Source organism: Lycium ferocissimum, chromosome 5 (assembly GCF_029784015.1).
Source record: "Lycium ferocissimum isolate CSIRO_LF1 chromosome 5, AGI_CSIRO_Lferr_CH_V1, whole genome shotgun sequence".
Taxonomy (NCBI): Eukaryota; Viridiplantae; Streptophyta; class Magnoliopsida; order Solanales; family Solanaceae; genus Lycium; species Lycium ferocissimum.
Window position 1 is genome coordinate 74,356,788 of NC_081346.1, and position 288,358 is coordinate 74,645,145.

The 288,358-nt window shown below is 35.0% G+C and overlaps 15 protein-coding genes, 3 long non-coding RNA genes and 1 other non-coding gene across 34 annotated transcripts in view; 9 read left to right on the plus strand and 10 right to left on the minus strand.

Annotated features, from left to right (window-relative positions):
* Positions 1-10,879: 10,879 nt before the first annotated feature.
* LOC132057437 (fructose-bisphosphate aldolase 6, cytosolic) lies at positions 10,880-14,018 on the minus strand. The gene is made up of 3 exons (XM_059450036.1): positions 13,928-14,018; positions 12,626-12,853; positions 10,880-11,918 (listed from the first exon to the last, which is right to left on the minus strand). Exons 1-3 carry the CDS (start codon positions 13,953-13,955, stop codon positions 11,098-11,100), a joined length of 1,077 nt encoding a protein of 358 aa, XP_059306019.1. The 5' UTR covers positions 13,956-14,018; the 3' UTR covers positions 10,880-11,097.
* Positions 14,019-19,799: 5,781 nt separating this feature from the next.
* LOC132058619 (U2 spliceosomal RNA) lies at positions 19,800-19,997 on the minus strand. Its single transcript, XR_009415346.1, has one exon. It is a non-coding gene; the product is annotated as a U2 spliceosomal RNA (small nuclear RNA).
* Positions 19,998-37,250: 17,253 nt separating this feature from the next.
* On the plus strand, positions 37,251-41,201 carry LOC132057438 (ankyrin repeat domain-containing protein EMB506, chloroplastic). Its single transcript, XM_059450038.1, has 7 exons — positions 37,251-37,791; positions 38,743-38,822; positions 39,282-39,380; positions 39,483-39,581; positions 39,678-39,776; positions 39,857-39,955; positions 40,775-41,201. The coding sequence occupies exons 1-7, from the start codon at positions 37,464-37,466 to the stop codon at positions 40,877-40,879; spliced, it is 909 nt and encodes a 302-aa protein (XP_059306021.1). The 5' UTR covers positions 37,251-37,463; the 3' UTR covers positions 40,880-41,201.
* Positions 41,202-41,714: 513 nt separating this feature from the next.
* Positions 41,715-46,578, minus strand: LOC132057439 (protein BUD31 homolog 2). Of its 2 annotated transcripts, XM_059450040.1 has the most exons (5): positions 46,402-46,578; positions 43,690-43,778; positions 42,705-42,806; positions 42,414-42,601; positions 41,715-42,129 (listed from the first exon to the last, which is right to left on the minus strand). In XM_059450040.1, the coding sequence occupies exons 3-5, from the start codon at positions 42,796-42,798 to the stop codon at positions 41,974-41,976; spliced, it is 438 nt and encodes a 145-aa protein (XP_059306023.1). In that variant the 5' UTR covers positions 42,799-42,806; positions 43,690-43,778; positions 46,402-46,578; the 3' UTR covers positions 41,715-41,973. The 2 variants fall into 2 exon arrangements, with proteins under 2 accessions (XP_059306023.1, XP_059306022.1); XM_059450039.1 differs by lacking the exon at positions 43,690-43,778 and having other exon boundaries at positions 46,402-46,576.
* Positions 46,579-48,394: 1,816 nt separating this feature from the next.
* LOC132057440 (double-strand break repair protein MRE11) lies at positions 48,395-65,431 on the minus strand. Of its 4 annotated transcripts, none has more exons than XR_009415148.1 (25): positions 65,317-65,431; positions 65,193-65,235; positions 63,333-63,468; positions 62,212-62,369; positions 61,736-61,826; positions 60,497-60,616; positions 60,352-60,420; positions 60,177-60,268; positions 59,937-60,039; positions 59,729-59,836; positions 59,579-59,641; positions 59,394-59,465; positions 59,176-59,253; positions 59,009-59,071; positions 58,838-58,898; positions 57,795-57,877; positions 57,172-57,285; positions 56,967-57,044; positions 53,510-53,581; positions 53,120-53,382; positions 52,009-52,129; positions 51,063-51,272; positions 50,032-50,154; positions 49,750-49,896; positions 48,395-48,602 (listed from the first exon to the last, which is right to left on the minus strand). XR_009415148.1 is itself a non-coding variant. In XM_059450041.1 (23 exons), the coding sequence occupies exons 2-23, from the start codon at positions 65,207-65,209 to the stop codon at positions 50,122-50,124; spliced, it is 2,205 nt and encodes a 734-aa protein (XP_059306024.1). In that variant the 5' UTR covers positions 65,210-65,235; positions 65,317-65,431; the 3' UTR covers positions 49,907-50,121. The 4 variants fall into 4 exon arrangements, 2 of the variants coding, with proteins under 2 accessions (XP_059306024.1, XP_059306025.1); XR_009415147.1 differs by having other exon boundaries at positions 49,750-49,954; XM_059450041.1 differs by lacking the exons at positions 48,395-48,602; positions 49,750-49,896 and having other exon boundaries at positions 49,907-50,154.
* An 8,438-nt stretch (positions 65,432-73,869) lies between these two features.
* Positions 73,870-148,619, plus strand: LOC132057441 (uncharacterized). 3 transcript variants are annotated; one of them, XM_059450043.1, is made up of 63 exons: positions 73,870-74,128; positions 76,041-76,122; positions 87,447-87,550; positions 88,337-88,432; positions 88,576-88,623; positions 91,203-91,253; positions 92,261-92,364; positions 92,543-92,660; positions 95,256-95,357; positions 95,525-95,725; positions 96,525-96,682; positions 98,966-99,124; positions 101,325-101,417; positions 101,547-101,883; positions 103,837-103,950; positions 113,272-113,367; positions 113,467-113,534; positions 115,762-115,882; positions 115,956-116,165; positions 116,291-116,518; positions 116,602-116,711; positions 116,823-116,919; positions 117,848-117,946; positions 118,052-118,192; positions 118,355-118,423; positions 120,585-120,995; positions 121,105-121,428; positions 121,610-121,741; positions 122,232-122,345; positions 122,843-123,027; positions 125,370-125,478; positions 125,558-125,701; positions 126,013-126,288; positions 126,498-127,115; positions 127,311-127,523; positions 128,256-128,359; positions 128,821-129,116; positions 129,206-129,290; positions 130,365-131,060; positions 131,157-131,475; positions 131,638-131,796; positions 131,881-132,044; positions 132,148-132,325; positions 132,403-132,672; positions 132,763-132,969; positions 133,836-133,890; positions 134,731-134,861; positions 134,975-135,457; positions 135,534-136,352; positions 136,510-136,586; positions 139,329-139,779; positions 139,853-139,939; positions 141,560-141,712; positions 141,816-142,000; positions 142,833-143,363; positions 143,486-143,663; positions 143,766-143,908; positions 143,992-144,118; positions 144,637-144,858; positions 145,641-145,997; positions 147,187-147,345; positions 147,502-147,789; positions 147,968-148,619. In XM_059450043.1, the coding sequence occupies exons 1-63, from the start codon at positions 74,114-74,116 to the stop codon at positions 148,091-148,093; spliced, it is 12,597 nt and encodes a 4,198-aa protein (XP_059306026.1). In that variant the 5' UTR covers positions 73,870-74,113; the 3' UTR covers positions 148,094-148,619. The 3 variants fall into 3 exon arrangements, with proteins under 3 accessions (XP_059306026.1, XP_059306028.1, XP_059306027.1); XM_059450045.1 differs by lacking the exon at positions 73,870-74,128 and adding an exon at positions 74,691-74,720; XM_059450044.1 differs by lacking the exon at positions 73,870-74,128 and adding an exon at positions 75,084-75,113.
* Positions 148,620-149,843: 1,224 nt separating this feature from the next.
* LOC132057443 (serine/threonine-protein kinase D6PKL2-like) lies at positions 149,844-155,827 on the minus strand. Its single transcript, XM_059450046.1, has 3 exons — positions 155,684-155,827; positions 151,159-153,402; positions 149,844-150,825 (listed from the first exon to the last, which is right to left on the minus strand). Exons 2-3 carry the CDS (start codon positions 153,225-153,227, stop codon positions 149,982-149,984), a joined length of 2,913 nt encoding a protein of 970 aa, XP_059306029.1. The 5' UTR covers positions 153,228-153,402; positions 155,684-155,827; the 3' UTR covers positions 149,844-149,981.
* A 22,369-nt stretch (positions 155,828-178,196) lies between these two features.
* Positions 178,197-179,213, plus strand: LOC132058034 (protein pleiotropic regulatory locus 1-like). Its single transcript, XM_059450603.1, has one exon. It carries the CDS (start codon positions 178,197-178,199, stop codon positions 179,145-179,147), a length of 951 nt encoding a protein of 316 aa, XP_059306586.1. The 3' UTR covers positions 179,148-179,213.
* Positions 179,214-187,730: 8,517 nt separating this feature from the next.
* LOC132057444 (monodehydroascorbate reductase) lies at positions 187,731-198,708 on the plus strand. Its single transcript, XM_059450047.1, has 10 exons — positions 187,731-187,903; positions 194,727-194,798; positions 195,379-195,430; positions 195,753-195,833; positions 195,975-196,093; positions 196,182-196,401; positions 196,539-196,657; positions 196,742-196,867; positions 197,309-197,449; positions 198,134-198,708. Exons 1-10 carry the CDS (start codon positions 187,853-187,855, stop codon positions 198,452-198,454), a joined length of 1,302 nt encoding a protein of 433 aa, XP_059306030.1. The 5' UTR covers positions 187,731-187,852; the 3' UTR covers positions 198,455-198,708.
* On the plus strand, positions 188,244-194,073 carry LOC132057445 (uncharacterized). The gene is made up of 2 exons (XR_009415149.1): positions 188,244-189,015; positions 190,759-194,073. It is a non-coding gene; the product is annotated as an uncharacterized LOC132057445 (long non-coding RNA).
* A 609-nt stretch (positions 198,709-199,317) lies between the features above and the next one.
* LOC132057446 (APO protein 3, mitochondrial-like) lies at positions 199,318-203,696 on the minus strand. 2 transcript variants are annotated; one of them, XM_059450049.1, is made up of 3 exons: positions 203,248-203,696; positions 200,405-200,835; positions 199,318-200,213 (listed from the first exon to the last, which is right to left on the minus strand). In XM_059450049.1, the coding sequence occupies exons 1-3, from the start codon at positions 203,607-203,609 to the stop codon at positions 199,804-199,806; spliced, it is 1,203 nt and encodes a 400-aa protein (XP_059306032.1). In that variant the 5' UTR covers positions 203,610-203,696; the 3' UTR covers positions 199,318-199,803. The 2 variants fall into 2 exon arrangements, with proteins under 2 accessions (XP_059306032.1, XP_059306033.1); XM_059450050.1 differs by lacking the exon at positions 203,248-203,696 and adding an exon at positions 202,518-202,879.
* A 2,428-nt stretch (positions 203,697-206,124) lies between these two features.
* Positions 206,125-217,558, plus strand: LOC132057447 (protein CIA1-like). Of its 5 annotated transcripts, none has more exons than XR_009415150.1 (10): positions 206,125-206,524; positions 209,859-210,005; positions 210,328-210,540; positions 210,713-210,777; positions 213,162-213,224; positions 213,351-213,419; positions 214,019-214,081; positions 214,488-214,562; positions 216,056-216,139; positions 217,098-217,558. XR_009415150.1 is itself a non-coding variant. In XM_059450051.1 (10 exons), exons 1-10 carry the CDS (start codon positions 206,333-206,335, stop codon positions 217,182-217,184), a joined length of 1,089 nt encoding a protein of 362 aa, XP_059306034.1. In that variant the 5' UTR covers positions 206,125-206,332; the 3' UTR covers positions 217,185-217,558. The 5 variants fall into 5 exon arrangements, 4 of the variants coding, with proteins under 4 accessions (XP_059306034.1, XP_059306035.1, XP_059306037.1 ...); XM_059450051.1 differs by having other exon boundaries at positions 214,457-214,562; XM_059450052.1 differs by lacking the exon at positions 214,019-214,081 and having other exon boundaries at positions 214,457-214,562.
* A 1,803-nt stretch (positions 217,559-219,361) lies between these two features.
* LOC132058560 (uncharacterized) lies at positions 219,362-220,245 on the minus strand. Its single transcript, XM_059451024.1, has 2 exons — positions 219,989-220,245; positions 219,362-219,913 (listed from the first exon to the last, which is right to left on the minus strand). The coding sequence occupies exons 1-2, from the start codon at positions 220,117-220,119 to the stop codon at positions 219,538-219,540; spliced, it is 507 nt and encodes a 168-aa protein (XP_059307007.1). The 5' UTR covers positions 220,120-220,245; the 3' UTR covers positions 219,362-219,537.
* A 5,881-nt stretch (positions 220,246-226,126) lies between these two features.
* Positions 226,127-236,573, minus strand: LOC132057448 (cell division protein FtsZ homolog 2-2, chloroplastic-like). 3 transcript variants are annotated; one of them, XM_059450057.1, is made up of 9 exons: positions 236,290-236,573; positions 234,177-234,889; positions 233,069-233,368; positions 231,405-231,495; positions 229,196-229,320; positions 228,589-228,681; positions 227,546-227,611; positions 227,312-227,443; positions 226,127-226,433 (listed from the first exon to the last, which is right to left on the minus strand). In XM_059450057.1, exons 2-8 carry the CDS (start codon positions 234,777-234,779, stop codon positions 227,312-227,314), a joined length of 1,410 nt encoding a protein of 469 aa, XP_059306040.1. In that variant the 5' UTR covers positions 234,780-234,889; positions 236,290-236,573; the 3' UTR covers positions 226,127-226,433. The 3 variants fall into 3 exon arrangements, with proteins under 3 accessions (XP_059306040.1, XP_059306039.1, XP_059306038.1); XM_059450056.1 differs by lacking the exon at positions 226,127-226,433 and adding an exon at positions 226,916-227,208; XM_059450055.1 differs by lacking the exon at positions 226,127-226,433 and adding an exon at positions 226,916-227,208 and having other exon boundaries at positions 227,293-227,443; positions 236,290-236,572.
* Positions 236,574-260,293: 23,720 nt separating this feature from the next.
* LOC132057449 (iron-sulfur assembly protein IscA-like 1, mitochondrial) lies at positions 260,294-269,096 on the plus strand. The gene is made up of 3 exons (XM_059450059.1): positions 260,294-260,459; positions 267,796-267,913; positions 268,779-269,096. Exons 1-3 carry the CDS (start codon positions 260,294-260,296, stop codon positions 268,870-268,872), a joined length of 378 nt encoding a protein of 125 aa, XP_059306042.1. The 3' UTR covers positions 268,873-269,096.
* On the minus strand, positions 261,314-263,364 carry LOC132057450 (uncharacterized). The gene is made up of 3 exons (XR_009415151.1): positions 263,235-263,364; positions 262,094-262,358; positions 261,314-261,844 (listed from the first exon to the last, which is right to left on the minus strand). It is a non-coding gene; the product is annotated as an uncharacterized LOC132057450 (long non-coding RNA).
* Positions 263,417-265,966, minus strand: LOC132057451 (uncharacterized). The gene is made up of 3 exons (XR_009415152.1): positions 265,816-265,966; positions 265,619-265,763; positions 263,417-263,555 (listed from the first exon to the last, which is right to left on the minus strand). It is a non-coding gene; the product is annotated as an uncharacterized LOC132057451 (long non-coding RNA).
* A 2,380-nt stretch (positions 269,097-271,476) lies between the features above and the next one.
* Positions 271,477-275,265, plus strand: LOC132057452 (F-box/LRR-repeat protein At1g67190-like). 3 transcript variants are annotated; one of them, XM_059450061.1, is made up of 3 exons: positions 271,477-271,625; positions 271,720-273,612; positions 274,415-275,265. In XM_059450061.1, the coding sequence occupies exon 2, from the start codon at positions 272,324-272,326 to the stop codon at positions 273,581-273,583; it is 1,260 nt and encodes a 419-aa protein (XP_059306044.1). In that variant the 5' UTR covers positions 271,477-271,625; positions 271,720-272,323; the 3' UTR covers positions 273,584-273,612; positions 274,415-275,265. The 3 variants fall into 3 exon arrangements, with proteins under 3 accessions (XP_059306044.1, XP_059306045.1, XP_059306043.1); XM_059450062.1 differs by having other exon boundaries at positions 274,439-275,265; XM_059450060.1 differs by lacking the exon at positions 274,415-275,265 and having other exon boundaries at positions 271,720-273,741.
* Positions 275,266-288,157: 12,892 nt separating this feature from the next.
* Positions 288,158-288,358, plus strand: part of LOC132058036 (putative F-box protein At5g62660) — a 672-nt gene continuing 471 nt past the window's right edge. Inside the window, exon 1 of the mRNA XM_059450604.1 lies at positions 288,158-288,358. This exon is cut by the window's right edge and continues 471 nt beyond it. Coding sequence (XP_059306587.1) covers positions 288,158-288,358 — 201 coding nt within the window.

Genomic DNA, 288,358 nt, shown 5'->3' on the forward strand with positions numbered 1-288,358 from the left:
AGTTTTTAAAAAGTCTAGGTATGTTGAAAGATGGTCAATCAAACACTTTTTGTCAAAATTCTTGAACACGTTTGACAAAATTTCTTACTTAGCTACTGGTGTATGACGCTACAATTCTAATGATCATGTAACAAACTAATAATTACTCCTAGGCTTTTTCCTTAGGAAGAAAACTAGAGTACATGATGAAAAAGAATTTCCTCTAGATCTCAAGACGAAGTGATTTTAAAACGGAGGTACAATTTTGGTACAATAATTAAAATGAGTTGCATAATTGAGGGACCTACCAATCAGAATTATATAGAATTGATTCATACATCGAAAAAAAGGCAAGATGGTGAGATAGTCCTCGTTTTGCATAATAGGAAATTGGTCCCCCAGACCTTAGGTCGCTGTTAAATATGTCATTGATGGTCAGCAAAGGTCGTGGTGAGATGGGGAAGATCTCTATAATTTTTATTAGAGGTATCGGAAAAAATTATTGGGTCACATCCACCCATAAAAGGTGTTGATTAACCCATTAGCTTGTCCTTTTTTTAGGATGGAGCACCTCTCCATTTTCCCCAAGTTCTTACTTGGATAAGAGACACATATGCTCCCTAAAAATTTGATAATCCCACATTTATTTTAGCTATATCTTTTTTTTTCATCAATAAATATATTAGTGAACTTTTTATCTCTCTTCCCCGGCTTCTTATTTTCTTAAGTTCTAACCATTCCATTAGGTTCCACTATCTCCCTTCTCTCGCTAAATTTATCATTTGTTAGGAGAATTTTAAGTATCAATACTGCACTGGATCGAATTTGCTTAGATTTAATTAAATACGGGGAGTTTTTCGTTGGTAGAATCAAATACAAAAAGTTGTACTCAAATTCCATAAGCTATACCATTACTAATATCTTGATTAAAGCAAAGAACAGGGATAATACTATACGTTCGATTAAGTGCCACAAGATGCACAACGTAAAAAGAAAAGCAGAAAATTAAATCAAGATAGAGGAAAGAGATGGAATAAAATTATATGGAAATAGGAGTAATTATGGAAAAACTCAAAAATTTGTTATGAAAATATTTGTTATTAACCATGGTCAAGATCTTCATTTAACTAATAAGATCTAAACCCTTAATTTTAACATAGGACATGTGTCTCTCGTCCAAGTAAGAACTTGGGAAATTGGAGAGAAAGGAAATTGAGATGAGCTTCATCCCTTTTTTAAACCCTACGTTTAACATTTCTTCTTCCTATGTGTAACATATAAATGCATCATTAATATGGATACTCGGAAAAAGAAAAAAGAAAAAAAGGTTTCCACCACAATATGGTGACTGAGGTTTTACAAAGAAAACGGTCTACATCTTTTAAAGAATATCTAGGTTGTGGACATAAAGAATTCATCCGTAATTCGTGAGATTCTCGACAATCAGTGACTCAAGTCGTGGTTTTTGCAAACCCGCTTCCACAAGGAGAAGCCCGTAACTCTCCTAAATTAATATTTACAGTTAAATACTACAAGAGGTCTCGGGTTCGTGCTCTTAGAATGAAAAAAATCCTGACTGGAAGCAATTTCCTCCTTTAATGAATCTTCTGCCCATACCTGAATTCAAATTATTCAAAGTCCAAAAACAAATATCAAACACTGAGCAAAAAACACAATAAATTGTCTATGCATGATTGAATGGATGGATGGATGGATTTGATTTGTGACTCTCTATATTGACTGGCTGTTCCTTGTTGTACATAAAGAGACAACTGCAGCTGATAGTACTATTTGACTTCTCCTAGACCTCTCAATTGATATAATTTGTGAAACGCTTGATATATCAATCCACACAACTCAATAACCAAGTTCTCCTTACTATTCAAAATATTTAGCTTAGCAATATTTCTTAATTTTATTTCTATCCATTCCCAAGAAAAAAAAAACAATGGGGTATGAAGTGCAACAAGAAAAATTGTGTGTTCCAACAGAAAATTATATTTTATGCCTTCTTAAAAAAAACACAATTAGCTTAGAAAATGTTTTTAATCAAATGCCTTCTTAATGTTGTTCTTTAATCAAATGCTTGTTTAGTTCAAATACACAATTCTTGCCCCAGATCAGGTGATGGAGAAAGAGTTCACTGCTTTTGATTAAAAATATAAGACTTTACTTAATTTCTCCAGGATTATAAATTTATAAGAAAAACTAGTTAATTAACCCGCGCGTCGCGCGGTCTTTTAGTTTTAAATTTTATTTTAACAAAGAAATAATCTAAGACTTGCATAAGCAAAAATAAAAAGTAAAAACTATAAGGGAAAATACATATATGAAAAAAATAAAACAAAAAGCAAATCCAAATAGATAAAGCATTGCATGCCTCTACCTTTGTATTGTTTTGTAAAGTTGTGGAAGAACAATTGTCTCAATTGGGGAGAGAAGTTAAACATTATTTTAAAGGGAAAAAATATATAGGTAAGAGAGAAGTTAAACATTATTTTAAAGGGAAAAAATATATAGGTAAGCTTCCTCGTTTTCTTTCCTATTTATGTTGTTCATAAATAATATATATAAGATTATGCAAATACAGCATTACAAATATCTCTCATTAGTTAATTTCTTTGATAGAAATTTGATAAATTATTAATTCTTAATTATACTTTTTAATAAATGGACAAATAATGGGTAACTTGTATTAAATATTTATAGGTGCTTCAAATTCATACTAAAAAGTCTCTTTAGAAGCATATTTTTTTGTTTCATTTCCTCTTTGTAGAGAGAAAAAGTGATGGTATGTAAGAGGCAAATCAAAGTACTTTCTATGTGTTTAGTAAATTACATGAACATAATATAATTAGAATTTTGACTATGCATGATTAAGCTCTTATGATGAAGGCATTGTTTCCAGTGAGAAACTTTAACAAAATTCCCACAAAATTAATTTAATCAGAGGAAGCGTTTAGCGTTGGTTCTGCTTATTTCCAAAAAAACCCCTCAAGATGTGAGAAATCTTTGATCAGATTTAAGTTTCAAGTTGAAAAAATTAGAGATTTGGGTATGCTAACAGTTTGATAACATGAACTACAAAAAGAAGATACAAACGATCAGTGAAGAAAGGAAAAAACAGTGTATAACCTCGGTAATTGTGTTGCTGAAGCCTTTACAGAGAAATCATCAAAATAAACGTACGATGGACCGACCCACTTTTGAACAATTGCCATCACAAAAATATTTTTAGTGACAAAGCTACGCTAATGAGAGTAATTATGAATGGGGAGAAATTGATTGCTTCAGGAACGCTGGATGCCTTTGGAATTGTTGGCATATGGGAGAAAGATGAAGTAATTAAAGGACATGACTTTTAAAAAAAAAAAAAAAAAACGGCTTTTAGAATTTTAAAAACAACAGATAAATTGGCTAATAGAATAAAAAGCAGAAATTTGACAGAAAAGATAAATACAAATACTATTTTATATGATTAAAGAACCCCTCTTCCTCTTTTCTTGTTTAAAACTCATTATTACGTTCATTAAAAGGCCTAATTCGATAATAAGTAACTAATTGTAAAAAAAATTAAGCAAAAGATAATAAAAATAAATACAAATGATGGTCTTAGATGCTAGTACATCACTTGATAATGGTGTAACGACTCATTTGTATTAGGTGTTTACACCAAATCAATACAATCTACCATAATTAGATGATTTTTTGATGAAGTGGATATATATATTATTAAACATAATCAAGAAATAATTATACATCTTTTCAGTGGCGAAGCCAGGATTTTCACCTAGGGGGTTCAAAAATATGAAGAAGTAAATACACAAAGAAGCCAAGGGGGTTCAACATCTACTATATATATATATATAAAAAAAAAAAAAAAAAAATCTTGTATATACACTATAATTTTTCGCCGAGGGGGTTCGGATGAAGCCCCTCGAGCCTACCTAGCTCCGCCCCTGCACATGTCATGTATTTTAAATTCTAATCAATGAGAACACTCCTAGCCTCTTGGTGTGTATATGGAGTAAAGGGAACAGAACGGTCCAAAGTTTTTGCCAAAGGAATTTGATTTCAAATGAATGATGTACATAGGTATTTTTTTTTTTTTTTTAAAAAGGGAATTTCATAATAAATAAACATAAATTCTATAGATTGAAGATGTAAAAAAAAATTATTCTATAGATTGAAGATGTAAAAAAAATTTACTCTATAAGGTCATTTAAAATGCAACTGTAAATAATCTTTTTATAAGAAAAAATAGAAAAATAATTTTTTATAGAGGTTAAATATAGTGATAGTGTAAGGAAATCTTTGTATTATCAATGAAAATAACTTACATAAATTTTATTATATTTATATTTGTATACATATAATAAAATGTTACATTCGTCTCCAACAACTTTCCACTCTAAGAAGGCTTACATTTATAGCGTCCATTGGTTTGATAAGCCTTCTACATTCCCTCCTAATCCCGTCAGAAACAATCTCATTTGAAAAAGGTAAATTTAACCCTCAAGAGTCTGACATAATATTAGCCATAATTTCTTTCGGCCAAGTCATATAATTAACATGGCTCATTTCTGTTTGACTTTGAAACTTCTACTGCATGATAATCTGTCAAACAATTATGAAAAAAAAAAAAAGGCAGCACCGGGAAGCCCGCATTAGTAGGCTTGGGGGAAGGGCCGCACCCCAAGAAATGTGATGTAGACAACTGCATTAGTGGTTGCTTCCACGCCTCAAACCTGTGACCTATATGTCAAACAATAAGGAACAAAATTAATTAAAATCCATCAGTTACAACAATACTAAACTCAATATAACCAGATGACGTTATTGGGAAATAACTATATTCGAACTCAGTATATAATCACATATCTATGGCAACAATAGTTAAAATCAGATGTGGACAAGAAGAAATGTTGAAGGAATGAATGTGAGAAAAAGAACCAAGAATATTTATAAATTCATGAGGACAAAAAGAAACATGGAAGGAGATTTTTGGGCTTTCTAGTTGATAGGATAATTTATGGGTCGTTTCAGTTTATAGTGAACGGTTGTGTTGTTAATAATGTCTTTCCGGAGTAGACGTCTAGTATATATGGTGACTTTTAAGTTCTTTCTAGATGAAGGAACTTTTAAGAAGTGTTGTTTCGGTGTTTTTTTTTTTTTTTTTTTTTTTTTTTTTTTAATATAACACATATATTTGTGTGTGTGTGGGGGGGGGGGGGGGAGGAAAATGTTAAAAATTTGAGAAAAAAAATGCAAATGCTGGTTTTTTAGAACGCCACATCATCGAGTCTTTATCTTGCAATTATATATATATATATCCTACACAAGCTTGCAGCTGTATGCCATCTAAAACTTCCTCTAGACCCTTTTCTTTCATAATAACATAAAGCTAATTACATTTTCACCTGTGATTATACAAGTAATTAAGAATATTAAAACATAGAAAATGGTTCATTCATACCGTAATTCATTTCAAGCCATCAAGGTATGAGCTTCGTCAAGACCCTTGTCCTATTTTATTTAATATAAAATAATGAGAGGGAATATTGGACAAACAGAAAAGATTAATCCTCCATTGCCGATATTTTTACCAATTATTATAGCACAATATAAGAATATTTTATAGTAGAAACAAGTCAACTATCATATTTACTTTCTGTTTCATATGAAGTCTAAATTCATCTGAATCTCAATTTTCCTAAATACAATCATTAAGTTGTTGTCAGTCCAATCGTAAATTAGAAAACGTTTCTCTATCTGACTAAAAATGATCTGGAATAAGCGGTCTATGGATGATTTGAGTTTAGCAAGATTAGTTGTAGGACCCTAAAAACATAGAATATAAATAAGGCCCCATATAATGAATTGATGCTTTTTTTTCTTCTCATTTATTTCAACAAGAAAGCTAAAGAATTATTACCAAAATAACAGAGAGGTCGTAGTCATTACTAATGACTAGTGTAAAGTGCCACTTTCTGATGAGAAATTTTGTCTTTGTTGAAGAATTAATGTGCAATTAAGAATGGAAGAAGAATGTATACATACTTAGTAACAGATGATTTGTTTTGTTGGCTGAAAAACTATATAAGAAAATAGAATTAGCGACGAATAATTTATATCGTTGGAAAATGAAAATTTGTCTATATATCTTATTTAACGACGGGTTATCAAATTTTTTTTGCTATCATTAGCAACATACTAACAACGAATTTGTTCGTTAATTCTTTTTTTCTTATTGGAATTAGAGGCTGCCAAGTGACAACCAGACTATATCTATCAAATTTCTTATAATGGATTGCATTTAAAAGTTGTCTTATCGTTATATGTGAGAGTGAGTTGTCAACCCTAAGAAAAAGAAAAAGGTATAATCATTATACTTAAGAAAGCTATAAGCTTTTGTTTAAGTTGTTATAGAAAAGTAAGCACCTTTTAGTGGAAAATTCTGATATTTGAATTAATAAAACGCGGGCAAACTTGACACATGTCGATCAAGCGGTGGCTAGAGGCGAATTTAGTAATTAAATTTGGGACACGTGAACACATGGTCTCTTCGTAAAACTAGGTATTTCACAACAAATAATGGATAATTTGCAGAGGTTGAAAGTTGCAATTCGTGGAGATTTTAGCCTCCGCTAGTTGCTATAAGAGGCTAAAACCTCCGCGAATTGCAACTTTCAACCTTCCCAAATTACCCTTTTTTTTTTGTAGTGTTTTATGTATATATTTTTTAAAATTGGTATAATATTACCTGCAGGAACACATACTACAAGAAGGCTAAATGTTGCACTTGGTTGATAGTTGAGTTATTTACCAAGAGGACTAGGGATCAATTCCCACTAAACACACTTTTTTCCTTCTTTTTTTTTTTTTTTTTTTTTGTGGTGAACCCATGTTCTAAAAATCCTAGATACGCCTCTGGCGGTGGCCAGCAGTCCGGCCGAGTACTTATATATTTTCACTCTTGATTCATGAAATACTTACCCCCATCTATATTTTCACCAAATCAATAAATGAAAGACTCTTATCTTTTATATAAATACCCCAGTTGTTGTATAAAAGTTAAATATATATCTTTCCTTTTCTCGGCAAGGGCCTTGTGAACGTTGACCCTAGCTACCACAAATTATGACACAAGCTACCACAAATTATGACACAAGCTCGATCACTTAGGTCGACTTTAGGCGGGCACCCTTCAAAGTGCAATGGAGGTCACCAGAACTAGGCTATGCATCTTCTTGATCTCCAATTGACATCGTCCAATTAAGTAAAGTGATATATATTTTCACACCTTAATTTAACAGTAACTTCCAAGATTAAATTCATTGATATGACATTTACTAAAAAATGTACTCCGTACCCCAAAAACTAGTTGAAAATGTATATATTATTAAACAAAATTGAGAAATAATTAAGCATAAATTTGTGGAAATTTTGTGGAGCTGAAAGATGAACTGCATTTTGCTCTGTTGCTTTTTGCATTACCACGCATGGAAAAAAATCAAAAATAAAGTATAGACTTTTTTAAAAATAAAAAATAAAGAAATGGAAGTTCTATTTCTAAGTATGTTAAGGAACTTGAGTTCTTAACAGCATTTAAAACACGATTAGTATAAGCCCATTCTTGTTGGGCCTTAATGTTCTTTACGTCTTATGTCCAGCCAGTATGGGCTAATATACATAACTTGAGGCCCATTTCCTCACAATCATACAAGGTGTATTGACAGGCTTATACAATATTCAATCGCTATTGATATATTTTTCGCTAAAAAATAGATGGGAGAAGGGTTAAATTTACCCTCTAAGTATGATTTATAATTTAAATTTGTCCTCCGTTAAAGTTTGGGATCAAATTTGCCCTCCTCGTTAGGATACTTGATAAATTTGCCCTTATATGAATGGAAGTATTACTTGACTCCACAACACAAAAAAAATAGCCACGTAGACTCCACGTAAGCTCCCAACCCCAATTATTTTAACCCATAACCCATTTCCCCATCCCATAACCCTAGTTCATTTTATTTTGAAAAGAGAAGAAATCACCCCATTTGGGTCTTCTTAATGCACAAACCAGTATCCCACCCGTTTCCCCTTCCCATAATGCACAAGCCAGTATCCCACCAGCAAAAAGAGTAAACTTGAAGGTAAGACCCATATAACTCTGAACTAAATGAGTATCCCCACAACAAAAGAGGTAAAGCAGCTCCAAAAGCAAAGAAACTCGACACCTAAACATACTTGCTTGTAAGCATCACCACCCTTTTAAGTTTGCTGCCAAATGCATGGAGTTAGTATTGCATTGCATGATACAGAGGTACTATGAGTACACCTAAAAGAGCAGCTTAACCCAATTTTTAGTGCAAACATGGCATGATACAGAGGTACTATCATTATATAGCATTGTGCAATGCAAATTATAAGATTTTGGATCATCACTTAATAATACAGCCATATTAAGTGATACTGGTTTGCGTATTAAGAAGATCCAAATGGGGTGATTTCCTCTCTTTCTAAAATAAAATGAACTAGGGTTGTATGATTTTATGGGATGGGGAAACGGATTACGGGTTAAAATAATTGGGGTTGGGAGCTTACGTGGAGCCTACGTGCAGTGGCGGAGCCACACAATGCCAAGGGTGTTCATCCGAACCCCCTCGGCGGAAAAAAACACTATTTTTACAAGGTTAAAATTATTTTTTATGTATATATAGTAGACGTTGAACCCCCTTAGGCTTCTTCGTATGTTTATTTTTTAAAATTTTGAACCCCCTTGGCGGAAATCCTGGCTCCGCCACTGCCTACGTGGATCTGATGAGGCTAATTTTTTTTTGTGTTGTGGAGAACAAGTCATACTTCCATCCATATAAGGGAAAATTTATCAAGTATCCTAACGGCGACGGCAAATTTGATCCCAAACTTTGACGGAGGACAAATTTAAACTATAAACCATACTTGGAGGATAAATTTGATCCTTTCCCAAAATAGATTCTTTTTTTTTTTTTTTTTTTTTGCATACTGCCCTTCAAAGGCACCGGTCTTTAATTTTTGTCCTTCGCCTAATACCCCGAGGTTTTTGGTTCAAACCCCAGCTCAGTTAAAAAAAAAAAAAAAAGGAATTTCGCAAGACAGAGGTTTGGATTCGCAAGGCTGCTTGAGGCAGAGTTTTGCATTCAAAACTTTGCCTAAGGCCTAACTTTGCTACGAAACTCTGTCTTGTGATTTTTTTTTTTGACTGAGCTAGGATTCGAATCTCAAACCTCATGGTATTAGGTGAAGACAAAAATTAAAGACCACCAATTTGAGGGACCAAAATTAAAGACCAGTGCCTTTGAACGACAATCATGCAAAAAACAAATGGAGACAAGGACCGTCCAGACCAAGCCCATATTGGCATCCCAGCCCGTTGAAACAAAATGTATTTAATGGGTTTTCTTGCTGAAGTTTAGATTTGGACCCAACTATTTCAATTTTAGCCAGTATCCGCAGCAGTCCACCAAAACCTACAGCAAAAATTTCCTTAATCATCATATTTTAGAAAATTTAACCAGTAAACAATATATCATTTAATGCATAATCCCCGTGAGTTCAACTAACCTGTTCACACGATCCGAATTATGTTTACATACAATGGAAAAAAAATTAAAATATATCAAGATTACACTCATTCTGAACGCACAATCCAAATTTTCTGCTACGTAAGCCCACATAATGAACAATCCAAATTTTCTACTACACAAGCCCACATAATGAAACTAGAAACCGAGAGTTTTTGATGTGTCATTTAGGTATTTAGTGATCTATGACACCTTTTTTTTCTTGATAATGGTTATATCTGAATTAATTTGGACACACCTCATCTATTTCATTGAATACATGTTACTTCTCGCTTACTGGATAACTATGTCTATTATTATTAGGCAAATATGAGAATATGAACATGAAATCTCATAGTTCTCCGCCATTTTCATCAATTAACCACTAGATCATACCCTAGCTACGACAAAACTCTTTTCTCATAAGATGATTTTCAAGACCCCCTGCCAAGAGGAAATGCATTCCTTAGAAAAGCGGTTTTAATTCGTGCACATCCACCTACCCACGATGGATCACATGATAGACAAGCCGTCACTCTCTGCTAATGAAAAACAGTCAAATGATAGTAGCAGATATAAGGGACCACAACCAAAAATACAGGTTAGGTAGCAAACAGCCCCACATCTAGAAAGGTAGAAAGCTACACTCAAAAAGAATGTCGGGACCAATTTTCAGATTTCAATACAAAAAAAACAACCGTTGACAATGATATTTATAAGTTCATATTCCCCTTATCGATTAATGTCATTTTGAAACCAAGAATTTAGTTTTACACAAGGGAGCAACACACACATTAGAACCCGCCAATGCTTGTAATAACTCAGTCACTGAAGGTTTGGATAACGAGGCCACTTACACAACTATCCATTCAATCGGAAGTATGCATAACGAGACCACCTTCTCCCTTCTATTCCTATGATGTAATAAGGTTGATCAATCCTCTCCAATCATTCAACCGGAGTCATACATAGACAACCATTCATTCAATCGGGAGTAAGAATAACGAGATCACCTTCACAACCATTTCCATTCTATCCCCGAGGCCACCTTCACAAGGTGGTTCACTTGAGAACCATAAGAGTTTTAAGACATGAAACTTTCAAAACATAAAAGTCAGAAGGGAGTGCATCAAGAATCACACAAAATTTATGTCAATCATACCAATAGAAACAAAATTTATGTCAATCATACCAATAGAAATGATTGAGCAGCCAATTTAACCAAGTTCAGAGATTTTAAAACACAACAATAATAACACAGCCTTAATTGGGATATAACATAAAGAGTCGGTTCATAATGCAAAATATAATTTTCATTTGATAAGCCAACCCCAAAAACAGTTACATGAAGATGTCACAAAGCCAATATTGTTACTCAAAGTTCTTATTAAACTGAAAAGAAAAGCCTTACACATTATGTCCACTGCTAGACACTTAGTAAAACCCATACTTGTCATCTCATTTTCAAAATGGAAATCAAGAAAAACATAAACCGAAAACCAAAAACTTTGATCTAGTACTTGTAGTCCTTGACATGAAGGCTCTCGGAAGCACCCTCACTCAAGTTGGAAGCTCCGGCGTACTTTCCTAGTGTAGCCTCGGAGTTAGCCTTGCACCGGGTAAGGAATGCAGCTTGTGCCTTCTGAACATTCTCCTCTTTTCCACCCCACGCCTTTAGGGTGCTCTGTTGAAGAGCACGTCCGAAGGAAAAGGAAAGAGACCATGGCTTCTTGGTCTGGAGCTTGTTCATTGCGTTGAGGTTGACGGTGGCCTCCTCTTCGCTCTGACCGCCTGACAAGAACACCACAGCGGGAACAGCAGCAGGCATTGTGCGCTGCAAAGCACGGACGGTGCACTCGGCAATCACCTCGGGAGCAACCTTGGCGGAGTCAGAACCGGGAGTGACCATGTTAGGCTTCAACAAGGTACCTTCAAGGAGGACGTGGTGGTCATTGAGAGCCTTGTAGCAAGCAGCAAGAACACGCTCGGTGACATCAGCACACTTGTTAATGTCGTGGGATCCGTCAACAAGGATCTCGGGCTCAACAATGGGTACAAGACCGTTTTGTTGGCAGATAATGGCATATCTGGCAAGGCCATTGGCGTTTTCATTGATGGCGAGCTGAGATGGCTCGTTCTCACCAATCTTGAGCACGGCACGCCATTTGGCGAACCTAGCACCAGCCTCGTAGTACTTTGCGCAGCGCTCTGCAAGGCCGTCAAGACCTTGGGTGGTGGTCTCGCCATTGGTTCCAGGGAGCTCAACGGTACCCTTGTCAACCTTAATACCGGGAAGGACTCCGCCTTCCTTCATGACATCAACAAAAGGCTTGCCTGCCACCAATATCATATCATTAGTATATGCAATACAAGGCTGTTTAAGCAACTTAAATGAAACAATAACAACTACTACTACTATACCTCAGTCCTACATAAATTGGGGTCAAGGACTACTAGGGCTGGAAAAGTGGATTTTAATTTATTTTTTTTTTAAAAAAAAAAGGTAACCATCCAATCCGACCCATTAGACATGGGTTAAATAACTGATTCTCTAAAAAAGGATCAACTATGAATATTATCCACTAAAAAGGATATCAATACCCTTTAGTCCGCTTGTTTTATCAATATCAGATCATTAGTATAATGCAATACAAGACTGTTGAAGCAAATTAAATGAAACAATAACAGCTACTAGTACTACTACTACTAGGCCTCAGTCCTAAACAAATTGGGCTTTCTTCATTTTTGGCCCGTCAACCGGAACTAATTACTGGCAGTAGCCAAAATATACGTAACATTTACACTGGTTGTGTATACGTTATGTATATTACATGTATTTTTCTGTATACAATATGCATATTATATGTATATTTATACATTTGTCGGCTAATTGTTTTTTTGAGCAGTCCAAAAATGTAACTATCCGTAAACAAATTGGGGTCGGCGACTACTACGTCTCAGTCCTAAACAAGTTGCATTTAAATTCAACAATAAGTTAAAATGCAGATCAATGCTAACAAATTAAGTTCAACAAAACGTACCTGCGGCAGTCTTCTGGTAAAGTGTTTCCTCAAACAAGATAACACCGCTAAGGTACTGAAGACAACCGGGGGTACAGAAGAGAAGCTCACGAAGAGCTCTCCTGTTTGATTCTACATTCTCGACATTGATGCTCGAGAGACGCTTTCCAATTGTTCCAGTGGATTCATCAGCAGCAAGGATACCCTTTCCAGGGGTTCCAATGTATGCAGCATTCTTAATAAGCTCATCTGCAAGTGCGTATTCAGCATTTATTAACCTCTTAGCAAAAATACCCAAATTGACAGAATTAATCATATAGCCACATTAGTCAAAAACAGTGTGTAGGCATTCAGATCCTAATCCTAATTTTCAACGTATGCAACATTCTTAATAAGCTCATCTGCAAGCATTCAGCATTTACTACCCCTCAGCAAAAATACCCAAACTGACAGATTTAATCATATAGCCAAACTTATCGAAAACAGTTTAGGCATTCAGATCCCATTATCCTAAGCCTAATCATTCTTAATAAGCTCATCTGCAAGTAGACACCATTTATTACCTCTTAGCAAAAATATCCAAATTGAAAGATTTAATCATATAGCCATAACAGTGCAGGCATTCATTCAGATCCTATCATCCTAAGCCTAACTTTCAAGGACATGTTGAATCATTTGTTATTAAAAAGATTTAAACTTTAATTAATTATTAGATCCAGAAACCATAAGCAAATTAAATCTGGTCATGTTACAGAGAAATTTGAGATACACAAAAATTAAAGTAAAACAAGAACATGCTACAACTTATTAGAACAAGTGAAATCAGATCCATTAGGAAAAAAAAACATGCAACAGAGAAACAGAAGCCAAAACATTATAGATTTGACAAGAAACTGAAGACAAATAAATACAAAGATGGGATCTTTACACAAATAGCCGGCCAAATTCACTGTTTACATTTTCTAGTCCATATATATATGTATATAGATCTATACAATGATTATACACGATTGTACACATATTATACATGGATTATATGTATATTTGTTCAAGCGATTGGGTGGCAGCTATTCAAGTTAATTCTTCTATTAAGATCTACTTGTGGGACCTTGAAAAAAAATCTGCTAAACAAAAGATCTCAGAAAAAAAAAAAAAAAAAAAAAAGATCTGTACAAGATCTAAAAATAACAAATACCCATATGAAAAAACATCAAGATCTATCAAAAGAAACAATTTTTAGATCAAACAAAGCAAGATTTGAGCAAAACAAAAATCAAACAGTGAAGTGAAAAAAAAAAAAAAAAAAGAATGAGAAAACCATACCAGCGTACTTTCCCTTGTAGCAAGACATGATTAAGAAGGATTAATGAAGAAAAAAAAAAGTTAATGAATAAAGTGAGAGAGAGAGAAAAAGAATGATGAAAATAGGGGAAGAGGTTAGGTTTATATAATAGAGAGGGGGGAGTTGGTGGGGTTATTGAATACCATTGATGTTATCGCTGCTTTTCCTACCCCACCTCCACGCAACCTGCGGTTTTCTACTTTGACACTTTTGCCCTCTTACCTTTTTTTGATTTTATTTTTTATTTTTATTTCTCATTTAAATTCGGGCCGAGAAATTTTACTTTGAAGGGTAAAATACTTAGGGGAAAGATCACGGATGCTTCCTTAAACAAAAAAATTACCCGCTCATATCCCCGTTACTTTTGTACCCTAGAAAAAACTAAAAATATTTATCTGAAATGCTCCCGAGTTACCCCAGTTATGATACCAAAATGGTATATAAATATACCGTGATGGTATCATGGAAGATTGTTCGGTCCTTCTCTTAATCCTCCATGATACCATCGTGGTATATAAATAAACTGAGACGGTATTATGGATGATCATGTTTGTATACCGTGATGGTATCATGAAGAACTGTTTCAATCCTTCAATGAAACATTCCTCTTTGATACAATCGTCTAATGTACATATACCGTGATGATATCATGAAGGACTGATTGAGTTCTTCAATGAGACACTTCTCAGGACCATGATACCATCATGATATATAAATATACTGAAATGGTGTCATGGAGGACTGTTTCAGTCCTTCTATTAGTCTTCCATGATACCATCATGATATATAAATATAATGTGATGGTATCACGAAGAGAAAGGGTTTGGCCGAGGGGTATGCTGGGTAAATACTTTCAGCGAGTGAGGGAAGAAGCGAAAATAGTTTGGGAGGAGACATGGGCGGGTAAATATTTTGCATTTTGGGGGCAATTAGTGATATTTTCCCAAATACTTATTAACAAAGAAGATTTATCTGGCCCGAACAAGATATTTTCATTTGGAGTACTTATCTTAGAACGAATGTACAAGCTAAGGTACAGTTTCAGCCAAATTCAGTAACTTTTGCTAAATACTATATATGTGTTAAGAAATTTAAGTGATATATTTAATATTTGTGAAACCATTAACTCAAATAATCTGTGAATTCAATGGCATTCAAACTTATAAAATTTAATTTTTGAATTCGCATCTATACTTACCAACTTCCTAGAGTCTTTAGTACGTGAATTGGGATTTTTTATTAATCATTTTATTGTTTTCTTCTTGTCAACTCTTTTGAAGGAAAAAATAACAGATGTGTTACGAAATACTTTCTCCGTCTCAATTTATGTGATGTAGTTTAATTAGGCATAAAGTTTAAGAAATAAAGGAATGATTTTTGAATTTTGTGGTCCAAAATAAGTCAAAAATATTTGTGTGGTATAAATCATCTCATTAAGCATAAAAGATAAAATTTAAAGTTAAATGGTTGTCAAATAAAGAAATACTTATGTCATTCTTTTTTGAAGTACTAAAATAAAAAGTGTGTGATATAAATTGGGATAGAGGGAATATAGTGAAATATTATTATAAAGAATAGTACTCTAGTCGTTATTGAGAGTTTTGACTAAAATGGCATATAAATAGAATCTGAAGGAGTAGCACGAAAGAATATGCTAAAATCAACACCTAATGAAGAATGGATGTCTAAACTCTAACGTACTCATTTAAGATCGTATGAGGTAATAAAAACAAAAACTAGTTATTTGATCAGGCAACTACATTAGCTTTAAAACCTAATTATGTCATAAAGTCATTTAATAAGAGGTAATTCATTACCTTTTTTCTTTTTGAATTCAAACTATCATTTCACTATTTATTTTTAAGTTTGTTTAGAATAGTTAATATTAAAAGATGCCCGTGAATTCGCATTGATTGGTATTCCTAGAGAATCTTAGCAGTCCAGTTGATTAGTCATTCAAACTTTTATTTGTTAGTGAAGTTTCGATTTACTACTCACCCAACCCCCCACCCTGAAACCCCAAACATATAATGAAATTTAATATTTAAAAAAAAAATGGTATCCCCTCTTCCAAGAAAAGGCAAAGTAAGTAATTAATGACCAAATCAAGGGGTAAAACATAGGTTCTTTCCACAAATTAAACAGTGAAGAGGGAGAAGTGGAGATAAAAACAATGGGTACGAAACACATGGCTGGTGTTTTTGAGTGAAAACAACTTAAGCCCACAAAAATCTTGTGAGGAGGGGAACAACTTTTGCCATGAGATTTGTACTTTTTGTCGTAAAACGAAAAAAACGGCTATGGTAAGTTGTGGATTTTGATGGTAAGTAGAAACCAAGTGCTTATATCTAAAACGGGGGTTTAGGTCACTTCTATTTTCAAACTTTATGGTTGTGACAAGCTTGTTTTATAATCGTGATGTTCGAGTTAGTTCGATTCAATTGTATCATTATAAATATCGGGTAATTTTATTCATTAGAATTTGGACATCACCTAATTTTTTTGTGTTCACTAAAATTTGGATTTGAAATCTCATGATTCACAACTAATTTTGTTGAGCATTAGGACTCACCTTTAAATAATTAAGGGACAAATCTTCATTGATCTAATTAGGAAGAAATTTCAAAAGAGTTTAAGTTTTATTAGTAATATAATTACATCAGTTAAAAAGTAACTATAAGTAATTTTAATTAAAACTAACATTGACTGAAAGCTAGAATAAAACGTAAATAATTTATTAGAATATGTTAAATTATACCGATGATATGAAGAGTAAATATATTGTCAATCTGTATAACTTAAAGTCTTTTCGAAATGGTGTTTAACGATGTGTTGAAGTTCTTTGAACTGACAGTGTATATATTTTTTACGTTACTTAAAACAACATATAACATTTCATAGCAAGAAGGATATGGTAATTTGAAAATGGCATAATAATCTGTTACAGCCAGTTCACCTTAAAGATCAGGTAACAAATTTAGGTACGTGATCAACAGAAAGCTACCAGAGCTAAATTATAGAATTATTCAAGGCTGGTTTCTCATAAATAGCAATACTAGCTAATTGTTAATAGTAATAATGGCTGAATTTTATATACTTTCAGTGGCATTTGAAATTTCAGTATTCATACAATCATGCTGTGGCATATAATTGAATAAAAAAACTAAATTATCATTACCCGATTAATTCAAACTTATTTCGCATAAGGTTTCATTAATTAAATGGAAAAGTGTTTCTAAATAGAAATTATTTCATTCTCAAGGCTCGAACCTGAAACCTTTAACTAATGGCACAAGGATATCATTTGTCTTACGACATATCTTGGTAGCAGAGGCGGAGCTACAAGCTTGTCTATAATTCAGCAAAATCCAATATCTTTGGCCCAGACTATATGTGTTTGTGTTTAAAGATTCATTTAATATTTATAAATAATTTATTCAGAACCCTGTAAGTTGTCTTTTTTAAAACTCAGAACTCATAAACTTAGAATTCTGGCTTCGCCTCTACTTGGATGGCTAACGGAAACTAATTATTAAGACTTAGATGATGTTGTTTCGGAAAAAAAAATATAATGCATACCGGATATTTACTTCAAGTAAATAAATTCATTTTACGGATTAAAAGTTTTATCGATTAATGATAATTAAGTGAGATGTATACCTCACTTAAATTTGTACTTTTTTGTGATTAAATTGATTGATAGATAATTAATGTTATATTTAAGAGTGAAAAAGCACAGAGCATGTTGGATCTTATAACTGATGCTTCGTCATTCTCCATGTTTCTGCATATGGGGCTACTACTCACTTTGATTTATTTTTTGAAAATAATTGAAGTTACAACAAAGTCAGAAGATGCACTAAATATAATATAATAAATGATAAGTCCAATTGCTGATTGATAAGCGAATTTTAATAAGAAAATGAACAAGCATGAATAGTGACACACCCTTGTTTAATGGAAGTCTCCTAACACCTTGTTTAAGGGACAAAATTCACAATGATTGGTATTTAATATAAAGTTTACAATTGTAACTATTTTGATCCGTCTTTCATGCGGGTTGCGTTAAGCGAAGCATTGCCAGGAGCACCTTCAAAGATTGTCATACGATAAATAAGATTTTTCCACGCTCAACTAGAGGTTTCATATTTCAGTTTTAGAAATGAAAATATTATGAAATGTGGCACTTCTCTTGTAATAGGTCTATCGCTATGTGATTCAAGATTAATCGGGGGCCCATAACGGATACCAAATATCGAGTTAAAAACAAAATAAAAATACTGCCAAAACAGTTGGCAGGCAGATTCAACATTTTAGCTTGATAGGTTCTATCTTTAGGGTTATTAATATTGTGCTCATTGTATTTTAAAATAAAGAGTTCAAATATACTTTAATAGTTATTGAAGTTTTAGCAAGTATTCGCATATATATTATGCTCCGCGTCAAAAATATTGATTTCGAATAAAACCGTAGCTACAGCTCTAGCTCCACCCCTGTCTATTTTAGACATATCGGATTCAAGCACTGGAAATAAAAATGCATTCGATAGAGAGAGCATTACACTCAAACTATAATTTTTCGACGCAAATCCAAATTAATCAGGCCTCAAGCAAATAGCACATACCGGGTGAAAATAAAACTATATAAACAAATGGTGACATCGTAATTTCAACACAAAATAGAGGCATCAAAAAGAGAAAAAGGGGGACATGTTCTCATTTTCATTCTTTTTAGTTCTCATGCCCTCTTCAAATATTAGGCAAAGTACAATCCTTCTATTTCCGTTGTTGTCTCGACATGTTGAGTATCATTCGCTTAAGATCTTGTTAACTTTGCCACTGGCGTCGAACTCAACACGTGAACGCATAGGTATTAGTACTAGATTCAGATCTCTCACATTTTGTCGTTTTTTTTTTTTTTGCTTATTTGTTTGTTTGTTTGTTTCGTTTGTCCTTATAGTTAACATTAATTGTTATCCCTATATTCAAACGTATAAACTGTAAACCAGAAAATATAAGAACGAAAGTGTAGTTTCAAGCGCTTAAAAAGCGTGTTTCAAAGAAATTTAATTTCTGTGATTCTGCCTAAGGTTTGGATTAATTCTCAAGGATAGAACGAAATGCATTCGCAAATGCGCAATCGAAATTGCAGAACTTCAGCGAACACAACCAACAGGTGTAATCACACGACACTTACTGTTTTTTTCTTTTCTTTTCTGTTTTTGAAAACGATGCAAGAAGAGGGGATGAAAGACTGTTTTTCAGAGAGTAAAATTGTGCAGAGTAAAATTTCGTTATTACAGTATGAACAACTGAGGCGAAGCCTCTGAAAATTTATAGCCATTGAAAAGGTGCAAAGGCACCTGTTTGGGAAGAAGGTGACCGTTCGGTCAGCGGTTAATACCGTTGGGATATAATATTAATTTTCGCGAATTAATTAAATAATTAAATAATGCGCGAATTAATATTAGAAAAAGGAAAATTAAATAATGAAAGTGGAAAATAAATTTGGTCCAAAAATATTATCAATCAATCAAATCCAAAGCTGAGCCACGACGATGGCACGAGAGGAGATCCTCTTCTCAATTCTTTATTAGCTAGAAGATGTGCTTCTACATATAAGCACACACATATCACTTTCCACCACCAATGTGGGAGAATGCTCACTTGGAAAAGTTACTTTTCTAAAATTCCATTTGCCTCCAATTTTGTTTCCCTCCATTTCCTAATTCACACTTCCTCTTTAAAGTCCATCACTTTGTGACTTTAAAACCGAACATTACTTTGGATTTGGGTTTTCACGTCACAGTGCTTCATGCTTGTTATGAAACGAGAATAAATAATATTTTCTTAAGTTGGGTGCGCTAGGCCAAGGCAATATTGCAACACGAAGACAATGCATGAAGGACACGGTAGCAACCTATCGAGATGGACATTTTTCCTTAAAAAAAATTGAGTTAATATCATATGAATCAATGACGCACATCTCATACACTGAATGGATAAAAATAGATACTACAATTGATGTTAGCCAAAAGGTCGAGAAAGATATAGTAATATTTTGTCATTTGATTAATCAATTAATTACACAGAATTGCACTTTCACTTCCAAGGTATACTTGTAACTCAATTTACTTTCCCCTGAAGACCTTTGAACCCTCAGCTCCGCACACTTCCCTCAATATCAGTTAAGAGGTCTCTTTCATGGCTTGTTGCAAGCAAGGCTCTGTCTTGAGTAGAAAACCAATGAGGAAGGCAGACCTCCTTTCATTTTTAGACATGGGTTACGCCAATTTCAGACATTTGGTGTGAAATTTAAACTGCACAATCGATGCGCAACTTCAAACTTGTATGTCTGAAAATTTTAACTTCAGAATCGGGTTTTTCAACTTTAGTCTGGTCGATCTGAAGTTGATTTTAAAGCGGCTAAACATTAAATACTTTGTAATTTTCGGCTATGCTTAAATAGCGATACTTCAGGGAACTATTTATGGACTTTGGCTGGATTTCAACCTCTATCTACAACCTTCAATTGGAAATGTTTTTGACTCTAGATTGTGCAATGTGGCCAAGATGGCAAGGGATTAGGCCATTTGTGAGCATCAAATTAAGGGTGGGGCAAAAACACTAATTTAATACAAGAATTGCGGGGGTGAGGCAACAAGAAGGAAATTACATTCAATGATCTTGGAAACGGGTGGTCTTGAACTTTTGACACCCACTTGCCCAATGACAAACTTTCAAGGTCAAAAGTCAAAATTTGTTAAACTTGAAGTAAAGCCCATGAGACAAGCGAGGTCAAAAGTTCAAGACCGCCCATCTCCAAGACCATTCTTGTAAGAGGGATAGGCAAGGCCTACATTCCAAAAAGAAAGAAAATCAAAACAAAATGGAATAATGTATCAACCGTGGCAAAGCAGTAGAATCAGTATTGGCATCAAAGTATTCAGGAACACAATTCAGGATCTAGTGAATTAAGTAAATGGTAAAGCAAGTGCACAACAAGTGAATCAAACAATGAAAACAAAAATTTACTTATTCAACTGTATCAAGTCACACACTGAAAACCAAGAAAATGGAAACTCAACAGGAGGGCATTCTTGAACAATGAAAAGTGTCGCAGGAGTTGCAAAGGTGAACTAACAAAATTGCACAAAAACAACAACATACCCGATTACAATTCCATAGCGGAGAGGCGGAGGCCCCGAGGGATAGGATGTCGCGAGACTTTTGCCTTTGTGACGTAGAGAGGTTGTTTCCGGTAGACTCTTCTCTAAAAAAAAGTGAAATCAAAGCATGGTTTGAAAAGAAAAATATGACGGCAACATAAAGATGAACAAAGCAAAAGAAGCAACACGTAATAGTAAAAATTGAAGAATAAGATCCTACAACGTCAGAATTGAAAAGTGTCGGCGATTGAAAAGGAGGACGACGAGAATGAAGAGAGACAGAAAGATTCTCCATTGGTAATTCAAAAATAGAAAGAATATAATAAAGGCCATACGCGGAACAACCCCCACCCCCGCATCCCGCCCTTCCCCCCCAAACCACTACTTCTTCATTCAGGTGGGAGGGGCTGGGGGGGAGGGGGACTAGACTCACTACTTACCACTGGACGAGATCATTTTGGGGTGAGTGCACAAATAGGCTGCTTGGAGGATTATTGTTTAAATAATGGCCGAGAGGTTTATAAAACTTTTAAAATTTAGTCGTCTCATAATCAAATTCAAACGTACGAGACTAAAGTCCAAATTACGGGTTAGAAGTTTCAAATATTATATATGGATCTAAAGTTGGTCTTGCTGAAAACTAACTTCATACCCGTATGTCTAAAGTTAGGATTGACAAAGCCTAACTTCATACCTAAAATATCTGAAATTAAGTTGGTATATCCATTTAAACTTTGCATTACTAACCCGTCTGTATGAACATTGTACATAAAAAGATTTAACAATTACATATAAGACATTCCTAGCATGCTTAAAAGTGTTTTACAATATGTTAATGTCTGATTTTTCTGTTTAAAGTTCACCAAGAAGAAAAAGAAGCGAAGGAGAAGGTTGGAGTTTGCAAACACTAGCTAAATTTTAAATCTTATAATTCTCAAAAACACTAGCTATCCATGAGAATTTTCACTTTTTTTTTGAAAAATTATTTCACTTTATTTGAAAATCAACGTTTGGCCATGAAAGACACCTAAAATCTTGTTTTCACTTTTTTCACTTTCAATACATACAAACAACCAAATATTCTCTGCAAAAACTATAACCAACACAACTCCATCTTCAACTTCAACTCCAATTCCGACTTCAAAATTCCTAATAAAGTGAAAAATATATGATTTTCATGGCCAAACGCCTACTTAAATAGAGGTGCTCAAAGCAGATATTCAGTGCGATTTCTACTTGCTAAATGCATCTCTTATTTGGGCTGTTGAGTGGGTCATTTGCACTTTTATCCCTACTTTGTGCTGGTCTTTAATTTTTCCCTCAACGAAAACAACTTTTTTATGGGGCATAAGTTTAGATTTTCACATCACAATATCTCATAATTTATGTCACGCGACTTGGGGGGTCTGGGGGGGGGGGGGGGGGGTGTGAAACAGCACCAAACCGAAAAAATCGACTAGTGGTTTGGTTTTAAAAAAAAAAACACGACCACTATTGATTTGGTTTGGTTTTAACTAAAAAAAATCGAATGAATAAACATGGCCGAACATTACGTATATAAAATTTCAAAAATATTTTATACTTTAAAATATTTATTTATAATGTAATTTATAAATAATTCTTAAACCTTTTCATAGTTTTTTGTCTTTTAACATATTATTTCAAGCTTGAAATTAGAATTTTGAATGGTACAATAAATTTTATAGCTCATAGATATTAGTGACTCAAATAAACCCAACAATAATCAAATCAATACTAATGCTAACAAAAGAAATTCAATTTTAACACTAGGAATGACAACAATGTTAGATATCTATTCTTTTGTTTTATATTGGTTAATACAATGAAAATACATAACTTAACTTTATTTTTTTTTCTTTAATATTTAGTCATGTAATTATTATTTATTAGCCGTACTTATTTTAGCATGACTTAGTACTTTTAGATTATGATCGTTTTCTATAAGCCTAATAAATTAGCCGTATTTATTATAGCACGACTTAGTACTTTTAGATTATGATCATTTTATTTTATGCAATGTTATTACTCTTTTTGTAGAGAATTTTAGTACAATGTCATCTCTCATATCACAATTTGTGTTATTTTCTTAAAAAATATCTTAATTAGATAGTCGTATCTTACTAGGACTAAAGAAATATTTGAAGTACAAGTTATAAGCTTTGTTGAAGACTCTACCGAAAAAAATTCAAAAAAACCCGAGCGACCCGAAAAAACCTAGAAAACCCGACTTTTGTTTGTTTGGTTTGGTTTATAGATTTAAAAACCCGATGCAATTGGTTTGTTTTGGTATTTAGAAAACCCAAACCAACCGTTAAATGTCTGCACCGCTTCTAAAAAATTCTTAAAAAACTTATGTCGTGGCAATAAGTGACGTAAGTTCGATTTTGAACGACAAAAATTAAAGACCAGCCCATTTGAAGGCCAAACCGTGCAATTTCTTCCTGTTGAGTTGAGTTGAGTTGTTAGCCCAAATGAAACCCAATAAAGATGGTCCAACCACACATGAGTTTCACTCATCTCTTGGACCTTTTTGTACTTCGATCTCCACATTAGTAGCCTTTGATCTGCTTTTCACGTAGAGAACAGTCATAATCTAGGATCAACCGTATCAATCTCTTTTTGCAATGAATATTTAATAAAATGTTATCGGAAAGGATTATTATTGTTTTTACCAAATGGTAGAAATATGGATAGGCTTCGCAAATTTCAATTTACGGCTTAGGCTAATAATGTGTATAATTAAAGGAGGAGACATATTTTGAGTGGTTAACTTATTTATGTAATGGGGATTTTGAGGACAAGCGCGGAAATCTTTTCAAAATTTTAATCGGAAGTGTCTAATAAAAACACTTTATTCTCATGTGTTCATATGCTAAATCAAAACAAGTCATAGTTCAAGCGTCTAAATAAAATACATTGACAAAATTAAGAGGCCGTGTGTTTAGCCTGAGGAAAATTTACAAGATAAATGAAGCCCATATTATCCACTTTTAAGGTTCAACTATATTTGTATCTTGTCTTTCTAAACTACTTATTAGTTCTTAATAGGTCTTTAATCATTCCGGACTATTCGAAAATGCAGTTTTCCACCCTAGTTATTGAAGTTTTCAGCCATGTTTCTGCTTTGATATGCTTTTTCGTGGGCGAGGTTTTTTTCTGAAACAGTCTCTCTACTTCCCAAGGTATGGATAAAGTTTGCGTACACTCTACCCTCCCCAGATTTCATTTGTAAAATTACACTTGCTATGTTGTTGTTGTTATTGTTCTCAAGCGTTTTAATTCCACTTCAAACAAGTCCAGAAGCCCACAAACATTTGGTGTGTAGTTAGCAAATGAGGACAAGTTAAGGGGAAAATATTTATTCTCTCATTAATTAACCATAATTAGCTGATAAAAGTGTAAAATACACACAAGTCATATATTCATAAGATTTTGTGTATATATAGAGTGTGGATAAGTTTTGCCTGTGAAGAAATTTCGTACTACACCCTTCTGAAGCAGAATTTTGTAACTTTAGAGAACCATGTCATAAATTTGGTTAGAAAAATCTACAGAGATAACTGAAGCCCATATTCTCCACCTTTAAGGTTCACATTAAAGAATCCTTTTTGCCCATCTCATGTCATATGCAGTTATTTTTTGTAACTTCAACTCCTATTTTATAGGGAAAGTTTACATCATATCTTTCTCCAATAAATTATCTTTAAACCCTTCTGACACAAGAATTTTCCATGAAACTGCTCTAAGATGTATTGCCATATCTGCCTACCTATTCAAATAAAAAGTTAATACTAAAAATGCAAAAGAAAGGAAAATACTAAAGCATAAATGTCATTTTCTCAATCTTGGGTGACCAAAGCATATCCACAACACAAAAATTTAAGAAAAACAGGGGAAATTTCTTCTTCTTTTTTTTTCTAGCACCGGTAACTGTCAAAAATTCGATGTGTACACATAATAGTACTAAGTAATACTATTGAATTAGTTTGCTCAACTATGTTTCTCCATAGATATGATGGATAAAAGAAGAAGAAATAGTGTAGAACGCAGACGGACAATGTTGCTTGGACTCTCCAAAAATATTGTCGCACTTGTATTGGATTTTTTTGCTTGTCCTTATCAGTGGCGGATCCAGGATTTTCACTCAGGGGGTTCGAAAATAATAACAAAAGCTAAATATAAAAAATATTGTTGTTGATGGGAATCGAACCTAGAATGCTAGAGGCTTTTGAACACCCTGGACCACTTAAAATTGTAACCATTTGCATTTATTCAGGCTGTTCAAAAGTTAATATATATACATAAACACAGAAAATCCACCCAACATATACACTGTAATTTTTTGAACACCCTCGGATACCTCTAAATCCGCCCCTGTTCCTTATGGCGAGGGTCTACCGCAAACAGCCTCTCTACCTCCCGAGGTAGAATAAGGTCTGAGTACATTCTACCCTCCTCAGACCCCACTTTGTGGGATTCAACCGGGTATGTTGTTGTACTTGTATCGCATTCTTAAAAAAAATAAAAAAAATTGACTAACTTTTAGAGGATTCAACTGCACCATCGACATTTCAATATTTCTAAAGAGTCTGAGTCTGAGCAACATAGCAAAAGAAGATGGTGAAAAGACAAAAGAGCAGTTGCAAAAAATATAGAAGACATGAAAACTAAAAATGCATTTACAGTTCCATATATGGATAATCAAACACCTTAATAATAACCAAGACCATTCCTTTCTTTCTTCAACAAAAAAGAGGAAAAATAAGATAAACAAGAAGCAAAGAACTAAAATGAAAACTAAAATATGGTCTCTTTTTTTTTTTTTTTTTTTTTGTTCTGAATTAATTAGGATTCTTACTAGCACGTATCAACAAAGAACTCAAAAAAGATGAAGTCGAAAAGTAAAATTTCATTTACAATTTCATAATCTGCATAATCAAACACCTTATAATAACCATAACCATGTTGCTCGGACTCTCCAAATTGATGCCGCCAAGTTAATGTCAGATTCTCCAAAAATGCATACTCTTGGAGAATCCGACACGCGCCAGGCGGTATTTTTGAAAAGTCCAAGCAACATAAACCATTCCTATTTTCTTCAACAAAAAAGAAGAAGAAGATAAACAAGAAACAAAGAACTAAAAATGAAAACTAAAAACATAAGTCTTTTTTTTTTTTTTTTCCTTCTCAATTAATCAGGATTCTTACTAGCATAAATCAACAAAGAAAATCCAACTTTTTCTTCTTCATTTTTCTCCAAATTCTTCTCTTCAAGCCACAACCTACTATCCAATCCACTCCTTGTCCTAAACATAAAAATTGCACATCCATTTTTTGGATTAAACAGCCAGTCATGAACATCCCACATCATATCTACAACCAATCCATCCAAAAATATCGTCTGATTCCCTCGAAAATTCCACTTTAATCTCTTCACCTCTATGACACACTTCCTATCGATCGAAACAAACAATATTGCTGATGAATTCTTGAATCCCTTTTCTTCTGTGCTGCATTTGATCACTATGTCATGATATTTTCCAGTGTCACAAAACTTAGCCTTAGTGGAAAAAAAAGAACTGCCTGAAAAATGTTCACTTCTTGAAACCAATACAAATCTTGATTTTTTATCATCAAGATTTGAGTGTTTTTGCTCAATATCATGCCCCATGTCACCAAGAATCAACCCCACCTCAGAATTCACTAGTACTTTTACAAAAAACCCGTTGACCGGTTCAGGCCCCACTTCATATGTTGCACTTGAAAGATCCCAGAGAATGTTGAATCTTGAATTTAATGACTCAGTAATTTTGGAACCTTTTGACTTGTCTGTTGTTAATATTTTGTTGTAATTCTTGGTGAATTTGTCACTTATACTGATTGAGAATAATCCTTGTTGTAATAGGCTGCACCATGTGATTTTGATCAAGAATTGCTTCTCTGTTGAAATTTTGACTTTGTAAATACAAGTAACAAGATTTTGTACTGAAGGAATATGATATACTACTTGATTTGATGGATTTGAACAATATGAATCTGTTACTTTTATAGCATGTTCATTGTAACAACTTGCTATATTTCTCATTCTTGATGAAAAATTCCCAAAAAAGGAGTGGTAATATATTTGATTCTTGAGAACTAAAGGTAGAAAGAAAGAAGAAAAGGGGTAGTTTTAAAGTAATTTTTAGGATTATCCTTTGCTGTTGCAGAAAGGAAAATGGAAGAAGGAAAGATATTTTTGTAGGTTCTTTTCTTCTACAAACAGTTTGTTTCTTACTTGAAAGGGTGGTTTTAGTATGTAACTGAAAAATACCAATAGAGAGAAAATTCTGGTTTTTGGCCAGGTCATATGGTCATTTAATGAGGATTCTCTGACCTGAACAAATTGTAATATTTATAGGGATTTAAGTTATATATAATTATAAGGTCATTACTCATTCATATCGGGTGTTTACAAATAATAAAAAATGCAAATTTATCGTAGTTAAGTGATTTAGTGAAATGGAAATATACATTAATAATCGTGGTTAAAGAATAGTTATGTATGTTGCAACACCTGTCAGGCGTTCATTGATTTGGTGTAACCGCTCGGTTTGTGTAAGTGTATACCTATAGCGTAATGATTTTTTACACTATCCATGTAACTTGTCACTTATCATTATTATAGATTCGAGTTAGGTTATATGCAATGTCACTATAAAAAATTCTTGGACCAACAGATTATTTTTATTTGTTATAGCATGTAACATATCTTAGTTTCAAGATTACAAATGTCATATTTTAGGAAAACTTATCTTTATATTTCGGTTGAGTGACTTGACACTATAAAAAAATATTTTATGCTGACGGTGTATATAATTTAACTCTAATAATTATCAAACACTGCTATGAAATAGAGTTACCCACAAAACCTAAAACTTTGTATTTATATTAAAAGTCAGAAGAATAGAAGGACCTTATTAATTTCATAAATGGTTTCTTTAACGGAGTACTACTACAAATTCAGTGACATTTCATCTGTTTAGTCTAAATAATTTTGTTTTCTGGTTTGACCTGATCTGATTCTACAGAAGTAGAGAAGAAAATGCTGGGGTGTTGTACTTTGTTTTTTAATTATTATTATTATTATTGTGCTTAATTTGTCCTTTTCGGTGACCGGGACTTACTATTTAATTTATAAGCTAATGTCAACTTATAAAAGAAACTAAAAATTAGAAAAGACAGATGGTTTAACAGAAATCTTTATTGATTACATGTGATCATCTTTTTTTTTTTTTTTTTTTTAATTTTATTTTTGCGATTATCTAAAAGTAAAGACTTGAGCTTGAGACATATCCTGCGCGTCATATGAACAAGACTTAATTATATAAGCTAATTTTATTCCCATACCATAGTATAGAGCTGTTGATAATAAAAAGAAAAAAATGTGATGTTGAGAGATGGGTCCTGTAATTAAAATTAGTCAGAAGGAACAACCAACTACAAATCAAAGTAGGATATATATATATATATATATATATATATATATATATATCAAGAAACTCCTTTCTCTGCTGACTAATTTTTATATTTTTAGTCTAGAATTTTATGCCTCGATCATAGAAAAAGTATTTATATTGAGATTATTAATAAAGTAATTGCAAGTAAATTTCTATGATTAATGTAGTTGGTAACTTGATAAAATATTAACTATTAACTAACATGTTATTATAGTCTAAATTCGGCTGATATCAACATGAAAAATCTATAATGTGGCAATTCATGTACTCTCTATATTCCAAAATAAGTGTCGCTTTTTCTTTTTGAGAGTTAATATGACTAATTATCGAGTAAATTTTCATCATTTATTATATCTGAATCCGTAATTCAGAAGTGCAATAAAAAATTGAATCCATCAAAGTTAATTTTGAATCCACCTGTTGTGATCGATAAAAGGGATAGAGGATTTCTTTATCACTCTATCAATATCAAAACTCAATTTCCAGCTTATAAGCAAAAAAAAAATAAGTTGGGGTAGGCTAACTTATTTTTTTTGGCTTATATAGCTTTTTTAAATAAATTTAAGTCAAACGCGGCCAATTATTTTTTAGGCTTATTTTATGCACAAAATGAACTTTAAATTTAGTACCAAACACTCAAAAAAAAAGTTAAAAACGAACATAAGCGACTTATAAAAATGCCCAATCCAAACGGGCTCTAAGATGGTCCATTCTAAGCAAAACTGAATTATCAAATTTGATATCACAAATGGAAGATATAAAGATAAAAAGGAACTTTGGAATTTTTTTTTCTTTTGATCCAATTAAGATGTGCCTATCCAATTGCAGTTGAGAACATTAAATTTAGTGAAAATGAAAGAACATTGAGAAGTGGACTAAAGAATGGCTCCCTAGAGCTTGTGGCTTTTCCAACTAACTTCCACATATCTATTAAAAACGGATATACAACTAATATAATGTCATATGTTAGATGTTATGCCAATATTTTTTTATTGTAGGAGGATATATTAATTGGTTCATGAAAATACGGTAACTTGTCCGTCTATTTCAACTTATATTATATGGCGTAATTTGACTGGGCATGAATGTTATTTGATATGACGTATATTTAGCTAATGGACATAGTTATTTATTTTACTTTCTTTTTTTCCCCTCAATCAAAGATCAAACCAAAAGTGAATCGTGAACTGCCAATGGAGGCGGCAAATTTAATACTACACTAATGATATGTCCCATTGTTGAGAAGTAGAATGTTTCATTGCAACAGTATTAAGAAGGGACAATTTTAGAGGACCACCAACGTGGTATTCATTATTACAATTTATAACAGTTTTTGCATTTCAGAAACACAACAATCACTTGTGAAACCTATTGCTCACAAGGAATATTATTTGCACACTTCAACAAAAGAAAAAAAAAAAAAAAAGAACCACAATTCCCATGGCTATGCAGGGAAAGTCTAGTGGTCAAGAGGCCATAATTTGAATCTTAGTATCACGAGTTCAAACTTTAGTAGCCTTCACTTGTTACTGTGCAGATATCTTTAATTACATTACAAATAACAACAACAACAACAACCACGATTCAATTCAAAGCTTGTTGGGATCGATTGTATAAAATCAATATTATTGTAAATGCTCTGTTTGGCTCCATGATATTTCAATACGACGTGCTTCAAGATTCTGTAATACTAAGGGTTCTGTAATCTACTTTACTAGTTGTATCTCTAATATGCTTACAATGAGATCTATATTATGAGGATTCAATTTCAGAAATAATAATATAATAAAGAAAAATCGTTCCCATGGCTAGCGGTCAAGAGATCAAAATCTAAATTCTGGTGTCACAAGTTCAAATTTCAGTAGCATCCTGTTTGATACAAAGATAGATAGATTTAATTACGTTACAACGATAATAATCACGACTCAATTCCGAGTTATTTGTGATCGACGGTATGAATCATCATTATCATAAATGCTATATTTTGGTCCATCATATTTCAATACTATATAGACTTAGGATTATCTGACATTAGGGATACACTTTATACTTTAGTGGTCATGTCTCTAAAATATTACAAGTGAAACATATTATGAGGATTCATTATGGAATGACAAGTTTTAAGATAGCTTCAATTTCCTGCAATCTTCTTCTTTTATTCGGGTTTGGAATCGGCAACGTGAGCAGAGCAGAGCTATTCTTGTTCAAGAGGAGTCAATTGACACCCCTTCGTCAGAAAATTACATACACTGCGTAGATATGTTAATTTTTATATTATATTTTTTGTTAAATTTCTTCTTGGCTTCTTCGAATGTTTACTTCTTTATATTTTGAAATCCCTTAATGAAAATCTTGGTTCCGTCAATGCACAAGCAGAGTTATATGTTAAAATGAAAAAACAAAATACACTAGAAATTTTTTGAACAAGGAATCAGTTATCTTGAAAAATAAACCGGAGACCAAAGTGGCAACCATCACCTAAACTTGAAGAATGAGTAGGACAAATAGAGAGAATATACAAAACTGGCATATATCAAATTTCTATGTAGTCAAAGATCTAATTTTTCTTTGCTTGTTTCATGTCCAAAATGCAGTCCACTTGCCAAATATTTAAATGGCCTTGATTTATTAGATGTTTATGAGGGTTAGAGCAGAAAACAGACAGCCCTCTACTGCCAACTCACAAATTTCAGTCTATACTCTTAAAATAACTCAATTTGAAATTAATTAGAAACAAAACAATGCAGAAAAAGGAAAGATTAAATTCTTTGGCATCTTGTTTTGATATGATACAAGAACCGAGACTTTAGATGTCAAACTACTATAAATAGAAATACTCGTCGCAAACGTTTTCGACAGACTTTCAATCGAAAATTTGTGTGTTTCTAGTAATGATTACACGTTAGGGAAAGCATTTTTTCTAGAAAAAATAAACAAAAACAAGGTGAATACAAACTAGCTCGAACATCATCATAAGTTCTGCTATCATGTTTGTTATCATCCAAATACAAAGATCATGATGGACAAACCTCTGATTTACTATGACATGATTTTTTTTTTCTTATCAATAAACTTCTGGTTTACCGTGACATGATTTCATCATGCTTATATTTGTGTAGTACAAACACTTGGTAAGTTACTTACTCGACTAGTGAACCCACTTTAATAGAAGCAAAGAAGAAATCAAAAGATAAAAACAGTTTCTAAATACACAACTGAAATCTCAAAATACAAAAAAAGCACTGAATGTATCCAAGAATTTTAATATATACTAGTCTAGGAGCATCTAAATCGAGTCTGAATATAAGGACAAGTCATAAATCTGAAACGAAAAAAATAAAGAAAAGATAGATCATCTACCATCACGAATAGACTGCGGTTAGTTCACCGCCGCCTCAAACTGAAATTATCTGCATAGAGCAGTAAGTGTTACATACAAAAAGAATCTAACCTGACCAAAAATTATTGATATTTTCAATAATAAATCTGGAATAATCATCAAGGTACCCTATAAGGAAAAAAATGATTGGCAACTACTAATTATGCAAAAAGAAAAAAAAAAAAGTCTGAGTTTGTTACACAGCCAACTATAGTCCTGCAAGATAATTAAGATCCATGTGCTTAGTAAACATCATTAATTAGATTCGTACCTCTTTGTTGCTTGTAGTATCCAATTTTGCAAGTATCACCAATAGTTGGCCATAAAATATTGGATAGAGTAATGACAGTAATAAAACCTAACTAGTTCATCATTCCTTCTTTTTTTCAACTAATTTATTATATTCACAGGTTGGGTTGACTAATTAAATGCACTAAGATTCTTTTTCATCAACCAACAAGTAGGTCTTCGTCTCTAGTTAGTTAAGTTATTACGAATTAGTTATTGATTAACGGCAACGATACCTATGGCATAAGCAACAACGTCATACAACTTGGGGATAAAGAAATTAAGAAGTCACTACCAGTGGAATATTAATTTTCAGCTAGAAAAAAATTCAGAAATTTCTTCCAAAATGTCCGTGTTGTAAGAATTCATCGTGAAATTGGCTAGTTTATGATGGTTGTGAGCCTACTGTAACCTTTCTTCTTTATTCAAGCTTGGGACCAGTAATTAGTGAGCAAGCTCACACGGGCAGAGTTAAAAGGAGCAATACAACACGTACGATAACTTCTCAAGGGTCACCCAGCCTAGCTAATTTGTAACTCTCATCCTGATTTATTTGGGCTCGGGACATACAATTTTTAGCAAGCGCATATATGTGTAACTAAAAGTAGGGATGAACTACTCTCGTTTAAAAACACTTAATTATTTTGGAGTTTTGATGGGATACAGTGCGTTAGCCTTTAAGAGATTTTTATATGAGATAGAAAATATGGAGAACTTATAGTACTTTTTATTTTAATTTGTACAGTACGACATTGATGAGTTTATAAATTGGGTGATATGGTCCCCAAATTAGGTCCATAGAGTTTCTTTTTTGACTCTTGGGCTGAAGACTGTTAACCGGAAGATGAAGGATTTCACAGTTTCTCGTGAATTAATTAAGGTACGCTTCAGCATTTAGTTATTTCTTCTTGATGAGATAATTTATAGCGTACAAACATATTTTTGTGGCTTGTTTTAGATCATAATTTTAAAAAAAAAACTTTCTTTCTTTCTTAAACTTCGCATCAAATCAAACGCCGTAGCCTGATAATTTTAGAAGAAGCAACCTCTCACTAATGGTCCAAATAACAAAATGGGCAACACTTTGCTTTCAAAAGAATTTTTCTTCAATTCATCAGTATGAGAAATTAAATTTGGTCCATTTGCAGTTGTCTTTACACTTTTGTAAAAAAACAAAGCACTGCAGTGAAGCCTTATATATCAAGAAGAGTTCTTGATTATGACTTGTACTATATATTCATAGCATGCATCTAAAGAATTATAATCATGCTAACAAAGCATGAACAAACTGGAGTAACTGCCAAGATATCAAAATCATTTGTCTCAACATCACCATTCCATTTACATGGTATGTTGCTTAGATCTTTCAAAATCTTTGTCGCACCCATATTGATCCGATATAATTTGGGTGTGGATATGGGATCCGATACTGAACTTGATTAACCTTATTTGGGTGATTTGACTGCACCTATGATCAAGAAGTATAAGTTGATTAGGTATTTGATTTAATTGTAAGTTTACATTATGATTTAAAATTGATGTAATCCTCCAACTAAACTAAACCACGAGAATTTGGAGGAACAAATTACGTGCATGCATCTATTTATTACAGCAACATCCCAATTTGTTCCATCCAATACACATTTGAGTTGGAACTCTTATGTGTCCCAAATTTAAGACTAAAATAATTAGGGTGTGTTCGGAATGGAGGAAAAAAAATTCATGGAAAGTGTGTTCTTGGAAAATAAGTGAATTTCTATTTATTTTCTCATGTTTGTTTGGGTAGCGGAAAATAAGTGAATTTCTTACTTATTTTCTCATGTTCGTTTGATTGATAGAAAACATTTTCAGGAAAATACCCACCCAAGCCCCACAACCCCACCCCAAACCACACCAACCCCCCCCCCCACCCCTTTTTTTTTTTTTTTAAGTTTTAATTTTTTTTTCTAGATTTTCTAAACCACCACATCCCCCCCCCATCCCCCCCCCCCGGCGGCCGGCCAAAGCATGGACCCATAACACACCAACCCCCACAACCACCCACCCCTCCCCCCGCATGGACCCATACCACACCAACCACCCACCCACCCCCCACCCCCGCCCCAATTTTTTTTTTTTTTTTTTGAAGTTTTAAATTTTCTTTTCTTGGTTTTCTACACCACCACAACCCGCCTCCAAAAAAATTTCTTAAAAAAAGTTTTAAAAGTTACTTTTTTCAGATGTTTACACCACCCACCCCTCCAATAACCACGCAAACTTTCAATTTTTATAATTTTTTTATAAAGGTAAAATTAAATAGGAAGTAGAAAATTCGGGAGGGGTAGGGGGTGGGTGCGGGGGGTGGGTGTAGAGAATCAAAAAAGAAAAGTTTTTTTAAAAAAAATGATCGGGGTGGTGGGGTGTCGAGAGGGTGGGCGTGGTCGCGGGGGTGGGTGGGGTGAAAAAAATAAAAAAGGAAACTTTTAAAACTTTTTTTAAGAAAAAAGAAAAAAAATGTGGGGGTAGAGTGCGGGGTGGGGGGAGTTATTGATATTGAAATAATTAATTTCATAGGTTTTCCTTGACTTTATGCATGTTAGAAATGCACAAATTTGATTTTGGAACTGATGTTTAAGCTACAGGCAAACTTGATTTTTTTTGTAGTATACCTACTTAATTTGGAACTACTTTGGACCTAAGGAATTGGAGTTGCAAAAATTTGGGTTTGAAGTTTGACAAACTTTGGACATTTTTTGGCGGAGGTATGGCTTTGTCAAGGCTAAAATTCAAACATTTTTGTCCGACTTGCCAAGGCCAACTTTAGACACTTTTTTACTGAAGTTGTGGGCTTGGCAAGTCTAAACTTCAGATATATAATGTCTGCACTTCAAACATTTTGACATGAAATTCAGGTATGTATATGTGTGTGTACTTTTAGCCATTTCGACATGAAATTCGGGTGAACAATTCTTTTCCCAGAAATAACAACTTTTTCTTCGAATTACAACAATAAAACATGCCAACCAAATAGTAAACAGTGAATCCGTCCGGCAATTTGTGTAAAAATCCCCCAAAAAAGTTGGGGGAAAAAAGAGAGAGAGAAAATACTCGTCCAGGCTCCTTTTATTGTTCCTTGAGAGTGAAACGTATATGGGCTATCATAGCCCAAATGGGTGAAGCCCATTGAAGAGGGCTGAATTGATGGACTGCATAATCTTCATGACCAGAGGCAGAATCAGGATTTTAAGACGGCGGGGGCACCAATATCTTGACATAAACTCCAACACAAAATTTAATGACGACTGAGGGAAAATACCGTATCAGACCGGTCATTAATAGCGTAACAGTGGCGAAAATACAAGTATATAGGTCAAATATGGGTAATAAATAAAATTTAATACAGTGAAGCAAATGAAAGAGATAGCTCAGTGACTAAGACTGTGCAACATGTGGTGACAGTGCAAGTTCAAATATAGGTGAGCTCATTTAACGCTGATTGTTTTCCTAAAAATAGGCTAAAAAAATAATTAAAAGTGGCATTTGGGTTCGATCCGGGTAACATGTAAAGAAACGATTCTGCAACTAACGCGTGCTTAAAAGACAATTTCATTTGTTAGAGTGCACAATTAAATATATACTAATTTATAAAAGTATATACACACACATATAAATATATATACATAATTTTTTTCGAAAGATGGGAGTGCACCTTTCGAAAGTACACGTGCACTCCCACCCACCCATTTGGGTCCACCTCTGTAAAATCATGACATGCTGCTTTCCATAACGAGAAATCACACCATAAGACTATTTAATGCCCTTTATTACAAAACATATAAGCATTTTTCATATTTACTAAACATAGTAATAGTTTATATAATTGTAGCAATTTTGAAAAAAAACGTGACCCTCTTGGCAGCCTTTATTTTGCTCAAAAAATCATTCTCGTGTATATAGGAAATTTCCCGAAAAATTATTCAAGCTCTTGTTCATATATCCCTCAACTTTACAGATAAAACATTATATTGTTGTCTAAGTTTATAATAATTTGCAAAATTTAGACTGTCGTTTAACGTTATCTCATTAAATATTCAGTTTGTTCAGAATGAACTTTAGACCATAGTTTAAAAGGTCTATAAATTATAAAAGAATTATTAAAAAAAAGGTCATATATAAACAATTGTCCACTAGCGAGAATTTTACGAGTGAAACATACATGGGCTTTCACAGCCCAAATGGATGAAGCCCATTAGACCGCTTTCAATCCATTTTTTTTGCGCGGAATGGCCTTCGAAAGCACTGGTCTTTAATTTTTGTCCCTCAAATTGTTATTCTTTAATTTTTGTCCTTCGACTAAAAATAGATTTCGGGTTTGAATCCCCGCGCAGTCAAAAATTAAAAGAAAATTCATAAGATAAAGTTTTGGATTCGCCAAGTAGAGTTTTGGATTCAAACTCTACCTTAAGGTGGAGTTTGCGCTATTTCTTGAGGCAAACTTTGTCCAAACAGACCTAATTTTGGCTAAAAATTTGTCATAAGGCAAACCTCTGCCTTAAGGCTTAATTTTTGTCCGAATAAGCCTAATTTTGCTAAAAACATCTGTGTTGTGAAATTCTTCTTCTTTTTTTAATTAAGTCTAAATTTGAACCCAAAACCTCGGGATATTAAGAAAAATGCAAAAATTAAAGACCAACAATTTGAGGGACAAAAAGTAAAGACCAATGCCTTTGAAGCCAATCGTGCAAATGCTTTTTTTTTTTTTTTGTGCGGATTGTCCTTCATTTGGGGTGGTCTTTAATTTTTGTCCTTCAAATTGGTAGTCTTTAAATTTTGTTCTTCACCTAATACCAAGGTAAACAAAATTCGCAAGGCAGAATTTTGCATAGGCAGAGACAAAATTTCCGCCTCATGTGTATGTAAATTCTGCCTTAAGGCACAAAAGTTAAAGACCAACAAATTTGAGGGCTAAAAGCGAAGGACTATCCTGCAAATTGCCTCTGCAAATGACCCTTTCAATCACATAATGATAATCCTATCTGAGTAGCCCATTACAGAAACCTCTTTAACTGTTCGATAAAATGCCTCAAAGAGACTAAAAATGATCCAAACTCTTGTTCAATCAACATTCTTTAATTCATGGGTATTTTCAGTTTGCTATTATAGTTTAACCTCAACATTAAAATATGGAGAAAATAATGGCGTTGCAGTATAATTCAACTTCTCCATTTACACAGCTATGTCCAACTACAACTACAGCTATTACTTCTACTGTTAATGTCATTTCTTTCAGATTTCAAAGAAGAATTAATTTGGGTTTTCTTTCTTTTCAAAATTTTCCTAAAAAGATTAGTATAGTCAAGTTAAGTAAAGGTAATTTTTGGGAAGATCCTGATGATGGTAGTGATAGTGAAGAAGAAGAAGAAGATATGGAATATGGAGCAGAAAATGAAGTAAATGCTAATTCTACAAATGGGCTGTCTAGCAGCAATTATGAAGACGAGTTTGTGAAACGTAAGTTTTTTTTTTTTTTTTTTTTTTTTTGTGCTGTTTCCAATTGGTTGTTACATATCGTTTCATATGTTATTGTACTGTATTGTTTTGATTTAATACAATATTTAGATAGAATGTATGGTTTCATAATGACGGGCATCAACAATCTGAAGAATAAACTTACGATATTACTATAAATAAAAAGTAGGGTAGGAGGTAGAGGTATTATTAAAAAGGTATTGTAAAGGATTTAATAGGATTATTAAATATTAATAATAAGTAAGAATAAGATAAGGGAAAAAAAAAAAAAAAAGGCAAAGGCCCGATCACACCAAGTCGGTCGTTACGTTAAATGACATTTTAATGGATTGACAATAAGATCCAACAAAATTTAAGTAACAATACGATGCAATACAATAGGTAACAACCATCCAAACAAGCTGTAGAACCGTTCATTTTCTTTGGCAAATTCTTGAAAAGTGATCATTTATTCGGATTGTCCAAAGACAAGAAGGAAATTACAAACGAGGCAACTGAATCCTAAAGTTGAAAAATGGATAGTTCCAGCAAATGATGTTAATAAGTTATGTTGTATAATTTCTTCCAAATTTGGTTTTGTACCCAGGCCTCAGTTGGCAGAAGCTCTAGGATTGTCATTCTAGGGAAATAGTTTTTCTTTTTCCTTGTATCTGATATATTTTGAATCTCTAGTATCTGTGCTAGTAGTCTGGAAACTGGGGCGGATGTAGTGTATATGTTATAGTTTCATCCGAACCAGTAGCTTTGGTTCAACGCTGTATATGTGTGGGAAAAAAAAAAACAAATTTTAAGTACAAATATTTAATTTTGGACCTTATGGTTGTCAACCTACTTCTAGCATTTGTTCTAGTAGTCTCAAAATGTTTCAGGTTAAGTTATCTGATCTCTTTTGAATCTCTTGTATCTGAAACTAGCATCTTTTTTTGTTTTCAGAGGTTGAACAGCTTTTGAGCCCAGAGGAAAGGGCAATTTTGTATCAAAATCAAACTCCAGAGCTGGATAAGATATCAACTGTAAGTTCCAAGGAGCTTCATTTGCCTCTTTATACTAACATCTTCCCTGATAAGTAAATTAGTATTCTTTTGTGCAAGCCAGGGACTTTCTATCCTTAGGGGTCATTTGGATCAAATTAAGGCTATCCCAAGACTATAATGCTGGGATTGTTTTTTTGATCGATCCTATACGGGATATAATACCAAGATTTTGGTATAAAATTCACACCAGTATTAGCTTATACCAGTAATCAAACGGTGGATAAATGTGATCCCATATTTAATACCAGGAATAGTATCCTAGTATCCTATTCCCGTTAACCAAATGACCCCTTACTGTCTTAGATACTACCGACTAACTTTAGAGCTGAAGCCACATTATTGAAAAGAGATCTATGGATATGAATATATGATAATTAACTCACACTTTTGCTGGTTTCTGGAAAAATCCTGATACTCTTGGATGTGTGCCTAATCCAGGCAAAATGGAACCCTCTTCACACTTTTGCATTAGCAGGGCAGATACGATTTATGGATAGACTTCTAGAGGAAGGTATCGATATTGATGTTGTTGACAAGGTAAGATTCGTTGTATCCCTAATGTAGATAGTGTTGATTGACGTTTAGTACTTGATCGTTCGTTGTGTTTTTAAGTAGTCATTGAGTTAATTTCGGTGACAGGAAGGGCAAACAGCTCTTCACCATGCCGTTTTTGGTAAAAAAGAGGCTGTCATTAGTCATCTTCTACGAAAAGGTGCGAACCCTCAAGTCACGGATATGGTGAGACTACACGTATTTGCTTTTCTCTTTTTAAACAACTTGCTTAAAGTTTGATTGCATTTAGTCATATTTATATCTTTTTCACTATGTTAACAGGACGGTGTTACCCCGCTTCACTACGCAGTTCAAGCAGGAGCCATGCAAACTGTTAAAATGTTAATCAAATACAAGGTTGATGTGAATGCTACTGATAATGTAAGTGGATGCGCTTTATTCTATTTTCTGACATTTTCACCCCCCCCTGTTAGCTTAGGTGTAGTAATTCCTTCTTACAGGAGGGCTGGACGCCACTGCACGTGGCCATGCAAAGCAGAAACAGAGACATAGCCAAGATTCTTCTAGTCAATGGAGCAGATAAGTACAGGAAGAATAAGGTAAAATTGTAGGTGCTGGTGCAATCTCTACGGCTTAAGATGTTTGCACTTGAAAATCTTTCAGTACTAAAGTTATCCCAACATCATGATCATATCCACTGATTCAGCAAAGATTGCCCCCACCCCAACCCCCCACCCCACAAGAAATGCATTTGTACCTATGTGCTTATCAACGATAAAATATCCTGATTACAGCACAATTTTTGTAAACTACTTTGAGAAAAGATGGCAAAAGTTATTCAAAACCTATGTTGCTTGGACTCTTCAATAATACTGACAGGTGCGCGTCGAATCCTTCAAAGTAGTGTACTATTGGAGGATCCCACACAAGTGGGATTACATTTTTGGAGAGTCCGAACAACATAAAATTTCAACCGGTTTGGTCATCAGAATTTTTCACTTTTTCCGGAAAGTTATTTCACTATATTTGGAAATCAACATTTTGGCCATGAAAATTTTAAATACAACTTGAAGTTATGGTATTTGGAATTTGAAAAACACCTAAAACCTTATTTTCATTTTTTTCAATTTCAATAAACCAAATATTTTTCACTTTATTTGGAATTTGAAGTTGAAGATGGAGTTGTGTTTGGTTTAGTGATAAATATATGTATAAAAGACATGTATCTTGCATTCATTGGTTACTGTAAACACATGCAAGTAAGTTTTCACCATTAACCCAAATATAGACGTGCCAATCCCACACAAACGGAGATGAATGATTAGGGTTTATCCCTCACTATTAGTAGAGGCTTTTTTTTTGTTTCCTTGCGTATGCATGTGAATATTTAATAACCCTTGATCATTTACGTTTCACAGGATCGAAAGACACCCCTTGATATTAGCCTTTGTTATGGCAAAGATTTCAAGTCTTATGATTTGGCAAAGTTACTGAAGCTCGTTCCTGCTAATAGAGAATTGTGATTGGCTGTTCCAAGAGAACGGTTCTTCCAAATTCTCAAGAAGATCAGAACCTATCTTGACATCAACGTCTCAACACATATTATCAAATTCTTGTGCATTTCTGCTTCCAACAAAGAAGAAACAGTCATTTCTAGCCAAAAAGGAAGTTCATTAAACTTGTCAAGGGGATACAGCGAAGCACGATCTACAAGTCAGATCAACTATCAGACATGCAATCACTGGAACTGTAAAATATTTGCGCAATCGAGTAGTCAAGTCTTGTAACAGATTCGTAAAACATAAATTTCCTTATGGTATACATATCTCAAAACTGATTTTAGCACACTCTAGTATCAAGGAATTGGAAAGTCGTAGATTTCCCAGTTAGGTTTAAGAAAATCGGGCAATTTGCAGGATTGCCCTTCGCTGGGGCTGGTCTATAATTTTTACCCCTCAAAATAGTGGTCTTTAAATTCGGCCCGTGCAAATTCTGCCTTAAGGCAGAAATTCTACCTTCAGGCAAAATTTGCATGAGCAGAAATCCTGCCTGTACAGCCCAAATTCTGCTGGGTAGATTTGTATGGGCAGATTTTCAAAATTCTGCCTCAGAATTAATTTTGCAAAGTCTGCCTTGCAATTTATTTTTTTTAAACTGAACTGAAGTTCAAACGCACAACCTTGGAGTGTTAGACGAGGGGTAAAATTTAAAGACCACCAATTTGAAGGGCAAAAATTAAAGACCACCCCAAATAAAGGGCAATCCGCACAAAAAAATAAAAGAAAATCTCCTATTTCATAAACGTAAAGCCCAACAGGAATTATCTGCAGTAGTTTGTTCCCATTCACAATGCTAATATGGACGTAACTCATGGTTTACTTGCAACCAACCAACCATATCATAGTTACAAGGCAAGTTTAAGTGTTTGCGATAAATAGATTACACAGGTTATAGTAGATACTGCAGAGCCACAATTGTTATCTCATCAAACACGGCCGATAGCATTGAACTGGCTGTGATGTGCTACACTTCGTTTGATCAGTGCTTTGAATAAAAGGAGGTTCACTACAAGTACAAAACATCTAAGGCGAAGCATTAGTTGATTATAAAGAAGGGGTCAATCTCCGCTTGCACAACCTTTACAGCCGCAATGGACACATTCTATAACCTTCTCCTCCCTTAGATGCTTTGGAACACGGCAGACACAGGTTGTTTGAAAGTTGTGATCACGCGGTTGCATGCACCTCAAACAGCAGAGCCGTTCATAACCAGGCTGTAATTCAGAGGCAAAACAATGAGAATTGACAACAAAGTCATTATATACACAACAGCAGAAAGGGTCACCCCAAGACCCTTGCATCCCCCCACCGACCCCCCCAAACACTGGAGAAAAGTACTAAACAAAAGTCAAAACAGAAACACATTCAGAAAGAAGAGATATGCATTGGGATATGTTACATGAACAAGAGTTCCCCACAAAATGAAAATGATGTCAGTGCAACAAGAAAAACAAGAAAAGCAAATGTGGCACACAAAAACTGAAGCAGCGAGGCTTACCTTTTTCCATTTTGCAATCAAATTGCGATCCGCATATCCTTGATCCATGCAGAACTCGTATAATTCCTTGGATATCTCTTTCCTCCTGTGATAGAGATCAAAGATATACCGGCTCTTCTGATGAGCAATTTTGAAAATAGGCCACAAAGCCTCACATTTTCTTTTCCCATCATGAGGATCATTCTCAGCTGTAGCAGCAGTCAAAATATTGAAGTTAGGAGATGAACATCATTTTGGCTACACAGAAAACAACAAACACTAAAATAGATTTCTTAATTGAAGTGACAATACCTTCCCTCATTTTTGCTTGTAGTTCACTAAGAGTAGGTTCAATCAACTCCCATCCTTCTGGATATTTGACACGGTTTGTTTTTACTTTAGGCATGACCTTAACTGCACCAAATGCATGTAAATGTAAGACTTGCTGATAAATGACCTGAACTGCAGCAAATGCATGTAACTGTAGAACTTACTGACAAAACTACTATTCATCTCAACTTCTTATTTTATTAACTAGGATTGAGTCAGTCAGAGAAACACAGCACATAATAATTTTGGTAAATGGTAGAAGATGCTCGCATAATTGAGTTCCAAAGCATTGTTTGGCCAACAAAACCAAACTGATATTCTTATGTGATCATGAAACGCTGCTCAATCCATAATCTAGTAAAATTACATGAATAGGCTTTCAGTTTCAGAATTTCATGCATAAAATTCAAGTCCAGTCATGCTGAATTCTGTGTTACAAATTCAAGCAAATTACAACTGAAGGGGAACTTGTTCCAAACGGGAAAGGAGAAACAAGTGATAATTATTGCAGCCGACATGATAGAAGAAATATATGCGGGCTGATATTCGTTTCATTTTTCTTTTGTTTCTTTCCCTTGTTACCAAATACACAAAGCAAAGTCGTTTAACAACTGAGAAAAGAGGCTACAGGGGAGTGCATACAAAAAAATTTGTGATCTGCTAGTCATCACTGCTCATAATTAACACGACAATAAGGCAAATTAAAGATAAAAGTTTTGTTTGTTATGACATCCCTAAGGCATAGATGATAATAAGATAAATAAGCATTAGTTACCAGTTTCAAAAAAAAAAAAAAAATAAGATAAATAAGCATGCCTCATAAAGTATGTAATGTCACTGTACTTTCTGGATTTCTCCGCAAATTAGCACTATTACAAGGTAATAGGTCATAATAAGAAAGTCATCGGTTGCACCATTACCAAAATTAACATGTCATACTAAGAAAGTTGAGTGCAGGGCGAACAACCTAGCAATGATACAAAGATTTACTATCATTTGGCTTATTAGCTGTGCACATGCCCAGTTATAGTTTTGAGACAATTCACCTTAGAGTATCTGCATGCAAAGTCAACAAAGAAAATGTCGGGTTTTGTAACTAAAACAAATTAAATGCAAATAGGATATTAGGGGTGGGGTCAGTTGGTTTCGTTTGGTTTTCCAGAAGTTTGGTTCCTGAAGTTAATTTGGTTTCAGATTGTTCGATTTTTAAATGTTCGGTTCGGTTCTGTTTTTCAGTTTCCCGGTTTGCATAAGAAAATCAGCAGAAAATAAGGTAGGCGGTTCAGCGAGTTGTGAAGTGAAAAAATGGTGATCTGAAGACTGAGACACAAAAGGAAAAGACCATAAAGCAAGTCAACGTAGGAATATGTATTAAATGGATCAGACTATCAGAAAAGTAATAATAGTAACAATAGCAGTCTTAAGGAGGAGACTGGTTCACACTTAATCAAAAAAAAAAAAAAAAACATGGTTTCCTAGTTGCTTTGTCTCCGTTTCCACACTTGACTTATTGTTAATGAATCAGACTACGAGAAAGTAATAATAGGTAGTTGGGAATGCAAGGATGATGGATGGCAGCAAGCAGCTATCGGCAATCAGCAGCAGCAAAAGCGAAAATGGTTCTTGGGATTGGAAGAACAAGAATCCTAGTGTAACAGTGTAATACTAAACTAAAAGGCCTCAGCAAATTTAGCTTACTTTAGGCTTAGGTCACCCAAGCTTGGGCTTCAGATCTGAGGCTGGGGGAAATTGGGTTTGGCTAATAGAATTTTAAAAATTAAAGACTAACCCTAAAGGAGCCAAGCAGAAGCTCTTTACGCACTTTGATTAAAAACGAACTGGGAAACAGAATTCTTGAAACTGACAACTAAATTGAAATAACGAAATTTTAACCGTGAACCGACCAAATAAACTGAAAACCAAAGTTTTCAGTTTGGCTGATCTTTTCGGGGTTTTTTCAGGTTTAACCCACCCCATTCATATCAAGGTAAGCCTTGAAAATTAGCAGAGCAGCTTGTGATTTACTAGAACTTGGCACGGTATTATGAACTTACAGATCCTTTCTATTTTTCTTCTCTTAATTATTTTTTTATGCCCTGCAAATAAAATCTAAAAAGCAACGGATATTTTGAAATTCAGCCTCTTCCTAACCTTCTACCCTAATTCACGACCTCCATAACCATCCAGGATTTTCACTCAAGGTGTTCGACAAAAACAACAAAAGCTAATTATAAAAAATGATGTTGTCCCTGAGAATCGAACCTAGGATGCTCGAGACAATTTTGAATACCCTGGACCACTTAAGCTAACCATATGCATTTGTTCAGGGTATTCAAAAGTTAATATATGTACATTGGGTCCATTATACAGGGAGATGGGGATATCGACGAGGATGTTTCACATCGTATTGGTGCAGGGTGGATGAAATGGAGGCTCGCCTTCGGAGTGCTGTGTGACAAGAAAGTGCCACCAAAACTTAAAGGCAAGTTCTACAAAGTGGTGATTAGACCGACTTTATTGTACGGGGCGGAGTGTTGGCCGATCAAGAACTTTCATGTTCAGAAGATGAAAGTCGGGAAAATGCGAATGCTGCGATAGATGTGTGGGCACACTAGGAGGGATAGAATTAGGAATGAAGATATCCGGGACGAGGTGGGAGTGGCATCAGTGGAGGACAAGATGCCGGAAGCGAGGTGGAGATGGTTTGGGCATGTGAAGAGGAGAGGCTCCAGTGCGGAGGTGTGAGAGGTTGGCTATGGGCGGTTTCAGGAGAGATAAAGGGAGGCCTAAGAAGTATTGGGGAGGGATGATTAGACAGGATATGGCACGGTTCGACCCGAGGGACATGACCTTAGATAGGAGGTTGTGGAGGACTCAGATTAGGACAGAAGGCTAGGTTGCTGATCTTTTCACCATAGTAGTTGTAGTTTTGCTCATTCGTTTATTGCCATTTGATTTCTGCTTATATTTGTTAGGCCTTTGTACTTTGATTATCTTATTTATCTATGGTAGTTAATGCTCCTTTCTACCATGACTTTCTCGCTTTTGTTATTCCTCGTTTTCATATTGTTTTTGATATGCTTGGCCCTATCTGACCTTTTGTCTTGTTTTCCTCTCTTGAGCCGAGGGTCTTTCGGAAACAACCGCCCTACCTTTCAAGGTGGGGGGTTAGGTCTGCGTACACTCTACCCTCCCCAGAACCCACATGGTGGGATTCTACTGGGCTTGTTGTTGTTGTAAACACAGAAAATCTACCCTATATATACACTGTAATTTTATGTCCTCAGTGAATCCTCTTGCATACTATATATACACTGTAATTTGTCTCTTATGGAAAATTAGGGTTTCCCTCGGTGCTTCAACATAACCATAATCACGTCTTATCTCATAAACCAAATTACCTAAAATTGCGATTAACTTTTACTAACTTTTCCTCCTTTACATTACAAGTGCATAATTTATAAAAATCCACAGGCCAAAATCGAAATGCAGAAAAATAGTAGTAAAATGTTACTACTTCCAAATTTCAGAATATTTAAGTTTTAACTTCCTACAAATCTCAAAATTCACCAAACAAACGTTGTGACTTCAGTCTGTTCCAAAAAAGGAAACTTCTGATTCACACAAAAATAGCAAAATTCCACACGCAAATTGTTCAAACAAAACAAAAGCAACTTACCGGTGTCGAATAATAACTTCCGATCAAACTTAACGACAGTGACGGGAAACTTCGATTTCTTATAGAGGGGAAAGGAACGTTAAGTTTGGGGAAAGGCTAGCTATAAACACTGCAAATTCAAGTCGGATCTGGAGGGTAACCCGAATCCGGATACTATTTGACCCGTTATCCTTTTATCTTTTGGTCATTGGCCTCTATTTTTGGGCTGGTCTTTTAACTTTTATAGGATTATAATTTCTGGATCAATATATCTTACCTGGGAGGTAGAATAAAATAATACTAAGCTTGATTGGATTAGATGAGATATCCAGGACTAAGATTGGGATAGATTTTAGGGAAAACAACACAAAACATCCCTAAAATGTGAAATATTTACCCGTCCATGCCTCCTCTTAAACTAATTTCGTTTCTTACCCGACCGACTGAAATAGTCCTTCATGATATCATTTTAGAATATTTTTATTTCACGATGGTGTCATGGAGGAATGAGGAGTGTCTCACTGATGGACTGAAGCAGTCCTCCACAATGCCATCACAAAGATATGTATATAAGATGATGGTCTCATAGACGGTTTTTTGAGAAAAGTGCGTCTTTGGAATAAATGGACATGATACCATCTCAGTATATTTATATACCATGTTGATATCATAATTTTGGGGCATTTCGGGTAAATAATTTTAGGGGCATGAAAGTAAGAGGGTTATGGACGGGTAATTATGTTGTTTTCAAGGGGCAACGACGTTCTTTCCCCTAAATTTTATACCTTATTTGGTTGAAGTAAATTTATACCCTTTAATGAAACAAGATATAAAATTTATCCCAAACTTATTCTTGGGATATCCATCTTATCCAGGTATAAAATTTATCCCAAACTTAATCTTAGGATATCCACCTTATCGTGCATACTAACCGACTCCTTATAACAGACAATTTTTTCACAGGATGTAAGTTTATATTTTTGCATCATAATATCCGTCAAATTATGTTCCGCATGACTTTTACCCTTAAAGAACTTATGTCCCACTAGACATAAGCTCGATTGCTAAATCGCACAAATTAAAATCGGTAAAAATTAAAGACCAATCAATTTGAAGGACAATTCGTGCAATTTCAACTTTCTCTTTTTCTTTTGGGGGCTTTCATATAGAGTCACCTTCTCATCGAGGCGAAAGGAACGTTGGGTTTTAGTGAAAGGCTAGTTAATTGCTTTGTTTATAAACACTGCAAATTCAAGTCGGATCTGCAGCTAAATAGATGGTTAACCCAAATCAGGATACTATTTGACCCGTTATCCTTGAAGAAATTGCACGGTTCTCCCTTCAAATGTGCTGGTCTTTCATTTTTGCCCTTCAAATGGGCTGGTTGGTCTTTAACTTTTGCTTTTCAAAATGGATTTATGTCTATCGGGCATAAGTCCTTTTTGGCGTGATGCATAACTTATTGAATATTATGATGCAAAAATATAAATTTATGGCACATGAAAAAGTTATTTGCGTTGATCGGCAAAAATTAAAGACCAACAAACACAAAAATAGGGCCAAAAGTGCAAATAACCCTATTTGCACAACTTCATTTAAGGGAAAAAATTGACGTTGGCAAGACAGACTGTTTGAGGTAAACTTTTGCAACTTCCACCGTGCATGCCTGATAGACTCCGAAATGGCTAGACTTATAAATTTATCCATTATTATTACTGCTTACATAGTGTTCCCAAAATCAGACGTATAAATATTTATCCGTTATCATATTTTTATTTTATTTCACAAAATTCGATTTATAAGTTTTTATCCATTATCATATTTCCATTTTATTTCACACAACTTTCACTATTCTCTCTGCCTCCTCCTCTCAAAGTCTCAATATTTCTCTCAATTTGCAATCTCTAAAATATTTATCTCTCAATCTCTATTACCGTACTTTGAATCCGTTCTAGTGATAGAATAATACTCCATATATATGACCAAGTCAGTCTTACATAGAGCTAAAGCTATGCATTGCAACTGTTAATTTAAATAAATCAACCAAAATGCCTCTGGTGGCTCTGAGACTTGCAAAGCCAGTTTAAGTAAACTTACCAACAATTTAGACTAACCAGTATGTTACCCACATTTTACCTGTGAATACCTATATTCCTACGGTTTGAATACGGGTTGAGGCTCAAATTTTACCCATTTATAATAGGTAAACTTACATGAAATAGCTACCCTTTAATAGGTCCTTACCTTTAGTAGCTACCTTTTCAATATTACCAACCATAGCTACTATTTAATGAACATATGTATTTTAATGGGTGTATTTGTTTGTTTTCAAATACATATTGATTCTGTAGCTACATTTATGGGTTTTCGTTGTATTTGATGCCATTTCAACAAAATTTCAAATACATTGTGTACATTCAAACTACATATGAAGTCAAATACATTCAAAAATCCGTGTATTTGAAAACAAGCTCATATATTCAATGTATTTGAATGGATTTTAACAAAATGTCAAATACATTGTGTACATTCAAGCTACATATGAAGCCAAATACATTTAAATTTCCGTGTATTTGAAAACACTGTTCATATATTCAGCCAAATACATATGTTCACACATTCAACCAAATACATTGTTTCATATATTCAGCCAAATACACTGTTAACAAAAACACTCAAATCCGTTATAGATCCGAGCTAGCTAGATCCGAGCCATTTTCCAAATATATCATATCTGAGATATACATTGTTCATCTATTCAGCCAAATACACTGTTAACAAATACACTCAAAAAATACAAAAAAACACTCAAATCCGCAGATCTGAGCCAGCTACATAAAGAAAAGAAGATGAATGATGATGTATAATATGTGGAAGATCAGTTGGGTCACGAGTGAATTAGTTGTATTTGGATGCGCCGACACCGGAATCGACCAGATCTGGAAGCAGATCTGATTCTCTCCGCCGTTTCATGCTGCCATTTATGGTGACGCTGAGGTTTGTCTTCAAATGTTCAAAGTCGGTCCAGATGCGAGGAGGGGGGAGAGAGAGAGAGAGAGAGGCGGTTGTTTTGGTTGGGATCCGCTGGAGTCGTCGTCGGGAGCTCCGGACCGTGGCGGCGGCGATTGTAGTGAGGAGGAGAGAGAAAGTTTTTTAGGGTTTTGAGAGGATGGAAAATCAAAATGGATAGTGAGTGGGAATAGAGAAAGATATATGTATTTGGGTATGTATTTTGATATAACTACCAATTGTAATTTAGAAAAGTGAATTAGCTACTAATTATAATTAAATAAAAGGGTAGTTATTATTAATAATTAGGTCTTAACAGAAGCTATAACCAGTAAAAATTCCTTTATATATCACCCATACGACCCATAAAAATATGAGCGGATTGGACAGGTTGACAAAATATGGGCTCATTCTGCAGCACTACACTGGATAAAGGAAAAGGTAATTCCGCAATCTGACTGAAGAATATACCGCATTGGAAGAAACATAACCATGTCGCTTAGTTCACTAGAGCAAATGCATGTTCAAAATTGGATTAGATTTGGAAGCCAACTGTACCTGTAAACTGTAAAGAAACAAGACCTACTCCTCAAAGTAATACAAAGCCGCTGGAATTAAAACCGAAAATACTATGCGACTTACTAATGTATATTTACAACTCGATATGCAAATTCAGTCATCATAATCAACATCCCTGAATGGAACAAATGGTATCAGAAGTTCCAGCTACGGTCATCTCCTTAAAGAACCGTAATTCCTAGTTACCTGCAAAGAACATTAGTCATGCGCACCATGTTTCAAATTAGAAAACTTTGCTTTGTAAGGTGAGGTAAAATGCACAACTTTTTGAATGCTCAGTGAAGAAGAGACGCTTAAGCGTGTTACTTATCACTTGTCATGTGCAATTTCCCTAATTAATTTGCACCTTTTGTCAACATCAGAATTTCTTGAATATTTATCAATAACTAAATGGATATTTAAGTTCGGGCAATTTGTAGGATTGCCCTTCGCTGGAGGTGGTCTTTAATTTTTATGCCTGTGCCCATGCAAATTCTGCCTTAAGGCCCAAATAGGCAGAATTTGCATGGCAGAATTTTGCAACCTCTGCCTCGCGAAAATTCTGCCTTTCGATTTTTTTTTTTTTTTTACTGAGCTGGGGTTCGAACCCACAACTTCAGGGTGTTAGGCGAGAGGCAATACTTAAAGACCACCAATTTGAAGGGCAAAAATTAAAGACCACCCCAAATGAAGGGCAATCCGCGCAAAAAAAAGTTTAAGTTCCAGCCTCCTGTACCTCACAAGGAGGAAAACTGCACAAGTTTATGAAATCTTTGATCTCTCATCAATTCTCCCTATAACACAATTTAGATTTTATTTCTTCAAAAATGAGCCACTGGAATCTGATTAGAAATTTCATTTGAAGTAACTGAATGTATTCAGGTAATCATGCTGAGATAAACTCAAGCCCCTATATTAGACTACAGAAGCATAATTATAAAGACATAACTATAAGCACACTCAAGAAGAAGCAAACAGCAAAATTCAACTTAAACGGGATAACATTTTCCATGGAGAAGAATATTTTACAAAGTTTTATTTGTCAAAATACTATAAGCATTGCCTTTTATAACAGCTAAATTCAATCCATATATACTTTCTGATACATCACTTACCCGAGGTCGAGGTCGAGGTCTAGTTTCTTTCTTTGCCATGTCGTCATCATCATCATCATCATCTTCATCTGCATCCATGAGCATCCTTTGAAGTGAAGATGAGGAGCTATCTGATCTTTTTCCCCTTTTAGCCGCTGTTGCTGAAGCTCTGCCCCTTCCCCTTGGAGCAGCCCTCTTGCGTCCTTTGCCCTGGACTGTCTTATCATCATCCTAGCAATGGGAGACAGCATATAAAGGCGCAATTATGTAGCATACAGCAAAAGGATGTGAGACAAAAAAATTATGATAAATCCAAGAAATACTTTTCACCAACCAGTATTTGCAATTTTGATGCACACTATCCAACAAAAAATCACAGGGGAAAACAGATTCAAACTAAAGTGGTTATGTTTATTATAACGGCACTGGTTGTTCAGTAGTTCAAAGCAACTGGAACTCCTCATTCCTTACTCTAAATGCAAATGTAATCACCACATAACTGGCAGCTGAGAAGCACAGCGGTTAAGTGGGCAAATGTGGACTGAAGAGTGAGTCGGAGTCTCCACGGATCATCAATAGATAGAATAGGCATCTGTTGTCTTCCTTCTTTCTCGAATATAAGTTCTTTTATTCATGCTATTAATTTCTAACTTCAATTCTCAGGCAACGAGAGGAGAGCCAGAACTTTGCAGTTATGAACTTGTGCTAAGGTTTTTCGTTGCCATTTCTAACACTTCCAATCTTTTGCTTTCTATTTTTCAACAGTGTGAGTAATGCTGGCGTTGATTGTATAAAATGCAATGTAATGCTCATATAGGACCGCAATTAAACCGTGTGCAAGTTAAGTGCCTTTACTTGTTTCCAATATTCTTTTTTTATTTTTTTATCTTCCCTAACACAGCTTTCTAGACCAGGAAGAGAAGTGATTGGGGCAAGAAATGTATTCAATAAGGAAGATAGGACATACTGAGCTTTCGTCAATAGCATTAGTGTCCTGCTTGGCATCTTCATCACTTGAAGGAGATTCCACATTCTCATCATCTTCGGCAATACTTCGCACTGACGCAGATGCAGCAATTGATGCAGATCTGCAGCAGCAAAATTTATGTAAAGGACTTGTATGACATGGAGTAATTGCAAAAAATGCTAACATTACCTAGAATTGTAGCAAATTCTAAAGCAGATGCAAACTGCTATCAGCTATTTTGACTGTGTAAAATTTTATTTGTAAACATTGACCCTACAAAATGTTGAAGACGGTGCTTCTTTTCTTTCATATGAAGATCCTTTGTTTTATGCAAACATTTAAAAGATGACAACTTAATCAGTCTTTCAAAAAGAGATGACAGCTATTTGACTGCTCTTGATGTGATTTCATATTCATTAAATAATTCCTACTTTTAGGAAGTGTTAAAACTCCACAACAATTAAGTTATAGAGTAAGAAATGAAAATAGATCAAACTTCTAAGTAATTACAAGTTTCTAAAGAAGCAAAATCGAAAAAAGCAGAATTGTTATCCATATATCGTAAATTATTGATGAAAGTTTAAGTTTATATAGGAATTAAAAAAAATGAAAAAAAAAAACAATAAAACATGAAAATGCTAAACCATCAAAACTTTCGTAAGAAGTAACCGTAACTGCTTATTTGCACTGATCAAAGCAAAAATATTGTTATTGATTCGCTTATTTAATAAAAGCAGCAAAGAGTTTTATCTGCTTCTGCAACTCAAAGAGCGTGAAGCATCTTTATGATGGGTATTCTTTTGTCGTACTATTAGGCAGCTTTTGTGTGACCAATGGCACCCCTATTTGCCCAAGGCGAGTGTATTCTGATTCGATCCTGCTTTCTAATTCTTAGTAAGGTACATGTAGTTTTTAGATCAGAAATATAATGAAACTTCTATCAATGCTTGATGCTTACAACAGCAACATGCCACATAGGAACCCTTTTGATGCCAAAGACAGCAAGAGACAAGCACAACAAAGAAAAAACCTCTGCATGTGGAATATTTGTAAAGAAGACTGGATGCAGTACGTTAAACTGGAGCATCACTACTAGGAACCCAGGACAAACCTCTGTGACTGACGGAATCCCAGAGATGCATCAAGGGTTGTCTGCTTCAAGCTATTGGAAGCCCTTCCTCTGCCTCTACCTCTACCCCTTCCCCTTGAAGAGGTCTTGCCAACTTCAGAAGTATCACGAGAGGATCTAAAAGATTGAGATGACTCTTTCCTTCCTTTTCCGGCAGTAGACTTTGAGGCGGAGGGCATAGTGGCATCCTCATCATCACTAAATGAAACTGCTGATCCTACTCCAGTACTTTTGCCTCTAGTATCCTGAGAACCAGTACAATATCCTTAAACATTATGGATCAGATGCCCTTGGATTATACGTATATTGGACAAAATAAAAATGGACACCGACTCTATAAGATCATCCTCAGCTAAAAAATACAAGGAATACCTCCAAAGACTGTCCACTAAAGGAGAAAGGTTGATCATCTTTATTTCGTGCAGCTCTTTGTTTGACACGTTCCTACAAAAGCCATATAATAATATAATGCTTCAGACCATTACATACCGGTAATGATATTGTGCAACTCACAAGCCCAAAAGAAGCTCACAATGATCAGTACAATCAAGAAAAATAGATGTCAATATGTAAAATTATGCAAAATAGTGAATCGCAATCATAGAATGTTTGGAAGAACTTTTCCACCCGTCTATTCCAAGCAAAAAGCAGTACAGCTCTATTCATCATCCCAAGACTGACGAATTCCATCTTTGGCTAATTTTTAACAAGCAATACATGTACTATTTAAGTTGACTGGACGTGACCAAGCACATGCAAATTGTTCATGTCATTATGAACTGTGTAGTGAACAATCATGAATGGATCTTAAGGGCCGGACTTGAAGGTCATCTTTAACTGTGTTAACCTAGATTGCAATGTCTCCCTTTTTTTTCCGATCAAGTAAAGTATTCCATTAATAATAACAAGATAAGATGGCCATATACAAGATATATAGAGAAAAGACATCATTTGACCCTTGAACTTGGCACGAAAACTCAGTTTAACAACTAAACTTAACTTGTATTTATTTACCCCCTTAACAACTTTCATTTCAATTATTTACCACCCCGAGAAAATAATACCACTCTCACAATGGGAGGTGTATTACACGGCGCCACGTCATTGCCACATCGTTGCCACGTCATTGCCATGTCAAAAATTACTAACCCTTCATTTTTTGTTTTTCTTTTATTATTTTTTCTCTTTCTTCTTCTTTCCTCCTCTTTCTTCTTCTTTCTCCTCAACCCCCCCGCTGCCGCCGCCAACCAAAATAACCAATACTAAAAAATTACCAACCCTTCATTTTTTATTTTTCCCTTCCTTCTTCTGTCTCCTCATCCTACCATAAACACCCATAAGAACAACACCCACCGCCACCACCACCATCACCCCACCAAATTTCATCCCATTCCTTTTCAAATTCATCCAAATTGGTTATTTTGGTTGTTATTGTTGGCTATTATTATTGTTATTAGCAACCCCATTTCTTCCATAATCATTATTCCATAACCACCACCATCTTCTTCTTCACAACCCCCCACCCCGCCCCCTCTTCTTCACCCCACAGCCCCGCCCCCACCACCTTCTTCTTCTTCACAGACCCCCACAGCCCCTCCCCCACCACGCCACAGCCCCTCCCCCACCATTTCGTCTTCTTCACAACCCCCACCCCACTCCACAGCCCCGCCCCCACCACCTTCCTCCTCCTTCTTCTTCACAAATTCCTCTTTCTCTCTATATTCTCATCATTCTTTTCTTACCATTTTCACCATTTTTTGGTTTCTTGATTTTGATTTTTGTTTTCTTTCAAAAATAAAGTTATGGAATAATGATTAGGGAAAAAATGGGGTTGCTAATAATAATAATAATAGCCAACAATGACAACCAAAATAACCAATTTGGACGATTTTGAGAAGGAATGGGATGAAATTTGGTGGGGTGATGGTGGTGGTGGGTGTGGGTTAAAGATGTGGGTGTTGTTCTTATGGGTGGTTATGGTAGGATGAGGAGAAAGAAGAAGAAAGAGAAAAATAAAAAATGAAGGGTGAAGAAGATGGTGGTGGGGGCGCGGTTGTGGGGTGAAGAAGAGGGGGCGGGGCTGTGGGGTGGGGCGGGGTGGGGTGGAGAGAAAAAATAATTAATTATATATATATATATATATATATATATATATATATATCAGCGAGCCCACCTTTTTATATTTTTCACTCTCTTAATTTTTTTTTTTTTTTTTTTTTTTTTTGCCACGTCAGCTCTCAGGGTGGTAAATAATTGGGATGAAAGTTGTTAAGGGGGGTAAATAAATACAAGTTAAGTTTAGTTGCTAAACTGAGTTTTCGTGCCAAGTTCAAGGGTCAAATGATGTCTTTTCTCAGATATATACCCAAAAAAGGAGAAACCTACAAAATATGGTTCCCTCCAAAAGATACCCAATCCTCTATACAACTAGGAACTACATGGGTGCACCAAAAGAAAATAGGGAAACGAAGGCTACTCCTCAATTGAGCAAAGCTCATCCCCACCCCTTCAAAAGCTCTCCTATTTCTCTCTCCCCAAATGACCCACATTAAGGCAAAAAGGGTAACATTCCAAGCCTTTTGGCTTCTTCTCCAAGCTCCAGTCTTCCAACTGAACATCAACTCCTTCACGGATCTCGACATCACCCATGAAACGCCGAACCATCTAAAGATATCCCACCATAGCCTTGTTGCTAGATTGCAATGCAACAAAATGTGATTTACGTCCTCACCTGTCTCCTTACCTATGTTACTCGGACTCTTCAGAAATATAGACGGATGCGTGTTGGATCCTCCAAAAGTAGTGTATTTTTGGAGGATCCGACACGAATCTTACAACATTTTTAGAGAGTCCAAGCAACTTAGCTCCTTACAAAGAAAACACCAACTGATGCAGACAACCTTCCGTTTCCTAAGATTCTCTGCCGTTAAAATCACCCCACTAGCAGATAACCAAGTGAAGAACACCTTCCCCATACCACCAGAATCCACACCGAATCAAAAGGAAAAGCTGTCTTCCATCCTAACCAACATCTTTTAGTAGAAAGACTTGACAAAAACAATTTGTTGCTCCCACCTCCCAAAGACATGGGGTCTATCAACTGGCCCGCATCGCTTATGAAGTACGTCTAGCAATCTGAAACTTATTCACCTCCCAATCCTGGAAATCCCTCCTGAACCTCAAATCCCAAAAAGTCCCATCCCCTTGTGCTCCCCTAACTTGCTAAACGGTCATCTCCCTTTGACAAGAGACTCTATACAACATCGAGAATTCATCTTTTAGCACTAAACCTCCACACCACTTATGCCCCCCAAAAATCTAACTCTACTCCCATCCCCAACCTTAAAAGTAATGTTATCGATAAAAGCACCCCACCCCTTCATTATATTCTAAGATACTGAATGGGTGCCCAACCTATCTTTCCCCAATTGAAACTGTGAACCAAGAATAAAGAATAAAGGGAAGAAAATTGAGAAGGTACAGGCTCTTCTTTAAGGGAATCTTGATATGTAGACGACTTAATAGAGTCCCAAGTATCAGTTCCCACCATGGAACCAAGGGTGTGCCTAGTGCTCAGTGAAGTGGGTACAATCCTTGGAGACCAGGGTTCGCATCCCAACAATGACAAAAAAGACTAGGTGATTTCTTCTTATCTGCCTCAACCTTGTGGGTAGAGTTACCCATATTTGTACTGGTGGAAGGTATCAGGTGGAGTAGTCGAGGTGCATGCAAGTTGGCCTGTACACCACCGTTAAAAGAAGAAGTATTTGTCCCCGCCACTACAAAAGCAGCACATATTATCTCAAGGTAAAAGAGATAAGATTCTTACCTCTAAGCACTCTCCAACTTTTAAAATTATATCATCTTCTTCAAACTTCACGTCATCTGAATCACGAGCTATTTTGTTCTGTTAAGAAATCCTTCAGACTTAGTAATGCACAATTAAAGTAACAAATCTGTAGGAGTAGAAGAAAATGGAACGTAGCAACATCCCTGATTATAGCGACTACCACATAACAAATTGAAATACTCACTCGAGTTTCCTCAAGGTTGTATTTTATACAAGAATGAAAAGCCATTTTGTCATCCTTGTTTACAAAATTGTGCAGCGCAACATCCAAATCGCTGACTGGAAGTACCTCCATTTTCTGTAGCAAAAAGTCATTATTAGATAGCTCCACAATATTGATAACAAATGAGGACTTTGATGTGCTGTTCTCAGCATCAAAATGCTGTGCACTTGTGCTTGTTCTTATCAAATCTTCTGTTTATACACTGATTGCGAGAGTTGAATTGTTTCACTGTGACATACATGCTTTTCTTTAACTGCTAATTGGATATATTATGTGGTAAACAAGGAAAACCACATTTAATAGACTAGAACTGGGTGAACAGGGGGTGGGGTGGACAAAGAGAGAAAAGTTCAGGATAATTGATAAAAATGCCCAATTGGAAACTTCGCCGTGCTGCCAAGAGAACATTCTCTTTTACTTTAAGGAAACTGGTTTCCAAAGAAAACTCTTGTGAACTCGAAATATAAAAGCATTATATGCTTCTGTTTTGGATATAAGACAATGAAAACCCAAATGCTGAACTATTAAAAAGGTGATTAGGGACATCCGAATGAGAAGTTTTCAAACTTCGACTTGATACCCACCAAATTGCTCTCAGCAACTAAAGCTTCAATGTTTTGCTGATTCAATTCTTCAGGGCGAAGCCGCTCAGAATCGTCAAACTTAGCTACAAGAAATAAAGAAATGTTCATAAAGGTGGTAATGAAAACTACGGTACATCACGATATCATTAAACAAAAAAGAATCAAATGTAGAAGCTTGGACAAGAAGAATCAGGGTATCCAAAATGATGGATGAATTATCTTTTAGCATTACAAGTACCGCGTATCTGCATTACAGATGGTCAAATAATTTAGAAAGCCCAGAATGGTAAAAATATCTTGAGCAACTATAAGATAATCTATACCAATCTCCTAAGATGAATTGTAAAATTTCCTCTGGATAAAATGAATGTTCCATTTCAACTTGGAATAAGCACTGATACAAAATTGGAAGGGTAAATGGTCCTGTTCAACATGGAATAACCACTGATACGAAAAGTTGAAAATGTCTATTATTTAATATCAATCAAGGGGGGACTTTCGAGCCGCAAGATACTGTTTGTTCTCTAAAAATCTAGGGAAAAAGAAGTTGAATGTAGAAGCTTATAACGGTTTTGTGAAGAATTTCAACATCCAACCCAAAACCTTAATGCAATGGATGGAGTAGTCCAAGACCTTTTACACCCCATTAAATTCCCTTACATACCCAGTGTGACATTACATGATTCAACAGTATATAGATGGTATAAGTTTCCTTCATGACAAATTGGAGATATCTTATGACAGTCTAAGATGGATAACTGAAGATTCATTTCAGTAGAGCTAATGTTGATAGGGCATCACAGCCCAGATGTGCAGAGTCTCCATGACATGAATGAATTAAATTTGGTCAAGTTATGAGCAATATTTAGATTCCGCCGTAAAAATGATCATACAATCACTTAGGCAGAACTAAACCATTAAATTGTGAAACACAAAATACAGTCATCAATGAAAAGCCATGGAAAGGGCGAGACTACTGACCCAAACTTGCATGGGGAGAAAATGTAAATAGATTCGTCACTCCCAGGAAAACAGTAAATTACCTTCCTTGCCAACCCTTTTTGAAGATTTTGAGAATATGAGAATATCCTGTGGATTGGCAACCTATAAATTTGAAAATGTCATGAACAGTCTTGAATGCATCTCTCTAGAGAAAAGACAGGATTCGCAAAAAGCGATTCGAACCCTGATCTAGGAATAAGTATAAGAAGTACCTTTCCCACATATTTTTGTCCAAACCTTTGAGGATTTATAGTCATAAACCCAGAGTAGTCTACCTGTCAGATTAGTCATCCAAAAAGGAACATGAATTTCGCACTAAAACAAAAGAAGGGAGAGGGGCAACGAATAAAAAGTGAAACACGTCACATGAGAAACCCACCTTTACTCGAACTAAGGGTAGCTTTACAGCAGATCCATTATTAGCCTTTTGACTAGATCTTTCTATCAGCTTTCTGACCTATCGCAATCAGAAGTGGTTAAAATGCAATCATGGTCATAAACTTCTCAATAAAAGGAACAGAAGATAACAAGCGTACAAAAGGTTTTTCATATAATATCCTGGACAAAGACAAAGGATTGAAGGAGGAATATACATACTACTTTATCCAAATGTTCGAGAATCGAACTGTGATCGTTAGGATCAATATCAGGTTCATCCTTCAGCACAACCTGTACCATGCATCATAACAAAAAAGGAATTTGAAATAAATCCTTTGTGTAGGGATGTAGTTACAAAACGAAGCTACCTCATTATAGAGGATCTGGTGGATAAAAGAAGCTACCTCAGTATATTCAAAAGGACGCACTGAGTTCAGAGGTATCTTTGTTGGACGATATTGATTTCCCTAGGTAAAGTAGAAACTATTACTCAAATATAAAAGCATGACCAACACTGAAAAAAAGAGTTAAAGATGGAACTCATGAAGTACAACCTTAATTTCTAATAGGAGTACATGTTTTTGCTTTGATTCACCCTCAATAAGTGATGTCGCAACAGAAGAACCTGGCTGAGTAATGTGAAAACCCATACCTGGAACCTCCTGTAAAAAAGATAAGCTTCAATTGGACCCTACTTCACAGGAAGCGGAAGTAATATAAAGAGCGAGTACAGAAATCAAGAAGCTTCAGAATTACTAGCACCTGAGGATCCACCAAACATTCATGTTCGTGACCCCACACAATAAAATCCAGAAACCGAGGCAGGAAATGCTCATTTATTGCATTTTTTGGATTTGCCTTTACTCTGGAAAATGTGGCGAGAAAACAGAAGAACATTATTGCTCAAACAAAATTGTCAATCGTTCTACTAAAACTTGGCACAGATCTTCAGCAGGTAAAGAAAAGAGATTTTCAATTATTATCATCAGTATCTTAACCAACCTGTTTTGGTGAAGTACCAAAATGTTGAACCAGTCTGACACTTGACACCCTTCCTGAGCCTCAGGTCGCATCCATTGCACGGCATGTGGTGTCTTCAAGTAACAAAAGAAATACAATTAGAATCTATTCTTATTAAAGAGGCCAGACAGATCTGAAAAGGAACTAGAAAAAATACTTGAAACATTCTATTCAACCGTTCATCTCTGATATTCCCAAGACCATAAAGAGCTATTGTTGTTAAACCCTGCAAAGCATGTAGTTAGAACTAAAATCATGCTTCAAACTCAGCAACCTCTTATTGAAGATATGCACAAGCGGACCTTCCTCATAAGAATAGGGTAGAGAGCAATCTCCCCAACACCAGAACCACCAAGATCCATTTTACCAAAATAGTTAACAAGATTGCATGCGGAAAGGATATCAACAGCAGATAGGTTGTCCTGTAACATAAGTGGACCAGATCAGCACGTACGAAAGAAGATAGTAACTCAATTTTTTTTATAAAGTTTTTTGGCCAATTGATCCATAAGAATAATTTTAAAATGCTAGTCCAATCAGTAACGTTGGTGTCCAACTCCGCATTAGCTTTATCTTGAAACAGCAAAATAAGAGTTGTTTTAGTTCATTACCACAAAGATGCAGACAAGTACAATCTCCAAATAATCAATAGTAAATCTTCCCTGCAAAATCAGATATCCACCCTCCCTTTTTTACTCCATCCCAAAACAATGTTGAATTTCCTACACAAGGATCGTCAGTAAATATTCTACTATAATACAAAGTCATGCCCACTTTGACACTTTTCCATGCACCTATTTTCACTTCTCCGTATCCAATTAAAGTTTTTCTTTTAAGCCTTAACAATGTTCATATGACATTCAATTAAGAATTAGAAAAATGGAGAAACATGGTCAGTGAGGATTCATATAATCTCCAACTTGTTTGGGACTGAAGCGTAGTTGTTGTCGTAGAATCAATACGAGAGGTGTGTTATTGCAAGGATCCAAACCACCTCCTAAGGGTCAGAACCCAATTTCTCTACAAGAGAAATGTGAAGTCTAAAGCACCCATATGAAAATTAGAGACGGAAAAGAATAAGGTTCGCAACTCAAAATGATGAATCTCTTTTACACGTAAGCTACTTGTTAGTAACTTTCAAGAACCCGAGTTATTTCCATTGTAACATTTCAACAAATTCATTTCCTGCAACAGGAGTAACTAAGGCCCATAGATGTTGTCCATCTTAAATACATGAAAAGATAGGATTCTTAGACAAAAATAAACAAAATCCATTTCTGTAGTTATTGTCTCTTGTTGTTTTGTGTACATTCTTATTCGGTTTTGCACAAAATTAGCATCTCGCTTTTCAGCAATACATGGTTTCCCCTGCAAAGGAGGATGAATAGCTACAAGCCATCTTTCGAGCAAGGTTGATTTGGCTATCTCATAATTAATTTTTAAAACAACCACATTGCACACCAACAGGCAAAGGTATGATCACAAATAGTCCTGCTGGTCAATGAATAAAAAAAGTAAAGAAACATTCACAGAGTCCATACCACACCAGCTGGATCGTCATGATTGCCATGAATGCTGAAAACAGGCAACCCCACATTAAAGTGAGGATCTTCATAATTTACATGGCCAAATCTGAATAAGACCCGCAAAAGATTAAAAAAAGAAGAAGAAGAGAAATTTACTTATGCTAACAAAGAAGTAAATGTAAAGGAACTTAAAGGGAAACATTAAATGTAAATCACATTTTCAGATGAACTTTGCAGGAAAATCCTCTGATAGAACATAGAAAAGGAGAAGCAGAGGTTAAAGAAGAAGACGAAAAGAATTTCAGATAAACTAACTTTGCAACAGAATCCTCTGGTAGAACGTAGAAAAGGAGGATGAAGAAGAAGAAAGCATATAAGGACTTTTCATACTTATCAAAAGGAAACGAAAATGAACAAAAAGAGGCAAAGCATGACAATTAGAGGAAGAATAGCGATTACAAGTTAGCAGAGTTCAGATAAATGGTTATTACAGGTTAGCAAAGTTCACTGTCTGGTCACTAACAACTTGGAATTGCACTGGTCGATCATTGAGACAATAACGGCGAAGAATCTCAATGGCTTTCACTAGTGTTGACCTGGATGGCTTATTCTCGTGAAATAGATCACCACCGAGAAGCACAAAGTCCACCTAGAGCAAAAGTAAAGTCAATATAAGTGATACGAATACATGTATACAGAATAACTGACAAATGAAATTTGCATTTAGAGATCTTCTTAACTATATTTCAATGTAGACATTAACACTAATCTATGTCCAACAGAACATAATCCACTGGCAAGACGCGGGCTATTTTTTAGAAAACCATTTTCCTAAATTCATGCCTTAGTTATCTAAAATTAAGGAAAACATTCTAAAATTAAGGAAAACATTCTCCTATTAGAAAAGACAGTACAACAGAACATGCAATAGCATTTAGGTCTTTCAAAAGGACAAGTCATTTTATACTACTTCCTCCAACCACCATTGCTTGGCTCATACTGCTACTTAAACCAATCCTCAGCGACAGATCACAGTCGCTTGTTGCCCACAATTGTCACTACTCGCGGCCAATTTTAGCCACCACCCAATCACTTATTACAATGTGCCACCATCTTATCTCCGCCACCTATCATTGCAATCAGAAACAACCAATACGATCTCGCCTGCCCTCGAAAAAGCACAAAGTGCAGTTCACTCATGGCCACCAAAATACTTTGAACATAACAGGGGGGACAATACAGTTAAGGATGGAATTGAAAAGCATTAGTGATCCTAAATTTCCCTATATCAGTTTGATCGATACGTTACATTTCTCGAGCATGGGAAAGATGAAGAAACAAAATGGTGAAAACACTCGCCATTCAAAGTTACCCTATCGGTCTGACTTGCATGCTTTTGTGTTTCTCCGCAACAGCAATTCACGGGAAGAAACGGTCAAGTATTTACTAGATTCCAACAAAATCTTATAATTAGTTTTCACTCCTTTATGGTAAACAGACCACAGATAATTTGCACAAATAAAGAAAAAAATGACTGGGGAGTGGAATGTTAATTCCACCAACAAATACAAGCGAAATTGTCAAACCGAGTGAAGAAGAGAAATCTGTTTGCCTGCTTTTTCTCCGCGATTGAACATATCTCTTCAAATGCCTGAAATGAATCATGCCTACGTACTTCATCCTTCTCCATATAGCCCAAATGACAATCTGTAGCAACCAGGATCCTAATGGTGTCGCTCGCCTCATCCCTGAAAAAAATTTCCATTTTGTTGCAAATTAAAATTCAGATACTAAAATACTCAAGTAAATTCATACAAACTCAAAGGAAAACAAAATCCAAAATATCATATACTCAGAAACCAGGCATTTGTAAAACAAACTGATCAATTAAACTCGAAATTACTTTTAGAAAATGCTTAATTTCATAGATTGCAATTAACAGAACATACTAAAAATTGCTATAAACTACTTAACACACATTATATTATTTTTCCTTCCATTTTTGTCCACAAATTCACACTGCATATACTAAAAAACTTAAGTAAATTCCTATAAATTCAAACGGAAACAAAATCTAAAATATCATAAACTCAGAAAACCAGGCACTAGTAAAAAAATTGATCAATTCAACTCGAAAATGCTTAATTTCATATACTACAATTAACATAACATACTAAAAATTATTGTAAACTACTTAACATGCATTATATTATTTTTCCTTCCAATTTTTTCATTCACATTAATATACTTAAGCTAGCGTTTGGCCATAGATTTTGGATCAGATTTTGAAATTTATCTACAAATATCTGTTTGGCCATAAAATTTGATCAGATTGAGAAAAAATATTTTCAAGTTCCTAATTTCACTTCCACTCACAAATTCAAAAAAATTCCAAGTAAAATGCATGTCCAAACACAGCTTTAAGTTCCAAAAATCAGAACTTCATAAACTCAAATTTTCAAGTTTCAACTTCAAAATCTATGGCCAAACGGAGCCTAGAAAACTCAAGTAAATTTCTACAAATCCAAAGGGAAACAAAATCCAAAATATCATAAACTGAGAAACCAGACACTTGTAAAACAAACTGATCAATTTAACTCGAAATCACTTCTAGAAAATGCCTAATTTCATATACTACAATTAACAGAACATACTACAAATTGCTACAAACTACTTAACACGCATTATATTATTTTTCCTTCCAATTTTTTCAGTAAATTAACTTTACATATACTAAAAAATGCTTAACGTTTCAGTATATATCAGAAACCAGGCAATTGTAAAACAACTGATCAATTCAAAATGCTTAATTTCATAGATTTCAATTATCATAACATACTAAAAATTCCAATAAACTACTTAACACGCATTATATTATTTTTCCTTCCAATCTTTTCACATTGTTACTACAAATTCAAAGCAAAACAAAATGATCAATTCAACTCAAAATCACTTACAAAAAATGCTTAATTTCATATACTACAATTAACATAACATACTAAAAATTGCTACAACCTACTAACATACTTTATATTATTTTTCCTTCCAAATTTTTCCGTAAATTCACATTTCATATACTTAACACACTTTATACTATATGCTTAATTTCATACTACAATTAACAGAACATACTAAAAATTTGATATAAACTATTTAAAACTTAATTTTGCTTATTTTTTTTTTGACCTTGAAGAATCGTCCACTTGATCGAAGATTACCTCTTATATTCAACTCGAAATTACTTTAAGAAACTTAATTTCGTATACTGCAATTAACAGAACATACTAGAAATTGCATTATATCTATTTTTCCTTCATTTCTTTGCTTTTTGCTGTTCAACATGAAATCACTTAAAATGATTAATTTTATACATTGCAATTAACAGAACATACTAAAAACTGCTACAAATTACTTAACAGTTAACACACATTATGTTAATTTTTCCTTCATTTATTTTGCTTAATTTTTTTACCTTGAAGAATCGTCCATTTGCTTGAAGATTAACTCTAATTAACCTGCAGTAAAAAAAAGGAAATTATAGAAGAAACCCTAGCTATACGTAAAAGGAAATGTAAAACATGTATTAGAGATTTTACTTGGATGTATTTAAGCAAAGAATTAGAGAGTTAAGGTTTGATAAAGAGTTGCTTTTTGTCGAAGAATAGCAGAAAGGTCAAGTTTATATATTGTTTTTTCAAAAGCTAAACGCAATTTATGATTAAAAACGTAATTAGTGAGTAATTAAAATGTGATTAGTAAGTCGCAGTTGAGAGTACGATTTACGTTGCACCTGACAAAAATGTTAAATATACTCAAACCTCTCTATAACAAAGATTGTTGGGTATGAAATTTTTTAACCATTATAGAGAATGGCTTTTATACACCTATAACAAAGATTGACATTTAAATAATATTTCGCTGTTATAGGAAAAAAAATGCATAAAATCTAATTTTTGTTTTTAATTGTCAAATTCTAAGCTTAATCACACTTTGTATAACGAAGGAAGGTGATTAATTTGATTATTCATTTTAGTTAGTCTTTATGATTTGTATATTTTACAAAGATACCGTGATTCTCCATAGTGAGTCTCCATATTTTGTTTCTTTTCCTCTTATTTTTCTCCTTAATTTCTCAATTATTGTTAAAATTTATCTTATTTTGGTTATGTCGGCACCTTTTTATATTTAGTAAGTTGACAATTCAAATATTCTACATGTCAAGTTTATAATCACAAGATTTAACGATATTTTATTATATTATACACATTTTTAATTTAGAACGACAAGATTCAAAAGTCTATCTTTATTTCTTAAACTCCGTCACTTTAATTAGCTAGTCTTTAAGGTTTATATTTTGTAGATAACTTTTTAAAAATATTCTAATTGTTATTATATATAACAACATATACAAAATGTATTTTATGTACCATCACTTTAGTTATAATTAAAAAATGATGAAATTAAGTCTTTGAGATAGAAAGAGTCGGACACAATCAAAGTTGTTACTCGATGTGAAAAAAAAAAATTAGTAAGAATATGAGGGGAAATCAATATTTTGATCATAGATTTTTTATTTTAAATTCTTTAATATCTTTTATGTATACCGACAAGTTGATATCCATCTCAATTAACTAACTGTTCAGATCCAAACATAAGAACCATTGTTGTATATATTTGATTTTTAAAAAGCAAAACTAAAAAAATATTTTTATTAAATTAATCAAAAAATATGCTAATAAGGGGTAAATTAGTTACATTATAATTTTTTATATTAACAATTATAGATAAAAAGAATTGTTACAGAGAAATTAAAATTAAAATTTAATTAATTTTATCTTAGTTTTGTAAATGAATAAGTAATTTGGACATACATTTTTAGTAATGTGGCCAAGTAATATGGGACGAAGGAAGTATTTCATTTATTAATTCTTAAAGAACGTGAAAAGTCAAAAGTGAACAAGTAAAAGTGCACAGAGGAAATAAATATGTGTCGAAAGATTAAAATTGTAGTGCATATGTGTATAAATGAGGAGAATAAATATTCAGTTCTGTGACATATTTTCACATGGGATAAAATAGCAGCTTAGTAATGTGGCCAAGTAATATGGGACGAAGTTACTCGTTCATTTATAAAACCAAGATAAAATTCATTAAATCTTTCCCATCTTACCCTTAGTAGTAAATGTTCTTAAAAATAGTCAATTTTGATTAGAATGTATTTTTTGGAGAGAGATAGGGGTAAGATAGTAAAATATATACACATATTAGTCCCTGCTTAGAGTATATTTTCAGTTGCTTTTTGTACAACTTGTTGTTGCTGTGTTCGTCCAATTACTAGAAGAGCAAATGTGAGGACTTTTGTAGTCCTCACAATAATTTCCCAATTTTTTAAAAACTTTTTAATTAATTACTTTTATGTCCTAATTTTATTTATTTAAGTCAATTTTTTTGTTTTTTGTTTTTAAAGTCTACTTTTCAAAAGCTATTGAACCTGGGGACTTTTGTAGTCCTCACAATAATTTTCAATTTTTTTAAAACTTTTTAATTAATTACTTTTAGATCCTAATCTTATTTATTTAAGTCAATTTTTTTGTTTTTGTTTTTAAAGTCTACTTTTCAAAAGCTATCGAACCTCCTACCTCATTTTTCACGTTCTTTGATTTTCTGATTGGTGCTCGATATCCGCATTTGAGCCCAATTAATCCAAATAATTCGCACTGCATCGCGCCTATTCGGGAGCGCTTCCTCCAAAGATTTTTTTCCATATCCATGTTCGAACCCCTAATCCCGATTAAGAGAGGAGCACTCCATCCGTCTGCTACAAGTTAAATTATGTATTTGTCTTAAAAGTTCATTAATTATGTTTAGATTATTTATTTAGAACTAAATAACTTGAGAAAATTAGGATACATAAGTTATAATGTCAAATTACGGTTCCAAATTTGATTTGAATTAAATAATTTCATCAAAATGGAAGTTAAAATATTAAAGGAGTGGAATGAAAATTTTGCTTTCATATAACTACCCACTTGTGGGACTACAATGGGTATATGGTTGTTGTTATTGTTGTTGTACACTTGTACTAACACAAATTATATTTGTTTAGTTAAAATATCTACTTTTATATCTTGAGTTTGGGCCCGGGCTTAGCACGGGCCTCACATAACTAGTATATAATATATATATATATAAGAAATAACAAAATTGTCTTATTTTGGTTATGCCTGCCTCTTTTTATATTTAGTAAGTTGACAATTCAAATATCTTACATGTCAAGTTTATAATCACAAGATTTCAAAGGATATTTTATTATATTATTCACATTTTTAATTTAGAACCACGAGATTTGAAAGTCTATCTTTATTTCTTAAGCTCTGTGTCTAGTCAAACGTATGCACTTAAATTGAGACAGAGGGACTATATGCCAAATGAAGGAAATGAAGGACAATTTAGACACTGTGGACCCGTGGAAACTTAAAAAAGTAAATACATAAGAGGTAGAATTAATGTTCAACTTCTGAATTCAGTTGCTTTTTGTACAACTTATTATTACTGTGTTTGTCCACCTTGGACGTTTTAGAATATTATACATAAGAAAAACATAGAATAGAAAAGTGGACATATATATTTTAGTAATGTGACCAAGTAATATGAGACGAAAGGAGGACTTCATTTATTAATTCTTAATGAACGTGAAAAGTCAAGTATAATAATGTGGCCAAGTAATATGGGACGAAGGGAGTACTTCATTTATTAATTCTTAAAGTCAAGTAATATGGGACGGAAGGAGTACTTCATTTATTAATTCTTAAAGAACGTGAAAGTAAAAAATGAATAAACAAAAGAATACGGAGAAAATAAATGTGTCGGAGAACTAAAACTGGATCTTTTTGTACAAACACGTGTTCATTCATCATTAATGAATTTGGCAAAATTTATAGTACAATCTATCGTGTCCTTCACCAGTGAATAGGGTACAACATGGAATGCTCTATGTACAATTTGTTAATGCTGTGTTGGTCCTTCTTTGGCACTTATATATAATAAATATATATATATATATATATATATATATTCATATAATATTTTTTTGTTGTAATAGTGTATTAAATTATTAAATATTTTGTCAAAATCTCTACACTTATTATTGGTAATCATAGATATTCTATTTTTTTAAAGATGACTAATTATTATATTACCAACAAAAAGAAGATAGCTGTTATATTAGGGGTAATTTTACAAAAAATGTACTGTTATAAAGTTGATTGTTGTTGTTATGGGTGAAATGCTGTTATAGAGAAGTAAAATATAACATAAAAAATTGGTTTCGAAAAAAGTTGGCTGTTATAGAAAGGTGTTGTTATATGCGGGTACCGTTATAGAGAGGTCTGACTGTATCACACACGATAAACGCTGTATTTTTTTTCTTTTTTTGAAAAATGCTAGGACTATTTTTTTTTCTGAAAACTTTATAATTTTTTTGGTTTATACGGTAAATCAAGTTGAAAAATCATATCCTTAAAATGAAAATAATACCAATAGGAAATTATTCCATTATAGTGAATCCACTTGCAAATTATAGCAAAATTTAATGTATTACAGTAAAGTTAGCTGAAAACTCGTAACCTTGAGATAGCAATAACACAAAAACAACACAGAGACAAAAAAAAAAAAAAAAAAAATGTAGGCGATAATAAACCTAATCTATCAAAAATTTATAAAGTGTAAAAAGAAAATTCATCCTGTCAACCAATCTGATCCTTGAAACTCACTTATATCTAAATTTAGTTTTATTTATTTTGTTCTGATTAATTTTTAGGCTTTTTTTGGATGTAATAATAACAAAAATATAGAAGATTGAAGAGGTGATAGAAATATCAAAAATAATGTAGGTGTACAATTTGCGAATATTTTCAAGTTTGGGGGGTTTGTTTTCAAGAAAAATATTTCGTGTCGTGCCACGTGGCTTGACGCAATTATGGCGCATAAAATTCACACACTGACCAATTTCATTCGGGTGATTTTAAATAAGGAATATCGTAGTTAAAGGATACAGGGCAATTCGCAGAATTGCCCTTCTTTTGGGGTGGTCTTTAAATTTTGCCCTTCATATATGAAATTTTTAAATTTTGCCCTTCGCTAAATCCCATGGGTTTCGAGTTCGAACCCCCACACGGTCAAAATTTTAAAAAAAAATTCGCAAGGCATGAGTTTAAATTTCGCTTATGCCCCATCGCATACACTTGTGAAGGAATTAGCAAAGTTATGCCGGACCGGCATACTTATGCCTTATGGGGATTTCTTGGCATAAGTATGCTTGGATTCCCAATAACTTTGATAATTCCTTCACAAGTTTATCCGGATCCGGATAAAAGTTTGCCCTTTAAAAGTATGCCCCCATCGGCATAAACTTGTTAAGGATTTACCAAACTTATCTTGATGGGGCATACTTATGCCTTATGGGCAAACTTTGCCTTGAAGCATATATATGTATTTTTTCAAGCATATAAACCAAAGTTACATGGAAAAGTATTATGTCTTAACCAAATGTCCATCCCGGATACAAATTCACACTTTGCCTGGCAATACAAAGTAGTTAGCAATTGTTGATAGACTTTAAATTTGGCATTCAAGTGCCACACTGATTCATCTTAAAATGGGCGTAACCCAAGAAACATTTTCCCATCTTTATTTTGAATGCTCCATCACAAAAGGACCGTGGTATAGATTGTTGGTATGGCCGGGGTACAGCTAGAAGAATAGGGCCGGCAAAATGAAATCAAATGGATCTCCCACATTGCTAGACACAAATCAAAGCACGCTTCCATTACTTGCCGCATTTTTGGTATGCTAGTGGCATTGGTTTGGAGATAAAGGAACCTACTCGGTTTCAAAATACTCAGCTTTCTTCCGATAGACTTTGCAGAGAGATTGCACAACATATTCACATCCAAGGCAGAACAACTTCAAATGGCAGAGAGCTCTTCGTCATGAATTGCTATCCCTAGCTAAGTGTAGTTGATTGAAATCCGTTTTTTTTAATGTAATAGTTGCTCCTAGTTTGACTTATACAAGTTAGTGAGTAGGAATTTTACCATGTACGTTGAAGGTCGACTTTAACTTTGTCTTGTAAAAGTTTTTGATGGAATAAAATAGACTTTCAACCAAAAAAAAAGTTTGCCTTATAAGGCAAAGTTTAAATTTTGTATGCCCCCTCCTACAGACTTTGTCTTGAGGGCGGATTTTTAGTTATGCCTGATCCGTATAACTTTAACTTTCTTAAAAATTGTATGTTTGGATCCGCATACACTCCCGCCTCCCGCTTGCGAAATTATTTTTTTTATTTTATGCGAGCGGGGGTTCGAACCGTAACTTCATGTATTCGCTCATCTTTCCAAGCAAAGGGCAAAATTTAAAGACCACAAATATGAAGGGCAAAATTTAAAGACCACAAATTTGAGGGGCAAAATTTAAAGACCACCCCAAACGAAGGGCAATCCGTGCAAAAAAATGAAGGATACACTTATATACCTACAATTTTATAAATTAAGTATTTCTCAAGACTTAAGAATATAGACCAATTAATATGGGTATTATGGTAAAATATACTTTTTTTTAACCAAATTGTATTATTTACCAAAAGTGGACGTTACATCTCAAACAAAGAACAATCAACAACATACCTAATGTAATCCCACAAGTGGGTCTGAGGATGGTAGAGTTTACGTAGACCTTACCCACCTACCTTGAGGTAGATATGTTGTTTTTGATAGATACTCGGCTCAGAATAAAGCAATAATTAACTTTATTTAGTCAGTCTAAAAAAAAAAAAGACACATTTTTTTATTTAGCAACTAATTAACTTTAGATATTTGGGACTGCCTTTGTCAACAAAAAAATGGAGCAAAATGGAGTGCCAACAGTTAGTAGATAAAATCACCAATAGGATCAATTTTATTTACTCAAAACAGTTGTCCTATGCAGGGAGGCTTCGAGTTATCAATGCTGTTTTCTTCTCTATTCATAGTTTTTGGGGGGCAGTATTTATATTACCACAAAGCATACTAAAGGAAGTTGACAAGAGATGTAGAGAGTATTTGTGGAGTAGTTTTGAGGTGAAGAAGAAGATCTCATTGGTGGCTTGGGAGAAAGTTTGTTTTCCAAAGAAGATGGGAGAGTTGAATATCAAGGGGTGCAGAACATGGAACATTGCTTTTGTTGGAAAACTGTTGTGGCAGTTGATAGTTCGGAAAGAATTTCTATGGGTAAAGTGGGTATATGAAGAATGCTGAGGATATATGGGACTACACAGCCCCTCAAGATAGTAGTTGGTATTGGAGAAAGATAAACTCTTTGAAAGAGAGGATGAAGGGTTGGTATACACAAGGCCAGTATAATCTCACACCCAATGGCGAGTATTCCATCACTAGCAGTTATCAAGAGTTAATGGGGGCTCAACTCAGGCTCGTTATTGCGGATCTTATCTGGAGTGTTGTGGCTCCACCAAAACATAGAGTAGTTGTGCGGCTAGCGACTCAAAACAGGTTACTTACAAAGGATAGATTACTGAAATTGAATATACCAGTGGATGAGACTGATTGTTGCTTATTTGATCAGCAGCTGCATGAGACTCCAATGCAACCTTTTTGTTGAGTGTCCTTGGATCACTGCAGTTAGGGGTGGAATTGAACATTGGACAGGTATTACAATTTGTGTTGGGAATTTAAGTAGAGTTTTGACGAGCATCAAGAGGAAGCATTGGCAACAGTTCAAAAAAGAGGTGCTAGCAACAATTTGGGGAGCAATGATTTATCATGCGTGGAAGGTCCGGAACTGGAAGATATTCAAGGGAATTTTTGTACAGCCGGCTGAAGCAATTGCACAAATCAAAAGAGATATCATAGATAGGCTAGATTTATTTAGTGGTTCAAAAAAGTTAACTAGGAATAGAAGCTTCATGCATAGATTGAAACTGTAATTAGTTGTTGGTTTGCTGGAGGCTTATATTTCATACCATCCTAATGGTGAGTGTGAAACTGGGTGCTTTTTAGGTTGTGGTTATGGTTGTTTTGTTAATGGTAATCGTTCACATAGTTTACCAAAAAAAAAAAACTAATTAACTTTAAACTTTACCTTTTACGTGTAACGAGATGATTTATAACCACACAAATATTTCTGGCTTGTTTTGATTACAAAATTCAAAAATCTTCTTTTATTTCTTAAAATACGTGCTCAGTCAAACTATTTATAAATCACATAAAAGGAGATGGAGGGAGCAATAATTACAAACAAAAGAACGGGTGGGCATAAATACCGAAAATCGAAAAACAGGACCGAACCAAACCGAACTAGTTTGGTTCGGTGTTTGGTGTCCATCTTCAAAAAACCGAAACCGAAATAGCCGAAATCGAAATTTGATAAAACCGAACCGAAGAACTGAATACCCACCGAAATTTAATACATTACCCAAAAAAATTAAAATAGTCCAGGCCTATTAATCTTAAGCCAAAAAAAAAAAACTCAATTGTAACAAACCCTCTTTTACTTTTGTATGCCTAATTTTCCACTTCAGTTGAGAAAATTAAATATCCTTAACAAAGGAAGGCGACTAGGATGTGTCTTTAGGATTAATGCATGTCCTTTATGTATTTTCTTAATTATTCTTACGGTATGTATATAACACCAAGTAATCCTATATCATGGTTATGGTTTTTTGTTCTTGTGTATCCTGTTTGTTTGATTTTGATTTCAATTTATCAGTTTTATATTTTATTGCTTTTGAGAATATGAATTAGTGTAATGGAATCGCTTCTAATATCATATATAAAAAAAAAACGAATTGAAAAAATCCAAACCAAACCGAATCTAGCTTCAAAAATTCAAAACCGAAAGAACTGAATCGAACTAATTTTGTTCGGTGTTCGATGTCCACCTTCAAAAAACCAAAACCGAAATAATCAAATCGATGTTTGATAAAACCGAACCGAATGCCCATCCCTAAACAAAAGCACCCAAACCCAACATTATAACCCGACACGTCGTTTGACCCGACCCGTTTAACAAAAAAAAAACTGCAGCTGGCCTGCAAATGCACAGTATTAGGAAATGAACTTTTTGCGTTATTCTTATACTTTACTTTCATCAACCCTTTCATTTCACCCATTTTTCTAATAATTCTTCACTTCTCTCCCTTCAAGGAATTCCACAAGTACTCTAAAAACTCCTTGTTTTTACATTCCAAAGCTCTTCGATCTTTTTTTTTCTCTCTACATTCGAGAAAGTTCTAGGGTTTCTTCTTCTTCTTCTTCAAAAAAAATGAATATCTTATATTAAGGCGGTGATCGCCGCTAATTATTAATTATCTCAAAGATCGCACATTGATTCATCATCATCATGTTCGAAGCACATGTAATTAACACTCTCATTTTCTCATTTCAGTTTACTTTGTTTAAAATTTGTACTGTATTTATTCCTCGTTAATTGAATTGTTTTTACAGTTTTTTTAGAGTTATAGTTTTTTCACTGATTAAGGTTTTGGAAATCATGAGGTGAATTACTTTCATTCTGTGTGTGTGTGTGTGTTATGAATTGCTTAAAGTTTGTACTGTATTTATTCCTTGTTAACTGAATTGTTTTTAGAGTTAATAGTTTTTTCACTGATTCAAATTTGGAAATCATGAGGTGAATTAGTTCAGTCTTTTTAGTTTACACCTCACCTCACTTCAGTTTTTTTTTTTTTTTTTTTGTGTTATGAATTGTTCAATGTTTGTACTGTATTTATTCCTTTTTATTATTATTATTATCTCGCCGTTGTGAAGGATAGACATTGATTCAACATCATGTTCAAAGCACATGTAAACAAACTAGTATCATTTTATCACCTTTTTTTTTTTTTTTTTTTTTTTTGTGTTATGAATTGTTTAAAGTTTGTACTGTATTTATTCCTCGTAAATCGAATTGTTTTTATCACCAGTAATTCATTATCATGTTCGAAGCACATGTAAACACTCTTATTTTCTCACTTAAGTTTTTTTTTTTTTTTTTTTTGTGTGTGTGTGTGTTATGAATTGTTCAAAGTTTGAACTATATTTATTGCTTGTTAATTGAATTGTTTTTAGAGGTATTGTTTTTCATTTGTGTTATATGCTTCTTAGTTTACACCTCATTTTACCTGTTCTATGTGTTGTTTAAAATTGTTCAAAGTTTGTACTGTATTTGTTGATCGTTAATTGAATTAGTTTCATCATCATGTTCGAAGCGCCCGTAAACAAACTTTCATCCTCACTTTTTTTTTTTTTTTGCTTATGAATTGTTCAAAGTTTGTACTGTATTTATTCCTTGTTAATTGAATTGTTTTAATTACCAATGATTCATCAACATGTTCGAAGCACATGTGAACAAACTCTCATTTTCTCACTTCATATTTTTTTTTTTTTGTGTTATGAATTGTTCAAAGTTTGTGCTGTAGTTATTCCTCGTAAATTGTCTTGTTTTTAGAGTTATACTCCCTCCGTTCACTTGTACTTGTCACGTTTCGCTTCTTGATAGTCAAACTACATGAACTTTGACCAACAAATGTATTTTTTGTTTTTCATCATATTAATATGAGAAGAATTGCAATTTATAGTATTTTTCGTATAGTTTTTGAACATCTAAATTTGAATTTAAAAAAATGAATTAATCTAATCCAATTTAGCTCCGAAGATTAGTCAAATTGACTTCCGAGTAGCGAATGGAGGGAGTAGTTTTTTCACTGATTAAGGTTTGGAAATCATGAGCAAATTAGTTTCAGCCTATTTTCCGCATATGCATTCGTAGTAGTAGATTTTTCTTAATGCCAGTCATTGGTCTACTATTTACTTATAGCTGTTGTGTTATGCGCTTTTAGTTTACACCTCACTTTACTTTTTCTTATGTGTTGTTTAAATTGTCCAAAGTTTATAATTAACTGTACAATAACAATGTTAGTATGTAAATAATCTATTTAAACAAAAGGAAATTCAATTTAGTTCCTTTATCTTTAGTATAGGGCACATTGTGATGGAACTAGCAGACACTCTTTTGTACTTACTATCGTTTGTACTATTTGCATCTACTTGATGCCTTTAGTGTAATCACTTACTTCATAAAAAAAATTATGCTTTCTAGTAAATTGTATTTGATAGAATCAACGGAAAAGGTAAGTATAATGTCATGTTTAATTAGCCGTTACTTCTTTTTTCCTCTTTTTCTTTTGTATTAGCTTTCGAGCAATAATGTGTACATGGTGTACCCATTCAAAAGATAGTTCCCTTTCAAAAATAATATGTACATGATGTAGGTTCTGCATTTGCTTCGAAGATATCTTGGTGAATATGTCCATGGATTGTCGGCAGAGGCATTGAGAATCAGCGTATGGAAAGGTATATTCATATTTTCTATTTCCTGCTTGGTATTTAAGTTTCCAATTCAATTTGCTCATTCACGTTATATTAGATTGTAGCTGAAAGGCTGGTAATTTTTTCCTTCTCTGATGAGATAAGTAGTGTATTGATTTGATGAGAAAAATTCAGTTAAGAGGCAGGTAGTTCTAATTTCCATGTGACAAGTGTACCATTCATCCACTGTGGTCGACTTCACTTTAACCCTGGTCTCTGATTATTCTTGAGCTTTAGTGATTAGATCTCAAAAGGCTAGTTCACTTATGCTTTTGATGTGTTGGAAACTCAATCCTTCTGTTTCGAGGTCATCCTGGTTGGTCTAGACTTAATATGTCGTAATTTTCTAGAATCTACTTCATTGCAAAATAGCCACGAGGTTATGGTGGGATATCTTTAGATGGTTTGGCGTTTATTGGGCTATGCCAAGATCCGTGGAGGAGTTGATGTTTAGTTGGAAGAGTGGAGCTAGAAGAAGAAGGCACAAGGCTTGGAATGTTACTCTTGCGTTAATGTTGGTCATTTGGAAGGAGAGAAATAGGAGAGCTTTAGAAGGGATGGAGATGAGCTTTGCTCAATTGAGGAGTAGTCTCCGATCCCTTATTTTCTTTTGGTGCAACCATCTAGTTCTTGTTTGTATAGAGGATTGGGCGTCTTTTGGAGAGAGGCATATTTTATAGGTTTCTCCTTTTTTGTATATCTCTTGTATATAGCCAAGATGGCATGTTTATTATTCAATGAAATCGTTTACTCGATCAATAAAATAATTTATATCGTAATTCTCTAAACATAGATTGGATCGTTTATTGACATCGCGGAACAAATGGTAGACTCTTTTTTTGCAACATGTTTTCTCCGATGTTTTCCACTTCTATTTTCTGGATCCGCAAAGGTAAAGAATATATATAGGACTCCCATTAACAATCGACAACGCTTCCTAAAATATCGCTTTTGACCCCATTCCCGCAGGACTGTACATTCCCCCAAATCCCCCTGCACCTCATTTCTACATTTATGAAACCTAGCTGCTAACAAGAACTTTCATTTCTTTACCTCCGTAAACTCCAGTTTTCTTTCATAACATAATAGAAAAATCCCGCCGCATTACCCAACTCGGGGGTATACTAATATTTCACCCATATTTCTCCTCGCACACTCCTTATAATGCTATCCAACCTTCTATTTTGGTATCCTCAAGACAAACGATGTAAAATCTGCGTTTTCTTAAACCTACCTTGATGATGTCCCCTTTGTTTGGTTCATTCACCCCTCTTACGTTCCAAGATACGATCTTAACATCTATACACAACTTCTTTCCTTTCCCCATTCAAATTCTGTTCCAGTTAGGCAGGATAATTGATACGCTCAAATTACACTTATTAGTGGCGTAAGCGGACGTTGTCAAATATCGTACCCCAAACAAGGTTGGGGTCGAATCCCACAGGGAATATGGAGAGAAAAAGATACTAATTATTTATGTAACTAATCTCTAGAAACTTTAATTTTATTAGAATAGTGTAGAGGAGAGGATTGGTTTTGTAGTCGCTATTTTGAAGTATTTGGAATTTGTTTGGATTAAAGAACCAAAGTTAGGTAACCCGCGATTAGATGTTATCTTATGGGTATCAATATGATATATTTCTAATGGGTCGGGTTTTGTATGCACTTAATCTTTAATGCACTTCCTAATATTTTCCAATAGTTAGAAAGTATTTCTTTTCATAATTTTCCCAAATGTAGAAAAGTTGCAAGTAAGACCGATTAAATATGCTGGAGACTCATCTTATCCTAATGAGTTCATTAAACGAGGTTAGCGCCCCGAGTCCTTGTATTATTTCAACTCACACCCTAGTTCATCTTTCCAAATAAACTAGGGTTTGTGCATAAGCAAGTTTTGCAACCACTAACTAACAATGAATATGAGAAATAATAAAACACATCACAACCCATTATATATATATATACAATGTTAGCCACCCATTACATAACACCCATCATTTGGGTCCACAACTTTGAGTAAAGAAACTACTCACACATAATGGTCTCAAAAGTAGTAAGCAATAAATGAGACATAAAGCTTACAAAGAGTGATAAAGATGATGGAAAATGGAATCTTATTGTCTTCACTAAGCTCCAAAAGTGGAGTAATCAATGCTCACCCACCAATGGAACTTTGTTCACGTGCACAATAAATACGGCGCCAAAAAATAACCTAAAATGTTCTTTAAATAGGCTCCAAAAACGCACGCAGCCGACTGACAAATTTGCCCCTGATAGCAAGATCGACGATTCGTCGATTCCTCCGTCCTTTATATCTTCAGCAATGTGATCCATTCGACGGTGCCGTCGACCAGTTCGACTTTCCGTCTCTCTCTCTTTTTTTTTTTTTTTTTTTGATAAAGGTAACATAGTATTCCGTCTCTCTCTTCTTGTTGACAGATCTTGATTGACGACACAAACGACGAAGCATCGATCAGTTCGACGCTTTGTCGATGGCTCCGTCCTTTGTCGTCTTCAACTAAGGCCATCACTGGAAAATCGAGCTTATCGACTCTTCGAAGGACGGTCCGTCGGCTGATCGACGGGACGTCGATTCTTCATATCTGGCCAATTTTTCCTTTGTTCTTTGTTTTTGGTTTTGGGCCATTGTTTTCCTAAAACACAACAAAAACATATTAACAAGAACTAGACTTACTTGAAAACAGCCAAAAATTCATAGTAAAAAGGCGTCGAATGTGCCACAAATCCGCGGCACATCAATTATTCGGCGGAGCACCCCCCCTTCCCAACTTCTATCACTCAGCCCTCCTTCTACTTCTAGATCTCCTTTCGTACACTACAATCCTACCATTGCCCCCTCCCTTTTAATCCATTTCTCTGCTCTCTGACCCAATTATAACTCTTTAAATGTCATGCAATAGCGGCAGGACTCTATCCTCCTTCCCTTCAAATGATACACCTAAAAAAGCTCCCAAAGCACAAACACTTCTTGCTCGCCTATTCGGAAAGTCTTCTTTCCCCTTCAACAATTTTTTTGAAACTAGTACTATTGTATCCCTCAAGATTAAGGATATGTTGGTAACCTCCAAAAATCAACAAAAAGTGTAAATGAAACAAAAATAGATTTACAAGGCTCCAAAAAATTCTACAAGATCATCTACTTCCTCTATAAAACTCTCTTTACACCAAAAACAGAAAGTTAAAATACAATTCCTTTTCACTTTTTGTATGAATTGAATTTATCTTCAAAAACCATTCCTTTCTCTCCATACAGTCCAAGACTAAAGAACAGAGTCCAAGTTTGAGCTGTAAATTTGCAGTGAAAAAACAAGTGGTTATTGGTTTCCCCAGTTTCATGGCATAGAAAAAACATGGACACAATTGGCATACCCTTTCTATGAAGTACTTCAAAGGTGAGACAAGCCCTTTTAGACACCATGTGAAGCATTCCACCTTGGTTGGTAGGCCATCCAAATCCTTGGGCACCTTCTATTTTCTGCATTATTCTCCTTTTTATATCTTATTGACTGAAAAAGCTCCATCCATAGTATGTCTCAATCTAATGGTATCTAGCTCAGTGGAGGTGCTGGTGAAGCCTTCAACCTCCTTCAGTAGTGTTGCCACCTTCCGCACTTCCCAATCATTCAAATGTCTCCTAAAGGTAAGTTCCAACCTTGGGAGGTCCAGCATACACTGATAGTGACATCAGGATTGTTTCATAAGACAAATGAATTAGGGAAAGAGTCCTTTAGAGGTACCTCACCAATCAAGAACACTTTATGCTACTATCTCCTTGCAATTTTGGCCATAAAGCTTTGATTGTCCTCTACACCCCCACTCAGTAAGAGTTAGTAACCTCATTTGAGCATCAATGATTTGACTGACCAAATTTATGTTGAATAACTTCCCTCCACAAAGCTTGTTCCTCCCCATTGAACCTCCATAGCCGCTTCATCAAAAGACATCTATTTTGTATCTTCAGGTTTCTAATGCCCAGGCCTCCCTGGCTCTTGCTCAGTTGTGCTGTTTCCCAGTTAACTAGATTATAACCTCTGCCCTCTTTGTTACCTTCTAATAGAAAATCTCTTCTCAATATGTCTAGCTTCTTCATCACACTGGTAGGAACGGGAAAAAGAGACATCACATAAGTTGGGAGGGAGACCAAACGGAGTTTATCAATGTGATTATGCCCCCTAAGGATAAGTACCGAGCCTTCCACTGTGTTAATTTCATCTCATTCTTTTCCACAGTGCCATTCCAAATCTCCATTGCCTTGTATCTACTTGCCAGGGGCATGCCAAGATAGACAGTTGACAATTTGTCCACCCAACAACCTAGAATATTAGCTAAGGTCTGAATGTGTGCTACTTCTTTTATGAGTAGTAAATTGCTTTTTCTCCCGTTTAGCCCCAAACCAGAAGAAGCTTCAAAGACCGCTTCAACAATTTCTAAAGGAAAGGCACTCTACTCCATGATTGAATTTTGGCACTTATCGACACAACCATCAACCTTGGAAAAATTCTCTTCAACCGTCAGTAATTGGGTTTTTGATTTGCTGCCTCGTACATTACTAGCTTGTTGGGTGTTGGCATCAGATACATGGTCTTTTAGAGTTTTGAGTGCTTACCCAAATCTAGAACAGTCCTTAACCATAAGGTATCCTATAAAATATTTTATATTCTTAACATGTATGGAATTTCATGTCAAAAAGAGATGCTAATCCAACAATAATGGAGTATACAAGGGGAGAAATGCTTTGGGATTTGAGATTTAGGAGGAACATGCAAGATTAAGGGGTGGAGAATTTCAAAATTTGGTCGAGTTTCTTCTCAAACAAAGAACTTCACAGGATGGCCAAGATGTATGGAGATGGGGGATAACATATTTTCTGGTTAGTCCTTTATGTGAGCTCTAACTAGGAAGGAGTAAGCGTTCCCACATATCTCATATCGTATTGACCATGTTGGATCGCACTGTTCTGATACCAAAAATGATAGTAATCAGGGAATAGAGGACACAAGAGCTAGAATAAAAAATTGTGATTTATTGGTAATAGATCGTGCAAGAATCTTAAACACAATTGCACCAATTAAGATGTCCGTATGGATAGGACAAGACTCCAGAATATGGTAGTTTAAATCTGAAATTGCATATCCAACTAACTAGTCCTAATTACATATTTATAGATAATACAATAGGATAAGATTAACATCAGACAACTATAAACTGGGGATAATAAATTGCTGGAGCAGTTTCAGGAAGCAGTTGGTTGACAGTTTCTCCAGGGGTACACTTCAAAAACTGCAGAAGTTGCACTTCATTAAGACTTTTCAATTCTTTATCCTTTTGTTGATATTTTCTTGTAGAGTAAGTCTCGAGAGGTGGGTCAGAATCAATGCACCCCCGCTGAAAAGATGCCTTGAGGACAAGGCAACAACAAGCAAGTCATAGTCTTCGCAGCTAGCCTTTTCAACAGGTCGAAGACGCCATTGAATAAGTAATTCCAGAGTTGGCACTTCCAATTGTTTCACCTAACGATGCAATAAAACTTTTTCAGGTTCCACCATGAATTCCAATTCACTTGATAGTGGCAAGGTGGAGGGGAAGCAATATCTGAACAACTACGAGTAGGACGAAGCAACGAGACGTGAAAAATAGGATGGACCTTGGATGTTTGAGGCAGCTGCGATTCATAAGCAATAGGACCAACTTTGCGAACAATTTTGTATGGGCCGAAATATAATGGAGAAAGCTTCTCATTAGGACGTTTGGCTAAACTCTTCTGCCGTTAAGGTCGTAAACAAAGAAAGACAAAGATACCACATTAAAAGATAAGTCCCACTGCTTGGAGTCAGCTTGAGATTTCATTTTGGATTGAGCCTTCATGAGATTGGAGCGTGGGGCTGTTAACATTTGTTCTCGTTCCATGAGTTGCTATTCATGTTCAACTATTTTAGTTTCTCTATGGACAAAAGGATGCGAGAGTGGTGGTTCCCTCCCATACACAATTTGGAAATAAGTCATATTGGCTGAAAAATGGTAGCCACAGTTGAAAGAGTATTCAACCCAAGGTATATACTGAAGCCATGATTTTGGCTTGTCGTGACCAAAACAACGCAAGTTATTTTCAAGGCATTGATTGACCACCTCCGTTTGACCGTCAGATTGGGGATGACATGAAGTACCCATACGGAGACAAGTGCGACTAAGGCAAAAAAGTTCCTTCCAAATGCACTTGTGAAAACAACATCACGATCCGAAGGAATAGAGCGAGGTAAACCATGCAACCTGACAATCTCTTTACAGAAGACACCAGCCACTGTTTTAGCCGTAAAGGGATGAGATAAAGCAAGAAAATGGTCCACCACCACAAGAATAGTATCGAAGCCATTTGAAGGAGGAAGTCTAACAATGAAGTCTAGGGAGATATCCTCCCAAATTTTATTAGGAACTGGCAAAGGCAGCAAGAGATCAGCAAGCGCTAACGTTTCATATTTATTTTGCTGGTGTATCAAACAATTCTAGACAAACAACTTAACATCATGCTTCAAATGAGGCCAGAAAAATTTGTCGATATCCTTTTGAGGGTTTTCACGTAACCTTCGCGCTCTTCTGTTGGAGAATCATGTGACTCCGCTAAAATCTTGGCTTTCAGCTCAGGATAGTTAGGAATAACCAACCGAGATTTGTAGTAAATAGTTAGCAGACAATGAGAAATCAGGATGAGCCGACGGATTAGAGCATAGTTGATCCCGAATTTACTTAGTGTGTGGATGATGAGCAGCTTCAATTGCTTCTCTCAAATCACTGAAATCTAATGGAACATGCATCACCAAAGTAAAAAAATCAGCATGTTGAGGGTGGCAGGATAAGGCATCAGCTCTTTTGTTTTCACTTCTCGACTTATAGACAATAGTGAAATCAAATAGCGTTGCTGTTCAGCTGAAGAAAGATTTTTGGTTTTTTTGTAAAGCGGAATTCTCCTTTGACTCGATCTTTAATTGAAGTATAGCATTATGAAAACTCTTTAAGAAATTCCATAAATAAGTTTATCAAGGATTTTGAGAAAATCCGACTTAGGCTGCAATGGTCGGTAGTGACAATAAAATGCCGGCCCAAGATATAGTGCTTCCATTTTTGAAGTGCAAGGACCAAAGCCAGCAATTTGCGATCATAAGTAGATTTAATGCGATTAGAAAAGGAAAATCCCTTACTGAAATGGGCAATTGGATGGTACTGTTGCAGTAAAATAGCCCCTACTCCATCAGATGATGCATCACACTCAACTCAACTGTTGAGTGAAGCTGGAAAGAAGAAGCACCGGTGTTGATGTCAAGATCCTCCTAAGATTTTGGAAAACCTCTTCTACTTTTGCATTCCAGAAAAAACATCTTGCTTGGTCAATTTCGTTAAAGGACGAGCGATAATTCTTTAGTTCTTAACAAAGCGCCGATAATAACCCGTGAGACCTAAGAATCCTCGGAGTTCTTTGACATTATTTGAAACAGGCCATTCCAACACTGCTGATATTTTTTCTGAATCCACAGCAACTCCATCTCGGGAAGTCACATGACCCGAAAAACCAACTTGGTGTTGTCCAAACAAACAATTTTTGGATTAGCGAAAAAAAAGTTGACAGAAACAAGATGAAGGGTTGTTTGAAGGTGTTGGTATGTTTGAGGGTCGGGACTATAGATTAGAATATCGTCAAAGAACACTAGGGCGAGTTTTCTAAGGTATGGCGTGAAAAGATCATTCATGGCAGCTGGAAACGTGGATGTTTCATTGGTGAGTCCAAAAGCCATTACGAGAAACTCATAATGGCCTGAATGAGTACGAAAGACAGTTTATAGACATCATTAGGTTGGACACGGACATGATGGTATCCTGAACGATGATCAATTTTTGAAAAAATTGTGGCTTCATGTAACTCATCTAGCAACTCATCAATATTGGGTATGGGATATTTGTCAGGAACAGTGATTTTGTTAACGCTACGGTAATCCACACAACCTCCAAGAATTATCTTTCTTTTTCACTAGCAAAACTGGGCTAGCAAAGGGGCTTGAACTAGGGTGACTAAAACCAGATTCTAATAAAGGAGCAACTTGGTTCTCAATTTCAGTCTTTTGGCCATATGGGTAACGATAAGGTCTGATGTTTGGAGGTTTAGAATTTGGTAACAGAGGAATAGCACGGGAATGTGGTCTAAGTGGTGAAAGAGATTGTTGTTCAGAAAACACAAACTGAAATTCATCTAAAAGTGTTTGGATTGGATTACCTTGATAACATGTTAAAAGATTGAAGGGAAGCCGTGGCGGAATTTCTCGATCTCACCCCTTGCAGTTTGTAATGTTTCCCTTGCTAATTGAAAATTATGAACATATCCTTCCAGTTAAGGTTGAATAGTATTGAGAGAAGCTAACCATTTGATACCAAAAACCAAATCACCCGTCTAATTGCAAAAGGGTAGTAATCCTGAGTGATGGTGGACCCTGGCAATTGAGTTTGAAGATTCCGACAAACTTTAGCACCGTATGATGTCCCCATTCCTGATTTGCACACCAGTTGGAACTATCTCTACTGGAAGTTTATGCTCCTCTACAATGGATTCAACCACAAAATTATGTGTGGAACTACTATTAAAACCATTTTATGGTTGATTTCACCCTGAAGCTTCATTGTAGCACCCACTGTCTATCCCAAAATGGCATGGAAAGAAAATTTCAGCAATATCAGTTTCTTGAGGCTCGCCCACGTCTGTTGTATTGACCTCGTCAACATCTTTCAATTGATTTCCTCCGGTAAGCTTCATGAGAGATAGTTTCGTAGATTTGCATCTATGACCGAGTGCAAATTTCTCATGGCAACGATAACAAAATCGATGTGCCATAAGATTTCTCCTCTCTGTATCCCATGTTCGCGTTTGAAGAAGTTGATAACCGTCTGGGATGGAAGACACATTGTTGAGTGAATTTTGATGTGCAGAGGAAGAAGTAGCATTGTTTTGGGTGTTCTTAATAAAGTGCGATGGGTTTTATGTAGTGGGTCTGCTGGTTGGGGTCGAATGAGCCCTATATTGCTGTGAGTTGGGCCTAATTTATTTTCAAATTCAAGCGCTAAACTTATAGCCATATAAACTGTTCAGGGCTTGTGAATCCTGACATCAGATTTAAGATCCTCTTTTAACCCATTTAGGAACACTCCTAAGAGCTAAGTTGCTCGGACTCGGGTGCGGGTGTCCGATACGGGTGCAGATCTAGAGGTCGGATCCTTCATGATCTAAATCTTAAGATTCGGGGGGTACGGATCTAGGTATGGATACATGTGCTGGGATTCAACTAAAAATAATTCAAATATCTGAAAATAAAGTTATAATAAATATGCCCAAATTATAGTGGACTGTTTAGAAGGAAAAGAATGCACGAATTTTGAGAGCAAGTTTGAATGTGTAATTATTATTAAGTATAGATGCATCTCCTTCAGTTTTTTTGGTGTAACAGGGCTATTGCAATGATATAGAGGTGTAACATGGCCATTGCAATAGCCCTAGCTTTTGTTTTGATTTCAGAAATCATTGCCTGTCTCAAATTTCTCTATCGATTTTGGTCAAAGTACCCAAACTTGTTTGACCAAATTGGGTACGGATCCCACACCCACACCCCTGTCGTGTCAACACGGTTATGGCAGCGAAAATGAAGAGTCCGAGTAATTTAGCCTAAGAGACAGTGATCTGACCAGTTTGTGACCTAAACAAACGCTTAGCAAATTCTTGTCAATACTTCTGTACAAAACCTATTTGCTGAATGCTACAAAGATGTTCGTCCGGATTTTGGAACTCTGCAGGTCCATAATTTTCTTGCAATGCTTTAACAAACTCTTCCCAATAAAGCAAAGAGATCAAGAGCATCGCCTTTCAGATATATCGCTGCGATGTCAACTTTGTGTTCCTCTGGAGTTTGATAATAGCAAAAATACTTTTCTGCTTTCAAATCCATCCACTGGGATCACCTCCTTCAAATCTGAGAAAGTCCATCTTTGTGTGTGGCCTCCGGAAAGGAATTTTTGGCCACGCTGGACTATCATTGTCTTCTTCCTCTTCTTGCCAAGTGGATTTTCCTCCATTAAGGGTTCTGTGACTGGTTTCCTTTTGTTGGGTGAGGCCAGTCTGGGCTTTCGATATAGCAACTTCTGTTGCCAGCAAATCAATCATATTTAGTTTTGATGCTACGACAGATAATTGCTGGACAAGAGTTTCAACATTGGGAGCGTCTTCTTGAGAATTAGAAGATCTGGTATTGAACATGTTTGATCGCACTGCTTTGATACCAAAACTGATAGTAACCAGGGAATAGAGAACACAAGAACTAGAATAAGAAACTGCGACTTATTGGTAATAGATAATGCAAGAATCTTAAGCACAATTACACCAATTAAGATGTCCGTATGGAGAGAACAAGACTCCAGAAAATTGTAGTTTTAAATATGAAATTGCATATCCAACTAACTAGTCCTAATTATATATTTATAGATAATATAATGGGATAAGATTAACATCAGACAACTATAAACTAGGGATAGTAAACTGATGGAGCAGTTCCAGGAAACGTAAGGTCGTATGCATTAGTTGGTGTTTCCTATGCAAGGAAGCAGGTGAGGACGTGGATAATCTTCTGCTACATTACAGTCTAGCCACAGGATGATGGTGGGATTTTTTCTTGGACAATGCCAAGAACGGTAAAGGAGTTGTTCAGTTGGAAGAGCTGAAGGAGAAGAAGGCACATGGCTCATAAGGTGTCTCCTTTTGCTTTGATGTGGGTCATTTGGAGAGTGAGATATAGGAGAGCTTTTGAAGGGATCGAGATGAATTTTGTTCAATTGAGGAGTTGTATCTGATCCGTTATTTTCTTTTGGTGCACCCATCCCGGTTTGTATAGAAGACTGGGTGTCTTTCATGGAGAACCATATTCTGTAGGTTTCTCCATGTATACTTCCTGTATACGACCAAGTTTGCCTTTTTTATTAATGAAATCTTATTTACCTGTTAAAAAGAGTTCTTCTTTGCAACTGCAAAAAGCTGCAAGTGGGGATGGCACACTTCTTAACAAAACATCTTTTTTGAGCCTTCCCCGAAAAGTACATTTTATATTATGTGAATTTAAGGCTCATTATTGTGCTTCTCCGAACTGTGTGGTAGCCTGCTAAATTATTTATAAATTCACCTTCATCTGTCAAAAACAAAAAGGGGTTTCGCGTCCTAAATTTCTGCTGGTATCCCCTGTTACAATCTTCTTTCATTCTTTTTATAGGTGATGTGGTTCTCAAGGACTTGAAATTGAAGGCGGAGGCTTTGAATTCGCTGAAACTACCAGTTACTGTCAAAGCTGGTTTTGTTGGAACCATAACTCTTAAGGTATTTTGATAATTGATTTCTTTTCAGTTACTTTTTGGTCACTTTCTAGCAAGTCAATCATCCTTGTTTAAATTATTTTACTTAATAAATATGCCTTTATGAATTTCGTGGTTTATAGTTCTCATGCATGCTTCTTATAGGTTCTGTTTGTTTCTGCTTTATTACCTGTTGTAGTTACTCACAATTTTATTTTAATTGTGGTTATATGAATCTTAGTAATTACAATTATGATGTGCTCACCGAGGGTACTTAATTTGTGATTTCTTTGAGAGGTTTCCTATCTTTTCTGTCAATACAAAACTCGTTGGAAACTTATTTGCATATGTCCAGGTATTAGGACTATGAATCTTATATACCATTTTGATATGTTAAAGTAAATGGACCTGGGGTCTTATTCAACTATAAAAGCTAGCTCATGGGGTGCTGATTTTTTTTTAATGATAATGTTACTGTTACCATTTTCAAAAAAAGGTTAGCTCATGGAGTGCGAATTACCCAAGGCCAAGACCATATAAGCACGCAACAACCTATTCCCTCAATCAGTGTGGGAGACTTAAAACTCCCCCGACCATATAAGTTACCACTGATCAAAAGAAGTTTTGCTTTTTATGTTGTTTTATCTTTTTATTAAGTTACCAGTTTACCATTTATGTACACCAAAATGGTAACAAAAGCATTTATAAATTAGGTGCGTGGATCATTTTGCTTTTACAACTGTCGCTTTTTTCCTAGACGGTTACATCTCATGTTTTTTGCTTTTTAATATCACTTTCTGTCTGAATACAGGTTCCTTGGAAAAGTCTTGGCAAGGAGCCCGTCATTGTTCTTATTGATAGAGTCTTCATTTTAGCTCATCCTGTTGATGATGGAAGGTCTCTTAAGGTAGGACGCGCACAACATTTGTTGATTTGATTGCAATGATGTATGGCAGCCTTTATTATTTTTGAAATCTTTGATGTTCAGAAAGCATAAAATTTTAAGTGGTGCAGAAAATTAATATATGTTTACATTTTTGTTCTCATCAGGAAGAAGACCGGAAAAAACTTTTCGAGGCAAAACTTCAACAAATAGAGGTGAACGCTCGTTTTATGCAATCCTTTATCAAATGCTTTTGATTATTGTCAAAGGCTCATATTTAGTTAGACTTCTTCTCATAAATATATTTAGTTTGACCTAGTACTTCTACATGTTTATTTTTCATTCTGATGATACGGGTCAAATTAACCTTCAGTTTGATTACTGAAGCAATGGGATGGATTAACTGCTATTGGTGTAGCGATGAGATGCAACAACAACAACATCATACCCGGTGTAATCCCACAAGTGGGGTCTGGGGAGGGTAGTATGTACGCAGACCTTACCTCTACCTTCCCGCTGTTTCCTGGACAGCGATGAGAGGCAATTGTTCAAAAAATTTTGAATGCATGTTCACCCTCTTCCTTACTCCTACTTTATGAGAAAGAGAAGGGTTAATGAGAGAATAAAGTAGCTTGATCGTTCCTCAAGCTTGGTTGGAAATTTATAGTACAGTGTACACACATTAGGTAAGCTTATAAATTTTTACAAAATAAATTCCTAATCAAATCCCTAAATCTAGATCAAATCATCCAAATTAATGCCAATCATAAAAAAATCTTAGCACTTCCCCTCAAGCTAGAGCGTACATATATAAGCTCCAAATGTATTCAATCTGAGGTCCTCTGAGAGTCTTAATAAGAACTTCTGCCAAACATGATCATTCAAGCTAACAAAAATGGTGGCTACGCTTCTGGAATCAATCTTATGTCTAATAAAATACAGTCCACTTTCATATGTTTTGCCCTTCATTAAAAACAGGATTTGATGCAATGGTAAGACGGCTTGGTTGTGGCATATTAGCCTCATCTGTTTGACCTCTACACACCTTAACTGGAGCTATTGTTTTAACCAGATAAGCTCAGAAGTAGTAAGCACCATAACTCGATATTCTGCTTCTCCACTAAATCTGGCGACAACATCTTGCTTTTTACTTTTCACCTCCCAAGTATTGTTGACCTGTAGAGCATTCATTTCTTGAGCATCACATTTCCAAACATGTATAAAATCTCATTTAAAAAGGGATGTCGGTTCAATGACTATGGAGTTTGCAAGAGGTAGAAGTACATTGGCTTTGAGGTTTAGGAGGAGTATGCAAGATTGAGAGTTTGCCGAATTTTAATGTTTGGTTGAATTGCTTTATAATTGAAGAACAACACCAGATAGCCATGATGTATGGAGATGAGGGGTGGGGGATAACGACGTCTTTTCTCTGAAGTCCTGTTATGAGAAGCTTCTGATCAGGGAGGAGTTAGCATTTCCACATATCTCAATATGGATCTCTAGGGCACCGAGGAAGGTGTGTTTTCCACTTGGCTAGCTGCAAAAGAGATGATCATGACGGCAGAAAATTTGAGGTAGAGGAACATGACTTGTATCAATAGGTGTTTCATGTGCAAAAACTCAGGAGAAGATGTGAATCACCCCCTCTTATATTATTTATAGCATGTTGCTTGTGGTGTGAGATTCTGAGATGGTTTGAGATTGAGTTGGTGATGCCTGGCACATGGAAAGAAATAATGTTTAGTTGGACTTTTAGAAGACTGAAGAGAAGCAGCAAGGTAGTGGGTGTTGCTCCTCTGGCACTTATGTGGACCATATGGAGTGAAATATGAGAGATTTTGATGGAGTAGAGAAGGATTTTGTACCCTTGAGGAATAGCAACTTTAAAGACTACCAACTTTTTTAAAGAATCCCTTGGCTTCTTTAAAGACTACCAACTTTTTAAAGACTCCCTTAGCTTTTAAAGACTACCAACTTTTTAATGTGAACGGGTTTTGACCCTTCAAGCTCTAGTGCCTTGTGGATGCATACAAAAGCTTTCAGTTTTCAAACATTGTTGTGTAAAGTAGCTTGATTGTTTTCTGTTGATTGGATAACATGGGAACAAGACTAGAGAATGATACAGTCATAGAATTGTGATGTAATGGGGATTGAATTATCTGGAATGATGAATCTAACATTGATTTGAATCAATGGTTGCTGTATTCATTCGTATGCTGGATCATACCACTGCTATCTAAAAAGTTCTGAGAATATTAAGGGTTGTCATGGGAACGGAAGAAAAACAGATGAGAAATTCATTGATGCAAGTTCACAGATTTATTGTGACAAGAACAATCAGATATATAAAAGTTTATTGGAAAACAAAAGTGGGAACTGAGTAGTTGGAGGGTGAGGATAACTATGTGACTAGGCGTTCTTATAAATAAGCACAAATGATTGAACAGAGGAAAGGATGTTACATTCCATTTTTGCCTGTTGTATGATAAGAATCGGAATAGTTGTGCAACTCCTTTGACATTCTTTTGTTTTGCAGAATACTTGGCAATATGGATACATGTGATGGATAATAATTTTTATATGATGTTTTCCTGGGGTTACCCCTTTTCTCCCTGAAATTTTGTTTATCTACCCTCTCACCTCCCCCAAATTTAAGAAAAGGTTGCGTTGTAGTGTCTGCAGTGTGGTTAAGCTTTACTTTAACTTCCTAAGTTTATCTCTGAACGACACCTTTTTATAACACTAATTCTTGAGTAGTCTCTTTTTACATCGATGCTTAATGCACACCATGCAGGAAGCAGAATCAGCCACCCTCGAGGCATTATCAAGATCAAAGTTGGGAAGTGTATGTTCTAAAACTCTGCCTATTATTTACAAGTTGAATTGATTTTGATGGTTGACATTCATGTTTCACTGACTCCTCCCATTTATCGTTTTTTTCAATTTACATTGGATAATCTCATTTCAAAAAAATTTACATTGGATAATATCTTCTACCATTAAAGCCAATGCAATAACATCTTCTAAATAAAATCTGTTTGACGTTGTTAAATGTGTCTAGGCATGTGCTTTTCGGTTCATAAATGGATGTCACTTGGCCATCATACATTTTTTTGTGTGCTCGTTCTGTGTCATTTGATGCATCTTAATACTTCTGTTTGTATTGTGGGATGTAACATTGGCCCTTTTTGGAGTTCGTAGATTGGGCACCATTACCTCCCCCCCACCCCCCCCAAAAAAAAAAAGAGCTCCAAGATACTCTTACAGTTGAAATATTGATGAAAATAAGAGCATGCCTATAAGCTGTTACACGTTTCAATATTAAATATGCGAGAGGATGCAAATCATTTGATTATGCGTTGCAAAATTGTCAATCTCTGGGATCTAAGGCTCAGTATGTTTGGTATTTCCTACTAATGCCCCTTGACCATTGAGCAACTTTAGTGGTGTTGGAACCTGAAATGAAGGACAGTGATTAGCAAACTATGATTTCTTCTAGCAGTTATGTTGAAAAGGTTGGGGAGTGGAGGCCGGAACGAAGGAAGTCAAAAGGCTTTTGCCTTTTAACGTATTATAATGATTCTTTGAGCACCACTGTGGTTGCTTTCTTCACTATGATAGTTAGTAGCTTTAAATGAACGTGGTAGGAATAAAGAACATCTGCACCAAGACTAGCATTTTTATCCTCTCTTTTGGATTTATTCTTTGAATTTGTATCCAACTGCTGTATCTGATTAATTTCTCTGTAATATTTACTTACATCGGCAAATTCTTTATCTTTGTTTGATATTCGCCGCTTGCGAATCAGGTGTTGAGTTGCCTGAAAATTAATAGTACTCTTTCCATTAACAGCCCCCTGCTGGAAATTCTTGGCTTGGGTCATTAATTGGTACTATAATTGGAAATCTCAAGATTTCAATTAGCAATGTCCATGTCAGATATGAGGATTCTGTCAGGTTTGTTTGTGTCAGTTATTGATGTCTTTCTAATCTGAGTTTAGTTTCACTATTTCTTTGATTGTATTATATCTCCATTATTTAGTCTTTTAATACTGTGATACTTTGATTTATAACTTCCATTCTTAGCTTGGTCTGCTTTTCTTCTTTTGCATATAATGGGTGGCCACAAATTTAGCAATCCTGGGCATCCATTTTCTTGTGGTGTTACTCTTGCAAAGCTTGCAGCAGTTACGATGGATGAACAAGGGAATGAAACCTTTGATACAAGTGGTGCTTTGGATAAATTGCGTAAGGTATGTTGTTTCTCTTTTTCAGGAGAACTGACTTTCTGGTCAATAAAATGGTAATAATCTGTCTTAAAGGTCAGAGGGAAATAAAATATTTGTATATTATAATTGGCATTGTTGTCCATGAGCATCCCAATTTTGTCTGGTTTGGTATATTGTTATTCCTTCTCCTCTTTACAGAGAGGTATTTCATATTGCCATAAGGAGAGTAGCAAGAGTATTTCATAGATTGGCACAATTATTTATTCAAATACAGGATTAGATTTATTTCAATTATCTTTGCATTTTTTCGCCGAAGAAGAGAACTTTCAGAGAAGTGGCAATATTGCCGTCACTCGGCATCAATAAGTCCGAGCTAATACTCTTGAAAGTGCTTAGGGATGACGTGGATCTAAGATTGGATTTTAGGGAGACTTATCTGGTGGGTTGATTGGGTAACTGAATTGTGGAGTGAGCTGCAAACTCAGGATTAGTGACATACGAACCCAAGGTATCGAAGTTTGTGTTTTGTGGATACTTTTTTGTTTTGATCAAGTAAATAAGATTTTACTAACAATGCTCACAAAAAACTCCCGCATACAAGGATAATACCAAAAAAGAAAACCTTACAAAATCATGTGGTTATCTACGAATGACACCCGATCTTCTATACCTACCGGAATCTCAAGGTTACACCAAAAGGAAATAAGGATAAGTGGCTAGTTCTCTTTCTCCATACTGGTCACATATGGGCTCATGGAGCAACATCCCACACCCGACGTGTTCTGTTCTGTCTACTAAAAGACCAGCTATACAACACTTCTCTGACTGTGTCTGACATCATCCATTGTAGACCTTACCAACACAAAATTTTCCACCACAAGCAAGACGCTATCCGGCAATGTAAAACGTGATTTTTGGAATACTTAAATACTTGTATTGCAAGGATTCAATATATCTAACCCAGCTTTCTGTGTATTTCTAAATTTATTTGAGTGGTCAAAAGTAAAGGTAGATTTGATAAAATTCTCCCAGAAGATGACTGCGTGGTTGAGCCGTCAGAGTAGGTACCTTAGAGGTCCCAGGTTCAGATTCTATATATGACGCTCAATATGAGCCCATTTACTCTGGCTTTGGTCTCCAGAATTATCGTCCCATGTACTTGTCGATCATAGGGAGCTACCTGGTGGATCAATAAATGTGTGTGCAAGCTGACACGTACTGCATCATGATAAAAAAGTAGATTTCATAAGGCTGTGTTTTCCCATACAAGACTATAGAAGTCGATCATCCAAGGGGATTCAGTTCTCAAGAGATCTCTTAATATGTTTCTAGAACATACACTATAGTCTTCTATAGTGTTCCTATGACTGATTGGCATCTCTTAATGTATTTCTAGCCTTTGATAGCGTGCTTAAAGATAGGTCAGTTGGTCTTGGATAGCGTGTTTTCTGAATTACTCTGGGTAACTTTAGGAATCCCCGAGTCCCTTCCATGATATTCTATTGACTGATCTTGAGTGAGATGGGAAGACCCGCCTCACAGATGTGGTTTACTTGTTTCTATCTCAGAATACTTGCTTATTCATTAAAGCTTCATTTTTACTTGAAACAACAATAGCAACAACTGATATAGATTCTCCCGTTTAGTTTACAGCTTGTGTAAGGGGTTCCCCACAGTTGTTATTATTTACCTTATCAAGGAAAAACAACAACTATGACTCAGTCCCAAACAAGTTGGGGCCGGCTATATGAGTCCCCACTTCTTCATTTAAGGTCTTTTAATATTTTGAATGATTCATATATAATGGAGTTTCTCTAACAATTCTAAAACCTAACCTATCCTCAACTAGTAGATATCACCTATATGAATCTTTTTCTTCCATTGTGGCCTTAGTATCAAGGATTTGTAGGTCTTTCAATACAACTTCCTTCCATGTAATCTTAGGTCTACCCTGTCCCCTTTTAACATCCTTACTTACCATAGTTCCACACCGATAGTCTGGTGCATCTGTAGGTCGACAAAAACCATGTCCAACCCATCTCAAGTGACCTCCTCGCATTTTATCTTCGATGCGTGCTACTTACACCTTCTGGCGAATGTTATCATTTCTAATCTTATCTAGTTTGGTATGACCACACATCCATCTTAGCATTTGCATCTCTACAACACTTATCTTGTGGATATGTTGGACTTTTGCAGCCCGACATTCACTACCATGTAACATAGCCGGTCTTATGGCTGTTCTATAGAATTTAACATTCACTTTGGTAGGTGTCAGTCTATCACATAATACTCCGGTAACACTTCTCCACTTCAACCATCCGGTTTATATCCTATGAGTAAAATCTTCATCTATCATTCATTTTTCTTAGATTTCTTACATAAGGTTTATCTTGTTTTGTGCTCTATTATTTGAGAACATAGTATTTTTCCTTGTAGATGGTAAAGCAGACATTAGATTCCCCTACTTAGTGGCTACATTTTGTGGTTGCTTTTGTTGGAGCATGCTACCTACCTTAAGCGGTTGGATTTCCTGGTTTTCAATTATAAATGTGTTTTTAGACTTGCAAAGGATGATGGTCATGATTGCTGAACTAAGTGCATTTTTTCCACTTATAGTTGGTGCAACTTGAAAGGCTTGCCATGTACCATGATTCAAACAGCAAGCAATGGAAGTTGGACAATAAATGGGAGGATCTGACTCCAAAAGAATGGATTGAGGTACATTCATAATTCACCTTTTACTTTTTGTCGTCCTATGACTATGGTTAGGAAGTGTGCACTAATGCCTGTGACTTGCATGTTCATGTTAGCCATTGGATAGGATTCATGTCCACTTCCATGGTATTCTCTCTTTACTCCTTTCTAATCCTCTTCTTGTTGCTCAGATATTTGAAGATGGTATTAATGAACCTTCAAATAACAGTAGAAATTTATCTGGATGGGCTGAAGATCGCAACTACTTGGTGTCACCAATTAATGGAGTCCTCAAGTACCATCGACTGGGAAATCAAGAAAGAAATGATCCTAATGTTCCCTTTGAGATGGCTTCTCTGATCGTCAGTGATGTATCTTTGACAGTTAATGAGGTGCTAGTCCTTCACCTTGTTTGGTTGCAAAATTTTTCTAAATATTTTGTGATTATTGCTGCATTTTAAGAAATGACCATTGAAATGCAATCCGTCAAAAATATAATGCATTTAGACACGCTTTTGCATCACACACTCCCAAGCGCCTTTACTGTGTTTCGAGGGTTCGAGGCACCCTGTTAATTTTGTTTGTACCATAAACCACACAGCTCTTGAGTCTTTTTTATTCACGTTCTTATTCTCTGTCATCTTCAATCATTATCTTTTATCATCGATTTATATCAATTCCCTAAACCTTTACCCTAAAGCCGACATAAGATTCTTTCTCTGAATCCTGAGTAGTTGCTTTAGTTTCCCCTAACAGAAGAATAAACAAGGGTATCCAAGGAATCTGGAGCCTACCTTATCTGATGTAATTGTCATGTTGGCTTGGAGGGGTTGCCGTTAATTTTTTCTACTTTTCTTTCATTCTCTTGTTTAGAAGACCTACTGTTTCTATGAATAAAGGTTTGGGGTTTTCTACCTCTGACCATTATCAAATTTTTACCCGAAAACCGAAAACTGTGACTTGATCCCATCTAATTCATCCCTTTACTTGTGCCTTGCACTCAAGAAACTTCTTAGTGTTGTTGTGTCTTTAGAGTTCTTTCTTTCTTTTTTGTACATTTTCTTTGGTTTGCTTGGTGAAATAGAGAAGCTCCACTACCTTCCCAACATCAAATGGAAGGAAAAAAAAATAGAAAGAAACTTCTGTTGTCTGCTAAAAATAATTGAGTGCAAAAAATGTCAACCATTACAGGTTCAATATCATGATTGGATAAGACTTATGGAGGTCATTACAAGATATAAGACATACATTGAAGTTTCTCATTTGAGACCAATGGTACCTGTTTCAGAGGATGTCAGTACTTGGTGGCGTTATGCTGCTCGTGCAGGATTGCAGCAGAGGAAAATGTGGTAAGTGTTTGGTGGTCATAAATGATCTTTTTGAGAAAATGGTGAGTATGAAAATTGTTGCACAAATTTTGCTTGAAATGATGACCGAATGATCCAGCTTCACATCAAATTAACATCTGCTCAAGTTTGTCAACTAGAGATTCTGTATCACTAATCATTTCCTCTTTAAACCAAAACGAAAGCAAAAATATATTGTTGTTTTATCTTCTGCACCTTCAAAGCATTTAACATTTTTTCCAAGTAGTCCACAACATAATGGCTGGGCTATAGTAGTTAGGTCAAGACGAAAGGCAAGGAATCCTAAAAGGAAAGTATGCTGTCTACTAAGCTAAAATGATGGGTCTTGGGACCAAAGTGCAGTCTCATACATTCATTTGATAGGTGTCAGGCAAGAAAGAATCCCAATAAAAGGGGCCAAAAGGAAAGAGAAACAACCAAGAACTTGAACTAGCCCCAAATTCTTTCAGCTTATCTTGCGTCACAAATTGATCCAAACACAATTAGATCCTTACAATGAAAAATCCAATAAAGTTAAGCCCACATCGTAAGTTTATATAAACAGACTAGCTGGACCCCACTAAAATATTGGTGTCTCAATCCTTACAAATGAAACTAACTAAGAAACCAACTCTAATGATAAGCCCATAGCAAATCCAAACCCACAAATGAAAACAAAGCCAAATGCACACCAAGGAAGAAAATGGTCAATTGCCTCAATCCAGAAACATAGCTAAATAGTCCCACCCGATTGTCCAAATAGACCTTTTTCACCCAAGCCCAAATAAAGCACTATGAGAGTAAGAGAGTCATTGTGATTGGAGATGACAGATTTGATACTTCATAGCCCTAGTTTCTGGCAGCTAGTGCTCAAAGGTTGCGACTCATGTCAGTGAGAACTCTTGAGAATGGGAACAGAGTAAGGGACTTTTGTAAAGGAAATGATGTGGACGAGGAGGTGACATCAAAGGGTAGACTACTAATTCATAAGGACGGGTCAATGCTTATTGGAATTTCAACATCAGTCCTTTCACAATAGTTGAAAACTCTTTCTTTACCAAGATGGAAGAAATTAAGGAATCGTGTGATTATTTAGAAGAATTGAGTTTTCATCGGAGGTGATACACGAACTGTCACTTGAACTGTTGACATTTTCTTAGTGAAGAAGAAGGCATGTTTCTTCACTTGGCTAGCTACTAGAGGGGTGATCTTGACGGCGGAAAATCTTAGAAAGTGGAAGGTTGTCTGCTTCTTTATATGTGCAAGGAGGTGGGCAAACACGTGGATCATCTTCTTCTTCATTATGGTCTTTCCATGAGGTTATGGTGGGCTATGTTTAGGTGGTTTGGTACTTCTTGGGCTATGTCAAGAATTGTGAAAGAGTTGATATTTAATTGGAAGAGCGGGAGGAGGAGAAGACATAGGTCATGGAACTTGGTTCCCCTAGCGTCAATGTGGGTGGTGTGGAGAGAGAGAAATAGTAGAGCTTTTGAAGGGGTAGAGTCGAGCTTTTCTCATTTGTAGCCTCCGATCCCTTATTTTCTTTGGTGCCCTCATAGAGTCCCCAATTGTATAGAAGATTGGGTGGAGTTTGTAGAGGATCATTTCTTTTTGTAGATGCTTTACCTTTTGGTATACTCCGTATATGGCCGGTTTTTGGCCATGTTTATGGATCCATCAAAAAGAAAAAAGAGAAGAAGAAGGCATGATGAGATAAATAGATGACTATCATACAGATTTCGGTGGCCCTTCCGGTGATAGTTGGACCAGTTGGCTGCTATTTAGATTTGTTGCATAGACAGATGTTACTTGGAGGATCCAGAGAGTGGAAGGAAAATCAGAGCAGATAGGAATACAACACCGTTCTACCTTTTTTGGGGACAGTTTGCAGTAGTAAAAAAAATAAAATAGGTTATGTTAATATAAAGGGGTATGGGGACCGGGGAGTATGAAGAGATCTCTTTTTGTAGTTTTGTTTGAATTCTACTTTTGGCTTAATGAGAATTTTTTTTTCAAATATAAATGGTAAAATAGGGAGTGATAGAAAGCGGAGGACCCTATATACGTCTATATACTAAGTAATTTTGACACCACATTGATTTTATCTAATGATTATTCAGAGAAAATCATGATTCGTCAATCCTGATTGGTGAAAGCTTTTCAAACATTTTGAGGACACTTTATCTTTGCCTAGATTTTCCCGTCTTAAATGAATTATGTCGATCTGTTGTTTATATTTTCATGTTTGTTTGATCAAAATATTTGTTTGGTTGTGCACTTTTGCAGCTATAGATTCTCATGGGACCAAATTCAGGCCCTATGTCATCTGCGTCGGCGTTATGTACAATTATATTCTGATTCATTGCAACAGCTGCCGAATGTTGATACCTCAGAGATCAGAAACATTGAGAAAGATCTTGATCCTAAGGTTATTTTATTGTGGAGGTACGTTACACAATTTTCTTCCTATTCCAGCACGCTTTAAATATTTTTCATGTTTCTTGATATTGGAATAACTGGTAATTAACTTTCTTCTTATTGACTTTTATTAGTGCCCCCCATTCTCTTTCTGTAAAATTCTCACTAAGCTGATAGGGGTTTCTTAGCTTTTAGTATACCACAATGTTTCTTTGTTTTGTTTTCAGTTATTGCATATTTTGGGGGTGGGAGTGAGAGCGGAGGTTCAATTTTTTAGCAGAAGAATAGAAATCCACGTACACATGTATACAGTCATAACAAACTTCAAATAAAAGTCTAATTCTCTAAAAAGAGCAATTGGCCATTTACATTAGTTGGAATGTCAGACATGCTCCAAAAATGTACAGAAAACATTAAGTCCTCAACGGTGCATGAAAGAGCTGTCACAGCTCATTCAAAGTGACCTAAACATAGAAACCCTCCGCACAAGGTTCCTCTATGGACACGAATCATGATGGGAGTAAATGGCTTCTCAAAATATATTGGTTCATGCTTGGAAATGGAAATCACACACGTTCGGCTCAATGTGGTGCAGGGAGTTGGTTCCTACTTATATTCAGTAGTAAATATAAAGACGGTGATAGTGGATTTACTTGTGAAGGATATTTATGAAACATCTTAGGATATATTGTTTAGGAGACATATTCTTGGAAACGTGAGTAGTAAAGTATCTTCTTCATAAAATATGTTAGTGTCGAGTTGGTCTGTGGTTTCTCTACCTATTCGTTTTCTTTGGTGGATTCCAATCTACTGGTTGCTGCTGCACTAGGAGAATAAGCTACGCAGATGGAAATAAGGGTGCATGTAGAGAATAGGCTTAGCAGATGGAATCAAATATTCATGTAGCTGATCCAAGCCAATTTGGCCACGATTTGATCGAAAGCATTGACATACATGAACCTACATTAAAATGTCAAAGCAATATGCCCCTTGTAATGGAGAGGGCCAGTGACAATCTTTCTTTGTGAAGTCCTATTATGAGCCCGTTTGCATGGGCTTATGGCTTTTGACTTACAAGCCAAAAGCCTTAAGTTATGTATTCTAGCTTATGGCTTATTTTTGTCATTTTTGCTTAAAAACAAGTGCTTAAAAGCACTTTTTTATTTTACCCAAACACTACAAAAGTGCTTAAAAGTTATTTTGGCGTAAAAGCACCTAAAATAAGCCAATCCAAACAGGCTCTATATTTGCTTGATAAGAAAGTAAGATGGCAACCTCACGTAGAGAGATCTTTGGAGATGGTTGCTCTACAAAAGTAGCTTTATTTGCTAGGTGTGTTGCATGGGATGCACAATTTAAGGAGGGGATATGTGGTGTTGCATGTAAGAGAAGGGTGCGGAGGACATATACCATTTGTTCCTTCACTTTGAGTTCATGTTGGTATTAAAGAACGTTATTCTCATTGTTTAACATTTCTTGAGAACTTCCTGGAATAGTGGCACAGGGAATTATTAACCTAGTTGTGTAAATAAGTGAGAAGTAGGTGATGCACCTACCTGAAAGTTGTGGACCAAATTATAAGGAAGAGAGAGGGGCGGTCTTAGGGCCTTATAAGGCCAAGACTTGACTGTAGCAGCTTGGAGGTTGGACAAAAGGGGGCGAGAAAAAAACGTTTGAAGCCTAGCACCTTTGTGCATATATTGGATGATCTGACGAGAGGAATAGAAGAGTGGTTGAAGGAGTTGAGAAGCTGGTGTGAAAAATCCTTTTGTTTTTGTGTGAAGAAAGTCTTACTTTTTGGATAGATAATTGGATATATGTATTGAAGTTCCGTTCTGAACATTATGGAGTATAATGTTTGGCAGCATTCATGAGAAGAACAAAACAGATCTCCTTTCTCTTGATAGAGTTGCATATCGGGATCTCAAACTTGATTCTTTTTAAGATATATTGTTAAATTGCTAATCAACATATAAGAAGCTTGCTTATTTATGCTAGAGGATTTCTTAAATTGGAATGTTGGTGCCAATGGTGATACTCCCTTTGCAAATTATTGCCTTTTGATGTACAACCCAAAAATCAGTTCTCAGCCTTCTGAATCCTTGCCTTCTTTCAGACCTCTTGTATTCACCATATTGTTTTATCCTTGAATGCTCTGAAACTTAACGTAAATTGTATTCAGTTCAATTAATGATAACATTTCATGATTTGGTGGATTGTCTTCTAGGTTTCTTGCTCATGCAAAGGTTGAATCTTTGAAATCAAAGGAGGCAGCTGAACAAAGAATGCTTAGAAAGAGAAGCTGGTTTTCTTTTGGATGGTTGGTCATAAACAATTTTGTATTTTATGTTTAACTGTTCTGTATTTGTTGCTCTTTGTGACTGATCTTTTCCCAATGTTATCTTAGTTATCGTTGACACATTTAGATTTTTTTTGCTTGTAACTTTAGGAGTACAGCTACTGCAGATGTGTCTGCAGGGGACACTTCTGAAGAAGCAGAGGACCAATTGACTCGGGAGGAATGGCAGGCAATCAATAAATTACTTAGTTACCAGCCAGAGGAGGAATCGGTGCTGCAGTATGGAAAGGAAAATATGATCCAGTATTTGTTAAATGTTTCTATCAGTAGGGCAGCTGCAAGGATAATTGATATAGATCATACAGAGATTGTTGGCGGTAGATTTGAAAATCTCTGTGTGTCCACAAAGATAAAGCATCGAAACTCCCACTGCGATCTGACACTGAAATTTTATGGATTGTCCGCTCCTGAGGGTTCCCTTGCCCAGGTCTGTGCCTTTTTAAATTTCATTTTTCTGAATGGTCATAGTTAACTGTATATGTGAATCTAAAGTACAGCATAAGGTGTCTGTATAGCCTTTTAGTTGCCTCTTCTTTTCGAGTCATGATGTGATTAGAATGTTTTACTAGATCCCGTGGCTGATGCTACCTCTGATAAAGCTGGAGATATTTGGTACTCAAGTTCCTTTCCAATCCTCTAGCTGTAGTTCACTTGTTATTTAGGTTCCTTACCCAATTCTCATTGTGAAGTTTTCTCTGTATTATGTTTTGTAATGCCAGATATCTTATAATTGTTATATAAAGTTTTGTAAAAAGAAGTTACCCTTTTTGCATATATAATCCTGGATCTTTTTCCCCACTGGTGGTGTCTGGCTAGCCTGCGTGCTCCTCGATTAATCCACCATTTACCTGCTATCTTTGATAAACACATGCACTGGGTCACACTGTCCACCAAGGCTTGATATAGAGATGGAAAAAAAAATCATCTATTGTTTTTTACCGCTGCTGGATTCGAACCATGGTGTCTGGCCACACACTCCGGTGCTAGAGTCTTCGCTTGACTTGAGCATGAATTTGCACTTGCACATTTTATTATGGTATTTGTGTTTTAGAGCTTGCATGTTTGAGTTAAAATGGTTTAGGGTTAGAACTCTTATGTAGAAATGTTAACATGGAAATATATTCTTGTTCTTAGTATTCAGTTAGGACTTAGGCGTATTAGAAAAGGAGAAATAGATACACTTTGATTGAAATGAATTGCATCATTTCTTTAGTAGGCGGTTGGACATGAATTTGAAATCATTGATTTGGTTAGAGGTTGATTTGAAGTTGAAATTTTGTTTGGACATGCAATTTGGATTTCAAAGTTGTATTTTTTTCTCAATGAAAACCCACAATTTGTAAAAATCATCAAAACTTACCCAACTCTTATACAATCTTAGCAAATGGGCAAACTATGGCTCATAAACAAGGTATCGGAATATCGTATGGCGCCACATTAATAAATCACATATCTCCGTGCTCCTTTCTATAAATAAATGCTTGCTTTGTAATTACATGCTATTACAAACTTTCAAATACACATAATTTTGCAAAGATCCATTGATTCAAGAAATCAATAATAGTAGTAACTAGCTATTATTTAATATAATCCTCCCGCATTGTACAGACCATCTTTTCACGTTAAGCATGGGTTTTTTTTTTTGGCAAAATTTAAAATTATGGGTCTTTTTCTACAAAAAATAAACTAGTGGGTCAGTTTCAATGTTTTTTTAAAAATGAAATCACAAACTTAGAACTGAAATTCTACCTTTTAGGTGAATTTGGCATTTGAAATGAAAATTTCAAATTTGAAGTCCAAATTGCATGGTCAAACGGCCCCTTAATCCGTGAACCTCAGAAGAGTTTTCTTTAATATGTTTTTGTGCTGTAAACTCGGTTATTATTAGTGATTGTACTGCAAACAGAATGCTGTCAGTAATTTGCTCCCAAACAGAGGCAACTCCATTGAAATAACCTTGTGTTAGTTCTATTATCGAAATGATCTGAAATTATATGATTTAATTCTGAGGACCCCGCGCATAGTGCGAGCTTTATGCGCCGGGCTGCCCTTTGAACAGCACAAAAAAGACAAGAAAGCGGAAGCAAATAAGTCCTCATAAATTGGTACATGGCATCACAGGAATGCACCAGCAGTAAATATTTAAATGTAATTGTTCTTTTTTCTGCTAAAATAAATAAATTATGATAAATTCCTTGAGTGCTGAATTTGTTGGGACGTGCCCATCTAAGTACGCACTAACGTGAGTAGGGTGGAATGGATATAGACGGTTATATAGCTGACACCAATTAATTAGGAATTGATGCGTCGTTGTTGATATATTTGTTTTTTTGCTATACATACGAGCAGTTGACTGATTAGCGGAAGTATTTCTGTGCAGAGTGTTGTTAGCGAGCAGAAAGTGAATGCTCTAGAAGCTAGTTTCATACAAGCACCTTCTGGGGAAAATGTTGACTGGCGTCTATCTGCAAGAATCTCTTCTTGCGATGTCACGGTATTGGGTTATGCTTTCGTTTCCTGCCTGTTTGTTCTGATGCATGTGAAAGTTTCTGTTCATTTTGCATTGTCTGTCAAAAAACTTTGCAAGTTGGAAGATTTTGAAATGTTTGGCATATAGGTAACTTAATTCCATGTAATATGAATATTTACTAGTAACACGACACGTGCGTTGCACGTGGTCTTACAACTATTAACATAAAATTTCTATTCAAAATAATTTAGACTTTAACCATGATGCATGCTTTAAAAATTAAGTGAAAATTAAAAAGAATATCTTAAATAAGTATACAAAAAATTTCTCAATTCATTTACAATGATGAATGAATCGAGTTAATCACTTTATTTATTGGGTTCAATATAATTTACACTCTAATCCGGGGTGTTCCTTAGTTGTTTGACCACCCCACTTTATGTTGTGAGACTGTTAGGAATAAAGTTCAGCTTCTCGTTGTGAAATATTAATGCTAGCATTGAGCCAAACATCTTCTTGTTGTGAAAAATCAGTGCATATAATCGAATATGTGACTTTAAACGAATATTAATATTACTATCACCCTTATTCCTTGAGTATGTATTGCATACTGGAGAAATAGTTTATATTTTAACATTTCCTTTATAATTCTTGCCTATTTTGTCTTTAAATTCTTAGAAGATAAATTTTCAATAACAACTGACATTCACATGAAAAATATATGTTATTCAAGATTATCTCTTTTGAAATGGTAATAGTCCCATGCTTCTATTAGTTTCATTATCTTGTCAACTAATTAGAGTTTCATGAGAAGATCTGTCAACATTTAATTAGTAGGAGACACTCAACAAAACCTTTTTGTTTTCTTCAGAAGACTCCCCGCCTAAGTATTGAACCAACTAAAAGGCACAATTGATTTCTTCCAAGAGACTTGTTAATATGATGCAAGACACAATATAACCTTAGTTATTTCTAATCATAATATGCATGCAAGACTCAATATATATTATGAGATCAGGTTCTACCAGGGGCGGAGCTACACCTTACCAAGGGTGGTCTAATGAACACCCTTCCCCGGAAAATTGCATCGTGTATATAGGTCAAATACTGTTTTTTCACGGATATCATATTCAATGAACACCCTTTGAGCAACCGAGCGCCTTGGTTCAGCTGTAAAGGGTGTTCAAAATGAGGCTCACTTCGCGGGTTCAATTCGCCCCTGAAGCATTCTTTTTAACTTTTAAATTGAATACAGAGGCTCGCGTCGTGAGGTCAAGTCCCACTATAGGCATACTTTTCTGTAACTTTTAAATTGAATACAAAGGTTGTTTAACCAGCATTGAGTATCTTTGGAATTACTCGGTAAAAAGCTGTCAACTTGGATCTCCACTCAAAGACAAATTTATCTTTTCCTCTTTGACTTTTATTCTTTTTTAAAATTCGTTCTAACTATTAGTCATAAAATATCATTAAAGAGATAAAACAAAAAATCTTTCACTCAGATCTTCTTGAATACATAAATACATTAACTATTCATATAGTTAAATTAATATAATCATATATTAAATTCTTCCCAACACATATAAAAGTGAAATTTTTGCTTTTTAAAAATATTATTATCATTTTATAAGAAAATTTAATTGTGAAAAATTGCAGTTCAATGTAAACTATAATTCTAATAAGAATGTTTATATTTGTGATTTTACTAATAAATTATTATATCCATATGCTTGAAAATATCCCGACTAAATTTATTGATGTTTTTCACACCATATGAAGCGTAGATAATTTTACTAACTTTATTTAAAAACAAGTTCACTTGAATTGCTTTTAAATTACTCCGAGAAATTTGTTTAAACCTCGTCGTCTTCACCCGTCGGACGTTGCCGAAGTTGGATAACTGGTTCATGCTTCTTCGTTATCTTTTTTTTTATTTCTCTTTTGTTATCTTCCAACTTTTTCTTAGGAGCTGTTTGGACATGGTTCAAACCATGATTTGAAACCACGATTGGACATGTAATTTGGATATCTTAAGTTGTATTTTCTCTTATAGATATAAAAATCCCATAAGTTGTGAAAACTATCAAAACATTCCCTATTCTTATACAATCTTACCAGATGAGCAAGTCATAGTTCATAACAAAATTAATACACTATTAGAAGGTCTTTTTAAAAAATACAACATCAATTGATCAAACTTTAGTTCAATAAAAACGAAAATTTTAACATGAATAGTAATGTAACTACTCTTTAATATAATCCTTCCACATGGTAGACGTAAATAAAGGTTGGTGGAAGTTAATGAGGTTAGTAAATGGTTGGTGGGAGTAATTGTTAAAAATATTTACCAACTTATAGGTCTTTTTTTTATATATATATTATAAACTTATGGGTCAAATTTTATATTTAAAATTTTTGAAACCATGGTTTGAAACCATGAGATGAAATGCATGTCCAACCGCTGGTTTCATCTCATGGTTTCAAACAGCATGTCCAAACGCCGAGTTAACTTGTGTCTGGTGATTTTTTTTATTTGACTCCCTTGAGTGATTTTCTTTGACTGATTTTTCACTGAAAACCCAAAAACACATTTTAAATTTAATATTTGGATAATGATTTGAGGAAAAACTACAAAGCAAAATGGCGAAATAAAATATTATGTAGTTTGATTTAAAAAATTTTAGGCACCCACTGATAAAAATGTTTACTTTATAAATTTGAACACCCTTAGTTAATTTTCTGGCCCGCCACTGGGTTCTACCCTATAGTTGTCTTATGTAAATTAAACTTCAAAAGGGTGGAAATTAAAGAGAGTTCAGAAAGTAGAACCCGCTTTTATCGCCACTTTCTTGAAGGTATAAAGGTGAAGAAGAGAAATGTCACGTCCCAAATCGAGGAACGTGCGGGCACCTACCTTTTTTCCCACCTGGTAGGCGAACCCGTCTCTTAACCAATATTCGAATAACAATAAAGTAACCCACCCAACATATTTATCTAACAAGTCTTACATAAATAAGTAAAAAGAGTGCGGAAGTAATACATAATCCCAAAATCTGATCTAGGCCGTACAAGAGCCATTACATAACTAAAAGTCTGAATACATAGTCTCAAAATGAAATACTTTCTCAAAAATAGCGAATAAGACAAGTAAAATGAAAGGAGTCATCCGGGTTGCGGATCTGGCCATGTGCTCACACTAGATGCTCGTCAACAATGCCTCGGGAGTCCGTCTCGAGGAGAAGAAGTCGATCCAACACGTACTCGCACTCATAAAAGAATGCAAAGGTAGAATCGCACAACAACATGTACTGAGTAGACATCATAGGCCGACAACAGGTAGCCAACATATATATAAGTAAGAGACAGACTTGCTCACAAACAAGTACCACCAACACTGTCCAAGATAAACAAGTACAACCAACACTGTCCCAGATAAACAAGTACAACCAACACTGTCCAAGATAAACAAGTACAACCAACACTGTACAAGATCGGAATCACAATCACGAAATACCAAGTCCGAATGTCACCACAATTACAAAGACAAAGTCCAAATCCAACAATATGAATATGTAAATATGAATGCAATGCAATGCAATGCAATGATACACACACGCTCCGGGCGGAATACCTCCACGCCTCGATAGTCAGCGACCCACGGGGACCCGCGAGTCATGTACCGCCGCGGCGCACGGCCCGATCCAATATCTCGTGGAACGTGCAACCCAAATTCAATATATATTTAAACGTGCAACCCGATCCAAATAAATGTTGCGGAACGTGCAACCCGGTCCCAATATGCAAGTGGGAGTGCATGCATGATATCAAAGTCAACAAGAGTATATCAATGCCAAATCATGTCACACATGGACACATATCACAATAACACTCTCAATATCGTAGCCTTCCTCTTTACAAGACAATACCCAACATATGAGAGATGCGGTTTGACAATCATGATAAAACAACTAATCATCAACTAATCATCAAGTCTAGTATCACACACGTGGCAACAAGCCAATAGATGACAACAAGGCAACAAGCCACAATCAAACAACAATACCAACCTAAGTAATCCATCCTAACTTCTTACCCGAAGGTGTACATGCTTTCTCCAACAATCACTAACTCTGCATATGCTTCGCTAACCGAAGTCTAACCATAAGGTAAATCGTAACCTACCTGGTAGCTGAGCAGGAGCCAAGAACAATCACACCTTTGCTTTGCCCTTTTGTAGCGCCTCCAAATACTCAAAGTCTAAGAAAATTCGAATTCTATATTAGAAATAATGAAGAACAACACCTATATTGCTATATTTATCTTTCGAATCAAATTCAACTATGGAGAAAGGGGAAACGGGCCTACAAGGGTAAAATGGTCATTTTGATAGTGAAATATGCAATTCAACGTTCTAGGAGTTTAATCCTACTAATCAATTGCTAAAATAAGTCAAGAATGGATCAATTTCGAGATTCAAGTGAAAACCCCCAATTTGGGTATGAACCCTAATTTTTCAACATTCAAATAATTCAACGTAAATAGAAGATTCAAGCCTATTAGCTATGAAATCATCAAATCCAATGATTAGATTAGTCAAACCAACCAACAATTTCCATTTAGAAAGACGAGAACTCATTTCAAGAAGTTATCATCAAAACCCATCTTTCCTCTTAGATTCTAATGGATTTCTAGCATGGATTCAAGCTTAGGAAGGTTAAAATAATGAATGCTAGGTTAGGAGACTTACCACAAAGAAGAATCAGCCAAGAACTCTTCAATTTGCCTCAAGAATGCTTAGGAAGTAATGAATGAAGTGATAGAGAGTTAAGGGTTTTATCCTAGCATTTAATGAATCTGGAAACACGCTACCCCGTTGCAGCTGTCACGAGTCCGCTACTGCGGGGTTGTTACTGCGCATCCGCCACAGCGGATTCCAGTCCACTGTGGTGCCTCAATCGAATATCAACTTTCCGCTATAGCGGACCAAGACCCCGCTATAGCGGGTCCACTATGGCGGATCTGGTGCCGCTACAGGGGACACCAGACGCCAAAATTTCTGGTTTTTCACCAATCCAATCCCGAAATCCGACAATCACCCGAGACCTCCACATACAAACCAGACATGCATTCACACATAAAAACACGCTACGGACTCACTCGTGGTCTCGGAATTCCCAACGGAGGTCTATTTGACCGGGTCAACACCCAATGGCCAACCAATAACCCAAAACACTCCCAAATGCCTTGGGAACCGAACCGAACATCTCATCAAGTCACAATCAACCATCCGGACCTCTCGGAATCGGCGGATTCCCGAAAAAAGTCAGTTTACCCAAAAAGTTAACTATTGGTCAAAAAAAGTCAGTTTACCCAAAAGTTAACTATTGGTCAAACGTTTTTCACTTTAAAGTTCTAATTCGCACAAGTCATCACAAACCTTGCCCGATCATCTCGGTAACTGTACCACCCATCCCCGCGGGTCCAAATCGTACACATAGGGCTCGGGGAAGGGTCAACGGGGATAAAAGGGTAAAAAACGCTATAACGACGAAACGGGTCGTTACAAGAAATCAACAACTTGATACGTCTTCTTCATAAATTTGCAAAAGTAAAATCATCAAAATGCTGTATGCTTTATGCGTTCTTTGTCAAAAGTGGAGGTTGCCTTGTTTTATAACCAAACCATGTTGAGTGTATTCCTCATGTTGGGATGATAAGATCTTAAATCCACTGAATTAAATCATGAAAAAGAAAGATATTGATCAGGTACATCATTTATCCAATCTAGCAGCATAATCCATCCAATCTTTGTGGGAAACTTATTTGTGAAGTGCGGTTTTGCTTTCCTTCGTAAAAAGATAAAGACTGTTTGAAAGGTTGTGATGTTTAATGAAGGAATATGAAGGGTTTGCGGCTCTTTGGCCGGGGCTTTTTTTAATGAGTTTGGTAACTAATTTTTTAGTAAGGGTAATTAGGTAATTTTATCTTATAATTAAATGGGTTGGGGTATTTATGTAATTTAACTTTCAAGTTAGGGAGTTCATGATTTTAATATAATAGAAGATTATTTAATTTAATATGTTTAAACTTTTGAGATTTCATTCTCAGAGTTTAATTGATAGATGTGGTTTCAGAATTTAAGGTTCCTTCTTATATTTGTCACCCTAGAATTGCTGGATACTATTGATGGGGTAAAGGTTATGTGATTTTAAATGGAATTTTCTTTTGTCATGACTACTGCCATGTGGTCGAGATTTCAGTTGATTGGATTTGAGTTAAAGGAGCATTAATGTTGTGGAATCCCTGCTTGGGTTTTTTTTATGTGACATACTATATTGTTCTGATGCTTGAAAGTTTTCCTCTTAATGAATTCTCTGGGTCTAGAAAAAGAAGAATGGATAAGGATGTAGATGTGGATGTCAGCCCTTCCTCACTTTTATTACTGTTTTCTTTGTCTTGGTACTAGAGGCAGCAGGGACGTATGATTGTTTGACAGCCCAGTTGAGAACTTTCTTAGCCACTATATTGCTTTATGTTTTGTTGGTCGTGGTCCACTATTGACTGTATTGGCCTCCCTCAACGCGCTTTACTCCATCTTATTGTTTTGATAAACTTAGTTTCATTAATATAATAGTAAAAATCCTGTATACTAGATGTACCACACTATACACCTAATCTGGAAATGTGGTAAATGATTAACAACCTTTCTACCCCCCTGCTCATGAAACTCCAGCTAGTGTATATATCTTTTTATTTTTCTCAAGATTCTGCCTTTACGATAGCTTAGCATGCTGTTGGCCATGTAAAGAAGCTGGTGTGTTTTGTGTTTTCGGAATCCACACTGAGAGGTAAGAGAAGTCTGTCACGTTCCTTCTTAGTTATGTCGGATGGATGATCATTCAGATCAATCTTTGTCCTTGTCATTTCGAATTACAGTTGTTCATAATCAAGATATTTTATTTGTAGAGGAACCCGAGTAAGTTGTGAAGTTCTTCCATCTCTCAGCCTGCAAATTTCTTCTGAATTTTTTGGTCCCACAGAACTCTTCCTTCCTGCTATCTGCATATGTGGACGATTGATTTCGTCTTCTGGCGAAATACCATGTATGGCAGGGAATGCATTGCATGAGGAGGCATCTTCGCAGAACCTCTGTCTCCAAAAAGCTAATTCTAGTGTCATCTCCCTCTTTATACTAGACATGTCTGTAACAATTATCCCATATATTCATGATGCTTCTCCACAAAAGGCTACTCCATTTGGTCCGGGTATATGGTTTCTTCCAGCCTCTTTGTTGTGCCCCAATCATGTCAATGATGATATTCTCCATAAAGTGTCGTTAGTCCTCCAAACGAAATCTCTAAATTCATTTGTTCACTTAGGCTCTATTGAAAACCTGTATAATATGAACCCCAGCCCCTTTATGAGTGATTTTAGCACATTCTACTTTATGAGATGGTATTTCTTCACATTAGCTGGTATAGTCATAAATAACATAAGCAGTAGGTATAGAGGCTAGATAATGTTACACTTAATCAAATTAAATTTCGTTTCCGCTTTCCCTTTTTTTTTTTGATAAAGTAGTTTCATTAATCAACAAGGCTAAAATAGGCCGTATACCTCTGGTATACCAAAAAGTAAAGAACCTACAAAAAGATATGGCTCTCTACAAAGGACACCCAATCCTCTATACAACCAGGAACTACGTTCGTGCACCAAAAATAAATGAGGGATCTGAGTCTTTACCCCTTCCTGTAAATATCTTTGGTCATTCTGCTAGTTTTTTCTTTACTCTGTTGGTGGTTTCTGAAATGCAGAATCTTTGAGGGTTGCGCTTAGCTGTAAGTAAATCCTAAGTTGTAGCAAGCGATCCTAGTTACACCTGACGATACCAGTCATCTGTTCTATGTTCTCCACCTTGTCCGTTTTATAATCTCACGCTTCTTTAAATTTACCTTCAAAAATTATAGTATTATGTGTCTCAACTACTGAATTTGAACCACCTCGGCATTACATAAGAGGTTTCATCTTATATGGAACCTCTTTCGGAATTGCTATTATTGGTGTCTAAACTGTTAACCTAGTTAAGTATGGCTCTTAATTCGTTATGCAAAAGATGAAGTAATCTTAACATATTGAAACATATAGTCAGATGACTGGAAATTATGATATAAGATCTCTCGTAAATTAATTGGGATCTTGTCTATTCTTTGTATATGGGTGGTATCCCCTTGGGTGCTTTTTCTTTTGAATTTACTTCTGTTTATCATTAAGAACTGATTGGGAAAGAAAAAAGGAATTTTAGTTTTGCAATAGTATTAGGGCCCTTTTGGCCACGATCTGAAATCATTGATTAAAATATAGGTTGCTTTGAGGTTGAAATTTTGTTTGGACATGCAGTTTGGATCTCAAAAGTTGTATTTTTTTCTCATAAACATGAAAACCCCACAATTTGTGAAAACTATCAAAATTTCCCCAATTCTTATACATTCTTTCCAGATGAACAAACCATAGTTCATAAACAAGGTATCGGAATATCCTAAGGTGCCGCATTAATAAATTGCGTATCTCCATGTTCCTTTTATAAATAAATGCTTGCAATTACATGCTATTACAAATTTTCAAATACACATAATTTTACAAAGATCCAATGGTCCAATAAATCAACATTAATTTTTTTTTTTGAATGGGTAACAACTTGTATATAAACAAAAACTCAGCACCAATATATCAACAATAGTAGTGACTAACTATTCATTAATATAATATTCCCACATGATACATACAATCTCTTCACATCGAACATTAGTCTTTTTTTATAAAATTTAAAATTATGGGTCCTTTTTATAAACTATAAACTTATGGGTCAAGTTTTAAATTTTAAAAAAATTGAAAGCACAAATTTGGAATTGAAATCCTACTTTTAGGAGAATTTGGGATTTGAAATTGAAGTTGAAGTTTTGTTCAAATGTCATAAACAAACGCCGATTTCAAATGAAAACTTCAAATTGAGCTCCAAATTGCATGGACAAACGCCTACTTAGTATGGACAGCGGAGTGGATATTGTGAACAAACAGTAAATGATGCATCTCTTTGTCCCCTTTGTTAAACTGATTTTCTTCCCTGTCATCTCTGGCAGATTGAGACATACTTGTTCCAAGAAAAATAACATGCATAAAATAATAATAATTATGTGTTGGATTCCATCTCCAATTCACAATTTTGCATAGGCATTGTGTTGGTTCTCATGTCAAGGTTGTTATTGTCTCTTTTATTTTGTTTTTGTGGTCAGTGCATGTGAATATCAAACAATTTAAAATCACTTATCTTTCGAAATTACTTGACAGGTTTTCAGGGAAACCTATGACCGGTTTTTAGAATTTATGAAAAGGAGCAGCGCTGTTAGCCCTGCTGTAGCATTAGAAACTGCAACTGTGTTACAGGTGATCTTTTCTGAATAGCCAGTATATTATGTTTTACTGTCATGTAAATGTAGCATTTTGTGAATGAAGCTAATCTTTTGTATCTAATTGCTAATGTAGAAAAATATTGAAAAGATGACTCGCAGAGCTCAGGAGCAATTTCAGATGGTACTCAAGAAGCAAAGCAGGTTGCTTAATTTATTCTGATTTTTCCACTTTTTCCTTGTTCTAACGTAAAAGATGTAATGCCTGATGCGCAAGGGCTATATATTATTCTTTTTCGGCGTAATGTGATAGGGATAATGTGATAGGGATAAATGCATATCCTAGATCATATACGTTTCCTGGCAAAAGTAGTTGGCAGCATAAGCCTTCCTATGATGTCTGTGGTCTGAATAATTTTGTGTGCTTTGGAGCAAGCCTTGTGTATGATTTTGAGACGTTTGAGTTACTTAATTTATTCCTTATTATTTTTATTTCCTTTTGCCTTGATTAATCAGAAAATTTAGAACATTAACAATGTCACATGAGAGTGAATGTTCGGTCTCTAAGGATCAACACATCCGATTGATGAAACCTCAACAACAATATACCCAGTGTGGTCCTACAAGTGGGGTCTAGGGAGGGTGGGGTGTAATCCTTACCCCTACAATGTTAATATTGTTCTGTAGTTGTATGAGATTGGACAAAACTAATAATCGCATTGTAGCACACATAAATGAGAAAATGAAATGCCTCAGACTGTTTAAACATGTCTTACTAGACCTTTGCGTGCTTTGGTCCATTGGTGTGACGAAATGATGATTGAAGGTGGTGATGATTGATGACAAGACCTAAAACCACATGGTGAAAAGTTGTATCTGTCGACTATTAATGCAAAACTTAGCTAAGAATGGGACAGAATGGAAAAGCAAAGGATGGAAAAGCAAAGGATTCCAATATCAACTAGGTGTTGTCATTGTTGACACTCTTCCATTAGGCCATTTGTTATCAGGACCATTTTCAGTTTGAAGAGTTTTATATCTGCATAGGGATAACTGGAATTTAGAGAATTCCTATTTTGGAAAATCTTTATTTTTTTTTTTAAACTGCAAATTATTTTGGGATCATTTGGTTCACATACTAGTTGTGAAATTGTTGTATAGTATATATTCGGTGAATAATGATGCGGGATTGCTATGAGGTGAATATTATTGTAGGGATTGTTATTTGCTGAATAATGACACAAGGAATGTCATGCGAGGATATGACAGAGATATTATAAACGCGACACCTGTTAGAGTTCTGAAATTTACATTATGTTTTAGGAAAAGAATAGAAAGAGAACTGGAAACGTCTCCTGGAATATGCAAACAACCTAACATTCAGTTTTTTCCTTTGAACTTTTTTTTTCCCCTAAATCCTGTTCTAAATTCCACAACTTTGACTAGTTTGTTCTTTTAGTGGAATATTTTTTTTTCAGTTGATATTTTAACTACTTTATCATATTTTCAAGCAACTTTTGCTCTTTTGGTTAATTAAAAATAGAAAGTACAAGACGGGAAAATCGCCAAGTGGAAAGGGCCCTCCACCTCTAACCATGAGGCTTGGTGGCCTGATGCCACCAAGGGACCAAAACGGGTCAGCTGCTCTTTGACTCCTATTAGTAGAAAACCATAATTTTTTGTAAGGTTTTTTACTTTTGGTATGCTTCTGGTATTCGGGTGTATTTTGTCCCTTTTTATGAAATTTTATTACTTTATCAAAAAAGAGTTACCGAAAATTAGAAAGTACTCCCTCCGGATCAAAAAGAGTGTCCATTGAACCATTTGCACACCCCTTAAGAAAATACTATCTCCTAGAAAAAATAGGTAATTTGACTAAACTGCCCTAATTAAATAGGTATTGGGATTTGATCACATAGCGCTTAATAGGGGCAAATTTGTAAAAATAGGGTTAATTCTTTCTTGATTTGATAAGTGGACACTCTTTTTGACCCAAGAAAAAAGGCTAAGTGGACACTCTTTTTGATCCGGAGGGAGTGCCAAACCTCATTTTGATCCGGAGGGAGTGCCAAACCTCTTTTTGATCCGGAGGGAGTGCCAAACATACAAGAGTATAGTAATGTAATAATCCAACTGCAACTAAAATAATTTCTTTTAATATGCTATTTACTACATGTATTAGTCCAACTCCTCAGAGTTTAGATTCATAGAATTGGCCACTTCTTGTTGAGATCAATTTGTGTATCACTGTTTTGAAGTGCACACTTCTCTAAAGCGAATGGCTTCGTGCATCCAACGATGACCCTACATTTTATTGCTTTAAGCGATGACTTTTAGTAACATCGTATCTGATTGACAATTCAGTTCTTATGGTTTAGTTCTTGCTTCTTGGAGTGGATTATTCTTTGGTGCTGATAACTTTGTTTCTTAGATTTGCCCTTGATATTGATCTCGATGCTCCAAAAGTCAGAGTTCCTATTAGACCACATGGCTCCTTGCAATGTGATAGCCATCTTCTGTTGGATTTGGGTCATTTTACTTTAAATACCAAGGTATGTCATGTTCAAGAAGCTAAGTTGTTTTTATACTATACAAAACCAATTAGCACGTGTGTCTTGGATATAGGGTGATGGCCTGCTGGGTGATCAGAACCAAAGTTTGTATTCTCGTTTCTATATCTCTGGAAGGGACATAGCAGCTTCTTTCACAGACTGTGGTTCTGATAGTCAGGAGTGCAGTTTGTCATGTCAGCCTTCGGCATGTCATAACCTGGAAGATTCCAAGAACTTATGCTCTCTTGTTGATAGGTGTGGAATGGCTGTTATTGTGGATCAGGTACAAACTAGTAATGTAGTTTATTCTGTTTTGTCTTCACGATTGATGCCTTTAATTAGCAGTTAGATTCTGATGTCCTCTTCTTGTGGTTGCTTAATTTTGTCACTGTTTATCTTTTTGTGAAGATTAAGGTGCCTCATCCCGGCCATCCATCAATGCGTGTTTCTGTTCAAGTTCCTAAATTTGGCCTTCACTTTTCACCAGCAAGATATCGCAGACTGATGGAGTTGTTAGACTTACTCTACCGAACAATGCCAGATACCGAGCAGCCTGCTATTGAAACTCTCCCACCAGAATATGCCCCATGGTATCCCCCTGATCTTGCAACTGAGGCTCGGATCCTTGTTTGGAAGGTATGTAGGTGTTGTGTGAATTGCAGCTACTATATTAATCTGAGGCTTAATATCGTTAACTTTACTTTGTTTTATTGATTTAGGGGATTGGCTACTCAGTTGCTTCATGGCAACCATGTTATCTTGTGTTATCTGGTTTATATCTTTATGCCTTGGACTCTGAGGTCTCCCACAGTTATCTTAGATGCTCCAGGTGCATATTTAAGATTTTTGATATTCATCTTCCGTACTTTTCTCTGCCTTTCTTTCACCTCCTTATATGGAAGTTGTCTTGAACTTGTTTTTGTCATTTTGAATCCTATAGTATGGCCGGTAAGCAAGTACATGAAATTCCGCCTGCAAGCATCGGAGGTTCCTTTTCCTGTATCAGCATCAGTGCCAGAGGCATGGATCTGCAGAAGGTATGCAAGTCTCCTCATTGAAATCCTTCCGCAACATATAGATGGGCATGAATAAAGGTTGTGGAAGGTGACAGAAATCAAGAATCAAGAGAAAATGTGGAGTCAAAAAATGTGTAGCAACTATTTGATAAAGCATATAAAGAGAAAGACAGATCTTAACCTATTGCTCTATGGAAGTTCTCAGAGAAAAAATCATCTTACTATTAGACAGTCAAGTAATCTTAAAAAGAGGTCTTGTGTGATGAAAACCATATTTGAAGAAAATCCTATAATTCAATCGAAATTGGTTCAATGCAATTTGGAAGTCTGACAAAAAGTTTGGGCAATTGTAGTGTTGTTCCGAGACCCTTCTACATCAAAAAGAAAAGAAAAAGAAAAATGGGGTAAGAAATGAAGGGGACACGAGTTTATACATGGTTAACAAGGGCAGTCCGCTGCACTAAGCTCCCGCTATGTGCGGGGTGAGGCCGTACCACAAGCGTCTATTGTACGCAGCCTTACCCAGCATTTCTGCCACACGGCAGAACTTTACGAGTTACGCCAAGGCGCCCCTTCAGTATATACATGGTTATAGAAGATAAAACTCACTGCACCACAATCTAGGCTCTCCAATTTGTAAGAAAATGATAAATAAGTGAAATGTTTAAAAAGCAATGAGACGAAGAAAAGGATTCTATCACCACCTTTGGGCCTATATCATTATGAATGCTAATATTGTGGCTAAATTTATCCTTAAACCCGGATTGTTCCTGCATGTACAGGATGAATTACACTCTTTCTTATTTATTGTAAATCCGTTGTTAATATTGTGGTACCATCACCAATGTGTTTCTTTTGTTCTTTCTGCCATGTATTTTACTTTTTTCATTAGGTTCTGAGTCCATGTGCAACTGTTCTTCCTTTTATGTCTTCTACTTTTCTTCATTAGGTTCTGGAGTCCTCTAACACCATGATAATTGAGTTCCGTGATGAGGAGATGAAAGCTACTTGGCTGAGAGAACTTACAAAAGCCACTTATCGAGCTTCTGTATGATTATACAAATAATGTTTATTGCTTTTCTCATTCTTCCCGGTCTTACTTCCTATAACCACCTTAAAACTCAGTACCTTCTTTACATGTCTTTGGTTTTAGGCTCCTCCTCCTATGGACATACTTGGAGAACTAGGTGATGGTGTAATGGAAATTGCTGAATCTCAAGCTGTCAATGCTAGGACAGCAGAGCTTGTTGTTAATGGAACGCTGATTGAAATGAAGTTATCAATATATGTAAAGGTTGGTTGTCAGGATTGTCGTCCCTGCTAATCTTTCTTTTGTCCAGTTTTCGTAGAAGTATTTTGCTTTTACTTGGTTCTTTGTCCTCCCTCATGAGGATTTAAGTAGTTGTATCTACAAAGTCTTATGCTTCTGCTATTTCGTTTCCCATCAAATTTGCAGGCTGTTGATGATCTGGCAGAGAGACTTGATGAGACACTACTTCTTGACGTTCTTGCTGGTGGTGGAAAGGTTTGTCTGACTTCCTATACATTAGTACAATATCTAGTTCTGGTTATCTTTATTCTGTTGTAATTCAGATTTTGTTTAGGTTTTGCTTGTAAATTATTTGCCACGGATGTCAGTATTTGGAACCTAACCAAAGAAAAAATGTGCATCAATAGGAGAAATTTTTTTTTTTTTTTTTTCAGCCGGGGAGGTTTTTTTTTTTGGGGGGCGGGGGGGGGGGGGGGGTGTGTGTGGAGAGATTTCAAACAGTTGTCCATTGATGCATGGCATGAGCATGAGCATGGTTGATGAAATGAACCAAGAGTTGCTGCTGCTGTGCGAAAGTCTTAGAAAAATAATCCCTTCGGAGAGTATAACTAAGTTCGCTCCGTTTTACTTAATTCATGAAGGACTTTTCCTTTCTCGGGGTCAACGTCTTTGAAACCTTATTTTCCTGTTATTTGATCAAATCTTGAAGTCCTTGGTCAATCAAGATGCCTATGGTGTTTTTTGAATTCCTTTCTCTTAAGTAAGGTTCTGCTATAGTACTAGAACCACGGATAACTTCCTATAGACGGTCTTTATAGATTAAATAGTGATGATTGAATAACTGCATGGATTGATTAGCCATCCCACCCGCAATGACTTAAGCATAACATTGTGGCTGTGTGCTGTTGTAAAAGACAATAATGAGTAGCGAAATCTGAAATGGACCTTTATAAAAAAAAGTAGTGAAATCTGAAACGGGAAAATGCTACTTTATTTAAGCACTTGAAATTCTAGAAGTTGGTCTTATATCGTTAAATCTGGTTTGTGTCAGAGGCCATATACTTTTATAAAGTCATCTTGTCTTTCTGTCTGAATGAATCACTGCACTTTGCTTTTGTTTTGCCATACATTTTACAGTGAAAGTAGATAATGTGTTTGCACAACCTGAGTGGTAAAGGGGATCGTGGAACGGAACTGCTGGGTAATAATATTCTTTGCTAAGTCAATATTTAAGGAAAAAGAAAGAAGGACGAGGGTAATGAGAGATAGTTCTAGGAATTTTCTCCTGTGAAGCATGGACTTATTTTAAGGTGGCAGAGTAGGCCTGGTTCTAGCATAAGCTTGGATGAAGTTGAGCTTGCCTCAGATTGTCTGATTTATCTAGGCAAGCTAAAGGAGGCGGTGATTTTTGAAATGAAAAGGGGAAGAAAAAACCTGGCTGGACCAAACTTCCTGGAGGCTTAAGGGCCCAATCTCCACCAAACCTACTATTTCTCAGTCTCCCCAGACTGAGCTTAAGTCCACGATGTCAACGGTAGCTGATATTAACTCTTGACCACCATCTAGAAGCCAATGATGAAGCTAAGGAAAGGAGCCATCCTCTACGCAGACCAAGACCCACAGTAGGGATCACCTCACCATTGGTGAGTGACTCAGACCCTGTGTGCTCATCGCATGCCTTCGGCGACTGTCTTTCTCTTCCCTGGTACGATTCCGCTGTTCACAGGATACATGATTCGACAGAATTGAGACATCCAATTGGACCAAGTTGGTTATGGGGAAAGCATGCAAGACTTTCGGAGTTATAGTGGGTTTGAACATGAAATTCTTAACATGATCCTGAGAATTTAGCAGGGGAGACAACTTCGATTGAAAAATAACGAGCTATGGGGAGGGGAGATAAAATCTAAATAGCAGGGCAAAACTGATGATAAAAAGCTGATATGCATGTGAATTATGATTGGGGAGAAAATAAGACCAGGAGAAGGAAATACCATTCCTTTTCCGGATGAAATTCAAAGTTCCTAGCTGGAACATAAAGGATTTGTGAAATAAAAGGCATGGGATAATATTATTAAGATTCGTAACTCTATTGTATTAACTGCACTAGCTCTTTGGTTCGTGGATGTTTGACAGAACACTACTCTGCATGTTATGTACTCAGTAGAGACTCTAGTGTAGTGGACTTTTCTCATTTTCATGTTGGACGATAACCTTATCAATGTACAAATTGTTATTATGTATGTAATTTAAAATTTATGTTGGATCAACAACCCTGTTGACAATTTCGTTTCAAATGCTGTCTTGTGAAACTCCCTTCACAATTTAGTTTGGACCAGTTAAATTGAAAATCATCAGCTACTGTGCATCTTTGTCTTAGAAATTGAACATTAAATATAGTTACATTCTCTACCAGGTGCGTGTACTGCATTCAGAAGGTGACTTGGCAGTAAAGATGAAGCTACACTCTTTGAAAATTAAGGATGAACTTCAAGGTTCTTTATGTTCGGCTCCCCAATATCTGGCTTGCTCTGTTTTAATGGATCATGGTGCTGCCAGCTGCCCTGACCCCTTAGAACCTCATGGGAAAGAGCAATCTTTGGCGGTAATTGAAGAGGATGATATTTTCAAAGATGCCTTGCCAGATTTCTTGTCCTTTACCGATCCTATTGAAGCTACGACCCCTGAGAAGGAGCTATCAAGGGGAAGAAGTGTTGCTAGTGATATTTTCTATGAGGCACTGGGGTCTGATGACTCTGATTTTGTCTCTCTAACATTTACAACGCGGCATCCTGATTCTCCTGACTATGATGGCATAGATACGCAGGTAGAATACTTGTCTTAAACATTGCTTTCTTGAAAAGGAGTAAAAGCTGGAGAGATTCCTTATACCAAACTTCACTTAACTGTTGCTTTTCCCTTCGAAATTTTTTCAGATGAGTATTAGTATGTCGAAGCTGGAATTCTTTTGCAACAGACCTACTCTTGTCGCTTTGATCGATTTTGGCTTTGATCTGAGTTCAGGAAATAACATGGTAACTAGTAAAGATCTCCCGAAAGATCCCGATGAATCTTCAGTGATCAAAGAGAAAACAGAAGAACTGGGCCATACTCATGTCAAAGGGTTGCTTGGTCGCGGAAAAGAACGTGTTGTGTTTTTCCTAAACATGAATGTTGACAGTGTTACAGTGTTCCTCAATAAGGAGGACGGTTCTCAGCTTGCTATGTTTGTGCAAGAAAGTTTTCTGCTGGATATTAAGGTGGGGCCCTTGCATGATGTTAAATTTGTATTGCTTTTAGCAACGTATTACTTTTTATCTCTATCGAATTTTGATTGGTCATTTAGAGACATTCCTGTTGGATTCCCACCCACGCGATCCCGGCTTTAAAGTTTGTGCCTTTTCATTTTTTGTCTTGATATTTTACTTTTATATCTACAAGGTTCATCCAAGTTCTACTTCCATAGAAGGAACCCTTGGGAACTTCAGGCTATGTGATCTAACACTTGGCTCAGACCAGCGATGGGGTTGGCTATGCGATATTCGCAATCAAGGGGCTGAATCACTCATTCAGGTATTCAGTTATTCTCTGAACTTCACACTACCACTTTTTTATAGATGGAAGTCTGTTGTCCAATTTCCCACGTAATTTCTTGCAATCACTGGCTGATATGTGTGTGTGTGTGTGTCTATATATATAAACATATATGCACACACACACACAGGGGAGAGAGAGAACATGAGAACTTTGAAGGGGTAGAGATGAGTTTTAGTCAGTTGAGGAATAGTCTCTGATCTCTTATTTTCTTTTGGTGCACCCATGTAGTTCCTTGCTGTATAGAAGATTGGGTGTCGTTTGTCAAGAATCTTATGTTTTGTAGGTTCTCTACTTTTTTTTGGGATAACCTTTTGTATGCGGCTGATTTTGTCCATTTCATTAATGAAAATATATTTACTTGATATATATATTGAATTTGGGTTCTGTCCTAGCTACCCTTTTGTTATCTCTCTTTAACATATATTTTTTATTACTTTGTACTAAGATGGTTTCTCCCCTGGTTCAGTTTGTATTTAAGTCTCATAGTACAGAAGATGACGATTATGAAGGATATGACTACAGCTTGCGTGGTCGGCTTTCAGCAGTTCGTATAGTTTTCCTTTATAGGTTTGTTCAAGAGGTAAGCGTTTCATTTCTTTTAACATATTAAACTTGCTCTTTCCTTTTGCTTCTTTGTGACCTAGCATTTCTTGATGAAGGCTTTGGTCTAGTTATAACTTGTGAGTATTCTTACTGTCAAGCTCATTAAACTTGTATGCTGCTATTGCGTACCTGTAAACTATATGGGATGCTTTCTTTCAGAACAGACACAAAAGAAAATAGTCATACTTCTTTGTTTGAGAGGTGAACATGCACTGCACATGGAACTAGAAAGAGCTAGACCAATTTTTTGTCCTTTAGCTTTCCTGAAGTCCAGAAAATTATGAATGCAAACAGAATTAGATATCATCAACTGGTGAAACTTCCCAAGTGGATGTCAGTTAGAAGATAAGAGTTGTTAGTTTTTTCCTGTGTGTATATATGCTTGGATTTGTTTAATCAATGAGGGGGATACTTTTGTGGTGTGTATGTCTGCATGAAATTTTCTGACAGATTCATGCTTTTTTAAACGTGCAGATTACTGCGTACTTCATGGAGCTTGCAACTCCCCATACTGAGGAAGCTATTAAACTCGTTGATAAGGTTGGGGGGATTGAATGGTTGATTCAGAAATATGAGGTCGATGGCGCCTCTGCAATAAAGCTGGACCTTTCACTCGACACCCCACTTATAATTGTCCCAAAGAATTCCAGAAGTGAAGAGTCAGTCCCTATCCAGCTATCTTTAATTATTCAAACTCTAGCTTGTCTATTTTATGCATTTGCCAATTTAGAGTTGTCTTTCCTGGAGACTAGGATGCCTAACATTGAATTTCATCTTCCAGCTATTTAGTTATCCGAACTCTGGTTTGTCTGCATTTTGCATTTTTCCTTTAAGAGTATTTTCTTTCCTTGAAACTGAGATGCCTCACATTTTAATAGGAAATGATTTGGTGGAATAACTTTGATAATTTGGACTCTTTGTTTCTTTTTTGCTGATTATCAAGAAATCCCCAAGTGTCAGTCGGTGCACGGCTCGATAATTGCTTGATAATGGGCTTGTTCCTCGCCCTTCCCACTTACACACCTGGCTTTTAGTCTGCGAGCTCTGATAATAGGACTCTTACAATAACTTCATTGCATGATGCTATGCTATTTTGTGTGTACGTTGATATTGATGTGCTTTTTGGCTTTTTGCTTCCAACTATCTGACAATATACCACCTTATTACTAATTCCTGGAGTACTTGAGCTAAACTGAACTGTGCTTAACCCAATGATTTTATGATCTAGAAGAGATGATAATAGGGCAATTGTGGAGGATGATCTTGCTGTTTTGCCATTTTCTTGTTCATTAGTTTTGGTTTATCTTGCAAGAGCTCCTTCTAAAAAAGTTTCAGAAAGGCTTAGTGGTTTCCAGAATCTGGCACTACCAATGCCGAAAAAAATGAGGAAGTTATGACAGAAGGTTCTTACTTTCAATCAGGAATACCTTATTATGCTCAGGAAAGCATGGTATTCCCCCTTCTCTATGTACTTCTTTGATGGTGATGCAACATAAAATTCCTGAATTGTTTCCTTTAGCAATTTCAAGTTGGAATGTCGTGGCATCTGTGGTTCACTGGTAACAATTTTAGAATGCCATTTAAAACATCCTCTTCACCGATTAGTGTAGAACAATCCCAACTATTAGTGTCTCTGAAACTTCTAACTCTGACAATTTAATTCAACCAATCAAGGTCTATTTGTCTCTACCGAGGCCTTGGAACTAAGTTGATTCTATTATAGCTTTCTCTCCATTCATAAAATTCTCACAAGCTTATGCACATCTTTTTACCTGTTGCTCCTTTATCAGCCTTACTCATCATTGTTCTTCTTAAGATGACTCTTGTTTGTTTGACCCATTTTTCTGTGTTTTTAATTCTTCACTGCTTTTGGTTGCCTTATGCTCTCTCTATCAATTTTCATAAAGTAATTTTTTAAAATAAATAATGGGAAGTCCCAAAAATGAATCTATTGATTCACTCCAATTGTTTGCGGGTCGATGATTTTCTTCCTGTGCAAATTCCTTTACTACTTTAATTTCATAAATAACTTTAAGAATATGATACCAAAAAGTAGAGAATCTACAACATAGTATGATTCTCTACATACGACACTCAGTCTTCTATATACACTGGAACCTAATGGTTGCAATAAAAAAGAAACTAGGAATGAGAGAGTCTTCTCAGGCTCTTTTACTTCTCTTTCTTCTTCAAAATTTTCAGTGGGAGAGTGCCTCTGTCACTGTGCTCGGTATCGGCGATTGCATCCTGAAACATTTTCAAAATCTCATACCACAACCGAGTTGCCACGACAATGTAGTAGGAAGCGGTCCACATCTTCAACTGAACATTTGCACATGAAGCACCAGTTGACATATCCAATCCACCTTTTCCTCAAATTTTCAACTGTCAATATAATTCCCCTCGCTGCCAACCAAGTGAAAATACACCTTTTTTGGTGCCCTAGGAATCCAAACTGATAAGCGTGGAAATACGACTCCTCCTTTGCTAAAAGCTTATGATAAAATGACTTCACTTAACTAACCATCTCTTCCAACCTTCCACCTGAGTCCCGACTTAACATGAGATATTGCTGTCTCTATCATCCAACCAACTGACTAATTGTTTGTGCATATTTTTTAACTAAAGCAAGAGTAAGGTTCATGTAAAATATTTGCATACAATTTGATGTTAGAGGAATTGAACCTTCCTCAGCTGACCATTGCCACTATGTTCTACAAAGTGGTGCTTGCTCTTTTCCTCGTCTTTTTCCTGTCTTTTTGTTGAACATATATTTTGCTCTGTCTTTTTTTCCTGTCTTTTTGTTTAACATATATTTTGGTCTTTGTAAGCCAACGGATTTTAGCAAGGTGTGCACTTTTCTTGGATTTAGCACTTGTGGATTTTGTTTTCTTGTGCTGTCATTTGTCTCCCAGTTAATTTTCAAAGACAAATATTTATGTTCCCCTTCCATGTTACCTTCTCAAAAAAAAAAAAAAAATTGTGTTCCCTTTCTGTGCAGTTTCATGCAACTTGATCTTGGCCATCTGCGTGTCCAAAATGAATTTTGTTGGTTTGGCTTTCCTGAAAAAGATCCTTCAGCTGTCCATCTCGATATTCTTGATGCAGAGGTACTTGATTTCTGCTTTTCATGGTCAACAATCCTGGAATTAAACATAGAGCTTTCTAAAATCTTCTGTAACATTTCAGATTCTGGGGATTAACATGGCTGTGGGAATTAATGGATGTATAGGCAAACCAATGATACGTGAAGGCAGAGATATACATGTTTATGTTCGGCGCAGTTTGCGAGATGTTTTCAGGAAGGTCCCAACATTTGTTCTGGAAGTAAAGGTTGTGTTCTGTCAGTAACCTTTCTATACGTGGTTTCATATTACCTTCTGTGTAATGTAAATTTTTTAAGATTGTTTACTGATATTATTTTTCTGAGACTCTTATTTATTCGTGGCTCATTGCTTGTTATTTTATATACAAGTCAGTTTACCATTATTTGGCTGTTACTGGGCAGAGGTTTCTTGGTTCAGCATTTGCTATTTTCCTCATTTTCATAAGAGCCCAAAAGTTGATACTTCTTGGGGTTTTAAATACGGTGTTTGATTCCTTATGTTATAAGTCTTAATGTTTGTTTCGAACTTTTCAAACAGGTTGGATTGTTGCACGGCATGATGTCAGATAAAGAATATAATGTCATTCTTGATTGTTTCTACATGAATTTCTCAGAGAATCCGACAATTCCACCTAGTTTCCGCAGCAGCACTTCTGCTTCAAAAGATACAATAAAAATGCTAGCTGATAAAGTGAACGTAAACAGTCAAATACTCCTATCACGAACGGTTACCATAATGGCTGTGGAAGTGGGCTATGCCTTGTTGGAGTTGTGGAATGACGCTCATGAGGGGTCATGCTTGGCTCATGTTGCGGTTAGTCATTTTATATGTGATACTAAATTATGATATGTACAGTCTCAACATCAAGGTCTTTGTTTGAGCTTAATCTGCCATTTAGCTTCTTTCTTCTCTCCCTTCCTCTTCTGTTTTTTCTTTCAGTAGCAAGTTGTTGTTTGGTCATTGTATCATTGTATCCATGTCACATTTTACCTTACTGTGGCCTGCTTAACTGTCTTTTGCAGCTTGAAGATCTTTGGGTGTCGTACCGAATGACATCATTATCTGAGGCTGACCTTTACATTACTATCCCAAAGTTCTCTGTTTTAGATATTCGCCCAGATACAAAGCCTGAAATGAGGCTGATGCTTGGGTCATGCATTGATGCTCATCGACAGAACTCTCCTGAAACCGACGTTGACTTTCCAACTTCAACAATGGTTGTGATGGACTGCAGATGGAGATCAGCATCCCAATCATTTGTTCTTCGGATACAGCAGCCTCGTATTCTTGTTGTACCAGACTTCTTACTATCTGTTTGTGAGTTTTTTGTGCCATCTTTGGGAGCACTGACTGGTAGAGAGGAGATCATGGATCCCAAGAATGATCCAATTAGTAAAAACAACAGCATAATCCTGTCTGCTCCTCTTTATGAGCAGAAAGAGGATTTAGTATTATTATCTCCCAATAGACAGCTAGTTGCGGATGCTATAGGGATTGATGAATACACCTATGATGGTTGTGGAAAAACAATACGCCTAACTGATAAGGTGGAAGAGAAGGGGCTTCATTCATCAGGAATACAACATATTATCATTATTGGTCGTGGCAAGAGGCTGAGATTTGTGAATGTGAAAATTGAGGTACCAACAATCTACCTCAGTACTCTCTTGGAAAATTTCAATTTAGAGAGCATCCCTTATGCAGCACTTAAACACTTTTGTTTGTTGACTTGTTGCCTTTGTGAATACTGAAAGTTGATGATCATCTTTCCTAGTCATGGAAAGCTCTGAGTCCTTTGAAAATGATCTTGTGCCTATAATATGTTTATTATGCAGAATGGGTTGCTTTTAAGGAGATATACTTACCTAAGCAACGAAAGCAGCTATTCGGTCTGCCAAGAAGATGGTGTTGATGTAACCATATCTGACAGTAATTCTGACAATGATAAAAGTATGAAGTCCATGGATGAATTGTTGTATAATTCAGATGCTTCCGACTTTGACCCGAATGGATCAAGTAAAATACAAAGTTACAGTTTCGAGGCCCAGGTAAATCAATTATTTGAAAATTCTTTCTGTGATCTATTATATATTTTTGTTTTTCTTCATATGTAAATTGTGATCATGACATTACGGTGTTAGCTTATGGTTATATATTTCCAGTTGTACTTTGTGATACAATTCTCATGATTAGCATCATTTGCGCACACTGAATAGAATTGGGTGCCTAACAACAAAAAAGTAAATAATAAATAAACAAAGCAAACATTGTCTAACTTTAAGACCTACCACCTGAAAACTGTCAAGTAATATGGTATGGAGTTAGTGCTGTTGAAGAAGCTCCAGATAGCATAAAAAGTTTTTCCATCTTTTTTTCCTCACCTTCGGCCATAAACAGTACGTTGTGGGGGCTGGATAAGTGTAATCTGATTTCAATTAATTCCCTTCAAACACTATTCATGTTCGATATTTTATTAGTAGGACTTGTTTTACTTCTTCAACTTATTATCTTGTTATTCCATTGATTTCGTTTGCAGAGCAATACCCTCTTTGAGAAATTTCTGGTAACATCATGATGAGCATAGTTTTTCTTTTTCTTTTTTTTCTTTTTTTCTTTTGCATATATGTTTCCTTCTCTTTTTCTACCACTGCTTTCTTGTACTCTAGTTACCATTGTTACAGCTCACCGGCTCTCGTCAACTCTTAAACAATATCATTCTGGTTTTAACTTTTTCTTTAGATTGAGGCATAGTTGATTGATTGTTATATTGCCTCTCGCAGGTTGTTTCTCCTGAGTTCACATTTTATGATAGTAGTAAGTCATCTTTGGATGACTTTGCTCATGGTGAAAAACTCCTCCGGGCGAAAATGGACCTTAACTTCATGTAAGATCCTTGTCACTGAAAGCTATCTTTATTTTCCAGTTTTTCTTTCAGTAAGTATGAGCATGTCAATGGAGGCCGGTAGATTTTGGCCATGCTGAGGTGTAATAGTTAAGTTACAAATGTCATAGTTTAATTGGTAGTTTGATGTTTGCCCTAATATATTACGTATAATGAGGAGGTAAATCATCAGTATAGAAATCCAGTTATTTGCTTGCATATATATCCAACAACAGCTGATTTTGATACTAAGAATGAGATGGTTTCTTTCTTCTCTCTCTGTTCCTGCATGCTATCAGGCACTTTTAATATCATACCATTTGTTTCACTATATCCTAAACTCTATCAACACGGTCTGAATACTGAGAAGCTCATTAAATGTAGCGAACAGGGGAATAGCACTTTGAGCAACATAGTTATGTACCTCCTTCATTTTCCAGATACTTATCGATTTGATGCAACAGGTATGCAGCAAAAGAAAATGACACATGGATCCGGGGACTTGTAAAGGATTTAACTGTTGAGGCTGGTTCTGGTCTTATTATTCTTGACCCAGTTGATATATCTGGCGGATATACTTCCGTTAAGGATAAAACAAATATTTCTTTATTGTCAACGGATATATGTGCCCACCTTTCTCTTGGTGCTGTCTCCCTTCTACTCAATTTGCAGAATCAGGCGACTGCTGCTTTACATTTTGGGAGTGCTGATCCCCTGTTGCCATGTACTCAGTTTGATAGAATTTGGGTTTGTCCCAGAGGTATTTCTTTTTTCCATTTCTTGTAAGTTTGTTTTCGTTAATCTTTTCTGTTATAGATCTTGATGTTTGATTCTGTTGCACTTCTGCAGAACATGGGCGTCTTAACAACCTCACATTCTGGAGGCCCAGAGCACCTTCGAACTATGTTACTCTGGGAGATTGTGTCACATCGAGGTCAGAAGATCCATAAAATGTGCTTGCGCTCTGTTTATCTACAGCTTTGTTTGCGAATTCGAATGCAATATTTTCATTGAGTTGATACCTGATTCTTGGTTAATTTTTTATTGGAGGACGTCAGATTGATGCTTCCATTTCATCTGGTTGAGTTGAAATAAGATTGATAATGCTATGATTTCAGGGATAATGATTTCCCCCTGCTCCAAAGTGATCTGACATAAAATTTTGATACCAGTGCCAACTTGGTGCTGATGAATACATATGTTACCTTTCTCAAAAGAAAAAGTGCTCTGATATAATTCCCCACATAATTAGAGTTTTAGCTGAAATAAGAGAACTTATGTAGTAGTTTATTCTATTCTTTTTAAACATCATGCTGGTGGCACTGCATAATAGCATCCAAGACGCCTGGATAACTATGGGCAAGTAAAGCAGACTTGTAATCTGTTGTTACATCAGAACCAAAAGAATAATACCATGCATAGAATAATAAACAGTTAAAAGCAAAAAATGGAACTCTACTTTGCTGGTTGAGTACTGATATTCACAAAAAAATTGTTGACAAGGCCCTTTTTTGAGCCGAGGGTCTATCGGAAACAGCCTTTCTACCAACAAAGGTAGGTGTAAGGTCCTACCCTCGCCAGACTCCACTTGTGGGATTACACTGGGTATGTTGTTGCTGTTATTCTTCTCTGAGGTGCTTAATTTTGCTTCTGGTTTTCCGTTGCTTGTAGTCTAGGATTAAACCATGAACCTTCAGTAAGATGTTTGGTTGTAAACTGTGAAATTTTTCAGTTAGATGTTTCCTGCAGCCATATGCCCTGAAGTATCTTTTTAGTCATTAGAAGTTCAATTTCATTTCAACTGTCATGTGGAGTTTAACACCTTTATGAAACATAGTAGCTTTTTTGTTTGATGTTGTTTATTTTTGGTATTCTTGTGCCATTTAACTGCTTCTACTGTTACCTTTGCGAAGAGCATGTTAATGGATAGAGAAGCTAGAATTATGTTTGCTTCTTGCTGGAAGAATTTTAATGTGTTGCCTAATTCATATTGTTTCCCCACTCTCAGACCCAATCCTCCTTCACAAGCAGTTGTTGCTGTGAGCAATATGTATGGGCGTGTTAGGAAGCCACTTGGCTTCAGGATGATAGGTTTATTTTCTGACATTCAAGGATCTGAGAAGGCGCAAGATGTTGATGATTGTTCTCTTTGGCTGCCTATTGCCCCACCTGGATATGTCGCTATGGGTTGTGTTGCTCATATAGGAACACAACCACCTCCTAATCACATAGTTCATTGCATACGTTCTGATCTGGTAACATCAACGAAGCTTTTGGAATGTATCTTCAGCGCTGCTGCTAATACAACACTCACACCAGGTTACAGTATTTGGCGTTTGGATAATGCTGTTGGGTCATTCTATGCCCATCCATCTAGTAGTCATCCTCAGAAAAGCTGTTGTTATGATCTGAATAATCTTCTTCTTTGGAGCTCAAGCTGGTACACTTCTTCATTAAAAGTACCTACTGTTGATCTAACAAGTGAGAGCGAGCACCTGCATCACCAGACAAGTAAACAGAGTGCAACTTCATCAGGATGGGACATTATCAGATCAATTTCTAAAGCAACCTCTTGTTATATTTCAACCCCAAACTTCGAGCGGATCTGGTGGGACAGGGGTAGTGATCTTCGACCTGCAGTCTCTATATGGAGACCTATAAGACGTCCTGGTTATGCAGTACTGGGTGACTGTATTACTGAAGGGTAGATGTTTATTTTTCTTTCCTTTCAGTTGATATTCTTTTCCTACTTTACACCAGTACAACCTTTTTTGACATGTCGGATCATTCCTTGTTTCAGCTTAGAACCACCTCCCCTGGGTATAATCTTCAAGGCCGACAACCCTGAACTTTCTGCAAAGGCTGTGCAATTTACAAAAGTTGCTCATATTGCGGGCAAAGGACTGGAGGAAGCTTTCTTCTGGTACCCAGTTGCTCCTCCTGGTTACGCTGCTTTGGGATGTGTAGTAACACGTAGCAGTGAAGCACCCGATTTGGATAACTTTTGCTGCCCAAGGATGGATCTTGTTAGTCAAGCTAATGTTCTTGAGATGCCCATTTCAAGATCTTCAGGCTCCAGGGCTTCTCAGTACTGGAGCATTTGGAAAGTTGACAATCAGGTCAGAGATACTATCTTCTGGATGACCATTTTTTTAATAGCATCTTAATCATCATCAATTTTAGTATCTGTTGCATTGTTGCTATATCTTCTCCTGGAATGTGTACTTCCTTGACCTGCTGCTTACTTTCCTTGATCACAATCATTTTGTACTGCATTGCAGGCTTGCACTTTCCTTGCACGCTCTGATCTGAAAAAACCTTCTAGTAGATTGGCATTTACTCTTGGTGATTCAGTGAAGCCAAAGACAAGGGACAACATAACAGCTGACATGAAAATCAGATGCTTTTCTGTGACTCTATTGGACAGCTTATGCGGAATGGTCCGCAGCCCTCAGAAACTGTCTCTTTACCTATATGATTTTTCTCCTTTTTTGTCTGTTTATCAGTGCATTCATGTATTACAGGTAACACCTCTTTTTGATGCAACAATCACTAATATTAAGCTTGCAACACATGGGCGACTAGAGGCAATGAATGCTGTTCTCATTTCTTCAATGGCTGCGTCCACCTTCAACACGCAATTAGAAGCGTGGGAGCCGCTTGTTGAGCCTTTTGATGGAATATTTAAGTAATATATTTCACCATCCACCCTTTGTCATTTTGTTACTATGTTGACTCACTTTTCTTCTGTTGTTGCTGCTTTACCGCAACTGTTATTCTTCATTTTGCAGGTTTGAGACATATGAGACCAATTTGCATCCGCCTTCCAGAGTTGGTACAAGGGTGAGAGTTGCTGCAACCAGCATTTTGAACATAAATCTGAGTGCGGCAAATCTTGATGTATTGGGGCAAGCTGTTGAGTCATGGAGAAAGCAGAGAGAACTCGAGAAGAAAGCAATAAAGATTAAGGTGACAATGTGTGATGTTCAAGATATGCTTCAGCTACTGTTTATGTTTCAGTTTCTGATTATTTCTTGCCTCTACAGGAAGCTCGTCGTGGGGATGCACATCAAGATAATACTAGTTTTGTGGCACTTGATGATGATGATTTTCGGATGGTGGTGGTCGAAAATAAACTTGGGTGTGATATGTACCTGAAAAAAGTTGAGCAAAACTCAGATGCATTTGAGTTACTGCCTCCTGATAATTCTGTTTCTGTATGGATTCCACCTACAAGGTATTCTGATAGATTAAATGTTGCCAATGAATCAAGGGAACCTCGCCGTTATGCTGCTGTTCAGATAGTTGAAGCCAAGGTTGTCGACATACTGATTTCTATGAGTGGGGTTTGCTGTCAATGAACTTTAGTTACTTATGAGGTTCTCATTTTGTTTCTCTCCTAACAGGGTCTGCCTGTCAATGATGACGGCAATAGCCATAACTTTTTCTGCGCTTTGCGCTTGGTTGTGGAGAATCAGGATTCAAATCAACAAAAGCTTTTTCCTCAGAGTGCAAGGACCAAATGTGTGAAGCCACTAATTACTAGAAAAGATAACGTGGATGAAGCCACCGCTAAATGGAGTGAACTCTTCATATTTGAAGTTCCTTTGAAGGTAATTGGCTGGATGGAATAAAGAGAGATGTGTACTTCTACAAACTTTCTTTTGCATAGTAAACTTTCGTGAAAAATAGAAATAAGAGTAGAAAGGCGAGATCGGCAGAAACGAATCAATTTAGATAGTCCTTTGTGGCTCCGGTGGCGACTAGATCAACGTTATTGCTTCAAGAGAAACTCCCATCGAAGTTCACTATGAATCTTTAGGTACTTTTTATGAGATTTATGGACACTATCTAATAGTAAGAAGTCTAAAAAAACAAATCCTTTTTATATACATTCGAACCACTGTTGGTCATATTGCTCTTTATCGAGAAATCGAAGAAGCTATACAGGGGTTTTCTCGGGCCTATTCATATGGTACCTAACGTAATTCTATGATACTTGGGACTTCGGGGTTCCCCGGTTCAGCTAGGTCCATAGTTCCGGAATTTATACGCGAATCAAGATCGATAAAAGGAAGTTTTACAATCACCGACTCAAACCCATTGTCGAATCCTACTCAGCGGAATATGGAGGTACTTATGGCAGAACGGACCAGATGAAAAATAGAAATAAGAGTAGAAAGGCGAGAACAAGGTGTCCTTAAAAAAGATGGAGGATATGTATAACAGTTCTAGTAGAGCCTTACCATATCCTTGGAGGTCTTTCAAGGCTATTCCTGAACACCATAAGGTAGTCTTAAACAGAATGCTCAAAAACGTGCTCTATCCCATGAAGAACCTGAAGACATGCTCCTACTTGGAAACATTCTCAATTTTGTTTCAGCCCAAATCCTCCACCTGTACTGCGAGCATTACGTTCCTTTTGGAACTTCCGATAAGCATTTGCCATTCTTGTAATCAATCTTCTATTTTCTTGTAGGGGCTGGCAAAGCTGGAAGTAGAGGTGACAAACCTTTCTGCAAAGGCCGGAAAAGGTAACGTGGTGCTTTGAAGATATAATTCTTCCGTATAAACTCCTTATCTGCTTGATTATTCAAGGTAACTGAAAATTTAGAATTTGAAACTCCCTCCGCATATTGATATTATGCTTTTAGTAACATTTATGGTGTATCTCTTGTTTTGTATTTCCATTTCTGTCCCAGCATGCACGCCAAAGAGATTAATCACTATTAGAGCTTCCTGATTTTCATATCGAAATTGAAGGAGAGAAAGCTTTGTTTTGCAATTTTGCTTAGATTTGCTATAGCTTAACTGAAAATGAAAGTTTCTTCCTTTCTGAGGGATTATTCATCAGATAAATGCAGTAGTTTGCGGAACTTAAAACTTCTTTGCTGCAGATAGTCTCATAATTTGGAGTTTTTCTTTCCTTTTATGCAAATAGTCTCATAATTTGAAGTTTTTCTTTCCTTTTACTAGCTAGTTTTATCACTTCCAGTGCACTTTAGCCTCCCTCATTCTACTCAATCTGTTTAACAATATCTTTTCTTCGTCATGCTTTCTATAGTATTTTGACATGGCTTCTTCACTTCCGTTATTTCCTTGTCTGAACTGCTTTCATTTGCTTTTCCTTGAGCTGAGGGTCTATTGGAAACAACCTCTCTACCTCCCAAGGTAGGGGTAAGGTCTGCGTACACTACCCTCCCCAGACTCCACTTGTGGGATTACACTGGGTATGTTGTTGTTGTTGTTGTCTTAGAAAAGCTAAATAGTAGGTTGACTTCTTCAAAATTAAGATCAGCAAGGCTGGATTTTAGTTTTTATTAAATTATAATTGCTTGATTCTAAAATTTGCTGTTTGCATTTGTTCAACATAGGTGAGGTTGTTGGTGCGTCGTCATTTTCTGTTGGACATGGTCCAAGTGTTTTAAAGAAGGTTGCTTCACTCAGAATGCTGCATCAGGTGTCTGACGTTGAAAACTTTGGATGTTATCCTCTACGAAAAAGGGTTAGTTGCACTGCTGGCTTTTTTGTCTTTGTTCTTATTTTATTCTGTCATATTGGAAATTTTATTGTGGTCAATATAACCTCCTTGTGTGCTCATATTGATATCATTTCTAGGGTCAACTTAACAGTAATGACACAAATTCTTGTGGCTGCCTTTTTGTCTCAACGTCTTACTTTGAGAAGAAAACGGTATTAACCTATGAAAATGACGAGGGAGAAAAGACTGGTGCTAGTGATATAGGGTTTTGGGTAGGACTTACACCTAAAGGTCCATGGGAGAGCATCCGCTCCTTCCTACCCATGTCAGTGGTCACCAAAACATTGGGAGATGATTATGTGGCTTTGGAGGTTGTCACCAAAAATGGAAAAAAGCACGTAATTTTCCGGGCTCTTGCTACAGTTAGCAATGATTCAGATATCACATTGGATATTTCATCATGTCATGAGTCCATGATTCATACTCAAAATCTGTCTTCAGAAGGTAGAAATTATAGCATATTTGTTGAAGAGATTTTTGAGAATCAGCGGAATCGTCCAGTTTCTGGTGGAAATGACCCAGGGCGGTGGAGCACTAGGGATTTCGCCTATTCCTCAAATGTGAGTATTTTCTGACTTACTGCTTTTAGTTAATGTTGATTAGCTTTTGTTGACCTTTTCTTCTTCTATAATGAAGGACTTTTTTGAACCTACCCTACCTTCTGGGTGGAAATGGATATCGTCTTGGACTGTTGACAAATCTCAGTTTGTTGACATTGATGGATGGGCCTATGGACCTGATTTTCAAACCTTGAGGTGGCCACCAAATTCTCCCAAGTGTAGCACAAAGTCAGCTCACAATAGTGTTCGTCGAAGACGTTGGACTCGTACAAGGCAGCAAGTTAAGGAGAGGGGTGCAAATAACACAGACAACATTGTTACTAGTCCTGGTTCTTCGGCTATCTTACCTTGGAGATGCATCTCCAAGAGCTCTAACCACTGTTTACAAGTCCGTCCATGCCTTGGTTATTCTCAGACTCCTTATTCATGGGGTCGTCCTATTGCTGTGGGCTCTGCCTTTGCCTTGGGTAAGGACCAAACACCTATTGAGAGCAGTACACTTTCTCGACAAAATACTGGAAGGCATGGAAACAAGATACCTATTTCTGCACTGAAGCTAAACCAGCTTGAGAAAATGGATCTACTTTTATGTTGTCCTGGTGGCAGTGGTAAGCAGCTTTGGCTCTGCGTTGGGACAGATGCATCAGTTCTTCATACAGAGCTAAATGCCCCTGTTTATGATTGGAAACTTTCAATTAGTTCTCCCTTGAAGTTGGAGAATCGGCTTCCTTGTGGAGCTGACTTTACGATCTGGGAAAAATTAAAAGATGGCAACACTGTAGAGCGACATCGGGGTTTTATGGCATCACGAGAGACTGTGCACATATATTCTGCTGATGTGCGGAATCCTATATATCTGATGTTATTCGTTCAAGGTGGTTGGGTTATGGAAAAGGTAGATGTTCTTGAAGTAAATTTGTGCATTTTTGTGCTTTTGGATAATACTTGTGTCCTCACTCAGACACACACATGCACATAGCATTTGTTCATTTTAACAAAAGGCTTTTGTTTGTAGACCTGCTCTGATCTACCTTTTTCCTCCATGGAAACAGGACCCTGTACTCATCTTGGATCTTACGAGTAACAATCATGCTTCATCATTTTCTATGGTTCACCAACAAAGGAAAAGGTTTGTATCGCTTTACGTGTTGCTAGAAATATATGCACCAAGAAATGGCTCCAACATTCCTACTGCCCTTTCTTTTTGTGTTTGGTCACCAGAAATGGACATTGATATAGAACGTGGGAAAATATTTTAAAGAAACAAATGAATAAATACATCAAATTATCAATTGTACCTCAAACTGTAATTAGTTGGGCTTGGGTATATTAATCCTTTGTATCATCATCTCTAAAATAAATATACATCATACCTATTATAATAAAAGTTCATTCACTATAGGGATGCAGAGAACTCTATCGATAAAAAAATAAGTGGTAAGATAGTTTACCATGATGTACTTGGTGGTATAGTTGAACAATAGCATTATTAAAAAGAAAAAGTTTAGCATGATGTTCTGTCAAATTATCCCCCATTGGAGAAATACTCTGAAATTTTTTAATAAGATACAAAAGATACAAGGCTCATTAACAGTTTTATTGAAGACGTATGCCTAAGCATAAAACTCACCCTAATGCAAAACTACTTAGGCAGGAAGCAAAGTAAAAACGCCAAGAGCTTTAAACAAACAGGCTTCCCTAGATGTAGAAAAGAAGCTAAGAAAAGCCCAAAAAGATCACATGTTGGATCTTTGCTCTCTTTTCTAGTTTTATTAGAAATTGTTTTATATTATTATTATTATTATTCGTTATTATTATTATTACAGCAAAAAGAAAACATTCTGGCATAGAAATCAAAAGAGCCTGCAAAATAGTGATTTTCCTTGTCATGAAAACTGTTAAGAAAATGGACATTGAGCCTAACTCAACCTCAAAACAAGCTCATGAGTTCAGGATTGCCTGAGAACATATAAGGAGACAACAATTCATTCCCTCAACCAATATGGGGCACTAAACACCCCTTCCTCCACATATCAAGAACTAGATTTCTGGTGTGGGGGTGCAACATTGGGTAAAGCATTAATAGAGATGTGTTTAGCTCTGATACCATGTTAAGAAAATGGATATTGGGTCTAACTCAACCTCAAAAATTAGCTCATGTGTTTAGGGGTGCACAAGACCATAAAAGGAGACAACATTATTCCCCCAACCAATGTGGGGCATTTAACAAAAGCTAAAGTTAGATATTACCTTTATCCTTTTCTTAAAATTAACAGAATTTTGATTGGATGTGTTTAGCTCTGATACCTATGTTTATTAAATGTTTTGGGTTTGAATAGGAAAATGTTCATTCTTCATTCTCAATGCTATCATATGCTATACACATCCCTGCAATATAGTCCAAATAGAAAAGTCTGGTTCGAGCATGTGAAGAGGGGCACAAGTGCCCCAGCGAGGAGGTGTGAGAGGTTGGCGGTGATAGGTTTGAGGAGAGGTAAAGGTAGATCGAGGAAGAATTGGGGAGAGGTGATTAGACATTACATGGCACATCTCTTGCTCTCCGAGGACATGACCTTAGATAGGAGAGCATGAAGGTCGAGGATTAGGGTAGACGGTTAGTAGGTAGTAGAATGTTTTCTCTCTTCAAAGTGGTAGAGCAGGGTTCTACACTAGAGCATCTATTTGTTCCCTTACCAGTATTGTTAATATTATGCTAGCATTATCTTATGCTTATGTTTTATTACTACAGTGTTTCTTTTTACTTTGGCCATCTTTAATATTTGCAATGTTAGTACTTTTCCTTATTCCATATTTTCATCATAGCTTTTACTCTTGCATTTCTTTCAAACCATTTTCTGAAAAACGATTTTATTGAGCTGAGGGTCTACCGGAAACAGCCTCTATACCCCCACAAAGATATGGGTAAGGTTTGCATACACCCCACCCTCCCCAGACAATATACTGGGTATGTTGTTGCTATTTGTAGTAGAAAAGTGTGGCTTGATACTCCTTGCTCGATCATATGAATAATCTGAATTAGTAGTTGCCAGTGAGCTTTTATGTTCCTATTGACCTTTAAGAAAAATAATTTGCAAATGATCTTAGTATTCTGAAGAGGAGCTAATGTGCTTCTCACGTTTTGATGAAGTAAGTAGGATATCGTTAAAGGCATCAAGAAGATACAAAAAGATTACAAAACAAAAGTTTGTCAGCTTGTATATAGTTGAAGTACTACAAAACTAATGAGTTGACAAAATCCAAAAAAAAAAAACATCAGAATTAGTTACAGGGGAAAGGTTAGCCCAACTAAAGAGGCTAGCCAAACATCTAGCCTTCAAAAATCCAGTTGAAGTTGATACACCATCAAAGCATCTATATGGTAACTTTGTGCCTCTCCTTTTCTTTTTCTTTTCCTCTTTTTTTTTTTTTTTTTTTTTTTTGAAACTGGTAATGATGTATTCCTCAGCATTAAGGACATGCTGGAGACCTCCAAAAAGTGTTAAGGTCAGCCTAAATTACTTACAAAGACCCTAAAGGATCAACTAACTGTTCAGCTTCCTTCTTTTCCTCTTCCTCTGTGAATCAGTGAGTGTGACATGAGTGAACCCATTTGCAGAAGCTGTTTCATTAGGTGGGTTTTAAATCTAGTTTCAGGAGTGACAAAGCTAGACCTCAGTCTTTCCATTGCGTAGAAGCTGCATTTCTTACATAAGTTAATTTATAAGGAAAAAGCTATGTTTATATGACCAGTGGGAAATAGGTCTCTTTGTGCGTATGAACACACACACACACCCCCCATGATTTCCTCAGAAATTATCTCTTGACGGGAGACTATGTGATACTAATTTTGTATGGACTGGGCCTTGTACAGGAGGTTGCGCGTCAGTGTTGAACGTGACATGGGAGGAACTACTGCTGCTCCTAAAACTATACGGTTCTTTGTTCCATATTGGATTAGCAATGACTCGTTCTTGTCTTTGGCTTATCAAGTTGTGGAAATTGAGCAATTGGAAAGCTCAGATGTAGATTCAATTTCTCTCTCCAGGGCAGTTAAATCAGCTAAACTAGCACTGAAAAATCCCCCTACTTCAGTGAGTAGACAGGTTGGTGCAAGGAAAAACATTCAAGTACTTGAAGTTATTGAAGATTTGAGTCCAACTCCCAGCATGCTTTCTCCACAACACTATGTTGGCCGCAGTGGTGCCATGTTGTTCTCATCGCGTAATGATGCCTATCTTTCATCACGGGTGGGCATCGCTGTCGCTCTTCAGAATTCTGAGAACTTCAGTTCTGGGATATCTCTTCTTGAGCTGGAAAAGAAGGTAACCTAGATAAAGTTTGGGTTGTTCACAATGGATAAAATTACGGCTCTCAATAAACTTGGCTTTCCTGCAGCAACGTGTTGACGTCAAGGCCTTTGGTGTGGATGGATTTTATTACAAGCTTTCGGCGGTGCTGCGCATGACTTCAGACAGAACAAAGGTATCCTCAATTGTGTAACTCCTTGTCGTGTTGACTGGTGCTTAGTGGTGAATAGGCTGCATGTTATCTGTCCTTTCAAATTGTTTTCAAAATGCATGTCATTTGACCAACTTTGTCGCAAATGTATTTCGGCTAGCCCAATCATATAAGGAAACCAGCCTAGAAAGTTTACGCGAAGTTCAAACTTCTTGATGAATTTTTCTTGTACAGAAGGGCTTCAATGTGGTTTTGTCCTGTTGTGGAATACTTTAATTCAATAAAACCATAGGCAAAATTATTGGATGTGAATGTTCTAAGCTAAAGTCTTGGAAGTTGCAACATATACTTCATGATCATTCTGTCATGGAGGGTGTTCCTAAGCTTATAAGCTAGTCAAACTGGCTATAAGTACTTTTATGAGAAAAGGCCATACATAGTCTACACGTTTGGTCCCTTAAATACACCAAAACTATCCAAAAACTTATCAAATTTGGTCTCATGTTTTTTATACAAACAAAGCAGACATAATCTATGAGATTAATCGTTAAACCATTCCTCGGACCTATATTTCTCTCTCCCCGCCATTAAAAAAAAAAAAAAAAAAAAAAGAGCATGGTGTCTCTCTCCTCAAAATTCGAAAAGACAAACTTAGGCACAAATTTTCTGTAACCATTCAATAATTTTTTTAAATCCTTTTTTTTTTTTAAGAAAACCGACGGACTGCGTCGGTTATTTTTTACACAAAAATTTAATTATTCTAAAATAAACATTTTTTTTTGTTTTGTTTTTTTTTTTTTTTAATAAAAAAACCAAAAGACGGACTCACGGATTTTAGAGCCAAGATAAATTAAATCAATTAAGTATATGAACAAAAAATATCAAAAAAAACCCTTTAATGCCAAGGAACATACTTCCTCTTCGATTCCATTCCATTTTATTCTTTAATTTTTCAAAAAAAAAAAAACTGAGACCGTCGGTTTTTTTTATCTTTACAACGCAAGAGAGATACTTTTAAATGGTTTAACGATTAATCTCATGTTTTGAAAAAATAAAAAAATAGATAAAAATATAAGTTTTTAGATAGTTAAAGGATTTTAAGGGACCATTTTAGACATTTTAATGGTTTTTCTAACAAAAGAACAACTTATAATCTATAATCAATAAAGCAATAAGTTGGTCACTTATTTTTCACCAAACAACATTTTTTTTAATTCTCAAAATACCCTTTTATTTTCCTCTTCACCCCATATCCATCGTTCCTCGTTTATCTTTACAAGGATACTTTTAAATTTATGTTTTTGCAAAAATAAAAATAAGGGTATTTTAGTCATTTTAAGTTTTTAACAAAAGAACAACTTATCAACACTTTTTTACCAAACACATTTTCTGTTTATTTTCAGTTTCAGCACTTTTATCTGAACACGTACCTGTTTATTTATAAAATCAGTTTCAGCACTTAAAAATGTTTTTCAGCACCCGACGCTTCTTAGTGTTTTACAATCAGCTAACCAAACAGGCTCATAGTCTGATTCTTTGTAATATCCATGTTTTCTGAAATAGCTGATCCTTGAAGAGGTCAAATGAAAAGGAATGACTGAGATGTCAATTTCATATTGAATGAGTGATGGGATTCATTTGCAGGTTGTGCATTTTCAACCACATAGCTTATTCATCAATAGGGTTGGATGTAGTGTGTGCCTGCGTCAGTGTGATTCTCAGTCAGTAGAATGGATTCATCCTACAGATCCTCCAAAACATTTTTCATGGCAGTCTAGTAAAGTGGAACTCTTAAAGGTCTGTAAATAATCAACATTCTCCTTGCCGTTATTCATAGTCTTCCTCAATGTTAAAGTAAGTCTGTTCATTCTTATGATCCATTTTTATTCTTCTTTCTCAGTTGCGGCTTGATGGATATGATTGGAGTCTACCATTTAGTGTTGATACTGAAGGTGTTATGTGTATTTGCTTGACAAATCAGACCACTCGTAACCTAATGCATCTCAAGGTTGAAGTGAGAAGCGGAACAAAAAGTTCACGCTTTGAAGTTATACTTCGACCCAATTCCTTCACCAGTCCTTACAGGTTTGACTGTTGTCACATACTTCAGTTGTGATCCTTCTTCCTGTTGGAGTTTGACATTTAATCCTTGAGCTGTGTCATTAATTTCTTCTGTTTGAGGTGTCGTGTTGTACTTCATTCTAGTGATAGCACCGCGATGTTTGGTGTTGTCTTCAATAATATTGGATGAGTTAGAAATTCCTTACGTTTCTAAGCTTGAGATAGAATGTCACCAATGATAGATACCAAGGCTTGTAAAGCTAGTCTCTTTTTCTTCCCATCCTTGGGGAACTTGGATAAATTGTATTTCAATATAGTTGGATGATCTCAGATTCATCTCAATAGATGTTCTTATCCTCTCTCTCCCTTTCTCTTTTTTCTTTTCCTTTTTTCTTTTTAGCAGCAAACAATAACTTTGGTATTCTGTTTGGGTCCGGTTAATTCTCCCGATTGTAAACCGTCATTTTTATTAAGTTTGTTGGTTCATACACAAAAAAACAAACTTGTTGAATTAGCCATCTGGACTAGAATAAAGATATGGACAAAGTGTTTTCAACTCTAGAACTGGAAAGTGCTGCTTTATTTATTATGCTCTAAAATTTCATAAAGTTAAATATTCATTGTGACGAGGAGACATGTCATTCTTTTTGGTCTTGCTATTTCTCCTCCTCGTTTCAGATCACATGGTTTCCATTGGCATTTATTTAATGGATGGCAGGATATAGGACAGTTAGAGTTGACCATTGACTTCTTCTAACATTTTATCTTTCTTTACTTTGAGTATCATTAAATTTATCAGATTCGAATATTCTGTCATGACCTTCTCTGACAATTTACTAACTAAATGTGTTTGCAGGGTCGAAAACCGCTCATTGTTTTTTCCTATACGTTTCCGGCAAGTTGATGGTGCTAATGAGTCATGGAAATTTCTTCCTCCCAATGCTTCAGCGTCCTTTTCCTGGGAAGATCTTGGTCGACGACGATTGTTGGAAGTCATGATTGATGGATCTGATCCTGCAGCATCACTGACTTATAATATTGATGAGACATTTGATCATCAGCCCATCCATGTCTCTGGAGGACCTAAGAAAGCTTTACGTGTCATTATCCAAAAAGAAGAGAAAGTTAATGTAGTCAAAATCAGTGATTGGATGCCTGAAAATGCAACCTACACTGTTTTGAATAGAAGTCCTTTACTGCCCTCTTCTGGAACTAGTTCTGTGTCACAGCAAACACTTTCTAACTCAGAGAGTGAATTCCATGTCATTGTTGAGGTCGCGGAGCTTGGATTATCAGTTATTGATCATACACCAGAAGAGATATTATATATGTCAGTGCAGAGTCTTGTGCTCTCATATTCAACAGGATTGGGGTTTGGAGTCAGCCGGTAATGATATATTTGTGCCTTCTATTTAAGCGATGGATTGTATACTGTTTTACTTCTTTTCAAACTTACAATAATTATCTATGAAGTTACTGATTTAGCAGATCATACATTTTATGATTCAGGTTAAAAGTAAGAATGAGGGGTATTCAAGTGGACAATCAATTGCCTTTAACTCCAACCCCAGTTCTCTTCCGACCACAGAGAGTTGGACAAGAGAACGATTATGTCTTGAAATTTTCACTGACGCAGCAATCTAATGGATCATTAGATCTATGTGCATATCCATACATAGGTTTCCAAGTTAGTAGATGAACCCGTTCCTCTTTAAAGAAAAGACTTCTCCCTTATATTCATTTTTGCTTTACATAGTGTTGCTAATATCATGGGGCAAATTTCTTTCAGGGACCTGAAAATTCTGCCTTTTTAATTAAGATTCATGAACCAATAATTTGGCGACTTCATGGGATGATTCAGCAAACCAATCTTAGTCGATTGTACAATACAGAAACTACTTCAGTGTCTGTCGATCCCATAATACAGATTGGGTAAAACTTCAGTTCATTATGCTGCTATTTAGTTTGTGAGGTGTCCTAAGCTTTTATTATAGAAGGCCTTTTCTTATTGACAGTGTTCTCAACATATCCGAAGTTCGCCTGAAGGTTTCTATGATCATGTCCCCAACACAACGGCCAGTGGGCGTTCTTGGGTTTTGGGCTAGTCTGATGACTGCACTTGGAAACACTGAAAATATGACTGTAAGCATTTTCTGGTGCTTCAACTCAAAAGATTTGAATTTTTTGGTTGCTGTGTTTTAGGGGTTATAATTCTGGGGTTCAGTTAGGAGTCCTAGATATACAATCAGGAATCTTAATGTTCTTATTGAGCTAGCTAAAAAACTACTTGTAAAGATAGACCTATATAACTTATCAAAAAAAAAAAAATACTGAAAGCTATAGACATCTCTAAGTCCTAGGACCTTTGAATCTTTTATTAGAAAAACCTGCACCCTTTTCATATGTGTATTCTGTCATTAAGAAAAAATTTGTGCTCATGTATTTACTTTGCTCAAATGAATCACTTGATAACAATTTATTCTTGGTCACCAACCATTTCAACATTCAGCTAGCTTGGTAATCATTTTGTTCCTCAATAGTAGGACCATTATGTATGATTGTTTTCTTAACATAGAGGTCATATCGTTTCGTGGCGACTGTTTTGTAATCATAACTGTTTAAGTTGGATTTTTTGGTGTGATTTTTCTATATTATATCAGGTGCGGATAAACCAAAGATTTCTGGAAAATATATGCATGAGGCATAGTGTTATGATTGGTAGTGCTATTGCGAACATCAAGAAGGATCTTCTTAGCCAGCCTCTCCAACTACTGTCTGGCCTTGATATATTAGGCAATGCCAGTAGCGCACTTGGACACATGAGTAAAGGTGTTGCTGCATTGTCAATGGATAAGAAATTTATTCAAAGTCGACAGAAACAGGTTCATCAATGCGTAACTTTTCTCTGAACTCTCTGCTATTTTCTTTGTGGGTTTTGCAAAAAAATGCATGGAACATTATCTCTCAAACGGCAATATAGTACCAAAGACATTCTAGCTTTTGGAAAATTTGTTTAAAAAAAGGAATGTGTAGGAATAAGAAAATGCTGCAATTGAACTCTGATCAATGAGGTGATGCATGACAACTTAACATGGCATTTAGCAGGGCTCTTTTATATGACTTTCTTTACAAAAATTAATCTTTTTGCTGTCCAGTTACTGAATAACAATTATTATTTGATCATGGATTTACAGGTCATATAAATCTGCTAATATTTAGAAAACATAAAAGTTCGTTTTTACCATATCTTTAATGTGCATGCTGAACCGTCGGTAAGCAGGAATGTGTAGGAACAAGAAAAAGCTGCAATTGAATTTAATCAATGGTGCACCACAACTTAACATGTTATTTAGCAGGGCTCTTTCTATATGGTTTTCCTATGTCAAACTTCCTTAATCTTTTCACTCCAGTTACTGAAGAGCAACTAATGTGATTCGATCATTGATTTACAAGTCATGTGAAATTGCAGAAATTTATAAAATCTAAGTCTTCGATTTTACCTTTTCAGTAGTGTGCACGTTTTCCTCTCTATTGACATTGTAACACTACCAGGAAATGTCAATTTCCTCCTGAGTGTTATGTTACTACATTATACTTCCATTTATGTTGCGGAAATTTAAATTCTGTTTGGTTCTCATTCTATCTGGTCATTCTTTTGTTTCAGGAAAGCAAAGGTGTGGAGGACTTTGGTGATGTTATTAGAGAAGGTGGAGGAGCATTTGCAAAGGGTCTCTTCCGAGGTGTCACTGGAATTTTAACGAAACCTTTGGAAGGTGCCAAAGCTTCAGGAGTTGAAGGTTTCGTACAGGGTGTGGGAAAAGGGTTAATTGGTGCTGCTGCTCAGCCTGTTAGTGGTGTTTTGGATCTTTTGTCAAAAACAACTGAAGGTGCCAATGCTATGAGAATGAAAATAGCATCTGCTATTGCTTCTGAAGATCAACTCCTTCGAAGGAGGCTGCCTCGAGTGATAAGTGGTGATAATCTTGTTCGACCCTATGATGAGTTTAAATCACAAGGACAGGTAGAGAACTTGGCTGTCACTTTGCTGGAGTGTCTCTTGCTTTCCTCTTCTTTCCTACTTTGTGGAATTCCAATATGCTTGAACATGAGATTTAATAAGGAAAAACAGCAAAATACTACACATTAATTAGGACAACCTACTATGGACCCTTGCTTCCTTTCTTTCCTACTATTTGACATACCAATATACTTGATCATAAGATCGAATAGGGAAAAGTACCAAATATTCAAGGCACAGAAAGAGGAATAGTACCAGTGGTGTAAGTCTTAACTGAGTTAGTGGGAATTATAAGCTCCCTGCACTTGGAAATAATGGTAGATGATAGGTCCTTCCCATGGTCAAAACATTGTCGAGCAGAGAAAGTATGGCATGTTAGATGTGCACAGTAAGATAAATGAGAGAATTGAGCATGAATCTTCTTGTTAGTCAAGATTGCTCTTAACTAGTTGAATGTAGAACAATCTGAAGCTTCGTGTTGTATCAATTTTGCCACAGAAAAAAATAACAATAATCTAATACATGTTGCTGAGATTTCTTCATAGCCACAGTAGAAGATTCAAATAACAGAAGTCAACATCATTTCTCAACAGAGAACAAGTAATAGAAGAATCTCTAGATGTTCGATAGGAACCATGCTAGTAGCCGTAAATTTATCAAAATGTTTTCCCAGTGATATACACATTTTATTTCATCTCTTTAACCCCTATTTCTAGTGCAAACAAGAAATGCATCACTAATAGCAGTATAGTTATCTAAGTATTTTCGAAGCTAATATATTATGGACACATTTTATTTCTCTTTCTTTAAGCCTTATTTCTAGTGCAAACCAGAAATGCATAATTGTGTTAATAGCTGGGTGCAAGTGCAAATATTTTCAATTGGAGATGCATCTGATCGGCTGATTAATTGTCTGAGCTATTAGTTTCTGGTAGTTCTTCAGTTACTCTGACAAAGTGTTAACTTACAGTATAGGTCAGACAGCTCTATATGTAAAAATGCAGATAGAACTGTTGGTTGCTACCAGATCTGAACTTTCGTCTATATGGACTACAAGAATGAAGTCTTTCTAGCGCTTCTTGTCGATGTTTCCTTGTTCCTCGTGTCTGCTTGTTACTTTTTATGGCCTTATTTGTGGGTTAAGATTTACAGTCAAGTATAAACTAATAGTTATTCTTTTGCTTCGGTGAAGGCAATCTTGCAACTTGCAGAATCTGGATCATTTTTTGGTCAGGTTGACCTTTTCAGAGTACGTGCAAAGTTTGCCTTGACGGATGCCTATGAAGACCATTTCATGCTGCCCAAAGGAAGAATTATTCTTGTTACTCACCGGAGGGTTATTCTGTTGCAAGTAAGTGAATAAGTCAATTCACTTGAATAATAGAAAGGGGATAAAAACTCTTTTGCCATCCCAGCATCTGAACCTTTATATATAAACCCTAGTTCTGCACAATTTTGTGTACTTGTCCTCATAAACTGAAAATAGTTTCTACCTTTTTGTTGCCAGCAACCTTCCAATCTTATTGCACAGAAGAAGTTCAATCCGGCTAGAGATCCATGTTCAGTTTTATGGGATGTCCCCTTGGATGACCTGGCGACAATGGAATTGACTCATGGAAAGAAAGATCTTCCAAATGGTCTCCCTTCACGGCTTATAATGTATATGCAAAGTCGATCTCTGGAGGCAAAGGACCAAGTTCGTGTCGTAAAGTGTCATCGTGAATCTAATCAAGCATTTGAAGTTTATTCTTCTATCGAGCAAGCAAGGAGTGTTTATGGACCAAGTCAGTCAAAGGTATATGCTTTATGATTTGTGTAAGAAAGTAAGTGCACATTGTGATCAAGGACTAAAGGCACAGCTGCAAATAAGCTACTGTAGTACTTTGGAAGATGCACAACAATGTGATTATTGCTGCTATTATTTGTCTATTTATGTATATATGTCTGTGTAACTCGTTTCTCCTGATGTTCAGGCATTGGTTAAAACAAAAGCGATTAGACCATATTCTCCTTTTGCTGATGCGGCTAGCGGTGAAGGAATTTACACCTGGTCTCCTCAACAGATACCTGCTTCGACTTTTGGAACCAGTGAGCAGTGAAGGAATACACAATGATGGTAGCAAAAATGAAGGATGTTATCACCAACTAATATCATTTCAAGAAAGCTATCATTTTCCATGGCTAAAATAGCAGAATCCTCGCAAGGTACAAGCGGCAATAATCAGGACTAGTCATCATTGTCAAAGTGTAGAAATGCATGTATATATGATATATATCTATGTGTCAGCCTATCAGTAGGTGTGCTAGAAGTTTTAGGAGCAGATAGTACCCCGGAAACATGTACAGCTTTTCTCTTCCCTTTTAAACCTATACTTATACTATAAGTAGGTAGTGGCCTGAAATCTCATAAGCCGAAGAAAACCCCATGCGACTAAGCTTCACCATCTCCATTTCTTAGTAATTGTATGCCTCCATTAATCCGAATATTTCCTTAGATATACGTAGTCTATGTATCAAGTCAGAACTGAAATGCTCAGTAAGGGAAATTATTGTAGCAATTCCCTTCTTGTTGACTTATTTCTCAGCAGTTGTAAGTGAATTTCATTTCAAGTGGATTGTTTGTTATTTTGCTGTCCCTTACAACTGTATTATTTTATACCAGTTACTACTCTTCTCGAATAGTTTAGGCTAGAGAAATGCACTGCCATCTAATAATACATTGAATGCTATGTGGGATACCTACTTTTGAAAGTAATATCTTTAAATAGTTTTATCCGCATATTGGCAATCCATGCAAGTATAAACATAAAACTGCAGCAAACACAGCATTATTTATGCGAATTTATACATAAGACTAGCTAAACGCTGTTATTCGACTAAATTGGTGATTGAGGATCGTTCATTGGGAGCAAATTTGGGGTGATTTGAATTATATTGCAGATTCAAAGAACACCTTTTCTAGCAACATAGAAAAATCATGTAATTTTGATGGGATTTGTGAACAATTTAACTAGATAGGTAGAATGCTTATAGCACAAAATTATGTGAATCTAGCAGGATTTCGTGCAGAAGCACAAAGTTATTGACAATCGGGTGAGATTTGTGAAAAGCTTAACAAAATAGGCAGAATGAATATAGCACAAACTCTGTGCCAATCCGGCTAGATTATAGCACAAATCATGTCAATCTTGCGAAATCGTAAACATTTTAATAATATATGTAGAATGAACAAACACAGTATTGTTCTATTTCTAATAGTTTAGGAACATATTTGCTCCACTTGACTAAACGTAAGCGCATTTATGTGTCAAAAAGCAAACATAAGGCAGAGTTGTTCTATTTTCAATAGTTCAAGGGCAATTTGGCCCTTTTCCGTTAATAAAATCATCACCTACATCATAATAAAACATTTGCTTCAAGTTGCAAAACGTCATTCTGGCATACTTGTCTTGGTCGCAATCGTTATTCAATTTGACAAAATTAACAAAGCATAAAATTAAGTTGCAATAAAATAATAAGCAAAAGCAGTAAAAAAGAGGAAAAAATAAAGTTAGAAGCATAGATCTTCTCAATCCTCGTAACAATAATTTTTTTCATAATTATGATGTTTGGACCAGTTTGTGCACACCTTGCCTAATTCCACGAGTATCTACTGCCTCCCACCAGTCCAGATACTTAGTAAATCTGTTTACCAAGCTAGGACATATGGGAAAAAGTCGCCTAATATTTTTGCCTCCACTTAAATTTGAACTTAAAACCTCACAGATAAACAATATGTCCTCCAAAATGTATCAGCTAAATAAATCAAAGTGTCATGGGAAAATCAAGTAGTAACTGCAGTAGTTGGCATGCTATGTAACTTTCATTCTTGTGATGTAGAAGAAAATTCCCATATTCTCAGCATTTTATATGACATATAATTACAAGGGGTGGATGCAGAGGATACATCCTAACCATATAAGTGGTACAGAGAGCTTTACTAGAAGTCTAGAACAGCTCAAACTCTAAATGCCCTTTGGAACTATACTCTAAAAACATTTTGTTCTTCTCCTGATAAGCTACTTCTGGAAATCCAATGTCACAAAGTTCAGGTACTTCTGGTGGAATGGCACAACGTATCAACGCCCAGTTCAGGCCGTCGAAGAAGGGATGTCGTTTAATCTCAGCAGCTCCGGTTTCCGTTCCCAATCGACTCTCAGGCTCCTTCACGAGAAGCCCTCTTATTAGATCCCTCGCCTGAAAACTAACAAGCGGGCTATCGGGAAATCTAAGGTTCTGCATGACCACATTAGCTAAAGTTTCTTCATTTCCGGCACCTTTAAACGGTGTCTTCCCATATAAAAGCTCGTAAAGAAAAACACCTAAGGTCCACCAATCAACAGCACTCCCGTGGCCCTCGCCTTTAATAATCTCAGGAGCCAAATATTCATGTGTACCGACAAACGAATTGGACCGCGCTTCTGTTGGCTCTACAACAAGCTGAGGCAATGATCTTTTAAAAGATGCAGCTTCCGCTTTTACCCTTCTTGCTCGTGCATTGGCAGGTAAAATTCGAGGGCTAAAGCAAGAAACTTGACATGAGGGTCCCGCACAAAAAGGATCAATGCAGTTGGATCCTGCGCATGGACCAGAGATCCGTGGGGCTTCTACTCCCAGTGAAGATGATTTTAGAAGACTGGCGTTAACTGAACATCTGAGTGAAAGGTCAAAATCAGTAAGCATGATGTGACCATCTTCCCGGACTAGTAGGTTTTCTGGTTTCAAATCCCGGTATACGACTCCAAGCATATGTAGATACTCCAGAGCAAGGAGGACTTCAGCAACATAAAACCTGCAATTACCATGAGTTAGAAGGTACTCACTACTGATCACTAAGGGGTCGTTTGGATGCTGGTTAGGAAGTGAATTATCATGTATTAAAACTAGCATAACTAATATCATACTGTTTAAAATAGACCACATAGTTTTCCTTTCATTCTTAAGACTTCGTGCCTAGTCAAACACCTTCATATAAATTGGGACGAAGAAGAGTATACATATTACAACCCCGAGTTACAAATCAAAAGAGAGCAAAGACACATGTTATGTTTATGGTGAAGTAAACCTTTTTCCTACCAAAGCTTCATTGTAGTAGTTTTAACTTTTAAATTGGAGCATATCATACCGTGCTGCTGCTTCAGGAAAATTTCTGCCTGGTTGCTTCTGCCTGAGGACATGCAAATCACCACCTGGACAAAACTCCATAACTAAGCATGATAAATTATCTGATGTAAACTGCGCATAGAGGGTCGGTAGAAAAGGGTGATCTAGCATTCTCAAAATCTCCCTTTCCGTTTGTGCCCTCGGAAGCTTCTTCCTTCTCGCCAAAAATTCGTTATCCATAACTTTTATTGCAAATAAGCAGTTAGTTTCCAGCAGCTCAGCGAGATACACTGTGCCAATGTCTCCACAACCGAGCTTCTTCAATAAATTGAAATGACTTAACCCTAAGAATCCGTGACGTTTCCTCACCTGATTGATAGCCTCCCACCTTCCATCTTTGGACATGTGGGGCCTATTGCCGGTACTGGACCCACTTAAATTGCTCTCGTCACTGATAGTTGTGCTACAACTGTAATCACCAATACTACTCTTTGAGCTCTGAGAAAAGTCCCCTTGCTCTCTAGATTTTGATGCCTTGTTGACTTTCAAGACTGGGCCATTATTGCCGAAGCCTGGTTTAGTAGCATGATATTTATTGCTAGTTTCACTTGCTCCAGTGGCTGTACATCCAGAACCTTGAATTGCAGGTTCCTTACCAGACTCATTTCCCACATTCTTGAGAGCACATTGACATTTTTGACAGACAAGTTGGTTAGGTGATTCCATTGGACCATTTGCTTCATAGGTGAGATTGAAAGTGCCGGATGTTACCGTTGCTTCCGGTTTTGCTTTCTTCTTGACAAGGGTCTTGTTCTTGACTGCTGGCTTTGATTTGCTCTCCTTGTTGTTTCTCGTGGCACTGGATGAAGAGACATTTTGCAACACGGCTTTTCTTCTCAGCTTAGGAGCTTTTTTGTTCGCTGTTCTAAATGATGTAACCACACTTCTATCGGGATTATGCTTATCATTACCAGAGGTAAATGAAGATGAGGATGCAGCTGAAGTTGGGACTTCTTCCTTATTTGACACAGTTCCTGGTGATTTAATCTCGTGATGCTTCGACAAAGACGAATTCTCCTTTTTCTGGCGAGGGGAGTTAGAACTCAAAATAATTGGTGCTTCAACCAGTCTAGGAGAAGACAGTACACATTGGTCTGGTAATCGAGTCATCTTCTGCGAAGTGCTTGACGTGCTTTCTGCTGGCACCATCCTCTCTTTTCGCCGCACAGTTGACTCAGCAGACATAATAACTAGTTTATCGACAAGTCTAGGTGAAGATAAAGTGTTTTGGTTTGGTAACCTCACCTTGGCTTGTGTAAGCTGTTGAGAAACTTTTTTACCGGAGTTTGGGACATTTTCTTCGGGAAAAATTCTCTCGTTTTGCTTGGCAATGGACTCTGTACTCTTAATAGTCTGTTTATTAACATATTTAGGAGAACAAAGGGTACTTTGACCTGGTGACTGAAGAGAGTTAGACGAGCTTTCTGCTGGCACTATTCTGTTATTTTGGCGCATTGAGATGGATGGCTTAACAACAAGTCGTGGAGAAGAATGGGGACTATGGTTTGCTGATTTAACATACAGTTCTTGGCGGTAATGCGGCACTTTGTTGAATATTCCTGAAGTGCTTACATCTTGTACTAGTCTTTCACTTGTATCTGCAAACCGGTAAGAGCTTGTAATCCTTCCAGGGTCTAAAACGCTAGGAGAACCCGGTGGCTTGGATAACCGCTTCATTGTAGCCATTTCTGCCGCCTGCGAAATGCATAAACCCCGTAAGGCCTGCTTTAGAGAAACTGGCTCGGAAAACCCGATTCCTGGAGAATGAGATCCACTGCCCCTCATCGGCCTTTTCGAGGCATCTCTTCTCACGTGATCCGACAAATCAAGACTCTTTGATGATCTTAGATTGATGGATTCAAAAAGATGATTGATATCATCCTCTAAAAACTTATTAGGTCCTTTTCTAACCAAAGGAGGCTTCTGTTTTCTGCCCGGTTCTCGTACTTGACGAGACCTTTCAGAACGTTGAAACAAATCCAGCTCATCTTTCGCCTCTATAATTTCACAGCTACCCGAATATGAACCCATCACTTAGAACTGGTCACACAAATCACCAAGCACTCAGCAACCAGAAGGTAAAAGGATTAATTTTGGAAGTCCAAACAAAAGCAACCAAATTTCTATTATGTCACATGTAATCCAAATTTCTAATTTCAATCCCTCCATGTGCTCAACTCAATCATGCTGCTATCTACCATTCAACCTGTTATGATAATTGAATTCTATTATGAAACAAGTTAAGTACCAGCTAGTATATTCCTTAAAAATCAGAATCATCGCCATATAAAATGCTTAGAATAAATGCACAAAAGAGGTAGTATAAAACATGATGATAAGAAGATGGATGACTATCAAGCATTTCATTTAACAGAAAAGACGGTTGTTGAAGAGCTTGGATATAACTTCTAGGGAATAACTGTAAAGAACCCCAATAGCTAAGATCTCAATAACCATTGGCCTAAATTTGACGCCAAGATTCCACATAGAATCATAGTAAACTTCAAGTGATTTAGATTTCTCAAAGAACTCTTAGGCGGTCTGAATAACCTACTTTTGATCAAGATCCAAAGTGTCCTTAGAAGCCTAACAAAGCTATGAAAATACATCAATGCTCAATAGCATAGATCCATTTCAATTGAAGTACACCAAAAAAGTTCAGAATAAGATAAAGATTTCAACTTTTCAAGAAAAAATAGGTTCAACATGGGATTTACTATTCAACTTCCACCATTTCTGCAAGAGAAAATTGAAACAAAAACAACTTTCAAACCTACAAATCCAAACCACCCACTTTAGCTAACCCCCCCCCCCCCCCCCAAATCCTTGAGAAAAAAAAAAAAAAAAAAAAAGAAGGAAAATGCTAGAAAAATGAAGAATAACAACAAGAAAGCCAATGAAAGTCCAAAAGAACTAAATGCAAAAACTTTGGGAAGGACGGATTACTGCCCATAAGGAGGGAAAAAAGGGAAAAACTTGCACGCTTCAGTACAAATCCAAAAGCACATAAAGTCGCACAATAACAAAATAACGCAAGAAAATAAAGGTAGTAGCCTAGAAATCAATGCAAAGAGGTTCAACTCAAAAGACCCACTACGATTAAGCAACAGGGTATCCAAAACTATGAACAAAAAGTTCAAAGCTCAACAAAACTAGCAAATCAAGAAAACATGTAGCTTAGAAATCAATGCAAATTAGAAGGTTAGCTCAAAAGACCCACTAAGATTAAGCAAAAGGGTATCCAAAACTACTAACAAAAAGTTCAAAGCTCAACAAAACTAGCAAATCAAGAAAACATGTAGCTTAGAAATCAATGCAAATTACAAGGCTACCTCAAAAGACCCACTAAGATTAAGGAAAAGGGTGTCCAAAACTACTAACAACAAGTTCAAAGCTCAACAAAACTAGCAAATCAAGAAAATCTGGAGTTTAGAAATCAATGCAAAGAAGGTTAAACTCAAAAGACCCACTAAGATTAAGCAAAAGGGTGTCCAAAACTACTAACAAAAAGTTCATAGCTCAACAAAACTAGCAAATCAAGAAAATATGTAATTTAGAAATCAATGCAAAAAAAAATCATTACACAAAAGACCCACTAACATTTTTCTGATGACGTGGGAACCCACAGCCGCTACCCTTCGGGTGCGCACAGGGTAAACCCAGCTCCTGTGCAATAGCTCGCAAACCACACAGGAGAGATAACCCGCACTAGGCAAGCCCCGTGCGATGAGCTCGACCCAGAAGGCAAATCCCCTGTTGTTTTAGGCAGGGGGGTTTCGAACCTGAGACCTCCATTATGAAAGCCCCATGCTCAACCAACTGATCCACCCTTGCGGGTAGACCCACTAACATTAAGCAAAAGGGTGTCCAAAACTACTAACAAAAACTTAAAAGCTTTACAAAACTAGCAAATCAAGGAAATATGTAGCTTAGAAATCAATGCAAATTAGAAGGTTAGCTCAAAAGACCTACTAAGATTAAGCAAAAGGGTATCCAAAAAGTTCAAAGCTTTACAAAACTAGCAAATTAAGAAATATTTAGCTTATTAACAATGCAAATTAGAAGGATAACTCAAAAGACCCATAAAGATTAAGCAAAAGGGTGTCCAAAACTACTAACAAAAAGTTCAAAGCTCAACAATACTAGCAAAAGGGTGTCCAAAACTACTAACAAAAAGTTGAAACCTCAACAAAACAAGCAAATCAAGAAAATATGTAGCTTACAAATCAATGCAAAAAAAAAATTATAACACAAAATACCCACTAACATTAAGCAAAAGGGGGTCCAAAACTACAAACAAAAAGCTCATAGCTCAAAAAAACTAGCAAATCAAGAAAATATGTAATTTAGAAATCAATGCAAAAAAAATCATTACACAAAAGACCAACTAACATTAAGCAAAAGGGTGTCCAAAACTACTAACAAAAACTTAAAAGCTCAACAAAACTAGCAAATCAAGAACATGTGAAATGTAAATAAGACATTACCTGCACAAAGCAACTGATAGTATGATACAATGAAAGATCTAAAGCTCAAAACTTTAATAAATTACAAAACAAAATGGTTTTAGATTCTCAAAGAGTGAAAAGAGAAAGAAGAAAGGGTATTGTATGTTATGCTATTTCGGTGGACAAAGATGTGAAGAAGAAAGAAGAAAGAAAGAAAGAAAGGGACACATTATTCTTTATTTTATTTTATTTTTCTAATTTCATTTTCAATACACTGAAACTTTTTCCTTCTTTCTGTGTTTATTTTTTCCTAACATTATGTGGTCCTTCTTCAGAACATGGGGTCCACTCCCTGGGGAGGTAGAAAATGGGTCCCACGTATATATTAGGATTCTTTTTTTTTTTTTTTTTTTTTTTTTTTTTGGTTAAATACAAACTTTGCCCATACTTTTAGTAAAGGGATAATAGCACTTTGGTTCTAAGGTTATTGTACAATTTTAATTTTGATCTTCGTGATATTTGATGAATAAAATTTAATCTTCAATGAGTTAAAATTTAAATATTTTATATATTATATACGGATTATTTTTGGAACTCATTTTACTGGTCAGCTTTGTGTCTTGCTACACTTAACTACTACGCTAAAACAATAAGAGTTGACTTATTAGGGGAGCCGAACCTAAAGTGGAATGGTATGACAACAGCGCCTGAGAATTGAATCATTGCTTTCTATGAGGCTCGAAGATTGGCGAGTTAAAGTTATTTGGATTTTATAGATACAATTCGTGATATTTGAACTAAGGATGTTATTTTTTTGATTTCTCACAAGTATTCGGTGCCCCATCGGAGTCAGACTATATCCCGATTCGCGCCGGGTAGGGTCCCATTTGGGAGAAAGCGCTTCCTACCAAGAATTTAATGAGGATGTTATTTTAACAATACTCTAGTGATACGTAGTGTAAAAGACTTGACTACTAGTACAAATTCAACGTAACAATGGATAATTAAGTAGTGGAGTGGTTGATAATTATGATAAATTTGTGAATATTCACAAGCAAATGGATCAAAAGTACGCATTTCAGCTAATTAAGTGCAAAATGTATTAAATTAAATATCATAAGGATCAAAATTACATTTACCAGTAATTGAGGGATCAAGATGCCATTAGTCGTTCATCAAATATTTCAATTAGATGATTAATTTAATAACTTTTGTTTACCTAGAGGATCAGTGTATAATAAGCTATTTGATTAAAGTAAAATTAAAATGTTGTTAGCAACCTTATTTGGTAGGTCACTAAGGGATAAAGCACGTAGTCACAACGTGCTTCATCTCTAACATTTTGCTTTGAAAATAATAAATAAATCTTACTTTCTTAGGATGCTCTAGTCCTTCAATTATTTAATACTTGAATTTCATTTTTAAATCTCTGTGCTCCAAGTTTGTTATTATTAGAGATCCCGTGTTTTAATAATATGATATTTTCCGTCTCAATTTATGTAGCATACTCTTTTTAAAAAATTGTGAAGAAAATCATATTTCTTATTTTAAAATAATATAATTTTTTTTTATTTTCCCTTAATAAGATATTATAATGATACAACTATTTGTAATTTCTTTTAGAACACTAATTTCAGTAGTCTATTATTATTTTTAAATACTGGATTCAAGTTTGTTATTATATCGCCAATAAATTGAAGTTTCCGAAGAGTTATGTAATTTCTCATCTTAGGCATATTCTGTAAAATTGTTTTACTGCCAAATACTCTTTGTATTTACTAAATTATATTGACTTTATTATTACTAATCAAAAAGTCAGATTATTATGTCAATACAACTTATTTCTTTTTTTAAGCAATTTTCAATTATTTAAATTTTATATGTTTAAGTTAAAATTAAAATTGAATAATAAAAAGATTGACTCTCATATTCTGAACGCACTCATTCTTTTTTGTATCGAAATGACTATAATTTTCATGTCCAATTAATTTCTCTTTCTTTCAAAAGGATTTTCTCAATCAATTTCTTATTCTAAATTTCATACTAGTTAATAATATTCTTATGAAATCTGTGATTCATAAATGTTTTCAAATAATTTTATAGTGCTGATATTTATATTTATATCTAATATATTTAGTATTTAGAAAAATATTTACAAGAGAGCATGCTGGTTAAATGTTAATCATTATTGCCTGAAGTTTCTATAATGTGTCATATTTTTCTTGCCATAATATTAACTTTGATTGCTAGTCACACTACTTTAGCAATATTCTTCTTTCACAAGTAACAATTAATTAATCTTCTGTTCAAAAAATTCATTCACTTTTGATGGGTAATCAGATACTTCCTCAAGTAACTGCAAATAAATGTATAATTGTCAATAACTTAGTACTTTACTCAAGAGGTTTAACAACAGCAGGCAAATGTTGGTCTCTTCAAACACTATAGATTGGAGAAAAATTGCCAAAATATATTTTTAAGAAAAAAAGAGAGAAAGAAAAAACAGCTCATAGCTATTAACAAGCTCAATTATGAAACATTTATGAGATCTTAATTTTAGCATTTAACTTCTTTTGGTTCAAACTGAATATTTATAGATGCTACTGTAATTTCAATCTTTTGAAGCTAAATAGCGGCGGATTCAGTAGCTAAAATTTATGGATTTTGTCAACCCCTCATTTGCCATTAACCTCTTAATCCACTTATGCTATTGCGTTCGCAACTTATATATATATATATATATATATATATATATATATATATATATATATAGAGAGAGAGAGAGAGAGAGAGAGAGAGAGAGAGTAGATTTCTTAACACATACGAATTTGAGCCAAAGTTAACACAATCTATATTTGTGGGGGAGGGGATGGATATAGAGTATTATTATGGGTACAAAGCTTATTTGACAAAATAACTAGACGTAATATCACCATGAGATATGGTGGGAGCTAGGAACATTCTTTTTCAAAAGTGATCTTAGGTTCGAGCTTTGGGATGGAAGAAATTCTGGTAAAGAGCGTTTCTCCTTTTAATGGATCTTACGTGACATAAGTATGGATTAATAGGGGCTCTTATGCATGTATCGCACACCGAGTGAAAAGCTAAAAAAAGATGAACTAATTATTAATTAAGAGGGTGTTCCCCTTTGATGGATCGTACACTGCGTGAATTCAGATTAATCAAACTCCAATGTGGGTACCTGGCATCAAACGAAAAAATAAAAAGAATTAATAAAGAATATTTTCCCTGTTAATGAGTTTTATGCAATGCGAATCCAGATTGATCGAGGCCCGAATGTAGATATTGACCACCAAATGAAAAGCTTAAAAAAACTAATTAGTACTATCGCAAAGGGATAAAGAAATTTCTAGTAGGGAGCGCTTTCCCTCTTAAATGAACTCTATTTGACACGGTTTCGGACACCAAATGGTTAAACCAATATACTAACTAATTAGTACTCACCTAGAAAGAAGAAAAAGTAAGTGTTTGTACTTATTGAACGAAAGAAGAGCGTGTTAATCAATTATCAATTACTCCATGCACCAAGAAGCTGAATAATTGTGGAGGCTTTTGATGAATGACATTATACTATATGATTTGATTTCTTAAAAAATATTTAGCTCCTCCAAAGTTGGTGCTTAGAGCAATTATATGTCCTCTCTTTTCTTCTACACTTTTCTCTCCCCTTAAACTTAGCGTATCATATCATAACAAGCACAACCTACTCATTGTACTTCATATTCTAGACACCAATATTTACTACAATAATTATTCAAAGAGTTTATGATTCTGAAATGTGTTGATTTAATGCTGCTCTATTATTTATTTTGAATTTTAGAGTATTTGATAATATATTCTTAAAATTACTTATTTTACTTGCCACTAGGAATTTTCAAACCAAAACTTAAAAAGTATATAAGATCTATTTGCGATCTCTTAAACATATATTGCCTTGTTTCTTTGTTTATAATAATTTGTTAATCTTTTTGTTTTTTTTTAACTATTTGGTATCCAAATTCAATTGCTCCACTAATTTAGTTTTGCTATGTTTAGGAGTTAGGGCCTACTTAACCAAGAAGTACTCTCTGCCAGAAATTTCTCATTTTTCAAGGCCAGAACCCAAAAATAGTGATCAAGAACTGAGAAATTTGTCCATTCCAGCATATTTCTAGGCATAGACGAAATAAGGCACGATCAATATTTCACTTTGTCGCGATAAATTTTTTAAGCACTATTACTATCCCGATACATGTGTTATAGATATAATTATTGCATTATAATTTCTACATTGCTAATCTCGATATTTCAATTCATGGCTTACTAGTCTTTATATTATAAATATCTCCATTTTACAACCCAAGAATTATTTTTGTTGATTTTTCACTTAGTGTTCAAACATGAGTTGAGCTTAAATGGAGAAGAAAAATTTAATATAGTCGATCTCAATTTGCTTGATAAGACATAGTTATTATTATGTGGTTTTTTACTTGGTGTTTGGTGTCAGTCCTTGGGGGACCGACTAATCGGAATTTGCATCGCACAAGACGCATTATGGCACTACCAATAAAATTGAAAGTGGCGACGGATAAATTCTGTAGTGAAACAGCAAAATTTGTCGCTAATATAATTTGAGCGACGGATTATCACAATTCTGTTAGCTAAGAGAAAATTAGCGACGAAATTTGTAGCTAATTCCATTTTTTCTTGTAGTGAGGGAGAAACGCTCTCTACAAATTCTTTTTATTTCATGACTAGAATTAGAGTCTTGAAATAAAATCACACAAATGTTTATGATTTATTTTAAATTACAAATTTTAAAAGTACTTATATTTTTTTCTTAAACTTCGTTTCTAATCAAATATCACTAGGGGAATTTTAAAAATTACTTAGATTTTTTGGCTTATAAGTTGGCTTAAACTTCGTGTTTGGGTAGGCCGAACAGTCATTTTGTGCTTAAAATAAGCTCAAATATCACTAGTGGAGACGACAGAAGTAGTAAAATTACTTACCCACCAACCAAAGTCAGCTCTTTGATTTGCCAGTCATAATATCATTAATTCAAAAGGACAAGATTCAGACAATAAATTCGGCAAATTTGTTACTACAATTGAAATTAGTATTTTTCCTTTTTGTATACATGAAAAAACTGTCGACGTTGGATCTGAAATAAACATTAATTATGCTTCATAAGACAAACCATGTTGTACAATTATTTCTCTACTTTTTTTGAAGCGTACAGAATACCTTTATGAGTCCTTTTTTAGTTAGATCTATTAGAAACATGTAGCTTTCTTTAATTAGTTTTCTTCAACTATCCACCTATAGAAATTCGCATTTATAAAATAAAATGACCCTTTTCCTTATACTCTTCCAATTTGACATCTCATTTAAAAGTTCCAGTAATTAAAGAGAGATTGCTTTATTAATTTACTTTATATACTATGTCTTTAGCACGTTCCTTCACACAAGAACCTTGTTCTTTTTCATACGTCAATCAAACATAAGAAAATTGATAATGAGTGACGTTAAGATTCGAACTCGAGATGGTTATACCCTCTATTATCATGTTGAAGCATACATACATATGATCATTTCAGCCAAAACTTAGATCATTAGTGATTGAACGCTTTCTCCTTTAATGGTCAATTTAGTGTGAATTTAAATTAATTAGGTTTCAAAATGAATACCGGATATATAATTGGTGATGTTTTTTTTTTTTTCAAAAAAGGGTGGAAACAATGTCAGAAGTAGCAGCTGAGGGATGAGGTGTATGTCAACATCAGTACATTTTTTTTTTTTTGGGGCTGGTTCTTCCTATTTTAGGCTTTTACATGAGAGAGCGAGGGGTAGATACCTCAAAAGCTCATTGAACTTTGAGAAATTATATAGTAAAATTATTAAACTTTGCTATATATTAATAAAATCACTCAACTTCGGCCTATTATCTCATCAAATCACTCAACTACATATGTCATCAAAAAAATTTGACATGACAATATTAATTAATTATTTTATGCCATATAGAAGTGGGCCCCACAATAAAATAAAATAAATTCATATATTTATACCCACACCCACTCACCAACCTTTCATCCAAAACTCATTTTTCCCTTATCTATACCTTCTTCTAACTGTTTCCTTAAAAATAGGTTGGATCAAAATAATTACTTAAATGTTTACTAGTTGTACAATTAAAGAAGTTAAAAAGTTTTCAACTCCAGGAAGAGAAAACAAATGTTCCAATGTTAAAGTATCAAACTTAATAACATTTTTCTAATAATACTGATTAAGGAAATTTGATACTTAATAACATTTTTCTAATAATACTGATTAAGGAAATTATAATCATCTCAGTTCTCAAATACTTGTACAATTCTTACAAAACAAAAGGATTCAATCTCTTCAATCGCACGTATTCAATCTCTTTCTCACTTTTTAAATTTTTAACTCCTTTTTTATGAGAACTAGGGGTGTCAAATTTGACCCAAAAGGTGATGGCCCGCCCAACCCGCTCAAAATTTTATGGGTTGGGCTCGAAGATAATTTTCTTTGGGCTAATTTTTTTAGCCCAACCCAACATCACCCATTTTAAAGTGATCTCCAACTTAGCCCATTTTTAAGATTTACTTAAATTTGGATTTATTGCTTGAGATTTACTTTTTTATTTTTTTTTATTTTTTATGTATACATTTTTCTTGTATCATGTATCTTATAAGTTTGTGGTATGTTTAAGATGAAGGGAAATATTTTTCACGAAAATATGTTTAATATGAAGATTTTTCACGAAAAATGTGTTTTTCTTGAAAATATTTACCACGGAAAATGTTTTCCTCAAAAATATTTTTCACAAAAAATCTGCGAAAATAATTTTCAAGAAAAATATTTTTTGCGAAAAATGTTTTTCTAGAAAATAGACCATTAAAAAAAAAACTGGGTCAAGTTGGGCGGGTCATGACCCAACCCATTTTTAGCCCATTTCAGCCCAACCCATTTCAGCCCAAGTAACTTTTGGGCCAATGTTAGCCCAACCCATTTATTACCTCGACATTTTAATTTGGTCAATTTCAGCCCAACCCGCCCATTTGACATCCCTAATGAGAACATTTGGGGATTCAAGAAACAAAGAGAAGAAAAGTGGAGAGAGAATAAGGGAAAGAGTTTAGATGAAACCCTTGTGGGTCGGGTGAGTGGAGAACGGTTCGCGCACTTAATTCTTTAAAGGGTGGTCTTTAAATTTTGCCCTCATAGTTGAAATCTTTAAATTTTGCCTGCCATAACCCATAGGTTCAGTTCGAACCCACACACAAAATAAATTTAAAAAAAAAAATCGCAAGGCGAGTTTAAAATTCGCTATGCCCCCCACCAAGCATACACTTGTGAAGGAATTACCAAAGTTATGCCGACCGGCATACTTATGCCTTATGGGCGTACTTGGCATAAGTATACGGTCCCAGATAACTTTGATAATTCCTTCACAAGTTTATGCCGGTTATTCATAAAAGTTTGCCCATTAAAGTATGCCCCCATAGCGACTTTTAGTTAAACATATATATATATATATATATATATATATATATATATATATATATATATATATATATATATATATATATATTTTTTTTAACTTTTCAAGGTAAACTTTTAGTAATGCCTTAACTAAAAGTGTGTCCCATAAAACATAACTAAAAGTATGCCCTATAAGACGTAAGTTTCCTTAAGGCATAACTAAAAGTTTGCCTTATAAGGCAAAGTTTAAATTTTGCTATGCCTTCTCCTCGACTTTGCCTTATATATGTTTAACTATAAGTCCATTTAGGGCCTTTTAATTATATTTAACTAAAAGTCCGCCGAGGGCGTACTTTGCCTTATATATATATATTTATTTTTACTTTTCAAGGTAAACTTTTAGTTATGCCTTAACTAAAAAGTATGCCCCAAAGACATAATTAAAAGTATGCCCATAAGGCGGAACTTTTCCTTAAGGCATAACATAAACTTTGCCTTATAAGGCAAAGTCTATGCCTTAAGGAAAAGTTCTTATTATGGGCATAATTTTGTTATGCCTTAACTAAAATTCTCGCCCCATAAGGCATAACTAAACTATGTCTTAGGAAAAATTCCTCGCCTTATGGGCGACTTTTAGTGCCTATCTTAAGATAACTTTAGCTTTTCCTTAAAGATTGTATGCGATCCGCATACACTCCCCCCTGCCTCGCGAAATAATTTTTTTATTTTATGCTTAAGCGGGTGTTCGAACCCAGAACTTCATGTATTCACCCACCTTTCCAAGCGAAGGGCACAACTTAAAGACCACAAAGATGAGGGGCAAAATTTAAAGACCACAAATTTGAGGGGCAAAATTTAAAGACCACCCCAAAAGAAGGGTAATCCGCACAAAAAAATGGTGAGTGGATGTGGGTTTAAAGATATGAATTTATTTTATTTTATTATGGGGCCCACGTCTACATGACATAAAATAGTTAATTAATATTGTCATGTCAGATTTTTTTGATGACATATGTAGTTGAGTGATTTTGTGAGATAACAGGTCAAAATTGAGTGATTTTATTGATATATAGCAAAGTTCAATAACTTTACTACTTAATTTCTCAAAGTTCAATGACCTTTTGAGATATTTACCCTATGAGAGAGTCACCTCTTGGTGTGTATCCCAAAAGGCTTAAAACCAAATAAGAATTGACTCGTGAGGTTTCAAACATAGTATTGCTTCTTTCATCTCAATTCATTTGATGTTTTCGTATATTAACAATAAACTTATAGAAACTACGTAGTTTTTAAAGGTTTGAAGAGTAAAATGACAAAACTAATTAATTCTTATGTTTAGGATAAGTGGAAAGCGGTACCTTTTAAATATATTTTTGAGCAGCTTCATTCCTTTAAGCTGGTAAAGGCGGACACTTTTAGCATCCGTCAAATATTTATGCTTGGTGTAAGGTTAAAGTGGTGCTTTAAATATATTTCTAAACAATTTTAATCCTGTAAGTCAACCTTGATTGTTAAATTTAGTAGGAACTATGAAAAAATGTACAGTAAAAACTTCTTGAACAATTATTCTGTTGCAAAAATTTAAAACCTAAATTTGCGATAGTTATTTTTATAAAAGCTAGAACAAACACCATCTAATGTTCTCTTTATGATTAGGTGAAAAGTGAACTTTCATTCATAAAAATGGAGCTTTTAACGTCAAAGGTTGATTAAGCTGAATTCAAACACACACACAAAAACTAAGATAAAAGATGTTCCTTTGATTTAGTGACTAAATTGCTCCATTTTTGTTCCTTTGATTTAGTGACTAAATTGCTCCATTTTTTTTTTATAAAAAAAAAAAAAGAAAGAAGGATTTTGGTGCTATTGTTTTTCAAATCATTTTAGGACCACTCTAAGAGTTCTTGACGAAAAGAAAATATATGCAAATCATAAAAAGAGGTTCAACAAAAGCAACCTGTGCTGCTAGAACATTAATTTATAGTAGAAAAAATACATAGTAGAAAAAATACATTGTATCTTCTTTACATTGTGGGACATGTATCCATGGAGGGGAGCCTACCAAATGGCTAATATGATCAACAACATCCAGCAATCATCAAAGAATTACAAAAAAGAAAAAGCAAATATAGAATTGCCCATGCTGAAAAATGAAAAAGTCCATGATATTAGTGGGAACTCAAGGAATTAAAGTTGTCTTTTCGTGTATACAAGAATTTTGAATGTGGATTGAGGGTATGGATGAATTAATCATCATACACATTGCCCAATTACCCAATAGATCTAGTTGTATTTTATTGCTAATTCATAATAAAGGGGAAGCCATGCATCAGGTTTAGTGATTTGGTGAAATCTAAAGATATAGTGATTAGTGAACCGCTTTTTTTCCCCCACGTCTTCTTCCACGAAAATTCAAACAAAACTGAACTTGAATGAAACTGAACAAGATAACTCCCCTCGGGAGAGAAATTTAACTATGCCCCAACGATAGGGTAAATTTGTAAATGCTTGAATTTCCTGTTCAACTTAGTAGCACAAGCTTTGCTATTCAAGTCGAAGATATAGACGAAAGAAAACGATATCGAATGATCGATTCAAATTAAGTGCATTAAGCTAGAAAAAAAAAATCAGTAATAGTATGCCAAGATCACCAAGGGTACCGTGAAATGGGTAAAATTTATTGGCTTTTAATTAGAGATATCGTATTTTGAGCCTTGAAAATGCAATAACCTCTTGATAGAGAGTGTTTTACTCCCTTGATAAGCCTATCCGACACGAATTTGAATGACTCTAGTGAGTTTGATATACCAGATGTCTAAAAGGACATATTCTACTTGTACATTCTTTGCCTTTTTCAATTCCTTTTAATGAAGAAAGAAAAAAAGATTCATGTCTCATGTAGCCCTATGACGAAGGAAATGGTGAGCATGTTGCCTACATGGTCATCAATTAGATATAGATACGTTAGAACTTAAAAGTAGTCATAGTTGGTGGCTTTCTTAAGAATGAAGAGGTATGTGGCCCTTTATATCAAGGTACCACGTTCAATAATTGAGGGATTGAGAGACTTCTCGATTTGAAATTAATTAGTTTTTCCTTCTTATAATAGGGGAGACGTAAAATATAAGAAAAATACTAAAATGCCTACTATTTAACAACGAAATCGAATGGAAATTTACTAATAGAAATCTTAAACTTTTATTCTTGAAATGAAAGGTTTAATTATTTATAGGAACTTTGTACTATGTTCTTTCTCCTTCTCCTATCCTTAGTTGCCCTTTTGTGTCATTGTGTGTTCTCTTTTTCCTTTATTTTCTAGGGGAAGATTTAGACAAAGGAATTCAAGCTAAAGTGAAGATTTTCAACTTTTCCCATTTTATTCGTTTTGCGTTTTGTGTGTAACATTACTGAGATTTTGATAAACTGTTTCAAGTTCACCAAAATAATATATTCTTTTAAAAATTTACGCGAAATAAAAGTATTAATATGAAGAATATTAGGCATTATTTTATTCAAAAAAATTAATTAACGGGCAAAAAGTTGATGGCTAACGGTGTTAAGATAATTCAGTTACTTGAGAACGTTTCAGTTTCCACCATGCAGGCAGCTAATGTGAGTAACGTTTTATGATTAATACTTTTTTTTTCCCCAATATTATTGATTATAAAGACATTAATTGATGATATGCGAATGGGTAAAGCAACTATCCTCCGACAAGATGATACCACTTTTGTCATGTGGTCCAAAAGGGGTTGTGAAAAGAATAGACGAGCATTCAAAGCATCTGTAATATTTGGTGTCAACAGTCAGAACCTACTTTTTGTTTTGGGTGGTGCACGGATATAAATAAAATGTTTCATGGTCCAAAAAAGTGACAGATCCTCAACTTTGCCCGTCACATTTCAACTAAAAGGCAAAAAATATAGAGGAGTAGAAGAGAGTCAAAAAAAATCCTTGATTTCACATACGATGTTAGAAACGTGGAATGGGTTTTCTCGAAATTGTTCATCCCGAAGTAGAATTGATAAAATTAGGGTATATTTTTCGCCTTTAATCAAACAAAGGAAATTACAATCGTATAAATTCAAGATGAGCATTCCCAAAAGATCATTTTTAATGCGGGGGTATTTGTTTGATACTACCCGACAATTGCTAGGGGGGCATGGGGGCATAGGGAACATTTTTTATTCTCAAAGTAGAATTTTTCATCACGGAAAAAGAGATAAAAGATGCTATGTTTAAATTAATACTTGCATTGGACATTTTCGATATGAACACATGCGGTAAAAAAAAAAATGCTAAAACAACTAAATACCACCTTGATCTAACAATTTTTGGCAGGCAAAGGAATTTCGACCCGTATCCTGTTGCAATATTACATTAGAGAACTGGGAAGAGCATTTGTTAAAAATAAGTTAAACAAAAGACTAATTAGTGACAAAAAGGAAGACTTAAATTAGATTAAAGACAAGCATAGAGTATGGTGCCAAACTCTTTCAAAACATCAGTCATGGTTTATACAAGTTTATAGTGATGGATGAACATCTAAGGTAAATGGACTATACAAAACCAGTAATAGAAGAAATTCTCATATTTTGGGACATGGAATATACGCGGTATTATTGTTGAACATTTATAATCATTAATTTTGCTTCTGATGCTTATTTAATGACCATTTGATTCCCTTTAATGTAAATCCTTGGAAACATTTTTTATAATTAAAAAAAAAAATCTTGGCTATACTTTTTCGGGGAAGGGTCCTTCCCCGTTATATTCCACTTCCTGGCCAAAAAAGTGGACCAAACTTGAATATCATGTTAATTCATATATAATTTCTCATAAATTAATATATCACGAGGATATTTTGTTAATTCTTTTGTACTAACTTTCTAGTTCTCTTCCTAGAGAAAATTCGAGCAGACTATGACCTGGCTTAATTTTAAAATGTTTAAAGAAAAAGGTAGGAAAGGGAATATTCGAAGAAAAAGTAGGCATCGGTGGGTAAATTAGTTTGGCTAAACTGGACCAAACTTTTGGGGTTGAAAAAATGGAATGAAATACGATAGCTGTTCTTGATCATACTCAATTGTCGAAAAGTAAGAAACTAAATAAAATATGCAGAATGGTTTAAGAGAGGGTTGATGTTTGTGTTGTGACGGCAAATACTATTTGATGGCTCCCCACAATCTCAAGATATACAAAAACTACTCCACCCTAATGCTTGTAGGACTCGACTTTGTTGACAAAGATAGGATGGTGTCAAATAACATATTTGCGATAAAGCAACGTGTGTATTATTAATATATTTGGAGGACCACATATTTATTCGGCGATGCGCGTGTCAAAAGTTTGGCGAGGCTTGAATTGAGATACGGAAACCGCAGTGAGGGCTAATATGATGCGCAATTTATACACAAAAACGTTGGTGCGGAATGAAAAAGGAAGTTAACTCGCCCAACTCATGGTGCAAATTTTATATTTCATTTTAGGAATTGGAAGATTTCATTTAATTATACTTAATACGAGCACAATAATGCAACAAATACGACTTATAACTATATAGAATAGAAATGTTCATAGATACAAACATAGGATATTTAGAGACTAAATAATTAGTAGATAAGAGACATGGTGTCTTGACAACCTTCATGGTAAAGTAGTTGATTTGCTCTTATTCTAGGAATTTTGTTGATGGTTGGTGGTAATAAAGATTTACAAAAAGTTAAACAAAAAAAAAGTCATAACTCGTTTACAACTTGAAAACGTAATCGATAGACAACACAAAATCCAGCACGAGCAATTTTAAGAATTCCAAATTGCAAACCCTTCGATTGATGTCACCTATAAAAACGTTATCGACAATATTGATTTAAAAAAAGGTACCGATAATAAAAAGCATAACCAAAAAAAAAATCGTTCAAGGCCTTACATGAAAACAACACTAGAAACTAAGAAGCATTGATTAATTCTCCTTTAATAGATGTTCTTATACATTTTAAAGTGCAAGATGGTTAAGACCCAAAAGAAATTAAAGATACGTCTTAAAGTTTAAATAATAACTACTTTTAATACTTATATATTATTTTTTCATAGTTCTGAAAATTAAGAAGAAATCATCTTTCATATTTGGTTAACGAAAAAAATGTTTTTCGAACATGACAATAGCTCTTTTTTCTTCAATTTACTGGTTTGGGGTAAATTTGTATAAGAAACCAAATGGTATAAGAATGGTGTCCACTGCAAACTTCAAAGTGAATATATATAGTTTTAAAATAACATTCAAATCACCTACTAAAATAAAGAACTCAAATGCTCATTGAAACCAAATTAATTATACATAACAAAAGTTGTGATGGAGTGATATATAATCGTTATCAGAGGTCTTTAACACCTTAACCATGAGTATTGAGTCGTTAAATTTTCAATAAAATATTTCAAATTTAATCAAATCTCTGTGCAAATATCAGACAAGAATGATTATTTCATGCAGGAAATTAAACTTAAAAAAATCATGAGATATAAACTGTCAAGTGTCAAGCGAATAAAAGTTATTAATATGAGGAATATTTTATTTTATTCAGTGTTGAGAACCAGCTTACCTGATGAGAACAATCTTCAGTTTCCACCATGCAGGTAGCTAGACGGTTCAAGTTTCATAAAGTACTCTGTTATCTTTTTTAGTCTCCTCCCCAATATTATATTATAACATTTAAAAGTAGAAAGGGTAAAAAAAAGTCTATCTTTGACAAGATGATATTGTTTTGACATGACCCAAAAGAGGGTTGTGAAAAGAATGACGACATTGCAAAGCATAGCAACAAATGATTGTGACCAGTCAGAACCTACTTTTTGTTTTTGGCAAATATAAAAAAGACATATACATGCCAAACGAAGTGACAGATCCATCTAACTTTGCCCCACTATATCAACTAAAATACAAAATATATAGAATAGAAGAGAGTCAAAATAACCCCTTGGTTTCACTTCTTATGTTACCGTGGAATGGGTTTTTATTTTTGTAGAATTGAATAGGGTTGATAGAGGAAAACGTTAATTACTCCATAAAATGGATTCATTTTTAAGAAAATGCTTTTATTAAATAAATCCATTGATAGGGAACATTTTATTCTCAAAGTAGAATTTTTCATCACGAATGTAAATTAATACTTGCATTGGACATTAGATATGAAACAAAAAAAAAAATTGAATAAGAACGTGCCGCATCTAACAATTTTTGGGAGGCAAAAAGGAATGGACATATTAGCAAATATTACATTAGAGAACTGGGAAGAGCATTACTAATAAAATAAGTTAAACAAAAGACTAATTAGTGACAAAAATTAAATTAGATTAAAGACACTTCTTAGAGTTTACCAAACTCTTTCAAAACATCAGTCATTCTATACAAGTCTATAGTGTGGATGAACATCTAAGACGACTATACAAAGCCAGTAATAAAAGAAATTATATTTTGGGACTGACGCGGTATTATTGTTGAACATTTATAATCATTAATTTTGTTTCTGATGCTTATTTAATGACTATTTGATTCCCTTTTTATTTTTTTATAATTAAAAAAAAATCTTACTATAATTTTAATTTAATATTATATTCCACTTCCTGGCCAATTCAAACCAATTCGAATATCATGTTATTCATATATAATTTCTAAGTATAAATTAATATTCACGAGGATATTTTGTTTCCTTTTGTACTAACTTTCTAGTTCTCTTCCTAGAGAAAATTAGCAGTTGACCTGGCTTAATTCTTAAAAGTTTAAAGAAAAAGGTAGGAAAGGGAATATTAGAAGAAAAAGTAGAGAAGGTAGTTCCTAAACTTGGACCAAACTTTTGGGGTTGAAAAAAGAATAAAGCGATAGCTGTGGTCTTGATGTATCAATTGTCGAAAAGTAGTATAACTATCACTTTCGTGAGAATTTAGCTTTGGGAAAGAGAGGGTTGATGTTTGTGTTGTGACCACAATATATTTGTTGGTCCCCCTCTCAAGATATACAAAATTCACAAATAATGTTTGTAGGATTCTCGACTTTCACCATTAGGGGTGTCAAATGAACATATTTGACTGAAGTTGAGCTGATTATTAATATATTTTAAGTTAATAAATTGATGTGTCAAAAGTTACTTGAATTGAGATAAGTAGGATCGGAATGGGGTAATATGGATCATAATCTAACTCGCCCAACTCTTTCCAAATTTTAACTTTTTTTTTATAATTTATTTAATTATACTTAATAAAACTCTTTTTTCTTCGTTATAACTTATAACTATATATAACATATCAAACAAATAAAAATATGTTGATAAAGTTTCTCACTGGTCAATTTTGACCAACATATTTACTTAAACAACTAGCTTTTAGACGAGTTGTATTAGAAAATTATATTAATACGACCCACCCAAATTTGTTTCACTAACGGGTGTAGTGGGATGAATAAGATTCCGATAAACCTAACCAAATGCCTTCGTTCAAGGCCTTATGGATGAAAAAATTCCTAGTAAGAAGCATTTTCTTCTTTAATAAGTCTTACGCGGTGCAAAGATAAAATTAGTGCTATAATTTTTTAAATTTAACAGGACTTTTATAGGTTTCTCATTATTTTGTTTCGCAGTTCTCTATATTACTTAAAACATTGCATATTTGTTTTGAGGATGTTGTTTCGCCACTTGAAGCTCTTTTTTCTTTGCTGGTTTGGGGTGGGTTGCATAGAATCCTGCAATACTGCAAACTTCAACAGTGAATATTTTAGTTTTGGTTTTGTACATTGGTACTTATAGGAGTTTACTGCTCTTTTGTACTAAGTAAATTTCATAGGCACTACAAAAGTTGTGATGGAGTGATATATAATTTATCAGAGGTCTCGGGCCATGAGTACTGAGTCGTTTACCTCTCAATCAGTGCGATTTCGAATTTAATCAGATCTCTGAGCAAATATCAGACACGAGCAGGAAATTAAACTTAAAAAAATCATGAGGAAAAATATCTCAAAGGAGGAATTAGAAGGCTCTAAAGGGTCTTTGCATGTGGTCCTTAACTATTTAATGCATCTGTCCTGTGAGAAAATTGGATTAAAAGGTACTTTTACATTGAATCCTAAGTTCATAACCTTTTATGCTTTCTTGGAAAAATGAAAGGGAAAAGACTATGAAAGTGAAGAGAGGAAATCTAGAATATAAGATGATGAGGAAAAATGACGTTTTTCCCGAGTTTAGTCAAGAAAATAATGAGAATTTTTTTTTTGATATGAAACCATTTTATTTTGTATCGAACTATATGATTGATAGGATGGAAAAGTAACATTACTCCATAAAATGGACTTATTTTAAGAAAATGCTTTTATTAAATATAATATTGTTAGCTTTTATGATAATCTGCTTACAATAATTTTCTAGTATAGTGGCAGCTTTGCTTAATCAGAGCAAGAATGTTAGTATAGTTAGTGGCAGTTTGAAGTTTCATGCAAATTGTTTAAGTGTTAGACAAATGAATTTACTTCCACGTTTTGATCCAAATTTTTTAGCTTAAGTTTCTTTATTTGATTTTTGTATTTATTGATCTTGATTTACTTGTCTTTTGTTATTAACGCTATTTTTATCTTAAATAAGTAATACTTTAAATGTTTCAGGACTAATGAAAATTAGATGACGATTCTTTAGATCTGACCAAATAATAGCTTCATGTCTCTGTTAAACTTTCTTCACAAATGTGTATGCTTGTTTTGTCATTTTGTATTTCAAGTGCTTTGATAGTTTATTTTTATGTTTACTTTAATGAATTGACAATTGTACTTCGTACATGTTCGATGGTAAAAATTATAGAATAGGCCTCCCACAAGTTATTAGAGGTCATATACCAAATTCAGACAGCATAACATGCATATTTTTTTTCCTTCTTTTTTTTTTGTCAAACATCCAATCCTATGATATTCTCATATTTTTAATTTTTATAATCAACTCGATTAAAATATTATTATTTGTGTATAGAAATTTTTACAATTTAGTTACAAATATATGATTATTAATTAACATATTTTCAAGAAAGTATTATTAAATAACTAATTTAATATCATTTATAAAGGCACATATTTTTTAAATATTAATTTTAAATTTTTTATACTTATTTTAGTTTTAAATCGTTACACCACAACTTTTATTAATTAAACTTATGTTGTTTGATCTATAATTCTAGTTAAGCTATCCATTTGGTTATGTGTGGAATAGTTTCATCCACTTATTTTTATCGCATTGTCCTTCAAAGGATGACACTTTAGATCTTAATTCTTTTAAACCTCAAAGTTGTTGGTCTATAATTTTGATAGTTTATTTTTATGTTTGTATTAAAATTCACAATTGTAGTTAAACATGTTCGATGGTAAAAATTATAGAATAGGCCTCCCACAAGTTATTAGAATTTAGAGGTCATATACCAAATTCAGACAGCATAACATGCATATTTTTTTTTTCCTATCTTAAACTACAATATTTGTATTAAGGGATTAAATGAATTTTTATCGAGAAGTTTCACTTTAGGATTAAACCACTTCCTCGCAAAGTCAATTCCATAAGCTGCCATACTTATCGTTAAGGCAAATTCTAGTTAAGCTATTATTTGGTTATGTGTGGAATAGTTTCATCTTTTTTGCCTTGGCAGAGTAATTTTTTACCCTCAACTTGCCTTGCGAAATTCAAACTCTTCGCCTTTCATGACTTTTTTTTTTTTTCAATTTTTGATCTCTGCCTTGATAAATGCAGGGATTCGAACTTAAGGTAGCAAACCCCTTAAGGTAGAGTTTGCATGCTTGCGAAATTTTTTTTAAAATTTTTGAAGGACAAAAATTAAAAACTTAAAGACAGTAAAATTGCCTAGTAGTTTTGCAAGAGTTCCATTTATTTAGGGAAAGTAGCTCGGGGTAAAGTCTAGCCCAACATCCCTTTGGGCCAAATAGTAGCCCAAGTCTGCCTGACATTTGAAACCATTTGATGAAATTTATTCAGAAAAGTGTTTTTGAAAGAAAGAAATCATGTTGGTGAAAACTTATTTGAACTGAGTGTTTATAATGGATCATATTAACTTATCACGGTTAGGTGATTTAATAAGGTAAAAATACATTATAATAACCACCATTTAGTGAAAGAAAACACGTCATGCATTATTGATATGGTATAAATACTAGTACGCGTAAGTTTTTACCAATTCTATTTGGATCGTTATAGTAGGAAATTTTTTTTGGATAGTTATAGGTGTTAAGATTTTTTTTTTTTCAATTTGTTTTTATGCAAAAAGGCTCCAATAAGTTAGTAATTAACCAAAGGCAACTTTTCAGAAACTTTTCTTCAAAAGTGTCCCCATAAATATCATCTTAGTTTTCAAAAAAATTGGGGTTTTTCATCCATATAGGAGTATAAGTGTTAAGTTTGAAGATGACTGGGGTATTATTCAGCGACAATGTGTAATGGAGGATAAAGTTAACTAATAAAACAAAGTGGAGGGATATATTTGACCTTTTACCCGATAATAAAGGCATCAACTTAATAGTTGGATGCATTTCCTATTCTGATGCAGTGCTATGTAATGAAACTTTTTTTCTTCCATTTATTTAAAGTTTATATCCTTACCTGAAACATTAACGACAACTGCCAAAATGATGTTTATGTGACCTATGTGGTAGCCTGAGATAGATATACCACAACGATGAGTTTGCAAGAGCATTTGATCCCCTGGGCTTTGGTTCAGCATTATAATTGTTACTTGCAAAAATTGATTGTTAGTTATAAATATGTCTGACCGTTAGATGGAAAAATTAGCTATAAGAGTTGATAACTGTTGTCTGATCGTTGAAGTGTGTGACCATCTCATCTAAAAACTTAAGCTATTAGAGAAAGCACACTTTTAATATTTAATTATATTCTCAACAAGCCCCCTCACGACGGGCCTGATTTTTTTTCATGGACCAAGCACGTGAAAATTCTTTTTGATACTAGGTGGCGGTGAGATTCGATCCCCGGACCTTTAGCCTGCTCTGATACCATATTGAAGCGTGTAACTATCTCATCTAAAAGCTTAAGCTATTAGAGAGAGCACATTTTTAATACTTAATTATAATCTCAACACGCTCTCTCACGTGTGGGGCTGATTATTTTTAATGGACCAAACACATGGAAGATCTTTGTGTAATGGGTGGCGGTAAGATTCGATCCCAAGACTTTTGGCGCTGCTCGATCTTTGAAGTGTATCAATGTTTAATACAAATTATGCTAAAATGCAATTCGATCCCAAGTCACCTTTACACGCATAAATCCTACTAAACAAATTTTTTTAATCCATGTTATGCAGTAGGCGTGTGTGTGAATTACTCACCACAAAATCGCAATTAATGTTTATGTAAGCCAATTTATTTTAAATTATTTTATAAATGCATTTTTCATATTTTTGTTTAGAACCCCTAAAATGTAAGTTTATTCTTTACGGATACTCACGGTGATCCAGGACCAAAATTTGGTAAACAATCTCCATCCTGGCTAAATTCATTCAAATACTTTTGAAAATCCAGCGGGACGCACACGGCGAAGCAGGACGCGGATCGATGTTAAAACCTACATGGTTTGTCAAGGATACATGCACCACAAAATCGCAATGACTAATTTGAAAGACTACTGTCATTAAAGACGTAAAATTATTGAAAAGCTATTTTTATTTTATTTTAGTATTTTTTAAATAAGCATTTTTCATATTTTTGTTTAGACATCTAAACTTTGATGTAATTTTCCTTATATTCTCAAATAAGCTAGTCTTATCCTCAGAACTTGCACATGGATCTACCAAATACAAAAATCTTTTTTTTTTTTTTTGCTTATTTCGTAAATTTTAGGTAAAGTTTATGGTTCTTAAGATTCTTTCGTTAAAAAAAAAAATCCAACTTTTCCGATTTGATTTTTTTTTTAAACGGGTTTTAAAAAAAAATAATCAAATTTTCAGTTTTTTATTTTAAATATCCATTTTTCATTTTTTTTTTTTTAGAAAATTTAGTTTTTCAATTTTTTTTAAAGTGCTACGTGAGCGAAAAGAATTTAAAAAATATAAAACAAATAAATATACATATGGTAAGGAGAGTGTATGTCACTCTTCCAAAGAGATAGATATCATGCTACCAAAATTAAGTGTGTCGAAGAATCAACAAACGATAAAGACTAATCCCTTTTCTAAATAAAAAAATATAACACTTCAGCGACATGCTTCGTACGAGAGCAACGACTAGCAAATCCAATCTTCCTTTAACCTACCAAACTTATAAACAAAATTCTTAATCTTCACCTAAAATGATTTTAAAACGTTAAAATAAACGTAAAGAAATTAAAGATAGTATGAGGAAAATCAATAAATGTGCAAATGTTATAATTATTATTATTTGGAGGTAACTTGATAAAGAGCCTTTTATTAGAAGGAAGTTATCATGGCGAGTAAAACTAATCCCCCGATGGCCCAAGCACAACTTTGTCCCAGACATTTACTACAAAAAAAAAAAGGAGTCGCTACTAAAAGTAGTCACTAAAAGAGTTGTGAAAAAAAGGACTTAGGGAGAAAGATCAAATAGATTCTTACATGAACAAATAAGCTAGTCTTTTCCTGAGAACTTGCACATGGATCTACCAAATACAAAAATCTTTTTTTTTTTAAAAAATGTATCATCAACTTATACTCACTAATCATAATATATATTATACAAATGTTTATACATTGATTATACACTAATGATTCACATATTATACGTATTCCAAAAAGTATAGAAATGTATTTGTTGTATAATTTGTGTATTAACTTTTTTTTTATAAAAGGTTTAAAAATGTATAAAAAAAAATCAAATTTATCATTTTTTTTATATAAATCCATTTTTCATTTTTTTAAAAAAAAATGAATATATATACAATTGTGATTTTCAATTTTATATTCCAAAACATTATAATATGTGTATAAAAATGAAATCAATTAAAAAATATATATTTTTGAAAACAAATATAATATACGTATATTATACATGTTATGGGATATTTCTTGAGTGAAATCACTCTGTATAAGTATACACATGTTATACATATTTTGAAATATTTTTTGAAGGCTCAATATTCCTTTAATTTGACTTTTTTTAAAAAAGTCGATTTTTTTTTTTTTTTTTTAAATGTGTTTGGGGGGTTACAAAAAGCGCATTTTTTTTTTAGAAAGATGTGGGATTATCAAAGGCTACATTAGGTCAAACGTGACATTACTTTGGGCGAAAGATGTCCTTTTCCCTTTTCTAACATTTTTTATCCATTTTCTAAATAAAAAAATACATTTTAACGCTTTAGCGACATGCTTCGTACGAGAGCAATGATAAAAATAAAAATAATAATTTCGAAATCCAATCTTTCTTTAACCTACCAAACTTATAAAAAAAATTCTTGATCTTCACATAAAATGATTTTAAAACGTTAAAATAAACGTAAAGAAATTAAAGATAGTATGAGGAAAATCACTTGGGAATGTGCTTGTGACTCTATGTATTATTATTATTATTATTATTTGGTGGGCCGGGTAGGTAACTTGAGTACTAAGAGCCTTTTTCTCATGCTTTATGCTTTGGACAAATTTCGTTTTGACCGAAGAAAATATCTAATTATTATTCTTCAAAATAAAAAGTGGAAGTACTATATAAATAGTTCCAAATATTTAAATGGTTTAGTTAACCGAGATATTTCGGCTTAATCCAATAAAGCACACCCTAAATACGAGTTTTTTATCACTTGATTTTGGAATTAGTATAAATCCTAAAGTGTTTTGGATTAGATACTTATTACTACTGTTTATGTAATTCATATTTTTAAAGGTTTGTAATCAAAGTCTAAATAGGTTTTCTATTCCTACTTAAATAAGGTTTTATATTATTATAAATATGGCTACTGTTATGAGATTATGAGTGAATCAAATCAAAACTTCTTTCCTCCTCCTTTTATAGTTTGCTAGACTTCTCTATATAGCCAAGGTTTTCAATATGGCGAGAAAAATAACAAGCAAACAAGTATGGAAAAATTACAGAACTATTAGTGGTCATTCAGGATGGGTACGATCAGTTGCAGTAGATCCTAGTAATACTTGGTTTTGTACAGGATCAACAGATCGAACTATCAAAATATGGGATTTAGCAAGTGGTAGGCTAAAAGTCACGTTAACAGGTCACTATGAACAAGTAAGAGGCCTTGCTATTAGCAATAGAAACTCGTACATGTTCTCAGCTAGTGATGACAAGCAAGTTAAATGTTGGGACCTGGAAAAAAATAAGGTAATTCACTCTTTTAATGGTCATTTAAGTGGTGTTTATTGCTTAGCTCTTCATCCCACAATTGATGTGTTATTCACAGGGGGTCGAGATTGTGTGTGTAGGGTTTGGGATATTCGAAGCAAAATGCAAATTGATACTCTGTCAGGACATGATAACACTGTTAGCTCTGTTTTGACTCGATCAACGGACCCTCAGGTCTTGACCGGCTCTCATGATTCAACTATAAAGTTGTGGGATATTAGATATGCTAAGACGATAACAACGCTTACTCATCACAAGAAATCTGTTCGAGCAATGGCTCAACATCCGAAGGAAGATTATTCTTTTGCTTCTGCATCAACTGATGGTGACATAAAAAAACTCAACCTTCCAAAAGGGGAATTTTCGCGTAATATGCTTCCAGAACAGAAGACAATAATCAACGCGATGGTGGTTAATGATGAAGGTGTAATGGCCACGGGAGGTGATGATGGGAGCTTGTGGTTTTGGGATTGGACAAGTGGTTATAATTTTCAGCAAACTCGAACTATGGTTCAACCTGGATCGTTGGATAGTGAGGCGGGTATTTATGCCCTCGCATTTGATGTAACTGGCACGAGACTTATAAGTTGTGAAGTTGACAAGACCATCAAGATGTGGAAACAAGATGAACTTGCCACATAACCAGAAATATGATGCAACTATTTTTTTTTATTACTACTATTTTATGCGTTAATGTTAGTACGAACAGTACTTCTGGTGTCAAGCAGATTGCTTAATTTCTAGACTAAAGCGATTCACTTCCAGGTTATCTTTGTTGCAATTTTTTTTTAAAAAGGTTGGTTAATGGTCGTAGTTTTTCTAATTGATTTCTGTGCTTGTTGATCTTGAGTACTTGTCTTTTGTTATTAACGTTTTTTTTTTTTTTTTCAATCTTAAAGTGAGTATATTCTAAAATGTTTTAGGACTAAAGAAAAAATTAGGTGATGATTCTTTAGATCTGATTAAGTGACAGCTTCATGTCTCTGTTAAACTTAATACTAATGTGTATGCTTGTTTTGCTATTTTGTATTCCAAGTGCTTTGAAGGTTATAATTATACTCAGTACACTTTCTACAGTGCGTAACAATTATTAAATACATCGATTCTCTCGAAAGATCACAATTGTCGCGCGAGCAAAAAAATATTTATGATGAGAAAAGAATTTGGTTACGCGACTAATCTCTAATACTCTCCTATTCAACCCAAATCTGATTAGGATATATATATATATATATATATATATATATATATATATATATATATATATATATATATATATATATATATATGCAATCTTAACAAGAGAATTACTATCAATAATAGAGAAAATAAATAATAAAATCTATATTCCACAAAAATAAATTCTATAATGAAATAGGAAAAAAGAGAATTCAAGAAGCCACCAGTATCAACATAGCCTCCCACATCTTATTAGAGGTCCTATAACAAATTTCAGCAGCATGACTTAATGGTGCTTGATCTGTAATTCTAATTAAGCAATCTAGTTTGGTTGTTGTGTGGGTTAGTTTTACTACTAGGAAATCTCTATTTTTCCATTGAATTTCTCACTGAAAAATAATCAGTGGCTATTTTCCACTGAATGTAGGTGAGAAAAAAAAAGCAGTGTTTTCACATGAAAAAATTAGAAAATTTCCCAGCGTTTCAATGGGAACCTGTTTCCTACCATGCATTTTTCCAGTAAGCTAGTCGGTGGGAATGAGGTGGGAAAATCTTGTTTTGTAGCACAAATTTTTCACTGAATATCAGTGGTTAAAACCTCAGTTTCTAGTAGTGTTTTGTAAGAGTTCCATTTATTTAGGGAAAATAGTTGGGCAATTTGCAGGATTGGCAAGCTAACTTTATTTGTTCCTTTCTGTTTTCTTGAATTAGTTCTCGTTCTATTTCATATTCTCTTTTCTTTTTGATATATCTTTCCCATTGCTCTTTGACTTGGTATCTTTCTTGGTAACTCTCGGTTTTTCCTGCTATTTTTTCGAATTCGTTCATTTTTCGTGATGATTTTTCTTTTTTGAACAGTGTCTGTTCTGTTCCGGTTCCACACAAAGGCGGGGGTGGTCTTTAACTTTTACCCCTCAAAATGGTGGTCTTTAAATTTTGCCCTTCAGGCAGAATTTACATGGGTGATTTACATATATATATATATATATATATATATACGTATTTAGGGAGAATATTTACGAAACGTGACGATATTTTTTTATTTACAAAACATAACATTACAATACCTAAACACATACACATTCTACCAAAAAAACCCATTCCAACGACCGCTGATGGTCCATCCTCCGGCGGTGGAATCTACCGGAGCTTTAGCAGAGAACCGGCCAGATCTAGTGGCGGAGGGAAGAGGGCGTTCGTCCCCTTCGTCTTTTTCGTTGCTCCGGCCAGATCTTCTTCTTCGTTGCTCCAGCCAGATCTTCTTCTTCGTTGCTCCTACCAGATCTTTTTCTTCGTTGCTCCGGCCAAACCACTGTCCCCTTCGTCTTCTTCGTTGCTCCAGCCAGATCTGACTATTTTCCGGTGAGCATGAAAAATATGTGTGAATCGTGTATGAAAGTTGTATGAATATACATACTGTATTCATACACTAATCATACACTCTGCAGAGAAAAAATAAAATTTTCTGGACTTAATATACTTGATTTCATACAGTATTCATACACTGTCAAGTTTTGTAATTATTTTTTATGTTTTGTAAATAAGGAAAACTATCGTCACGTTTTGTAAATATTTTTCCTTAATATGTATATACACGTAGTTTTCCCAATTTACATGGCACAGGCAGAATTTCTGCCCATGCAAATTCTGCCTTAAAGACAAAAATTCAAGGCAGAATTTCGCTGGACAGATTTGCAAAATTCTGCCTTGCGATTTTTTTTTTCTACTGATTTGGGGTTCGAACCCACAACCTCGGGGTGTTAGGCAAGGGATAAAACTTAAAGACCACCAATTTGAAGGCCAAAAATTAAAGACCATCCAAATGAAGGACAATCCGCGCAAAAAAAAGAAAGTAGTTCGGCCTAGAGTCTAGTCCAACCTCTCTTTGGGCCAACATAGAGCCCAAGACTGCCTGACAATTGAAACCATTTGATGAAATTTATTTAGGAAAGTGTTTTTGAAAGAAGAAATATAAGCGTTTTACACTAGATCATCTTAACTTATTATGGTTGAGTGTTTTAATAAGGCGGAAATATGCAATAATTAACCAATGGTTAGTGAAAGAAGTATATGCGCAAAGACATGTCATGCATTTATTGCTTTGCTATAAATATTCGAAACGAGTAAGTTTTTACCAGTCCTATTTTGGATAGTTTCGGTTTTAAGATATTTTTTTCCAAATTATTTTCTGTTTTTGTTATTAACCAAAAGGCATTTTTTCAGAAAGCTTTTCTCCAAAAATGTCGCTGCAAATACCATCTTAGTTTTTTCAAAGACCCTTACATGGACAAACAAGTTAAGTCTTTTCCTCAGAACTTGCACATGTGATCCCTACAAATAGAAAATCTTCTTTTTGGTTATTTGGTAAATTGTTGGTAAAGTTTATGGTTTTTGATGGGTCTTCATTTACCACCGAACTCCTAATCCATTTGTGGTACTGCATTCACAGTTCATTATGTATGTATATTTATTGAATATGTCAATACACATGTAGGATATGATTAAAGTAGTTAAATTTTATAGAACCAGTACAATAAGTCGTGTGTCTCCCCCTGATATAATATGATATAGGTAAATAGTTGTTTACACTTATTTAAATAACTAGTTTTAAGAATTTTGCTTAAAATACATATCACTTAATTATGATTAAGTGTTAAAAAGTGTATATACAAGATATATATCTTACATTCATTGATTTGGTAATATCTGATACATCTGTTTTTTTCCCATATGATGACTATGCGAGCATGAAGTAACACAAATTCTTTATGATCACTATGGTTAAGTTTTAACAGTCTATATGCAATTACATATGCATCTAATTGGTTTGATGTATATACTAAATACGGATAAGCTTTTTAAACATTCAACCCCTAAAGGCTAACTCCAACCAATTCATTAAATAATCAACTTTTAAGTACTCATATGGAATATTTCTATAACTTGAATCTTCTAGAAGTTTCAAGATCCAAAGTTCCTATGTACGTGGATTTCATAGTTATTCAATAGTTTATTCTTCTCTTCCAATAAATAGATATCCATATACAAAAATCTTCATGTTGATCATGACTAGACTATAAATCATGGTTTGCTAATTTTTGTTCTTTTACGCGATAAGCTCTTCAACTTACTGGTTCTGTTAGGCTTAAATGCTTAACATATGGTTATGATAATGAAATCAAATGCCAAATTCATAATAATTTCCATGTGAATTTATATATCCTGTTAATGAAATCAAATGCCAAATTCATAATAATTTCCATGTGAATTTATATATCCTATGTTGATTGCGAGATTTTTAATTTTTTTTTTTATTACATCAGGGAAAAAGAGAAGGAAATGATATAGTACGAAATACCAATGATTGCAAGATTAAAAACTCTTGACTTTTCGATCAAATTAGATCAATAATTTTTACGTATTAGTTTAACTCGATATTTAACCAGTCTAATTAGTTCAAACTGAACACTCATGCAGAATTAGCAGCCACTTGAGTGGGATCATAGAAATGCTTTTATTTTTTATAAAATATATTCATAATTTCATATTCCTCAAAAAAATTCCTGGTCAAACTTTTCTTTTGACTTTTCTTGGTATGGGTCAGCCATTTACCTTACTATTATACCTTTCACACTTACATCACAGTTTTCCTTAATTTCTTTATTACTACTAAACCGATTAATTTAAATTAGCATTATATAGGAAACATTAAAAGAAAACCGCCACCGGATGAGTCAATTCTACCAGCCTATGCTGAATGCGATTTGATTAAATCCACCCTCTGGCTTGAGGAGCATTAGAGATATAATTGAACGATACGTCACTCATTGCGTCAATTTACGTTATTCAACAAAGCAATTAAGCTTCCTAGTCATCGAAGATCGATCTCGTAAACGAATTCGCTAAAGACACTATTAATCGACTTTCTCAATCTACAATCTAACTTTAGAACTAGATTCTATAAAAAAATCAAAGCTCCAACCCAAAATGTTTAATTATTTGAAAACGAAGAGGACTCGAGGTGTCATATTCCTCTCGTCAAATGAAAAAGGGTTTAATTTACATTATTTTAGTGTAATATCTGGGGGGTTGATACTTCACAAAGATCCCTTTCACACTTTGTTTTCCAAAACTAATAATATACCTTTCACACTTGACCATTTCCTTTATTGTAGCATTCTTTTGTCTCAACTCATAGTCTCTCACCAATGACGTCAACCTTTGCAACTTTTCCAAATTTCTTAAAGACAAAAGTATCAAACCCCATTGAATTTTGAATAATAGCCCAAAAAGTCATTAAAATAGTTTAAAAAAAAGAGCACTGCTCATAAATTAAATTTCCACTTGTTTACTTTATTGTAACAATTTCGAGAAGAACACTTTTGGATAGACCCTAATCATTTTGTTCTCGAAGCCTGTACAATAACGATTAAAAATTTGAGCATTAGTTAGACATAGATAAGAGCAAATATTATAGTTAATTCATTAAAGTTTATCACATTTCACTCAAAAACGTTTACTTTGTATCTTTTTGTGTCCTCAATATCCTGTATTACTATATTATACTCTACGAATAGAGAGATGTTGATCAACTTGAAATTGCAACTTAGAGGAAAAATTACAATATATTTTTACTTGTAACTAATTTAGAGCATCAACTTTATGACATGTGAAAGTTTAAATAAAATTGTTAATATGCGAGGTATATTTATACTCTTGACAAGATTTAGAGGAATTGAAGTTCGACATCTCTCGAGTGACAGAGTGATTTATTTTGAAAATTGTTATGTAATGTTTCTTAAGATTAAATAATAGTAATATTTGTTGGTGGGTGAAGGAAACATTCTAGTCAAATTCAGACACCGTCACAACTCACATCTCTAAATATAGGAAACCAGTACTAATTAATAATAACAAAAAAAAGACCAACATAGAAAAAAAAAATTCACATTTCTACTAGTGCCTGTAATATTTTGGATCGTTTGAACAAATTAAATGCTCATGTACTTTTTTTTTTGTGACACTATCAACATGTACTTTTATTAACTTTAACATAAATATTTACCAATAATTACATTTTAAGCAATTCAATTACTTAAATATCATTTATATATGTAAATTACATTTTAAGTAATTTAATTATGTAAATATCATTTATATCGCCAGACCCCACATTGTGGGATTATACTGGGCATGTTGTTGTTGTTGTTGTATCGCCAGAAGTTTATCATAAATATTCACATGTAATTACATTTTAAGTAATTTAATTATGTAAATATCATTTATATCGTTAATTAGACGTTTATCATAGATATTTACCTGTAATTACATTTAGCTAATTTAATTATAAATAACATTTATATTTGTAATTACATTATAAGTAATTTAGTTATGTACATTTATATCTTCATTGTATATAACAACTTATATATTATATACTATTAATTTTCTTACCCAAAAAATTATAATTTGTCTCATAAAAGAATCACATTTCCAATTTGACTTGATCTTCTCCTCGTTGGGAAAAATTTTATGGTGGTAGAGGCTCAACCAACGATAGTTGTATGAGGCCACCCTCTTCTTTTGACAAGTGTCTTTGTGGGTCCTTTTCATTGTCAGCCCTCTATGTTCTTTTCTTTTTCTCTCCAGCTCCTTTCTCTCTCCTCTATTTCATCTTCCCTCCTCTTTTTCATAGTCTATTTTTTCATTTGCTAAAAATCAAATAAGATAAATGGATCAATACTAACCCAAATATGATTGATCTTTTTTGTCAGTGTTTGCCACTCCTAATATGCCTAAAAGACAACTTCATAAAGATTCTAGAGACCCGTTTGGCCATGAGAATTATTCAATTTTTTTAGGAAATATTTTTCACTTTATTTGAAAACGCGTCATGAAAATTTCAAATACAGCTTGAATTGTAATTTTGAATTTGAAAATACCTAAAACCCCTGTCACTTTTTTCACTGTCAGTAGATTCAAACAACCAATAATTCTTTGAAAAAATTATAACCAAACACAACTTCATCTTCAACTCCAATTTCAAAAATTCCAAATAAAGTGAAAATATTTGATTTCTATGTCCAAACGCCTTTTAATCTTCTTTTCTTTGTGATTTTAGATTCGTAACTTAAGAATTCTAACAAGTATAACATCACTGTAAAATTTTCAAAGGAATTTTATTTATTTCTTTTGTAGACTTTTGTGATTTTTCTACCTTTCGTTGCAAAAGTCTAAAAACAAATAAACAAAAAGTCTTTGTGATTTTCACAAAATTTCAAAAAAAATAAAAATGTGATTGTCTATAATCCTACCTTTCATTTCAGAAAAAATGTATTAATACTACCATTATATATCTTGTGTCTTCACAAATCTACTTGCTTCACTCTTCTTTCCCATTAATTCTTGTACCCCATGGGAAAAGAGTTAATTGGATCTTTTAAAGTTCCGTTTCACATCTCAAGAAAACAAGTTCAAAAAAATGTCAAAAAGATAAATTTTGAATGATAAACACAAAATCTAAATTAACAGTAATTATTAGATAGACGCCAAAGCAATGAGAAAATTTAACAACTATAAAATGAAGAAAGATAATTAAGCGCTTATGATATTAAGATATTATTACACATATTAATTTATATAGATCTATTCAGGATTTCAGACTCATTAAGTGATTATAGAATTAAACAAAAATGCACTTAGCAGTTAAGATTTGAATGGTTAAGATTCAGACCCTAAAAACAAATAGAATTAATGACAAATCTGAATAATTAAAATTAAATTTTCATTTAAGTCTAAACAAATGAGGTCTGAGTTATTCTTCTAATCTCTCTAAAAGCTTTACTAGCTTATCCCCGAGGAAGTGAAAGCACACCAAAGTTATTCTAGAACCTCACTTGTTGCTGTCAAACTTCAAAATAAATAAATAAATAAAATTGGTTTGATAATTTTGTAGTGACGTTATACTTGTTAAAATTCTTAAGTTACAAAGTCTAAAAATTACAAAGAAACGAAGAATTAGAATCTTTATGAAGTTCAGTCTTTTAGGCATATTAGCAAATGCTGAAAAGAAAATGATTGATCAAACTTGGGTTAGTTTTGATCAATCTAACGGCTTACAATGCGGCACGTGTATATTCCTTATTGACTTCTACGGCCTTCCTCGTCTCATCATCTCTAAACCAATAACAAATCACCATCAACCCAATGCAATTGTATCCATTATAAATATCAGTCCACATTCATCAATTCCTTAACAAAACTTCATTTTTGCACAACTAAATTTATCAATTAATGTTATCATAAAAATTTACCTCCAATTGTTTATTACTCCTATAAGTAAACTGTAAATATCTTTTGTATCATTAGGGGTATTTTGGTTCGCGGACTATATCCCGGGATCATAGTCATGATATTATAATTTTTGGACTAATTTATTCTACCTCGGGGGTGGGATAAAATAATACCTGGGTTGATGGGATAAAGTAGATTAAGTTTAGGACAAAATTTATACTTTATTTGGTTGAAGATATAAATTATTCCAGGGATAAATTTATATTTCAACAATAGGAAAATTTATACCTCCACCATATGTGACACACTAAAAGAACGTCAACTTTCTATATTTACAAACAATTTAACTTTATGAGATGATTTACAACCACACAAATATCTAAGACTTATTTTGGATGGACCATAAATTTAAAAAAATTCTTTCCTCTTTAAACTTTGTATCTACTAAAACAGTGCCACATAAATTAAAACAAAAATAGTATAATTTTGTCTCAAACTTAATCCTTAGATATCCAACTTTATCGGATGAACCAAACCCCACCTTAGTCCATAAAATTTAAATTCATACTTATATTGCCTTTTTTACCAAGAAAAGAAGATCATATTCCTTCTTTGACTTGATCTCCTCTTTTAACTGTCGTGGCGACAGCAGAGTCAGCAAATCGCACGGCAAATGAAGTGCCACGTGTACGTTCCTTATTGACTTACTCGTCTCATCATCTTTCTCTCACATTAAGCCAATCACAAATCACCATCTAATGTATCCACTATAAATATCAGTCCACATTCATTCATTCCATAACATAACTCTTCATTTTTCTTTCCACAAAACTTAAAATTTTCAATTCTTCACAAAAATCTTAACTAATTCATCAATGGCTGAGAAATCATTTAAGTACGTGATTGTTGGTGGCGGTGTTGCTGGTGTGAGTATCTACTGATGATTACAGCTTTTTAGTTTCTAATATGAATTAATGTTTGAGTTTACGTGTTTTGACTCTTAGTTTCTGATGAGTGAGATTTTTGATCTACTATATATACTTTTTTTTCTCGAAAAAATTGGCTTTAGGACACTAATTTAGATGTGCTATATAGTTTGCATTAGATCTGGAAGTTAGCATAGTGAAATGACTTTTGGATTCTGCAACAAACACATATACTGATACACATATATAATTGAGAAATCCTCGAGGATAGTGGTGCGCGGTTCCAAGAGCGTCTCAATAAAATTAGTGGCCAAACATATACACATATACTGATACACATACTGACATACATACACATACATAATTGAGAAATCCTCGAGGATAGTGGTGTGCGATTCCAAGAGCGTCTCAATAAAATTAGTGGCCAAACATATACACATATTGACATACATACACATATATAATTGAGAAATCCTCGAGGATAGTGGTGTGCGGTTCCAAGAGCGTCTCAGTAAAATTAGTGGCCAAACATATATGTGATATATTTCAGTTTTTGCTGGTGTGAGTATAGAGCTGATTGATCCTTCATTAATTAATCTGAGTACGGAATTCCAATTCTGATTTTTTTTTTTTGGGGGATTGTTTAGCGATGATATAGCAGGTATTTTTGATGTTCTAGATAGTTTGCAGTAGATCTGAGAGTTAGCACAGAGAAATAGTGAATGACCTTTGGTTTCTATATCTGTACAGTGTTACACATTGAAAAGTTTTAATGAAGCTGATAAAATCGGTGTGCTTTTCATGGAGGAGTTCTTCCTCTATATATACAGGATGCTACACAAAGTGTAGTTGAATACAAACTCTCTAAGCGATAAACTATACTTGGTATTATCCTTCCTCTAGATAAACTATACATATGAATTCTAGTTAAATACAACTAAACAAACGTGAGGATAAGCTCACTGTTGAGATGTCCTAACATGCCCCCGCAAGCTGAGCAGTGGCTGTGCAACTGTAAGCTTGGAACGAAGGAGATGAAACCGACAAGAAGGAAGGCTCTTGGTAATGATGTCTGCTAACTGATCCAAGGAATTGATGTAGCGAACGTCCAGGTCTTTCGAAGCTACCTTCTCTCGGACAAAATGAAAATCCAATTCAATATGTTTGGTTCGGGCATGAAAAATAGGATTGGCAGTGAGGTAGCTCGCGGACAGATTATCACACCATAGCGTGGGAGCTTGAGAAAGAGAGACACGAAGCTCTTGAAGAAGATGTTGCATCCAGGTAACTTCAGCAGTAGCCGCAGCTAAGGCCCGATATTCAGCCTCGGTGCTGGACCGTGCAACCACTCGCTGCTTCTTTGAGCTCCAGGACACTAAGTTGGGTCCAACAAAAATGCAATAACCATTAGTAGATTGCCGATCATTTGGGCAGCCAGCCCAGTCCGCATCTGAGAAGGCTTGAAGGGCTAAGGAGCTAGTTGAACGCAAGTGCAAGCCGAGGTCCATGGTAGCCTTTAAATAACGCAACAAGCGCTTCATAGCAGTGAAATGAGTTTCCGTAGGTTTATGCATGAATTGGCATAATTTGTTCACAGTATACGACACATCCGGACGCGTGATGGTTATATATTTGAAGAGCTCCTATCAAGCTGCGATACAATGACGGATCAGAAAATGGTGAACTCCCATGTTGAGACAATTGAAGTCCTGTTACCATAGGTGTGGCAATTGTCTCGCACCATCCATATTGGCACGAGCGAGGAGTTCTCTAATGTATTTGGACTGAGTAAGGGTCAATCCAGTGGCCTGATAATGTACCTCAACACCAAGAAAGTAGTGTAGCTTACCAAGATCCTTTATAGCAAAGGCATTAGACAGTTGAAGAACAATACTTGCAATGAACTCATTAGAACTTCCTGTAACAATAAGATCATCTACATAGACCAAGATAATAGTAATGTGGCCTTCACAATTGCGGATAAACAAAGACGTATCAGATTTAGAAGGCACAAAATTGAGTTCAAGCAATTTCGAGCTGAGCTTCTCAAACCATGCCCGAGGTGCTTGTTTAAGGCCATAAAGAGCTTTGTGAAGCTTGCACACATGGTTTGGATATTTTGGATTAGTAAAGCCAGAGGGTTGAGACATGTATACCTCTTCATGTAGTTGCCCATGTAGAAATGCATTTTTGACGTCGAACTGCCGTAGCGACCACCCTTTTGACAAAGCTAGAGACAGAACCACTCGGATTGTTATAGGCTTCACAACGGACTGAATGTATCGTGATAGTCCACTCCAGCCTTTTGGCTAAATCCCTTTGCCACTAAACGAGCTTTACATCGCTCAATGGATCCATCGGGATTGAGTTACTTAAATTCTATTTGCATCCCACAACATTCTTTGCCGCGAAAGAGGGGATAAGGGACCAAGTACCATTTTGCAGGAGGACGTTGTACTCTTCTTGCATAGCCTTTCTCCATTTCGGGTTTTTGTTGCCTTGGGTAAAACATGTAGGTTCAGGTGGCAAGCTAGATGGAGGCAAAGGGTATTTTGTGGCAATATGAGCTTTTGGAAGTTGAGATTTGGCTTTACGCCTGGTTACTATGTGATGAGGAACAAAGGTGGTGGTTCGAGCTGCCGGTGTTTGAGGATTACTAGTAACGATGGGAGTTTCATTAGCTACTGGAAGATCAACAGTAAGGTTAATAGGAGGGATAGAGGAAAGCGAAAAATCAGACGGGACTGAATGACACACCGGGGAGTTTGACGATGGACTTGGCGACGAAGGAGCTGACGAGTTTGACGACGGAATTGGCGAGGCAGCAGCTGCTATCGAACGATCACTGGCAGCAGCTGTTATGGACTTATCACTTGCAGTAGTAGGTAGAGAAGAAGAATTACAAGGAGCAATGACGGGCAAAAAGGACACGACAGTAGAGTTGGAGGTCGGTGTGCTACTGGGAGTTGAAGATGAGCTAGCAAAGGGAAATTGTAACTCGTCAAAACCACATGCCGAGAGACATATATTCGACCACTTGGACATGTAAACATTGATAGCCTTGTGATGTCCACTATACCCCAAGAAAACGCATTGTAAGGATCGAAATGCTAGCTTGTGAGAGTTATAGGGATGAAGGAATGGGTAGCACGCGCAGCCAAAGACTTTCATGAATTGATAATCAGGAACCTTTTTGTACAACTTCTCATAAGGTGAAACATTAGTGAGCGAGAGTGAGGGGATACGATTTATAGCGTAAACTGCCGTAGCAAAGGCATGATCCCAAAAGGTGAGAGGAAGGGGGGAGGCGTGTGCGAGAAGTGTTAAACCCATTTCAACAATATGACGATGTTTTCTTTCAGCGGTACCATTTTGTTCATGAGTATGGGGACAAGAGAGCTGATGAACGATCCCTGCTTCAAAGAAAAAAGTTGGATAATTTCCTATATTCGCCACCCCAATCAGATTGTACCACTTTTATATGACGCTCAAAGAACTTCTCGACTTGAGTTTTAAAGTGTAAAAATATGGTATAAACCTCATTTTTGGAACTCATAGGAAATAACCATGTAAATTTGCTAAAGTCATCAATGAAAGAAACACAATAACGAAATTTATTGCTAGCTAACTGTGGAGTAGGGCCTCATACATCAGTGTGGATCAATTCAAGAGGGCAAGTAAAGACTAGAACTAGAAATAGAAAAAGGCAATTTGTGACTCTTTGCCATATTGGCAAGAAGAACAAACAAGTGACCTAAACGACTATGCCATAAATCAAATGATTGCTTGGACACATGGAACGCCTCTAATTTATTTGAGGGAGAGGGTTGGTTGAGTAACTGGGCAGCAAAGAGACGATAAAGGCCATGCGCAAGAGTCCCGCGCATTAGTAATTTCCCCGTTGCCCGATCCTTCACAAGACAAAAACGACGGTGAAACTCAAATATAACATTATTATCAGTAGTAAATTTTGCCACACTAAGCAAATTCTTGGTAATTTCAGGCACCAGTAATACATTAGTTAGACGTAAATATCGACTAACTGTAGGTAAAGTAGCATTACAAAAATGAGAAATTGTCAAACCTGTGCCATTATCGCATGAATTTGATCAGTTCCCAGATACTCTCCTCTTACCGCCATGTTCAGCATATCATTAGTTAAATGATGAGTAGCCCCAAAATCCGGATAACAATTTAGGTCTCCAACCGTGGAAGGTTGTGCAATGAGAGCAGCCATGTGCGACTTGGATGGAGCTTGATATGCATGATCGAAACGATGGTAGCAATTTAGGGTCGAGTGACCAAACTTATTGCAAACTTGACACTGATTTTTGGTTGGACGAGTTGGTATTGCGACCCCGACCTCGTCCTCGTCCAGATTTGCCACCATAAGCCTGATTGTTATGGACATTAGTAGGCTTCTTAAATGAGTTATCATTCTTGGTGTTGCTGGATTGTCTAGCAGACAAGTTGACTTGGCCCAAACCTTGTTCCAAACTTGTCATCTGTTCCAAACGATACTTATGACTTAAAAGCAAGCCATGGAGATCGGCTAATGAAATTAGTTCCGCACTAGCAGTGACTGAGACAACCAGGGCATCATATTTTTGCCCAAGTCCTCCAAGAATATATAAGACAAGATCATCAACAGTGACGGGGTGTGCTGCGACGGCGAGATTATCGGCACAAGTCTTCATTCTTTTGAAGGTATTCTACTATGGATGCTGCAGCCTTAGTTGCATTATCCTAGCCTTGGATTGCGACGCAAACATTGTCTCAAGCGCTCACCGAACCGTCTGAGATGTTGTGCAACCGACTACTTGGGCTAAAATCCCTTCGCTGAGGGTGAAGTTGGTCTTGTTTGATCCATAAACTGTACGATGGGTTGATAACCGCGCCAGTTGAGGTTGCTTCAGAAAAGCTATGCGAAATTACCTTTGGAGGGCATTTGTGCGTACCATCCACATATCCCTCAAGTTCATAACCCCTTAGAACTGGGAGAATTTGTGATTTCCATAAGATATAGTTATTACGGTCCAATTTGAGAAGATGAGACTAGTTAATGTTCGTCGCGAACGACGAAGGATTCTGGGAAGGGGTTTGCGAGGTGATGCTGGTAATGGAGGGAAGTGTCATTGTGAGACCTGAGTCTTCGCAAGGCTCCGATACCATGACAAGGTTTAATGAAGCTGATAAAATCGGTCTGCTTTTCATGGAGCAGTTCTTCCTCTATATATATAGGATGCTACACAAAGTGTAGTTGAATACAAACTCTCTAAGAGATAAACTATACTTGGTATTATCCTTCCTTTAGATAAACTATACATATGAATTCTAGTTAAATACAACTAAACAAACGTGAGGATAAGCTCACTGTTGAGATGTCCTAACACACATATACACAACACTTACACTGATACACATACATTTTTTTTGCTGATAACGGAGAAAATCTCGGTTCTAGACAAACGTAAATACATATATTCAGTTTTTTTCATTTATATTTTAACAATCAAATGTTAGATTATGGAGACGTTGTTGTAGGTGAGTTTATCACCTTTCAATGTTTTGATTTGCTTCGAAATGGAGTGAAATGCTTTGAGTATGAAGTGATAATATATACTCCCTCTGTCCCAATTTATGTGGCACCATTTCCTTTTTGGTCTGTCCCAAAAAGAAAGTTTAGAAACAATTTAACTTTATGAGATGATTTACAACCACACATGTATATAAGGCTTGTTTTGGACCGCATATTTCAAAAGTATTCCTTTCTTTGTTAAATTCCGTGCCAAGTCAAATGGTGCCACATAAATTTGGACGGAGGGATTATATAGACACAAACACACACATATAAGTTGTGTGTGTATGTGTGTTTATTTTTCATGTAAATTGTTAGATTCTGGATTGTTGAGAGCTAGAGTGTTGCTGTATGTAAGTTTATCTCCTTCATTATTTTGTGTGTGCTGTTGAAATTGCATTGCTTCAAAATGGAGTTGGAGGCTTTGAGTACAAACTGATTTGGATTGTTTTTTGATGATTTTGTCTGTGAGAATTTTTGATGTTCTATATAGTTCACAGTAGATCCGGAAGTTAGCATAGTGAATGGCCTTTTGCTTTCTGCATGTGTACACATATACACAACCCATACACTGATATACATACACACAGATTGATGTATACATATATTTTTTTTCTTCTCATAATAGAAATCCTTGAGGGACTGTGGCGCACGGTTCTATACATACATAAATACAGGTTTTCCTTTCTATTTTGATAGTAAATTGTTAGATTATGGAGTCTGAAAGAGATAATGTTGTTTATCTCCTTTCAATGTTTTGATCTGCTCTTGAATAGTCGATTTGCTTCGAAATGGAGTTAGAGGCTTTGAGTACGAAGTGATAATACATGTAGACACCGACACATATCCTCACATACAATTTATGTGTGTGTGTGTGTGTTCCTTTATTTTTCAATGATCAATTGTTATGTTCTGGAGTGTTAGAGCTAGAGTGTTGTTAGGTAAGTTTATCTCCTTCATTATTTTGGTTTGCTGTTGAAATCGAGCTGCTTTATAATGGAGTTGGAGGTATTGAGTACAAAGTGATTTGAAAATGTAGAACCTAACCTGTTGTCTTTTGGAAATATCGGGAGTAAGAGATATGGCATAATTATTAGGAATTGGCTGAAATAAAGAATTATAACAACTCCTCAAAATGTTCTAGTTGTGTTTCTGAACTCTTGTAGGAACAAATCTTGTTGTATGCATTCAGATTTTAGAACACGTGGTTGTAAATGAATTGAACAAGTTTGGTTGCATTTGCAGGGGTATGCTGCTAGAGAATTTGTGAAACAGGGAGTTAAGCCTGGGGAATTGGCTATTATTTCCAAAGAGGCGGTAAGTATTTTGAATCGTTTTCTTGCCTTCACTAATACAATTGTATATCATAGTTGTATTGCTGCTTGTGTGTACTTCATTTTGGAGAAGGGAACATTCATTTTGACTTCTGGTTAATATCATGTATCATTGGTCTCTAGATTTTTCCTTGGTATTCCAATTAATTTCTATCTATAACAATCTCTAAAATTCTGTTATGTTGATGTTATAAGCTAATTTTTCATCAGGTTATGCTTGTGAATTGCCAAATACTATTCATCCATGGTTTCATAGCTGATATGCAAGAATGTTAGTGTCCCTTTGATATATGTTTGTCAACTAGGAAGAAAAAGTTCCTAATCCTCTACCATTTACTTATGCATTTGTGTACCTTCTTCGCTTTTGGAGTTCCTGATCACACCTCTGTTATACATAGTGCGCTAGGTTATGCCCCTCTCTCTCTCTCTCTCTTGTATGGTTTTCTGCAACTTATCCACTCTAACACCCATTCCTTCTCATTTGTATCTGACAAACTTTCCTTCTTTCAGTAAAGTAGTGTTAAGACTTGATCTGATTGCTAAAATTGTTTTTTGTACCGCAGGTGGCTCCTTATGAACGTCCTGCACTTAGCAAGGCATACCTTTTTCCTGAAGGCAAGTCTTCTCTTTCCTTGGATAGTTAATTTTGATTGTAGTCTGTGGCTGTATGGACTTGAACAAAAGTTGTATTAGATAGGATTACAGAAAATGCATATATCTTTTTCACAGTTAAAGTCCTTGTACACACATTAGATTTTTTTTTTCCTTATAGAATTATTATTTACCTACCAGCCACGAGAAAAACAAAAAAATTGAAAAATAGTTTGAGCATGATTTGGCATAAAAAGCTATGTCGAAAAGCTGCTGGACATTTATTCTCTCATGTAATTGACCTGGTACCAGAAAACCTCTTTCCTAACATCTTATTATCTACCAGGAGCTGCTAGACTCCCAGGGTTTCATGTGTGCGTTGGAAGTGGAGGAGAGAGACTGCTTCCTGAGTGGTATGCAGAGAAAGGTAATAATTTCTTTGTGTTATGCATTATTTGCAGACAGATGATCATGCATGACTTCCGTCAACTTTACATAATGGTCGTATATCTTGTTGAAGACACTTCTCTTATGAATCCCTAGTGAATCATATGGTCTCGTCTTGCAGGCATATCGTTGATACTGAGTACAGAAATAGTGAAAGCAGATCTTGCTTCAAAGACTCTTGTTAGTGCAGCTGGGGAATCTTTTAAATATGAAACACTTGTTATCGCAACTGGATCCACTGTGAGTCTCATTGAACTGTGGTTGTGTTGTGTGTTATTACTTTTTGTCATCGGCCAGTTCAGTAACTTCTTGTTTTGTGTCTGTTCAGGTTTTGAAGTTGTCAGATTTTGGTGTACAAGGTGCTGATTCCAAGAACATCTTCTACTTGAGAGAAATTGATGATGCTGATAAGCTTGTGGAAGCATTAAAAGCTAAGAAAAACGGAAAGGCTGTAATTGTTGGGGGAGGGTACATTGGTCTTGAGCTTAGTGCTGTAATGAGACTGAACAACATTGAAGTCAGTATGGTTTACCCAGAACCATGGTGCAGTGAGTAAATTGCTTCTAATCCCGCACTGCATGCATAACAGGAAACGTTAAACTGTTTCATGATAGTCAACTATGGAGAAATATATTGTCCTGCTTTATTGTATTCTAATCTTACTGTAATCCTTATGCTTTTGCAGTGCCTCGGCTTTTCACAGAGGGCATAGCTGCATTCTATGAAGATTATTATAAAAACAAGGGAGTCAATATCATCAAGGGTACAGTGGCTGTTGGGTTTGATACACATCCAAATGGAGAGGTTTTTCTCAAGACTGCACCATTTTGAGAAATCTTGTGGAGCTTTAGAGCATTACCTCACAGCATTCTTGTTTCCAATTTGCAGGTGAAGGAAGTCAAACTTAAAGATGGCAGAGTTCTGGAAGCCGACCTAGTAGTCGTAGGAGTCGGAGCAAGACCACTCACGACGCTATTCAAAGGCCAAGTTGAAGAGGAGAAGGGAGGAATTAAGGTGTGTGTTCACCGTTCAGTACTCATCCTTCTAATAAGTTCTGACTTGCATGCTTTTCGATAATTTTATCATATTCATGGTTAAATCATTAAATATTTCTGCATAATGGACCAAAAATATTTAAATAGTTCAGTATAAGCTTCAAAAGTAATTGAGAGCAACTGAGATGATTCATTGAAGGAATAGATCAATGGATTCCAGAAATTCTGGTGCTGCTTCAGGCAACACAAAGAAATGAAGCAATCATGCATGAGAAATTGGATCAAATAGTGGAAATCCTTGAACTTGTAGATAAGGAAACAGCATAGTTTTCTTGTCGAACCAAAGCTGTGTGCTCGTCGAGCTATAAGCTGTTTGTTTATATCAGAATTAATGCATTATGTCATGTTCCATTCGAACTTACTGAACTGCACTGCTTACGCTGAGGCTTCTATTTTGCAGACAGATGCGTTCTTCAAAACAAGTGTACCCGATGTGTACGCTGTGGGTGATGTTGCGACTTTTCCTATGAAAATGTACGGTGATATTAGAAGAGTTGAACATGTTGATCATTCTCGCAAATCTGCTGAGCAAGCTGTCAAGGTATGTGACAGCTCCCTGATGCTTTCCAATGTTAATGGAAGTGCTATATTATCATCCTACGTATAATATGTTATTCTTTACTGGGCAACTATGAGTCTATGACTCAACTCTTATGACATAAACTGGATGTTTGAAGCTCACCGCACGTGTAGATTAGGGTGTTCAAATACTGAAAAACTCTCTTCTGTGTATATTTGTTATAGCATGAGTACAAATATGTGAATTACAACCTTAAATTACACTCAACACAGGTCGTCTTTTTCAAGGTTCATACTGTCCAAGTATTCTTGAGTTCTGCAGATCTTTTTCCCGTATTTTGCTTCCACTGTGTGACTTCTTAGAACAGATTTCTGCAATGTGCCAGTGTCTTTCGACTCTGTCAATCACCTTTTCTTATGAAGTAAAATTATTAATGTTACTACTCTGTATCAAATAGTGGTAATCTTTGAACTTGTTGATAAGGAAACACACATTGGTTTTCCTTGTCGAGCTAAAAGCTGTCTGTTCTTGTCTCTATCAGAATTACAGTGCATTACCTCATATTCCATTTTGAACTTCTGCTGTGTGCTAGTGTCTTTCTACTCTGTCAATCAACTCAGTCAAATGTAGTCACAACTTACAATTCCCGAACTTCATGTTTTCTATGAAGTAAAAATATTAATGTTTTGTATGTTTATTGTGCAGGCAATTTTTGCCAGTGAGCAAGGGAAGTCTGTCGATGAATATGACTACCTTCCATATTTCTACTCCCGTGCTTTCGATTTGTCTTGGCAATTCTATGGTGACAACGTAGGAGAAACAGTCCTCTTTGGTGATGCTGATCCCAACTCTGCAACTCACAAGTTTGGAACATACTGGATCAAAGACGGAAAGATCGTTGGTGCATTCCTTGAGAGCGGTTCTCCTGAAGAGAACAAGGCAATTGCTAAAGTTGCAAAAGTTCAACCCGTTGCTAGCTTGGATCAATTGGCACAGGAGGGCCTCAGCTTTGCTTCAAAGATCTAATTGCTACATATATTGGATTTAAAACAGCACTTCGAAGTTTCTGCTTCTATACAATGTTGTTGTTTGACATTTTTACGTGGCTGGTTGATTGGTTAAATATGATATTTCTTTGTCTGAGTTTAGTTGCAGAAGATTACCCTTGTAAGGCATATATATATACCTTAAGGAGTGACATCTCTGTAAATAACGGAATGTTGGATGCTATGGTTTGTGAGATACTCTTGCCCAGAAAATATGAGCATCTATTTGCTTGATTTTGTTATGCTTATTGAATGAAAATACGTAGTTAATCACTTTGGTTATGTTCCAAGTGATTGCTGCTCCCTCCATGCAATTTATGTGGCACTAACTGCTCCCTCCGTGCAATTTATGTGGCACTATCTTCTTATTAGTCCGATCCAAAAAAAAAAAAAAAATGATGCCTTTCTACATTTAGATCTAATTTAACTTTACAATTCACATTTTACCCTTAATTGCATGCTTTTATAGACTTCATACCTAGTTTATTATACCACATAAATTGAGAAGGAGGACTAATGAACTAAATATAAGTGAAATGAACTGACACCTTGTTAATACACGTGAACATATTATTTAGTCTTCTTTTGCTCCATACCTCTCTTAAAGTTTTTTGCATACGGGTTTTGCATATTCTATCCATTGAAAAAGATGTAAATTACCATAGCATAAAAATATATATTTAGAAATTGGAAGCGTCAAATCCATTTAATATAAGTTGATTTACGTTTAACACAAAGAGCACTTTTACATATATTCACGACATCCTAAAGGTAAATGTGAAACTATTGTTTACTTTGCATAATTGTAACTATGTTTACTTTGCATAATTGTAACTACTACACGTTGTCTTAATTCTAAAGGCAAGAAAAAAGTTGTATTTCAACAAGAAATTGAACTGTTGAAGTTCCAATTGCCAGAATCTATTGTTGTCCTAACAGTAAACGAGCCCTCACAACAAAATCACAGAATCGATCTCGTGTTGGTTTATCCTCAGCAGCAGCCACCAAACCAACAACTCTTCAGTCTAATCTTGTTTCTCCTCTGCCTCTGCATGTATAACTGTATAACAATGCGGCTTTCACATTACAAGTGAAGCTTAAAACATTAAAAGAAACCACCAACCTCCTCTATGGGATGCTTTCTCATCACCTTCGGAGGTAATCTAATAGATAAATGAACAGTAAATATGTCCCAGCATTAATTTTGAGCTCTCTCCTCTTCATGTTTTGGACTCTAAACAGCCTACTAACTTTTTGCCATAAGGTACGAGCACATCTCTGCCAGCAACTCAAATAATCTACCAATATATAGGCCAGCATCTCATAGCTTTATACTACCAATTTTTCTTCATCTAGTCCAGGAACTGCAACATCTTCCCTCATCATGCAATGGTAATCATCTCCGACCTGTGCTCCAGCTTGATTAAACAGTTCAACGACCGCAGGTAACTTTCCATAATACCTCTTCAAAGAATCAACCAAAAGGTCACCAGCATGCGGGTTTCGGACATGCCAAACATATACAGTGGAGAGAAGATCATCTATTGTTGCCTCTTGCCAACCATGCTGTCCATCCCTCATCTGGTGCTTGAAGGCTTGACATTGTCTAACCCTATGACCCTTTGGCCCAACTTGCACCTCAGGACAATATCCACATGTTTGAACGGGATACTTTTGCATGAGCTGTATGGCTCCGGTACACATAATCTCCCAGGCTTCACTTCCTCGCATGGCGAATCCTGGAGAAATGATAAATAAGTAGTGGACTATCAAACTAGAAGGTTCGTCATACCATCAGAAATAAGTAATTCTTTTACATACTTGAAGCTCATGAGAGGAAATTACTTGGGATGTATTTCAACATAGGAAAATCCAAATTGAAAACGGCAACAATTATAAGAGAAAAAACTGTAGTAACATAAAGATGAACCTTTTATGTCATCATAGTGTAAATTCAAATATTTTCCATCTCCACTGAGTTTCTTCATAGTTTCCTTAGACTTAGAAGTTTCTATGTCCTTCCAGGACAAATCATCCTTTGGAAACCTCTTCTCAAAATCTAAGAGTTTTCCAGCAACCCGGTAAATGGGGAACTTCCTTCTTCGGGTTGGGTATTCATGTAAATCCACACCAGCCTGAATGCACAATTCCACGAGGGCTGGGATGCGATCAACTTCAAGTCGCTCATTATGTGAAACAGCTCTTCCCAACCTGTCATAGAGATGAAAAGATTCTACAACAGGTACTATATGCTCTGCACCCCCTCTTTGCCATGTATGCTCTTTGTTCTTCTGACTGCCGCTAACATCGCAAGTTCTAATCTTATGTGGTGGATGACCGACATGAACTTCGCTACAGAAGCTGCACAAAAGCATAGAGATCACAACATAGTCATGCATGCCTCACTTTTTGAACAATTGAATTTCATAGTGAGTAGCTGATAATGTTCCATCTATTAAGCTCTATTTTCAAGTCTATTTCATTTCAGTACTTACAATTTGTCAATACAAATTACTTCATTATTTCAACTTCAACTTGAAATTTTATTTGCAAATTACTTAACTATGTGGTTCATTATAATATACTTCAACTTAAAATAGAGAATTTGAAGTTGAGACTATTTGTGAAGTATAACAGTTGGTGGTTTTTACTTTTCACTCACAAAATTCTTTCACTATAAAATGAATATCACATTTGACTATTATTAATCTAATTCTCAATCTACCACAAAGATATGCTCTGCTAGATAAGCTTAGCAGCTAAAATTTGGCATATTTTCTCCGGCTTAAATTTGATTAGTTGCACGAAATTTGGCCAAATGCAAGTTTTGGATGCAAAAATGAATCTCTCTCTGCAAAAATAAATAGGAATTTCCTCCGAAATCCTGGAAGCACAAGCTAATAATTGACTTCTGGAAGCTAAGATCTGATGAGCAACTGGGATTAGCTCTTTAACTAATAGCCCATTTTCCGGTGGCCTTAGTGAAACTTCACGTACCACACTTCTCTCTTGCTTGTCCAGCCTTTCAATTTTCCCTTGTTTGGTTGGTCAAAATATTTTGGAGAATATTTTCTCTACGAAAACAAGTTTTTTAAAAATGAGGAAAATGACTTCCTTAATAGAAGTAGGGAAAGCAAGTTCCATAAATGACATTTCAAGTTCATTGTCTCCTCCCCGCCCACCCAACGCCACCAACCCCCACCCCTTGACCTTCCCCCGCCACCCCCGAACCCCCACCCCTTGACCTTCCCCCGCCACCCCCGAACCCCCACTCCCCACCCTACCCCACCCCTATTGTTTTTTGCTAGATCACATATAAATGCTTTTGGGATAATATTTTTTGCTTACTTACCACACATTAGAAAATAAGTAAAAAAACTCACTTGTTTTCCAAGAAAACATTTTCCTTCACACCAAACACATCCTGAATATTCAGCATATTTTCTCCATGCTTCTGTTCTGATGATTAGTTGCAAGAAAGTTGGCTTAAATTGCAAGATTTGGATGCAAAATGAATCTTACCTGCGAAAATAAATAGGAATTTCCTCCGAACTCCTGGAAACACAAGCTAATAATTGACTTCTGGAAGCTAAGACCTGATGAGCAATTGGGATTAGCTCTTTAACTAATAGCCCATTTTCAGGTGGTTTAAGTGCAACTTCACGTACCACCCTTCTCTCTTGCTTGTCTAATCTTGCTCTCCGCTTAAGCTCATTAATACTCGTCACACATGGTTTTTTTTCAGCCCTTTTTAGCTTTCTCCCCACCCTTCCAACGCTCCAACCCCGACCCCTTGACCATCCCATCCCCGAACCCCCACTCCCACCCCATCCCAACCCCATAGTGTTTTGCTAGATTACATATAAATGCTTTTAGAATAATATTTTCTTGCTTACTTACCAAACACTAGAAATCATTTTCTTTCATACCAAACACACCCTTAGCTAAAGATTCAGCATATTTTCTTCATGCTTCTGTTCTGATGATTAGTTGCAAGAAAGTTGGCTTAAATTGCAAGATTTGGACTTCAAAATGAATCTTACCTGCAAAAGTATATTGGAATTTCCTCGGAAATTCTCGAAACACAAGCTAATAACTGACTTCTGGAAGCTAAGACCTGATGAGCAACTAGGATTAGCTCTTTAACTAATAGCCCATTTTCAGGTGGCCTTAATGCAACTTCACGTACCACCTTTCTCTCTTGCTTGTCCACTCTTCCTCTCCGTTTAAGCTCATTAATATTCGTCACCCATGGCTTTTTTTCAGCCCTTTTCAGATTTCTTGGTAGCGCTTCCAATGCTGTTGCACTTGAATACAATGGACCAACATTGCCCAGCTCCTTTATAGTGGATATTATTGCACTCCACATTGATTGGCTCCTCCCCACCCTTCAACATACCCCACCCACCCCAACCCCACCCTTTATACCCCATCCCCACTACACCCACACACCCACCCCTTTATACCATCCCCACGACACCCACAACCCCACCCCTTTATACCATCCCCACGACACCCACACCCCTATGCCCGAACTCATCTTCTATAGAGTTTGTCTAGATTATATACAAGTACTTTTTGGACGATATTTCCTACTTATTTACCAAATACAAGAAAATAAGTAAGAAAACCACTTATCTTCGTACCAAACACACCCTAAAATTCGGAATATTTTCTCCATGCTTCTGTTCTAAAACCTAGGTCCATTTTACATATGATTAGTTGAAAGAAAGTTAGCTTAAATGCAAGATTTAGAAGCAAAATGAATCTTACCTGCAAAAATAAATAGGAATTTCCTCCGAAATCCTCGAAACACAAGCTAATAACTGACTTCTGGAAGCTAAGACCTGATGAGCAACTGGGATTAACTCTTTAACTAATAGCCCATTTTCAGGTGGCCTTAATGCAACTTCACGTACCACCTTTCTCTCTTCCTTCTCCACTCTTCCTCTCCGCTTAAGCTCATTAATATTCGTCACCCACGGTTTCTTTTCAGCCCTTTTCAGCTTTCTTGGTAGTGCTTCCAATGGTGTTGCACTTGAATACAATAGACCAACATTGCCTAGCTCCTTTGTAGTGGATAATATCGCGTTACCACGAAGATTTAAGGCTGACCCAACTCGCCTATGAAACATTCCGTCGGGCTAAATAATGTGAACAACAACAACAGTAACAAAAAACCCAGTGTAATCTCACGGGTGGGGTCTGGGGAGGGTAGAGGTTACGCACCTTAGACCCTCGGATCAAAGAACGATGAAAAAGAGGCAGCAGAGACAACAACAATATAATAAGCTAATCGAGGCTAAAGAAACAACAGGTAGTGATAAACAAGAATAATACTAATACTCTGATAAGGGCTAAATAATGTGAACAACAACAATAACAAAAAACCCAGTGTAATCTCACAGATGGGGTAAAATGGTATGAAACAGGGTAGAGGTAAGATTTAAGATCGACCTTATAGGTGGGGTTTCAGAAGGTAGAGATGTTGTTTCTGATAGACCCTCGGATCAAAGAACGATGAAAAAGAGGCAGCAGAGACAACAACAATATAATAAGCTAATCGAGGCTAAAGAAACAACAGGTAGTGATAAACAAGAATAATACTAATACTCTGAGAAGGACTAAATAATGTGTGTTACTGAAATTTCTCCAAGTTTATTTTGAATTTTTCAGCTAGGAATTATAACAAACAGTTGATATGCGGATGGGTTGAGCAGCTTAAGAAAGAATAAAATGGTATGAAAAAAAGAGAAACCATTATATTAGTGTAAGATTTAAGATTGACCCAACTCGCCTATGAAACATTTGTTAAGCTAAATAATGTGAAATACTGAAATTTCTCAAGTTTATTTTTTGAATTCATCAGCTAGGCATTTTAACAAACAGTTGGTGTGCATACTAAAGACTTACAAGTGCTTAAGACTAAAGCAGAAGAGAATCAACTGGAATATATAAGCGACGCAAAATTCGATGGCGGTTTTTTTTCAAATAAAAGAGATTATGTAATAGTAATTTTTGGTAGTCATCCTGAGTTTTAAGTTCATTCTTTTAATTGGACCAAAGATGCTTCACTTTATCAAAATTGATGGACTAAAGATACTCAAGATCATATTTAAAGAATCAAAATAGATCTATAGCCCGTTTGGATTGGTCAATAATAAAATTTAGGCAAAAAAAAAAATCAGATTTAAAAAAAAAATCAAAAAAATAAGTTAGGTAGTCAAACTTATTTTTTTAAAAAAAAATTCCATTTAAAAAAAAAATTCCAGATTTTTTTAAAAATTATAATTTAAAAATTCCGTAATATAAAAAAAATTAAATGGGTCAATTATTTTTTTAAAAATTATTTTAAGACAAAAATGATTTTTTTAAAAATTCCGTAATTAAACAATAAAAAAAAAAATGAAAATAGCTTAAAATCCAACTTATAAAAAATCCAAACGGGCTCCTAGTCTCGTAGATAAGGGATAATTTTGGCTAGTTTGGTGGGAGGGATTAGAAAAATAATTTTAATATTAAGTCCCACGTAATATACTACTACGAGGTTAGAGCAATTAGATAAAATAATCTCTTTATAGCTAATGCTGCATTTATTGGCCATATTAAAAAAAAAAAACTGATCCCCACATAACTAGGGGCGAATTCAGTGCTTGCACACCTGTTTATTTTAGCAAAAAACTCATATGTAGTGAGATTAGTGTCTTTTTATGTGACAATTTCACAAAAGTTTCAATAAATATTAAATTTGATCTATAATTTTAAAAATATAATAAATCTAATATTAAAATCTTACAGGTCGAACTCATCACGTTAAAATGTCGAATCAACCTCTGACATGGCTTTATGCAATGTTTGTTTGACAGTATTAAGCAATACATATATTTCTTTATGTTAAAATCTATGTCATTATTTTATACGAAACGTACGAAATAAAAGCTTGCCTTTACAAAGGCACTAGATTGGTTGAACCTTCATTAGCTAACACAAAGATCATGAAATTAAATTCCATTCACAAAAAAAAAAAAAAAAAAAAATACCAACAAATCGCACATAAAGGAAGCAATGTATTATAATCCTACATAGCTAACGTGTGATAAAACCATCCCTAACTATATATGGAATTATTTACACAAATGGATCACATCAAAACCAACTACAAGTAATCAAGTAATTAATACTCTTAATTATGGTAAAAATCAACTAAACTAAGTAAGAGTCTTAATTAAGGTAAAAGTCCTAATTTAGATAATACTCTTAATTATCGTAAGACTTAAAATTTAGACCCAAAACACTATAATTTCTTTTGATAGAACAAAAAATGTAAAACATAATTAAGAGAGATGAAAGAAAATTTGGAAAGTAACTGATTGTTTCTTATTCTACATGAATCTAAAATCAAATTCATATGTCCTAAATCATCATTCACCTAATCAATATAGTAACGTATTCAATTTAAGATTATTCTAATTTATAGATTTTTTTTTCCTATTTAAATTATAAAGGACTAATGAATCACAGCCACGTAGACTAGAGGAGGGACTAAGCTAGAAAAAGGAAATTACAACTTGGGTGAAATCTGTAATTAACTAAACTATAAGGGTCTAACTGTCAGCTTATAAAGTAAGTAACTAACTTACCAACCCCATAATATCTCACAAAAAGAACAAACAAAGTACTTCTTTAAGATCAACTCGACATCTCAAAGTGTTGTCTGACGTTCTTGGCGATCAAATATATCGAGAAATACGTTACTAACAGTTCTTGAATCACGTAGAAAAATTAGGAGAGAAGAATCTAAGGGAATACACAGAATTGTACGCGCAATCTTGATAAATAAAAATCAGAGTTGTTTAAGATGAATTTTAGCGAAGGAGATTTTGAACTGAAGGAAATTCAAAGGCTGGAAGGACACACTGGTAAGGTTTTAGGTATTGCTTGGAAACAGGACACTGGAACTTGGGGTCGTCCCTTGGTGATTGCTTCATGGAGTGACGATAAAACTGTACGAATTTGGGAACAGAATTTCTCTGGCATTTTCGAGTGTAAGGTTTGATTTCTTCTTTCATTTGCAGGCTTATTAAAGTATGATTTGTTTTATTAGGTGTTACTCCCTCCAGATCAAAGAAAGAGTCCACTTAGCCCTTTTTTCTTGGATAAGAAAAAGAGTTCATGTTTTCAAAAAAAATAACCTCCTTGTTCCATATTTGCCCCTATTAAGTGTTATATGATCAAATCCCAATGCCTATTTAATTAGGGGTAGTTTAGTCAAATTATCTATTTTTGTCTAGGAGTTAGTATTTTCTTAAGGGGTATGCAAATGGCTAAGTGGACTCTTTTTTTTTGATCCGGAGGGAGTATTAGTTACTTTTGGGGTGTGTTTGGTATGACGGAAAATGTTTTCCAAGAATTTTTTTTTTCCAGGAAATAAGTGATTTTCCTACTTATTTTCTTGTGTTTGGTACGCAAGTTGAAAAATGTCATTTTAAGAGTATTTGCATATATACAAAGCATTTGAATTCGGAGTGCAACTTCTGGTGGGGTGTAGGCGGGATGGGAGGTGGGGTAGGCAGGGGCTAGGTTGGGGTACGGGATAGAGTGGGTGTGGGAGTGGGTGGGGGCAGCCAGGCAGGTAGGGGAGTGGGTTGGGGATAAAACCGTATATATTTGGGAACAGAACTCTCGGGCTCTTTTTAGTGTAAGGTGTGATTTCTTTTTTCATTTCCAGGCTTATTAAAGTATGATATCGTTTGTGATAGAAAAAACTGCACTTTTTCTAAGTAGGTGTTTGGCCATAGATTCCAAATATTTTTCACTTTATTTGGAATTTATGGAGTTGTGTTTGGCTATACTTTTCGCAAAGGATATTTGGAATGATGTTCATGTTTAGATATACTTAAAAATACAACTTTAAAAGTGAAAGTGGGTTGGAAACAGGTTATAAGCCGTTTTCCAAATTTGAAATACCAATTCAAGTTGGATTTGGAATTTTCACCAAACATATACAAAAGGAGAGATATGATTAGGAACGAAGATATGTGGGGCAAGTTGGGAGTGGCCTCCGTGGAAGATAAGATGAGGGAAGCGAGGCTGAGGTAGTTTGGGCATATGAAGAGGAGGTGCGCGGATTCACCAGTGAGGAAGTGTGGAGATGTTGGCTATAGTGTGTGTTAGGAGAGGTCGATGTAGGCCGAAAAGGAACTGGGGGGAGGTGATTCGGCAGGACATGGCACACCTCCAACTTACTGAGGACATGACCCTAGATAAGAAGGTTTGAAAGTCGAGGATCAGGGTAGAAGGTTAGTAGGCGAAAATGTTACAAAATAGTAGGAGAGACGAAGTCCCCTTTTCTCCTTATTTAGTACTAATATATCTAGTATTCGCATTGTATCTTATTCTTCTTTTATTATTATCTGCTACTGCATTTGTTTTGTTTATCTTGTTTATTGTTGTCGCTATTTCCCTTTCTACCCTGCTTTGATTATACTTCTTTTGAGCCGAGGGCTATTGGAAACAGCTCTCTACCCCATAATGATAGGGATAAGGTCTGCGTACATTCTACCTCCTTAGATCCCACGTATGGGATTACACTAGGTATGATGTTGTTGTTGTTGTTTTACTGATTTTCAAATAAAGTGAAAAATTATTCCGGAAAAAAGTGAATAAATAGGTCCTTAATTTGGATCGTGGATCAATTCTATAATAGTGGATCATAGGTGGATCGAAGATTTGCTTCATGAGTTCCAATGCCGGATTCTACCACAACTCATTTGATTTACTAGGTTCAAAAAATTTCTTTGTCCTAGTCTTGGACTACACATACATATTTATATATGTTCTCCATTTGCGCCTTTATTCATTTAATCTCACACGTTGTTTGCGTTTTGCACTTAAAGCCCCAAAGGACCTTAGATTATTATTATTATTATTTTTTTTTTTTTTTTGCGTTTTTGCGTTTTTCGCCTTTCGAGTTTGGAAGTGAGGGTTTTACCCGATTCCATAGTTTCAAGTATCTTGGATCTATTATGCAAGGTAGCGGGGAGATTGACGATGATGTCACACATCGTATTGGGGCAGGGTGGATGATGTCTCCAGTGCGGAGGTGTGAGAGGTTGGCCATGGATGGTTTCAGACGAGGAAAGGGTAGGCCGAAGAAGTATTGGGGAGAGGTAATTAGACACGTTGTTATGGCGCGATTTTCAAATAACATGACCTTAGATTATTTGGAGGACCCAAAGTGAATAAACGAAGGCTAATTTGATAGTCTCGTTATCCTTCTATATTAGTAGTCGCATTATCGATCGATAATTTCTTGCTTTTATGATTATCCGTTATTTCCCCGGCTTCTGATTATCATTTGATTTACTAGGTTCAAAAATTTCTTTTCCTAGTCTTGAATCTACTTAACCTTACATATTTTATGCTTTTACATTTTGCGCCTCTTTCATTTAATCTCCTACCTTGGTTTGAGTAAGGTGCGTACTTAAAGCACCAAAGGACCTTAGGGATTTCACTTTTTGTTGTTGTTGTTGTTGTTGCGTTTTTCGCCTTTCAATAACACTGCTTGCTGCATAAGGGAGGTACGATGGAGGTTGCCCATAAAGAGCCTCATAAGGCTTTGTTTGTATGGAGGAATGAAAGGTGGTACTATACCACCATTCAACATAAATCAAATACTAACCAATCAGTTGGTGAGTCTGAGCAGTAACATCTGAGGTAGGCTGCTAAGCGCATGTTTACCACCTCTGTTTGGTGATCAGATTGACGGTGCTAGGCGGTGGAAGTACTTAGTGTCACTCCCTGCACAGGATCTCTATGTTTGATTCCTTCCCCTCATGTTTACCCTCTTTCAGTCATCTCCTTGGATAAGTTACATGGGCAAAGCTCCCTGTGTGGATAGGGAAGAACACTTTGGCTACCTTCCTTTTCCGCAAATATTTCGATTTCATTACTACCTCTTTCCACCCAACATTGTATCCAACCTTTAGAACAATCATGACACTCTTTCTTTTCCCTTATTTGGCTACAAGCTTTCTCTGTGATGTCAGACGATTTGGTTCTGGCTATGAGGTATGCTTTTCTTTCCATTTGTCCAAGTTGGGAAAGAGAGATATTCCTCCAATAGAGGAATTAATTGAATGGTCTCGTTGACCAAATTCCTCTGTTAAGTTTCTTTTATCAGGAGTTATTATTTATTTTTGATGAGTTGATTAAATTACTCTGGTACTGTTTTCCTCTATGTTCCTTCTTTATTCCTTCTCTAGCACTCTTTCCATGCTCAAGAAATTAAAGTGGCCTTTATTCTCAAGCTATTGTGACTATTTGAACCTTTAAACAAATACATAAAAAAGAGCTGTAATAACTCTTAGAAGGAAATTTTGTAGGCTGTTTTGGAGGAATCACATGGACGGAGTGTTAGATCGTGTGCCTGGTCACCGCCATGCAAATTGTTGGCAGTAGCTTGCTCTGATGCCACCACTGCCATTTGGAAAAATGTCGGGAATGCGTATGAGCGTGTCTACACTTTGGAGGTACAGTTGCCATTTTGATTCCATATCAATCATATTGATTTCGGTTCACATTCATTACTCCAACTCTAACAACAACCTGTGCAAAGTAGGCAAAACTAGTATCTTCTATCTGCTCATAGCTGTATGTATTGCAACATAAAACTTCAGAAACTTGTCAGTAGAATACGGAATATGTTACTATGGAGTGTTTTGATTTGGCTTATATTGATTTGTGATCCTAATTTTGATGGACTTTTATATTTGAATTTTTTCCATTTTCCTTAATAGGTTATAAATCTACTAAAATCTGCTTTCTTATTTTTCTTACGCCGATAATGTCCAGGGTCATGACAATGAAGTTAGAAGTGTTTCCTGGAATACAAAAGGAGATCTGCTTGTGACGTGTGGAGGTGATAAGTCAGTTTGGATATGGGAAGTTTTGCCTGGAAATGAGTTTGATTGTGTTTCAGTGTTACACGGACACACAGAAGATGTTAAGATGGTTCAATGGCATGAATATATGTTATTCTCGTTTAGTTATGATAACACCATTAAGGTATATTTGAGATTCAACTTCGCGTTCTGTGTGTGTGCGTGTGTTATTTTCTTAGAAAGATTCTAGCATGCTTTTCGTACCCCTATTACTTGTAAGCCATAGAATTGGTAGTCAACTCATTTCTCTTCCATTTTGTAAGTGATAATATCTAAGTGGTGCATGAAAACTTCAGATTTGGGAAGAGATTCTTGGCAGTGGTGATTGGGCTTGTATTCAAACTTTGGGTGAGTCTGACAGGTAAGAATCATTATTGGGCATAACAAAACCTTAAATTTATTTAATTTATTAGAGGAGCAAAAACTGAACACTTAAATAATGACATTAAGGTGGTGATAATATTCTTCATGCAGTAATTACCTTGCTCTTTTCATTTATGCAGACACATTTTAAAAATGTGGTATCTTTCTTACTCTATAACAGGTGGCTAGTTTAATTTAGGTTATAAGTGCTAGTAAATATGTTTCTGACTCATTATTCTTTTAGGCTTCGATTGATGAATGTGTATACAGGTAGCTTGAAATACTGTAGGCTGCGCCCGTTAAAGAAAATCCCATAAGGTCATGTGAAACTCAACTAGGTTTTTAGCTCAAACGAAGGACTAAACTATCTCATTAGAACCTACTCCAGTTAAGGTCAGGGTCAACAGGTTTGTACTCTGAGTCTTGCTAGGTTTAATGATCCTTAAACAGTGTGTTTTATTTGAATATATTGTCTAGAGCGCGTGTAAGGGTGCACCTTTCTATTTTATTGTTCTCATTCTTCTTGCGAGAAGGGACATCACAGTCACTAAGACCTATGCTTGATATGCTGTGATATACTTTATGCATGCTAAACAGGAGAAAGTTTCAGATGAGAAATACTTCTGAAATCTTGCCTAGTAATTTGCAAAGCAGCTGATATGATATCTCCATCTTTCAAGATCTCATGTTTAGGGTCAATATGAATTTAAATATTTGGGGAAAGAGATCAGGAAGTTGAAGTTTTTTCCGAAGTTATAATGCTATTGTAATTTAATTATTCTTAATTAATTGAACATAACGAGATATCTGTGAAAATGACTCGGTTAGATAATACATGATAATGGTTAGCTCGGTAGGAGATGACGACATAGGGTGCCAGTCATGTTGCCTACCCAAATTGGGGTGTGACAAACATTTTTTTGTGAAGTATTTTCCCATGATTATAATGCTATTGATATTAACTATTCTTAATTTATTGAACATAAGGAGATATATGTGAACATGATTCGGGTAGAAGTAGTTTGACAAGCATCTACTTTTGGAGAATCCAACATGCACCCATTGACATTTTTGAAGAGTCCAAGCAACATAGTCGCTCGGTGGTAGATGACAGCATCAGGTGCCGGTCACCTGGCCTACCCAAATTGGGGCGTGGCAGAAGTCGTTTGACAAGCATGTTAACATGGACGAATACTTGCATGCATTAGAGCAGGTGGACTTATTTTAGGCCCAAGTTTCCAAAGCTTTTGAATTTCTTAAAAATGATATTTTCCTTGCTTTGACCAAAAAGAGTTTGCATATTGAATATTTGAGGGAAAATGTGTTAACAACACAAATTCTTTCTTGGTAAAGAGAAACATGGGAAGAGACAACTGTGACATTCATTTACTAGAGAATCCTTGAGTTCATGGAATTGATTTGTTTTATTGTGTGGGTAGACTCTATGGGTACTAAGAAATTGAAATATCTTCTTTTGACCCCACATGTGGGATTACATTCGGTATGTTGTTGTGGTTGTTGACTAAAAATAATGGTGTATGATAAACGGATGAAGTACTTTCAGCAATTATGGGCCTCTGGCTATTTCTAAAAATAATGTTTCTAGTCACTTGGTAATTTCCCTTTCGGCGGTATATTTTTCATTTTGTTATGTCTAGGTATAAGTGTATCCTTTATCCTGAAAAACCTCCCAATGTGTGACTATTTGGAAACTTCATATAATAGTTATAGGTAAAATTGTAGTTCTAGAGATTGTCTGAATTCATTTGGAAAAACTTTTTGTGCGAGCTGTTTCACTCATCCTACTGACAGTGATAAGTGGTCCATAGTTTCTCATATCAATGGAATGCTTCAGGCATTCAGAAGTTCCGCTCTCAAATTTGTGTTGTCTTGACTGTATTTTTACTAGGTTTTTCAAATTTCCTCATGGCCTTTGGCCTAAATTATCAGCATGTAACAGACAACCAAGCAGTTTACACAAGTGTTTTAGGTTATGTATATACGAGTTATAGCATGTTTGGTCAAGCTTACAAGAAGCCAAAAGTACTTATTTATACCGAAAGAATTGCTTATTTTGGAGTGTTGAGGTGTTTGGCCAAGTTTTTAAGAAAAAGATAAGTGCTTTTGGGTAATAGTAGAAGCGGAAAAGAATAGCTTTCTCTAGAAGCACATTTGGAACCTTGGCCAAGCACAAATTACTATTCTAATATTGGCAAAAGTGTTTTTCAAATTGATTAGCCAAACACAAACTGCTACTCTCCAAAAGTACTTTTACAAAAAACACTTTTCAAATTAAGCAGATTTTAAAAGCTGGCCAAGCAGGCTATTAATAATGTTTAATATTGTTTGGGAGCTTATGCCACTACATGATTGAACTTTCAGCGGACATACATCTACTATCTCGTGTCTCTCTCTCAATAATGATTTCCAAATGGTATCTTGCAGGTATGGCTTTCTTTTCTGCTGAATTCGTTTTAAAATATATGCTCTCAAGTCTCTGGTGTATCTTAAATAGGATAGTTGTTGTAGTCACTACTAAACAGATTTTACATTGAATTCTCTAACTTGCAGTGATGACCTTACCATTAAGATATGGAGTTGCGAAGGTGCAAAAAATTATGTGGGGTCTAAATTAATTTGGTAAGCCGGATCTTATCCTCCTTCCATAAGCATAATGCAATCCGATATAGTTGATTCATGCTTAGTTTTACACGATTCAACCTCCACTTAGCCAAATAGATTCCAATGAAGCCCTTCAATAAAAATAGGACCGCAGCCTCTAGATGCCTCCAAGCAAGCAGGGTTATCACCGCGCATCCAACCCATGCTCCGTGGCAATGGCGATGCCCCGAAACAAAGGGCCAGTCTTCGTCGTTCCTGGGGATAAAGCTCTTAATCTTAAGATTTTACGAACTGAAAGGTCTTCCCAATCCCCTAATATATGAAAGAGTGAAAAAGTGCATTCGTTGTTGTGGAATAAGAAGCCTTTGTATCTTAATGTCATTTTTTTTTTTTTTTTTCAAAAGCAAGGGTGTATGTCATTTGAACATCATTTTGATGGATTCAGGTAGACAAGTATTTCTGTTCACCAAAGGCAGTATTTATTGCTTGTTTATTTTTTCCTCAGGCCAAGAGTCGTCTTCATTCATTTAGTAAACTATGTTTGATATAATTGTTCTCAGTAATTACAATGTTTTCCAACTCCTGATTTGCAACCATCTCCTTTTTGTGCTTGTTAGGACACATGCCTGCACTCTATCTGGATATCATGATCGGACAATTTTCTCAGTTGACTGGTTGAGGTAGATACTCTATATCTATTTCTTATCATGCTCAAGCTAATATATGTTTTTTCTGTTTGCACTCCTTAATATTACCTTAATTTGACAGGTTTTCCTTTTTTATAAAGTGTGTGTTTGGGGTGGGGGGAGTTTAAGATATACGGTCTATTTTTCATGAATCAGAGTTTCATATCTTGTTTGCCTGTCCAGATTTCATGTTTGATCGCTTCCATTCGGGTCTTGTACGTTATAGCCATCGTTAATTGCCTCAGAGACTCTGTAAACTGCACTACACTCATTTTTCAATAATCAGGGCTTGTACACAGTGATAATTTTTGTGGTTATTTCTTCCCTGTCATCCTACAGGCTAACGTACTTGATATCCTAATATGTTAGGGAAACGATCCGTTGTTTACCTGAAGGGCAGAAGGATCCAGGAATTTTTGCCAGTGTTGGAGCTGATGACGCTATACGTTTGTTCATCGAGAACAAGGACAATGAGGTATTAGAAAACCTTCTATATCCCTTATTCCGTTTAGTACTTCAGGTGCTTATGTTGTGTATGGTGTTAATCCCGTAGCGGATCAATTCCAACGAGCCTTTCAAACTAGTACTATTTGCAATCATTCTATACCTTCTTCGATAAACGCTGATTTTTCGGTCAAGTTTTGAGCTCGTTACTCCCCAACCCTCCTCCTATTCACCCAAATTTCTTGTGGGAGCTGGAAGAAGTTGGGGTGTTCTAAAAGAAAGTCATTAGTTTACCCTCTGCTATGTGGCTCCTTACTGCAGATGTTAAAAATATTTTGACTTCGCTAGTTTTTATGGGTTCTTTGTTTCCTAGGAAGGAAGTAATGTCGTGACTTCCTTTTTATTCTTTTACTAGCTATTGGGTTGCAATGGGAAGAGGTGAGCTTTCATTTGTTTGTCTCGCGCTCCTTGTTTCAATATTATAAGCTAGTAAATACGATTCCGATGGACCTGTCAAAAAAAGAAAGAGTCAGCTTAGAGGACGACATAAAAAAGATTTAGAATTATCAAGTTCTTCATGCTAATGAGTAGATTACCGTGTCCCCAAGGGGATAACCTAGTACTTGAGGCACGGAAGTAACATCCTGGAGATTTCAGGTTCGAATCTCATCTGCAACACTAGGTGTGGACCCGTCCACTCCAGCCTTGACAGGCAGGATTGTCTTGGCAGCCTGTGCTTGCATGCTAGACATGTTGCTCCGTGGATTAGTTGAGATGCACACAAGCTTCCCCAGACTCCACTATTTTATATAAAATGGAAAAAAAGAAAAATGAAAAAAAAAAAAGAGCAGATTACAGTAACATAATCTTATAACTGCTTGGCCAAAAGTCTAGTATTTAAAGTCAGTATCTACACTTTCAACCTTTAAGGTTCTTAGCATTGAACCCATTATATTTTTAAGTTATGGGTTCATATCTACTAGTTGTTGCAATTTTGATAGATATTTACACATAAATTTCTGCTCCGCTTCTGAAGTACTTGATTCAAATGAACGCAGTAACTTAAAGCTGCATCCACCCCTGGCTTAGGACAGTTCTTGGATTCTGATTTTGTTCTTCTCACAAACCATCTCTCAACTTGAATGCCTTTTAAAACTTTGATACACAGTTGGAGAAACACGTATATGGTTAATCAAGTTGAGTAGAAAATCCATTTGAGACAGCTGAAAAAACTAAAAGAACTGACCTCTGCTAATTTTAATTTGTTCTAACAAATCATATGAATGATGTTGTCCATATACAACTACTGCTGAGTGCTGATCATCTATTATTGTCCTTCCAACCCTTCTTTGGTATAATAATTTTACTCTGTCTGATACTCTGATGACAGGTTGATTTTTTTTTTTTTTGAGAAATTATCTTAAATGGCTAATAAATGTATAATATATGTACATTGGCTAGAAGCTGTAAAGAAAATTGACCAAGCGACCGAATGTGTGATTTCCTCCTTTCGTTGTATGACAGGTTGATGGACTTACATTTAAGCTACTTTTGAAGAAGGAGAAGGCTCATGAAATGAATATAAATTCTGTGAAATGGAATGCTGGGGTAAGTCACTGGAATACCACAACGATATGATTTTGGCATTTACTTGGTCATCTGTCATTGCTTTAAATGCTGCATTAGTGTGTCCCAAAGATGCTTTACATTTTGAGCAGAAGTTGAGATCACCTGGAAACTTCTGAGCGTATTACTGAATATCGATGCACAATTTTATTATGGATTGGACTTCAAGGGGCACCTAGATTTGAACATGTTAGATTGAACGAAAAAGGCTTCTGAGGTCATGCTCTATTTGCGATACATGATTTTTTATGTCTAGCTAATGAATTGTACTCATTTGACTATTGACTTTCAAATTCATAATACTAAAGGAGGTTTGCTTATTCTGGCCTACAATGGTATTGCACATTATAGTTGTTTTCATACTATGAACGAAAAAAAAACATCTAGGTTTGGACCTTGAAATGAATATTTGTTTTCATACTATGAAAGCAAAAGAAATGGAAAACACTATGTTGCTCGGACCCTTCAAAAATGTTGTTGAACCTGTGTTCCTCCAAAAATGCATAGCTTTTGGACGATGCAACACACACAGCGAAATTTTTGAAGAGTCTTAGACATGTAGGTAAAAAGATATGTGTGTCAGAGCTGACAAATGGTGCTGTGGACAACAAATATATTAGGTATTGCAATGATTGTTGTATGGTTTTTCAAGGAGGCGAAATGTTTGTGTTCTGTTGTGTTTTCAAATATTCAGTCATCCTGTTTTATGTCAAAGACTGAAAGGGTGAATTCACTTTGTTATACTTACTACCTTTAGTTTGATCAATATCTGTCTTAATTCGACCCTTTATTCGAGTAGTTTTTTCTTCGGCAAATTGCTCGAGGACTATGTGTTTGCATATTTTGAGCTTTCTGTTCTATTTCCCTAACAAAATTGAAAACAACGTTCTTTTGGTCAAATAAATCCAGCAATATGTTTACTGCTGTCAAACCCTTGCAGGATAAAAGGCTTTTGGCATCGGCCAGTGATGATGGGACAGTGAAGATATGGGAGTTGGTTTGCCCTTGGCCTGCTGGTGCATCATAGCTGATACTGCAAAACAAAGTTTGTTGTTATAGTAATTTTGAAGCCTTAAGACTTCTTTTCCCTTTTTTTTCCCCTCTTAGAGGCAGTTCTGATTCATATATAGCAATATCATTACTACATTTTTTTGCTTGAATTTGAGACCTCTGCTTAAGGGTAAAGAGACCCTATCAATCCACCACAACCCTTGGTGATATCATTACTACATTTTATAATAGAAAAGCAAGAGAATGGATCTGCAAAATTTCTCAATATAACTTAAAGCTGAGACCATCTTTTTGGATAGGGTCTCTATCTCTAAGAGATATTTTTATGCATGTTATATGACAATCTGCTGTCATATTTGTCGATGATGTAGAAATATAATTCACAGCAGAGACAGATCCAAGATTTGAAATTTATGAGTTACGCGACCGCTCGCTAGACACCGAACCCCCTACTTATATATGCTACTGGTTTCACATTGTATTATTGGTACGTATTTAGTGGATTTCTCAACATATATACTGTATCATATGCTTTGCATCCCCCTTGATTCATAGTAATTTTGAGCCTTTTGAAGCCTTAGACTACTACCTTTTTTATTTTATTTTTTCCTTTATTTTTTTATTTTTTTTTGGTTCTCTTAGTGGTCTAATCCAGGCTGTAGCTATATCACTACTATATATTTTTTCTACTAGAAATAAAAGAATGAATCTGCAAAATTTTCAATAACTTAAAGATGGGACCATCTTTTTCTGGGTGGATTCTGTATATCTGTATGATATTCTTATGCATGGTGTATGACAAGTTGGACTTTAGCATCCAAGGATGCATCTCTCCAGCAGCCACATTCTGTGATCTGTGTTACTAGTTGAAATTCTATTTTGGATTTTTCTTACCTCCTATTGGTGTCCGGTATCCGTCCATGGGCCCCAATTGATTTGTTCCGTGCCAAGAAGTCCCACTTTTGAGGTAAATCGCTCTTGACCAATAGTGGATCCAAGATTTTTACTAAGGGGAGTCAATACAATTTACACCTTTAAGGGGATTCAACATATAGTATATATGCATAAACAAAATTGACCTATCTATACGATGTAATCTTCCAGCTAAGGGGTGCCAATGGACTTCCCTTGGACAAGGGTAGCTCTGCCACTACTCATGCCAAAGTTGACTCAATTCTCATGACTCAAACGCGAAACCTCTGATTAAGGATGAAGGAATAATTATCAGTCCACCATTACCTTTGGTGACTTGGAAGAAAGCCTTATGTTAGAAAATACTTTGAGCTAAAATTTTCCCAACCAATTTAATGGATCGATGTGACCTTTAATTAGAGATAGCTTGGGTTAAAAATTTCACCACTTATCAATGCATAATGACCCTTAAATTATAATTCTGGCAGAGAGAAATTGAATCAAGATCTTTCAGTTGAGTCAATGCAACTTTTTCTAAGTGTAATTTTATGATATATATATCACGCAGTTTCACTTATAGAAGTTGAAAATTAATGATGGTGACTATTTTTCAATACAAAAGTTGAAAATATTTGAGAATTTTTCCCTACAAAATGATAGATGCATCTATTATTGCTCTCACTGACCATTTCTTGACCTTGTCTTTTAAAAAAACAATCACCGTTATAAAGTCTCAAATTCTACAGGTGAAACTTCATGATAATGTCTTGAGATCTTCATAACAATGACTATTTTTCAATTACAAGTGGCTATTTGTGAAGTTAAACCCACCCAACCCCCACCAAAACAACCAAAAAAGAAAAGGAAAATAGGCATCCTAATGAAGAACTTACATAAATTAAATTTGAATTTATAGTGTGCATAACTTGTGTATTTCTTCTGGGTATTAACATGAAAATACAGAATTATTATGATAAAACAGTTCAATTAAAGAGAAAAGCAAACAATATTAGTAATTAGATTATTGATAAATTTTGATAATTTATCATAATTACTTGTAGATATTCACAAATTTACTATAATTACTATTGTTCCACTACTTAATTACTCATGTGATATATTAATTTTGTATGATTATTTCATAGTTGAGGTAATAGAGCTCTAAAGTAAGTCCAAATATAATATATTTCCTATCTAGAGGGATCAAAAACACACATTTAAACTAATTGAAGATAAATTGTACTGAGCCATATACTTATAATCAAGGGATCAAAAGTGCTATTATCCCAATCATCAACATATGTATTTCTTCCAGGTATTAACATAGAAATACACAATTATTATTATAATAAAATAGTTCAATAAAAGAGAAAACCAAAAAAACAAAAAAAAAATCATTAATTAATAGAAATAAAAGACCAAAAAAAATAACTCATCTTTTTTTTGGGCGCATAATTTCAACAGCTATTTTCTATTCGTAATCTGCAAGTAGAATTTGCTCTTCTTCTTTCTTCAACTAAAGCTGCCCTTGCTGACATTATATTATTATTCATCAATGATTTATCAAATGCACTACAATCAATCCAATCTTTTAGTAATTCTTCTTGTCCCCAAATGTCTGGTATCCATACATGTCCAGCCACTTCAACTCTATGTCTCTTCAATCTCTCACGTCCATTGTCCTCCAAGGACGTCGATCCGCCCATGCTTGCATGCCTCACATGCACGTCGTCGTAGTCTGACACAGCTTCTGTATCGTTGGATTTTTTTGAATCATGGTGTTCTTGATCGAGCTTGAGCGTTATGTTGTTGTTCTTGACTTGTAAAATCGGCCTTGTTGACTCAATCTTGTCATCGTTAGGGAAAATCGACGAATTTTCTTGGTCGTTCGTCGTAATGAAACTAGACCTTGTTGACTCTATCTTGTCATCGTTAGTGTCACAGCTTGTCTGAGGTTGTACTGAAAAAATCGATGAATTTTTTTGTTTGTTCGTCATAGTGAAAGTACCGTTGAATTTGTGATGTTGTTGTTCTTGCATGAATTTGAAGGGAGAAAGGGTAGATTTTTTTTTTTTTGTGTTATTTCTCCCAACTATAGTGTTGGAGCTACGGCCAAGAGAGAGTGTTGTTGAAGGGAGAAATGATAGTTTTTCTTTTTTTTTTTTTTGGTGTTCTCCAAACTATAGTGTTAAAGAGAGAATATATTCTTGTGTTGGGGAATAATGCAATGTCTGAGGATTTATTAGTATTATATAATAATATTTTTGTGTTGGGCAAAGGGGCAAAGATTTGTAATATGTGGGGTTATAGTTACCACGTCATGACCACCAAGTGTGTGTTTTATTGTATGGCATGTGAGAATAGTACGTGTCTTTTGTGTGGAGATTTGATGCTTAAATTTGTGTGGTTTACTTTAATTTCAAAGCTTTGAAAAAATGTACGATTACCAAACAGAGAATGGAAAAAGATAGGCCTCTTATTACACACTAAGGGAGAATACATTAATTGGTCAGTGGATTTTTGGAGGATTGTGAGGTTGACGCTGATTTTGTGGTGAGCGGGGAGTAGGGGTGGGTGGAACAGAAACAGATTCAGTTTATGAGTTTTTACGACGATTTTAAATTTATACTAAAATAATACTCCCTCTATCTCAATTTATGTGTCATAGTTCAGATTTCGAGAGTCAAGCTTTTTTAATTTTGATCGTGAATACGGACATAAAATCTTTAAGTTTTTTAAAAATATAATTTGCATATTTGAAAATAACGTAAAGAGTATTACGAATCATGATAATTAATAATTGCTAAGTATTTAGACAGGGTAGGGGTAAGTTCTGCCTACACACTACCCTCTCCAAACCTCACTTGCGGGTTTACACTGGTATGTAATAGTGTTTGAAAGGCATATGGAAAGATCACAGTCAAAGAAAAATTCATCTGACTCTCGAAATTCGAACACCGCCATGTAAATAAAAAAGGAGGGAATAAATGAATTTACAATCAAATATTTATAAATATTTAGTGAATTCATTAATACATATATAAAATCTGAATAAAAGTTATTAAATATACATGAATATGTAACTGACCTTCTAGATGCTTTCTGATGGGGGTGGGGAATAGAGTTATTTCTAAGCTTTTTCACCAATGAAAATATAGGAGCTGATATAGGGGATTGGTGGTGTGTAATTCACATCTAAAGGGGCTGCTTGTGACTTGGGGGCTAGCTGTATCAATCATTTAATGAGATAGAGACCAGTTTGAAAGGGATTGTGAGGAGATTTTTTTTTTTTCTTTTAATAAAAAAGATTCACTCTCCTTTTACATGGTTCTTACTTCTTAGCCATGTGGTAATAAAATAAAGTTTATGTTGTCAGTATCTATGAAAAAACCTGTCGTTTAGAATCTTTAGAAATTTAAATTCTTTGAATTGTTTTTGAAGTTTTAACTAATAAAAAATTAAATTTCATGAATTCTTCGAACTTCAATATATTGTGTGGAGTTCTATTCGTTAAAATTTCAAACTTCCAATATCATGTATCGGAGTTATTTCGTATTTTAGATTTTCACATTAAAAGTAGTTACTTTTCAATTACATTTGAAACAGTGGTAAAACTTTTATTATCAGCTCAAAAACTTACCATTCTACCTAAAAATAATTGTATCTTTATGTCACGACGCAAGAGATTGATAATATAAAACACATGAGATTTTTTAGGTTAGTTTTTCTCTCGGATTGTAACAATTGCTTTTGTATCATTTCCTTCTAGAAAGGGTAATAGACTTCTCTCTCTCTCTCTCTCTTTTTTTTTTTTTTAATTAACCATCTAGTATTCAGGACCAATTGGTTTGGCTATTTCATGATATTCGAGCCACATAGGATTTATTAAGGGAAAAGCGCTCCCTCTAAAAAAAAATTCATTTTCAAACTCGAACAACAAACAACAAAGAATATACCCAGTGTAATCTCACAAATGGGATCTTGGGAAGGTAGAATGTACGCAAACCTTACCTCTACTTTTTGAGGATAGAGAGGTTGTCTCCGATAGACCATCGACATTCTCAAACTCGAATCTAAAACTTTAATCGAAGATAGACATATCTTATCCTTTCCGCCATATCCCGTGATAATAAGTACTTATATAATTGATGTACGCAGTACACGAACAATCATGTTAGTAGATGGACTGGAGATGAGCTACTGTACGGTCAAAATCATGTTTTTTTCTGGAATCAATTCTACCATCTAATGTTACTTGTAATAATTTCAACCCGTATTCTTATTTTTTTACGAGGAAATCTTCTATGATCAACTACAATTTAATCTTAAAAAAATGAACTTATAATTTTTTTTATTTACGGATCTCCTACATCATTTTTTCGATCTTCTAAAAAAAGTGTAATATAACTAAAAATAATTTTTTTGTATGTGCCATAAAATCGATCTCTTCTATTTTTACATTATAAGAAATTTTTGTTTTCACTTTGTCTATATCAGCTCGACTAATGATTTGGCATGTGAAAATAATTATTATCGTACCCTACAAAACAAAATTCTTGTCATGTTAGTTTTAGTATGTACCGTTTTGGTCGTTCAAATCAATTTGAACGTCACATAATGAGAAAAGCTACCCAACTCTAGAAGGAAATGGAAGGAGAAATTAAATATTTTGCTAGAAACAAAAAGAATTTCGAATTATTTTTGATTGTTCATGGTTTCTTAGGCCTTCTTTTTTTCTCCATTCCTGTAAATTGTAAATTTGAAAAATTTCAAGGGATTTTACAATCCTAAATTATATACTCCCTCTCTCCCAATTTATGCGGCACTTTTTTCTTTTAGTCTGTCCCAACCAAGATGTCACGCTTCTATATTTAGAAACAATTTAACTTTATGAGACGTTTTACAGCCACACAAATATTTAAAGCTTGTTTTGGACCACAAATTTTAAAAGTCTTCCTTTCTTTGTTAAACTAAATGACAAATCAAATGGTGCCACATAAATTGAGACGGAAGGAGTGATTTGGTTACATAACATGTATTAGATACTTGGCATGGGCCGGGGGGAGGGGGGTTCTTTTGTAGTTATCAAAAAGGAAAATGAGAATTTTTAGGGAGGAAACATGTTCAAATTTACTTTTCTGTTATACGAAATATCTTAATTTTATCTTTCGTTATATTTTGAGGTCATTAACACTCTTATGGCTAGCGTATTGTATCATACTTACCCTTGATTTTAACGGAGCTCATTCCCTGCATGGACTAGGTGAATCTCACGGGCCAAAACACTTCAAGAGAAAGATCCAAATTTACATCTTTTTTTTTGTTCGTCACTTTGGTAACCGTGTTAAGGCTTGGCTACTCTGAATTCGCACTGAAAAGTTTCACTTTGGACAATAAAACGTTTCCTATCAAAAGATGACTCCACTTCAAGAACTCAAACACAAGACTTCTGATTAAGGATGAAGGTCGATATATGCCACCCACCACAATCTTGGTTAGTTACATATCTACATTTGACTACAAATTTAAATTAGTCTCCATTATCCTTGGCAGGAATTATGTTAGTGCCAAACGGGTATGTCGAAAATATAAATATCCCCACGATATAACGAGTAATGAAATTAAAATATTTCGTATGGCAGAGCCGTAGAGTGATACTTTCAATCATTATCCCTATCATGTATAATTAAACATAAAGAAGTACTTAGATTTTGGTAATGTTAACTACATATATGAATGAGTCAAATGAAGATTAATCGGCTTTGCATTACTAAATTCCTTTTCTTTCCTCTTTTATTTTTGGATTTGTACCAAGAAATCAATTTCTTTATTTGTTTTGTTTTTATGAGGGTCGCCACTTTTCTTTGTCAAGTAATTGCATTCCGACGCATCCCACATGGTCTGTCCACAATTGTGGGCCTATTGTCAATGTGTCACATCAAATATTCATTTTTTGCGCGGATTGTCCTTCTTTTGCAGTGGTCTTTAATTTTTGGCCCTCAAATTGCTGGTTCTTTTTGTCTTGTTTAAAAAGGTGATCAAAAAATACTGATTTTGAGTTCGAACCCCCACTCAATCAAAAAAAAAATAGCAAGATAAGACTTTTGCAAAAAGTCTGCCGTCTTCGGCATAGGTTCTATGTAACTTCGCCCGAATAGTAGACATGGTATGGTAGATACCGATTACCATATCGAAATCGAAATTTTTTTATACCGCAGTTTCAATATTATGGTATTTGGTATGCATTTTAAAAAAGTTTGGTATTCGATATTCATAAAGAAAATACCGAAGTACTGAATACCATGCCGAAGTATATGATTACATATACAATTCATATATCTTAGTATTATAATACTAACAAATATATAAACTAGTATTATTTGAAAACTAATTGTCTAAACTTTGGAACTTTATCAACTCTATCTTCATTTAAATATCTTTTTTGTGTAATTGATTTACGAAGGAGATTGTTTGTATTTTTTTTAAAAAATATATTTGCATGTGTAAGGTGTTAGTACAATATAATTGAGACGTTTTTTGAGTAGCCGAAGTCATAATTCTTTACGATATGAGTATATGTAAGTCAAAGTTGAATAAACTATGGTATCGATTTTAGTACCGCAAAATATCAAAACTGAACTTAAAAATACTAAACCATACCGAATTAATTTAGTATGGTAATGATATAGTATTTTTAGAAACCGAAAATCAAAATTACTATACCAAACTTTCAGATACCGTACCATGCACACCCCTAAGCATAGGTTCATAGAAACCTATGCCTTGCGAATATTTTTTTTTTATTATTCTACTAAATTTTGAACCCAGAACCTCAAAATATTTTCGATCATTATTATAAGTGAAGGGCAAAAATTAAAGACCATCAAATTGAGAGGCCAAAAATACAGACCAGCCTGTATGAAGGACAATCGTGCAAATTGCCCTCAAATATTTATAATTTTCTAGAATTTACACAAATAAGAATAAGTTTGTCTTGTCATGTCAAAGCCAGTTGTGGAAATTTAAAAGACAAGTATAAATTCTTCTTCATTTTTCTTTTCAATTTAGTAGAAGTGTAAGTTTTGTTCACTTAATATTGATATTATTACATAATCAAGTAACTTAAAAGAGTTAAGTTATTAAATTTTAGATTAGTGATATAGAGAAGAGACTATATAGTCTGCTAGAGTCATTCAATATTTGAAATTTTATTCTTTAAATAAGATCTCAATTCAAGTGACAATTTTAGTAGATATCTTACGACTAGAATTGAATAGATACCTTGGATACAAGAAAAATTCTCCAAAAGATTCTCTATCATCTCTTTGTTTTCCATGCAATTAGTCAATGTTATAGTGTCATAGGATAAAACAGATTGTTAGTTCTTTATTTATTCTAACCTAATTGCTCTTTAGACTCCGAAAAAAGTCATTTCGTGAAGAAAACATGACCAATTAACCAACAACAAAAACACTTTTTCTATAACGTATGTTTCTTTTCAATTTTGTAGAAGTCTAATTTTTGTCCACTTGTTATTGATATCATTACATAATCAAGTTACTTACATTAACATAGCCAGTAAAATCCCACAAGTGGGACCTACAGAAGATGGCGTATACAAAGTCTTACCCTTGTGAAGTTAGAGATGTTATTTTCGATAAACCTCGGCTCAAGTAAAAAATATATCAAAAATTAAATATTTAAAGCAAATACAGTAGTGGAGAAACCACATAATCAATTTATTAAAAGAGTTAAAAGTTATTAAGTCTAGATTAGTGATATAGAGAAGAGAATATATATATATACCGCAGTCATTCAAATATTTGATATCTTTTTCTTTGAATAAGACCTGAATACCAGCTTTCATCAGGTATATTGCAACTAGAATCGAATAGATAACTTGGATACTATAAAATTCTCCAAAGATTCAAAACATCTGTTTCTTTATGTTATAGTATCAAAAGATTGTTAGAGATGCATTTTTTGTCAACCTACTCGTTCTTTTTTACTTTTTAAAAAAAAAAAGGTCATTTGACGAAGAAAATGTGATCAATTAATCAACCAACAAAATCACTTTCTTCTAATACTTGATTTTCTCAATAACCAGTAGCAAGATAGTCCTGCAACAAACTAAATAACTTGTTTTACAATTACATATCCAAGTGTCGCAAATAGAATCTTCTTGTTGCATGTAAAGTCTTCTTCTCGATGAGATTGATATTGATGATAGTGACAGTATTCATAAACATTCATCTCCTTGAATGAAACTAGACTGCAAACTCGGGTGAATGAGGTAACAATGGATATGATGCCAACAAGAAGCGGATTTTGTATCACCATCTGAGTCGACGATCTATTCTAAGTAAGAAGAGATAGTACATTTGTCAGAAGAGCCTTGCGAATATCTGGTCTTATATTTTATAAACAGGGCTCCGCTATATCGTTTGCTGATCATTCCATGTTATAATATGCAACGTCAAGCCATTCCTCTTTCTAGATCCGAAAAATGCATTGTTGGAACTGGATTGGAACAACAATCAACTCTATCTTTGGGGGCTCTTGCTATAGCCAAACACGAGCGAGGGTCGTTCATACCAATACTGACACAACTAATTTCGCTTAAAAAGAAAAAATGGTTTAAATTTAGATACTCATCTTGAGATCTTTCATTTGCAGTAGTGAACAAAACAGTCGCCCAAATCCACTTCTGTAGCATGTCAGTTACATCAGTATCTCAACATGCCATTTGTGCAAAAGAGAGTGGTTGCAAAAGAGAGTGGTTATAAAAAAAAGGGCAAATACTTACCCGCACTCGATATTTACGCTAAGCTAAAGAACAATTTCAAAACTGATCCTAAATCACATATATGTGCACAAGTTCCACTCCGGATATCTACGTTACAGCAACACTTTACAGATCACAAGGTAAACCATACTGATTGTGCTTCTAGTATCTATTTCTGATATGTATCTCCAGCTTATTACACTCAATAGCAAACTATGTATAGGCACTATTAGTAGGAAAAACAGAACAAATATCTATGAACTAACTACATTATTATTAAGGAAAATGAGATGGACAAAGCTTTCCACAAGATAAACTCGATATTTGATGCATAACGGAGATCCTGTACATATAACGCATGCATATCACTTTGAAAGGTAGAGATGGAACTGTGGAGAACAAGAAAAAGGGGAAGTACTATACATACAGGAAAAACAAGGACTAACTTAAGCTCTTGGAAAGCGCGATCGCCCTTTTTTCCTGAGGAACTCAGGGATCTCTACTGAACCACCTTCCAAGAAGGACGCAGGTCGTCTGTTAGTTCCAAGTGAAGCGTCTCCCTGTGTTAGTTGGTTCCCCTGTAGTCGAACACCATGGGATGTATATTACAAGATGACCAAAACTAACAGGTTTTTCACATGTAGCATACGTGTGAAGGGAGAGGTGGAAAAGAGGAATACCTGGAGAGGTCTCCCATCACCTTCTTCTTGGCGCTTAAAACCAGTGGCAATTAGGGTTATGCTGACCTGTATCACATGGCTAACGATGAGATCGACCATGAAGCAAAATTTAAATTCGTCGGAATTCAGGAGAAATGACAGCTTTAAATTAGTAGTTAAAAAGTACCAAAATCAACTAATCTTCTATGTCTCAAATCTCAATACCGTTGAGACAAATTAGAGATCTCTACAACTAGAAGTTCTCTAAATCTCATCTTATTCCTACACTAATATACAAGCCTCGAACCATAAAAAGGCACTTGGCAAGCATCAAGACTAATGCAATTGTAACAACAACTAAGCCTTAGGGTATGTTTGGTACAAAGGAAAATGTTTCCTCGTTGATTCTTACTTATTTTCTGGTGTTTGGTAAGTAAGCAAAAATATATGTCTCAAAAGCATTTGTATAATTTGGACAAGCACTATGGGGGACGGTAGTGGGGTAGGGGTGTGGGGTGGTGGTGGGATGTGTTGGAGGGTGGAAGGAGACAATCAATGTGGAGTGACAGTATGGAACTTGCTTTTCTACTTCCACTAGGGAAGTCATTTTTCTTATTTTTAAGGAACTTGTTTTCCTAGAGAAAATGTTTTCCAAATTTAACCAACCAAACATGGGAAAACTGGATCCATACCAAACACGCCCTTAATCCTAACTAGTTCATTTTGCATATATGGATCATTTACTTTCACTGTATTCTGTTCTTTGTTAACATTTGCCTTCTCCGACATTCATCTAGTGGATATCCAACTATTTACTGACATAAAATACTGCTTGTCTCACAACTGTTTTATAGAGCTTTCCTTTCACTTTATTAGGTACTTTCATAAGCATAGTAGTCCCATTATATTCCTCCACTTTAATCATCCTATTATAATTTTGTGCTTGTTCTTCATCTATTATGTCATTCCCCTGGAAGCTTGAGCCTAGATACTCAATGGTTCGCATTTAGGAATCATGTCACCAAAGAAATATTATAATAACCTAGTGAGAGATACTAACGTACCTGTCCACTTGTTGATGGGTCTATCACAGCCCCAAAAATGAGGTTCGCACTTGGATCCACAAGGTCATATATAACCTCTGCTGCAGCATTCACCTAGTACAGTCCAAAGCGGACAGATAAGTCAGAGATTAGGATCGTCCCAGGTATGCCCATGAACATAAAATACTGAATGCATACAACAAAGGCACTATCATAGTAAGAAAACAATAAATTTGCTTCAAACTTGGAGGCAGGAAAGGCTTTGAACTAAATTTATTTGATAACTGTGGTATCCGGGCCAGATTGTGCGCACCTCGACTAATTCAACGGATACCTGCAACCTCCCACTAGCAACAGGTACCAGTTAACTCTGTCCACCAAGGCTAGGACATATGGGAAAAAATCACCTAACGTTTTTTGTCTCGGCTGGATTAGAACCTGAGACCTCATGGTTCTCCTCCCACTTCATTGACCACTAGGCCACACCCTTGGGTGTAAAGTAAAAGGCTTTTATTGCATAATCTTTTCTTTAAAAATGTGATATATGTCTGCCTTTTTCAGTCAACAAGAGGTGTATCCTATGGATGATTAACAGGTGTATGGGTAGAGAGAGAGAATAGTTGGGTACCTCAAATAATGTTAGATCACTACCACCAGTTATATTCCATACAATTCCAGTTGCCCTCTCTATACCAATGTCCAGCAAAGGAGATTGAATGGCGTTCAAGGCAGCATCTCTGGCTCTGCTCTTTCCTGTAATATCAACGAACAATATCAATTTTCTTCTAGACTCACTGTCTTGTTAGCAATAGTGTCACTACTAAATACAGCTATTTGGGAGATGCACAAAACCATACACGGACGATATACATATCTGAAATAATGATATAATTTTGCATGCAAACCTGCTGGAACTACAGATGAAATTTCGCTGCATTTTTTTTTAAACATGAAATGTTTTCAAATAGCGAAAATAAGGCAGAACATGCATATCGTTTCTACTTTTCGCAAGAGGAAAAGCCAAAAGTAAGAAAGGGTCGCAAGTAGAGAAGAATAGAGGAGCAGGCCCACTATCCCTCGAATTTCTAACCATGCGCCAGGGGCACTCGGGAATTTCTCGATTATTAAAAAATCCTACATCTATCGGAAGATTGAGAAAAGGGGTAGTCGTGCCAATATGATCAATCAATCAATCAATTATGCTTAATCAGAATTAGATGGTTGGCATATGAATCTTCTCTAACTGTTTAGCTCTCTATTCATACTCATTTCATTCCAAATCAATTAATTTGTCTGAGGTTCTCTAAAATTAAAGATTCCTTAAATCTTTTGCTTCTATATGGACATACAAGTCTCTGATCTGAATAAGAAGACTCTTAACAAATGCTGCCTAGTATAAAATAACAAAAATGCCTTAGTCCTAAGACCTAATTAGTTAGTATCGCCTATATGGTTCCTTTACCTGCATTCTATTTTGTTCTTGCCCCTCTGCGATGTGATAAATTCTAATTGTATCCAATTTTGTATGACCATATATCCTTTTTTTTTCTTTTTTTTTTTGATCAGGTAAAAGTTTTCATTAACAATAACAAGCCAACTTGGCTGTATACAAGTAGTATAACAAAAATGGAGAAACCTACAAAATATGGTTCTCTCCAAAAGACACCCAATCTTCTATACAAATAGGAACTACACGAGTGCACCAAAAGAAAATAAGGGATCGGGGGCTATTCCTCAAATGAGCAAAGGTCATCTCCACCCTTTCAAAAGCTTTCCTATTTCTCTCCTTCCAAATGACCCACATTAAAGCAAGAGGAGTAATATCCCAAGCCTAGAGTCTTCTTCTCCTAGCTCCACTCTTCCAGCTGAACATCAACTCCTTCACGGATCTTGGCATAACCCAAGAAACGTCAAACCATCTAAATATATCCTCCCATAACCTCGTGGCTAATTTGCAATGTAACAAAACATGGTCCACATCCTCACCTGACCATAGATCTATCTTAACATTTGCATTTCATGACATTTATCTTGAGGATATGTTGGGCATTTGAGAACCAACATCACCTCCCAGATACCATTATTAGTCTTACAAACCGTTCTATAAAGTACATCTTTCACTTTCTTACATTTTTATTCTATAGTATTCCCAAGCACCACCTATCTCAAACATCATATTTTAATTTTGTGTCAAAATCTTCATCCATCATTGTCATTTCTCCTGAATGGCTGAGCCTAAATTATCTGCACATAGGCAAGGCACCACAATCCTCATTAATTCCACTCTTCTTGTTCTTGTGGGGGGTAAACTTCCAGTTCATTATTCCTTTCTACTTCTATTTAATCTAACACCTTTACTCTCTAAGGCCTTCTCCATAATCTTGGTTAACTTCCTCATTAGTTTCGTTAATTAACATAGTGTCATTGCAAATAGCATGGACAACAGAAACTTATCGTTTATTCTACTGGTTCCCTCATCCACAATTAGGACAAAACTCATCTGCATGGTTATGGAAACTCATTTGTATCTCTTTCACTGTTTTCACACTTTTGACCACCTTTTCCAAAGTATCACTTACGGCAATAATATATTTGATATGTATATATTTCCTCTCAATCTTTCCACCAAATTTTTTGGTTAAATATCTTGTGAGGTTTTAAGGGCACAAATAATGATCTAGTCGTGTAGGCTGTCTGTGTGTCATATTAGCCCACATCATCAAATCACACAGAGGTGACTTTAAATTATGTGAAATTATGAATTAAAAGGAAACCAACAAAGAGACATGGCTTAGTGCTAACAAGTAACAACTATCAAAATAGGTTTGTGAACTTACCGGTAGCAGTTCCTATTCCCATTAAAGAGGAACCAGCATTTGCCATAATAGCACGCACATCAGCAAAATCCACGTTTACTAGCCCAGGAATCTGTAATTCATGCAGATACGTTAATGAATAAATAAATACAAGCCTTTGCATTCACCCACTTACTAATAACAAGGTCAGAAATACCCAAAAGAGAAAAAGACAACCATCATATGTGGCCCAGGTTTCATCAAATGACACCCCCTTAAAGTTATATTTCACATTACAGAGGGCCTTAGTTTTATCAGTTAACTTGTGTAACTTGAGAAAATTTTAATATGCAACTCTACTGGTACTCGAACTCCAAAAATGTTGCCGCACCCGTGTTGGATTCCCCAGAAATGCACTACTTTTGGAGGATCCAACACGCATCCGACAACATTTGTGGAGAGTCCGAGCAACATAGAAGACAATTGAGAAAATGATGATGTGAAAATGGCAGAAGTTTGAAAAACCATTAAAGGAAATGCAAATACATGAATAATGGACAAGTTAAACATTGAATTCCCAAGGCCACCAGCACCACAAAAATGATAAACTTTGCCTATCAAGTCTTACTGTAGTTAAGGACCAGTTTGTCCAAAGGAAGGAATTAAGCATTCCTAAATCAATTATAGTCTTTTTTTTATAGCCACGAAATCCCCGAGAGCTAAAGGTGCAAGGTACGAAATTCGGTGGATATGGGCCCGCCTCTCTACCCTTCTCGCCTTAAATATCAGTGTTTTGTTTGCGGCAAGGTTCGAACCGGTGACGTATGCCTAACCTAGGGGTGTCAAATGAGAGGTTGCGTACTTGCATTGAATTTGGGCGGATTAAAGTGGGCTAAGTTAATAAATAGGCGGGTCGATAAACTGCCCAAAGGTTACTTGGAATGAAATGGGCTGGGTCATAGTGGGTTAAACAATGGGCTATAGCCCAACTCTTACCAATTTTTAATTTATTTATTTGTTTTCTTGTGAATTTTTTAGTTACCTTATAAAACTTTTTTTTCTATATTATCGCTATATAACATATCAAACAAAAAAAGTCTTTTTTGAAATATTTTGTTAAGGATTCTCAATCTCATAGATCAATTTGGGCAACATAGCAGCCCAACTTTTAAATGGGCTGAATGGGGTGGGTCAGAGTGGGCCGAGTTAATAAATAGGTGGGCTAATTTTGCCAAATCTAGCCTAAAGCACACATCACACGCTACATTCTTACCACTAGACCAGAGCCCCGGTAGCAAATCAATTTTAGGGCATTATCACGTCTAGTTTGTGACTACGACATAGTTGATTGTACGATTGATCGAAATCAATTCTAGGGCATCCATTAGGCCAATCAACGATGGACAGCATGTGAAGAGCATCATATATTAGAAGGCGAAATAATTTAGCAGCACAACAAGAAGAAAAGGTGATGAATATATATGTTTTTTTGATAGGTAAATAAAGTTTTACTACTGATAGTAAATAGCTCAAAAACACAGAAATTATATACAGATCAGGCTAAGCTTGTAGATGACTTAGATATGCATATAAAAGTAGGATCCCAGATTTAAAGCATAATTAGGAAAACAATTATTTTGAATCGTTGGCACTACACAAGCAAAAAACAGAAAATGAAAGATAAAGACTGTGAACAACATACATACCGTAATTATATCAGAAATACCACGAACTCCCTGTCGAAGAATATCATCAGCCAGGTTAAAAGCTTCAGTCACTGGGGTCGATGGAGAAACAGCTGTCAATAATTTGTCATTTGGAATGACAATTAGAGTATCGACATTTTCTCTTAAAGCTGCAATTCCTTCTTGAGCTTGAACTGCTCTTCTTCGTCCCTCAAAAGAAAAGGGGGTAGTAACAATTCCGACAGTTAAGATACCCATTGCTTTGGCAGTTCCTGCAATTATAGGAGCCGCACCAGTCCCTGTTCCTCCACCCATTCCAGCCTGTACATAACATGTTGGACCCACATGTGAGGAAGAAACAAAAGTGGGAGAATAAAACCTTCTAAAGATATCTGAAGTTTAACACAACAACATGTAATCATTCAACATTTAGCTTTACAGTGCTTCCAGACAGATATATCCTTAGTCTTGAATGACATTTAATACGATATCTAGGGGGCAGGACTCCTTCTCAAGGGTGGTACATAGGGCTGGCAAAATGGTTTTAAAAAAACAAGTAATCATCCAATTCGACCTATTAGACATGGGTTGGATAAATGACCATTTAAAAATGGATCAAATATGGATATTACCCATATTATCCACTAAAAAAATGGATACCCAGATAGATAATATGGATATACGATCAAAAAGAATGAAGTAAAATTTCATATAGGCACCCAACTACCCAAGGGTGTGCCCTAATGGTCAGTGAAGTGGGAGGAGAACCATGAGGTCTCAGGTTCAAATCCGCTGGTTCAAATCCCAGCGGAGACAAAAAAAAAAAAAAAAAAAACTAGGTGATTTCTTCCATCTATCTAAGCCTTGGTGCCTGGTACCTATTGCTGGTGGGAGGTAGCAGGTATTCCGTGGAATTAGTCGAGGTGCGCGCAAGCTGACCCGAACACCACGGTTATAAAAAATATAGTAGACAAAATCTAAATTTCTGAAAAACTGACAAATGAGAGGGAAAAAGAAATAACGGAAAGAAGTATTACTTTTACTGATCAAAAAGAGTAAACAAAATTTCATATAACTCCAAACTTCTTTTCCAATAAAGTAATTGGGCTAAACCATAGGGTGAACTTACAGTCACAAAAACCATGTCTGAGCCATAAACCGCTTCCTCAATGGCCTGCTTGCTCTCATTGGCAGCGTTCATCCCTATATCCGGATTACCACCGGCACCAAGTCCTCTTGTGAGTTCTTGACCTATTGGCAGTCGATGCTCGGACATTACAGGCGACATCCTCATTGCTTGAATATCAGTGTTCACAATCCAAAACTCGACACCCTTCATAGAGCTTTCAATCATGCGATTAACTGCATTCGATCCACCACCTCCTACACCAACCACCTTGATTTTGGCCTCATTAGAATTATTCGAGCTTGACGTATCCCTCAAGCTCTCACTGACATTTCCACTCGAGCTTTCTTCACCTCTAAGCATAGAAATTTCAGGATGTAGATTTAGAAAGGAGTCTTTATTTTGATATTGGTTGACACTATGGTGGGGATTGGCTGAACATTTGAATTGAGGCAAACTCGAGGTACTCTTTTGGTTAACGCCCAAATATCCAATCTTCTCATCTTGGATTTTTAAGGGGCAAAGTCTACCACCAAGAACAGTCAATACCCCACGTGACCGTCGTGTATCAGGAGGCATAAACACAGCAGATGTACAAGTAGCCATAACAGCAAAATCCCACACTCAACTCAAACTAATCGGATTAATCCAGAACAAAATATAACCAACCACCAAGATAATATCTGAAATTTCAGTCCAATCTTTTCTTTCAGCCCCTGCCAATTAATAAAACAGGCAAAAAGCAGCACATATTTAAGGAAGCTTGTAAAGGGTAGTTATTAAAGGGGTTTCAATCCTCAATAATCTAAATGGGCTAACATATGAATTACCAAACTCCAAAAACTATGCAACATTTTTCAGATTTAGCGAGTATAATACGGCATAAATTAACACAGCTCAAATAGCAGCAAAGCAGCAAACATAAACAAGAAGAAAATGCAATAGAAGGAAAGAAAAACACAATCTTTAGCATTACACAAATCCACAAAGAAAACAACCCCATAAAAATAAAGAACCTCACAATTGTATATATTGAGAAGATGCAATAGCAGGAAACAAAAAAAATACGTTCTTTATCAAGTAGCATTACACAAACCCACAAAGGAAACAATCCCATAAGAATAAAGAACCTCACAATATGCAATAGCAGGAAGAAAAAAGATATCTTTATCAAGTAGCATAACACAAACCCACAAAGAAAACAACCCCATAAGAATAAAGAACCTCAGACTTGTATAGATTGAGAAAATGCAATAGCAATAAGAAAAAATGACAATTCTTTATTAAGTAGAATTACAAAAACCCACTAAGAAAACAACCCCATAAGAATAAAGAACCTCACAATTGTATAAATTGTATTAAGATTCTCAAAACAATGGTAAACCTAACACTTCATCAAGAAACTGTGAAAAACTAACACAATACAGAGAGAGAGAATAAAGAAAGAATATCACCTGAAATTGATTAAAAATTGTTGTGGGATTATTGAAAACAACCCCATAAGAATAAAGGGGTAGTCCGGTGCACAAAGTTTCCCCTGTTAGCACGGTCCGGGGAAGGGCCGCACCCAAGGGTGTGATGTAGACAATCTACGCTAATTCAAGCATTAGTAACTACTTCCACGGCTCGATCCCGTGACCTATAGGTCACACGGAAACAACTTTACCGTTGCTCCAATTGTATATATTGAGAAAATGCAATAGCAGGAAGAACAAAAAACCTCAATCTTTATTAAGTAGCAATACACAAACCCACAAAGACAACTCAACAACCCCATGAGAATAAAGAACCTCACAATTGTATAAGCAATAGCAGGAAGAAAAAGACAATCTTTATCAAGTAGCACTACACAAACCCACAAAGAAAACAACCACATAAGAACCTTATAAAAAAAAACACATAAGAATAAAGAACCTGACAATTGTATAGATTGAGCAATATCAGGAAACAAAAAATACAATCTTTATTAAGTAGCATTACATAATCCCACTAATAAAACAACCCCATAAGAATAAAGAACCTCAAAATTGTATAAATTGTATCAAGATTCTCAAACCAATAGTAAACCTTAACACTTCACCTACGAACTGTGAACAGAATAGAGAGAGAAATTCACCTGAAATTCAAGAGAGAGAAGCCTCTAAAAGGTATTGTGAGATTACTGATAAAAATTGTAGAAATGTTTGGAAAATTTTGTTGAAAAAGATGAGTTTTTGGCTAGTGGCTAAACTCACACAGTAGAGTAGTAGAATAGGACTAAAGAGAAGTGTTGGCAATTTCCCTTTTGCATTTTTTTGTTAGTTTCTGGGGAACAATAGGTGAAGGTTTTGAGCCTTAGCCCATTTGGAGAAAATATCTTTGCACTTTCTACCAAAACTATTGCTCTCATTCACATGAATTGCTCAAAGAGAATCATCCCAACTTTCTCTCTTTTTTTCTTTTTGTTAATATTCAATCTTTTTTCTTTTTTTTTTTTTTTTTTTGGTTTTCCGACCGTATCTAGTATTCGCATTGGAATCACTTGAATCCGAATTTTGATGCGATTTGAATTGCGGGCTCATTTGGAGGCAACGCTGCCAACATGATTTTTTTCCATTCCTCGCAGAGCTCTTACTAGCTAAAATTAGAACTCTTTTTTATGGAAAATAAAAAAAAATATAAGAATCTATAGTTTACGTTTGTAAACAGTTTCAGCAACGACCTTGGAAATCAAGAATTGAATTTAATTTTGATGCGGTTTGAATAATTATTTCATTTATCTAAACATTAACGTGAGAATTGTCAAATACATGTGTTGGTGGAAGATAAATTTATCGAGTAAATTAGTCAAATACATGCGGATAACAACGTCATTATTTTTTAAATTAAAGGGGGGGGGGGGGTATCTGGTTTCTTTCTTTGAGGTATTTGATTTGTTTCATATTTGCGCTATCTTTACCTTTTGGTGTATAAAACTCTCACCGTTAATTTCGTCTCATATTTACTCCTTCCTCATCTAGACTCAAATAATTGTCATAGTGGAGCCACATAGAAAAACGAAAGATTTAACTTTACCCTTAAACTATCAAATTGGTTTACACAATCCTCTAAAATAATTGTAGCATACCTGAACAATTAAAAAGGTCCAAATATATTTCTACGTGTTGAAATATTTGGTTTGCATTCTATATAATTGGCCTTTTTACTAGTTTATCTCCTTTCTTTAGGTGGAATTTGTTAATTAAAAAAAATGTTCTTGTAACCCAACTTTTCATCCAAAGAAAGTACTTGAAAACTTTATTTTTCAAGTCAGGAAGGGCGTATTGACCACAATCGAAAGTTTATCAGTGTAGGCCTTAGTTGTTACCCTACATTTTTAAAAGAGGTTGTTTTCCTACCTCGAACCTATTTTCCTCACACATGCCTACTTCATTAATCATAACAATAGAGATAGGTTTGGGGGAAAATATAATGACTTTAAAATATATATTTTTTGAAATAATTCAATTTACCAAAACAATTAACATTTGGAATTGAAAAAATTAGCTAACATATGATACCCCTTTGCCTAAAAGAAAGATGGTGACATGTTAACATACAAACATTTGTGTCATGCTTCTGATTGGTACTTTAGTATGCATTTTCATTTTCTGTGTGGGAGCATGTTTTGCCAATCATCTGGCTTTCATTTTTTTTTTTTTTTTTTTTTTTTGTGTTAAAAATTTCTTACTCAACGGCAAAGTTAAAAATTTCGTTAAGGATATTCAAAATTTAATTTATATTTATAAAAGAATACTTATATATTTGGTATAATTTTATATTTATTATATAAATTTTTGATAAAAGATATTCAAGTGATCGCCTTTTGACGTATATGGCTGAATTATTGTTCCTACCTTTATTAGGGTCTTTTCATGTTGAGATTTGTTTTTAGTGGACCATGAAACCTTAGATGTTTTGGTTCTTTCGTTTACACAAAAAAAAAAAATGCGGAGACATTATTTCTTGTCTTTTTTGTTTTCTATTTTTTTATTAAGTGTTCAGTATTTATATTAATGTCATATCAAATTTGAATTCACATTAGAAAGTCCTATATTTCACACTCAATACTCAAATTCAAAACCTCTAATTAAGAATAAATGAGTACTTATCATTCCACCACAATTCTTATTAGCACCATTTCTCGTTTTGATAGAAGAAAAATGTTATTGTAACCCAACTAATGCAATTCATCCAAAGAAAGTACTTGAAAACTTTATTTTTCAAGTTTCAGGAAGAAAAAGGTTCGAAACGAAATATTGTTATGATTTAAATCGAAAGTTTATGAGCTGGAGAATCTTAGTAGCTCAGTTAGTTGTTATCTGAACTTTTATTTTGTTGATGAAGATTCGATTTCCTACCTTGTAATCTCCTCCCATTTTCCTTTTCAGGAAAAAAAAAACATGGGTTATTACACGAAGCCTCTTTATTGGTAATTAATAAAGAAAAGAGATCATTAATGGTTGTTTTGACGGATAATTAATCGAATCAGCTGCATAGTGCTCTTTCACATGGGAAGTGCAGGGGCACGACCAATAATATTACTTTTATGTAGTTTATTAATAATAATTTTATTGATCAATTTGATTGTAACATATTGTATATTAGGGAGGTCACAAGTTTGAAATCTTAATCATTCGATCTTTTCTTGAATGTAAAATCGTCGCACGGGGGGTTTGTATAAATTTGAGATGCACCCGTTTACCTCTCAAGTGTGATTATGGCTATTATTGCAACGGAGCGGGATTTACCCAACTAATGCAATTCATCCGAAAGGTTTTGATGAGGAAAAGGTATGAATTCATTTTACAAAAAAAAAAAAAAAAAAAAATTGCTAAAATACCCTCAATAATTGTAAATATTAGATCTATCAACAATTACAAAAAATAAAAACTTAGGACAACTTCATTTTTTCGATTTATCACCTATTATGCCTTGTAACTATTTTAGGCTATCAAAATCATGCAACTCCTTAGGAAATTAATAAAAAAATAAAATGGTCAACAAAATTAGGAATAAAAAAAATGTCTTAGCATAAAATGAACGCAATGTCTTAGCATAAAATGAAAGCAGTGTCTTACCATAAAATGAACGCATACTTACTTTCATAAAACACATCAAATCTCAAAAATGTAAAATCAGATGCCACACTTGTAATAATAGCATTTAGAGAGTAAAATCAGAAAGTTAATAAAAGAATTTTCTTTTCTCTTATTTAATTTCAGTAATGTAATATAACTAGGAGTATATCTTATGAGTGAACATAGAAATATTTGACCAGTGGTAAGAGAATCATAAGATATTTAAGATTTTCATTGTAAACAATTTTCATATATGAAATAAATCACATAGAAAGAATAATAAAGGACATAATATTTTGACTTCTAAAGAGAAAAATCCCGTTAATGGCGTACATCAAATGTCATATTCCATCTTATTTCTTAAATCTTCTCTTTTACTTCTTTCCTTTTATTTTATTTTTTCTTGCAAAATCACATAAAGAAGCAAATTAGAGGGCAATAATTTAAAAAAAAAATGGATATAATTTCCAAATAAGATGTACTAAAGAGTAAATATTGCTCAACTCATTCTCTATGATATATTTAACTTACAATTTTTCTAATAAAATTGACCTGTTATATAGGATTTTTACTTTTTTTAGATTACAGCTATTAATGCTATTAAATAGAATTATACTTATACTAGAAATATCTACATTTTATTTGCTATAAATCAACTCATTGATGGCATTCTCTTATAACCATGGCTTCTTCAAGCAGACTTTTCCTTCTCCTCACATTTTTCTTTTCGTCTCTCATCATTCTCTCTTCTCAAACCATATTATCAAAACCACGAAAAATATCTTCGGATTTTCCATACTTGCTAAAGCATGTAATATTTTTGTAATGCACTAGGCGGTGTTCAGGTTGGGATCCCAACTTATGTTTCGAGAATTTTAAAGTCGAGACCCAAAATTATATCTTCAAAGATCGAGTGAGCTTTGAGGTTGTGCCATATGTATCAAAGCGGAATCGAGAATGCAACAAATACACAAACTTATATGAAGCAAAAGCTCAAGGATACCAAAATTGGTAAAGGTTTAAAATTAGCGCTAAAAGAGTGTGTTAATTGCTTTCAAGCATAAGGAAGGGGTCATTGAGAAGTGCACATGCTGAAATTAAAGACGACAAGGAATACGAGACAGCGGATTATGATCTTGCTGTGGTTGATGAGCAAGTGTATGGTTGTGATTACTTTTTAACAAAATACAAGGTTAAAGAACCAGTAGTTTCAATTGGGATGAAATATGTGACATACTTTAGTCATCCAGCATTAAATATTGTGACGGATCTTGAATCTACAGTGTCAAATTTTTGAACTATTTAGTGTATGGTTATCAAAGTATTAAGTAATTTAATTTCTTTGCTTAAAATTTGTCTTTTTTCTTTCTTATTTTTATCTTTTGTAGAAGATCATAATCCTATATATATTGAATTTTTTTTTTTTTTTAGTATAATCATTTGGTATTAGGAATTTATTGGCCCGATTAATGTTACTGGATTCGCATGTTCAATAACTTCAAAGTATTGAGTTCTATGTTTGATTTTTTTCTTCTTAATTTTCATTTTAGAAGTTAATCCTACATACTTATATATGATCTTGTATTCGAAACTCATTGGCATCTTTGTAGAAATTTTTGAGTGGATAGCATCTTAATGAAATAATACTTTGTTATACATCTTAATTATTCAGATCTGTTTAAATCTAAGTGAATGTAAAATAGAAATAAAAACAATCACACTTATTTATATAAATTTGAGATGACACCCGCATTTTTCTTCTTCGTCTAAGGTATTTTCTTATTATTTCTTGTCCCAACAGAAGATTATTTTTCCTTAGCCCAACTAATGCAATTCATCCGCAGGAAGGTACTTGATTTTTTTTTTTCTCATTTGATGAGGAAAAGGTATGAATAAAATATTATTATATCTAAATCTAGAGTTTACTGGCTATGACCAAAGCCTCCGTCTTAAAAAAAAATAAAAAAAATACACTCTTTATTAAGTAGTATTACACAGACCCACATAGAAAACAACCCCAGAAGAATAAAGAACCTCACTATATGCAATAGCAGGATAATCTTTATCAAGTAGCACTACACAAACCCACAAGGAAAACAACCACATAAGAACCTTATAAAAAAAAACAAAAGAATAAAATTACCTGACAACTTTGAAAATTGAGAAAAATCAATAGCAGGAAGTTAAAAAAAAAAAAATACAATTTTTATTAAGTAGCATTACATAAACCCAATAAGAACAAAGAACCTCATAATTGTATAAATTGTATCCAGATTCTCAAAACAATAGTAAACCTAACACTTCATCAAGAAACTGTGAAAAAACAACACAATACACAGAGAGAGAGAAAGAAAGAAAGAAAAAATATCACCTGAACTTGATAAAATTGTAGCAATGTTTGGAAAATTTTGTAGAAAGAGAGGAGTGTTTGGCTAGTGGCTAAACTCTCACAGTAGAATAGTATAGTAGAATAGGACTAAGGAGAAGTGTTGGCAATTTCCCTTTTTCATTTTTTTGTTAGTTTTCTAGGGAACAATATGAGAAGGGCCAAAATATTGTTTGTGTTGTGATCCTTAGCCCATTTGGGAAAAATATCTTTGCACTTTCTACCAAAACTATTGCTCTCATTCACATGAATTGCTTAAGAGAATCACCCTAACTTTTTTGTCTTTTGTTTTTCCTTTTCTTCACTCTATTTTATGGAAAAGAAAGAAAAGAAAAAAACAAATTTAAGAATTTTTTATTTGACCCGCGTGGGTGGCTGAGTTGGTTCAGCGAGTGGTTTCTCATATGGAGTCTCGGGATCGATTGGCCGACCAACAACCTTGTCAGTCCGAGCTCATGCATGGGGTTTATCTAGTGCAGTTTACATCTCCCGTGTGCTTTACGGGTTATTGCACTAGAAGCGGAGTTTACCTAGAGCTCACCCAAAGAATAGCGGTTGCGTGTTCCCTAATTTATATATATATATAAAAAAAGAATCTATATTTTACAATCTTTACTTTTTTTTGAAAAGTTTATCTGTTCGAGAAAATGAGAAAATATAATTCGAAAGTACGTATAGATGTTATTTTTTTCCTATTTGAACATACACGTATATAAAGTCCACTTCTCAACTAATTATGGTTAAGCGATAGGTATTCTTCCTCTAACTTTAATTATCATTGTTTAACTATCTGATTTAGTGTAGCTACTGGGCGCAGATAAATGTTTAACTAGTTTAAATAACATTAACAACCTTGGAAATCAAGATTTAATTTTATCTATGGAACAATTGAAAATTTCTCTCATTTATCTAACCGTTGGCCAAAACCAAATATTTTTAATGGTGGACGACAAAAATTCCATATAAATTAATTAAGATATATTAGTCTTAATTATGAGGGTACATATCTAAGTTATTTCTTAAATTTCCTTCAGTTCCTTACTTATCGCGCGTCCCACGTGTTTTTTTATTATATATGGAGAAACAGTAAGGTTTTATAAAAATGAGTTTTTCGGTTTGCCCTCCTATGTAATCGATCTTTTTATCGGTCCGACTTTTTTATTTTTTCATTTTTATGACAAGGGACATTTTGGGTGCGCACAGGATAAACCCCGCTTCTGTGCAATAGCCCGCAAACCACACAAAAGAGATAATCCGCACTAGGTGAGCCATGTGCGACGAGCTCAACGTGACTCATTTCTTTTAATGGAACACATCAATATCCTTTACTACTTCGAACAATAAGGATAAATTTGAAGAGAAAAAATAAAAAATTTGAGACAAGTTTAGTTTGAGGAAACAATTAATATTTGGAACCGGAAAAACTAACATGTGATACCCCTTTGCCTAAAAAAAAAGATGGTGACATGTATGAGATACAGACATTTGTGCCATGCTTCTGATTGGTACTTTAGTTTGAATTTTCATTTTCTGGTGGGAGCAAGCTTTGCCAAACATCCCTTTTTTTCTTTTTTCTTATTTTATTATTTGTCTGCGTACGTAATTTTCTATTCAGTGCTGAAGTCAGAAATCCATTTTTAGTAGAAGTTAACTGCTTTCGAAACGAACCTTCTCTACCAATGGTGGGGGTAAGATCTGCATGCGACATTTAACCCTCTCCAGACTACATGGTGGGATTAACCCAGATGTATGTTGTTGTTGTTGTTGTTGCTGAAGTCAGAAATCCCATTAAAGATATTTAAAATATATATATATACCATAAAAATTCCGATGGAATATATTCGATTGAGATCCTTCACTATGTGTGATTACGCCATTATTCCTACCTTCAGGGTCTTTTCATATTGAGATTTGTCTATAGTAAATCATTTAACCTTTGATATAATAGTTCTTTCGTTTACACACAAAAAAAAAAATGTGGAGACACTCTTTCTTGTCTTGATAAGAGAGATTTTTTCTTGTAACCCAACGATTTCAATTTATTAAGAAAGTACCCGATTTTTATATTTTTTTTTATGAGAAAAAGTTCGAGACGATATATTTTTATTATTATGTCTAAATCAAAATGTACGGGTTATAACTTGAAGCCCTTGTCTTGGTAGTTAATGAAAAAGAAGATCATTAGTGATTGTTTTGACATGTGATTAGTTGAATCCTAAGTTGCTCGGGCTCGGGTTCGGGAATTTCGGTACGGGCACAAATTCGAGTGTCAAATTCGGCAAATCTAAATTTTAAGATTCGGGAGTGCGGATTCAGGTATGGATACGGGTGCGGGGATTCGGCTAAGAAAATACAAAATTATAAAACTAGAGCTATAAAAAAACACGACCTCTTGAACTCTTGATTTCTCTAGTTTTGGCCTGAAACATGAAGTAACGAATATGAAGAAAAAAAAAAAAGGACTATAATATTGAAGGTATGTCATTTTCCATGTCTTAAATTTGTTTTATCTTTCATTTTGAGAAATCCAAAATCTCAATTTTCCGCCAAATTTATCCATGGATTCTGGTCAGAGTATCCGAAGTTGATTGACCGTATCTGAAACGTATCCCGCGCCCAAACCCACAGCCACACCCATCTCTTGTCGAGACGGGTGCGGCGACAAAAACGAAAAGTCCCCGCAACTTAAGCTGAATTAGTTGCATAGTGCTCTTTCACTGAAGGAGTTTAGGGGCACATCGAAAAAATGTATTTATTTGATGTGGTTTAATAATAATTTTATTGTTTCGTTTGATTGTATCGTATTGTATAATAATTAATACATTTACTAAAGTACTCTCAATTATTATAAATATTAGATCTTCCATTAATTGTGAAAAAAAGTTTTCAAGACAACTTCATTTTCCCATATCACCAACTATGCCGTGGAAATCAAATTTAGGCTATTAAAATCATGCAACTTCTTAAAAAATTAATCAAAAACAAAATGGTCAATAAAAATCAGAAAAAAATTAGCATAAAAAAGAACGCATGCTTGTAAAAACAGAAAGATAATGAAATAATAATGAAATAACTTTTTTTTAAAAAAAATTTATTTCAAGATTTCAATACTAACTACATATGTGATCAATGAACAAAGAAATATTTGACCAGTGGTAAGAATCTCGCAAGATATTTAAGATTTTCATTGTAAACAATTTTCATATAGTGTATAAAAGATAAATAACATTGAAAGAATAATAAAGGAAATAAAATTTTGACTTCTAAACAGCGATACTCCCGTTAATGGCATAAATTCCATCTTTTTTCTTATATTTTCTCTTTTATTTCTTTCATTTCTCTTCTTGGAAAATCTCATAAAGAAGCAAATCAGAGGGCAATAATTTTTTTTAAAAAAATCGATATAGTATCCAAATAAGATTTACTAAAAAGTAAATATTGCTTAACTCATTCTCTATGATATATTTAACTTACAATGTTCTTAACAAATTTGACCTGTTCTACTGGATTTTCTCATATCATTTAGTTTAGATTACTAGCTAATTAATGCTATTAAATAGAACTATACATATACGAAAAATATCTACATTTTATTTGCTATAAATCAGCTCATTGATGGCATTCTCTTGTAACCATGGCTTCTTCAAGCAAATTTTTTCTTCTCTTCGCATTTTTCTTTTCGTCTCTCATCATTCTCTCTTTGCAAATCATACTATCAAAACCGCAAAAAATATCTTTGGATTTACTTGCTAAAGCATGTAATATCCATGGCGGTGTCAGAGGCTAGGATCCCAAGTTATGTCTGAGAATTTTGAAATCGAAACCCAAAATTATATCTTCAAAAGATCAAGTGAGCTTTGCTCTGAGCATTATTGAAGCGGGAATCGAGAATGCAACAAATACACAAACTTATATAAAGCAAAAGCTCAAGGACACCGACATTGGTAAAGGTTTAAAATTAGCGCTAAAAGAGTGTGTCAATTGCTTTCAAGCTGGAATGGGGTCATTGGGAAGTGCATTGTTATATCCCGTAATTTGTACGTTGGGATAATCCGAGCTAATTACGATAAGTTGGGGACAAGATTATTCCGGGATACGAAGTAGAGACTTTTATTTGTTTTATAGGCATGAGTTGTGTATGATTTTATTGGCATGGAAATATTAAGGAAACATTTGGGGTCAAATTCTATTTTTGGAAAGTATTCTATTTTTGGAAAGTGTTTTATTATATGAAAAACAAAAAAAAAAGAAAAATAAGGGACCATGTGGCCGGCCACCTTGGTGTGGGCCATGGCCACATGGATGATCAATACATGGTATTAAAAAGATGACTTAGTCATCTTATTCACCATTTTACACTTCTAGAAAAATCAAGAGAACTTGGAGAAGAGAAAGAGAGAGGGTTTCGGCCATAGAGCAAGAAATTGAGGACCAAGAATTGATCAAGAAAAAAATTATTTCTTCAAGCAAACCTACTAATTGGAGGGTGCTTATTAACGTGGGAGTGTTGTTGGAAGCGATAGATTACTCGTTTTCATTATTCACCATCTTAGGCAAGTTGTAAAGTTGAAGAAGAAAGGTAAGGTTTAATCTTGTTTTTATGAGTTATAGATGGTTTATGTGTGTTGTAGTATGCTAAAATGGATGAAATTCATGAAAGAAGTCATGTTGAAGTTGAGCCGTGACATGGTGTTTGGCGAGTCGGTGCGTGTGTTGTGTTAAAAGTAATGAATTAATTCTAGTTAGCATGTTTTGATTGTTGTAGTGTGGAGAAAAGAATGAAAATCATCTATATGTGTGTGTATGGTGTGGGCCGAATGGAGTCCCCCTTGGGTGGTGGAGAATGAGCAAATGTTAGTTGGTATTTTAGTTGTCGTCGTTATAGATTCTATGATGAAAATGCAAGTTTAATGACTTAAATTGATGTTGTAATGGTTACGGGCTGATTTGGAAGTTAATGTGCTTTTAATGTAATTTTTGTATTTATGAGAATGACATTGTTAATGTGTGGATTTGTTGGTGTAATTCATGAATTTGAGAGAAAGAAATATGGTTGTAGTGCCCTCGGGTTGGGGGTAGTTTTCGGGTGAGATGGAACCTTGGTTGGGTTGTTTGAAATATTGTGTGAATTGTCTAAAGTGTTCTTGAATATTGTTTGAATGGTTTTGGATTAGTAATCGAATGTACGAACGTTGATATTGGTTTGAATGTAAGTAGTTGAAGTGAGTATAATGGAATGTTGATGAGTTGCGTAGAAAAGAGTTGTTAATGTTAGAATGCATTTTGAATTGACTATTAATGTTGTTAGTTTGGTTGTTGGTATTGTTGTTGATGAATTTGGCTTGAATTCTCTGTTGTATTTATGGAAATCTTTGCCCAAATTTCGTAGAATTTGGTGTTCGTTTGGAATTGAATGCAAACGCTTATAGCTAATGGTTGATATATTGGCGTTATGTAGATCTTGGAGTGCCCGAGACTTGAGGCTTGACTTAGCTTGAGAGCGGACGAGGTATGTGAAGCCTAACCTTTCCTTCTTTTGGCATGTCCTAGTGTTAATTAGGCTATGATACGAGCCTCGGGGTAATTCCATTCTCGAGATCCGAGCTTGCATATGTATCTTATTCGCTTCTAAAGACTTACTCTCCTAACGTAGCCTAACTAAGGCACTTATGTTTTCATTTGATTGAATTTCAAGAGTTTTGTAAAGAATTTTATTCCTAAAAGACGCCGAAACTACGAACGCTCGTAACTTTCGTAGGCGAGCTTGGATCGCCTCGAAACACTCGTTGAGGTTCCATAAGGTATAACATTCCCCAACCTCCATAGGCGGGCTCGGATGGGGTTGACACCCGTCCGTGGGCCCCGCGACTTTTCTATGTTTGTTCTTAATGACCTTCGGGAAAGACTTAGTACTACCTTCACCTTAACTCCCGAGTATGGATTTCTTACTTATTTAATGAGTTTATGATTATGATTTATATGCATATGGTTACTCACGACTCGCTCGTGCATATGGTTATTATATTCGTGCTCAAAAGCTCCTCGCTAGAGGGTCGGGTTCCGATTATATTGGTGTGATGTTGTGCTATGGCGTTATGGTGTGTTATGGGATATGTCGGCTACGGAGATATGAAACTTTTACGGTGTGATCTTGTGTTATGGCGCCAATGACGAATAAGAGCCTATGCATGATTTATATTCTCAAAATATTTTGACATTTTGCATATTGTACCTATTTTCTCTGTATTTATTGTTTTGATTATGATTACATTCGTATTTCTTGCTTTACATACTCGACAGCTCAAGTGCGTTTCAATGCACCATACGCTTTGGTGATCCACCCGTACAAGGTTCAGGTCCAAGCTATTTTGGTATATATATATCTTTTCCGTTGCATATGTATATATTCATTCGGGGGTACGGCGGGGCCCCGTCCCGTCATATGATTCACTTTGCATTTAGGAGGTCCGTTGTATGTGGGTTATGGTTGTTCTGTCTGATATGTTCGTACGTTTTATACTTAGGGTCCTACCCGTCGTGGCGGATAAGTGCATTTTGATATGTTATGTACATTATGGGCCCTCGCCGCTTTTATGATATATGTTTGCTCTTATGCGATAATGCGAGACTATGTGTGACCATTTGTATTTATGCGAGTTAGTATGCTAATTACGAGTGTCAGGTGCGTATGAGTGTCCAATTCGGACACTAGTCATGGCCTACGGGGTTGGGTCGTGACATGCATATACTGAAATTAAAGACGACAAGGAATACGAGACAACGGATTATGATCTTGCTGTGGTTGATGAGCAAGTGTATCGTTGTGATTATTTTTTAACTAAATACAAGGTTAAAGGACCAGTAGTTTCAATTGGGATGAAATATGTGACATACTTTAGTCATCCAGCATTAAATATTGTGAGGGATCTTGAATCTACTTCCCCTACACCATCAAATTTTTGAACTATTTAGATGTATGGTTATTAAAGTATTAAGTAATTTAATTTCTTTGCTTAAATTTTATCTTTTATTCTTCTTAGTTTTATCTTTAGTAGAAGATCATAATCCTACAAATATTGAGTTTTTTTTTTTTTAATTATAATCATTCGGTATTAGAAATTTATTGGCCCGATTAATCCGAATTCGCATGCTCTTCAAAGTATTGAGTTCTATGTTTAAATTATTTTTTTCTTAATTTTTTTCATTTTAGAAGTTTATCCTACATATTTATATATGATCATGTATTCGAAACTCATTGGCATCTTTGTAGAAATTTTTGAGTTGATAACATCTTAATGAAATCAATACTTTATTATACATCTTAATCATTCAGATCTAAGTGAATGTAAAATAAAAATAAAAACAATCACACTTATTGATATAAATTTGAGATGTCACCCGCATTTTCTTCTTCGTCTAAGGTATTTTCTTATTATTTCTTGTCCCAACAGCAATTCATCCGATAAATTTTTTTTTTTTCTCTTAGGAAAAGGTACGAATAAAATAGGCCAAACCAACTAATGCAATTCATCCGGGGGCGTCGCCTCATTACGCATCCAACCAACTTGGGTCAAAACTCCACGGTTTTACAATTAAAATGAGTTTTTTTTTTCTTTCTCATTTGATGAGGAAATCCAGGTACGGTTTTGCTCCGAATAAAAAGGAATTATTAGATCTTCCATGAAAGAAGTGGTCGACCACGTGGTGTTTGTCGATGGGTTTGGCCAATAAAATATTATTATATCTAAATCGAGAGTTTACGGGCTATGACCTGAAGCCTCCGTCTTAAAAATCAATGAAGAAAAGAGATCATTAATGATTATTTGACACATGATTAGTCGATTAAGCTACATGGCATTCTTTAACCAATAAGGGTTGTGGTGAAGTGATAACATATAAGTACTCGTATGCATTCTTAATTGAATATTTACATAATACATATAGAGTTGTTTTATTAGGAAGTGTTTGACTTTCCTAATATGAAACATTCTAGCATGAATCAGAATTTGATTAAATCCCCAAAATGAAAAATCTGAAAAAAGGAAAAACTACATAATGTAGAGAAAGTATAGAGGCATAATGAGGACTATATGGTTTGATGTGGTTTAAAACAAACTAGATTAAAAAAAACTACATAACACTCTTTTACTAAAGTACCTGGAGCTATTGTAAACATTAGATGTTACATTAGATCTATCAACAATTACTAAACAAAATATTTTAAGACATCTTCATTCCCTCGATTTATCACCAACTATGCCATGTAAATATTTTAGGATATCAAATTCATGCAGCTCCCTGGGTAATTAATCAAAAAACAAAATGATCAACAAAAATCAGCCAAAGGAAAATCTCTGATAATAAAAAGAAAATATAGATGCTTTCGGAAGTCGCATCAAATCTCAAAATAAATCAAATAACATTCTTGTGATAATGTTAATAGTGTCAAATTAAAAAGGCAATACTAACTTTCTTTATATTTCTTATTTTATTTCGAGAATTTAATAAGTACTAACTACTATTGTATGTGGCAACATAGAAATATTTGACCTGGGGTAAGAAAATGGTAAAGATAGTCAGGATTTTCATTGTAAAAGGAATTCATATCTATTATAAAAAGTAAATAACGTTGAAAGAATAATAAAGGATATTAAATTTTGACTATTAAACAGCAAAATCCCGTTAATGGCGTTAATCAAATGGCATATTCCATCTTATTTATTACCTTTTCTCTTTTATTAATAGTATCTCATAAAGAGGCAAATCGAGGACGATAAATCTTTTTCTACATATATTCGAAATAATTACCAAATAAGGTGTACGTACTAAAAAGTAAAATTGCTTAAAATGGACGAAAATTCATTTTTATAACAAATTCGAAGTACGATTTTCTTAACAAATTTGAGTTGTTGTTTCTTATCAAATTTATTTAGATTAGTAATTAATGTTAGTAAATAAAATAATAAATTAATTAGTAAATAAAATAATACGTATACTAAAAACATCTACATTTTTTTTTGCTATAAATCAGCTCATTGTTGACCTTTTAGTGCATTTTAATATTAAATAATATATGTTAAAGTTCATCAATTCAATACATTTATATTGCTGCATTCATTCTCACGTTTTTTGAGCCTTAATTGGCCTTTACTTTTTATTCTTCCACTATCTCATTACTCACCCATATTCATCCTCTTTAGTGTTGTAACTCATATAACCTCCAACTCATAATTCTTCCATTATCTACCTACTTTACTACCCCATTTATTTTTCTATTCAATTCAAGGATGATTTTCCTACCTATAAATAGTTATTCATCCTTAACTTGTGGGGGTAGAGAAAAATATATATTTTGGAGAGTTCTTAAAAAGTGAGGAAAATAAAAGAGAGTTTATTAGTTGAAGAAAGGTGTTCTTCTTTTTGGTGGAGCTTTGGACTCAACATCTTGTCCAGAGTTTGTTGAGTTGTACGACGTGATCGGATTCGAAAGATTACGATTTGTCTTTGGGGAATCTCCTTAAAGAAAGCGAGATATCCGCGCCTCAGCCGAAGATATTTTTATTTCTTCATTTTATTTTTTCAATTGTAATTGTAATTTCATTGTATTATCATCAACATTGACCTTCTCTTATAACCATGGCTTCACCAAGAAATTTTTTCCTTCTCGTCACATTTGTCTTTTCGTCTCTCATCCTTCTCTCTTCGCAAATCACTGTTTTAGAATCACAAAAAAATTCTTCGGATTTACTAGCTAAAGCATGCAAGGGAGATTACGAAGGCTGGAATACCAACTTATGTTTGAGAATTTTGAAGTCAAGCCCCAAAATTATGTCTTCAACAGATCGAGTGAGCTTTGCAGTGAGCATTATCGAAGCTAGAATCGAGAATGCAACAAATACACAAACATATATAAAACAAAGGCTCAATGACCCAAAAACTGTTGATCAAGGCCTGAAATCAGCATTACATGAGTGTGTTGATTGCTTTGAAGCTGGAATAAGCTCATTTGGAAGTGCAAAATTGGAGATTAATGGAACTGATGATAATAAGGATTATATTTTAGCAGATTATGATCTTTCTATGATTTATGGACAAGTTTATCGTTGTGATGATTTTTTTGTTGGGTTTTGATATTGGTGAATGAGAAATGATGGGATGAAAAGTGAAGGGAATGTAAAAGGTCTCTTTTGCTTTGAGGAACGTAAAAGGTCCCTTTTGCTTTGGTTAAAGCATTTGTCCCACATAGGAAAAAGAGGGGAAAAGAGAGGTGTATATATTACATTACACATTCTCTAGTTGCTAAAAGGGTTGAGGGGGCAAGGACCCCTCGCGCCCTCGTCACTCGCTCGGCTTCGGATTTGGATTTGTCAAAGATCGATTGATTGATTGCTATAAATTCCTGATTTGTTCCCGAATTCATAACGAATTTTCTTTTCTCAAAAACAAAATAAAACCTTTCTCTCCAAAACTCTCGTTGTTCCCGAATTCATAACGAATTTTCTGCGCTAAAAAACAAAATAAAACCTTTCTCTCCAAAACTCTCGTTCGCCGCTATCTGAATTTGGAGTACTACTATTCGGTAAGATAATCGTTCGTATTCCATCAACCTCGAGGATTAAGGACACACTTAACTAAGTAAGCTCGATTATTTGCTATTTTTATTTTTCCAACACTGTTTCTGTTCCTTTTCCAGTTTCTGTAGTTTACTGGTTTTAAGTATTTTATACTGTGTAATATGTTTTTACTAAGTGTTTTATAGATTGTGTTGAAACTTTATTTAAACTTATACAGATTATTTTGCGAACAATTTTAACTAAATATGAGGTTAAAGAACCAGTAATTTCTATTGGGATGAAAGATGTGACATACTTTAGTTATCCAAAGATTAAATATTGTGGAGGATCTTGAATCTACTTCCCCTCCACCACTAAAATTTTGAACTATTTAGATGTACGATTATCAAAATATTAAGTAATTTAATTTATTTGCTTAAAGTTTGTCTTGTTTTTCTTAGTTTTATTTATAGCAGAATAGCATAATCCTACATATATAGAGTTTTTTCAGTATATTTATTCGATATTCAAAATTTATTGACCCGACTAATTTGAATTCGCATGTACTTCAAAGTATTGAATTCTCTGTTTAAATTTTATTTTCTTCTTAATTTCATTTCATTTTTTTTCATAATCCAACATATATATTGAGATTCTTTTTTTGTCCGGTATGTTGAACCCACTGACATATTTATAGAAATTTTTGAGTGGATAGCATCTTAATGAAATAATACTTTGTTATACATCTTAATCATTCAGATCTATTTAGAGCTAAGTGAATGTAAAATAAAAACAAACACACTTATTGATGTAAATTTGAGATGTCACCCTCATTTTTCTTCTTATTGATGAAACTCATGTTTCATAAGGTTAGGACACCTTTTTGTTTGTCTCAAACAAATTAAAAAGGAAAGGAAACAAACTAAAAAGAAAAAAAATGGAAAACATAAAATAAAAGATCAATCCTGGTCTCTTAGACATTTTTTTCTTTGCCTTCTCTTGATTTCTTTCCTTTCTTTTGTACAATATTTCAATTATATTTTTCCTCCTGTTCCAATTGCAGCAACCCAAAAGCCTCAACTGTGTCAAAATTGTCTTAGTTATTCTTCGATAATATATTTTTTTTGTTTAACTGTTCAATACAACTTTAAATTTGAAATGTCTCACTTGTAATAATATTCATGGAGTAAATCAAAAAAGTACTAAAGAAACTTCATTTCTTATTTTATTTTGGCAATTAGATACTAATTACTATGTGATGAACATATAAATATTTGATCAATTGTTAGAGAATGGTAAGACAAGTAAGACTTTCACATACAGTACTGTATAAAAAATTAATAAAACTTATAGACAAAAAAAGGAAATTAATTTTAACTTCCATCTTATTTCTTACTTTTCCTCTTTTATTTCTATTTTTTTCCTTTCTTACAGCAAAGTATGTTAGGGCTCCACAACATCTCATCTCATAAATTGAAGGAACGAAATCGAGAAAAATAATTCTTTTTCTAAATATATCCAAAATAATTCCCAAACAAGATATACTAAAAATAAAATTTGCTTCAGAAAAGGATTAGATAATTCATTTTCTATACCAAATTTAACCTAACATTATCTTAACAAATTTTACGTGTTATAATGGATTACTTGTCATTTCGTTTAGATAACTAATTAATGCTATTAAATGAGACTATACATCTATTAAAATATCTAATTGTTTTGCTATAAATCAACTCATTGTTGATGGAAGCAGCTCCGCTCCAGTATAGCTACTATCCATTTGGTCCAGTGCACTTTTAATCTAATTACACGTGTACACTTCCAGATCCAGGGGTCATATTTGTTTACCTAAAACAGCCTCTAAACCATGGTTATAGCTCATTAGTAATTTTATCCTTCCCTTATTGGCATCATAGATATACGCAAATATTCCTATGATATAATCTCTCTATTTCTTTATTATATATGTCTGCAATCAGTTTTTTTTTTTGTTTTTTGTTTTTACCATTTTCACAGGTTTTTATTTTTGTTTATTGTTTTCATTATTCAAGCCCCCCAAAATGGTAAGCATCCATCCCCGAAATCAATGAAATAAAGCTCGTTCAAATTAAATAGTCAATTTTGTTTCTTTTTGAAGTAATCTAGTATGGCAATGGTCCGAGCTGTGTTCATTCAGTCCTTATTCATCTAAAAATTACTCATATAAAGTTAAAATTATTTTTTATGTATATATAACAAATGATAAGTTTCCTTGACTTCTTCATATGTCTATTTTTATTTTGTATATATTTTTGAATCTCCTTAGTGAAATCATAGCTCCGCCACTAAGTGTAGCAAAGGAAGAAACCTGTGACTAATTAACACTATCTTTGTCTCAATTTATGTGGCAAGACTTGTTGATTTCGAGTTCTCTAAATTTTTTCATATATATTTTAAATATTTTAAATTATCAATTATTGTGACTTATGTCTTTTACGTCGTTTCCAAATACGTAAATTTTATTTCAAAAAACTTAAAGATTCCATGACTGATTAAACTGTTTGTTGACACAAATTAAATAAACCATACACTTTGCTTTTATCAAAATCTAGTTTAACTAAAAAAAAACTAATACTAACATATCAACTCGCATCAAAATACCGGCGAGAACTTGTTGAAAAAAATATATATAGTTATCTCACAAAGAAGATTTTCGCCTCCATATATGGTGTTACTCCTAATAAGGAGAGGATAATAGGGAGAACTAATGTGGTTTAACCATGGTTTAGATGTTGTTTTAGGTAAACTAATATCGACTCTTAGATCCCAAGTGCACACACGTGAATCGATTACTAGTGCAATGGACCAAATGGACATGTAAGGGGAGCCGCCTCCCATTGTTGATCGTCTCTCACAACCATGGTGTCTTCAACTAATTTGTTCCTTCTCCTCACATTTGTTTTTTCGTCCTTCATCCTTCTCTCATCACAAACCATTGTTCCACAACCACAAAAAGTCTCTTCGAATTTACTCGCTAAAGCATGCAAAGGTTGGGCTCCCAACTTATGTTTAAAGATCATGAAGTCGAGTTCCAGAATCATGTCTTCAACGGATCAACTGAGTTTGGCATTTAATATTATCGACACGGGAATCGATAACGCAATAAATACACAAAAATACATAAAGCAAAAGCTCAATGACACAAAAATTGTTGATAAAGGCTTAAAATCAGCACTAAATAAGTGTGTTGATTGCTTTCAAGATGGAATTTGATCCTTTGTACAAGCAAAAATGCAGATTAATAGAACTGAAGAGGATAGGGATTATATGGAAGCAGATGCTGATCTTCTATTTGTTCCTGAGCATGTGGGACGTTGTGGATTATTATTGGCTGATTACAAATTTAAGGATCCAGTAATATCATATGGGATGGATATTGTGCTATATTTTAATAATCCAGCAAGAAATATTGTGATGCTAATTGAATTTCCTTCCCCTCCACTAATACTATTTTGACCTATTTAGACGTATGGTTATCAAAGTAATAAGTAACTTGTTTAAATTATGTTTTTCTATTTGAGGGTCAATGTTTTTGCTGTTACAAAATCCCGTGCTACGGGATGAATCTAATCACCAACCGATTTAGCTCCCAAAATCCCTATCTTCTTTACTAAAATACTAGTTTGGATTAACGGGGAATTACGTCGCTTAAATGCAACATAACGTCTAAAGGCTCTCTTTTTATCGATTAGCTAAATACATGACAAGTGCATCATAAGCCAAGATCATAAAAAGCATAGTAAAAGGATTACAATCCTACATATATTAAGATTCTTTTGGTATAACCATTTGGGGTCAATGTTTTTGCTGTTACTGAATCTCGTGGTACGGGATGAATCTTCTCACTAGCCGATTTAGCTTTCAGAATGCCTCTCTTCTTTATTACAACAATTTTTAAGGTAAATGGGGAATTATGTCTCAAATATGATGATGACTAAGGGATTTCTTTTTACCAGTTAGATAAATACATGGCAAATGAATCATAAGCCGACATCATAAAGAGCATAATAAATATCATAGTCCTACATGTATTGAGTTTGTTCTCATTTTTCTCTTTGTTTATTTGGCCTTTTTTTGTTATCACTGTTATTTAGGTTTAAGCTAGTCTTAATTTTTAATTTGAAGATGTTGTGAATTTTCCATGGAATATTTAGCTTCCTTTTGTCTAAAATTTTAGGCTGATTGGTGATATATTGTTACGCTTCTGTTTTGCGCGTTCTCTTTTAATCTTTTTATGGTTCAATCTTAAATTTCATCTATTTCAACTCTTTCAAGGTAAGTAACACTGAATTTTGAGTTTGTTATTTTAGATACTATATCTGAACTTGCATTTGACAAAGTTTGTGATTTAGAAATTAATCTGTTGAGACTGAACCACTGGGAAACGTCGTACATGAATATGCTTGTTAAAGGGTCTAGCTAGAAGAATTACTGAACACATTCTCTGGTTACCATTTGAACCATGCATTACTTAAAGCAACAGTGGTTGGCGTACTCTGTCTGTTTGCTTGTGTTGATATTGAGAGGGGAATAATATGGACGAGAAGCGTTTTCTGTATAATTGTATTAAAAAGAGATAATGGTCATAAACACATATGAAGTATCACTTTTTTGTGAGTTTTCTACCTGAACTATTGGGTGTTGACGTTTCTTACATGAATTATCACCAACTATTTATCAAAACACACTTGAACTATCAAGTGCTTACATTTCTACATGAACTGTCAGGTGTTAGACATTTCTTACTTGAACTATCACCAACTATTTATCAAAACACACTTGAACTATCAAGTGTTTGCATTTCTACTGAACTATCACAAACTATTTATCAAAATACACCCTGACTAAGCTTGTCAATTGGGCCGGGTAGGCCCGGGCCCGGCCCATCTAACCCGGCCCATAGCCGAACCGACCTCGAACCTGGTAAGAGGGTGGTGGGCTGGGGCTAGTGGAAAAAATTAAGGAGCTGGGCCGGACATGCCATGTAGCCCGGCCCACCAACGAGCCCGGTTACATCGGCCCACAGGCAACGCCCCGGCCCCGCTCACTTCGAATTAATTAATTTAAAAAAAAAAAACAGTTTTTGAAAAGTGATTACATATATATATGACAGCGTTAATTAATGCATATCAAATATTTACTTTCATGACATATTCTATTATACAAGAATCAATCCTATATTAGATCCATGCTTTCCATTTTCTTGCCTATTTTTAGGGATAGTTCTAAAATTTTGGAAGTTAATTAAATAAGCCACTCAAATTAGTTATTTTATAGGGAGATGATGCCAACTTTAACAGCTAAACTCCCTTTATTCTCTTAATTACTATGCAACTAAAACTTAATAGTATTCAATTAATCATTATATATACCTGACAATTTTTTAGAGGTATTCTATTTACTAATGTATTACAATATACATGGTATAATTTAATTATATTATATTTTATTGAGGTATAATATTATATATACATAGTATAATTCATTTTTAGAGGCACACTGATGTACTTTATACATAGTATAATTTAACATAGATTATAATGGTATAATGTTATATATACCTGGTATAATATTATTTTTTAGAAATACTATGTATATTGATTTAACCTTTTGTGACCTTTTGATTGGAACATATTTTTCAGTTGAAAAAATACCATGTATATTTGTGATTAAGATATTATCAAAAACTCCAAAAACGACTTGTACATATTGTTGGGATATTTATGACTTTGTATATTTGTGTATATCTTGTATATGTTGATTGTATATTCGTGTATATTTTGTATATGTTGTTGGAATGAAGATTCCCAACGGCTATTTAAGCAAGAATAGCCGCTGGGCAAATGGCCAAACCCCAAAAATGACTTTTTCTTTTTTTAATTTGTTTTTTAAATTTATTTAAATATAAGTGTCAAATATTATAAAAAGTTGAGAGGGTGATGCAAGATTACATCGATAATTTAAAATAGATTTCAAACTTAAATTGATAACACTGCAAATTCCAAGCATACAAACTTGAATGACTTACATTGCAAAATCAAATCAAAACAATCAAACTAACATTGCAAAATGAAAACAAACTTGAAAGTTGAGTCTTGAAACTTGAACCTTGAAAGCTCAAAATTCAAATTCTAACGAAGAGTTGCATATGCATTTGGGTGTTTCTGACCCAAGTGCCGGACCAAAGTATCTACCGGTCCATATCCCGATCCGGACCTATGATTCATAGTTCATAGACAAATTCTACATCGAATCGTATCTTCTTCTAATTTATCATAATACCTCTACACTGATGCACTCCTTGAGCTAGAGGAGGAGGATTGTCATTATCTATTAAATTTAAATTTTGAAAATTGAACTTGGAAGTTGGAAGAGAGAGAGAGATTTAGATGAGTAGGAAATGTAGGGATAGAGGAGAGTAGGGAATTGTGAGATAATATGGAGAAGAATGACTGGTATTTATTAATTGAAAATAGGGCCAAAAAATAATTTAAGGAACTTGATGGTTAAAATAAAGTTGGCAACAACTAGATTTTAAAGTATCAAACTTAATAAATTTTAGTATTAGAATTTATTTTAAAATAATTAAAACTCGGAACCGGCCTCATGTGACCCGAATTTAAATGGCCCGGCCCGGCCCAATTGATAGGTCTAACCCCGACTAGTATCTGATACTGTTGGAAACTTACAAAAAAGTGATAACTTCAGGTGTGTTTTTGACATCTTTTTTTTTTTTTTTTTTTTTTTTTTTTCTTTCGATTATTTCCTTTAATTATCCACATGGAGTGCGCTATTTGACATCATTTTTAAACATAAAAAAAGTGTACACCACACACCATCACATTTAAAGGTACATATTTGTAATTTTTGCTATTTTTTTTTTATTTCTAGAGTTTGGTGCAGTTTTTTAAAATAGTTATTCGTGTTGTATATTTTAAAATTTGATCGGACTTTCTTGTTGTTTCTAGTTAAATCGCTTTTGTTCCACTGTCAGCATTCGGTAAATATTTAACGAGACTAACAATATTAACTTTGGCAAACTTAAAGGAACAAAACTGTTAAGTATGGACTATTTTGTAGGTAGGTAAGCTCAAAGATAATGGACCATTTTTGTCCTTTTCTCAACACAATAACCCGAAAAATATCCCAAAATTATAATCCGAGGACTATAATCTAGTCTGCAAACCAAATGAGCCCCAACTTATACATTTTGGAAGGGTCGGTTATAGTTTTGCTTAATTCACAACAAAACACCCCAGAAATTTCAGAAAACTATACTTACAGCACCCCAAACATTCAAAACAAGCAACTTGTACACACACAAAAAAACCGATGGTTTATAATGGAATTCCTATGTCGATGATTACGATACTTAAATATAAGAGGGGGTTATAGTTTTGTTTAATTCATAATATACCCCAGAAATTTCAAAAAATATATTTACAGCCCCATAAATTAAAAAAAATGCAACTTCTATCGACACAAAAAAGGGAAAATAATCAAATTTTCCCCTCTAGTGTATGAAAAGGGTCAATTCTTAATTTATAGCCTGGCACAATTTTTGAAATGTACTTCTATATCTCTTGTTAGTGTTTAATATAGTTCTTTGTATTGCATATTTCAAGATTTGATAGAACTTTCCTGGTGTTTCTAGTTACACCTTTTTTTATTTTTTTTTATTTTTTTTATTGTTTCTGTCAAATTCAACAGATAAAATTTGATAAATATTTAATAGAGACTAAAAGTATTAACTTTTGACAAACTTAAAAGAACCAAAATCGGACTATTGTGATTTGTGAAGCTATTCTGAAACATAAGGGACCATTTTGTCACTTTCTCAACACAAAAAATCGCAAAAGCAAAAAAGTAAAATTAACAACGAAAAACAGGACACATATTGGAAAATTGATGCGATTACGCTACTTTCGGTTATAGTTTTGTTTAATTCATTACACACCCCATAAAGGTCAGAAAACTCTATTTACAGCCCCTAAAGTTAAAAAAAGCAACACAAAAGCATAAAAGAAGAGAAAAACCATCGATATGGCGTCTCCGATCGGAAATGCAGTACGGCGACAGGCAATAACTATTACGGACGCTGCTGCGGTTAGAATAAGGAATCTACTTCATCAACGGCAACGTTCATTTCTTAAACTCGGTGTTAAAGCTCGTGGTTGTAACGGCTTATCCTATACCCTCAATTACGCCGGTAAAATAATAATAATAATATCATATTAATTTTGTGTTTAAATTAAATGTTTATCATTTGTGTTACAATAATTCACGTGGACGAATTTTCCTATGTCTAAATTAGGGGTAGTTTAGTACTTCCTCCGTTCCACTTTTGATTTTTTGCGCTGTTTAAGAAATAATAAATGAAGTGTATATTTTACCATGATGCCCATGTTATAATTTTATTGGATTTGAAAAATGATTTGGAATGAGTAATTAATGCTAAAATGGGAAAAATAAATTACTTTTCTCTTGATATGGGAAAGTAGACAAGTAAAAGTGAAAATCTATTTTTGTAATAGTGGACAAGTAAAAGTGAACAGAGGGAGTAGCTTGTTAGAGTTATGCAGGTATTAGCGATACAAGCGTTAGGTACGAGAGAATCTATGTATGGTTTTATGCAGGGATTAGTTGTACATAATTTAGTTGGGGAAAATTAGGCTTTATGTCGACGGGGAGAAAATATTTACATGCTTTAGCCCATATTTTTGAGTTTGTTACCCGGTTTAGGCTTTTATACAAGGTTGATACATTATGCATAATACAACAAACAACAACATACCCAGTTTGATCCCACAAGTGGGGTATGGGGAGGATAGGATGTACACAGACCTTATCTCTGCCTTTGCGGGGCAGAGGGGTTGTTTAAGATCCTCGGTTCAAAGAAAGGAAAAGTGAAGGAAAGAAGAGAAAGGATGATAAATTATGCATAATGTTGTATAATATTGTATAAACTGAAATTATGGCTATGTGACGTAATATTTTAGGTTGGGCCGTATATTTTTGAAAATTTCCTCAATTTATCTTACACTCTCAATTACGCCGGTAAATATCAAGTTATCCTATATATTGTCGTTTGGTAGTTGGTTAGAGTTATTGCACGTATTAGTAATACAGGGATTATTTATAAGGGAATTTATATATTATTATGTTATGCAGGATTTAGTTATTCCACCTTCTATCCTACATAAAAGTAATACATAGATTCCCTCATGTAAACACACGAAGAAGCAAAGGGGATTCAATATCTACTATATACATAAAAATAATTTTAACTTACGCCGAAAGGGGTTCGGATGAACCCCCTTGCTCCCACCTGGCTCCGGCCCTGCCTACTGCTAGGCAAATATATTATCAAAGCATGTTAAAAGACAAGTAATGGCAATTTGACCTTTTTTTAATAACGTGGTGTTCGGGTACTTGCTACCTTCCGTCAGCACAAGTGAACTAGATCGTCCTTGGTTTTCACCAACTTCATTGGCTTATATGCCACACCTTTGGATGTAGTGATTTGGTCATTTATTTATCCGTTGAAAAATTATAACAGGAAACTTATCAAAGAAAAATGGTGTAATCTCAACCCTCAGGGGTTGGCCTGGTGGCAATTGACTTGAGCCTTGGGGTGCTGCCTTTCAAGGTCTCAAGTTCGAAACCCGCTGGGTGCAAACAATTTACGAGGGCCATGACCTTTTTTTAACCCCGAATTACCCGTGGTGCACTTGCGGGAAACTCCTTGCCGAGGGCCTGTGCACCCCCGGGATTAGTCGGGGCTCAAAGAGACTCGGACACTCGGTGCTTAATCAAAAAAAAAAAATGGTGTAATCTCTGCACTTTGCATAAAAGATTCAGCTGATGTTATAATTCAACTCATATGAAAAGTAACAGTAAATAGTGTTTAGACTGGACTGAATATGATTAAGGATGTAACCCTGGCAGACAGTACTGCATAATTGTAAAACACCTTTGGCTTAAGAAGAAACTTGTATCACAATGCTCTTCCATCTATTGAAACTCCGGTTTCAAAGACGTCACGCATGGCATCAAAAAGCCTTGGCTGAATGCCGTAGTAACGAAATAGGCGTGCCCCTGGTTGTTCCTGCAAAACAATTTGGCATATAACATGGGTGAGTTGAAATGGACTGAAACACTTAAATCTTTCAATCTTTATTGTTAAAGAGGTAAATAGTTGACAGCAGACATGAAGCTCGTGGTCTCCCTTGAGTTTTGGAAAATTTGTGTGTCATCAGTAGCTCCTTTACTATAATATCCTTTTTTTTTTGACAATGGTAACTTGTATATTGAGTAAAGGCACTAGGTTAGTGCCAGAACCATAGATACAGAAAAATAGGATAGCAGATCCAACTATGAAATCCTAACAGTTACAAAGCACCTATCAGATCTATTAAGGATACTGCCTCCTTCAAGTAGGATATATATTCCTTGATTAATATTTTTCAAAAATAAAAAATAAAATTGCACTTCATTCCTGATAAATGATATCCTCGATATGGTTCTTCTTAGAGGCTGTTTGGATTGGCTTTTTAGGTGCTTTTAAGCCAAAATAGCTTTTAAGCAATTTTGTAGTGATTGGGTAAGATAAAAAAGTGCTTTTAAGCACTTGTTTTTGACGCCAAAATAACAAAATAAGCCAAAAGTCATAAGTTAGGAATTCTAACTTATGACTTTTGGCTTATAAGTCATAAGCCCATCCAAACAGGCTCTTAGTTAGGTAGATCCTTCTATATCTTATTAGTTTTTTTTTTTTTTGATGACATGGGAACCAGCAGCCGCTACCCTTTGGGTGCGCAGGGTAAACCCAGCTCCTGTGCAATAGCTCACAAATCACACAGGAGAGGTAACCCGCACTAGGCATGCCCGGTGCGACGAGCTCGACCCAAAAGGCAAATCCCCAAATCTTATTAGTTATGTTGAGCCTTCTATATCAAAGTATGAAGCAGAAAACAACGCTTACCATGGCATATGATAGCCACACCCCTTCATGGGCAAACACTACTCTATTAGTCCTTCTATTCCATTGGACTCCTCGTCTGGCCAACAAAATTGAGAATAACCTGTATTTCATCTTGAGATATTTACATCTTGCCTTCAGACGAACAACCGAAAAGTGTAGATGCTCTCTGTGCATCTGGTCAGCTACGAACTTCCAGCTTTCCTCTCTGAATGTAGATCCCCATACATAATCTTTACGGATCACCTCGGCCAACAGTTTGAGTAATTCATACTGTTGATCTTGATTCATTAGTTCATAAACTATTGGGTCTTGTAGCGCCACCTGTAGTAAAGTAGGGGAAAGGTGTACTCATTATGTAGCATTTCCACATCGGTATAGTAAAATAGATTTTGAAACTTTCGGGTGCGACTCTGTCTGGTAGATAATATGGTTACTCTCTCTAATATAAAAGCTAAGAAGCATCTTGATGCTAACAATCAATTAGAAAATTGGAACACCTTGATCTGCTTAAATAGTATTGGCAGAGCAAAGTTAAGCTTCTAATATGCTTCTTGCTACAGCGCTTTGTTCTTTTTGGGCTTAATGCAACTTGAATTTGGAGGCATAAGCTTCATTTGGTTCTATTAGTGTAAGTCATCAACTAATGAGCTACATGATGAAGAAACAGAAAAAAGAGATATGCTAAAATTGTTCTTTCCTCAGTTATTACAAGACTAATGACTTGATTCATGCGTAACTTCACTCAAGGTTCAAGTTTCTGATAATCATCAAATGGGGTGTATTGCCATCTGTTTTTTTTTTTTTTTTTAAGTGTAGAGGAATAAAGAAATTGGCATTAATGGGCTATTCTAGTGGTATGATGTAAGCAACTTTAATGTTACTTGAATGACATTTTATCAGGTAATAGCGCTGCCACTTCCTTCTCAAAGAAAAGCACTAAGGCACTTAAAAACAAACGCGAAGAAAAAAGGGAACGAAAGGGAACTTGTGTAACATTTCTGAATTAAAGTTTACTTCTTCATGGAGTCCACTTAAACTGTTCTGTGGATTTCCCAGAAGTGAAACACTTAAACATGGAGGATTTAGAGACAGGAATTTGTGTACTACTATAGCTTAAGGTATTGATGCTCGAGGTAAGAATTTAACGATTTACCATTGATGGTTATTTTTGCCACCCCATGTGGTCTATGTTCTTTGTTTTTTTTTCCCAAACCAAGAATTATCTAAAACTAGTAGGAAAATATGGAATGATGTAAATTTTGCTATAGTTATAATCTAAAGGTAACATTCAATTACTCTCGTCAATGGGTGACAATACACTTACCCCCATTTTAAAAAGTACAGGAGGAAAAAAGGGAACAAGGACAGCATAAAGGAAGTTGGTGCAAACAGAATATGAGTATCAGATACAATTTTTCAAGTATGAGTATCACATTCATCAATGGCTAGATATTTTTGAAGCATTAAGTTATTGCTCATTTGAAGAGAGGTTTAGAATGTTGCCCTCCTTAAAAGGCTCTGGCACTTGGGGAAGTAAATAATATTGGGTGGATAATGTGGTATCTTAAATAATTTATATCACAGAAAGCAAATCAGATAACTTGGAGCAAAAGTTCCTTTCGGCCAACCTGTAAAGGGGAAAAACACAAAACCGGGGGAAATGTAGAAGTGTATGCACCAAAAAGTAGAGAACCACTTACTGGGATTGGATTCCTCCAAACTGAAATAGCAGGAATGTGCAGAATATTAAAACCCTATGACACACATACCAAATGAGTGTAAGATAGATTGAGCAAGAAATTTAATCAAGATCCTGTATTCAGTAGTTAAAGGAGGAGATCTTGCCAATTGTATTGGATCTATATTGTGGAATTTCATATAGGAAGCCGAGATAGGGTTGTTCTCGGCCTTGGCATGGATGTACATATTGATGGAAAGTATGATTTAAGGTTATCACGAAAACACGTCGAGATGAAGGACATATCAATCATTAAGGACTGAAGTTACATTTGGAAAAATATGGTAAAAAAGTGAATTAATAGAAGGAGAGATCCTGTTCCTCATCTAACAAAAATTGTAGAAATGAAATTGTAAAATGGGCATTAATCAGGGGAAATAAGATGGTGATTAAAAATGAAAGCGAAGCATCCTTAGCAAAAGGACATCAATATTAATTACATTCTAAAAAAACCCTTTTAGAGGATCTTAATTGGGGTGGAGTCCATTCCCAAGCCTATCAGTCTTTGATTCTAAAAGTGTTCAAAAGAGGATGAAATCGTGATGAACACTCAGAGACATAGATAAGGGGAAGCTTTACTCGCCCTTCTGCCCCAGTTTCATCTGGATCGTGAGAATGTTGAGAAGAGAAAACTCAGATGGCTCACCTTGTTCAGTCGAGAGGTCCTTTCTTGTTGTCTGGGCAGATGATAGGAGTGCGGTTGCAGCCTGTAAACTCAGGGGTGCAATTGTTTATTCGACCTTGTTTTTATCGCTCATCTATAAACTTCTTGGTGCAATTGTTCATTTGACCTCGTTTTTATCGCTCACCTATAAAACTCCTGGGTTCAATTGTTCATTCGACCTCGTTTTTATCGCTCACCTATAAACTCCTTGGTGCAATTGTTCATTGGACCTCGTTTTTATCGCTCAGACGCTCACAACCATTATATTTTGTGAGCTTGGTACATCTTAAAGTAGCATCGTAATTAATGCATGGTGAGATGACAAAATCCACGAAAGATTACTCCATGGGCTCTAGAAGCAATTCATGGGGCCCTACAGGAAATTTGAATTTCATGAAAATCAAATGCGCTAAAAGTAGAATTGTTTTTTCCTTTTTTTTCCTGTGGGATAGGAGAGTATTGGCATTTTCCTTTGTTTCGGATAGTGCATTGGTGTTCTTCAGGTTTTATCGATTTGCAAATTCTTTCTCATGTTACTAAATTTTGGTAAGTTTATGCACAATTTTCTTTTAAAAAGTCATCTATATTTATATTTATTTTTCTCCTCAAGTGATACTTGCTTTGCTTGATAAATGTTTTTTCCAGGACATTTATGATCAAGCTTTTGATGCATTTGGACCAATAAATGATTAACTTCTTTTTATGTAATTCCTAATCACGGCATAATTGATTTTCCTGAAAAAATTATAGAGCAATAAATACAATATTGGAGAGCAGTACAATGTCATTATACGACAACTTAAATGTTAGAACACATAAGGCTGTTCTTTGTTTTGGCTTTGATTTCCTTGGAGATAAAATTGCTCCTCCATCTGCTGCATCCACCCCCGAAATAGGCCCTATATGATAAAACCAACTTGTGTTTTTGGAAAATCGCAAGCCTATCCAATGACTAATAATCATAGCTATTAATCAGAGCCGGAACCACGGTTTGGAGGTTCCGGGTGCGACACTACTTGTTGCTATTTACCTGGTCCAAATAGGATATACATTTAAGCGGCTTGTTCCATTTTTGACTTTAGCTTGGGCATTTACATTTTGGTTCATATAGAGAAACCGATCTAGGAAACAAAGTTAAACAATTATAACAACCTAAAGTAGAATATGAACTTTCCATAGTATTATTTGTTTGAAGGTGAAAAGAAAAAGGTAATATTATGAAAAGTTCACATTCTACTTTAGGTTGTCATAATTATTTAACTTTTCATAATATTACTAATACAAAAATACATTACTCACTAACAATTGTCCTCCACGAGCTTCCATATTTTGAAAACAAACATCATAGTGGATTATTTGCTATATTAGAACATATAAGAGGACTTTCATGACTTCTTTTAGTGGGGATCATTTTCATCTATGTCAAGAATGACAATAACTTAATTTCGTTTTGAACTTTTTCACTGGGTAAGACATATGTATATTTTTGTTTTCGAATTGGATGGACGCATATGTATAAAGTCATACTTAAATCATGTTCAATTATATAGTATTTTCCTCCACTTTAGAGTGACTTTGAAACTTTTTTTTTGCTCAGTTCACGACTATAATCACCTACAAGTTTTAAAGCAAATCATGCAAATACCCTATCTCCTCCCGCACCAACCAAATTTGGTCGATGGGAGAGGAGTGAATTGTTGCCCCACTATTATATGGATTAAATGTCCTGGAACTAGTACTTGCATTTGAAATTTTCCAAGTTTTAAACAATTTGTTTTCTTATTTTGTTTTTATGGCTGAGAATCTATCTGGAGTCAATCCTTAAGATCAATCGTAGCTTTTGAAACTCGGGGTAATGGGCCTGCCGCTCTATCCTTCTCAACTTAAATACCAGACTTAGTTCGCTTGGCGCATGGCTCAACCCCGTGACTTAAGTCACAAGCCTCTCAACCTTTGCCAATTGAGCTAAGCCGTGGAGGCGACAATTTGGTGTTTTCTAATGAACTCTCTCCTTTGAATTTATTTAATGTCGTTGTGCTCACAAAATAATCCATCAGCAGGACTAATTAGCCTAATGATGTTAAACAGAATCAAACTGATCATTAAATGGATTTCTTTTGTGGTTTTGTTTCTAATCACAACCCTTTTGAACATTGTAGACGAGAAAGCTAAATTTGATGAGTTGATTGAAGAGAAGGGAGTAAAAATTCTTATTGATCCTAAGGCATTGATGCACGTGATTGGCACCAAAATGGATTTTGTAGATGATAAATTGAGGTAAGGGATTTACTTTTCCGTTTCTGTATTGCTGCTCACTTTATTAGGCTGACACTGAAACACTATAGGGTATTAAGCCTTTTAATTTTTTGCTCAAGTGATTAATTTTGCTTTTGCATGAAAAGGATTGGAGATACCTAGTTGAAGCAATCTTCCACATTCTGAACTCTCTGTAGCTTTCTCACTTGCTGCGTTATCCGACTCCCACATGTTGCCATTAATTTTTCTTTGGGTGTTCAGCGGTTAAGTTTTGTGGTCTTCTGCTTTAGTTTGTACTAATGCCATGTAACATACCTTATTAGCTGTTCTAGTGTCAATTAGGGTCTAATTATCGTTTGTTTATGTGCAAATTATTCTGGGAAAATTTTGCTATTATATGTTTAGTTTTGAGAAATATGAAGTTGTCAACTCCATGAGCCGAGGGCCTTTCGGAAACAGCCTCTCTATCTCCACGAGGTAGGGGTAAGGTTTACGTACACTCTACCCTCCCCAGGCCCCACCCGTGGGAATACACTAGGTATATTGTTGTTATTGAAGTTGTCAACTTCATTGGATGAGGGAGACAATAGTTTCGTATCTTCTTGTTTATCTTCTCACTTTTTGGATTTCAGTTCATGTTAGTTTTTTGTTTAAGCATACTAGGCATCATAAAGGAGGTTTATTCCAATGAGATTAACTATTATTATCTGTATTAGTTTCTGGCGGTGAAAATTTAAGGGGGCGAGGGTCCAAACCTCAGATGCAGCAGTCCTATGAACGGCTGCTGCCCTGAGACAATCCTTTAACGATGTTTTGACTTGTCCAAACCCGTCCTCGATTTAATGTCCACAGCAGTTAGTGACGTCTTTTGACATCTTATGTGCAGGTCTGAGTTCATATTTATTAATCCCAACTCCAAAGGGCAATGCGGTTGTGGTGAGTCTTTCATGACAACAGCCAGTAAAGGAGCTGGAAAGTGAGATGATTTTCGCGCTGAGACATGATGTTTATAATGTACTTTTCACTAGGATAGATAAATGATGAAATAAAGATTTACTCCTGGAATTATCTGCCATATCTTACACATATATCTTCCTAATGTGTTCATTGGATGTAAGAATTGCCAGTCATGCTGGTTGTATAAATCTACTGATACTAATCGCACAGATATCCAAAGATTTTGTGGCGAATGTTATTTACTGGAGGTCTGGGGTTGCAGAACTACCAAACAGTAAAATTAACTTCATATCTAAGGGTAAATCATGGGAGGCTAGAGTTCAAATTTCGGCGAAGACAAAAAAAAAATTAGGTAATTTTTTTCAAATCTGTGTAAGCATTGGACCAAACTCTCTTTTATGGGCTGTTTTCCTCGTATCTGAGCTATCCGAGTTGGCCTTTCCAAGCGGACAAAGAGGTGGATCATTTGATCTTGAAATAGGTCATCTTTATTTCAGAGCACAGGAAGTGTCATAAGGAAAAAAGAACCACTTGGTATGAACCAGTAATTATATGTTACGGAGGAGTGTCATACGCATTCATCTGCAAATATAGATAAGAGTGGCAGATGAAAATGTGGAAGCAAAGTGTGGAAGGATCATTTGTTCCTGGTATAATATTGGACCAAGATGATAGGAGGAGTGAGACTTTCAACTTGAGTAGAAGGATAGAACATAATAATAAGTAATTTACTGTCGTACAAGAATTAACAATCTGTCAGTTTGTCACGAGTGTTCTTCATTCCTTGCTCTGATTCATTAAAGTTTCTCTTCCTCCTTTAATTGGACTCTTCTAATGAAAGACCACCAATGAAAAAACATCTTTCAGAAATGCAAAAAACCCTCCAATCATAGCTCTTTATCTTTATCTTTGTCCTTTTTTTATTTTCCCTCGCCCGTTGTTCGGTATTCGCAAGTACCAGAACACCCGATTATATCCGGATCTCGCGTTGTAGGGCCCATTTTGGGGGCGGCGCTGCCAACATGATTTTTTTTCCAATCTCAGGACTCGAAATCGAGACCTCTAATTAAAGATGAAGGGACCTAACCATCCCATCACAACCCATTTACACTATCCTTGTCTTTTCGGGGGTAAGTTCATTGGTGCGCATCAACTTCCATTTTTGTTAGTTCATTTAATTTTGTTAATTTCTTAATAATCATGCACTAGGTTGGATCTTTTTTAATGGGCGGTGCTTTGGACCAATTATAATCGCAATCAACTATTTCATCAAATTACGTCGGACAAGTGAGTGTTAAGCAATGAACGCAATAGTCAATAAGCACCATAGAATTATGTTTATTTGCAAAAGAAATATAAAAATATATTCAAACTCAAATTGCAAAAGCCACATATTTTAAACTCCGAAAAATTAAGTCTTCTCTGACCTTTAGTTACCCTTTTTCTAAAAAATAATCCTAAAATTCGTCACTTAATAACCCATAGACCTATTGAACTCTTAATGTGTTCTAAAGATCAAATGGCTATAGTTAATCGAGGGAAGATTTAATTTAATTCATTCTAATTAAATAACGAGCTAATGAATCCCCTTCTCGTTGCCATTGAACCTGCCAATCAAATTCGTCGTAAGACTCATAATGATCAAGATACACTTGGACCAAAAAAACCCGTGCTCAAAATATTTTGATTTTCCAGCACAGGTTTGTCGGTAAAAAAAATTAAATGAATTCAAGTAGAGTTTTTTCATTTAATTTAATTCATTCTAAGGATAGATAATTATATTCGAGAAAAATAATCAACATTTGATGCTAACTCAAGGAGCTAATTCTAAATCCATTTATAATATTTGATACACATTGATCATTAAAAACTTGTGGTTTATTCTTTAATTGAAGTGACGTCTATAAGCCCGTGGTTGCAATGCCGCCTCTAGATAAATCCTTGGTCACAGAGCTGACCTTGTCTACTCGAAACAACCTTGGCTAGTCTTCTGAGTTCTACCCAACCCCTACTACATTTGTCTTTATGATATTTATTAAATTTCATACGTTTTGGATATAGTACGTCTTTTAATTGGAAATTCACGCTTTTCTACGTGTAATTCGTAACGTTCATATATAAATATTTTATTTAATGATATTGTTATTATCTACTAAATCGAGTATTACATGAATAGACATGCACGCGTGCCAAGAAACTAATAATTATAAAAGAATAAAAAGCTACTACATGATAACGGCTATAACGACAATCGGGTCGTTACGTTGATCTTTACCAATTAAATAATCGTTCATGCCATACTGGCCCCGCGAGGAGTAGAAATGAGGGAAAAGTACCTGAATCAGCAAATAACCCGAGATATCTCTCCCGCATATCGGACTCAATCTCCTAAGTTGCTTCGCCACTCCGGGTCCACTATATATTAAAAACAACTAAGAAAAAAGAAAAAAGAAAAAAATATTCCTTAGTTATTGCTTTACAGATCATGCAGTTCAACTAGTTGGTTTTTCTACAGTTGTGTTCTATGATTGGTTAGTTGAAAGTCCAGTGTGACAAAGATTCTCACGTGCCACCCACTTTTTTCACACACTTACTGTTGTGTGTTTTTTGTCTTGTCTCTGCCCACCCCCACAATGCTAACTTGACCATTTCTCTCACATTAAAAAAAAAAAAAAATCAGATTCCTTCCATTGTTCCTCTTTATTCTTTTTGTTTTTTTGTTTGATTGATTGATTTCTTGTTTCTAGGTTGTGATCATGATCCTATGATTCATATGGTAAGCTTTGTTAAATTCTTGGAATTTTCTGTTTTAACTTTTTTTAGTTTCTTGATTTAGTTATTTATATTGTGCTGTGTTATGGATTTTTCAGGATGGAAGTTTATGAGTTAAAGATTGGATTTTTGGCTCCTCAAATATTGCCCCAAAGGTCTAAACTTTAACTTGGTAGCCTTTTGTATCTTTTTTTAGAAACCAGATTCTTGATTATGGGTTTCAGGATTGGTAAATTAATGAGTTAAAGATGGGATTTTTAGTTCATCAGATATTGCCCCAAAGGTCAAAACTTGAAATTGGTATTTTTCAGAAACTAGATTCTTGATTATGGGTTTCAGGATTGGTTATTGATGAGTTAAAGATGAGATTTTTGGCTCCTCAAATATTGCCCCAAAGGTCAAAACTTTAACTTGACCAGATTCTGGATTTGGATTTTTGGCTGACTTGTAGTGGGAATCAAGAAAATTTGTGTCTGGTAGATTTATAATTTGCTAATTCACTAAAAAGGGACTCTGGATATTCCCTCTTTTGTTGATAATCTGGAGTTTGATTAGTTTATGTTGGCCTTTGGATTCATTGATAAGAGTCACTTGGATAATGTTGTGATGAAGTTTGGAGATTTAAGTGGCTCAATTGTATTTCTTGGACTAGCATTTTTTCTAGGGACCCCTTTGGGATTTGTTGTTTTTATTTGAGGGTATATGGAGTACCTTCCTGTTGAGGTCATTGGTAACATTTTGTCCCGGCTCGGAGCTGCCCGTGACGTTGTGATTGCATCTTCCACTTGTCGAAAATGGCGACAGGCTTGGACAAGTCATCTTCACACGCTGACGTTTAACTCGAATGACTGGCCGGTTTATCATGAGCTCACAAGGAGCAGACTCGAAATAATCATAACTCAGACGATTTTCCAAACTAACGGACTGCATTCCCTATCGATCCTCATGGATGATGTCGACGAGTTCTCCGCTGCTCCAGTAATAGCTTGGCTAATGTATACCAGAGAAACGTTACGCCAGTTATATTACAACGTCAGGACTACTCCGAACATTAATATACTCGAAAAATGTGGTCGACAGAGGCTAGAAGTGTTAGCTCTTGCACACAATACGATCACTGGAGTCGAACCGAGTTACCAAAAATTCCCTTGCTTGAAGTTTCTTTCGTTAAGTTACGTGAGTATATCGGCTTTAGACCTGACTCTTTTCCTCACAGCCTGCCCAAAAGTCGAGGTCTTGAATCTTGTTAGTATAGACATCGTTATGTCCGATCCACAAGCGACAATGGAGCTGACGAGTAACTCTTTGAAAGATATCTATGTCGAAGCCGTTAGTTTGGATAAAATCATTCTGGAGGCAGATAGTCTTGAGAAGCTGCATTTGAAAGATTGTACGCTTGAGGATTTCGAGCTTGTCAGCAAGGGGAAGTTAAAACTTCTTAAGATCGATGATGTCAGCGTCATCCATCTCGATATTGGTGAGAGTGCTGAAAATCTCGAGATCGTGGACGTCAGTAATTTCACAATCATGTGGTCTAAGTTCCATCATATGATAGCAAAATCGTCAAAGCTGAGGAGATTGAGGCTATGGCAAGTTGTATTCGATGATGATGATGAGGCAGTGGATATCGAGACGATTTCCGCTTGTTTTCCTCAATTAAGTCATTTGTCATTGAGCTACGAACTAAGAGAGACGGGACTTCAGTATGGATCGGAAGATTCTTTTCGATTGGAAAATGTGGTTGTCCTGGAGCTCGGATGGATGGTGATTAGTGACTTGTTCTCGCATTGGGTAGCGGGCCTACTCGAAAGGTGCCCGAACTTGAGGAAGTTGGTAATTTACGGGGTTGTTTCAGAAACCAAAACGCACGAAGAATGCCATACGTTAGCCAACTTCACGTCTTTTATTGTAAGGCTTATGAGGAAATATTTGCATGTACATGTTCAGTTTGAATATGAATAGATTTTTGAACAGTTGTTCTCTGCTTGGAGGTACATGATCCTTAGTGCTGATTGTCTTTTTTTGTATATTGGTGTAACACTGTTCTTTATGATAAATTTTGTCGTTCGCCAAATTTGAAATTATTTTCTTTTAATTCAAGTAAACATATCGTTTGCATTTCTTCTATCCTTGTTGATACTACTTTGTGCAGTAATGTGCACTGCTTCTGTTGTTACTAATTTTCCTCAATCCTCTGCCTTTTTCTTAATTTTTTTTTGTAAGGAAGCTTCCTTGTCCGCGTTTTAGTTCATTGATATAGATGCATGGAGTTGAAAAAAAATAAAAAAATTAGCTGGTATTGACAAAGGGAAAAACGCCATAGTGCTAAAATAAACAGTATATTCACGCTCTTTTGTTTCTCTTTTTGCTTTGGTAGGTGCTGTGTATATATACATTCTTGAAATACAGATATAGTTGCTGATTCCTACTTTTTCTTTTCTTTCCTGAAATCTGATGCATAATTGAGAATACCCTTTTCATTTGAGGACCTAATTTAAGTGAATCCTTCTCCTGACCAGTTTTAGAGCCTTCCCTTTTCTTTATATATATATATATATATTAATAGAAAAAAATTATGTATGGAATTTGGTGTGTGCAAGTTGGTCTAGACACCCACTATTAGAAAACATATTATCTATGAGATTTGTAATGGGGTAAAATCCTGAAGTGAGATAAGGAAAGAGCTTAATTTTCTTGATGAATGTGAATTTATTGAAGGATTCAGCCTTAGGTTGTTCGGTAATTTTGTTTTTTACACTTTGAGTAGCTGAAATAATTCAACTTCTGCCTTAGGGAGATATTGGTTTTTCACTGCAGTCTGAGGGGTTGGAAAAATGCGAGTAAGCGGAGAAACAGTGATGAGGTTAGCAGAGAATAAAAGATTAAGCAAGGCTATAGTGATGGAGAGGACTCTAAATAGTGAGGTACACTTCTGCCTTCTACACGAAAGATATATATGCTTCACTGGTGGAAGCTTGCGGAGAAGTCAGCTGGAAAATCAGATCTCTTCATGGCTGTACTGCTATATTTATATATATATTTTCTTTTTTCATATGACCGAGAAATCTATCTCAGCCAACCCTTAAGACCAACCGCAGCTTTTGAAACTCGGGGATAATGGGCCCGCCTCTACCCTTCTCCACTTAAATACTCGACTTAGTTTTGCTGCACGTATATATAGGGATACTGGCTTGAAAAATCAAGCTGTTTGGTAGCTTTTCAGTCTGTAAAAGTTGCTAATTTGGCTTGATTTTGCAGCATCTAAATTACTGCACGTGGAAAGAAAATCCAAAAGACACAAGAAAACCCGAAAAATCTAAACTATAGGTTGTAGGAATAAACCTTAACAACAACATACAAACATAACTATACACATAATTAACTACTTTAAACAATTTAAAGCGTAAAATTCTTCTAGAAAATATCTTTCTCTTTCAGTTCAGATTACCCTTATATTTCCGGTACTCTTCGAACTTACTAGACATAATATCTTATATAGTCAAACCTCTATAACATCCATCCTCTATAACAACATTTCACTATAACGGCCAAGTTTTTTTTGGAACCGAATTTTCATGTTATGTTCTATTATATGTTTTCTGCAACAGCATTTTGCTATAACAACAAAAAAATATACAAATAAACGACGCGGTTATAGAGAGGTTTGACTGTATCAATGACTGAAGCGATATATTCTCCAGGTTTTGTCCTCGGCTATGTACTTCTGATCTTACTCATGCTTGTGAAGAGAGACTTCAGTTTGACTTTTGATAACTATCTAACCACAAGTAATGTGATAGAAGAAGGGAAGTAAAAGGAGAGGAAAGAACAGGTATTAGCTTTTTAACCTGTCTGAAGTTGCGCAAAACACTTCCTCTATCTCATTTTTCAAGACATACTTGGTCCAACAGTAAAACTAGGAAAATTGTTTGACTTGCAAATTTGTCTCGATATTAGTAGTATTAATGTTATCAAATGCGAAAAGCATAAAAACATCAAAATATGGAGCTTTAACCGCAAAGTCAAATAACGTGTGCAGCTTTGACGCAAAGCCAGGGGCGGGTGTAACTTGTCGCTACTGGTTCATATGAACCCCGTACTTTCAGGACGGAGTGTAAATTTATGAGTAAAAATTCACTAAAAAACAATAAAGGGTAGATACGAACCTATAGCTTTAACAATATAATAGGTGCAATGCTAAAAACCCTAAAAATTGAACTTATAGAGTTCAAATCCTGGATCTGCCTCTGAGCAGAGCATAAAATGAAAAAAATAAGAAATTTACAATGTACAGGAAAAAATTACTATAAACATTATAAAACTGCAATTAATTGAAAAATAAAATGTGAAAACTATGTCAATCAACTACAAAAAAATCTTAAGTTCTGCTTAGAATGAAAGATACATTTTCTTTCTAATCCAGTTTGGTGACTAGTTTTCTTATACTAATTTGTGATTTCCTATTTCTAATCTAAACATATTCATACATCATGTTTCCTTAACAAATGATGTATCATTTCTTTGGCTATATCTATCTGTTCGTGTCGGCTTCTTCAAGTTATTGATTGGCTGGTTTCTGCTGAGGCACACTTGGTGTCACTTTGGCGTCTTTGCTGAAGCACCTAAGTAAACATGAAGTGCGCAACCTTTCTCAAGCACGCGCTGACAACACTTCATAGAACAAATAAACAACAACTGATGACAAGTCGATTTGGTACGGAGAACATGAGGACCTAATGTAAAGCTTGAATTGTTAAAAAATGAATAACCTTATGAAACTTTTGAAGGGTGGACAGAATATTAGTAGTTATATAAGCATGTCAAGCGTGTCTGTCCTGTAAATTTTGAGCAAATGATTGAAGTTATACAAGTCTTTTATTGGGATGGCGTGTATTGCCTAGATCACTATTCTTTTTCTTTCTATGTATCCTGTATATCTTCCGTTACTAATAACTTATGTGGCTCTTAGTCTTCTTCAGTGTTAATGTTGGCATAAGATGAGTTTAAAAGGTGTAGCATATGGTCAGTGAGGATTCATATAGCCGACCCAACTTGTTTGGGACTGAGGCATAGTGTTATTTATGTTGTTGTTAGTGTTCTTCAACGTTAATCCCAATTGACTTCTCTATAACCCCTTTCCGATGAGTCATATGATAATATAAATGGCTCTGCATTTCCAGTAGAACATGCTTTAACTTTGCGTAATGCCTGATTTAATGTTTGACCATTTTTGGTGTACTTTTGTTTCATTTCTTTGCTGTTGTTATCCTGTATCATGCTCCCTACATATCAGTCACAATTTTGATTTCTTTGGAGAAAATGTAGCTTGGACAATTAGACATCCAACCCGTAATCGCAAGAAATCAATTGCAAGAGCGGAACTCTACAACTGAGCTATATCCCTCCGAGCCAAGTGGAGCATGGATGAAGTAGTTATATGCTTCTTTTATTCTTTTCCCTGTTGCAGTTATATGCTTCTTTTATTCTTTTCCCTGTTGCAGTTGCCCCATGTTGGACTTGAATCAGAGACCTTGCTCGTGAAGTATATCATCGCACCTACGTGTCTAGTAGGAAGAGTTTTGTTCCCTTCCAGACACTTTTTGTTATCATGAATGACTTATCAGGTTGAACGAAAAAAACAAAAAAGAAGACGATATGGACTATTCTGTAAGTTGGCTGGACAGTGAAGGCATTATTTGAAGTTGCTATACTACATCATCCCTGATTTGTCTATTCATTTTTGAAATGACACTTCCACAAAGTATTTTACTGTTGTTAAATAGTTTTTTCCTTTGTATCAGGTTATCCTTTAGTAGGTCACACGTTTTATGCAGTGTTGCAGAACATGTATGCAATCTATGTTCACAATGTGTTTGTAATGGTAATTCAGATGTGTTTCAGATGAGGACTTGATCTTGTGTATATTCTATTAGCAGTGCTACACATCTGATGAAGCCTTTTTTTTCCCAGTCATCTGATGAAACCAAAAGAGTCTCTAGGACCTATTTTTTAGAATAATGAGTACTATTTTTCGATTAAATAGCATTTAACCAACCTGGCAGCCAGGTGCTTCTACCCGCCTTAAATGCCGGGCAATTGCACATATTTTACCAGTACGTACGGCTTACTCTATTCGGATGTAACAAAAGTTGTAATAACTGCAGCCAGTGTCGGCATGAGATGTCTGTCCTTGATTAACAGTCTTCCTAACATGGGAAATGCCACATTTTCTGTACAATGTGGAATATAGGAACAAAATCATTTGAATGAAGACTTACTCTTTTTTACTTTATCAAAAAGCAAAATGGACTTGTTTTTAGTGTGAGTGAAGTTTTTCTTTTTGTGATAACGATACATAGGGATATCACTACTTTCTCTAATACATCTCTTTATAGTTGTCTTGTGTCCCCCTACAGGAAAATGTACCAGCCAGGAAGACGTGCATATATCACCTTTTCCTTTGTGAATATTGGTGTTTTGTGCTCATAAGCCTAAGTCGTGTTAGGTAGAGTTATTCGATATCTTTGCTGGTTGGAAATACAAGTACTCTGCAAATGCAGATTCATGACTTGAACTTTTTAGGTTCCAGTTTAGAATTCTAGCACAATTTATTTGATTTATTGGGTTCAAAATCTATTATTCGACTTATTTTAGTGTATCTTTTAACATATATACGAGATATGAGTCAAAACTGTTGGGTTCGGATCATATCTAATTTATTTTGGTATGATAATGATGATGATACCGAAAATATCGAACCAAACTATTTAAAAACCGTACCAAACTGTCGACAAACATCCCTAGAGCACCCCTTGGTACCTGCATAAACACAAGTTTTTTATTTATATAAAATGAGTACATCTCAAATCTGGTGCATATTTGGTTATATTAGTAAGGTAAGAGTTTAAAATATATTGCTCTAATATAACGAAAAGTAGATCCAAAATAGGGTTTAAAGTTGAAATGTTTGAAAATTTCGAACATTAGTTTATTGTGTAGTGAAATTTTCTATGTTGCAAAATAGATGTAACTGTAAACAAATATAAGCAGCATGTTGGACAATTAATTTATAATATAACACTACATTAGTGAGTGTTAGGTTTTTGGGTTTTCCCTTCTTATGTGGAAATGGATTAATAAAACCCAATCCAATTTGGACCAGACCAATTTTGCCCAAAATTTTCTCTATATATAGGATCAATTTAGGTCTTATTTTCACAACACAAGAGTGAATTCATAGCAGCCATATAGAGAGAAAAAACGTGAGAGAGAAAACAAATTTTCGTCCGGAATTTTCTGCTACGGCTTTCTGATGAGTCGCTTTAAATTACATTTCTTGATTAGTTAACCGTTGGATCTTGCTGAAGTTTGAACTGGGGGTTCTCAACATCTGGTTTTTCGATTTCAACTGTGGAGATCGGATTTTGTGTCTGTAGCTCCAGTTTTCGAGTACGAACAGTAGCTCATTTTTGGGGGTGATTTCTCTCTTTTCTTCATTGGTTTTGGTGCTATCTTTTATGTATTGTTGCTCCGTGCTTGGCTTTGTTGTTGTAGCCATTTGGAGAACATTGTTGTAACTCTTGTTGTTTATAGTGGAGCTTTTGTGGGGAGATCCGTGGATGTTTCCTCTTCACCTTGAAGGGTTTCTACTAACGTAAATTTGGTGTCTCTTCCATTCGATTTATTTTTGCTTGCTTTGCTATTTTATTGTTGGTATAGTTGCTGCCTGGATTTCCATTTGTGCTAGTGTTTATTGTGTTCTCTTGGTTTAAATAGTGTGAGAAGTTTCGACTTGGGTATTTCTTCCGCTGTTACCTCGTCGTGCAATTTGGTTATTGCTTGTTTCTTCCCAACAAAGTGGTATCAGAGCTTGTGATTGTATTTGGTTGTTTTGATTATCTATTTGAATGATGGAGGCAAATATGAGCAAGGTGGTTTGTTTAAATGGCATAAATACCATATTTGGAAAAGCAAGATGAAAGATCTTCTATTTGTCAAGAAATTGCATTTACCTGTGTTTGCTTCGAAGAAACTCGAGTCTATTGAAGATGAGGATTGAGAATTTGAGCACTTACAGGTTTGTGGCTATATTAGGCAATGGGTTGAAGATAATGTTCGAAATTATATTGTGAATGAGACAAATGCTAAAAGCTTGTGGGAAAAGCTCGAGACACTTTATGCTTCAAAGACTGGCAATAATAAGTTGTTCCTACTGAAACAATTGATGAATATTAGATACAAAGAGGGAAGCCCTATTTTTGATCATATCAATGATTTTCGGGGTGTCATTGATTAGCTATCGGAATGGGTGTCAAGTTTGATAAAGAAATACGGGGACTTTGGCTTCTTAATACTGCGCAGACTTTGGGAAACTCTTCGAGTTTCTTTGACTAATCTGCTCCCCGATGATGGTGTAGCTATGGAATATGCTAAGAGTGGTGTTTTGAATGAAGAGATGAGAAGAAGATCTCAAGCTTCGTCTTCTTCAACTTCACACTCCGATGTTTTGATTCTTTACCGAAGACAGGGGGCGAGTAGTTTTGAGTCAAAATGATAGAGGTAAAAGTAGAAGCAAGTCAGAACCTCCGGTACAAGAATCTTACATGTGACTATTGTCACTTGAAAGGGCACATCAAGAAACATTGCTACAAGTTTAAGAGAGACCGAAAAGGCAAAAGAAAGAAGGCGATAATGAAAATCGTGTTCTTTATTATTCTTTGAAAATGATCTTCTCGTTGATTGTGGTAAAATGATATCAATCTTGTTTGTGATGAGTCTACCTTTTTGTGGATTCGGTGCCACTTCTCATGTCACGCCAAAGAAGGAATTATTTTCTTCTTATACTCCGGGTAATTTTGAAAATTTACGAATGGGCAATGATAGTGAGGTTGAGGTACTTGGTATTGGCACAGTCTGCTTGAAAAGTAAGAACGGTTCGAGGTTGGTTCTTAACAATGTCAAGCATGCTCCAGATGTTCGTCTGAATTTAATTTCTGTAGGAAAGCTTGATGATGAGGGTTATGATCAAATCGTTGGTGGTGGCCAGTGGAAGTTAATTAGAGGTTCAATGGTTGTGGCTCGAGGTTACAAGATGTCTGACTTGTACTTATTTCAGGGCTCCATTTGTGGTGACTCAGTAAATTTGGTGGAGAATGATACTTCGTCGAGAATTATGACATAGAAGGTGAGTTATATGAGCGAGAAGGGGATTGATAACTTGGCTAAGAAAGAATTTGCTTTAAGGTGAAACAAGCAAAGTTAAAGAGATGTGTTCATTGCTTAGTCGGGAAACGAGAAAAGAATTTCTTTTACGAGTCATTCACCTTCAAGATGGATTCTTTGGAGTTGGTACATTCGGTTTATGTGGTCCTTTTAAAGTAAGCTCTCGTGGTGGTGCACTTTACTTTGTGACTTTTATTGATGATCATTCTCGAAACTGCGGGTATTTCCTTTGAAGTCCAAGGATCAAGTACTTGATGTGTTCAAGACTTTTCGAGGCCTTGATTGAGAGACGAGACGGGGAAGAAACTAAAATGCATCCGCTCGGACAATGGTGGTGAATACATTGGTCCCTTTGAGAATTATTGTAGACGAGCGGGGTATTCGGCGTAAAAACTCCTCCAAAGACTCCTCGATTAAATGGTCTAGCGAGAGAGGATGAACGGAACTCTAGTTAAGAGGGTTAGATGTTTGCTTTCGGATGCTAAGTCGTGATTCATTTGGGGGCGAGAAGCACTTAATCTGCTGCTTATGTTATCAATTTATCTCTTACTGTTGCTTTGGATGGTGATGTCCCTGACAGAGTTTGGTTTGGTAAGGATGTCTCTTATGCTCATCTGAGAGTCTTCGGGTGCAAGGCCTTTGTGCATGTTCCTAAGGATGAGAGTTCAAAGCCGGAAGTTAAAACTAGGCAGTGTATCTTCATTGGTTGTGGTCAAGACGAATTTGGCTATCGTTTCTATGATCCGGTTGAGAAGAAACTTGTTAGAAGCGAAGTGATGTTGTGTTCTTTGAAGACCAAACAATTGAAGATTTTGACAAAGGCGAGAAGGTTGATTCTCGAGCAATGAGAGCTTAGTTGATGTTGATCCGAGTTCACCCTGACTATTGCACTGAAGAAAATATTCAAAATAATGAAGATCAAGTTGATAATAAAGATAGTAATCATGTTCGGAATGACCAGCATGATGTAGTTGATGCTCCAGTGGAAGATGATGTGGTTGGCTAGCAACTAGTTGCTATTGATGTTCCAGAGAGTTCTCTCAGAAGATCTATTAGAGAGAAAGTGCCTTCATCTCGTTATTCTCCCAATGAGTTTGTACTTTTGACTGACGGGGGAGAACACAAAGTTTTGATGTAAGATACCATTAGATTAGAGAAGTGTTGGATTCTAAGTTGCTTGAACTTGAGAAGATTTACACCGAGGATAATGGTTCGGATATGTTGACCAAAGCTTTGCCAAGAGGGAAGTTTGAAGAGTGTTGCTTGATCGCCGGGATGGCGGTTTCCTCCACATAGTCGGGAGGGGGAGAATTGTTAGTTTTTTGGGTTTTCCCTTCCTATGTGGAAGTGGATTAATAAAACCCAATTCAATTTAGACCAGGCCAATTTTGCCCAAAATTTCCTCTATATATAGGATCAATTTAGGTCTTATTTTCCACAACACAAGAGTGAATTCATAGCGACCATATAGAGAGAAAAATGTGAGAGAGAAAACGATTTTCGTCCCGAAATTTTCTACTACGGCATCCGTTTTAAATTGCGTTTTCGATTCGTTAACTGTTGGATCGTCTTGAAGTTTGAACTGGGGTTCTCAACATCTGGTTCTTCGATTTCAACGGTGGAGATTAGATTTGTGGTCTGTAGCTTCAGTTTTCGAGTACGAACAATAGCTCATTTTTGGGGGTGATTTCTCTCTTTTCTTCACTGGTTTTGGTGCTATCTTTTATGTATTGTTGCTCCGTGCTTGGCTTTGTTGTTGTAGACATTTGGAGAGCATTGTTGTAACTCTTGTTGTTTATAGTGGAGCTTTTGTGGGCCGGAGGTCCCGTGGATGTTTCCTTTTCACCTTGAAGGGGTTTTACCACGTAAATTTGGTGTCTCTTCCATTCGATTTATTTTGGTATGGCTTTTTTTCCATTTGTCTTTGCTATTTTATTGTTGGTATAGATGGGATCTTTAATGTCACTTCTTGTTGGGTGTGCTGACAAAGTACCACGTTGGTATTTGAAAAAAGAAAAAGGAGGGGCGCTATCTTTGGATGTGAGGCATGCAGGGAAAATAGGTCCATTTGTGCTTTGTGTTTATTGTCTTGGCTCTTGGTTCAAATAGTGTGGGAAGTTTCGGCGACTAAATATTCGGGTATTTTGAATCTTTAATGAGTCATGTCTGGAACTTAGTTCCTCAAGTCGTGTAATTTGATTATTGCTTGTTTCTTCCCAACAGTGAGATCTTTAATGTCCACTCTAGCTAAATTATTCTTTATTCAATTTTTATACCTGACAAAGTAAATCAATTTTTCACTATCTAGCATAATATAATTATTTATTGCATATTTTAAGTTGCAATTACCAGTTGTTCAGTTTTAACCGTACTAGTCTTGCCTCTTTGGCTCGCGCTTTGCATGTGTACTTATAAAATAAGAAAATAATTTTAAAAAATCACATAATAATAAACATCTTAGTTATAAAATAAAAACAAACAATTGTCCTAGTTCTTGAAAATATTGTGGTTTGATAGTCCAAAACTTTTGAAATATTAATGATGATTAACGTTTATCCCATTAAGAGCTAGTTTTGTAGGAGGTCTTAGTTAAAATAGTCATGGTATTAAATGTGGTATTATTTTATACCATGTTTGGTTGACATTTTGGGGCGTGTATAACTAATACATGGATTATTTAATACACCAAAGGGTGTATTATCTTATCCCACCACCACCCGGGGATAACTTATCCATGGATAGCTTATTCATGGATAAAAAACTAAAATGACAAAATTGGCCTTGTTTTGTTTCAAGAAACCTATAAAGGCCAAGCATCTAAGGGTATAATTGTAACAAATTATTTTTTAAGTTTTAAAAATAAATAAATATTCAAATGGTATCTTTTGTGTCCAATTTTAGTGCAATGAACCAAACACCCAACAAACATAATCCCTATATTACTAATCCTTATTATTAATCCCTACATTACTAATCCTTGCATTATTAATCCATGTATAACTTGTCTTTGGACCAAACGACCCCTAAGCGATAAAGGGATCCGTAACTTTTGCTTTTCCTCGGTTTTTTTTCTTCTTATAATTTTTGGTTGCCCCTTCATTTTTAGTAAGCATTTTGGTCTTTTAACTTTTCAATTTTTCGTTTAACATTATATGTTGTATTTAAATTTTTATCAATGCGACCAAGTAATGTTCAAATAACTTTAATTATGCCATTCTTTTAACATATCAATTAGCTTGACAATTTTTTTTTTTTGGTTCTATTTTAATATTTCAACAACACAGTTAATTACATGTGAATGTGAGTAATGTTGACTATGATTGCAAATACTTCATGACTAAAATATTATGCCTTATCTTTGAGAAAGCCTCCTTTTTACAGTTGCATATATATTAATTAGAAGTTGTTGTCGCATGAAGGTAGTATTTTATAAAGCTTGTAAATAATTTTAATCAATATGTCTTTCTTGGCAAAGCTAGTAATAATTGTCATTGTCAATTTCATGATGTACAACTGTAAAGAAGTAGTTACCTCTAATAGAAATACTTAATAGTTACTAACATCAAAATTATGATTTCTTCCGTATATGAATATGGCTGAAGAATATTAGTTGAATTGTATATCGAAATATAGAATAGGTGTCAAATTTAATTAACATCCTTTAGGCACCCATAGACTAATAATTAAAGAAATTGAACTTCTAGAAAATCAATTAAACTTGCATAGTAACAAAAAAAGAGTTAAAATAAACCAAAATAACAAGTGGCATAATTTTTTTCAAGTGGCCAACTTAGTCCCTAATCAAGATCAACCATTAACTAATGAAACGAAAGAAATATGATTAGCTCAAGACTCTACAGAGAAAAACAGCCTGAACAAGTCGAGTTTAGATTAATTTGCATATTTTAAAATTTGACCAGGAGTTTGATACTACAATTGATGATAATAATATAACAATTTAGGTCACGACACGATCTTTCAAGGGATCATATAACAACAGTAAGAAACAAAATCAATGAGAAATTATGGAAATATATATGGCAAGGAGTAACTTAATCCACAACAGTCATAAACAGTAGCAGAAAACGAAATAAATTTACTGTGTTTATGGTTGTGTAAATAACTTTCTTGGTGATTAATCAGAAAGCTAGGTACCAAAAAAAAAAGAACTGAACTTACCAAATTTAATATTTGCAAATGAATCATGGTTTGCAGACGGAGTGATATATATCAAATGAAATGATTAATATTCTTAAATGGGAAAAATATTTTTCCATTGATAATAGTTTGTCAGAACAAAAAAGGGTTAAGTGAGTTGCACCTTTTATAATATAAAACGAAGGAGGTCAAAAGGCTGATATAGATGAATGCTAGTATTAATATCTGAAAAATGCATGAGACAAACGGATAAGTATTGAATAATTTTTACAATTGTCGGAAGATGAAAAAGTCCACTTATTATGGACATTACCTGACATAGATTTTTTTTGATTAATGTAAAGGGCAAAATGCTCGGACATTTCGTAATTCTGCTTTAGGCTGAGTAGCTTTTCACTTTTAATATTATATGATACTCCCTCCGTTTTATAATAAGTGTCATCTTATCTAAATTTTTTTATCCTCACAATAAGTGTCACCTTAGGATACCAATGCATATATTGATTAGTTTTTTTCATCTTTGCCTCTGGACAAAAAAGATAAGTTTTTTTATTCAATGCTAAAAGTTGGATTCACAATGTCAAATTTTGGGTTTCAGGTGAAATGAAAGTTTTGGCCTATGGAAGATGGGATTAGTAAGAGGCAAAAGAAGTAGTAGTACTCTAAATGATGATGGTTGGATTTCCAATGTCAAAATATGAACTACTTGTGCATGCTCTAATCATCGAGAGGAATTTTTTATTTACATAAGGATAATTTGGTAAACTAAACACTTCATCATTGGTTTCTTAATATATATATTTTTGACTAAGGTGACACTTATTATGGAATGGAGGGAGCACTTAGTTTCAAAGTTTTCTTTTAGAATTGACTTTAGTGTTACTTTTGGTTTCAAGTGTTTTTTTTGGTGCTTTATTTGCGTCAGCAACCAAAGTTAGATAGGCAATTGACTTTATTTGGTGAGACAGAGACAAAATAAAATAATCATAAATCTGTTTCATTGATTAGAAAATAAGATTCTGAAAGATACTTTTTTTTTCTTCAGATTTGTTCCATAGTTAACATGAATACAAAGAATTGTTAGCTGAAAATAAATTCTTTATCTCATGAAAGGGAATAGTTAATTAAAAATCATATAGAGACTACTGCACATATACTTTGACTTTTGATAAGTGGTGTCCATATCAATTTGCGTATATCTAAAATAGTTCATCATATATTTACTATTTTCTCTCGAATAACTCATGCTCATTAACTGATGACTATCAAATGTGTTTATGTAATAACTAGCAGTTGTAATCAGAGGCAATGGATAGGTTGGTCTATAGCCTATAACTTCAATAAGATGCGCTATATGTACTTTGTCAGTAAAATTTTATATTCTTCTATCTGAAATTAATTTATTTTCAATCTTTTAAGATGCAAAACTATTACTATTAACTACTATTTGTACAATATTCCTTTTCTGTCACCATTAATAACAAAGTCGACATTTAAAAAAAAAAAAAAAAAGTTTCAAAAAGAAGTCCACATTAATATCTTTTTAGTTTTCTAAGTGCATCCTGGCACATTTTAATGCTTTTTCCGTCTTCGTGACTATTGCAACCGAAAATAATTTAAAATATGACAAGTTGGTATGTATGCATTAAATCTCCGAAGAGTATCACTAAGGCATGTTTCTTGATTTTTTGGTAGTTGAGCAGATGGGGTATCGGACCATCAAGAAATGTGGTGAAATGGATAAAATCTCTGCACGTTTAAACAGAGGTCTTGAACAATTGCAGAGCTAAAAGTTTATACAAGATGATTAAAAAAAAAATACTAGAATTTCACTTTTGAAATTTAAACTATGTCCTAAAGTAATTTTTGAACCCCTTTGCGAATGCACTAAAATCTTCCCTTATGTTAATAGAATTCATGAACAGCTCATACACAACCAAAAAATTCTCACTTTTTGTCCTATTTGCAAAGTATAATTTTCCGATAAAGAGGATTAAGTTGAACAACTTGGTGCTACATAGGTCCACCCCTGGTCTCGGGTACGATGAATTTCCTAATAAAGAGTGCTTCCTCGTTAAATATGTTTTACGCGACGGGAATCTTAATTAGTCGGGTTAGTGAGTTTCAGAATATACATGATGATTGGGGTTGGGGGCAGAGGCGGATCCAGGATTTAAATTTTATGGGTTCAATTTTAAGATTTTTAGCATTGAACCCATTATATTTTCAAAGTTAATGATTCATATACACTAATTATTGCAATTTTAATAATTTTTTACACATAAATTTAAATTCCCGCATAAAAAATTTGGGGTTCAGTTGAACCCTACCTTGTAGGCTTGATACGCCTCTGGTTGGGGGGGCCGGGCGGGGGGGGGGGGGGTGGCGAGATGTTTAGGATTGGAACGTATATAGAAAACTTTCAGCAACTATGAGGTCATAATTAGACAGTTCATTTTCCAACCAGGAAATAAACATTTCTCCAGGTAGAAAAATGGTGGGAATATTTACAAGTTTTGATCAACTTCCAGAAGATATAATCATGGAGATATTCTCAATTCTGCCTGTGAAATCTATACTGAAACTCAAATCTGTCTGCAAATACTGGTACTTACTCATTCAAACTCCAAATTTTATTATCAAACACTTTTGCCACAAAACCAATCATGCAATTCCATTTGTTCATATCTATTTCTTGGACAAAAACCAATTATCTCTCTCAAATAATGAATACCCTTTACTCCAAGATTTTTATCTCCACAAATCCACTTCTTTAAAGCCAGTGATTGGCCCCTTAAATGGCCTCTTTTTTGTGCACAATCTTGATAAGAATGAAATGGCTCTGTGGAACCCCGCAACAGAGGAAATCAAGAAAATAACAATATCTAGTCCACCTCTTTATCCTTCGCTCCCGTATCAAATCCTTAAAAAATGCACTACTTCCAAAGGTTCCGGCATGCACCCGTCGATATTTTTGAAGAGTTTGAGCAACACAAATTTTAGCGCATGTTCTTTCAATTCTCCGAAATGTGTTGTCGCGCGTGTCGGATCCTCGGAAACACACTGTTCAAGGGTTGTGACACACACCCGTCGATATTTTTAAAGGGTCCAAGCGAGAGAGATTTTAGGTCTTATGCTCATCATTTTGGTTTTGGAATGGACCCTTTGAGTAAAGATTACAAAGTTGTATGGATAAGAGATTACTTTTGGAAAGAAGAAACATTTACAAGAAGTGCATCAGCTGTTGTTTCAGTGTATAGACTAAGTACTGATTCTTGGAGGCATTTTGAGGACACTACATTTTTGAGTAGTCATATAGTTATGTCATATTTTGATTCATATCTTGATGGATTTTAT

Bases quoted from the DNA above. Each gene is read 5' to 3' on its own strand.
- LOC132057437 (XM_059450036.1), bottom strand. From the start codon at position 13,955: ATGTCTTGCTACAAGGGAAAGTACGCTG. The intron at 12,854-13,927 runs GTATGGTTTTCT...ACGCACTTGCAG, and splicing joins CTACAAGGGAAAGTACGCTG to ATGAGCTTATTAAGAATGCT. The intron at 11,919-12,625 runs GTACGTTTTGTT...TATTGGTGGCAG, and splicing joins TTACCAGAAGACTGCCGCAG to GCAAGCCTTTTGTTGATGTC.
- LOC132057438 (XM_059450038.1), top strand. From the start codon at position 37,464: ATGGAGAAAATAATGGCGTTGCAGTATAATTCAACTTCTCCATTTACA. The intron at 37,792-38,742 runs GTAAGTTTTTTT...TTTTGTTTTCAG, and splicing joins TGAAGACGAGTTTGTGAAAC to AGGTTGAACAGCTTTTGAGC. The intron at 39,381-39,482 runs GTAAGATTCGTT...TTTCGGTGACAG, and splicing joins ATATTGATGTTGTTGACAAG to GAAGGGCAAACAGCTCTTCA.
- LOC132057439 (XM_059450040.1), bottom strand. From the start codon at position 42,798: ATGCCTAAAGTAAAAACAAACCGTGTCAAATATCCAGAAGGATGGGAG. The intron at 42,602-42,704 runs GTATTGTCACTT...CTGCTGCTACAG, and splicing joins ACAAGCAAAAATGAGGGAAG to CTGAGAATGATCCTCATGAT. The intron at 42,130-42,413 runs GTAAGCCTCGCT...TCTGAATTACAG, and splicing joins TGATTGCAAAATGGAAAAAG to CCTGGTTATGAACGGCTCTG.
- LOC132057440 (XM_059450041.1), bottom strand. The intron at 59,642-59,728 runs GTTGTACTTCAT...TACTTTACCTAG, and splicing joins TACTCCTATTAGAAATTAAG to GGAAATCAATATCGTCCAAC. The intron at 57,878-58,837 runs GTAATTTACTGT...TATTTCTTGTAG, and splicing joins AAAAAGGGTTGGCAAGGAAG to CTAAGTTTGACGATTCTGAG.
- LOC132057441 (XM_059450043.1), top strand. The intron at 128,360-128,820 runs GTAAGATCCTTG...TTGATGCAACAG, and splicing joins AAAATGGACCTTAACTTCAT to GTATGCAGCAAAAGAAAATG. The intron at 142,001-142,832 runs GTTTGACTGTTG...ATGTGTTTGCAG, and splicing joins TCCTTCACCAGTCCTTACAG to GGTCGAAAACCGCTCATTGT.
- LOC132057443 (XM_059450046.1), bottom strand. From the start codon at position 153,227: ATGGGTTCATATTCGGGTAGCTGTGAAATTATAGAGGCGAAAGATGAG. The intron at 150,826-151,158 runs GTATGATATGCT...TGGTAATTGCAG, and splicing joins TTTCCTGAAGCAGCAGCACG to GTTTTATGTTGCTGAAGTCC.
- LOC132058034 (XM_059450603.1), top strand. From the start codon at position 178,197: ATGGCGAGAAAAATAACAAGCAAACAAGTATGGAAAAATTACAGAACT.
- LOC132057444 (XM_059450047.1), top strand. From the start codon at position 187,853: ATGGCTGAGAAATCATTTAAGTACGTGATTGTTGGTGGCGGTGTTGCT. The intron at 196,094-196,181 runs GTGAGTCTCATT...GTGTCTGTTCAG, and splicing joins TTATCGCAACTGGATCCACT to GTTTTGAAGTTGTCAGATTT. The intron at 196,868-197,308 runs GTGTGTGTTCAC...TCTATTTTGCAG, and splicing joins AGGAGAAGGGAGGAATTAAG to ACAGATGCGTTCTTCAAAAC.
- LOC132057446 (XM_059450049.1), bottom strand. From the start codon at position 203,609: ATGTTTCATAGGCGAGTTGGGTCAGCCTTAAATCTTCGTGGTAACGCG. The intron at 200,836-203,247 runs GTAAGATTCATT...GCTTTTGTGCAG, and splicing joins ATTCCTATTTATTTTTGCAG to CTTCTGTAGCGAAGTTCATG. The intron at 200,214-200,404 runs GTTCATCTTTAT...TCATTTCTCCAG, and splicing joins ACACTATGATGACATAAAAG to GATTCGCCATGCGAGGAAGT.
- LOC132057447 (XM_059450051.1), top strand. From the start codon at position 206,333: ATGAATTTTAGCGAAGGAGATTTTGAACTGAAGGAAATTCAAAGGCTG. The intron at 213,420-214,018 runs GTAAGCCGGATC...TGTGCTTGTTAG, and splicing joins GTGGGGTCTAAATTAATTTG to GACACATGCCTGCACTCTAT. The intron at 214,563-216,055 runs GTATTAGAAAAC...GTTGTATGACAG, and splicing joins TCGAGAACAAGGACAATGAG to GTTGATGGACTTACATTTAA.
- LOC132058560 (XM_059451024.1), bottom strand. From the start codon at position 220,119: ATGCAAGAACAACAACATCACAAATTCAACGGTACTTTCACTATGACG. The intron at 219,914-219,988 runs GTCTAGTTTCAT...TGAGTCAACAAG, and splicing joins GACAAGATAGAGTCAACAAG to GCCGATTTTACAAGTCAAGA.
- LOC132057448 (XM_059450057.1), bottom strand. From the start codon at position 234,779: ATGGCTACTTGTACATCTGCTGTGTTTATGCCTCCTGATACACGACGG. The intron at 231,496-233,068 runs GTATGTATGTTG...CATGAATTACAG, and splicing joins GTATTTCTGATATAATTACG to ATTCCTGGGCTAGTAAACGT. The intron at 227,612-228,588 runs GTACGTTAGTAT...CATGTGATACAG, and splicing joins ACCCATCAACAAGTGGACAG to GTCAGCATAACCCTAATTGC.
- LOC132057449 (XM_059450059.1), top strand. From the start codon at position 260,294: ATGGCGTCTCCGATCGGAAATGCAGTACGGCGACAGGCAATAACTATT. The intron at 260,460-267,795 runs GTAAAATAATAA...TGAACATTGTAG, and splicing joins CTATACCCTCAATTACGCCG to ACGAGAAAGCTAAATTTGAT. The intron at 267,914-268,778 runs GTAAGGGATTTA...TCTTATGTGCAG, and splicing joins TTTGTAGATGATAAATTGAG to GTCTGAGTTCATATTTATTA.
- LOC132057452 (XM_059450061.1), top strand. From the start codon at position 272,324: ATGGAGTACCTTCCTGTTGAGGTCATTGGTAACATTTTGTCCCGGCTC.